Genomic DNA, 281,817 nt, shown 5'->3' with positions numbered 1-281,817 from the left:
GTGCCGCCTGCTCTCACTTCCCCACAGATACTGCCCGGCTACAGCTAGTCATAAAAACTGTGTCCTAATCCATCTCCCAGTGAACACAGACACATCCGTCTGTGTTACTGCAGATGGTTTAATAGCTTTCATTTTTGCAGCACAGTTTTTCCATCAGGGAGGTTTGCCAAACTGAGAGATCCGTAATTATGAAAATCAGGTCAAGTTGTCATATTCAGCGTAATGCTGGGTTGTTTAATCATAACTTACTTGTAAAACATTTAGTGCAAATGGATTTACTGCCAACACAAATAGATTCTATACATGAATCCAATTCTTATCGTGTGACATATTTTCTATCTGTAGGCCTGTGAGGTCTCCATTAAAAAGGCTTTTTCAAATTTACAGGTGTAGTTCCTGGTTACAGAGGAGGATACCCCCAGCAGTACTACCAAGGTAAAACAACTACTTCCTTTATGCACATTTTGATTAAAGTATATTGATGAATTCACAGCACACATTATGTTACATACTACCTGCTACCTGTTGTTGGTGATAAACACTTCTGTGTAGTGACCTTTTAAGGGCGCAGGTTGTGCCATAAATCAGTGTTGACAAATGACAAAATAGAGCCATTTATCTTTAGAAGGTGGGATCAAAGGCAGAGAACAGTGGTAGGATGTTTTAAGAGTGTGTGGCTGTATCGGAGGTGGACTTTCACCCAAGAATAAGAACTCCAAAAAAAGAGGCTCTAATACTACTTTTCAGTAAAGCAGACTGAAGTATACTCATGAGCTACTTTATTAGATGTACCTTGCTAGTACCAAGTAGGACCAATTTTACCTTCAGAACGGCCTTAATTGCTTGTTGCAAAGATTCATCATTCATTCATCAGCTGTATTGTCGCAGCAGACAATCTTTCCAGCCTTCTGTTGTTCAAGAAAAAAGAAAAAAAGATGCAAATCTTGGTTGTAACAAGCGGTTATTTGAGTAACTGTTGCTTTCCTGTCGAATCATGTGGTGATTCTCCTCTGACATCAGCAAGGCATTTTCAGCCAGACAACAGCAACCTGCTGGATATTTTCTCTTTTTCAGCCCATTCTCAATAAACCTGAGGCTACGTTCACACTGCAGGTCTTAATGCTCAATTCCGATTTTTTGATCAAATCCGATTTTTTTTTTGTCTGCTCGTTCACACTACAAATAAAATGCGACAGCAAACGCGCTCTAGTGTGAACGCTCAAAGCGGCCCGCATGCGCAAAAGAAGACGTCAAACACAACGCGCTCTGTTTAGACCCAGACCAAACAATATTGTTTGACTGATGGCCCTTAACATAAAGACTTCGGACTTCACGTTTCCCAATTTTTGCTTTAAGTTATTTTGTTATTTACATAATAATGTAAATAACCTAATAATGATCCTTATTGCTGTTTAAGAGAGGAGCGGTGCTTCAAAGGATAGTTGCAGATTTCTGTCAGAATCTGCAGATTATACAGTACAAATAAAATGTTAACGTTTCTCCAACGTTGTCTTCCCAACAGTTTCACTGGACGGCCAGGAAGCGTTCGCGATGTCTTATCGGGCGCTTCTCCGGCGCTGATAATTGGCGTCTGTCTTGTGTCAGTGACGTAAAAGACGGATTTAATGCGACATGACCGTTCAAACAGCAGACACTTTCTAAAACATCAGATATGTATCGGATTCAGTACCACGTACGAAAGTGACCCAGATCGGATTTGAAAATATCGGATTTGTGCCGTTCACACTGTCATACCATGATCGTATATGGGTCGCATAGGGTCCAAAAAATCTGATTTGATGCGCTTTCACCTGCAGTGTGAACGTAGCCTTAGACATGGTTGTTGGGGACAATCCCAGTAGCTCAGCAGTTTCTGAAATACTCTGACCAGCCAGTCTCACAACAAAGTCACTTAAATCAAATCGTCTTCTTTCATCATTCTGATAAGCAGTTTGAAATTCAGCATGCCGTCTTGACCCTTGGCTGATTAGATATTTGCATCAACAAGCAATTGAACTGGTGTACCTAATGCAAAACTGTAATTCACAGTACATTCATAGCACTGATAACTGCATTGCTAAAATAAACCTGCCTCCACCGAGCGGAGGATTTGGCGCACAGATGATTGTTTAACTGTTTGTCCTTGTTTCTGGATCAGGGGCCGGATTAATCCTGCCTCCACTTTAGAGCTTAAAGAAAAGGAGAGGGGAGCAACAGAAGGTTTTCTTTTCTTGCAACAATATTCACATGCCGAAAATGATTCGGAAACCACATTAGGAAAAATATTACCTGATTACCTCATCGGTATTTATTCTTCCCTCTCCTTTCCTTAATGTCGGCCACTTTCGCAGCTTCAGCTTTTGCACAGTTTCCATGTCATGCTTATTATGACCTCTTACTCGTTAATCTACAGTAGAGATATCTACTGTATCCTCTTATCCAACTTAAAAAAAAAACATATTAAACTTTAAATATCTGGAATGTTTTAGTTTAATTTGAATTTGATTAATTATTCATAAATATTTTTGACTATCCTAAACACTGAAGGTTTTTTTTTTTTAGACCAAAAGGATTTGTGAACTTTTCCATTTTAAGTTAAAAATAATTAAACAGGTCAACCCACATTTTACTGACATTTCTTCAGTTTAAGCAGACAAACCTTATGCACCTCTATCCACAAGATTAAATGTCGGTATTATAAATACAAAACACAGACAGGAGAAGACTACTGTCTGCATAAAATCTGGTCACTTGTCTGCACTGAAAATGTGTCTGGAACAAACAGCTCAGCTCTACGTTTAAGTGCCTCCTGTGCGATCCTCTATAATGTCAACAGTTTAATTCTAACCACATCCTGGCTGAGAGAAATGAATCCACCTGTGTGACAGACCCAAAGTGGTTTCATCCTATCATTGCTCTGCTGACACCTACTCTTGTATTTGTCTTTCCTGTTGTGTAGGATATGTGCCAGCCCCGCTGACTCCTCAACAAGGTACCAAAACTCCACGTCCTCTCATTACATTACTTCACACATGCAAAAAGAAAACTTTATTTTTTTGCACATTATAAAGGCATTGTTTCAGTGAGCGACTGTTCCCTGAAGCTCTGCTCATTTTCCAGTTTATCTCTCATTAAATCTACTTTTTGGCAGAGCACGCCAACATGCCAGATTATCGAGATGAGTTTGGAAAATGGGTGTGTGCTGGTCAGTGCAGATGGTGCAGCTCAGCCCGTATGATGAACACACCATAATCTGTATCTTCCTGAACTAAATTACTCCTGCGAGTGGGATAATTTCATAGAAAGCGCATGCTATTTTAGAGGCTATAATATCATTCGTTGGATCACTCAAAGTACCTGACATACAGCTTTCAAGGGCTTTCAAGTCTCTGAATGAAATCTGAATCAGGTTTATTGACAAAACTTTAGCCAAACCAGGATTTTTTTTTTTTTTATAGAATGCCCTGAATAAGCATGTGTTAGTGTAACATGTTACTTATAACGTGACTGGAGGATCATTAAGAAGATTAAGATATAAGAACTGTAGACGGGAAGAAAATGTTCTTGTGCCTTGAGGTGTAGGTCCTAATGTGCTGCAACCCCCTGCCAGAGGCAAGTGACTTAAAAAGCTCCTGTGGGAGAAGTGCAGATTCCAGCCAGTTGCCTTCTTAGTAGAGCAGTGGAGTGTGGAGGGGAGACAACCCTACACATGAGAGTAACTAGGAGAAGTGGATGACAAGATGCAGGTGAAGATAATCAAAGACAATTACACAGGAGAAGTACAACTAAAGTCAAGAAGCTAGAGATGGGTATCTATCAAAATAAAACAGGAAGGAAGAATTGTAACTAAATGGGGGAACACAGACATGTGAATGATCTTAACATATGGGATCAACACAGTAAGAAGAAGATAAGATAGGAAACAACTCAAACTTTAATCAAGAATAATTTCATGTTTCTATGGTGAACATAATTAAATCATGTAGCATCTGCATGAAAATCCGCAACTTAATTTGTATCATGTCATCTCAACAAGATCAATCTAGTAAGAGTGGTTCGTTGCCTGGACTCACGAAATTCACAAAATCACATTAGATGTCAAACTGCAGGAAAATCGCTGGAGTTTTAAGAGGCAGATAACTACACCCACACCAGGTGTATGCTATCGCTATTTATTGTGGTTTAACATGTCAAGGAAAAAAACGTACAGAAAATTCTGCATCAAGCCTTGCAATCATAGTTTTCCTAGTTTTGGTAAGCCTGGATTGACAGCTTGGTGGCACGATGGTTAGTGCTGTTGCCTCACAGCAAGAAGGGCCTGGGTTCAAATCCACAATCTGGCTGATTTGCAGTGTGTAATTAGAGTTAGGTTAATGGGTAATTCTAAATTATCCATGAATGTAAGTGCAAATGGTTGTTTGTCTCTATGAAATCATCAACCCTCATATTGGTTCATTAAGCAAGACTAGCAGTTATTAACAAAGTAGTCGTTCAAACAACAAGATTTCATTGTGTTTTCCTAAAGTTTTTAACTTGTGTAGAATGAATTAAAATAAATTTCACTTTATATACTTCAATAAATCACTTAAAGTCAATGTAAGTATACTACATTGATCCAACGTAATCTGATTACATTAAACCACCAAATGTCAAATGTGTTGGTTTGACATGGTCATAAATGGGTTATTGTACTTGGTTAAATCACATGGAAAAAGGTGCCATGATTAAATTGTATTCATCCAACAACAGAATTTTTTGAGTGCAGGCAGACTCATCCCCACCTTTGATTAGCCCGATCGAGGTAGCGTCATCTGCTAATTTCATAAGGTTGACTGACTGGAGGTGGAGCTGTTGGTATGCAGGAATAAAATGAGGGGAGAAAGTATGTAGCCTGTAGGGGAACTGGTGCTGGTGGTCTGAGACATGCATGCATTTTCATGTCATGCCATTACATGACCAGTGAGGGTTTTCACATCCTTCCTTGGGCTGGTGGATAGTGGAGCAGTCCCACAATGATGGGACAAAATGATCTTTGCTAAAGTACTTGTAAAATCAGTGTGCCTTTTAGCAGCCATCCTAAAAAGTATTTCACAGTCACCAGGACTCAAAAACTTTATATGTAGAAGTTTATTATAAATATCATTCATCTCATCTTGGTGGTGTTGATTAGATTAAGATAAAGTTCTTGTCCAGTATATCAGCAGCTGTCTGTCATATATCACCTACCTTATTAATATAACTTGCTGAGCCGGTCTGCAGTGCAAACTTCACTAGTAAATCCATCTACAGTTTAATTTCCAGCACCCGTGTTTGGAGGCAAGTGTCTCCTGCCTTAAACGGCATCCTTACAGGGAAACGTGAACTTATCAAATGTGAACTTTGATAAGACATGCCGAGAAAAAGACAAGTTCTTAAACATTTATGCACTAGAAGAACATTTTGTTGAAAGCAAATGAATCATATTGGGGGTTTTTTTGTTTTTTGAAAGTACCAAATTTTACACAGAGAAAGTTTTTCTTGTAGAAATAGAAACAAAAACCCACAAAAAAGCCAAGAGAACAGTTGGATATTCAAATATATGCGTGGAAAATAGAGGGACAGATCTGCCCAGTGTCCAGTCGGATAATCTTCTGGCAAACATTAAGGCCAGTACCCTCAGATTGGAAACATAATAACCAATATTGTTTTGTTGTTTTGCAGCCAAAGCAGCAAAGTACGGTGCTCTGCAGGGCTTCCTTGGTGGCGCAGGTGGAGGAGGAGGCGGAGGATTCTATAGAGGTAAAAGACCTGTGCACATTGTTGAAGAAGCATCCTGAAAAACAGAAGTTGCTGCAAAGGCTAAAATGTTGCCGGTGTTTGCTGTAGGTGGCGTTGCAGGATGCCAGGGCAAATACTGTGGGAGGAGGAAGTAGAGGATCTCTCGAGATCCAGTGACCTCAAGAAACCATGGTGCTACTGCATGATCGAGAATGTACATTTTATATGCAAAGCCCCATTAGACAACCTGTAAAGATGTTTGTTTTTACTTACTTGACTTCAGTGTCTGTTTTTACACAAACCCACCGACCCAGAATTTTGTACATGTGACGTATGTTATTGACAGTGCCTTTTAATCATTAACGTGTTCAAGTTAACCAAGTTAATTCTGTACCGCACCGGCCCACCATGTGTCGCTGCGTCCGTGCACACACGCCTGCACGTGTGTGTATTGTTTGTTTGAAACTCTGTCTGTACCATCGGCTGTCAATGTCACCCACAAGTGATTTCCCTTTCTGCTTTAATCCTAAACTAAATCAAGGTGATCCGTCTCACTGGGCAGCACAGGGCTCGTCTGCTCCTCTCTGACCTGTCACAGGGGTGGGGTTGGTCATAGCTAGGCCGAAATCTGATGATATCCACCCAATGTCAGTGCGGTTCCTGGCTCCCCATTTTCTCTGCTGCCATTTTTAGGCCTGCTGGGTATAAAGCGGTGGTAACTGGGGCTCCAGCCAACCCATCTGCTCTCACCAACTTTGCTGATTCTTGTTGCTGTGCAGTTCAGTGTTCTCAGCTTTTTTGTGTTAAATGTTGCCAAACACTTTCTGCTGAAGACAGTCAAAAAGCAGTGGGTTTAAATATCAATCAGACACTGCTTTGGTATGTACGCGACGTGTATGTGCGTGTGTGTTTCATTATGTGTCGTGTTTAAGTCTGCTTCAAATGTTTAGTCTCATTTACATTTATGTAACTGGTCATTATTCAAGATTTGCGGCACCATGATTTGACTCATAGCTTTTTTGTTATCAGGAATGTGTGAGCATTAAAAAAAACAATCCTTTGCTTTTGCATTTATTCACTGTTATTAACTGTAATACAGATTAATACTTTGTTTTAATGGGAATGCCGCTGTGTTTATGTGAGGCACAAAATCCCTGTTCTTTATTTACTTGAGCTGCTTTAAAAAAAAAAAAACCAAAGGCTTTACTGACCAAAGGTTCATGAGCGCTGTTGCCAAGTGACCCCTATCTCTTCCCGTAACTGTGTACTGTATTTTGTACTAATTTGATGGCTTCAGTTCCTTCACTCGGTGCTGTGTAAGAACTGTCTTTGAGCCTCGCTGGGTCAGACCTTGTCTTATGTGGCGTGGGATACTCTTCATCTTTATTTAAAACTGTTTTTATAAGGAGGAACAGTGTGGTTTTGCACTTTTTATGTTTCCACGGCACACATGTGACTTGTTCCCGGACATCCCGGCATTTTATTTGCTTTAACAAATAACAAAATAAAATGTGTTTAAAGAACACGTGTTTAAAGAACACGCGTCTTCTTATTCATTACTTCTTCCTGTCCGTCCTGAGTGTCGAATCAGTCCAACGCTGGAACAATAACCTGGGTTCAAGTCCTGCCTGTTTTAGAGCTTTTTTTTCATATGAGTTCTGTTATTGTTCCACTAGGAAAAATGAATCACTTATCAGATTTATTGTATGTGAAGGATTTCTTCTCTATAATGAAAACAAACCTCAGGTTAGGTGCGAACACTTTGCCAGAGTATGGCGACTATGAGCTGTGTTCTTATTGTGCCAGCTGGAAGTAATGAACTCATACTGCTGTTCCCTGAAGATCTCCTGGGAGAGCCACTGACCCGTGATCCACATCCTGTAAAAGTAGCTTACACTGTTGTTCCAGGAGCAGAGGCTTTACTGCAGACATAAAACAATGTCACTGTGAAACTCTAGTCGAATTCTGTTTTTCTACAGCTGGCAATTACACATTTCTGTAAATCTATTTGCTTGATTTTCCTAGTGTTAGTTAGCTTGCTTAATTTCTAACAGGAAATAATGTGTTTGTGTTACTTTAGGCAACATGTAATCGGTGTAGGCAAACCCTTTGTACATACGTGTACTAAATCAGTTACCTGGCGACCTGCCGCTGGGACAAACAGATCAAACCTCTGGCCCTGGCTTAGCTATCCCACTCCCATCTCCCCATACCAACACTCCTGACGCTGAACCAGCGACACTGATTCTTGAAGAAAAAAAATAAGTTTTTTTTAATATCAAAAAATGTGTCTAATTGCAGGAAGCCCCTTGGGAAATACATATATTTAATAATAATAATAATGATAGCCCACATAAACTGAGAATTTTTGTTAAAGCGTGCATTGCTCTGTGTATATTTTGCACACTGCCGGCTGCAGATAGCTTTAAGAGCGTTAAGTTCATCATGTCTAAGCAATGAGGAGTTTTAAGCAAAAATATTTCAACTTGGTGTCCACTAATGCTATACTCACACATGAGAAAACAGTGTTTGGAGACTGCAGTATAAGCAAGATTACTGTGATTTGTGTGCTTTGAAGACGGAGACCGGGTATGCAACCACCCGCAGTGAGCTGCCGTCCTCGTTACCATTTTATTGCTGTCTTTAGTGCGATAAGACTGAATCAGTCTGCTATGAATCTGCTGGCAATTACATGTTAATACTACAAACCTAATTATACAAACCTGTTGCCGTCTACATTTACATAAGTCATCCAGTGGAAGTGAGTCCCTTACTGCAAAGAGACGTGTTACAGAGGTGTTGAGGTCATCCAGACTCACTCAGTTACAAAAAAAGGGGGGGGGGGGATCCATCGTCAGAGCCGAAAAAATGTAAACATAGAAAAGAATTAACACACACTGCAGAGCTCCAGCTTCCTTATTTATTGCATCTAGTAGTGTGTGACGTTTCGACTACGTCTGCTTTTCTTCAGATAATGACACGTAGGACGGCACCATCTTAAATCGTCTGTGATAGATCACATGACCATGACCAATGGCAATAATATCCAATCAGAACCATGTCTTATAGGTCTCACTCAGATTTATTCCAATAGGTTGATAGTCTGTCTGCATTTGAATTTGAGTTTGCCATTTTATGTCCACTCTAGTGTCACATGGTAGACCTGCACCTCAACTCGCCTCCGTATTTGTTGTGTGAAATTGGCACTAATTTCTGTGCGTTTCAGAATTGCTGTGAGACGGTGGCTGATTGGGTTCTTTTAACTGAAGCTAGTTATATTTGATTGTTCTTACACTCTGGTCCTTTGATATTTCACACTACAAACGCTGCTGTTTCACTTGTGGCCCTTTGTGCAGGTATGTTAAAAATTCCAGACTGAAGAAGGTTTGAATTAAAAATATTTTTTATGTTTGCATTCTGCTGTGGTTCTGTGCTTTGTACAATTGAAATTCAGAGATGATTCGGTGATATAATCATGCTGTACACACAGAATCCGTGTGTTACACTGAACCATAAAGGAAAATGGACGTGTTGACTGCGTTGCATTTAAGCAATGACTAAAATCAGTAATTACCATTTTGTAATTTCTGAATTGTGCGCTCAGGCTTCCGTTTCGTGCCTGCTTTACACTTCTTCGCAGAGCTAACTGATTTTATGGCTCCTAAATTAAGCCCCAGTTAATCTCATGAACAGCAAATTTCACGATTTAGACATCTAATAAAACCTCAGTTTTTATACTCCTGACTACACTGCAGCTGCTTTTAGATTTGCCTTCATGGGTTTAAAACCAGCCAACCACTTCATTTTATTTCCCTTCGTTACAGCTTCTTTTTATGTTGCACCCTTTGCTTACACTTTGTTTGCACTTCTATGAGACACTTAGCAGCTACTTCCAGCACCTCCACCTATCCCATATCTCAACCCCTTTCGCCACTATCACGCATCAACGCGTTAATATTTTACCTGCCTTTCTACAAGAGCGCACTCTGTCTACTTGTAGTTATCTTGTAGTTACTATGGTGGCGTTTCTGCGCCGTCTCCCCCCACCTACCCCTCTCCCCTCCGTCCCTCCTCCACCAGACTTTATTAAGCAGGGCGTGTTTGTGGTTGGCCAGCCCCCTGTTTCCTCCGCACTGCTCGGCAGCTTCATTGGTCACCGCCTCTCTTGAATGAAGCGCCGCAGAAACGTGCAGGCAGCGGGCAGAAGGAAGCTGTGTGGGCCGCCGCAGGGAGCGACCGACGCGCAGCGACACGACCCCCGGGCGCGTTGCGGTGTGTGTCGGTGAACACCGTTTATCCGTCGAGCAGAGGCAGTTGGCTCTCTCCCGGAGCTCCGCGTGTGAATGAGGTTGATGCTGCTCTGTTGCACCTGGAAGGACGAACGCATGGGAGAGGAGGAAGGTAAGGACCTGCGTGCTGGTTACGCGCTTCGGCTTTTGGGGCGGGCGATGCGGAGACCACGGCGCACTCCCTGCTCCTCGAAACGCAGAAGATGCTCCAACAGAAAAAAAAGCTGCACACTGCACCGTTTCTGTGTTTACTGTACAGAAATAGGTTCGTGTGCAGGGAGCGCCAGGCTGTGCCGCAGATGAAGCCATTCTTCGAGTGGATGCGGCCAGCATGTTTGTATGCAACGTTCACCCTCAGGCCACCACCACACTCTTCATCTGCCGCCAGCCTTCTCCAATAATCCAGCATGCAGTGCTTATAAACAGGTTGTTACGTGAGAAGTAACTGTCCTTTAAGAGCTTCCTTCATGCTGTGTGAAAACACACAGATGGCAGAGTTTCCTGTTGTGCCTGCACCAAACTAAGACTCCCACAGACTCCATGATTAACTTAGGTGTGTGACCGGTGTAGATTTAATCGTTTAAAGCAGCCAGATAACCTTCTGATCTCATTATTAATGAAGCTGTTTTAATTGTATGTTTTTTTAATTCATTGTTTTCTGGATAGTGATTCAGGAAGCTATGGCTCGAACAGCTGGTAAACCACATTGTTGATCTATGTGTGTGTATTTTGGCATGTGGTGTGAGATAACTGTGCACACCGAGCTGTCAGTCAGCTTCACTGAGGTGAACAATGGGCGTCCTATGTAAGGTTTCACTTTGCATTGCAGTGTGGTTAGCTAATCTGGAAGTGTCTGCTTTAGGTCAGAGCGGGCGGGGCGTACGCACCTGTACCTGCACAGGTTTTACAGTTTGTGCCAGAATGTAGGTGTGTTTCTGTTTGCCTTGGCAGCCCTGTCTGAAGTCAACAGGAGGAAAGAGATCATGCAGAGAAATGCTCCACAATAAAAAATGCTATAAAAAAATTAAAAAAAAAAGATGGTAAAAAAGTGTTTAAAGAGAGAAGGCTGGAGGAGTGAAGAAGAAAAGCATTAGCACCAGACATCAGCACCCAAAGCTCTGCCAAAATGGCTTTCAGTTCACAGGATGGATGAATAATTGAAGCTGTTGTGCAGAGTTAAGTTTTATCAAGACTCTTCCACCAGTATCCAGATTTCATATTGTGGCACTTTTGAACTTAACCTTGGTCAAAATTGGGCCTCTTTATAGCTGCTTTGTATGTGGAGAAGTACTCTTGTTACTTCTTGTTGAAATGCCATGATGAAGAGGTGCTACGCTCGGCTGTTACTCTGAGGTGACAGTCGTGATGTTACTCTTGGGTGTACCGCAAGTTCAGGAGCTCAGCAGTGAGAGTAATGCGGGGGAACCTGAAGCAGTAGCATCTGTGCAGTTTTATTCTTTACAAATCAAAACAGCATCCCCACGGATGGAATGCTTTCAACTGGCTGCCATGTTTGTGTTTGCTGTTACTCACTGAGTCTTGCCGTGTGACTTTTTTTAGGCAAATTAACTCAGGCAACAAATGCATCTAACACAGCATAACGTTGGCCGCCGCCTCGCCCTTTGCACCAGATGAACCCTTACTGCAGGATAAATCGTCCCAACTCTGCCAAATTGCTTTTTTCCTGAAACTCTAATCATAATGAAGATTTTCCTAAGAGGTGGAATCTTTGATCTGCAGCTAATAAGATTCCTCTCATGGAAACGACTCTTATCAGGAAAGAAGTAGAAGAAAGCCGATGTCTGGTTTAAATTGTAAGGAAAATATAAAATGTTATTAGCAGGCATGTTATTAGCCTGCTAATAACTATGTTATTAACTATGTTATTAGCAGTTTTGATGATAACTACATTATTTTAAAAGCGTACATCTACCTGCCATCATTTTATGCATCATCTCAGTTTCTCTTTAGTTTCTTTGTGTCGTTTCCTGCTTTTACAACACGCACCCACGCCTCCACACTCATGGTGCGTTAAATTTGAATTTGAAAGTAGGAATTTCTGAGTTTCCAGTTGGGAATTTTCATCTGGAATGGCCCCCCTTAATCTGAAGTTCCGAGGCAAATACAATGCAGCATCATCATCACCCTGATTTCTACACTCGATTAGTTTTGGACTTGTTAGCCAAGCTTGCTTAATAGAATAGCTCATTTCAGCTGCTCCCTTATTCACAAAGGGGTCGCCACAGCAGGGAGCTCCACATGTTTGACGTGGCAGATTCTCACACTAGATGTGACACCCAAGTGAGTCTGTCTCTCCTCTGGGACTGAACCAGGTATCTTTCGCGTGATAGAGATATGTGTAAACCATTACACTATAGAGCAGCTGTAGAGCTGCCAAAACAGTGTTTCCACCGTTTCCTCATACCCTTTCGAGCAAGGTTATGGTAGAACATCGTTAATACTTGTGCTGTGGCTCATTCTGTGGCCTTTTGTACAGGTAAATTGTGGGGGAAAAAACCCAAAACAACAAAAAAAAATGGAAAGTTTATGACTAGAAAAAAGGGATAAAACATCCAATTAGAGGTAGGTTTGGAAAAGTAAAATAAAAGCCTTTTATTACTGAGCATAACTACCTTTGGAAACCTGGATGTTTTATGCCTTTTGGTCATAATATTTCAATTTTTCTCATTGCCAAAGTTTGAATATTATCCTATAATTCTAGGCAAAAAATTGTGTTTCTTTAAATGTTATGATTTTTTTTAATAAACAAGAGTTTTTCTATTAAACAGGGCAATGCAGCAAATTAGTGGTTTTGCCCCTGCTGAGCCGTATGCTCATTAAAAATGCCCCTTCAGATGGTACATCGTTTCTGCTCTGGTGGTAACGGTGGAGGAGACGCTGTGTGGTGTGTTTGTTTGAGTTGTGTGTTTTTAGAGCTGGGTTATAAACCAGCAGTGATAATTTGCATAGCCAGATAAGCGGTGGAGAAGGCATACAGACAGAGACACAAACACACATCTCTTTGTGCGAACTGTTTATAACTTTATGTTTAATGAGCTTTAATATGGTGATATCAGCACGTCGGTCTCCTGTCATTACAGCTGGAGGAAGTTTGCCCGTGTGCGCGGGATGCAAACAGAGGATCTACGATGAGCAGTACCTCCAGGCCCTTAACAATGACTGGCATACCGTCTGCTTCAGGTACTTTCAGCACAAACAGCAAACCAGACTCAACATATAAACCCAGACTTTGAGTGCACACACGTCTTTAAGTCTCACGGAGTTTTTGGCCACTTGGGAACAACACTGAAATATCACAGTGCATCTTGCTTATTTATCCATCCTACAAGTCCATCCAGCTAGAGCAAATACAGGTCAAAAGTTCACTGGCGTTTAGCGCTGTTCATAGAGTCGACCTGAAGGGGAATTCTGCCTATCAATTAGCTGCTAAATGTTCCACTGTGTTCAACAGCCGGTTACCAAGTGTCTGCTGAATGGTATATTACTGTGATTAATATATCACTCATTATTACTGCTTTAAAGGACAGCGAAGGAGTGAGTGAAGTGAGTTAATGGTTGCACATATAAGGCATAAAAGTACCCTAGAAAATAAAATAAAAATACCAAATATTTGCTGTTTTCAGTGTTTAAAAGTCCTGTGAGTCCACAGTCAGTCCAGTGAAAACCCTTTCTTTCTTAAAATACTGGTTCCACAGGAAAATAAAGGCTAAGCAGTAGCTGGATGTTGCTAATCATATCCACTGTCTGTCTGATCATCAGTTTACAGGGCTGAAGCATTCAGTGTAGGTTAAAGAGCCCGACAGCATGGCTTAGGCTTGAAAGGTTTCATCTGAACAAACCACAAGGCTTCTGGAATAATGTCCTTTGGGCATGTTTGGCTGTAATGTACAAACACCTCATAGCAGCAAACAGGCACGGTGGTGGAGGGTGATTATTTAGGCTTGTTTTCCAAGCATAGAACGTGGGCACCTATTAGTTATTAAGCTGATGATTAACTTCTCTGTACATCAAAGTATTCTAGAGTCAAATATGAGGCCATCCATCTGACAGCTAAATACTGACGCAAACTGCGTCGTGCAACTGGTCAGTGATTCCAAACACAGCAGCAAAGTCCAGACCGAACTGAAATGTTGTGGCGGGACCTTAAGAGAGCTGTGCAAAAAAAATGCTTGCAAACTTCAATGAACGGATGTAATGTTGTAAAGAAGTGTGGGTCAAAATTCCTCCACAGAGATGTGAGAGACTGATAAAGTTATTCCTACTAAAGGTGGTTTAATGAGCTAGTTAATCATGGGGAATATTTATTTTTCACAGGACTGCAGAGAGTCCCGTGAGAAACTTTATCTTTCACATGACTGTGCGATTAAAAAATGATCAGGTTTCAGGATGTTAGATAAACCAGTTTATTCATATCACCTTGGGAAACTGTAATAAAGATATTAAATGGGAGAAATAGCTGGCAAGTTGTGTAACAAGTTTAGTTTTTTGTGGTTTCAATGTAGGCTTTGTACTGCAGCATTTCCTGGAATTGCTACTGTTACAGACTCGTTCCCAGGCATGTCTGTGCCTGCTTGTGTTTTCTTTCATTTCGAGGAGCTAAACGTTTTCGTGTTATTGCCCATAATCACATCTTGTTCCTTGTTTAATCTTTCTTCACTGTAATGCTAACACAAGTATCCTCCTCCCACCACCTTTTCTAAGAAAATCTCCTTAAATCTGATCTGTATTTTTCTCACAAGCGTTTCCTTTTTGTGGGTGAAGGTAAAGGTAAAGTTTCAGATTTTGCTGTGTTTTCTTGTACTTTTAGTTTTTGATGAATTCTGTAACAGACATAACCTAAAGTAGTCCTGGCTGCAGACCTGCGTCAGACAAGTGCTAATGTCGAAACCTTCACATGATGCAGTAATGAAACTTTACAGGTGCGTAGCTGAGATCAAAATGAAAATTTGGTGTTTAAAGATGGGTGTGATCTAATTCACAAACACTGAGCAAAGACAGACATTGGCATTGTGGCTGTTGAGACATCTTCTCTAGTTTTGACCTGTAAAATTACAATGTCATGACACCTTCACAGTAAAGAAATTGCAAAAGATGCAGATACACATAGACACAAAGTCACTAGCAGTTTAAACAAGTCCTGACTGGCTTACAGTCAAATGTGTGCTTCTGAAAAATGACATTTAACAATCTGAGAGCTGAGTCAACTCCAACCCTAAGCCATTACATTTTGTAATTTTCCTCACTTATAAGTGTCTCCTTTAACATTTTGCTCACAAAATATGCGTACTCGATTATTTTTATGAAACTATTTTACCCATTGTGTATGAGAAAAGTGGAGATGGGTAATAATTCAGGTCCGTTTCCACTTCTCTTGTCTATGGTGTGCCACAAGGTTCTGTTTTGGGACCTTTATTGTTTCTTTTATATTTGTTCCCTCTTCAGTACTTTTCGAGCACTTTTAAAAACTTTTCCTATCATTGCTGTGCAGATAACATTCAGTTGTATCTCTCTTTTAAGCCACACAATATTTTTAAGCTTCAGGCGCCATTGAAAGTTAGACGGTAGACCTTTTTCTCCAACTTAATGAAGAGAATATAGAAGTGCTTGTTTGTGCTCCTGACAGATTTAATGAAAACTAGGTCCTCTGGCTACATTTGCTACATTTTTTGTCAGGAACCTTGGGATGACCTTTGACTCTCCTTTCACTCTGGATGGTTACGTGAAATCTCTGGTTTGCTCCTGTTTTTTATCACTTAAGAAATACCCCCAAGCTGAGTTCCATTGCGACATGCTCTGACCTCATCACATCTGGATTTCATCATGGCTGCAAGACTTTTAACTATTTTTCTAAGTACTCACGTGTCGCACTGTTGTTAATTCAGTTCCATTAGCTTCAGAGTCCACTGGTTTTTGCTTTTGGAGCTCTGCGTGGACAAGCACCAGCAAACATCAGACAACTTTTACATCCATATGTCCCCAGTAGGCTTCTGAGGTCATGTGATCAAGACTTGCCATAACAGCTTTCTAATAAGCTGGTACTTTACCACATTACCTAAGCAGTTTCTGACGCGTGCTCCACAGCTGTGCGCTCAAAATACTCACAAGTCCAAACTTTGCCTTCGCCTCTTCATGCAATTCTTGTCCCAGTTGACTATCAGTTATGCAGCCTAACCTTACATTGTTAACTGTTGCATTTTTGACCTGAACGATTTAACCCCTTCCCCTTAAATCCCCTTAAATGCAGTAACCCAGCAGGTAACTGCCCCATAGTGTGCAAAAGACCAATAACAACAAAAACAGCATGTATAAATAAAACTTTATTTAATTCCTAAAAACATACAATACTTATAAAACATAAATATTGTCTTTAAGTTTGCCATATGAGTGCTGTTCTCTGTACTTTGACTTCATTACAGATAGTTACAGAAACGTTCAGACTTGACCTGTCTGAAAACCTGTTACGCAATTTTATTTACACAAACCAGAGCAACTCATAGAGGCACTCGCATACCTGAAGTTGCTCAAGACTTTTTCTCCTAATCAACCAAAAGGAGTCGTTCTTACTCCGATGAAGCATACGTTGGTTGAACTCTTGCGTCAAACCTAAAGCCACCCCCATATGAACATTTCTACAGTCCGTGGATTTGGAGAAATGAACAAGCAGGTTTTAGTTTCTGACTCAGATTCTGGTAACTTGCACTACACCATGTTGTGTGTGGGCAGAGAGACTGTGTGTGTCTCTGTGTGAAAGAAATCTATTAACATTTTTGAATTTTAATTGATTTTCATGAGCAGAACTGATCCTATCCTGGTAGACAAAACACAGAAGTTTTTAACATTTCTGCAACTGAATATCAAATGTTGGAGCTTGCATTAGAGTCCAGATCCATCCATTCATTAAATAGATTTAATATTTAATAGGTCAGTCTTCTTCTGTATAAACAAGCTTCCAGCTATCACAAAAGACTTTATGGTCTGAAAGGAAAGCAAAGAGTGTTGTTCGTCTCCTGTTACTTTTCATCCTCTCTGTTAAATATCTTTCATTAGGAGCTCTTATGTTAAGACTGCTGCATGCTGTCCTAAGTTTAAAAGAAAGTTAAAGTGCAGGCGTCACTTAACATTCAGTCAATGCAGCCGCCTTGGGTCATGTGACACGAAGCTCGGAGCAGACAAATTAAGACGTAGTCGCAGATGTTTCAGATGCACTAATGGTGATCGATTCCTTCAGCAAGGCAGAGCCAAGGAAAAATGTGTTTTTATGAAATACCAGAAATAATCAGGTAGATTTCTGGGAGGAATTTCCCTGTAGTAAACATATTAATTCTGTAGATTTCCTCCATCATTTCGCTACTCCTTTTAGTGGTCGCCACAGCGGCTCATCTGCCTCTATCTCACCCTATGCCTAAAATCCTCTGTCACACCAACCCTCTGTGTGTACTCCGTCGCTACATCCATTTAGCTTCTCTGTGGTCTTCCTCTTTTCTTCCTGCTCAGCAGCTCCATATTCAGCATCCATTGTTTAATATTTTCCTAATTAAACTAAACTGGATATAAACAGTCCAGGACTGTCACTTAGTTTCGCGAGTGGAGATTATTAACTTTAAAAGTGGGCTTATTTTTAAATGACTGTTTAGTTTTTTTGATTAACAGGACACAAACGCTGTCGCTGCTTTTCTTACTGATGATCTTATGTAACGTTTCCTTCTCTTTCTCTCGTCTCTACTCATCTCACATCCTTCATGGAGATAACCTTGTTTGTGAGAAGCAGGAGAACAAACAGCCACTCGCTGAGGAGTCCTCCTGCTGTTTAAGCACTCAAAGCTTCACAAGTCAGCCTCCGTGCCTCTGATCACTATTACTTTATCTTGTTTTTTGTTTAAATTTCATAATTAATTAAGAAAATAAAAAATAATCTGAGACTGAAAAGATGATTTCTGAGTGGGTTCTGACCAAGATAGAAAACAGCTCAGGCAGAATAGTGCATATAAACACATGCACACAATGGTTTACACATAGAAGTAAATTAAATGCATAAATAATGAAGTGTACTGACGTGAGGATTAAAAATGTCTTAACTAAAGCCAAAATAAGCACTGTAGGTCAAACAGGGTCAATGATGGTCACGTATAACAGATGTGACTACCAGATGTGACTTCCACCAAATTTACTATAATTCATCCTCAGCAGTTTGAAAACCAGCTTTTCAAACTGTTGTATAAACAGAGGTTTTTTTTAGTGTGTTTTAGGGGTTTTTTTGTTCCACACTTTGTTATCCCCTTTCCCAACCACACTGCCTACATTACCCTGAATGCAACTCAGACACCGATGTATATTCACAGATTTGGGTGCGCTATCATGAAAAAGTACAGACATGAAAACTACAATTCATCCAGTGCCCACTTGAGGCTGGCTGCAAGTGAGTCAATTCAAACAGACTCCCGTGGTCAGTTTTTACATCAATTTGTAATGTTTGTGTATTCTGAAGACAGATAATACGGCCTGCTGTTAGGAACAGGGCACCCTGAGATCTCTGCCCCATTTTTAGAAGTGAAAGTGAGGTACTTGGTAGTTCATCCACCTTTACTGTTTATGGATGCAGCATGCTAACCAACTTTGCTGTGATTGTGTCCGTGCTGTAAGACTTTTTCCCAGTCTGTTGTAGCATACTCCTCAGACATTATACAAATGTGCTGGGCCACCGAAAGATTATATATACAGCAGCTGCTTGGCCATGGGAAACACATGCAATGAAACTCCCGGCACGCAGACCGTTGGTGAGGTGCATTGTACCCTTTACGTACTGTGTAACGTTATGCACTCTGCCACTTCATGATGGAGTTCCTAAAAGCTTACACTTTGCAGTAATACAAGTTAGAGTTGATCGCTCCATCTAGGATGGAAGGAGTTTCACAAAATGACTTGCAGAGGTGACGTCCATTTAAGCAGTGCTTAATTTAAGGAGCTCTTTAGAACAAACAGTTCTTTCACAAATTTTTGTAAAGGCAGACCCCATGGCTACATGCTTCATTTTATACACCTGTGGCCGATAGCTGCCCACACACAGGTAGAAACTGTGTTTAATATGGGGACTGGTAGACAAAGACAAAAACTTACTAATTCACCCATTCTTAGTATTTGAAATAAAGTTTGAGGGTCAATATAGCAAAAGGTCATTGGAGATATCCTGGAAAACCTAAAGTAATGGCAGGCATGGAGGTCCTGGTGGTTATGTCTTTCTTATAATGTCAGTCTGTGGATAATGCAGAGTCACCTGTCTTCGAACAGAGATGAGGAGCAGTTGAAAAGGTCACATTCTTCTAATACCACATTGTTTTTCCTTCATTTAAATTTTGATCAGTAAATTACTCAGATGATATCACCACATGTGTAGACATAAATTCTTTAAAAAGAGAATTTTAAAGGTTGAAGAATCTTCGGGGTTATACAGAAACAAATACTAATACAGAGCTGGTGCTGCTGCCTAAATCTGTTGGCCGAACGGTGTAGCTGTCATCAGTTGGATCGGCTTACATTCAAACACACTCGCAGTGCCTCCACTGGTCACAGGTGGCACAGTGCAGCTGTATCTCATCTACAGTGCAAAGAATTTGCATGGAGACCTCTTCTTGGTCATTGTTAACGGGCATCACATGTAATCAAAAAGCCACATTTCACTGATAGTAGCTTTTAATAGTTGCACTGACTCAGCTTTATTGTCTATTGATTTTGACCGGCTGTAAAGGTAGTAAATGTCCAGCTGCGTTTTCGAGTCTTGCCTGTTTTCGTCAGTTCATCCGAGCTGGTCAGTGGGTTGGCTTGAAACTCAGCTCTGAGTGGGTCATTAATGATTTCCTCCTGGCCAGATATCTGAATGGGAAATCTGAGGAGGGCATCCTGGCGAAGGGTTGAGTCCACAATGGTTTGTGGTATCTATATGCACAGTGAGCACAGATAGGGAGTTACAAATGACTGAGAAGGGCTGCTGCAGGTTTCTGTGCATGCTTTTTCCACCCTGACTTTTAAAGTAAAAGCACTTTTACTTGTGTTATCTGCTGTCAAGAGCCTCGTGTAGCTGATTCAGACGTGAGCTCTGTGTCAGCTCCATCACACTTGTTTGAGGTGTCAGATATCAGCTTGTAGCTTTCAGCCCTTCTGCTCCTCCACCATGTAGTGATGCTACACACACCAGAACTGTTGAATTAATAACAGGAGAGAAGCTGTGTGTGTGATGGAGGTCTGTAAAAAGAGAGTTTTCCCCCTCGAGAGCACAAATGGATAGAAATTAGAACAGGATCTTCAGAGAGAAACAGATTTCCATGGTAAATGAAGGTTGAACATTGGTGGGAAAGTGAGGAGTGGGACAGGGACTTTCTGGAGCTTAAATCCTAACCCAAAAAAGAAGTTTTCCTCTGAAAACAGCAGGAGCTAGGCTTCATGGGAAATCGCAGTCAGGCTCTCAGTATGAACTGTTTTTTTTTTTTCCATTTACATCAAAGCTGAACTGCAAAACAACATTAATGCATCCACAATATTTATTCATCTATACTGATCTGAAACTTCCATTATGTTGATTTATTCAAACATGTTGGTTGTAATTTGTTACTCAGAGATGTGTGTTACAGGCTTTCTTTCTTAAATATGATCCACATGTTTGACTTTACGTCTGATGCCCATCCTGAAGCTAGCCTTCTCATTTATCTGGGCCTGTGGCCCCCTTGATCACCGTAAACAGACTGGCCATGACCTTTGACCTCACTTGCTGTACTTTCACGTTTTTCTGGCCTTTTTCAGCTTTATTTGATAGATACAGTGAAGAAAGGACAGGAAAGCAGGGTCAGATAAAGTCAAAGGGCTGCGGAGTCACATGTTGGGCCGGTCGCTTTCTTCCGTATGGCGTGTGGTCGCCTGATTAACGCACTGAGCTAAACCAGCACCCAATAAACAGTACTTTGATGAATAATAAAAACATTTATGGCGTTTTTAATGGCTTGTAGTTAATTTCTTGCTGCCCCGGCACTGAATAACCTTCACTAACGTTTCTCATTTTATCTTGTGGTGAGTTCACTAGTCCGACTAAAACATGCTGAACGTCTCAGTGCTTCATGATTTTTAATTATTCATTTATTCATTATATCTTAAAAGGACCATAACGAGTCAGAAGGCAGCGAGAGTCCCTTTGTAAATTTAATTGATTTGAAAACCTTAAATTTAGGAATTGAACAACTCCATGGAAAAATTGTGTGGATCAGGATCACTATGAAAGGAGTGCACCTCAAACTGCTGTGGCCTCTCTGATTTAGGGGATAGGTTGGTTTCTGCTCTTCGTCTGACACGGCCATGTGTTTGTCTTGTAGTCTGATTCACCAGCTTACAGTAAAGCTAAATAATGACTTTTCTAATTTAGAATAAAAAATAAAACTGCTGTAAAATGAGTTCATTAAATCAGATAAAGCTGAACTGAAAATCAATATTTATTTTTCCCTCTGAACACTCGACTGCTGCTGCACTTTCTCTCCAGTGCGCTGCAGCCCCTTGCTGCTCGCAATAAAACCATTTCTGCTTGACAATCAATAAGCTTCTGCTTATTTAGCACTTTAGATAAAATCCATTTCATTCATCCACCACATCTACACATGTGCACGTCTGATCACCTGCAGTGGGTTTTTTTCCCTGATGCTGATAGTGCACAAATGCTTATGTGTTTCCACACTGTGTTATCAACAAACATGGAGCTTTTTATGATGGTTTAAGGAAGGATGAGTATACTTTAAGTCTGCTGCTCTGCCTGCACTGTGGGGCTCACACATTTACGTCTCCATCTGTCCTGTACGCTTACTCACATCTGCAGGACAAACATTACAGCCCTCGACGAATTTTAAAAAGCGCTTGAGATCGTTTATTGGTGGCAGCGCTCTGCGATACTCATTGTGTCAGTGACAGAAAGCATGAAGAGGCTGCAGTGACTCAGCTGCTTTCACCTGCAGATGAACTCTGCCTGGTAACAGAAGCTCCAGAATGTGACGGAGACTCGACGTCAAGTAGTGGCAGGCTGAAAGGACAGAAAACTGCCTCAGGAAAACAAAGTCGTTTTAAATAAAGGTTTGTTAAAGATTAAACAAGGATTTGACTAACAGAAAATACTGTACATCCTTTCATATACAGGGCTTTGCAGAAATCTTGAACGGTCCCTCATTTTTTAATGTTTTTGCTTGCAAGTTAGACTTTCTTGTAATTTTTTAAAAGTGGTCTTGAGCAGTAGTTCTGCAGGCTTTCCAAAGGTCTTTCAGAGTTTTTCCATTGGAAATTGTCTGCTTTTTCACTCATGTAAGTCCTGTCCTTGTACCTGAGCATTTTTAGAGGAATTTCCTTTTTGTTAAGCAACTTAACACTGATCATTCAAGCTTATAAAAGGCACCTCACTCAAGAATTAAGCAGTGTTGTGTCCACACATAACAGACAACGTGGCAAAGAAGCTATTTTAAACTGTATCTTTAGACACGTTGATACTGGCAGCCTGTGACAAAAACACAAGTTTGTTTCCATTCTTTTCTATTGAATCAGGTCATCTTGACCATGTCTCCAGACCTAAAAGCATTTAGTTGCTGCCATGTGACTGGGTGACTAAACATTTGTGTTAATGTCTTGATGCATGATCAATCATCTGGGTAAGGAAATCCCAGAAAACTGATTCTGTTCATCTAGACGTTGCGTTCTTAGTGGGAGTACAAAACCAGTTGTACCTAATAAAGTGAGTGCTGAGTGTATACTCACACAGAAATCTGATAAGGAATAAGACACAGGAAACGAGACAGGGCTGAACACAATCAATGAAGTGAAGACACAGAGGAAGCAAAAATGAAACAGGCCATCACAGAGAGCAAACTACAAAGTAAGACAAAGGATGCTAATCCTAGCCCAACCCGCTATAACAAGAAAACGTGTAATAGACACGCCGGTCCCCTGTGTCCATTATACGAGAATGCAGAATTTGCAGTAAGCTACAGTAACAGCAGTGGGAGCTATTTTATTTCACGCCAACATGAAAATAATCACAAGTGGGTGTTTGAACAGACATTATTAAGACATTTACACTTATACACATATTAGCCCCCTAGCTTAATCGTTTCCGGCCCTAGAATTTACTTAAACCGTTTTTTGCTCACTACAGACTTTGTATCTCCCCCTGCTGGTAATGCAGTTTTTGCCTAGCCTCAGTACAAAGTATGGGCAAGGAAGCACCCAGGGATAAAGGGGGGAGGGCAATGACAACAATCTTAAAATACTAGACACCTGAGGCCTGTAACTATGAAGCAATATTTAATGAAGTTACCCAGGTAACTAGAATTAATCCTCGGTTTTGATCATGTTAATGTGGGTCGTTTCTCACTGTGGTATTTTGCCATGGTAACTCATGCTGCTGTAGAGCATTTCTGAAAGATCCCTGAGACTTTGGTGCATGGTGAGTAGGGAGAGTTTACATTTTTTTAGTACTATTCAAAGTTTTTGTGTTTCCCCTGAATCTTCTTATATGTAACCATTTCATTTTTTAAATTAATTTTTTGAAAGCAATAATATGATGATCCCAAAACAGAGCAGCTATCAGTACTTATTGATCCCATATCAACTTCACACATAGTCGAAGCCTTTGTTTGATTTTTTTTCCTTACACCACCGAGGCTGCGGTTTAAAGAATAAAAACTGAAATAGTCTTTTAAAGCCTAATTTAAAGAAACACTTGATGATAATCCATCGGATTATCTCATGTGTTAATGATAGAGTTGTTGGACTGACAGTCAGCGTTTTTGCCCGCTATCTTTCCTGGCTTCAGATAAGCTAAACTGTCTTAATGTAGCCGCTTTTTGACAGCCTCATTGGACAAAGCACTTAAAGTGCACACATGTTCATTCAGTGCTTTAAATATATGGTGCTCTTTCTTTCATGTTGCTGCTTTCGGTCAACCTGTTTAACCTATTAATATTGGAATAATAGTTTCATTTTCCTTTGTGAAATCAGCTGCTCTGCTGGCATCACCCCCGCTTCCATGTGAACATGCAGGGGACACCCTGGGTTAACATACAGAGCAGATAACCGATTACTGGATTGCTAATCTTAGGGTGAGTGACTCCAGATAACAGAAATATACCCCAGGTATGCTGAACTCACAGACCTCAGAAAACACAATGACAACTAACCCCCAGAAAAATCTCATTAAAATACTAATACTATAAAATATTGAGGAGATTAGAGCAGTAATCCTAATCCTAAATAACAAAAAAGAAAACTTAAACAGAAACTGAAACTTGAATAATTCTCTAAGTGTTCAAAACCACAACAAATCACACAAAAGCTCTTTTACTGGAATCAATAAAAAACTGAGAAAATGAAACCAAACAGAAAACACTTCCCAAAATAACACTGAAACTCCAAAAATCCCAAACATGCACAATAATTCTGTCAAACAAATGAAATGTGTGGAAAAATATAGCAGCAGAAAAGTAAAACTTGAAGCGCGAGTGTTGCGAACTTCTTTTGTAAGTAAATTACTTCACTAAATCTTTACCATGTAAGCTTATTAGCTGCCTCTAAAGTGCTGATGGAGCTCTAACTTATGGGGGCTTGTTTACGCTGCTGAATATATATACTTTTTTTTAAACTATTTTACTATTTTTATATTTTTTCCTCAAAATTTGGGGTTATGTCAAAATTCTGACTTACTCAGAGGGTTGAATCAAAATTATTATTAGACATAATAAAAACATATGACTTATGGATGCGGTGGGGGGGGGGGTCTGTGGCAGACACAAGCTTCATTCATCAGGGCTTCCACAATGAGGGGCTGACCAGTGAGCAAGCGGTAACTAAACTTTCAAAATAAGAGCATGGCAATTGTTTCCTTGAAAACAAATGAATAAAAAAATGCTAACCTGTTTCTGTTTCCTGCAGGAACAGTAATTTGTTAACATGATTATGTGCTGAAGGTAATTTGATGTGTGGACTAACTGTGACTGATTCTATTTCTGAACTATCTCAAACATATGTTGATTGGCTGATATCAGCTTATCACTAAAAACTCTGCTGTCTGACTGGTTTGAATGTGGTTACTGTGGAAGCTTGTCTCCACCGCTCAGCCAGCGTAAGTCAAAACTTTAGGTTATTATCTCAAATTTGGAGTTAGTTACCTCAAACATTTGGACTCCAAACTTATGGGAAAATATCTCCAAATAAAGAAATAAAATTGAAATTTTAAGTTACTAAATGAGACGATGACCTGAAATTTTGAATTGGGTGGCATTTTTTCCCTCCTTTTTCTGGGTTAGAAACTAGCTTCAACGGGTTGCTGATTTCTCTGTGAGTAAGGTTACACCTTGCTCAGGAGCTGCTTCCTCTCTTCACCTCACCCCATCCTTCATAAAATCAAATCAAATCAAATCACTTTTTATTGTCACATCACATGTGCAGGCACACTGGCACAGCACATGCGAGTGAAATTCTTGTGTGCGAGCCCCACAAGCAACAGAGATGTGCAAACACAACAACACAAACGAGCAAAATACAAGAATGGCCAACCTGAAACTAATAAATATATGTACAATATATAATAGTGTATGCATTTCTGGATGTGTATACTAAATATTTTCCTACGTGTGTGTGTGTGTGTGTGTGTGTGTGTGTGTGTGTGTGTGTGTGTGTGTGTGTGTGTGTGTGTGTGTGTACACATTTTTACAAATTAAATAGTAAAAAAAATAATAATAATAAAAAAATAATAATAATAATAATAATAATAATAAAATATATAAAATATACAGAGTTGAATATGTGCAAAACAAGTGGCATTTATATACAGTGTGGAGTGCATAATGTTGAAGTTCCAGTAGTGAAGCTGAGGTGTCTATGACGTGTTCAGCAGTCTGATGGCCTGATGGAAGAAGCTGTCTCTCAGTCTGCTGGTACGGGACCGGATGCTGCAGAACCTCCTTCCTGATGGAAGCAGTCTGAACAGTTTATGGCTGGGGTGACTGGAGTCCTTGATGATCCTCCCCGCTTTCCTCAGGCAGCGCTTCCTGTAGATGTCTTGGAGGGAGGGAAGCTCACCTCCAATTATCCATTCAGAGCACCGCACTACTCGCTGGAGAGCTTTGCAGTTGTAGGCGGTGCTGTTGCCATACCAGGTGGTGATGCATCCAGTGAGGATGCTCTCAATGGCACAGCGATAGAAGGTCCTGAGGATGCGGGGGCTCATGCCGAATCTTTTCAGTCTCCTGAGAAAGAAGAGGCGCTGCTGCGCCTTCTTCACTGTTTTGTTTGTGTGTACTGACCACGTAAGATCCTCAGCCAGGTGTACGCCAAGGAACCGGAAGCTGCTCACTCTCTCCACAGCAGCGCCGTTGATGGTGATGGGGGTGTGTACTTCTCTGCACCTCCGGAAGTCCACTATCAACTCCTTTGTCCTTGCGACGTTGAGGGTGAGATGGTTGTCTTGACACCAGTGGGTCAGGGCGCTGACCTCCTCCCTGTAAGCCGTCTCATCACCGTTGGTGATAAGACCCACCACTGTAGTGTCGTCCGCAAACTTCACAATGATGTTGGAGCTGTTAGTGGCTGTGCAGTCGTAGGTGTAGAGTGAGTACAGGAGAGGGCTCAGTACACACCCCTGTGGAGCACCAGTGTTCAGTGTGATGGGGGATGAGGTGATGCTGCCCAGTCTGACCACCTGGCGTCTGTCAGACAGGAAGCTAAGGATCCAGCTGCAGAGGGAGCTGCTCAGTCCTAGATCCTGCAGTTTCCTGTCCAGCTTCGAGGGAACGATGGTATTGAATGCTGAGCTGTAATCTACAAACAGCATCCTCACATACGTGTCTCTCTTCTCCAGGTGTGACAGGGCAGTGTGTAGTGTCAGGGCTATGGCATCATCAGTGAACCTGTTGTGGCGGTATGCAAACTGTAGAGGGTCCAGTGAGTCGGGTAGTGCAGAGCAGATGAAGTCCCTGACCAGCTTCTCGAAGCATTTGCTTACGATGGGGGTCAGGGCTACAGGTCGCCAGTCGTTCAATGAGGAGATGGTGGAGGATTTGGGGGACGATGGTGGCCATTTTGAAGCAGGCTGGGACTACAGACAGAGAGAGGGAAAGGTTGAAGATGTGCGTGAACACTCCAGCCAGCTGAGCCGCGCATGACCTGAGGACGCGGCCGGGAATCCCGTCCGGACCAGTAGCTTTGCGTGCGTTCACCTTCCTGAAGCACTTCCGCACATCCTCCTCAGACACAGTGTGCGCACTGACGTCATCCGCGGTGCGCACACTGTCCGGTCTCATGGTGTTCGCTGTGTCGAATCTAGCGTAGAATACGTTTAGATCCTCACACAGAGAGGCCGTGGAAGGGTTTAATAGATGATGGATAAGAGGAAACTTTCATTTGCTCCGCCACAGCCTTTAAATGTATTGACGAGTGCAGGAAATTTGCCTCATGAAGTTTCAACAGAAGAAATGAGCTGCTGCGAGGAAGGCAGGGCCACTGTGGGCAAAGCCTCTGCTGTCACAGGGTCGAGTCTCCCAGAGGACGAGAACAGGAAGTGGCTGATAAAGAAGTGTGACCCTCTCTATACACAGCTGCACTCAGAGAGGAAGCAGAGGAAGGGAGAGACACTGACGCTTGTGACAGCGAGGCCGTGAAGCCGGGCGAGCTTAGTGAGTCAAACATCAGAGCTGCTGACATGAGTCTGTCTTCGGACTGTCTAAACAACGCCTTTGCTCCCTCGGGTGACATGTCAGCAAAGAAGCAACACAGCAGGCAGCCCAGAGTGTGAGTGCACCCATCAGTCTATGTTTATAGATGATAACAATGATGTTTGAGCTGCTGAGAGCGAAACAGAACTTTAGCTTGGATGTAAGTCGTGCTCCGAGCTTATTCGAAAACTCTTGTTTAGTCCAAAGTACTAAACAAGTGTAGAACTTTTTGTGGACTTTTTGTTCTGGCTGTCTTTTTGTTGGTCTTATTTGACAGTGTTGCAGTTTTCAAAACTTTATTTAACCCTATTGACCTTGACAAACCATTATTTTCCAAGCTGATGAAGTGTTTAAAGTATAAAATATATAAAAACTGTTTAAAGGAGGATGTTTCTGTTGGACTAACTGTTCAAAAGTGTACGCGACCATCGTCAAAACTAGAAATCTTCATTTTCGCATTATAAATCATTTAAAAAATAATTAAATGATTAGACTAATTAACAGGAACAGATTAATGAAAAATGTATTTGCTTAATTCTGTCAAAAAAGTTGGACTAAGAATTGAGTTTATGGCTAAATTTGTCCTAAAAAGTAACTTGTAACTAGTGATTATTTTCACTATGGATTTATTTACTGGTAATATATTAGTGACTTATTAATATTCTCATCTTTATATATATTTTTTTCTTGGTGCAGCTCAAAACCCAATTAATTATTAGACAAAAAAAAGGCAGTAAACTAACCCCAAAGAGAAAGTGTGGTGGTTGGTTAGGAGTGTCTTTCACTTTCTCTGTGCTGGCATGAAAAGCAGCACTAAGTGTATTCTGATATGCATGAACTATGTTCCTTGTATATATTCTGACCAACAGTCTTTAGGAATGCACTTGAGGGTGATGCAGTAACTGAAATTAACTCATTTCTCTTAAATGATCTCTCACTTCTCCAAAGTGCCGGCACACGTCAGTCCTCGGTGTCGTTCACACTTCCGTCTCTCTGGATGCAAAAGCCCCTGAACTTCCTGACTTCCCTCTTTTAAAAGTGCCACCATGAATCAAACGCTGCTGTCCCACATGTGACTGACACCGCGGGCTCAACGTCGTTGTTTTTTTTATCGGATAGACGTGCTTACGTCACCACCCTCGAGCAAAGTCGTGTGTTTTTTGTGAGTCACGTACTAGATGAGAATGCACTTTCTGGGCTTAGCACATTTATTTATTTTTTGGCTGTTTGTGTCTTAGAAGATAATGTAAGCATTATCCAGAACAACCAGGCACTCTGAGGGGACACTCAGTCCTCTCATTAACAACAGAGATGACGGTGGGATGAGCCCTAAAACGCTGGTCAAACTGGGAAAATAAAGTCAGTTTCGATGGTTGTATATTTAATTTTATGATTAGTTTTTCTCTGTGAAAGAATTAACTATTATACTTACTCCGATGCTCTGTTCTGTTAAGTCTGTTTTCATATTTTTTTCACCGTGTTTGCTTCTCTAACAAAGACGTTTGGTGATGCAACTTATTTTTTGTCAAGTTTTTCTTCCAATATTTACTCAAATTGTATTGACTTCCTCTTTTGAGGAAATAGAAAGTCATTACTTGTTTCCTCTTTTACGAACTTGAGACTATCACAGGAAGTTCTTAGGTGTTAATGTGGTAGTTCTGCAGGATATTGGACAACATTTAACATTTCCTGTGTTGTTTAATGGTCGCAATTGTAGCTTTTGAAAATCTAGAAAAACATCATATGAGTCTCCTTCCTCTGCCTGCACCTCGTCAAATTCATATCTGGAGTTCATGCCGGCTGATAATATTTGCAGCGGGGAGGAAAAAGTCGTCCTGTGTGACGGGTGTATTTTTATTAATCGCCTTTTTCCCAGCTCTAACCTTTGGCACTCGCTCCTGTGCTTTAATCACACTTTAAAAATTCAATTTTGTTCTGTTTGGAGGAGATGGAGTCCAGACTTAAACCCTGAATGGGATTAAAAAAGATGAAGAATATTAAAGTCCACATTTTGTCACTGTTGAAAGAGTCCTGCCAGTTTCATATCTGACCTTCATCATTTTACAGGGACAAAAAATAAGCTAAGCTAAGCTCACAAGAATAACGATGTTCTAGTTTTGCAGCATGATTGTGTTGAGAACAGCCCATTAATAGTTCAGCATGTAGATTAGTTTGAAAGCCAAAAAACTTCACATCCTACACTTCAAATATTTTAGCAGTTGTTAACAGGAGTGTAAAAAACAATAGGGCCCAAACTAAAGTTTACCTAAATGTCCGGGCAGTAGCAGCATTGTTTTGTTTTTTCCTCCTAACAAAAATCATTTTCTTTCAACTTTCAACTCTCACCCGCCTGTCCACACCCACCTGTGATGCCTTACCCACACTACCGTCTGTTGGGGGGAAAATAAAACTGCCATGTGACGCAGTAGAGGACTCTCTGACACCAAACCAGAAACAACGACACGATTATGTGATTAATGAGTCCACAAACAAAAACACAACTGTAACAATAAAGTCACATACATCATAGACAAAGACGAGACAAACAAGTAAAACCTTTTAAATGAAGTGTGCATGTGCTGGTAACTGTATGTTTACTCTGCTTGAGTCTCATAATGTATGATTAGAAGGGGGAGCCAAGAAGAGCACACTTCAGGTTCAGTAAAGTGGAGCAGCATCAGTAACTGGGTTGATTCTGTCTCAGTTTATCAAGTTTAAAATATTCCAGGGGAAAGATACACCTTCTATAAGGAATTATGCAAAATTTCAGGTCCCTATTGTCCTAATATAGCTTTCTAAATTATACATTGAGTTGGTTTATCAGTATTATTATTATTATTATTAATATTAATATAGTTATATGTTCTTTAAAATTGTCTAAATCAGGTGAATTGCTTCACAGACAGTTTGAAACCAGAAAAACACATTTAACTTCAGTGTGATACTTTCCTGGTATGACACCATGTACCAAATCTAAATCTGCTTATGTTTAAGGCTGGTTAAACGAGAGAGAATGTCATCACTATGTGCTTTTGTTTATGAGAAGCTGTAAACAAAACATTAGTCGCCTACCTGCAAATTTGTGGTTTCTGCAGGCCTCCAAATCTGCAAACATTCAAATATGTTCCATGCAACAAGCCTGAGAGTCCACATTCACAGAGCCATGGTACCAGATATTTGCCCTAAAAGATTAGCAGTGGAGAACTAGCTAATGATTTTTTCTACATGTGCAAAGTCCTCCAAATTTTAAAGTGGCATCTCAGTTAAACCCATGCTAGAAAAATGCATTTTGAGAACAAAATTGATAAGAATTTTGCATAAATCCTATTAAAAGTCTTTGTGTTTTTTTTTAATAGTGGTCCATGCAGTTGTTGATAATTCAGCAAAATAGTCTGGTGTGTGACTCACCTGTCCAACCACATAACCTCATACTTTGAGCTCATAGCATTGGTTCTCATGATTAATGCTAACAGTAAGTGTCCGGATAAAGCTTTTGTAGTGAGGTACTGTTATAACCACTGAACAATTCACTGGTTTCATTTCATGTGTTAGTGTTTAAGCTTGGAGTTGGTCTGTAAAAGAAACCTGCTACTGAATGAGACCTACTAAACAGCTCTCCCAAAGCTCCCAGATACCTTTTATCATCTTCCTCGATGGAACAAGTGAGACGGCCAGCGAGCCGACTGCACTGACAATCGGTCAGTCTACATGGCTTAGCAGTCACAAAGGAAACTGCTGCCGTGCACTCCATTCACTCACAGTCTGCCAGAGCTCCTGTTTACCAGCTGAATAGACCGCCGGGCCTGGAATAAAGAGTCTCTCCCACGGGCTGAAACACTTGTTCAGCAGAGTTGAGCCTCAGGAGGATGTCATTATATTTACTGTTTAAAATGCACAGCCCGCTCTCCTTGGCTGGTTCTCAATTCCTTAAGAGTAGCAGAAAACATGAGGGGTCAGCGTGAGTGTGGATGCTGCTGAGTCTGCCAAGGTCAGGGGAGCGGGGTGAAGCCTGATTGGCTGCGCTGATTTCCGGGTACCACCCAATAGAGTGAGACTGAAGGTGAGCAGAAGGTGATGAGGTAATGCCTGGTTTTTTATGAGAGAGGGTGACATCATCGTTGTGGCATTTTGCGTTGCCGTGGAGAAGGAGGAAGGGGGAACCAGGCAGGGGGAGGGCGCGTGGGAATGGGCCTGATGAATGTGTCTGTGCTGTGTGTTAATGTGTAAAGGCTGACTGAATCAAAGAGTCCAGCTCAGACAGAAAAAAGTCCTCATAGTCAGAGTTTTAACACACATGATCCTTTTATGTCACTGACATGTTGGACATCCTCCTTTCCTTCCTGGGAAAATATCAGGAGTGGAAATTTGGCTCCAGACCAGCAATCTAATCTATTTATGTCTCCTTTGAGGGGCGTCCCCCAGACAGTCGTTTCCTCAGCTTGACTTTCCCCCCTGTGTGTGCATGTATGTGTGTGTGAGACCACCCCTCCGTCTCAGTGCTCCTTTCTCTTTTGCCTGAGGTTGATTTGAGCCTATCCTCCACACACAGTAACAACAGCTGAGTGCTCACTCTGGGGTTTTTGCACAGTAGGCAAATTTGTTTCTATCACCGTCAAATATCATACACGTTTGATGTCCGTTGTCTAATTCTTCTAGATTTTTCTGGGCAGACGGGCAGACCTGTTTATTGGCTTATTGATCATAGGTACTCTCAGCATTTCATCTGTCTTTGCTGATAGAAGGAAGATGGATGTCCTGAGCTTGACTCGGATGATGGAAGATTTAATAATTGATGAAGAGATGCTTGTGTGTGCTGGTACGCGCGTGCGTGTTTGGGAGGTGCAGCAGTCCTATACACACATACTGTTTCCTTTTGAGCCCTCCCGTTTCCTGTAGCCACCTCAGCCTTCACCTCATTCAATGACCTGTGGTTATATGTACACACCCACACACAAAGACACATCACAAAATGCTGACCAGGACCGGGTGGGCGGCGGTGTTTGTGTGGGAGACTTGTTTGCTTTTACTTCACTGCGAGGCGTTCGAGTCATCAGAGAATAAAATCTAAGACATGTTTTCACGTACTAGCAAGTTAGCTCAAACTGAGGCGATAGTACTTGCATATATTTAGAATATGTAATATGGGAATTTATTGGTGTATATTTTAGTCAAGAAAAACTACAGGCAACATATCCAAAACTGTGCCGTTCCAGCTTCACAAATGCAGCCCTTTCTTTCTTATCTCACGTTGTATTCAGTGATGGTGAGCTGAGCAGACTGGTTCAGTATGTCAGGCTAGTCTATGGGCAGTTAAATGGCATTTTATAAACTTATTTAAATTAAGCCTTTAAAAAAATCTTGAGGTTACTTACTACTTTAAACTTGATGTCTACTTTGATTACATGTGGGAGAAAATAATTGTAATCTTGCTTCCTTTTGTATTTGCTACAGTGCAGATTTATATTTACGAGCACAAAGCTCTGCATGTCAGTTCAGCCTCGCCATGACAGCTGAAATAATGTGGACATTTATCCCCAATAAATTATTCATTGTCTGTCTGCGCGTCTGCTGTGTATTCCTGATTGACGCAAACCTGTAGAAGTGCAGGAAATTCTTCTCGCTGTTGAATTATCCTGTCTTTTTGAGATTTATTTCTTCCTTTAGTATGAGAAGTGTTAAAATTTTCCAGAGCCCAAGTGAATGTGTTTAAGTGTCCTGCTAAGCAGTCCAGAACCCAAAGATACTCCTTTTTTAAATTTTGCTGTGAGATGAACAATGTATTCTCACAACCTGCAAACACGAAATATTTTTTCAATAGTGCACTTTCCTTGACAAGCAACTTAAACAACAGATCAATCTAAATATTTGTGGATCAATTTCCCTGCAAATTGGCTAATTGACAAGAAAACTAATTTAAATAAACTAATTTAAATAATTTACTAACTAATCATTGCAAATCTGATAAAAAGGACTGTTCAAAAACTCCCAATATAGACACAGACTTAATTTAATCCAACGCTGGGTAGATTCACTTCACCGCACAAGAAAAAAATCCAAAAATCCAATGATTGGTCTGTTTTTAGTTTAATCACTGCTAATTAAAAAAGCAACTTTAATTCGTTTATCCTTTCAAATTTCATGTAACATTGATATTTTCATTTTAATATAACGGAAAATATGATGATTAATGAAGTTTGATCAACTTAATTATTCTAATTTTACTTCAAAGCCACATAAATAAATACAATGTGGTCTGTTTACATGTTGAAATGTACTGTGTGTTATTTCAGAAGAGATGTGTTCGGTCACATCTGTGTCGTCTTGTCTCATTCATTGTGTTTACATTTCCAATTGAGTCAGTCAGAAGATACATGTCTCTCCATTCATTCATTCATTCATTCATTCATACCAGCTGGACAAGCTAATCACGTTAGGTATCGACCCGGGTCAGGCTGTCATTGTGACGAACAGATGAAGAGTCATTCACAAACATATTACATCATAGAGCTGTCCAATGAGATCATCTGATCCATCACTGATAGAGTTTCAGCACATTTAGCAGCATGTTAGTCCTACATGCACATTTATGGATATGTCGTGTATCAGAATGGAAACATTTTATATAAATGCACTGATTCAAGCTTCTTTTTTTATCTAGCCAATTTGGCCATTATAATGAAAAATGCAAAAGAAAGAGTCTTCTCAAATCCAATGTTGTAGTTTTGTTTTCTTGGATATTTCATAATAACCATAAAACATATTTGCAGTGTGCATCAGAAAGAACAGAATGAACTGAAATAACCTCAGAAGTTTGATTTTGAAGTTTCGCACATTTTGTCAACAACTTCATTCCTTTTTTTTCTTGTTTAACCAAACCAGCCCATTTTTCTATTAATATAGCTCAATACTGCAATCTTAAACAATGTTTCCACACAGTTATAAGAGATATTTGTCAATCCAGTGAAGATTCATGTTTGTTGAGCTTGACTAAAACCTTAAAAAACTTACAAAATACAGAATTCAAAAAACTAATTTATTCTAACATTTCAATATTAAGACTGTTCTCTGACCAGAAAGAAGTGGTCAGGGTTAACCTGTCATAGACCTGGACATACCGGTAGCTTACAGATCTTAAAAAAATGAGACTTAAGCCTGCATTCTTCATAATGGGCAGCAGGGGGCGAGTCATCTATCTGTCTGCCCATATTCACTCACTGGCCACATTAGGTACACCTTGCTAGTACTGATCTAGACTCCTTTTTTCCTTCAGAGCTTCCTTAATTATTAATGGCAACAAGGTGTTGGAAACATTCTCCTGAGATTTTTTGTCTGTACTGACAAATCTGCAGCACAAATGTGCTCTATTGGATTGAGATCTGATGACTGTGGAGGTCATTTGAGTACAGTGGCCTCATTGTCATGTTCAAGAAATAAGTTTGAGATGATTTGAGCTTTAAGACATGGCGTGTTATCATGCTGGAAGCAGCCATCAGAAGATCCTTGCACTGTGATCATACAGTCTGGACATGGTAGGCTGTAGCATTTAAATGATGCTCATTTGGTACCAAGAGACCCAAAGTGTGCCAAGAATATATCCCCCACATCGTCACACTGTCACCACCATCCTGAATCATTTATACAAGTCAGGATGGATCCATGGTTTCATGCTGTTTACACCAAATGCTGACCTTACCATCTGAATGTAGCAGCAGAAACCGAGACTCATCAGACCAGGCAAAGCTTTCAATCTGTAGTGGCTGCTATTCGGCTGCTATAGTCTATGTTGTGTAAAACTTAAAGATAGAAGATTTTGTCTGAGCACAAATGCCTCAACAGACACTGAGTAACACGTGATGGCACTTGGATAGAGAGCAGATGTTTGTGGAGGAAGGTGAGGTGAGAGGCAGGGTAAAAAAAACTGCCTCCTTTTGACCTGGAAAAGGAATGTATTCCTCTTTCAGATACTTTCAGCTAATTCCACCAGGGATCCGAGCAGGAGAGGGGGAACAGTTGCAGATTTACTCACTCCCCTCCTTTAATCTCAGCTCTTCTGTCATTGGTTGTTTCCTCCCCTCTGAGATCCAGCTGGCATTCATTGTGTCTAAAATCTGCTCTGCCCCCTCTCATTGGTCTGTGGGAGTTAGTTATGTCTGTGCAGCCTGCATGTGCATTTCTTTACCCCTGCCCCTTTTCTAGTGTTTGTCAGGTCATTGTAACTTAGATTAAGTGAACCATCAGCACTGCTTGTATTACAGTAAAATATATATTGTTTTATTTTAATTTTTCCCCTACAGTGAGGAGTTGTCAGAGCTCAGCAGGGTATGAGAAACTGTTAAGCTCTCTACTAGTTAGATTTTTGGAGCATCATAGCAGAACGGGCAGAGGCTCTAACTGAGTCTTTCACACTGATAATCCTCTTACACGTCAATGCCACCACACCCCCAAACACAATCACACAAAAACACCAAAAGAGAGCCAACAAATACACATTAACACACTATTTTTTTATTGTGGTGGGGCTTTTTTTCCCCTCCACGGGAGTCTTGGGTTGTAATTCAGCTTTGCTGCATGTCTGCTTTACCTCAGAGATAAGATTTTTGTGCTGAAGGCAGAAATTTTGCAATCTCCTCCTGGGAGGCACTAATGTATTCACTCATATCTTTAATACGCTGCTACCCCTCAGGACTACATGGAGACAAATTTCAGAAAGTAGCAGACCCACTGAGCTTTACAATGACTCCTAGAATTGCATGCGTCCCACCCAGGTATGACTTTGCCTCAGCAGGACCTCTCAGGATGTGTACGTGTGAAGTGATAGACAGTTATTGAGGGGCAGAGAGCCAAGACAGCCGAGTAGCTCCTTGCTCGGCACTGCGGACGTCTTCCGAAAGCCTTGACCCACTTCAAAGTCTCCTCCTCCCCCCTGCTCACCCAGACGCGCTGCATACTGAAGCAGCTCTGCCACAATCTGCTGAGCTGCAGTGAAGCTCTGCATGCGGACACTGGGGAGACTGAGTGTGTCTGTCTAATAAATAAATTGCATGTGTGTCAGTATGTGCTGCAAGGTCATGTGTTTGTACACAGTGTGTGGCTCACACAAGGTGAAAGGCCTCGGGCAAAGTCACAGAAAGTTGCTGCTTCTGCTGAATATATTAATGAGTCTCTCAGTTTTTACTCTAGCAAACATGGACAGGTATTCAGCAAAGTGAGTAAGAATCCTTAAAGTGCAGCAAAGAGAAAAAAAGGGAGGGGATGCAGAGGCTGCACCACATTTCAGCCCTCTGCAGAAAATCCTAGGAGCTTTAATTTTTTGGGAGGGGGATAAATGATCAAAACAATTTCCTTTTTTTTATTGTGTTTTGCAAACTAGAATTCAAACCCCTAGATAGTTCATTTAAAAAAGAAATTAACAAGTCTGCATAAATAAAAAAAAGACAACCAGGAAATTGGAGACATCCTTTTCCCCAACCACCGCTCAATCCACATGTCCACCACACAAGTCCTACAGTACTTCCTGCAGCTGTTGTGTAGCTCTTTTGCATGGCATAAGGTCCAGCAACAAAGTGCTCACCCAGCCTTAGTAACCCTGTCCCAGTCAGAGTAAGTAGTCCTTGTTTCTTCCTTCTTTCGTAGTAGTTGCTCTTACTCTGACCCCTCACCTAGAATCAACTTGTATTATTCTGGCTCAGGGATAAAGTCAATTATGCTCCAGCTTCTGAATCCATAATATGTTTAGAGCAAGCAGCCCTTGTTTTAAGCTGCCCTGAGCAGAGATGAGCCCAGACGGCCAGCTGATGGGAGGCAAGCTCCGCTGGGAAGGACCAGAGATGCTCACTTAGTCATGGATGCTAGACGCACTGATTTAGACAGATTACAAACAAGCACTCACAGTCTGTAAGCACGTCAGCAGTGTACTACCTCACCAATGCATTATCACATGCATGGGGGATTAGCACACATTTTGATTTATGGACACATGCAGAGCTATTGTGCCTACAACTTTCACAAAGTCATGCAGTGTGGAGAAAAAAAGCAATTGTTTTCTGATCGGCTGGAAAATCAGGAGGACTCAGCCTGTTTTTTTATGGACATTTCTTTCCCAGTTGTGTGTTCAACAAAAGTCTGACCCATAAGAGATTAACACACTATTCCCATAGAATTACTTTTCTTATCTGCCATCAGTTACCAGGAAAACACCTGGACTTATTTTGAATGTCACACTCACATGTGTATCAGTCTGTACTATCTGCATTGTAGGTGAACTTGGAAGTTGTGTGTCTCGTATCTGTCTCATTGTCTATCACCATACGAACAGCCTTTTGTCTGTTGCCGTCTCAGCTGCCTTCTGTCTGTCATCATCTGATGTCTATCAGGGTGACTGACTGGTTTTGCGATTAAACTCTGGTGATATACTAGCTCTAGAGATAAGGATGTTTTTTGGGCTCGCTATCAGACCGTCTTCTTAGTAACTGGTGTAGACTCAGGCTCAGAAACCATACCACAACACTGGCTTATTTTCAGACACTCAAACGGGAGCAGCCTGATGACAGAGTGTTTTGTTGTGTGTATGTCTGTGTGTGAGTGTGTTTGTGTGTTTTAAATTCATGTTAATAAAATAAATACATTTAAAGTTATGTAGGGTAATGAAAATTTGCATGTTGTCTGGTTGAAGCATGTATTCTTGTGAAATCTGTATATACAGTGATGGTTCCTTTCCAGATGTACAAGCTGCATGTTGCACAGGGACTAAAACACCCTTGCACCATCAGAGACACAAGCTTTTCAACTGAGTGCTGATAACAAGCTGGATGGTCCTGCTTCTGGATCACGTTCTTTTTTGCATCATAGAACTTTAATCTGCAATTGCTGATTGTACGTGAAATGTACTCACAGACGATGACTTCTGGAAATCTTCCTGAGTCCATCCAGTGATTTCCATGCCACTTGAGTATCCCAAGATCCGTCATGTTTCCAGTATTGGTTTTTGGCCTTGCACCATGCACTGGGGATTTCTCGATTACTCTGAATCTGTTGAGGATATTATGTGCTGTAGATGATGAGATATTTGTTCTTTGCAGTTTTACATTGAGGAACATTATTTTGAAATTGCTCCACAATTTGTAGACTCAATTTTTTATTTTTTATTTATTTATGAGAAACTCTGTCTCTCAAAGGTGCTCTTTTTATATCCAATAATGTTACCAATCTGTTGCCAGGTAACCTAATTGATTGCGAAGTGTCCCTCCAGCAGTTTCTTCTTAGTCCACACCGCTTACTTTTTCACCCTTTTGTTACCCCATCACAGCTTATTTTTAACACCTTACTGCCATCAAATTCAAAATGAGCTGTTTTTTCTCTCCCTAAAATGGTAAAATGTCTCAGTTTAAAAAAAAGTTTTCTATAATCTGTTGTTTATAAAATTTGCATTCCTTTTTGTTGACATTTTACACAGCGTCCAAACTTTGTTGATATTGGGGTTGTGAATTAATCAAAATACGATAAAGATAACATAAGATACACTTTATTTATCCTATTTATTCTAGGTTTATGCTAGCTTACTAGGCTAACTTAGCCTAGCTTACTAGGCTACGTCGGTTGACGTAGTGTTTGCTCTGTTTATCGTTCATGTTTTCTTTTTGCTGTGACTCTGTTTTGTTTTTCCAGTCATAAGCTGTGGGTTAATGTATTATCATTTGCCTATTGCGTGGTGTGTGACGGGGCCACGAAGGAACTTGTTATCGCTATGAAAACTATAATTTGGAGCTCTGCAAGGCGTCATTAGGAGGGTTAAAGTATGGTTTACAGAGAGCAGTACAATATTATGTTCTGTCAGCACAATAACAAGTCAATCTGCTGTGCACCACTTAACTTTCCTGGAGGTCAGACCTGCAGGTTGACTGAACTACTCAGGGTGCTGAAAATAACAGCTGATGAATCTGTTTATAATATTGATCAGCAGTAAATGATTTTACATGTAATTGTTTAATTCATCTGTTTTGTCTGCCCATTTTAAATATGAAAGCAAGGTTAGTTTATTTTATTTCTTTTTTTTTTTTATTAGAATATCGTAAATTGGAAAAACTTTTGGTTTGGTTTGTTGCAATTCAAATATTTCATTCTGGTTGTTGTATGTTTTTAATTTCTGTGTTGTCAAAAAGTTTAATTTACTTTTCCTCTTTTACGACTGCAAAGGGACTTGATCATCTTCATTATGTTTGGATTATTCATGTTTAAGGGAGCAGTGGTATTACTTTGTCTTTAATCTTCTGTTAAATTAATTGTTCTTGTGTCCGTTTCTGTCTCCTCTCCTGTTAGGTGTTGTGAGTGCAGCGCCTCGCTGTCCCACTGGTATTATGAAAAAGATGGCCGGCTCTTCTGCAAGAAGGACTACTGGGCCAAATTTGGGGAGCTGTGCCATGGCTGCAACGACCCGATCACCACTGGCCTCATTATGGTAAGAGGATCTGCCACTTAACTCATCACTTAGCACCCCCACGGTTCTTGGTTTGCCGATAAACCTTGAGTTCAGGCCGTGACAGACCCATACACACATCTGAGCCTGTACATTTACAGCCTCACTGGCTGCTGTGCGCCAACAAGCGTAGATTTTAATAGGACATGTGCCAGACCTATAACTGACCCTGATGCCTTTGGCAGCTTAGAGAGATCTTCTTACAGACCTCCAGTGAAAGTCCGAGCTCTTGTTGTGACACAGGAGAGGTTTGAGTGCACAATAGATGTGGCCACAGTGCTGGAAAGCAGATAAACTTGGCTTCTGCTGATAAGTGCTGCTGCATTATAGAAAAGACAAGATACCAGCACCAAAAGAGACTTGTGTCTATTTGTTGATTAGTGATGGAATCACACACATTCAAAGCCTGGAGAGACTGATTAATATTGTATGTTGGTGTAATAAAATATGTTGTCTTTATATATCTGAGGGCCCAGTTTCCCTGCCAGTGCAATGCCAGCAGTAGCAGAAATGCAAATGGATGGCGGGTTTTTTTCTGATGTTGTTTTGTGCCTGTTTGCAAATCTCCTGGCGTGTTAACTCGTCGTTGCTGAGGTGGTTGGAGAGATGCAGCCAAGATGATATTTGGATGGTTCACACTGTAATTTCAGCTGCAAAAAACAGTCTTCCTATGCTGCTAAGATCACCTCTTAGCACAAACATTAGGCCATTTCCAGGAGATTCCCTTACAAAGCAAGTTCAACACACCAAGGCTATGTTTTCTGTATCTGAATCTATATTTCTTACTTGACTATTATTCCTGGCTACAATCAACATCCCAACTAGCAGAGATATTCCAGGAGTGATTATGTGATTTTCCATAGAATGATCGTCACCCTGAGGTGGTTTTGTATATGTTGTTCTCTTATCTCTTATCTTGCTCCTGAGCAGAATAGGCCTGCAACAAGTTCCCATGGCAGTGTAGCCCTGTGAGAAGTGAACCGGCTTTGTGATACCAAATACTCACCATTAACACTGATGTTACCTGGATAAGCCCAAATATAGCTACTTATCTGATCTTTTGTTCTTGTTATTTTAGAAAAGTGAAAGAGCAGTTGCTGCATGCCTGACCTTAAATGTCTTATTGAAGTAACAAACTTGTAAATTTACATAGAAATGTGGTCAGTGTGTACAGTTTGTTCATGAAGCAAAGCTCATTCATTATTAAAGTAAACAGCTGTTTTGGTTTTTGGTATGTCGTGTTCACGATACCCATTAGAGCAAACGTTATTGTTGCAGGTGTTGCAACCAACAACTTTTACTTCGAAAGTGAACATTTGTGCCATACTGTTCACACCTGTTAGCAGTGAAGAGTCTGTGTCTTCCATGCAAGCTATGAGCGACCAGGTTTGCTGCAGCTGTCTAGAGGTGCAACATTTTACCATAGTAAAATGTGGTAGTCGCAGTAAGATTTGTCTAGTGGCTCTTTGAAGTAATAGTGTGCAGTTATTGCCACCCACACGCTGGTGGTCCTTTGATGGGGGGAAGCTGAGTTCATTCTTTGCATATCGAGTATCTGGTTTTCCACATTTTCCTCCTGGTCAGAAGCAGAAGCTAGCAGAATGCAATGTTTGGGTCCATGTGTGTATTTTATCATTCCTCTGCCTCCAGACAGCTTGCCCTTTGCTGTGCAATCTCAGTAATGATACAGAGGAGACTGTAAAGTGAATTAGGTGGAGTGATTGCTACCTCTTTCTCCTTCTCTTTCTTGTTTATTGCTTCTCTTACAGTGCAGAGTCACTGATTGACTGTCTCTGCAGCTGCACTTTAGCAAATTTAAGATTGGTGAGCCAGTCCAATTGTATCACTGTGCACACATGCAGACCAAGGTCAGCTCCCTACATCTGTGCCACACCCCATAAAGAAGGAGAAGCCTACTCCCATCCTGCACAGTCACTCTGACGCCTATGCAGATTAGTAGGAAAGCACAATCCTATTTTTAAAAATCACTGAGGCCACTGCACCTTAAAAAGCTGCTGTCACAGTCGGTGAAACCATTTTGAGCTCCATCATGCAGTGATGAGTCAGAGTCTGCAGACAAACATGGAAGAGCTGTTTTTGTGTTTCACAGGATTTCATCTCTCCTGCTACAGTAATGTCCACAAGCAACGCCTAGATTTGTTTTTTCTTTGTGTGTTTACTATGTGCAGTTTATTGACATACAACAATAACACAGCATCATCAGTGCTTCATTCATGATGCATCCATAAAAATGCTTGTCCGTAAATCAAATCACAAAGCTATGGATTGTATGAAATGCCCTCATGCTCTTGCTTTTAAATGTTTGGGGTGTATCAGATCATTTCAGTAATTTTCCCAAACTAACAGTGCAACAAGAGTGCCAGCTTTGTGCAGCAACTTAGTGCGTGGACATAAGAAGGTAGGCAAAAGCTCACTTTCGCACTTTCCAGAGACAGTTATTGCTTGAGTAAACAATATGAATGCCTTTGAGACAAAGGTGCAAAAGTCTGAAAGTTTTTCCATTCACAGATTAGAGAAGCTTGGAGGAGTTAATAAGCTATTTGCATCAAGCTGGTATATCAGAACGCTTGTGTCCTGTACATTTTAGTTCGTTTTCACATCTCAACTATCTAATACAAGCAAATTTTGACACTTTTTTTTTTTAAATTCACGATTACACTGACAGTGTCAAAGTAGAAAATGAATTAGAACTAGGGGTGCACTAATTGACCAGGCAGGGATTGGAATTGACTGGTCATCCTCACACATGTCCAGTTGCGAGCTGGTCTGTTTCATGCATGTGGAACAAATGCACAACAGTGTAGATAGGCAAATAGTCATGTGCACAGTCACACACAACATGATAGAATTAAAGTAAACTGTAGGGGAAACACCATGAAAGCAATTGTGACAACAAATCACATCAGACTCTTTATTCACCTTCACCCAGCTGAACATGGACATTTAAGGAGGCTAACAAATTCTTAACATGCCTGTAATATAATTCTAAGTACCTGACATTTGTTTTGTTAAATATGTTGTATGAGCTTCTGTTTGGTAAAGAAAAAGATCTCTTTGAATTTGGGGGTTCAGCAACTCATTTTCAGTTAATTATTTACACCTGCTTCCAGAGTAAAGCACTATATTTTTAGCTGTCTATAGAAGATCCTGTCACTCACTGCAGCTTGGGGGGATTATAAAGAAATTGTGAAGTTTAATAATGTCTTTTATAATGAAAATTCAATTTTGCATTGAAGAAAGTTGACTTTTACTTGCACATGCTGTCATTTTTAGAGAGGAAGTCAGAATCTAAAAAAAATGGTATCTGTAGGTCACACTTGGAGAAAATCCAAAAATGGGATAGCCCAAAAAATTGAAGTTGATCCTTCTCTAATCAAAACAGGACAAAAACACAAAGTCTGTGCAGTTAAGTGATTAAATTATTTCTGCAGTGTAATAAAACATCGATTCCAGATGTTACACGGTTACTCTTCAGAAAGACTGAGTTTGACTGGTTCTTTTTTCCTTTAGGCACTTTAGGACTTTCTTGTAGTGGCTCCACAGTGCAGTAGTTTACACCTTTGCAGATCCTTGGTTTGATCCTGGTAGAAGACAAATCCCTTGAGGAATGTGTAAGAAAGTGCATCCTGCCAAATCAAATATGCGGAACTCCTTCCTATATTGATCCCTTGTAAATAAGGGGAGCAGCTTTTCTTTTAGGACTTTCTTGTACATGTCAGGGTAATATTTTTTATGGTTGAAAATCCCAGAAGAAGAGTCTCTCGGTGGAGACAAGTGGAGATTATTTTGGCTACTACAGTTTCCAGGATCAAGAATGAAATATTAAGCTTGAAATGCTTTGGTGGTTTCAGTCTCCCTTTGAATTTCCTGATTGCTCCATGTGTCTCTGTTATTGTTTTGGACCGTAACCACTGCTACCCTGTGGATGGGGCTATTAAACCAAATAAATCTAACAGTATGTCTTAGGCTGTTATATTTTATTGAAGGGGCTGTTGGTGTGTAAACAAGTGTGTGTCTACAACCTCTGCTGTTCTCAGCACCTTAAGCTGGAAGTTGACAGAAGTTAATTCAGGTAGAGAATAACTCTTAGTTATTTACTACCTACCTGTACTTGCACTGATTTATGCAATGAACAGATGGAATTGAATTCCCTCTCCTCTCATCACTCTTTCCCTCCATTACTCCTCCTCCTGACAAATGAATCTGCAGTAATCCCAGCTGTGCCCCCATTCAGTTTAGAGTCAGTCAGCCTTTCTGCAAACAAATCAGGGCCAAGATCCATCCAATGGAAACTGTGCCAGACATCGACCCGAGCCTGGTAATTATCCAAAGGTTGAGAGTGGATTGTTTTGACTGTTTCTCACTCTTACTTTGTTATCTTTGCCACAGCGCTTTGCTGTCAGTCGGCCCTGCATGCCAGCAGGAACTTTTGTTGTTGTTGACTGTGATGGCTGTGGTGCAGTCTGAGCTCTGATTCTGGACAAAGTGCAAATACAAAGTGCTGTAAATAGAAAAAATGAATAACACTTTTGGAATACTGAGTTTTTTTCTAAGTTGGGTTTACTTTACACAAGTCTAAATTACATTCTTGTTTATTGCATGGCTTAAAAAAGCAGCAGTTCACAGATTTCTGTTAGACTCTACCTTAACTCTTTGAACTTGTCACAGTTCATTTTTGGATTCAGTCCTCTTTGGTCCCTGACCATCTCCACTATGCTTAGGGATGTAGAAGCTCCATTCATATTGTAGCTATGATAATTGTTTAGGGCTCTGATAGTATGTTTGGGCTAGTTGTCATGCTACAGAGGGAATTTCAAACACCTCCCTGATGGTAGTGCATGATAGATATGAGTCAAAAATGAGTAAAACTGCTTCACATTGCTGCATATTTGAGACATACATTAGTTTTGAAGAAGTAGGAGAGCAGAAGTAGAAGGAACAAAGTAGAAGAGGAAAAGAGCAGAACAGTTCAAGATTGAGAAATGTGGAAATGTTTTAAGAGACTCTAAGTTGGGTTGTGTAGCACTAAATACAGGTACACTGTAAATATGCTGTATAAAGTCTGCAATACTTGGCAAGCGGCCGCCTGCATAGTAAATCTGATGTGATTTTCAGCTCAGGTTGCATATATAGTTGTATATGGTTTGTCTAACTGAGCCAAAATGAAGTTAAAATGGAAAATCAAAAGAAAAAAGGGAAGACAAAAACATCTACAAAGTAAGTCAAATATATGAATGTGTCTGACATTAGCGCTGCTGCCTGTACTGCCACTTCTGCTCCTACAGAATCATACAGTTACTAAGGCAAAGCTCTTTCCACAAAAGACAAACCAAATCAGAGGACTAGTTAATAAACATGTTGTATAAAAGTGTAAAGTTGATGGGGAAATAAAATGCGCTGAGGAGTCTCACAGGAAGCACTGCACTTGGTTGTTCATGAGAAAGTAAACTTTTTATATTAATTGAAATTATTACTAAACAAAACGATTGTATGGCCTGAGTTTATATGCAGCGTGTCCATCAGGTCCCAAACCCTTTCCAAGTTTGCTGTTTGTTAGTTTTCATTGCGTTGTGTTACTGACAGCTTTGGAGAGATGACGGTTATTCTGGCCTGACAGGCCTTAAACAATAAATCTCAGGGACTTTTCCCTTGCTGTGTCTTAGAATACAAGATGTACTGAAACAGTTGGAGGTAAAATCCGAGGCGTTTCCCTGAAATCACAAGTGTTTGTGAGTCTTTGGAATTTTCTTTTCTTTTCTTTGGCATCATGTGTTCCTTTATGAGAATTTCAAAACCCTGTTACAACATGTGCTGTACTTCTGTTGTGTTCTTGACACGTTACTGTTGTTTTCAGTTTCACTCAGTCAGATGTATCTGAAACTTTGTGCGGTGTTAATGATTACATAGATTAGCTTATTATATTAAAATAAGTTAAATGATGAAATATAGGCATTTGTGTACATAGTTTTTCATTTGAACTGTTCAGCAGATTTAGGTTGAGTGAGGGTATACAAATGTTGCTTTTCATTTTTAGTTAATATTAAGTAATACTTGTGTCTGGGTTGGCTGTAAAACCAGTGGAAAGTCCCAGATCTACACTGAACTTTACCAACTCCCACTGGTCTGATGTGTCTTGTGTGTACATGGGAGTCTGCCAGTTGTTTCTGTAACTGCCTGATGATTCTTTTGCCACTAAGTGAGGACAGATACATCTAATGTGTTGCCAAAACATATGTTTAAGATGCTGCAGTTCAGATTGTGGTACTGCTTTTTCGAGAGCAGCCGTTGATCTCATCAGTAACTAACTGGTTTAAAGCTCTCTTTCAGCATGTTGTAATCTCTTTAATTTGCATCGTATTTTGAAGTCTGAATATGAACTCCCTCTCAGAGGCCAGGTTCTCACACTGTGCCCTGTTTGATGGCAGGAAATAGATTATGTTACGATCACTTCCCTGTTTTAAATATTTTAATCAGACATAGTAATCTGCAAATGGCCTTCAGTAAAATGTGTTAAGACACTTGTTTATCATTTCCTCTTCCCGGTGTGGAAACACTGATGAGAACAGCCACCTCTGTGGGCTGAATTCCCCCCCGTAGGGTAGCTGTGGGCTGTTGGGTTTCACTTCTGAGTTCTGTGCCTGCAGCTTGGACTGAACTTAACTTTTGCTTTCTGCAAAGAGGCCAGTTTAGTGTCACACACTATACAGGTTACTGATGCAGTTTTTCACTCCTGTTGCTAATTCTTTCTAGTTGAATACCTCACGGATTGTATTTAGTTCTTTGTTTTACAGCAGTTTGTATGTAGATTTATCTAAAGTTGATTAAAGTCCCGAACCTTGCTTTGCTTACAGCTGGAAATATATTACAGAATATTTCAGACTTCCCAGCGTTCATCTGGTAATTGGGTTAATATCTCTGCATCGCTTCCACAGAGTGTAATAATTTAAGGAAGTTTGTTTTATTACTCATGAAATCAGCTTCTTAAAGAATATAACACAATCCTAATTAAAAGGATATTTACTTCATAACATACTTGTTGTATCCTATTCTAGTGACATTTCTGAGAAAATACTCAGTTCATAATTTTCTAGTGACATCATAGCATTATAAAAATAACCACCTGGTGAACAGAGGGTGAATTTCCTCCAGTGCATGACAGTAACTTTATCAGATGGGAAATTAAATACTTAATGACTGCTCACTGAGCTTGCTGAGTATGAGTAGAGTACGCTCCTGCATGCAGACAAATTAAGCACAGTAGCAATCCCTCCCTTTTTCTCAATTTGTAAGCAGTGACAGTTAAGCTGAAGTTTTCATTGGATTTCTATAGTGAAATTTGATCATAATGTTAAACCTGGTCAGAACTGCGCAAGTAACCATGAAGCTAACATTTGATGAATCAGCATTACTTATATATAATTATATATATAAGTTAATATATATAATTAACTAAGTAGTATTCTGCATACTAAGACAGTCAAGAATGTTTTTGTTTGTTTATTTTTGTTTGTTTTTCTCTGCCTTGGATCATGAATAACAGAAATATTTGCCTATTCAGATAGACACTATAGTGTATTATAATGCTTCTTTTGGAGGATCAGGTTTCTTAGTGACTCTGGTCCACGTTTCCGTGACAGTGCCACGCAGATTTGTTGGCTGAACATTCATAATGCAAATCACCTGTTCTGCGACATCACAAAGATGCTGTATTAATTTGAGATTTGAAAATAAGACCTCACTTTCCAGTTCTAAGTTGACAGGAGTGGCACAAAGTGTGGTTTTTCTTTCAGCGAGTTCTGAAATACAAAACTAGCCCATGTGGAATCAACAACCACGGCACATTCAAAGTCACTTAAATCACCTTTCTTCCTGATCATGAAGCTCACTTTGAACTTCAGAGGTCATCTTGACCGTGTACATGCCTAAATGCATGCTGTATGCATCCTGGCATGTGACTGGCTAATTAGACATTTAACAACAGCTTAAATAGGTATATATAAAAAATGTCCAGTGAGTGTAACTAACCATACTTTTGTACACTTTACATCCTGGCTACAGTGTCACAAGTGAGATTGTTAAGTGGGTATAAAGGTTAAAATTAAAGAATCCCAGGAGCTCTGTCTCTGACTTAGCATTAACATATATCTGTGAGAACTGTGTATGCCTTGTTATATAATTTGTTTGCATTTCTGTGTGAAAACCTTTACTGATTATTTTCCTAGAGCTTCAGTCTCTCCTACCAACAAAAACCCTGCTTGGTTAATGCTGACTTGGCCTAGGACCTTTTGCAAGAGACATTCTTTATATTGAATCTTGACTCCCATGTACTGTGTATTGCTATTAGATTAGCAAAGTTTGGAATCATTATAAAAGCTTTTTGTCACTAGACCTTCCAATAATCACATTATTAAGATAATATGAATCCATATCATATGCTTGCCTGGCAGCTGTCTCTCACTGCAGTCTGTCTCCACCACTTTAGCGTGAATGGGTCTGAATGTCTATTAATATCTGCACAGTGCACACTCAGATGGTCCTCCAGCACCGGTCTAAAGTGAGGGCAGAGACTTGGACTTCTTGGCATGCACGACATGTTTGTGCCGAACTGTTCTGTACAAGCTAAGACGGGAAAAGCGCAATAGGACACACCTATTTTACAGTATATGTAACAAAGAGCTGTCTCTGAACTTTTTTTCAACTTTATGTGGTGAAATCCTGCCTGTTGTAATCTGACATTAGCATAGGACAAGACTTAAAAAGTATTTACTATTTAGTTATGCATTTCCATCGATCTGCAGGATGTTGAATGAAGCTTTAGTTGGTCAGAAAAAACACTTAAAATAAAATATTAATTATTATATTAAACAGTTTTTAAAGGTTTAACTTCTAAAATGTTTGCTGCTATTACGTTATTATTTTTAGGCTGTATTATTTTTACTTGGGTTTTACTAGTTTTGTTGATTTGGTTGAATAGTAAGCTTGTGGCTTGCTTTCACTGTGGTTTGCTTTACTATTAATATTTGAGATTTGAAAAGAATCAGTAATTGCAATTTTAGTTTTTTTGTTTAAAGGAAGAAAATAACAAGCCCAGTGTATTCACTTTACCTAGTTCAGCACAACACTAAATTAAACATGCAACACAAACAAATTAGTCCAACCTAAAAAAACAAAAAACAACTTTCCATAGCATAACATTCAATAAGTCAGGCCTGTGACTGTTGCCGCTTTCAAAATGTGATTACAGGAATAGGGGGAGAGGGAAGGAATTCTCTGAAGACACCGTGGGGGGTTGGGCGGAGGGGGTGCGAAGCAGCCGGCAAGCTGACAGCGTGTACAAGAGTGGGCTGGGCCAAACAGGAAACGATGATGTCATAGCAAAAGTGAGCGAGAGAGAAGGGGAAGGCAGAGTGGTTGGGGGGGAGAGGAGGAGTGGCACTGATTCAGAGATGAGCTCAGCTGCATAGGCGTGGGCTGCTCGCTCTCTCCTCCCCCTCTCAGTGCTCTCTTGCTGCCTGCTTTGGCTGCTGCCAGTGTTTTGTTATGACAGCGGGGGAAATCGCCTGCCTCAGTAGAATGAACTAGAACAGCGAAGAGGAGAGACGCCGGCTCCCGTTGACATGGTGGGAGATTTATTTTTCTGGAGCTTCTGCTGTCTCAGGCTGTGGAAAAGGGATAAGAAGGTGAGCCTATTCGCTGCTGCTGATGCTGATGCTGACACTCTGGGTGTCTTCTGATTGATTTATAGTATTCATGAGCCGGCGGGGAGGCAGCGAAGCAGGTCTCTAAGCTGGTTCAGATAGTTTGCCGGTTGCTTCTGCACAGTCTTGTTCCAGCATGCCTCTTTAATGTTAAAGCCAGAGCATGAAATATGGTGTGTTTTGTGTGTCCCTTTAAACTGGGTCAGTGTATTGCTTTTTCTAATTACAGATATGCGTCTTTTTTTCTGCTCCAGTGTCATGAAAATGTGATGAGCCATGGCACACATGCTATTTTTAGGATGCGTTCTTCCTCACATAAAAGTGCTAGCACATTCAAAAAGATTATTTTTAAAAATCACTGTCAGGACATTTTCATTTATTTATTTATTTTTAATGAAAGTGGATTTGAGACTTGCAGAAAGAGAGGGAGGGGGGCCGACAGGCTGAATAGCAGCTTTCCAAAGCGGAGGCCAGGGTATGCTGTGGCACTGTACGGTTTGTGACGGAAGGGGGTTTCCATTCAGACAGCATCAGTGTGACCCACTGTCTTCCCTGTCAGCCTTTCAGTCTAATTATGTTTGCTTAAATGATGTGTACTGTAGCTTCATCTTCTTTTTACTTGATTTCTGTTTAGCCAGCTTTGATTGCAGTTTTGTGCAGCATCTTGATCATACTCTGTGTTAAAGCTTTAGGAAATCCCTTTGACAGATTTTAGTATTTGACCCAGTTGTAGCTCAATCTCAGTGCAGCAAATCAGGTATCAGATACACATGCTCTTCTGACTATTCCCCCACATGATGTCATTTTTTTTAAACACAGCTATTAAAATTTTGTTTTGCTTTCAGTGAACTCAGTCACATATGGACTGCGTATTTCTGTTTAGCTCATGTAGGATGCCTCAGAGGAAAGTTCATTACATCAAGGACGGGTTTAAGCAAAGCCAGATCTCCTATAATCCTGTGAGTCCATTCAGAGTCACCCTTTGCGTTGTTGATATGAGGTCATTCTTTCACGTTTTGCAAGAGTGTTGTTAAGTCAGAGGATCCAACCGGTGCTTCTAGCTGCAGGGGTTCTGTTTCAGAATGGGTGCACCTTTATTCATGTTTGGTGTGTATGCCTAGGAAATTTGTACAAATAGTCAATGGTTTGGATATGCAGACCTGCAAGCGTCTGGTGACGTTATCCTTTGACTGTGTTCCTGTGGTGTCCCAGAGGCATCAGATTTCCACTAATGTATTCCTTAAATAGATAAGTTAAAAAACAATATATTCAAATATATTCAAGTTTTTTCTCATTAAACATCTCACATTTACTTTGCTGTTAATATAGTTTCATAAAAATCATTATGTCTTCACTTAAGACGTGAGATCAGTGTGTCAACTTCCCAGTGCTTTGGCCCTGCTGTTTTCTAGAAAGTTCTTCACGTCTGCGATCAGACATGTGGCATCTGTTTGTGGTCCTTTGTATTCATTGCTGTATAAGGCTTTCATTAGTAAAGATAATCAGTGAGGAAAATGTGAAATGATGTGATGGAAATGGAAAAATGTCACGAAGAAGATATGAAAGATCTTGAAGCAAAACCGGAGCAAAACAAGAACTAAATGATTTGGGTTGGAACATGACGTATGAAATAGAAATGAGAGACTGTTAACTGTAAAAACGTGTCTTTGAAATTTTATATAAGGAACTGCCGCCACTGGTCTGCCTTAGTTTTTTCAGCCCATGTGTTTGTAACATAATCTACATGCTAATTATAACTGTATTTACTCAGGCCTCAGTGTTGTTGTTTTATCTGTCACTGAGAGTATTACACTGTTGTAAATTCCTAAAAAACAACCTCCAAGGGTCACTTCACATTCCACAGCCACTCTAAGGTTGCACTTATAAATCATTAAAAAACAAACAAAGTTTGAAGGCTACATTAACCTAAAAGTGTCTGTGGGTGACGGTCACACGTTGGTGGTAATGAGGTAACACTCGAAACTACTTAGAATTTTTTCTTCCCCATCACCTCATCAGTACTTCTTCACCAGAAAAACCCCGCAGACTGCAACCACTTAATAATGTGGTGATGATGTATGCTAAACTGTTTAAGGAGTGAGCTCTTTAAACTTGAGGGATCCTCAGTGTTTGGAGAAAATTCAGATAATAGAATTTAAAAAACAAAACAAAAACTTAAGTACTGATGTGTCAGACAGTAGATACTTTTATCTACATATAGTGTGATATAGTAAAAACAAGATGATGAGGTCATTGTGAAGAAACTTTCCAGCAATGACTTTCACAATTTAACATGAAGACTCTCCTTGATTCTGTTTCACACGCTGATGATGAAATTCTGCTACTAAATTAAAGGCTTCTCTCCAAACATGACTTTTGTTAGATTCACTTGTATGAGCTCTTCTAACATTTAGCCTGTGTGTTGTAAGATTTACCCAGCTTGGTTAAAACTTGTTTAAAACTTGTTTCAAGTGCCCAGTTCCCCAGACATGGATTAGCCAGAACACAAAAACTTTTTTTTTCTTTCTTTCTCTTTTTTTTTTTTTTTTTTACCTGGGATTAGGCTTAATCCACATCTTGGAAAGAAGCTAAAAAATAGTTTTGATGTAGAGATGAGTCATTCAATTCAATTCAAGTCATTTCAATTAAATTCTGTGTTACTTATATGCCACTTAATCACAACAACAGCGGCCTCAAGGTGCTTTATAATATCTACAGTAATAGAGAGAAAACGTCAACAATCGAACAACCCCTATGAGCAAACACCTGGTGACGGTGTAAAGGAAAAACTCTGTTTTAACAGGAAGAAAACCAGGTTAAGGGAAAGAGAAGCCATCTGCCGTGATCGGACACGGCAAAGCAGACTGTAGAAGAGAACCAGCGTTTAATAACTCTTATGATTAGACTTAGTAACAAATAATGTACCAACTATTTGGCAAGTGTAGCTGTTGTGTAGCTAACTTCTATCAGTTTGCTGAATATTAAACTAATTGAGAAGATTAAATAAACTAATTTCAAGTTACAGTGCACTAGGCTGTTAATGACACCAAACAAACCAACTTCCTTCATGAATGTTATATATAGAATTACATATATACATGTAGAAGAAATTAGCATTAAAACTGCACTTTTAGTAAACTCCACACTCTTTAAAAACATCATTAGTATAAACATTTGAGCACAGAAGCTGCAAAGACCTCAACTGTTCTTTAGCTTCATTTCTCTCTGTCATCCCGTGAACATGGCGCACGTGGCAGCAGAGTAACGGCAGCTTGACCCGGTTACTCCTGGACCCCGTGGACCCACTTCCTCTCCCCCCCAGGCAGACATGTGTTCTCTGTTTGGTTTGTGTTCACTCGAAGAGGACACGAGGCTAGCGCACACCATCGCACACACTCTTGAGCATGACTATGAGCTAATGCAGACTCGACACACGCCCACAGACCTTATGTCAGGATAGGATGTGGAACCAGTGGTGTATTAATGCATTTGGTGTTTCTCAAACCTTTTTTTCTTTTTCTTTTTTCCATTGAGTGATTTCGTATTTCATCTTTTGTCCTTTATTTTTAATCACTCAATCCACACTTTAGAGGGAGACCACGTCCTAAGTGTGAGGGGAGCAGCTGTCGCCTGTCACATGCGGGTTTAAAGAGGGTGTGTGTGTCTGTTGTGTCTGCATAGCAAGCAAATGGCCGCCACAGAGTCAGGGCGTGCAGAGCCACACGTCCGTTTCATCTCCGTCCAGCTGTCCTCTCTTCCTGTCTTCTTAATTTATTTGCAGGGCTGCACCTAAGAGAAATCTACACCTTAGAGAAAATGTGGCGCTAAAAATAATCGGGCAGCTTTTGTGTTTAACTTTACAATGATCTCCCATTCTCACAGCACTTGCTGCTTTAGGTTGTGTTTACATGTCCTTTCGAAGTCACGGTGTAATTTTTATGGCTCCTCTTTTTGTGACTGCTTAGTTGACGAATAAAGATGTTAAGCTGGTCGATTAACCTCGCAGCTGCCTCGTTCCCTGTGTCCATTACAGAGCCTATTTTCTATTTTCTCCTCTTTTGTTCTTAGGATACAAGTCGACTCTTATTCTCCTGTTAGTGGCAGACTCTAACTTTTGTTGTTTTTAACTTCAAAAGCAGAAACTGAAATATTTAACATACAAATAAGTCAGGATGGGGGCATATTTTATTGCTGTGTAGCTGGAAGGAGCTGAATTACTTTAAAAAGCCATAAATTAATTGCGGGGTCTCCCTTGCTGCAGCTCAAGGCCTCGACATGTGTTTACTTGTTTGTGTGTCTTCACTGCTGTTTTCCCAGGAGGGAGGAGTAGTCGACATATGGCTGTAGACGGAGGTTTTCATTGATTCTTTGATCTTCACTTTTCCCCTCTCTGTTTTTAGGTTTACTACCATTTAAAAGTAGTTCTGCTTAGAGGCTGATTCAGGTTTGCAGCCATGAGTCCTTTTTATAATGACCTGAATCATATGTAGTATTGCAGGGGCACAGTCAACGTTAATATTTCATCAGGTATTCTGGTGATTATTTCTCCACTAGTTTATCAGAAAGTTAAATAACGGAACAGCCTGAATGATTAAATTCTGTTTGCATGTGATTGATTATTCTTTGTCCAGCTCTCCTCCACGCGGTGCCCCTTCTTAGTCCTCCTGTATCTCATTAGCATTGTAAATCAGTGCAGTTGAGGAGTGCTGTCAAGGGGTCCACTCCCTCCAAAAATTTCTGCCACTAAAAGCAAAAAATGGACTAACAAGCACAGCCTCTGGGGAGCAAATGGCTCTCATGGGCTTGACCTTAGGTACTTAATTTCATGTCTCATGTTTAATCATTAAGCCTTTGAGTGGGTGGGTCGTTTGCACGGACAGGCGCCACATTACCTGAAGGAGTCGATAATAATACATCGAAGGCTACTTAATCAATTATTTTAGTCGATGAGTGTCGCAACAAGCAAGGACAGGGAGCGGCATTAAAAGTGGGGGTGTTGATGCTTGATTTTTCTGGTCATGTTAGTGGTCTCTGGTCTGAGGAACACCCAGAGCTTCACCCTCAGAGCTGCCAGTATGAATTATCGGCTGGTCTGTTTTCTTTATTGGCCATAACTCAATTCTCTCTCTTGTTTGCAAAACTGCCCCGAGCTCTGGAGGGCATCTGGCAGCAGCAAACTCGATGTTTGTGCATGAGACTAATGATTACCCTCAATCACCAGATCTCGCCCTTCTTTCCAGAGGCAGCCTCGTGTTGCTTGTTGCTCAAAAACCCTGAAATATTGCTACATTTTTCGTCTTTAGATAGGAGAAAAATCTATTTAACATCGGACTCCACCACTCTGTTTACATGTTCATTTATGTGTTTGCATGTATGTGTGTTTTTTAACAGGTCGCAGGGGAACAGAAATATCACCCAGAATGCTTCACATGTCTGAACTGCCGATCGTTCATCGGTGATGGAGACACATACGCTCTGGTGGAGAGATCTAAACTGTACTGGTGAGCATCCGTCACTGTAAAGTTTAAACAAAAAAGCTGAGGCGCTTGCTTTATGTGTCACATCCATCATAGCCTGTGAAACTAGTACTCATGATCTTTCTCCAGTTTCATCCTCTGCCATAAGCTAATCCGCTCAGAATCTGTAGGAAAGCTCGAAAGTGTGCCATAAGCTGCTGTTGATTGACAAAATCTCAAATTTATTTCGCTTATTTCTGGCTTCAAAGGGCTTTTTGTTAACATTATGACAAACTGGTGACAACTGGCAGAAGACATGCTCATATCTGAATGTGGTTTAAGCATGAAACAAGTCATAAAACCATTAAACTGGGAGAAGAATGCTTTTATTATCATATAAACAGTAGCTGCAGTTTGAACATCATATTGTTAGTTGCCAGCTTCCAATAGCTCCAGGGTTGCTTTAATGTTCTTGTCACAAGTTTCAGACTGTATCTATCAAAGAATATCACGAGAGAGGCGGCTAATTGTATTCTGCAGCAACATAATGACATCGCAGTGTCCATAAAGACTTAGATTCAACAAGAACAGTGAGTCTGGGGTTACATGAGAGACAGAAGACACTGAGACAGCCTAAATCTACAGAACTATGGCACCTCCCCCACAATACCTTTGAATTACTCACCTTGAGAGCTGGTGTTTTCTCAGATCATTACATTCAATGAGAGAGTCGCATGTTGCTGACTGACATGACACAGAAAGGATATCAGCAACAGCTTTACAGTTGGGGGGGGGGGGCATCACCTCATAGGTTATTAGTCACTTCATAACATTCTGACTTATCAAAGGTCAACCTGACTCAAAACAATGAGTGTACAGTGTTGTCTTGGCTGAGCCGAAGCAACATGTGACACTGTGAAAATTATTGTAATGAGAAGTTGATTTTTCATACAAACCTCACGAGGATTCCTATTATCTGTTTTATTACTGCTGTTCTCATTTTTAGAAAAATAAATAAAATAAAAATAAATTCTATTTTTAATCTCTACTTCTCTTCCTCTCTGGCTCCAGTGGTCACTGCTACTACCAGACCATCGTGACCCCGGTGTCGCTACCGGACTCGCCATGCTCACGGATCCCTCACACGGTCACACTGGTGTCCATCCCGGCCTCCGCTGATGGCAACAATGGACGCAAAGGGCGCGGTTTCTCCGTGGCAATTGACCAGCCACTAAGCCCGACCAACGGCTACAGTCCCGAACATGGACACACCGTCAGAGTCTCCCAGTGAGCCACGTTTGTGTTTTGTGGATAAAATGAATATCGTGTTTCAGTTTGTGGAATGTAGAGCAAGTGGAAAATGAAGAGGAAAGGCGGAATGAGTTAAGAGATGCAGCATTAGGGAAGGTTAATGGTGGAGGACAAAGGATAAAGGAGGGGGATTTATAAATGGAGGCCAGAGTGATAGATGAGATTCATTTAAAATGTATAATAGAGTGGAAGGATAGTCACTGTTATTCAAATGAGCTCAGACTTATCTGCTCTCTGGACAATACTAAAAGAAAAATGTCCCCTGTGTGTACAAAGGTGTTTAAGGAGATTTCTTTTTGTTTCCAGGGTGGATGCCGACTGCATCAGCCCAGATGTGAAAAATTCCATTCACGTTGGAGACCGGATCTTAGAAATTAATGGGACGCCCATTCACAACGTTCCTCTGGATGAGGTATTCATCACTATTTTTATGTGTTTGCTGCTAAAAGATGATGCTTTAGTTTCACTCAGGCGGTTCTCTGTGTTCCTATTGTTTTGGAGGAAAATGGGATGATATCCATCTTCAGCTTTTGAGGATTTCCAGTGGCAAGATGAGACTTAATAATATAACCAGCTGTTTAAATAAATAAATGTTTCAGTAAATTCATAAGGGAAGTTACTGAAGCATGAGTGCTTCATCTAACCCTGAACTTATAAGCAAATCCAACCAGAGCACTTCAATGAGCCGATATATCCTTTTAAGTTTTGAAATGCATTAGTGCCGTTCACTTTTTGATCTGACCATCCTGTCTGATCTGTCTCTTCTTCTCCAGATTGACCTGCTGATCCAGGAAACGAGCCGGCTGCTGCAGCTCACCATCGAACACGACCCTCACAGCCAGTCGGGACAGGAGGGAGGCTCCTCGGAGGCTGAGGACCAGGTGGACGGTCCGTTGTCCACCCCACTGTCAGAAGGGCCCAGCCCCATCCTACCCATCACCCAGCCCCCCAATCCAGACATCAGCAACCTGAAATCCCGCATCATCACGTAAGACATCAATGCAGCAGCTAATATACTTTTATCACAGTTTGCTACAAAGAGTTAAATGTATGTTCTCATCTTCCCATTAATAAAGTGTGAACACCTTCCTTCATGAAAAGGTTGATTTCTTTGTTTTCCTCTCTTTTAGGCGAAGTTACAGCACTGATAAGTCGCCTGGATCCAGCAATGCCGCGTCACCAATCTCCCAGAGGAAGGACATCAATCGGTCTGAGTCACTTCGGGTCGTCTCAAACCGGACTCACCGTATCTTCCGCCCATCTGACCTCATCCACGGAGAAGTGCTGGGGAAGGGATGCTTTGGACAAGCCATAAAGGTAGATTTGAGTTGGCAGAGACTCCTTAGACTCATTAGTTGCATGCTACATTGTAAATGTAGCATGCAACGAGTCATACTGAAAAAAATCCAGAAGGGGGAAGCATTGAGATGAAAGAAGTGTATAGTGGAAGGCGGATGGAATGACTGGGGATTTATCACATCAGGGAATTTTTCTTTTTTAAGTTTTGTCTCTTAACATTGCTTCAGTCAGTGTTGCTTAACTTGATTTGTGCATTGTGTCTTGTTAAAGGTGACACACAGAGAGACGGGTGAGGTGATGGTGATGAAAGAGCTGATCCGCTTTGATGACGAGACTCAAAAAACATTCCTCAAAGAGGTGAGTGGAGACAGACAATCTCAGAGACTTCAGACTGTGAATGAAACATAACACAGAGCAGCTTGTGCACCAAAGTTATTGTTGTTTTTTCTTCTATAAGCCAAAGCTAAAGATTGTAGTTAAAGTGAGACATTCCTGAATGTAGGAAAGGGGTAAATGAAAAAGGCAGACGTCTCACACCTGAAGAGAAAATGAAATTAAAAAGGCATAAACTCCCCTTTGAAATAATATCAGTTCACTATGCTCACATAGTCCTGTCTCCCAAAAATGATGGCTGGGCAGATTTTATTTTACCGCCCACATTAAACTTTATCTCTCTGCCGACCTCCCTAAAGAGAGCCGATAGCAGAGGATGACTCAGGTTCAGATTTCTGTGAGGCTTTTTGGGGTTTGAAGATCTGAATCACTCCTCGTGTTCCTGTTTGGCGCTAGATTAGCCTCATTCATCCAGTTAACTGCCTCCTAAATGGGATGTTTGAAGCTCAGAAAAATGGTTCCACTTTAGTTGTGGATTATGAGTGGGTATTTAGCTTTATTATTGGGTTGAAACAGTGAGGAGTCTTGTAATTAGAAAAGTGAGTAAAGAGATTCGCTGTAAAATGAGCCCCAGTCACAGCTAAGCAATGATTATTACTCGTGCTGGCTGCTTGTTTGTAGGTGGCCCAAGTCTTAAATTACTGAGTCTCGTGTAATCCTCATCGGTGAAGATTAGAAAAGAAGGAGGCAAACATTTCAGATGTCATGTGTAACAGTGGCGTGCTGCCTCCTCCATGTGACTTTAGTTTTACCAGTAGTGTAGTCACATTTGTAAAGTAGCAGAAGTAATTGCAAAAATATTAACACTGACTGTCATAATTTGTTCAGGTGATAGTTTTGTACTGTGAATATTTAAGATCCCTTACAGCTGCTGTGGACTTTTCCCAGAGATGTGTGAAAATAAATAATTATTTGTGTCTTTAAGGTGAAAGTCATGCGATGCCTGGATCACCCCAATGTGCTCAAGTTCATCGGAGTCCTCTACAAAGACAAGAGACTCAACTTCATCGCAGAGTACATCAAAGGTGGCACTTTGCGGGAAATCATCAAGAAAATGGTAAACAAATGGGGGGGTGTTTGTTTCCTATATGGAATTCCAATGCACAGACTAGCATGGTTATTATTAATAAGGATAATAATAAAAATAAAGAAGAAGGGATTCATCACTTTATACCAGTATGTTACATTAAGTTGTGTGTTTTGGTTTTTCCTATAGGACTCAAACTATCCCTGGAACCAGCGGGTCAGTTTTGCTAAGGACATCGCTGCTGGGATGGTGAGTGTATATACTGTTAATACACTCTGGAAAACAAACCAAGGTTTTTCTGCATGGAGAAAGTGGTTTAGATCATTATTATTGTTTTGCCACTGCATACACAAAAACACAGAACACGACACTGCCAGACTCTAAAACATACAGAGGGAAGTGAAGATGGTGCGGTTGTATTGTCAATAACAAAACATAACCAAGACCTTATAAATAAAAATCAAATCCTGTTGAGCCAAGAGAAAAGTAGAGATCAGTGGTTGTGAGAGATAACCACCGCTTCCTGTTAGATGCACTCTGAATATCTGCTGTACACATACTTTTTGCTTTAGTCTTGCTGTTGTCTCCCTCTAGTGGTCATGTTTGTGAGCTACAACACTTGTGAGGTACTTTTCTTACTATAAAGGTTAAATCGGAGCATAAATTCCTGCAGGATAAGAACACAGGTTCTCTGGATTCCCCCCCAGATAGCTGTACAGTGATGCATATCAAGCATGACTGTGTTATTGTATATTCAGCAAGAGCTTTTTGAAATAAACCCAGACAGTATTGTTCGACTTGGCAGTGTTCTACTTACAGATTATCAAAAGACTGTTTATTTATTTTTATTCTTCCTGCCTTTCCTTCCTCTCCTATCTGTCTGTCATTCAGGCATATCTGCACTCCATGAACATTATTCACCGGGACCTGAACTCTCACAACTGTCTAGTCCGAGAGGTAAGAACTTGTCTTCCTGTACACTTTTGTGTTTGTGCCGACATACCTCTGCACATACAGCATGTTTTCTTTAAGGATTTAGGACGGCGCACCTGCCATTCGCTCATACAAAAACAAAAAAGGCCTTTGTTCGCAGTTGCTATGGGAGACTAAGACGACTTAAAAAACACTCCACACAAGAAGCTTAAAGCAGAAACATTCAGCTTGCCGGACCTAAACAAGGGGAGTGCTGAACACGTGTCACATGACAACAAAATGTTTGCCTGACAGCCTGGAGATTAATTTTAAGCTCACTAGCGAAGCTTAAAGCTGATTCACCACAGATATATCCCTGAACACTATGTCTGTCTTTTTTTCAGAAGTGATGATGTTGATAGTGAAAAGAGTGAATCCAGAACTAGTAACTAGCAGGTTGACGCTTTTTTCAGACAGTGTTTCCCTCAAGCTGTAAAGCGAATGAACTAAATATGCCCATTTCCTTTATGAAAAGTGAACAAGTCATTAAACCTGTCAGCCTGTGGTCTCACACACAAGCTGTCCCCTGCTCCCAGCAAGTGATTTCATTGCATCTGACATCATTTTATACTGTGAATGTCGTTAATGTGAATACTTTGTGTAGTAAAAATCACATTTAGTGACTTTTGGTGAGTATGCTTGTTGCATAAAAATAAAATGTTTTGGCATATTTCACTTTAAAGAACAACACAGTGGTGGTGGCAGACTTCGGGCTGGCTCGACTCATGGTGGACGACAAGAACGGGGAAAAGCTGACGCAGGGAAAGCTGTCTGGCATCAAGAGGCCCGACCGCCGGAAGAGATACACGGTGGTGGGAAACCCCTACTGGATGGCTCCAGAGATGATCCATGGTATGAACTACAGGAAGTGATCCATGTCCTTGCTTACCTGTGCTAATCACAAATATTTTATTGAGTATGAGATCACCAAAAATATTTTGTCTTTTTTCATCGCAGGGAAGAGCTACGATGAGAGAGTAGACATCTTTTCCTTTGGTATCATGCTCTGCGAGGTAAGCTATCCATCAGCTGCTCTGGATATTTTGAATTCCTGAAGTTATATTTTTTTCATGAATAAACCCGGAGATCTCAAATGTCTTCAGGGCCTCCAGATGATAAAACCAGTCTAAGGTGTTATTCTGTAATTAGAGGAAAAAGTTAACACTGTCAAACCTTGAATTTAGCCTCATATGAAACACACCATTACATTTTATGAGGGGAACAGTCTTCCTTCTCCCAAACTCCACATTTCTTAGAGGGGGAAAACTGCTTTCCGACTGAGCATCCAGCGCCACAGTGATGAAGGCTTGCAGCCTGGCCACACACCATCCACATAATTTGGGCCCAACAGTGTAGGAGCTCCAGTATGAGTTCTCCAGATGAACGTTATTATCCAGAGAACATTACAGGGATTAGAGGGCAGGAAAGCAAAGAAGTCTTCATGTGGCTGCTGACGGGCACACAAATGATAGTTGTGGTCTGCTGGCACCATGAGCTTCTGTTTGGGGGGTTTGCTGGTTTTCAGCTGGAGGGCTGACCAAGACTGGGGGAGACTTCTGACACTTTGATCTTTAACTCTTTTTGCTCTTTCTTGCTCTTTCCAGGTCATTGGCAGGGTGAATGCTGACCCCGACTACCTCCCCAGAGCGACGGACTTTGGACTGAACATCTCGGGTTTCCTGGAGCACTACTGTCCCACCAACTGTCCCCGCGCCTTCTTCCCCATGGCTGCTGTGTGCTGTGACCTCGATGCAGACAAACGGTCAGACACCGGATTCATTTTGACATGTAACCTAAAGGGACAGTTCACCAAGAGTTGGATTATCACAGGAGCCAGCTTTTTATTTAAAGAGGTTTTTCTGATACTAACCAACCAAAAAAAACTATTTTCTCGATCCTTTGAAACTGGCCTAAACTTCCAATTCTAACAACTTTGGTTAATTCAGCACATTAAAAGGATTAAACAAGCATAAATCCTTCACTGTGTTGTATGACTAACTCAAGTAAATGCCCGTCAGGTACCTGGATTTTTCAATTCTGAGCAAAAAAATCAAGTTTTATTGTGTTTTGAGGTGAACTGTCCCTTTAATTTATAACAAAAGAACTTGATAAATACAAATAAATTGGAGAGGTTTACAAACTGTGGTGTCCGTCTGCTTTCTTAATACACAGGCCTGCTTTCTCGAAACTGGAGGAGTGGCTGGAGAACCTAAAGATGCACTTGGACATCGGTCTGCCCCTGATGTCCGAAGTGGATCAGCTGCACAAGGCCTTCTGGGAGCACCACAGCATAACACGTCCTGAGAACGGCCTGCACACCCACCCCGAGCAGCCAGAGTAGACCCGAGCAAAACAGGGACAAGTGGGACGTTATCAGTAACCCCCACAGGGGTGGCGACCACCTTGCCTGGATTGGCGCAGCGGGCGGAGGAGTCATGTAAATACCCCTCCGTGTTTGCGGGAGCAGACTGGCTCAGGCTCAGTAAATAGACTCAGGGGGAAAAATGTCAAACTGAGAAAGCCACCTGCGCACACATATTGACTTTCAAAGTAAAATCAAGAGACATTAATTAGAATTGCTTGATTCTGCTGCACCTGAAGCTACAATGGAGCACATCATATGCAATCAGACCCGACTTTCAAATCACAAATCAGCTCTCGAATCATGTAGATTTAACTTTAGAGGTCATACCAGGTCAAGAATACTTGCTGTACTATTGTAGTGTGTATGTTCATGTGGAAATATAATCCCCCCGCCCCCACCCCTAAAAACAATGCATACAGCAGACCTTCACTTTAGGCATCTACAGAATATATTGTGCAGTAGGTGTTTGCAGGTTTGGTTTTGCTTTCTGTTTGGACGTCAAAGACGAGGGAGTGTGAGTGTGTGTGTATGTCTGTGTGTGTCGTTTAGAGGTTTAGATCGACTCATGAAGCAAACCCTTTCAAGCTTTAAATAGTTCACAGAAGAGTGCATGACTGTAAATAATGCTGTCAGGGCAAATCCTGGTTCTTCGTGTCCCTCTGACCTCATTTGGTCACAAACCACTAATCTACTTGTGTTGCTGCCCCTCTCCCCTATTTCTTGTGTAGCACTGACTTTCACATGGAGGTACACGCACCCCTTTTTGGCCTAGATTTGGTACGTTGTCTCTCAGTTTTAAGAGCCGTTGGCATATCTCATCCGCACCGACATTTAAAGACTTAGCAGTGTACATAACCTATGACAATGTAAATGTTTTAAATATAGTAAATGTACAGACATATTTTATATACGTACGCGACATTGCCATATTTTTATTGGCCGACCAGAAATGGAGAGTAGAGGTTTGACTGCAGTTAAAAAGGCACAGCCGAAAGGTTTTTTTCTTCCCCCCCTCTTCTCTTTCTACATTTCCACCACTGTGGCAGGTTTGGGGCTTTTACTGTTTGACGTATGTGCAATCTTAATCCCTAAAACGTTATTTTAAACCCCGTAAATGTTACATTTTCGTCTTTTCTCTCTATCCGAAAAAGCAGCAGTCAACCTGCGAGCTTTTGTGTCGCCACAGATGTCCGCTGGAATAAACGTTAAAATAATACTGGATCAATCTAATCGCATCAAATGGCTTTAAACTAGCTGAAACTCTAAGACTACTACAATTATATGTGGTTTTGAGAGCAATCAAGCAGTTCTTAAGGGTTCCCTCTTCTCTCGTGTACTGTACAGTAGTTAAGGTACTGCCTCATTACGTCAGCTGTCTGTCTCACACCTCTGTCTCTTGTTTACATGTAAACGCTGGCTGTAAATATCACTGTATTCCTTCCATTGTCTGTGTGCATCCTCAGAAATAATCTCCTTTGCACCTTCTAACATGAGACATTTATATCTGTTTGTTTGTTTGTTTGTTTGTTTGTTTTTTTAATCCTGCTGATGTTTTCACAAGCTGCATGATATTCTTGCTAGGTCTGCTCAGCTTCTGAACAGAGTTATTTTTGTCTTTATTTGAGATTTAAAAAAAAAAATTATAAAAGAAAGACAAAAAGTGTAAACAGAGTAAGCCGGGGTTTTAAAAAAAGGAAAAAACAAAACACAGCATCCCTCTCTCTCTTTTTGTTTTTAATAGCTATATACCCACTGAAATCTTTTTGTACACATTTGAGTACTTTGATTTGCACTATATAACCAAGTGGCTATTTAAAGCCACGTTTGTTAATTTTTCTCTCTTGGGCTACTTGTGATAAGGAAATAATGTCAGTTCAGGTTGAAATATGAATGCAAGACACTGATAGAGCCTTTTAACTATAAAAAATGGGATCCGGGAAATTCATCCTCTCGATAGCAAACTGTACCGTGTTTGGCGCGTGCTTCTGATTTATTATGAAGATGCATTTACACGGTTAAACTTTAAATACTGTCTTTTGGCAGCAGATTCGTCAACCCCTCCTCTCATATATCTGAGGTAATATTGCTAATAGTTTCGTTTCAGCACCACTTTTTCTACCTAAATAAAGCTAAAGTTTCCAAGCTTTTGCTACCGTGAGGATGAGATGTCCCGGCTCTGCCTGCTGCCTACAGACCAGTCCTTTGCGAATGATGTTCTGTGTTGTTTCTGACTGCTTGTTCCATGTATGACGCCCACAGAGGATGCAACCACTGCTGGTCTTTCTGACAATAGAACACTTCCTCACCTTTTCATTGTACTCTTTTTGGCTCAGGGCCGTAATATTCTGGAGCTTTTTCTTGATTCAGTTAATCCAGCAGCTTTGCAGAAAACCGCTCCTCAGCACCGACACTGAGAAAACATGTAAACTATGTCAGTATGTACGCTCGTAACACAAATACGCTTCTGTAAAGTGAGCTCCTCCCAGTTTATGTGTTCGTCCGTGGGCAAATTTTCTTTCTCCATCCCTGTCTGAGCCATGTTGAGCATGTTAGGCGTGTCTGTGAGGAAGTGTTGATGATCGCCGAGAATGTCGCCGCAGCACTTCTTTGCAAAGGATCGTTACCTCTGAACAATGCTGTGCCTTTGTTGTAAGCTAGCCTTGCCAACGATTTGAAAACATGAACTGATTTCCCTTTTTTTAATGTATCATAAGTGCAAGCCTGATTCAAGTGGGTTGATTATCGTTGCTGAAACCACGTTGTATGAGATTTCATCTTGTTCTGTAACGTATTTATATTTTCCAGATCTCCATTGTTAGTTTTGATATTTTGATATTTCTTTTTTGTCTTATTTAATTTTTTTCTTTCTTTCTTTCTTTCTTTTTTTTTTTACACAAGCTGTGAAAACAATTCTGCACTTTAATCCTGAACGTTTAGACTCTGAGGAGGCAACTTTTTTTTTTCCATTTTGTCACAGCTACAAATAAAACTGTTGCTCCTTAAAATAAACCAGGTGTCTGTTCTTCTTACACAATACTATGCAACAGTCTGGAGGCAGCCTTTGTTTCTTTATATGGTGCGAGGAAAATGGGAAATGTTTGCAGCAGTTTAATGAAATATGCAGACATGCATAGAAATACTGTATATAAGGCAACAACAGAGATCCAAGCTTGAAAGTCAATATTTGTCTTGACCACTTTTATTCTCCAACACGGCATGAACAAGCAGCTTTCTTGTCATTTGTTTAAGCAGTCTTCAGGAATAGTTCTGGTTCCTCTGAAGTGATGTATATAAAAAATGATGTGTCACTTAAGGCTTTTGTGCAGTATTATATCTATATTCACTCTGCGATTAACCTCCTTCCACTACTGAAGCACCAGTGAGCTCTAAATATGGTTGTTCCGATGACATGCGCTTATCTCGGAGAGCAGTATCAGCACTAGCTGCAGAGAAACTGTGTGGGCAACATTAAAGTGATAAAAATAGTGCTTGTTTCAACTTGGGATGATGAGGGGAATGAGTATTTTAAAAAAGTGTTTACAAAGCAACCACCAGATGTCACCATGTGTCTCTTATTATATCCACTCATCATTTAGATTCATTTACAGTTAGCAGTATACACCTGTCACTACTACTGTTAAAAACAATAAACAAACACAGCACGAGTGGAAGACATGTTTACAGCTTTTTCTTAAATTAAAGCGCACAGTTTAAAGATAATTGTATTAAATCAGAAACAGTCCAGCTAAAAGCAAATCTACTCTTGTAGTACTGCTGAAGTCTTATTATTTAAGCATGAATTTCAGTGTTGAGTTGTGGAGGTGCAGTTTTCAGATTCTAAAATGAGAGTATGTAAGTAAGAAATTAGTGAGAAATGCAGTTATCACAGCTTCAACGAGGTGTCACCCTCAAGTGTGTTGCTTTGTCACATCAACACTTTTCACAGATCTTCAGCTGACTCCAATCTGAGACGATACAAACTGCAGATCTTCATGTCTGAGAACCATGAAAGAGTTGAAGTTGTATCCTGCTTTATTCCCTTACTTGGAGTCACGGTTTTCATTTTTAATTATAAAGAGAAGATTCACAGTCAGATTCTTAAGTGGTCTAACGGGCTGATTAGTGTACATCAAACAGTTGCAAGGGTTGGATGTGCAGAACAAAGTTTAAAAACAGCTTTACTCCAGCAGCCATCACTCAGATGAACAAATTGTAGCCTTTTTACTTTGTGGGTTACTGAATGCTCAAAATGATTTAGTTCTTTTTTCAATCTTTTTGTACTATGCTTATGTTGTCTGCTGTGTGTTGAAACTGTGCATGTGAGGATTGATGACTCAGGATTACAGAACAAATCTACCTATGGATACAAATAAAGTAACCTGAACCTGTTTATACATCAAAATCAATTAATTATAGATTGGCACTAACTAATAAATACACATGTAAAAGCTCAAATTTTAGGCTGGTTAGACGAATGTTTCAGCCTAAGCTGGCAAAGCATCTTATGGGTGGAAACAGCATCTAGCTACTGAAAATAATAATATTTAAAATAAGTAAATTTCCCCCCAAAATTTAAGTGCAATATTTTGGTGAACATCTTGAATCAAAGCCGGATGTCTACACTTCAATCACATCATGTCAAATATTTTGCGAAACTGAACCGCGTCACCGTCATATGTTTACAATACTTTTGTTCGATTGTAGAATTTTGATAGACGGAAATGACCCCCAACTAATCACCGCCTCCTCCCTCAAAAAGAAATACTAAATAAAGTAAAAACTAAATAAAAAAATGGAGTTTAGCTTTGTCGTTATTTGTGACGCTCCAACGTTCACACACACCTGTGTTTACCTGTCCTCCTCCGATGCTAACAGCTTCCCCGGAGTGCTGCAGTTTATTCCTCTGAGACGCACGTGACCGTTCTTCCCGACGCGCATCCACGTGCGATTGTTTTCATTCCGACGATGCTGCGGCAACCGCGGCTGCTCTCTGACGTCACCGAGCTGGCAGTCAGGAGGCGGCTCGACAGTTTGAACCGCGAACGGAGAGAGAGTGTGTGTGAGAGAGAGAGAGGGAGAGAGAGAGAGAGAGAGAGCGAGCGAGAGAGAGTGTGTGTGTATGTATGTGTAGACACGGGTTTGTCCGGTTACGGCACGCAGGCGAGTGTTTTACAGTCACGGTTCAGATTCGGAGAGAAAATTAAGGAAAATACCGACGAAGAAGAGGAGGGGGGAAAAGAGAAGAAGAAGGTCGCGGCCTTTGGCGCTCAGTGAAACTTTAAGATGGAAAATTCATCCAGCAACAGCCGGTTTCGGTCCGCAATGTTCAACCACGGTGAGTCCTCACATCCGACACTGAATGCGGAGATGCTCGTCTACTTTCTGAATAGGACCTACCTAAGAAAAAATAAATAAATAATCACATGTCCTTCCTTTTAAACTGTATTATTGTTATAATTTAATCAGTTAAACACACAAATCGTCACAATCTTCATCATCTCAGGTCTGTTTGGCTACAGCTCCGGGTTGTAAGCCGGTGATATAAGTGCAGGTTTTATTTTTATGGGTCTACTCAGACAGACAGACAGGACAGGATTGAGGGTACACTTCGTCCCGCTGAATGAAAAATCCTTGGAAAGCCTGGCAGCAGCCTGAGCTCCACACGGGACGACAGCACTATAATTCTGCAGCTAAAGACTCACCACACCGAACTATTTCTGGACTACGCAGATCTGCAGTCAGCTCCATAAATATTTGGACAGTGACACTGTGTTTTTTTTGCTTTTTTGTTGTTTTTTGTTGTTTTGTTTTTTTAATCTCTGTAATCTGCTGTGTTTAGCATCAAAGGATTGAAATGAGCCTTTACGAGGTGATTAAAATGGAGACATTTGGCTTTAATTCAAGAGGTTTAACAAAACTCTGGAAGGGGGGCTATAGACATCAAGTGCAGAGTTTCCTCCCCATCCAGCTGCCTTCACTTGGCTGGTAATTAGTGTAGCTATGTGCCCTGAAAGGGTTAATGCAGATAAGGACCACAGCTTCATTGTGTCATTATAAAACCAGTGTGGTGAAGTACAGAGGCAAAATGACTGTACTGGGGAGATGGATGGAGAGCTTGGAGTGTATATTACACCATCACCATAAAACAAAAAGTTCTGGTTCAGTTTGTTGCCTCAGATCGCTTTTCACTGACACCTTTATGTTTTTCTTTCTCCTTTGGATGTTGTGGAACGGCATTCGACAGCCCAAAACCAAACATTGGGCTCCACTGTTGGGTTTTTCTAAGCCAAGATATTTGTAAAGTTTGTCTTTTTCAGTGGTATTTTAGAAATTTGTGGACACATTGTGTTCTCTTGACATCAAATAGATTTGGTTCCCTGTTGTAAACAGTTTGAATCTCACCTGTATCTTATCGTGTTGGTGTGGGTACAGAGAGTAGTTTATTGGGCACAGTGATCTTGTGATGTGAAGTACCGGAGGCTGCAGTTGAGCTGAAACATTCCCCTCATTGAAACAGCTGCCCTGTGGTGTACTGTATGCACAGAAGGGTTGTGTAATGGATACAAACATGGCGAAAAGAAAGTGGGAGGTGATGAGTGCTCTTGTGCTGAGCGTTCATATGATATTCTTTTCGTGTGTTGCTCATGTCATATGTTGCACCCAGATGATTAGAAATATGCAGTGAACCTTTTACTTTGTCAGGTCTGTGCTCAGTGTCTCTGCTCTAAGTAGTAGTAAGGTTATACTACTATGCCGATTTAAGCAATAAAACAGCCCTTTAATACACAATAAGACCCAAATCCCTGTTGCAGGAAATGAGACTGTCCAGAGACAGATCTTCTGCATCCCTGATAAATAATTTTTGTGGAGTCTTTAGATTTCACAGCATAGTTCTAAGTTCAAATGTTAGAGCAAGCAGCAGGACATGGAAACACTTTCTTAGGTGTCATTTTTTTTTCAGAACTGCTGGCATGTAATAAAATAGAACAATTAGTTTATTGTAAACATATGTAACTGGGTTTAATTAACAAATATACCAGATGTACTGTATGCGCTAAATACACTTTTTCACTCTGTTTGAAAGAAGGATAAATATTTTGGGAAGAAGTCAGAGTGATGTGGGTCTAAAATTATCCAAAGTGAACCCAGAGCTGTTTCTATTTGATTTGTATCCATAATAAAATGCCCAAGCTTTAATAGAGCTCAGTCTGTTAAATGCCAAAGATATATTACTCCTAAACCAAATGTTACACAATAGATAAGACAGGATGCATACTAGAAGACAAATAAGGTTTGAGGGCAATTTTAAACTCTTTTAAACATTTGGATCCCTCAGAGTTAATCATGCAGTGTTTGGTTTGTTATACATCGTAGAGGTATTGGGCCAAACCCCTTAATCTTTGAATTCCAGTGTTTCGTTTAGTCCCATTGTTGCTGGTGTATAAAATCCAGCACTTAGCTTCTTCCCTCCTAAATATTCCACAGTTAGCTGTAAGTGGTATTATTGCAAGGTGGAAGCATTTAGGAAGCACTGCATCTCCACCTGGCCTCAGCAACTGCAGAGCTTCCAGCCTCCTTTGGCATTAACATCAGCATGAAAACTGTGTGCTGGGAGCTTCTTAGCATGGGTTCCATGGCTGACAGTGGGTGTTTGGGACAGGTGGCACAGTGTTCCTCGGGGAAAGCCTTGTCCTCCTGCTTTGGCTGTGCTGACAGCCTCGCTGGTGGAGGATCTCAGCATGTAGGTCAAGAGAGAGAAAATTAGGAAGTGAACCAAGTAGCTTTTACACTACTGTAGTTCTGTGAGTCCATAATTAGATGTTTTCATTCCAAAATTTGCAGATATTTTTGGAGAGCTGTGAGTGTGAATGTTAAAGTTATCCGTTTGTTGTTAACCGTGCCATCATGTCACAGTAATTTGGTGCTTCTGGAATCAACACATGCTGCTCAGTTTGGTTTTAAAGAGCAGCAGCAGTAATATGCAGCTCATACATTATATATATTGTCCATATGCAGGACTGACTAAACCACCTCCTGTTGCTGCTCTTATTGAAGTGGTTGTAAATGGTGGCAGAGGCTATAATGATCTTTCAGCTCCGTGACCTGTGTCTCAGTTTGCTCTGCACGCTCACAGGCAGAGATGGTCCTGAGTTTAAAGCAGTGAATCAATATTTGTTATCGTGCCAGGAAGCCTTCCAGGATGGGCAGCTTGGAGTAAAGAAATTTGTTTTGCCTCTTAAGACTTGAAGGAATCGGTAAATGGCAAACCTCATGAATAATTTGGATTGTCGCCTGCTCATGACTAATTACTGGAGTGGCCAAATGTTTCAAAAGTGCTAGACTTTGAGATTGGTGCCAGTTTGATGCTATTTTTATCTGAACCTTTCACCAGTACAAGACTTCTGTGTGGAAGTTGGTTTTCAAATGTTATTTTCCTTGCTTTCTGTCAAACTAAACTCCTGGCTAGCCCACTCCAACTCTGTAAACCCACCAGGAGCCTCTACCCCAAATTATTTACATAACACAAATGTGCCGACACTGATGACTAAATTCCATCCTTTAAGCATGCGGGCTTGTAGCATCCTCACTTGAGCTTTACCACAAGCCACATGATAATGTTGTTGCTTTTCAAACACCCACCCATCCATCCATCCATTTATCTAAGTTCAAAGTTGGAGAGGTAGGGTACAACCTGCACAGGCTTAAACAGCCAACAGGATCAAAATTTTATTCATTATCCCTTGTGTGTATTTCAGTAAAAGTTGACCCATGTCACTGAAACCTTTTTAAATATCTTGGCACCAGAAAGAAAGAGACAAAGATGTGTTTTTGTTGTTGTGGTTAAATTGTGGGAATATGATTGAATCTAAAAATGTGTCAATTATTTTCGATCTTCAAAAGAATGCTTTACAAATATATATTGGTGTTCCATGTATTTTTGCTTACTTGTTTGTTATTTTATTTATTTATTGTTTGTCGTTGAGAGTGTTGTTTAAAATTGTTTGAATTACTTGATTGAATATTGAGACTGTTTTGGAGCATTTTGTGTTTTCTGGTAACACTTCTTAGATAATCAGCATTTTCTTTGCATTTAAATATTCTCCTAAGTTTCAGGGTTGCTCATGATTTGTCTGTATGACTAAACATTTTGGTATTTATGTGTTTCTTCTCCTCCCCTATGTGTCCGACCTGTGTTGGATGTCATCTTCCTCCGACCAGATGATGAGGTAAGAAATCCTTTTTTGCTTAAATCCTACAACCACAGACAAAGTAGGGCGCTGATGAGGCTAGGCTTGACCTTGATTATCTCACCAAAATGAGGACATTGTGGTTTGTGGATGTCAGGGCATTTTATCCCTGCTAGCCGGAGTTGTTGTTCAGTTTCAGATCAGAAGTCACTTTTCTTTTCACAAATTGCTCTCCCTCATCTTGTGTTTGTTTTTGGTTTTGTTTTTTTTGCTGTGAATACTTTGAGTGTGAAATGGTCTGGGCTTTTCACCTGGCTTCATGTGAATGGGTGTGTTCACAGAGCCCAGATTTTCTTGTTCCACATGTTCTGCAGAGTGACAGCTGAGAATCTGCTACATGTTCCAGCTTTCTTTTTTTTCTTTTGTCTGTTGGATGATGAAAGGGCGACTGTAGACACTCAAATATGTAAAGTGAAACTTGGAGTCAGCAGCTCTCCTGAACCTGTGCTGCAGTTTGAGTGACTGCAGTCAAGTGTGATCAGCTTTCCAGCAACCAGATGACTGTCACCTTAGTGTCAAAACCCACCAATGCTTTTGCTTTACTCCTTTGATGTCACTGTCCAAAACCCCACAGCTGTGTTTGGCCCCACTGACTGGGGATGAAAGAGGAGGAGGACGACGGGGTGTTTGTTTTCCAGCCCGAGCAGTTCACAGACGAGTGGAGAGGGGTTGGATTTGCGTGGGTGTGACAAACCCCGGTTTCTTTCTCAGCTGCATTCCTGGCCTGTGTGACAGAGCTGCAGGGTGTGTTGACAGAGGGAACAACACCTAGGGAGGAAACTTCTAGCATCTGTCCAAGGCCGAGAAGTGGCGGCTGCTGCTGCTGTAGCTCCTGGCTGGATGACAGCATTCGCTCGTTACTCTCCTGACGGTTTGGCACATCTTTCGTTGGGTATGTGATTAAATAAGCAGATGGTCCGAGTCTGCATAATCTTAATTCTCGCTCTTCAAACCACACCCATTGTTGCTATTCTCATTAAACACAGTCTACTGTATCTACACATCTGAAAGCCATCATTAGGTCCAGATTGACATAAATAAAGCACCCTTCCCCTGCACCCACACCCAGTGGCTGTAAAACCACGCAGGACTGTGGGGTGTGGTGGTTCAAGAGGGTGGCTGTGGCTTCCTTTTGTTACCCTAAAAATGCCACATGCACACACGCACACAGACACAGAGACGTCAGATGGGCAGTACCAGCTGTGGAAAGCATGTAGAAAAGGACGGTTGCTTCTCTTGAGAGAACTTCTCCACACACACATCAGCATGGTGCATTCCTCTGTGGCTTTTACTCAACTAGCCATTAGCTTTCTGAGGCTTCAGCTGCTGCTTGCCACTGCAGCCAACATGCAGGCGCTCTATAGTTGGAGTTTATTAGCCCATTAGCTCGCTAGCGACTGCAGCGGATGCCGGTTTCCCTCTCTCCTCTGATTCTCCTTTGGCTGCGTCTGTTTTTCTCATCTGCTGTTGCTGCAACTGTGCACGCTCTCTTTGGGTTAACTTAGAAACTGGAAATGCAGAATGTCTAGTTTATGCTGCACCACGCCTGTTTGTCAATTAACAGCCATTTCTTTGTTAAAGACACACTTGCACTACTTGTTGTCATTGTGAAGTAAAAATAGCAAGCAATTAAGCTCAGGGAATGTTGAATGATTACATTCTGTTTGTCTTGTTTTTCCAGTGGGGTGTTAAATAAGTACAAATGAAAATTGAATCAAGCCTTACCATTACTTAAATGTCTTAAAAACTTCTCTCTCTTTAGCAAGCAAAACTTTAACATAGATAGTTCCATAGCTGTCTTCTTACTATAATGATCATAGCATATTTATGTATATATGTCTGTATGTAACCCATTTCCACCTTAATGGGTTGATTAATCTGAATGAGACTTCGCACGGACTTCGTCACACATACAGCGGTTATTAACAGCTTTATGTTTTTGAAAAGGATTTCTTATGAATCCCTTTTTTTCTTTTTTTCTTTTTTTTTTTAATTTCCTAATATATTATGTCCATTTCATCATCCAATCATCATTGGCGCTGTGATGGAAATTTGCTTGAGTCGCCACAAATTAGAGAGTGAAGAGTTTGAAAATTGCACCAAGGGCCTGGTGCTGTGTGAATATTGTAAAACGACATCAGTAGGCGTTAAGAAAGTCCAATTGAAAACAAGCAAGTAAATCAAATAAATGAATGGTAACTGTTTTGTGACAGTGGGAAGGAAGAACTCCCTTTTAACAGGAAGAAACCTCCAATAGAATCTTGCTCGGGGAGTGTCAGCCGGTGTGTCCGGTTGTGCTGAGAAAATGTTGCTTTTCTGACTTAAACACGCTAAAACCGCAGATTATGTTACAGGTTTGATATTTAGCATGTGTATGACACATATAAAGTATCTTTATTTCCCCACTGTCCTCTCTGATCTAGTAATTATCAGAACTGTTAACTTATTTCAGCTGTGGTTTCTTGAGTTTCCACAAGATGCATCCATAGAGAATTAACTGTGAGGCCTGCATGTACTATTCCCCTTAAAGTCATTATTCTTCCCTGTGCAAAACTTAAATGATTATAATTAAGGCAAAAACGAATAAAGTGTATAAAACCACAAATTTATAATGAGGACCAAACAACAGATGAGTAGTTTTTCAGTCTTCATTGCTGCTTTACTCACTCAGTATTTGAGAAAGGGAAACGGGAGATAAAAAATTTTGCACACCTGGTTTACTTTACATGATGTGTGTTATCGTATGAATCTCAGCTAACATACAGTGTCAAATATGAACATTATATTCTCTCCTCAGTTACATTTTCTCAATGAATCCCTTGGCAGTAGCACATCTCTCTTCTGTAAGCTGTTTTATTGAGACTATGATGTACGACTCATCAGTGAAAGCTGACCCATCGTTCTGTGTATCTGTGCAAAGTGTGTGGGCTTCATTCTCTGAGCGTGTAGTGAGATTCCCTGTGTAATGCAGACACTGTTTTTGCCCGTGGGTGTGGCTTTGACAGGCAGCCTGCTGGGCTTTTTTCAGCTTCATTCGATGGCAAACAGTCGTGTTAGGGAGCAGGCACGCAACACTTCACTGAACACAAGGCTGCGGTAACGCGGCAGTAAAAGGGTGGTGAAAGAGAAGAGATAATGGAGGGATTTTTTTGTCAGCATTAGACGCCATCTTTTGTTTAATATTGATGTTGAAGTTTTTCCACTGAAAGACAGGCTACAAATATGCTTTTCTGCCATTATGAAAGTGAAATATAAGAATATAATATAAGGGGGATACACAGGCATTTAAATTTGACTATGAACTTATACAAAATGCTGCAGGATATTTAAAAAATGCTTTATTGATTATAAAATAGAATATATCGGATTCATGTCGGTATCGGCAGATATCCAAATTTATGATATCGGTATCGGACATAAAAAAGTGGTATCGTGTGATCTATACTGTACAGCTTTTTTTTTTTTTTTTTAATTTTATTATTAAAAAGAAAAAACACTAAAACTCTTCTGTTACACTTGTATGCAAAAAAATACTCTGCACCCCAATCTTTTAATTTAAACTTTTAGCAGAACTTTAAATCTAAGTATTTAAAGTAAGATTCCAAAAGTAATTTAAAATGCCATTTTTTGCAGATTTCAAAAACTCTGGTTCTGGAAAAAGTGCAATATCAGCACAAAATAATGTTTATATTCAACAACGAAAAAACAACAACAAATGGACCCATTTGTACTTAAAGCTATTTATGTTGATAAATAGACATCCAGAGTGGAAAGAAGTGCAAATAAATGCAAACACGGCTTCATGACACTCATCTTTTATCATGATTGAAGTCAGTGTAAGCTGTTTTGTATCACATTTAACCTGAGACTGAATTTTGTGTCAATTCTATACGAAACTTAACACAGGTATGAAAAAAAAAAAAAACGTGTTTTTTATAGTTTGTTTGTTTTTTCGAACCACGGAACTATTTAGCCTGCAACACAGTCAGTTTTGTTTAGGCTTTTTTAAAGTAAAACTTGAGTCTATCCATTGCACGGTCAATGACAATGCACAGACATCCGTGTCCCATATATCGGTTGTTAAGCTAAACGTAGGAATGCTTTACAAACATTCAGAGATGAACTTACACACTTGCTTTACTTAACTGGAATAGCTTGCTTGGAGATGAAAAGCCGATTTGGCAGCACGTAGCGAGGTTCCAGATGCTTTCAGTGTGAAGTAACTCAAGACCGCCGACAGGTCTCGGATGCAACAGCCGCTCTTTCATGTGACTCATACTGCTCCAACGTGCTAAGGTCATTTCCTGGGCTACGCCATGTCGCAAGTTTTGTGAGTTGCTTTTGTGATATTTAATAGATCAAATTTTTAAAAAAAAATAATTTTTATTTCTCCCTGATATCCGATCAAGTAATTTAAGTAAGGATCGGACCAATACTGTATATCGGTCCATCCCTAGAACAGTATAAAATAATGCAGTCCAGTAGGCCTTATCCTTTTTCTCTGGACTTTTTTATCTTTATTCATGCAGTAAAGTTAGAAAATAAAAAGTGAAGGACTGACACAGTAAATAGTGTGGAGCAGTGACTCTGCAGCTGCTGAGAGCTTTTTAACCCTTTTGGTATGGACCACAAGCCTTTGGCCATCAGGTTTCCAGGAAAATGTTCATTTAGCTGCTTCAGCTTAGGTCTTGTCAAAGTTTGCTGGGACACTGGAATAAGATAGAACTACTGTTAATGTTGATGTTTATCCAACAGCTGTACTCTACCTCCAGCAACAGCCTGAAATTTAGCACTAACATGATTCTTCATGCTGATATGACTTCCTGTCTAAGTTACTTCATGATTTTAGGCTTATCTATTGCCTCTTTATGTATGCATTCCTTTGCTAATCTTTCTGGAGTAGCTGCTTGAAGACTAATGTTGGAAATGCCTTTGTGAATCACCCTGTTCATTCCTACTTTGAAATCCCAACTTCCTGCGCTCACTGCTTCCTTCCTATCCCTGCTGGGCTTGCTCACCCAGCCCTCAAGCTAACCGGCTTCATATCTGCAGATGTCCCACGTCAGCCTGAGCTTGCTTTCCAACCTCCACTCTGAGCACTCTGCAGAAGTTTTGGTCAGAGGGCGACCTTAAACATTCCTCTAAAGCCTCACTGAAGTGGCCCCTGCCAATCCTCCCACTTGCTATAAATAATCTCAGCCCAGTTCCCATGGCCCCCACTAAGGTCCCAGCACTCAGCTAACAATGTGTGATATGCTTAAACCAATGAGATTACCAGCTTTTCTGACTGAGATTATCTTTCAGGGAGAACCTGAGGCAGGCGATGAGACAGTGGCAGGTGTTGCCAGTATGGTCAGGCCACTGTGGTTTAAGGGGAATAAAAAGACCATTTCATATAAACATATTCTGTGCCGTGCTCCAGCTGTTTCTTGTTTAGGAGACTTGGAATTGTTCGTTTAAGAACCATCTTCAGAAAATATGCCACATTTTTTTCCACTATGCTCAGACTGGTTTGTAATCAAACTGAAATTTACATCTGCAGAGTGGCTCTCATTTTTTGGCATACCCAGATTCCATGTTCTCATTGCACAGTTATAGTATTTAAAGCATCCAGTCCTAACCTCTAACCCCTGTGGGACAGCTCTCATATTCTTCTAGCTTTTCACCCTGTGGTTTGGAGTGCAGTCATCTCCAATTCATCTGGAGTCAGCCCAGTGAAAATACATTTTGCTTATGTTTCAGCATGTGTGCATATAGTTCATACTGTCATTAAAATACAAAACAGTATTCATCTGGAGTGAATAAATACCATAGAAGGAAAAGTCACCCACACATACTGTAGCTCATGCAAAACATTCAAACAAATGTTAGCATTTTTGGGTCTTCAAGCATTGTTTCGTGATTTATTTCATTTGTTCATAGAGGGGGAAAAAGCATATTTCCTTTGCAGCTACTGTGGAGCTAAATAAAGGAAGGGCTCTGTACACAACAGAGCTTTTGTCTATTTACCAACAATTATCCCCCACAGCAGCATCCCCAAGACCTGGGCCTGATTTCAGTGTGGTTGCTCTGCACTGTAGCTTCTTCTCTTCCCTGTGGTAGTTGCATTACAAAGGAACCTGCAGAGGAATTTCATGCAGCACAAGCAGCATATCAACCAGCGTGATGTTTGTAAGGATGGGCAGCTGTCTGGGCTGAGAGTCAAAATGCCTTGATCTAATCTCTGTACATCTGGGAGTAAAGTCAGGGAGTTTACTCTAAGTGGATGCGCGACTAAAGCAGATAACAATTAAGGCTATCTTTTAAATGTCATTATCAGACCTCACAGTGGGAGGGGAAACGTCTGATGTGATGAGAAATATGCAGAAAAGGCTCTGGAGTGACCACTGCCAACATGTGGGAATTTTTATTTATTTATTTTGCTGTGGAGCGATTGCAGGATGGAGGCTCAGTAGGTAAATTTTTCCCCCCTTCTAGAGAAGGTTTCAATCCCAGGCAGGGTCCCTCTGGTATCCATGTTTTCATGCCATCAAGAAGACATCAGATTAATGCTGCCTGTGTCTTTCCAGGACACACAAAACCGCTTCACTCCAAGGTTAAATAAAGGTTAAAAAATAAATAAATTATCCCTTACAGGTTATGTCTTGAACACTTAAGAGCATTATTTCTTCATTTGTCAACAATGGCATTGGCACCCCGGTGAATGCTGACAACGGTCTTTGCTTTTTCGCTGTTTAGGATTACATTTTATACGTCTGACATTTGTTAGACATTGAAATCTGCTTATTGTTGCATGAGAATATGCGACTGTGCACTAATGCATAGAAATAAGACCAGCATGGGCCTCAGCTGCAGCACCCTTTGCTCGCCTTAAGCAAACACTTCCAGATGCTCCCACCATGCTGCTGGACAGCGAGAGGAAATTCCAGGCAAGCCAAAAGGAAGAGCAGGAGAGATGGTAGAGATGTTGAGGGCAGGGGATTCAGTAAAGGGTGTGTGTGTGTGTGTGTGTGTGTGTGTGTGTGTGTCTTGATCTGATTTGTAGGAAAATAAGTATTGTGTAGTAAAAGTATGAAAAAGGAATAGATATCAGATGAATTTCATGTAACGTGGGAAAATGTGCTGGTTAGAACAACAGGTAAATTATAAGAAATGACTACAAAGGGGATGATGTGAGTCATGAGCAGCCCTAGTTACTAGTTTGCTAGACGCCTGTACAGTGGGGCAAAAAAGTATTTAGTCAGCCACCGATTGTGCAAGTTCCCCCACCTAAAATGATGACAGAGGTCAGTAATTTGCACCAGAGGTACACTTCAACTGTGAGAGACAGAATGTGAAAAAAAAATCCATGAATCCACATGGTAGGATTTGTAAAGAATTTATTCGTAAATCAGGGTGGAAAATAAGTATTTGGTCAATAACAAAAATACAACTCAATACTTTGTAACATAACCTTTGTTGGCAATAACAGAGGTCAAACGTTTACTATAGGTCTTTACCAGGTTTGCACACACAGTAGCTGGTATTTTGGCCCATTCCTCCATGCAGATCTTCTCGAGAGCAGTGATGTTTTGGGGCTGTTGCCGAGCAACACGGACTTTCAACTCCCGCCACAGATTTTCTATGGGGTTGAGGTCTGGAGACTGGCTAGGCCACTCCAGGACTTTCAAATGCTTCTTACGGAGCCACTCCTTTGTTGCCCGGGCGGTGTGTTTTGGATCGTTGTCATGTTGGAAGACCCAGCCTCGTTTCATCTTCAAAGTTCTCACTGATGGAAGGAGGTTTTGGCTCAAAATCTCACGATACATGGCCCCATTCATTCTGTCCTTAACACGGATCAGTCGTCCTGTCCCCTTGGCAGAAAAACAGCCCCATAGCATGATGTTTCCACCCCCATGCTTCACAGTAGGTATGGTGTTCTTGGGATGCAACTCAGTATTCTTCTTCCTCCAAACACGACGAGTTGAGTTTATACCAAAAAGTTCTACTTTGGTTTCATCTGACCACATGACATTCTCCCAATCCTCTGCTGTATCATCCATGTGCTCTCTGGCAAACTTCAGACGGGCCTGGACATGCACTGGCTTCAGCAGCGGAACACGTCTGGCACTGCGGGATTTGATTCCCTGCCGTTGTAGTGTGTTACTGATGGTGACCTTTGTTACTTTGGTCCCAGCTCTCTGCAGGTCATTCACCAGGTCCCCCCGTGTGGTTCTGGGATCTTTGCTCACCGTTCTCATGATCATTTTGACCCCACGGGATGAGATCTTGCGTGGAGCCCCAGATCGAGGGAGATTATCAGTGGTCTTGTATGTCTTCCATTTTCTGATGATTGCTCCCACAGTTGATTTTTTCACACCAAGCTGCTTGCCTATAGTAGATTCACTCTTCCCAGTCTGGTGCAGGTCTACAATACTTTTCCTGGTGTCCTTCGAAAGCTCTTTGGTCTTGGCCATGGCGGAGTTTGGAGTCTGACTGTTTGAGGCTGTGGACAGGTGTCTTTTATACAGATGATGAGTTCAAACAGGTGCCATTCATACAGGTAACGAGTGGGGGACAGAAAAGCTTCTTACAGAAGACGTTACAGGTCTGTGAGAGCCAGAGATTTTCCTTGTTTGAGGTGACCAAATACTTATTTTCCACCGTAATTTACGAATAAATTCTTTACAAATCCTATCATGTGAATTCATGGATTTTTTTTCACATTCTGTCTCTCACAGTTGAAGTGTACCTCTGGTGCAAATTACTGACCGCTGTCATCATTTTAAGTGGGGGAACTTGCACAATCGGTGGCTGACTAAATACTTTTTTGCCCCACTGTAAATGATAAGGAAAGTTACAGAAGGCTCATAGGGTTGCAGTCATGGATGGGATGTTATCAGATGTTAGTTTGCAGGAGGAGCTGCTGCTCATGAATCCAGACGATAAAGAAACCAGGTGGATTTACTGTATTTCTTTGCCTCGCACCATCAGCATCAGACACACAGACAAAACAGATACTTAGGCAGATGCAGGTATCAGATTTAAGCACATAATGTTTCAGCATGTTGAAACATGATGATAGACGGATAAGCGTGGAGAGGATGGAAGTTTAAAACATCGCCACAATGCAGTTTGGTGGATATAAGTGTAACTGGAATTTAGGACGTGGTTTAGTGGAAGAGAGAAGGCCTTTAGATGCCAGGCTTAAAAACTTTAAAATATTTTCTGTACTACAGGGTGGGCCATTTATATGGATACACCGCAATAACATGGGAATGGTTGGTGATATTAAAGTCCTGTTTGTGTCACATTAGTATATGTGAGGGGGCAAACTCCTCAAGATGGGTGGTGACCATGGTGGCCATTTAGAAGTCGGCCATCTTGGATACAATGTTTGTTTTTTCAATAGGAAGAGGGCCATGTGACACATCAAGGCAAGTTTATTTGTATAGCACAATTCAAAAACAAGGTGATTCAAACTTATTGGTAATGTCACAAGAAAAACAATGGTGTGCTTGGTTTCAACGTAACTTTATTCTTGGATTATTATATTATTTTATTATATATAATATGGCCCAGCCCTAACTGAAACTATAACCACGGCACTGGCACCCTACTGTTCAGTAAAGTCTTAGAGTAGTTTATGAGAACAGTGTCTGGAGTTCAACAGGTCAAACCTGATTCACATTTTATGCTCTCCTATCAGATTAAGTATGTTTTATTCACTGGTGTTTGAGCCGAGAGCATCATGATGAGGATCTGTGGGGGGTGGACCTGTGATTTGATCCGTTTCATCCACGTTATTACATGTGATAAAATCTTTTTCATCTTTCTTGGAATGACTGTGTACATTAACATCCTTTTTTTCTTATGACTTTTTAAAAACACTGTTGCTGTTGCTACCCCTGCAGTTTGTTTGACGCCCCTGAGGCTCAGGATGCGTCTTTTTATATTTGGGTTGCTCTTTGTGGCCTGATGTGATTCGATTCTTAGTGTTTTTGTCTGACTAACACTTTGCAACATTGTTTTTGAAAGGTGCTAAACAAAAACATATCATTGTAACTAGGGCTGCTCGATTATGGCAAAAATGATAATCACGATTATTTTCACTGAAATTGAGATCACGATTATTTGACGATATTTATTTAACCCTTTAAGACCTACTATAGAACCAAGTCCGCCAGAGCTTATATTATTTTTTTTGTACATGCTGTAGTGCCATTTGTGGGAGCATTTCAAGTTGCTATACATCAATACAACTGTTATAGCCCATATTTTAATAATATGTATGCATTAAGTCCATAGTAACTACATTAATTGCAAACAAGTGCAATAAACTACAAAAAAACTGAAAATCGTTTTTGTTTTGTTTACATATATTTCTACTTGGAGAAATTTAAGAGGTTTATCCCTCAAAACTTTAAATACAAAAAAGTTGCAAAAATAGTTTACAACAACAGGAAATTTATTTTGAGTGTCTTCATAGTTTTATTTTGGAGATACAGCAATTTTTATATACTGCAGGAAAAACAAAAAAAACAATCCTATGATGCAAATTTGCAAAGAAAACAGCACGTGCATCAAAATAAACTATTTCCAGCTGTGCAATTCGAGTTCTAAGCATCCCAGAAACTATTCAGAAAAGTATAGAGTCAAACATGACTTATAAAAACACTAGTATAAGTATAGTATAGTATAGTTTTTTACTTAAGGCCTACAAGTAAAAAACTACATTTTCCGCAAAAATGACATCACTTCCGACGTCTTTTTCAAAGTGGGAAGTGTTAGGAACAGCTGATGGATCGGCAAAGCGTGTTTCTGGAATATTATGTTTTTGTTCCTGCAAGCGCTTTTTATGCAATTTTTGCAAAGCTTTATGTGGAAGGAAACCGTGACCGAGGACAAGCTGATGGCATAAGATGTAAGTACAACTCCTCCGGTTTCATATGCAAAACAAATTATTGCGCTAGCTTAGCGGTTCAGGTTCTACAGGGATTTAAAAATAGTTACGCAAAACGGAGTGTGCTGCTCTGACCGGCTTTAAAGGGTTAACAATAACAATGTATTGAATAATGACTTTAAAAAATAATATAAAATAGTGTGCAAATACTGATAACAGTGCAAATGTTTGCAATATAAGAAATAAATGAAAAATGTAAACATCTATGTTTAGTCAACTTTGCAGTGTTGCTCTGTGGTGCAGCTACTACATTGTAGCAAAGTTTACACACTGTCTACTTGATCCACGTCTAACTCCGCCAACCCATAATGTTTCCACACCACTGAAGTTTTTTTTTTTTACCTCTTTTCAACCAACGGCAGTCACTCTCCTCTCCAAATAACTTCTGCTTAGCTTTCCGAGCTTCCCTCGGGTCCTCTTAATTGTTGTGACGCGTGTTCGAAATGGAGAGCGGTGCGCTTGACTTACCACACGGAGCAGCGCGAGAGTAAAGCATGAGGGAGGGTCTAATAATCGGCTCAGTCATTTTTAATGATCGTTGAAAGCCCAGATCGTAATCGTGATTAAAATTCGATTAATTGAGCAGCCCTAATTGTAACTGTAATTTGGAGTTGGTTGTGTTTTATGTGTTCTGTGTAGTGTATTTGGGGGTCAGTTGAGAGCAGTAGTGATGTGAGCTCAGGGATTTTGGGGCTGAAGTGTCTGCTTCTGTGTGAACTGGGTAAACGCCACAACATGTGCGTCTCATTGAGGGATCAAAGTGTTGACACGTGGCCCTCTCTTGAGCCTGCGCCCCTCTTTTTTCCCCCCATTTTACCCCTTTTCTATCCTCCCTTCATTTCAGAGTTTCTGCTCTCGATCTCCAGCATCCAAAATAGCCCCTCTCACTTAAAGGACTCACTCCCTTGGGCTTTAGACTTTCTCTATTTAACCTTTACATAAACATACTTGCATAACTGCGGCATGTTGACCTCCCTGCTATTCAAGAACTCCAACCACACCAGGATCTCTCTCCATGTGTCTCCACCATCGGGGCCAAGAAGGTTTCTGAACCTGGGATTTTAGAAATGAGCATCTTTTGGTCATCAGTCATGATGACTGTAGTTCTGACACTAAATTATCATTCAGGTTTATATAGGCGTAGTAGGGTCTAACTATACTTTAACAAAAGCATGTGTAATAAATGTTATATCTTAATTTAAGAGGCCTCGCATTGATTTACAGACGCTGCCTGAGTTTTAACTGTAACAAATAAAATACAGTGTTTAAAAAAACCCTCTGAAAGGCAGTGTGGCCCAGCAGGAAACCAGACACCCATTTACTAATCCTCTCTGTGAGGTAGTTTTAATTACAAGTGTCTATCTTATTTTGTGTGTGTGTCTGCGTGCGCCTCTATGATCTTCAAAAGTTAACAGCACCCTCAGGACATCCATTATGGATTGCTTTATGGAGCGGCCCTTAGTATTTAAACCCTATGAGCAGCTAATGACTTCCTTATTTTCACTGTTAAAAAAACCCTCTTTCAGTCTCCTTTTTTAGGCTCCTGGTAACTGAAAATAAAAAAGAAAAACATCCGGTGCTTTAGACAGATTAACAGGTTGCCCAAGGCAGCTCGTAACAGGGTGTAGTACAAGTTTATTCAGCTCCTTTTTTCAGTAACTGTAGCACTTATTTCATTGTTTTTTTTGTGTGTTTTTTTTTATGAAACATTTTGACAAATATACTGTAGACGTACACTTTACAGCAGTAAAGACCACACGTTTGTTTCTATAATATGCCTGTTTTAAAAATGAGGATCGTGCTCAGTGTATGGATACTTTTTAAATATCACTAATAGTCAAACTGGAGGGAGAGTAAAGGCTGGATAACCAAAAGGCTTTTTTAAAAATCTCAGAATAGCTGTTATATATCTCTGTCCTTTTTACAGCTAAATTAATACAATCAGTTTCCTCTTACAAGCTTTGCCCAGTTTTTATTCATTTCAGTCAGTGAGTTAAAATGAGCTCAGCAGAGGAAAACAAAGAAGCTGCTCTATCATGGCTGTAATCTCCAGCTTATATTTCTGTTTGTGGCCAAACTGAGAACTTTGAAATACAAACCTAAAGTGGGTTTTAATATACAACGTGTAATTGTCAGTGCTGTTAGAAAGTACTCGATCCACTATTCACAATCCTATTCATTTATTTAAGTGAATTATCTCCCTTCCTATAACTCAGTCTGTGGTCCTTTGTTGACCACATGAAAATTAAAAATGGTCCTACCATCCTTCAGTGGAAAACCTCTGTGTCATTTTGTTGAGCTGCTTTTGAGCAATAGCACTGTGTGTTAGCAGTGCCCTCCTGTGTGTCAGTCAGGCATGATGATATCATTATAGCAGATCTCAGTGTATATTTATACACACTTTTTAAAAAGACCAGAAAATAATTTGATCCGGAGGTACCAGAGGAAATGACAGAAACCAGACAGGCCTGTTACTGGCAGTGAGGCTGGAGGAAAATGGGATATAACACAGAAGCTTATAGCTATCTTTCCTGCTATTTTATTTTAGTTTTTATTTATTTATTTTTTGTCTTTTTTACAGCATGAGACATTCGTTCTCCTGTATTCAGCTATCTCACAGGGCAGTAAATAGATGCCCTCAGTGTCCTTGCACTTCCAGTCCACCTGTTAACGAGCCTCCCCCTTTTTGACGCTGTTTGTGATATTTACGTTTGTGAGAAGTGCTGCGTATTTCAGTAGCACTCTGTGTTTAACTTGTGAATGTGTGTGAGATCGAATTACAAAACACACTGAAAACTATGTGAACTTTTAAACCGCAGAGGGGGCAGAAAGCAAGCATTTATAATGAGTCACGGTTGAGCAAGGTTTTTACAGTTGACTAAAATTGTGTGCTAAAAATGTTTCAGTTCGTTCAATTCAGTTTTATTTCTATAGCGCTAAATCACCACAACAGTCACCTCAAGGTGCAGCCCCAATAATCAGACGACCACCTATAAGCAAGTACTTTGGCAACAGTGGGAAGGAAAAACTCCCTTTTAACAGGAAGAAACCTCCGGCAGAACCAGGGCCCGTTAGCTGAAATAAAAATTCGGACCGAATGAGAACTGACACGAGATTCTTTACTCATAACTAACTTTATATATAACAAAAATATACAGGAAGTGGCTTTATTTTTAGTATTTAGTCTATTCATGTATCCACATTAACCTCCTATCTAGTTCATGGTCACCTGCTGTAATAGGGTGAAAGGCAGGGTACGCTTTGGACAGGGCTACTAACTGTTAAATGTAGCATCAGCCGAACCTGCCTGATGAGGGTTTAATGCATTTATTTATTGAGTCTTTATTGTTAATATGACTGTGAGTCAGCTGCTGTCACAAAGTGCAAAACACTTATGGGTTCTTTGTTAGCTGTGCACACAGGTGCTTGCAAAGAGCCAGTGCTGTGTTAGCAGTATAATGCAGTTGTTTCAGTCTTTGATGCATTTTGCAAAGTTATTATATGTTTCTGGGTAATGAATGCACCACGAGTGTGTATTTCAGGCATTGTCAACATTAAGTAGCACTGTAAGAGTTGGTTTGCGGTGTCTCAGAGCCCTTACTGTCTGACCACGTTGGAAGTCGAGTGTTGCAAATCTCTCCAGGGAGGTGTTCATAGGGTTGCACTGGACCACATTTAAAGTGCAGATGTGTAGCGAGCGGAAAAAACGAGTCATGGCGTAAAGTAGGTGTGAAAGTCTGATTGTCAGTTGCAGAGCCCCCCCAGCCCCCCAGCCCTCACTCTCTCCCTCCCATAAACCCCTGCTGGATATTTTCTTGGGTTGCAACATGCCATTATGACAGAGCATACATCCCTCTTAAGTAGTGTGATTTTCTTCTCGGTTGGTTTCTAAAACAATAAGGAAGAACTTTGGAGGCGGACAGTAAGATGTAATTCTGAGTCCATGTTTATGTAAAATGACAGTTGTGGCCTTTCCCTCTCAGCCACTTTGGTTATGACATTGTTTTTACTGGGAAGACTACAGCACAAGTTGTCCAGGGAAAAATAAAGATGTCTCGGGATTTCGTAACATCCCAAGGCAATGTGGACCAATCCCTTGTGCTTTTAAAAGAAAAGCAAAAAAACCCAAACTGAACTCAAGAATTCCTTGGTGACACAAAAGAAGTTTAAACAGTAAATTTCTGTCATCATAAACCACAGTTCATAGCATGATGGAAGTTTGGCTTGTCAAAGGCTGTGAATCATTTGTGGAGTTTAAGCAAGTTTTTTTTTTTTTGTTTTTTTTTTTGAGTGATTTACCAGCTTGCTCCTGTTGGCTCTCGAGCTGCAGCACACCAATGATCTCTGAATAACGTTCTGTTTTTCAGACTCTGTGGAGACTGAAGCCCAGTTTCCTCACCCTAATTGAGCTCTTTGGTTATGGCATAGCAGTGTCTCTCTCTTTCTCTTTTGCATCACTGCCCAGATTGACTGGGAGTCATGCCAAAGGGGGTGCCCCCTTCTCTGCAGTGTTATCATCTGACGCTAATGTTGAAGCTTTGTGCAGTGACGTGACTACCCTGTTTAGAAAGATATTCATGGTAGTCACAGATGTTGTTTTCTCATAAATGTGCAGGATATGCTGAAGTTTAAGATCCTGTGCTGTATTGTACTTTGACTCACTTGAATGAGTGGAGAATGTGGGGCGAGAGGCCTGTTTTCCTTTCTAATCAACTGCCTGGTCCATCTAGAGCCAGACTAAAGGAGGGCCTATCGAGCAAGCTCAGGCTGCTGACTTAGGAGTCTTGTGCTTGCTGGTGTCTGGGCTATTAATAGAGCTAGCCTGAGAATTCAGTCTAAGGTCAGCAACAGATTCCTGCTCCCAACTAATCCAAGGGAACAAGAGGGAAAAGTCCCTCCTTGAAATTATTCATTTTTCACTTCCACTCATACAGGATGGCCTCACTGTGGGGTAGAGGGAAGCCACACTTCTGCAGATTTCCCCGCCCAAAGTGCCAACTGTTGTCCTGCTGTCTCGATTTGCTGAGTGCTTTAAGCTTTTCAAGTGATTCAGAGTGGAACGTGCTGCAGGATGCAACCTGAAAATCTCAGCTTCTTTTCTGTCTTTGTAATTCATGATGCTACTTTTGTCAGTGCACTGCAGATCAGTTTTAAATCAGAACAACTTTAATAATTGTTTGGAAAACGACCAGAGTGAGGCACAGACACCACCTAGGGTGTTTGACCATCAGCTAAGCATTCAGGAGTGAAGACCAAGCAGCAACCTCTTGGAAAAATAAAGCCAACATAGAAGTTTAAAAAGAGAAACTGCAGTTCTTGAAGTGGCAACTTGAGATTGACCAAAGACAGTCTTATAAGCATCCACTTGGATGCTGGTGTTGTGGGGGTGGCGGCCATAATGTTCACAAATCCCATAGCTATGCACAGCCCACCACCTGTATAGTGTAAAGTTCAAATGATCGACAGGGCCGATGCTGTGAGACCATGATGAATTTACACTAGTTATTAGAAGGCACAAGAGGTCAGCTTGTACCTTTCTGCGCATGCTCTCCCCTCCTTGGGTTCCCTTTAGCTACTCCACAGTCAAGTAACATGTATGTATGATAGGCTACAGATTTCACTAATTCCATTCAAATAATATTATATAATATCATATATCATCATATAATATGCTACATTCATGAGTTTATTTTGTTTTGTTATGTTGTTGTTGTTGTTTGTTTTAAATATACAGTCTGCACTGGTAGCGTTGCATTATCATTAGCCTGGCATTATCACAAACTGGCTTCCAATGAATCAATTCATGCCACCAGTGTATTTAAATCCTCTTTGTGGTCAGCCAGTTGTGCCTTACATGCGTCTATTTCAGCCTTTACTGGTGCGATGGCCTGCTGTATTTCTGTCTTTAGGGAGGAAACCTCCGGCTGGATCACTCCCTTTACAACTTTGCTGATATCTTCCAGCATGTTTCCATGAGTGTTAGCCTCGTCAGAGTCATTAGCCTGCACTTTACTCCCTTTCAGAGGCATTATATGGACAAATATGACTCACGGGTGCCTAAAGTTCTTATGCTTTGCAGTCGTTTCAACGTGGGATAAATTGAGGACAGAGCTGAAGACTTCATCAGTATATCATACATTTTTAGGACTTTGTGTTAAGTACGTCTACCCCCAATATAGTCTGTATAAGGATGCTCAGTAGCGGCCATGAGTCTGGTCAGATGTGTTTGAGACTGTCTTCAGTGTTTGTAGTTGTGGAAACACTTGCATACATGTGATGTCTCATTACATGTTCGTAGGTAAGCTAACGATTTTCATTAAATGTGATGGAACTGTGCTTTTGTTTTTTAGTACATTTTCATTATCATTAAATAAATAAAATAATGAGAGTAAGTTGGAGTTTTTTTGTTGTTGGTTTTTTTTTTTACTATTTACATTTCCTTTAACAATTTATATAAAAACAGGCAACCATAGTTACCCGAACTGTGGCATTGCGTTTCAATTGTTTCTTGTCTAAATACTCAGTTTGCTCCATTTTACAGATGTGGTTGACTGGATTATTGCTATTACTAGAGCACAGCTGCTGACTAGATGATGGCAGCTTTGTCAGCAATCTGTCCGCTCGTACAGACGGATAAACAGACACACAAGGCTCTGCTAACACGAGCACACAATCACACACATCTGGAGCTTCCAGCTTAACTCAGAGCCGCTGTCCCTTAAACAAATATAAACAGAGGACCACTTATTCCTCCCCCACATATGGCTGTATCTAACCATGATGCCCCTACCAGATTAATGCCCACACTGACACACTAACACCCAGTGATGTACACATTACAATTGACCCGAAATCAGTATGATCATTATTAACTATCTTTGATTTGGCAGCTTTTTGTAATAACAGAAATCTTTTTGGTTTATGAGGTTTTTTTTGTTTTGTTTTTTTGTTTGTTTTTTAGATGACTATAGTGAGTGTGCGTGCATTTTTTTTTCTTCATTATGGACATATTAAACTTTTCCTGGCTGAGTTGAATGAACTGCAGGAATGTGAATGACTGTATTTCTTATGCAAGCTGATCATTTTTGTCCTTTTGGGGTCATGCCTGTGAACGATGGAGTGAACAGAGCCAAAGGGGGAATAAAATAACAACAACCCCTGTGGACAATTTTGAGATGTTTTTTTCATTATGAACCTCTGCATTGCTCAAAGCTTTTTTTCTCCCCTTCCTCTCTTCCCATCTTCATGTTACTGTTATTAATTTCTTCTAACTTGCCCTTCACCCACATCCTTCGCTCCACATCACTGTCACGTTGTCCCACAGTCGCTCAGTCACCATTGAGCCAGTCATCATCCATTAAGACCCAGGGCTGTTAGGCAGTCAGTGAGTTCAACTGGGACTCACGGAGCTGAGCGTTTCAGACTGCAGCTCCCAGAATGCATTCTCACAGCCACAGATGAGTCAGGGTAAGTGGGGAAAATCAGCTCTGTACTAGTATTTAGCATTGTGCCTGTGCCAGTTGAGAAATTATTCATCCAGGTCAGAATTCACTTTATCTCAAAACTTTGCCACTGCCGTGCCAGGCTCATGTATTTAGTTTTGACTGCTACAAATAAAAGCATTTGGTGATTAAAAGGAAAATTTTCCTTCCCCAACTAAATTAATCAGATGTTAATGAAATTTTTTTATAGTGCTTCTTTTTCTTCCTGCTTCTTTTTCTTCCTGCTTCTTCTTCTACCTCATTCTTTTTCTACCTCATTCTTCTCCTACCTCATTTCTCTTCTCCTACCTCATTCTTCTCCTACCTCATTCTTCTTCCTCATTCTTCTTCTTCTACCTCATTCTTCTTCTCCTTCTACCCCATTTTTCTTCTTCCCCATTCTTCTTATTCTTATTGATGAAATCCTAAATACATGTGTATGAAAAGGGACCAGATTTATTTTTTTTTTCCACAGCTGTGTTAGTGCCACTCTCACTATGTGCACTCACATGTTTTCTTTCTTTTAGTACACTCGATTCTGGCTTTGCTCAACTGTACAAAGGAACTTTCTGATGGTGTGAAAATCATAAAAACATAAACACAAGGAGGCCTTAGAAAATTCTTTTCTGCTTTTTACTGTTTTTCCACAGAAACATGGCTGTGACAGTTACTGAGTTATGATTGGCAGGCAAGAAGCTCGTAATATATGTCAAACTCCTGTTTGACGTTTATGGCTCAAGTGTTTTCACACCTACAGCAATCCTAATATAAAACTCTTGTCTTACCCCATCTGTTCAAATCAAAGTGTTCATGCCAAAGGTTTCAAATACCGAGGTTATCCTATGTATAAGCAATCCCTGTTAATCTAAAGTTCAGGCTCCAGACTGCTCTAAACACTTTGTGTTAGACAATCCCTGATAATTGATCCCTGACTCCTCCAGTAATCCCAAGTATCCTTGGGCGAGGTACTGATGCATTAATCAGAGTGTGAGTTTGTGAATGTTTCAAAGCACTTAGGTATAGATAAAAGCTCTGAGTGTGTGCATGAGTGGCGGAATGATACTTGTAGTAAGAAATCTCTTTAGGTGCTCAACTAGCAGAAATATGCTCTGTAAGAACCAGTCAGTTTATCAGTGACCATAATCTTAATGTGGTCATCTGAAACACACAGCTCCAGCTGTGACCACAGCAGACGCACCTGGTGTTAAAATCTTTACTCAGCTTGTTTCAGAGAGTAGATGTGCCCTTTAGTTTTTAAATGCTGCAGTTTAATTCAAAAGTCGTCACACCAACATATCATTATCACAATGATATTATTCATTTAAATCCGTTGGACGCGGGTTCTTCGTTAAACTTCACACTGATACCCGGCAGGGTGTTGCTGAGTTTGTGCCATTTCCTTTTGACACCTCATTTATTTTAGGTGTGAGCACTTGTGACATACACCATGTGCCACACAACCTTCAGTGTGCAAGAGTGGTGCAGCACTCTCCAGAAAGCCTAAGCAGTGCTCTTCTGCAGTTGGTGTGCTGTTTTAGTGCTTCATAGATAATTGAACAGTAAAGCTCTGGGAAATATTCATCGAATATTTAAGCAATGCTGAGTTTGTAGAAATGAAAATATGGCCAAGACAGAAGGGTAACATTGACACAGCAACATCAGTCTGTTTAACTCATCCTATGAGCCCTAATGAACTACTGTGCTCATTAGAACTGTAACAATTCTAAAACCAAGACAAAAATCACAACACACAAGTGCCCACAATATGGTGTTGTTGTTCAACCATTAAATCGTTAGCTCATTCAGGAACAAGTAAAATGTATAGTAATCCTTTTTTTTTTTTTTTCTTTTTTTTTTTCCCCGCTAAAGAAAAACCAGATTATGGGCCAAGCGATGATTTTGTGTAAGTGAAGGAGCAGGCTACACCCTAAATAAGTCTCATCATGCCATTTTGAATGGGCCCGAACACACTGCCCTGAGCACCAGGTGCCAATAATAAACAAATTGGAGGCAAACGCTCCGAATCCTCTGCACCTCAGTACATAAAGTGGACTTGTTATGCTAATCTCCAACTCCATATTTACTTTGTTTGAGTCTGCTAAAGTAGCTTTGCATGATCCACAGTTCAAAATAATTCTTCTTTGTTATACTGGGCCTTGCTGCAGCCCATCAGTTCATAATTTGTCTGAAACAAGTCATTTAGTTCCTCCTCTGTTAAGCTAACTTTCTTCTCATTGGCTGCCCTCCACAAACAGAAGGACTGAATATTAACAGAAGTGCCATATTAGCAAAATCCCCTCTCTATGACATCATCCAGAGCCAAGAGAATAAAAAAATCTGTTTGAAACCTGGTGTTTGAAGCAATCTGAAGCCTCAACCTTGACTCGCAGGGATTATTTGAATGTACATTGATGTTGTTGTTGTTTTTTTAACTTTAGCCATGTTTAATATGGGGATCAAATATTAGACAGGAGAAATATGATAAGTGGTTTGTTATTTGTTGTGTTTATTATTAATAATTGTATTAGTTGTTTAATAATGATCACCTAACACAGTAAGAACATCCTTTATATGTAATCATATTTTACATCTTGGTCACAAAAAGAAAAGCAGACACTGCAGGCTACTGAAACATGTTAAAATCTAGTTGGTTATGTCTGCATGCCACATGCAACCTCTCCATCCTGCACCTGAAATGGAACATGTGGGTTAAATGAATGTCCAACACACTTACATCAAAAGCTCTTAATGTTTAATGCTTTGCAGACTGGTGTTTTTTAACCCAGCTCCCACTGTGCTTTCTTTCTGCCGGACACTCACACTCACAGCAGATCTGTCCCACTGCTGCTGCTCGTTTTGCATTGTCACCGACAGCCAAGCCCGTGGTACGGCAAGCGTCTGTGTGCACCCTCACGTTAATAATGTCTGGCTCTAAGACTGTGTAGCTCTGCAGAAACTGGAAGCAAAAAAGGTTTGTACGTGCAGGTTCTGGAGCCACTCGTGGCTGATCGCTGTTCTCTGCTGGGTCCGTTTTACGTGTGTGCGCGCACGACTTGGCCATCTGCAGAATGGTAAGTGTAGCGTGTCATCCATCATCTGCATTGTGATGAGAAGTGAAATAAGCTCCGTTAGACAGCACATCCCCTCTGTCTCAGAGCTCCTGGTAATCTGTTGTTGACATTGACAGTGTCCTCTGAACCCAGTCAGGAGCTTTTACTGTGAGAACTGTGCTTTTAATAATGTGCATGTCTTCAGATTGATGTGTTCACTGTAGTGTTGATACTGAGGTCACGTGGACGTACAGTAGTGGCTCTTTTTATCTGTGTGCTCCTGGCTGCCAGCCGTGCTGCTGGCAAGACCGACATCTGTAAACAAGAGGTTAAAAAAGTACGTGCCAGTGGAGTGTGAGTTTCCTGTGAAGGTTTGAATGCTCGTTAGTCAGCACAACGTATGTTTGAGCTCCATCTCTGGCGTCACAGATGAGTCAGTTGGCAAGTTGACCCGTTTGTGTTGAGGTTTGCGTGTTTTTTGTGGTTCTTGGTGTGTTTGGGCATCAAGATTAGAGAAGCGGATTACATCCGTGAGAATGAGAACAGATGGAAAGAGAAGGAGGAAGGGGACAATTATGTGTAGTTCATGTTGGAGCCCAGGCAAGTCAGGCACCACCCGAGCCACCGATGCCATCTGGTGAGGATACAAGTTGTGGATTGACACACATGTGAGTTCATAGTGCAAATTAGCAGAATCATCTTAACTTACTGTTATTCTGACCTTGTCTAAACATAAATCTGTTTTTACAGACACACTGCTTATTAGACTCTTTAGATTATTAGAAATCAGTTCCATCTGATTGGCTGTTTTAAAGGCTCAGACGTAACCACTGTGATTTCCAGCATGACTCTGCAGTTTTATAACAGCTTTTAGCTTGAATGAGGAGGTCATTTTTATCTTAAAACTTAAAGATCAATCAGAAGACAGAGTTGAGCTATTTTATATGCTGGCAGATTCTTAATCCTATCATGCCTCATGTGGAGTGTCTGGAGTATCAGTCACAGGTTCAGCTTGTCAATCAGTCCTGTTATAGGAGCATAACGATCTTTGCTGTATAAGATAAACAGCTCAGTCAGCAGGGAGAAGACCTCAGGAAGCTCAGAACATCTGGGAAGAAAATCAAGGTAACTTTGCACTGTTGAGCACCTATTTGAGCTGCTCTATTTTGAGATAAAAACTATTAAGTTATAGTATATTTATCTCCTGAGTAAGTCCAAAAAGGTCTACAAACCAAAGGATATTTCCAGGATAGGATTTCTAAAGTAGCGCTTTCTTTGATTCTCTCACATACCCAGACTGCGTCTGCTTGATAACACTTTTAAAAGTTTTCTCACTTCAACAAAGCACTGTGGTTCTGTATAGTGTTGGTGTGAATGTATGAGTACTGTACTACTGCAAAGCTGAATTTGTGACATTGGCACTGTAGTTTGAAAGTTTTTTGCAATATTGTTATTTGCTGACCAACAAACTTTTACTCGTCACCTCACCATAAATTCCCCAATAGCAGACCTTAGACCATAGTATATAACCGCATGTATACATGTGTGCAGGCATGCATGTTTCAGCATTCATAATTTCATCAATTCTGACAAGATTCCCAACACCAGTGACTGAAATGCAGCTCGAAACCATAACAGAGCCTCCACCTGACCTCCTCTGTACCTATTGAAAACAATTTAAGCAAAAACATTTGGACTCGTGACTCCATCAGACTTGTTGTCACTGATTTTTAAGGCCGCCTTCTTCTGGAATTTGGCAAACCTTAGCTTTTTCTGTCTGTTTCAATTCCTTATGAATGAGTTCTTGATCGCCATATTTCCACCAAGTTCATTTCTGATGAGGCCTTGCTGAACAGCTGATGGATCATTTTTCTGTTCATCTGTTCTAGACAGCTGTCTAGTTTCCTCTCTTTTTTCTCTTTTTTTTTTAACATTGCACATCTGCTGAGACATGCTAAGGTTTTGGCTAATAGCTCTTTGGGAATCACCTTGTTGGTGCAAAAATACTATTTTATGCCAGGCAAACTGCTATCGTTCGAGATTTTGATAACGTGTTCCCATTTATTTCATATGTGATTGTGTGACAGGCTGCTAGTAACAAAGTGTCTAAAGTTACAAATTTCAAATTTGATCTTTGCATGTGGGAACAACAACATTTCCTTTGATCCTCTGAAAAGGGTCAGGCACAAGGACCGGACTGAAAACTAGTGGAAGCACAGTCAGCGTTCAAAGTAAAATGTTAAGAATTTCGGAAAGTCTGCAGAACTATTGCTCAAGACCATTTGACCTGTGGCCTGAGACTTTTCCACAGTAATGTATCTTCATAAAGGTCAGTTACAGCAAATGATCGTTTCAAATCAATTCCACTTTACTTTCTTGGGACTCGAAAATAAAATTTGCTCCTACCTCAGTGTTTACTATCCACCAGTGGCTGCTGGTTTGAGTTATACGTTTTGACTTTCAACAAAACTTTGGGAAAACAAGCTCAAATTCTACAAACTATAAGCATAATTTAACTTAGCAGTAAAAGAGCAGGCTGTTAAAGTGAACCACAGATTATTTCCTGGGAAAGCATTTTGCCTGTAGTGCACAGTTACACTTCAGTCTCTTAACTGTTTTATTCATACTGCACATGATGTAATGAATAATCAACCTCCAGCGCTGCCTGCTCCAGGGTTTTTACTAAAATAGTAATGAATCTGGGAATAGTTAAGCTACTTGGTGTTTCCATTTGATTTCCACCTTTGGGAAGGTTGGGAACCCAGTCCAGACACTGATGCAATTTCTCTTATTGAATCTGTCCTAGACACAATGCCAACAGTGTTTCAGCAGATCTGTGGCTCCGACTCCAGACTCCAGTAGCGTTGTGATAAGACCCAGCAGGAGCCAAAAATCACACAAGGTGGTTTTTGTGTTCGTGTAATGTGGGAGCTAGACGGGCTGGAATTCAGTGCAGCACAAGCGAGGCCGCACAACAAACCCACCAGCTTCCTTTCTCCAGGGCACACAGAGTTCACCACCCGGCAGATGTTGGCCCTTTTTTTGTTTGTTTTTGTTTATTGCCGCCTTTTATTTCACAGGTGTTTTTCTCCACACCAGTTAAAATAAACAACATGCTGGACTCAAGTCATGCAGTTTGCATTGCGACTTCTCCTTTCCATGCCCTCATTTGAAATAATACTAAGAATAAACAGTGCAGCTCATTAAAATGTACAGTTTTCTGCCAAAGGTAGTTAAAAAAAAAAAAAAGTATAATTACTCAGTTGAGGGGAAAGCAGACCCTTTTGTTGTTCTTTGAAGTGTAGCTTTAGCCTTTTTGTGTGTAGCTAATTTTGATAAGCTGTAAATCTGCTTGATATTTGTACCGATTCTTTCTCCGTTTAACCAGATTACATTATACTGTAGCATCTACACTGATGGTAATGATGCAGTTCAGTCTCTTCAAGCTGTTAGAAAAGATTACAAACAGACCTGGTCAAATACCCTGCAATTGAGACTACATTTTATATGACTGTAATTGCTCTTATTTAATGCTGTTTTCCTCCCTCTGGTTCTTTGTGCAGTTGTTTTGTAGCTCTCTCCTGGGAAATAAGCGAAATGGGGGAAAAGAATAAAACTGAGATATTGAGACATCTTGATCCTGAGACAGATTTTGCACCAGCTGGAAATCGCACTCTCTGCAGGCCGAGCTGCTGTGAGCGAGCAGAGATGCCGGCTGAGTCCATCCCGAAGTGGTGTAACCCTTCAGATGAATGCTGCGATTTAGATTGAATGTAACAATGGAATTCCTGTAATGTCACCCAAGAGAAATCTCCACCTCCCTCCCCCCTTCATGAGCCTTTGTTGCACCTTGCCTCTTTTAAGGAAGGGTGAAAAAAACAAAGTGAGAAAAATGCTTTAGCTCTTTTTCCAACAGGAATGTCTCTGTGTCAGATAAAGATCCTTAACTGAATGGAGGAGGAAGTGTAGGAAGTCTAAGTTCAGCAAATCTAGCGTTTCCTTGTTGATGCCTGTTGTGGAACAATATTTAGGTTCCTGCATAGATGCTGGATATCTGCTTCAAAGGGTGTCAGAGTGTATTTCGTGTTACTGTGCTACCTTCTAGGGCTTTTTATCCAGTTTCTTTTAGGGAAGCTCAGGCGAACTTCTATATCAAGTTACAAGTTTTGTGCTGCATGTTTCCTGTCTGCGTCTAAAAACACAGGTTTCCATTCTTTCCTTGCTTTGCATGCACGAAGTACTCTGCTGCAGCCAAAGGCAGGACTGTTTGTCTCAAGTTCGGGGCTCGTTTGTGCAGTATATGTTTACAAAGTCTTGCCCAAATGCCATTAAATGAAGCTGCTACACAGTCTTTAAATCCAGTGATTTGTGTTTCTTGGCAACAGTATTTCATTATTCTCATCATTTTCATCTGTCCACTCAAGTGTGCACTGATTTGTGTACATGGCGATGAAATGTATATATTTTCTTGTTTTAATAGACAAAACGTTTGCAGGTCAGTGGTGTCATGGATCATGTCACCGCTTATGAAAAAGACCACAGTTGGTCATACCTGGATTATTTCTCTCATTTTTATTGCGCTATTTTAAAATATGCCATGAATTATCATGAGCGTGAATGGTTGTCTGTCTCTGTGAGTTAGTCCTGCAACAGATTGCAACCTGTCCAGGGAGTGTATGACAGCTACAGTGGGGCAAAAAAGTATTTAGTCAGCCACCGATTGTGCAAGTTCCCCCACTTAAAATGATGACAGAGGTCAGTAATTTGCACCAGAGGTACACTTCAACTGTGAGAGACAGAATGTGAAAAAAAAATCCATGAATTCACATGGTAGGATTTGTAAAGAATTTATTCGTAAATTAGGGTGGAAAAAAAGTATTTGGTCACCTCAAACAAGGAAAATCTCTGGCTCTCACAGACCTGTAACGTCTTCTGTAAGAAGCTTTTCTGTCCCCCACTCGTTACCTGTATGAATGGCACCTGTTTGAACTCATCATCTGTATAAAAGACACCTGTCCACAGCCTCAAACAGTCAGACTCCAAACTCCGCCATGGCCAAGACCAAAGAGCTTTCGAAGGACACCAGGAAAAGTATTGTAGACCTGCACCAGACTGGGAAGAGTGAATCTACAATAGGCAAGCAGCTTGGTGTGAAAAAATCAACTGTGGGAGCAATCATCAGAAAATGGAAGACATACAAGACCGCTGATAATCTCCCTCGATCTGGGGCTCCACGCAAGATCTCATCCCGTGGGGTCAAAATGATCATGAGAACGGTGAGCAAAGATCCCAGAACCACACGGGGGGACCTGGTGAATGACCTGCAGAGAGCTGGGACCAAAGTAACAAAGGTCACCATCAGTAACACACTACAACGGCAGGGAATCAAATCCCGCAGTGCCAGACGTGTCCCGCTGCTGAAGCCAGTGCATGTCCAGGCCCGTCTGAAGTTTGCCAGAGAGCACATGGATGATACAGCAGAGGATTGGGAGAATGTCATGTGGTCAGATGAAACCAAAGTAGAACTTTTTGGTATAAACTCAACTCGTCGTGTTTGGAGGAAGAAGAATACTGAGTTGCATCCCAAGAACACCATACCTACTGTGAAGCATGGGGGTGGAAACATCATGCTATGGGGCTGTTTTTCTGCCAAGGGGACAGGACGACTGATCCGTGTTAAGGACAGAATGAATGGGGCCATGTATCGTGAGATTTTGAGCCAAAACCTCCTTCCATCAGTGAGAACTTTGAAGATGAAACGAGGCTGGGTCTTCCAACATGACAATTATCCAAAACACACCGCCCGGGCAACAAAGGAGTGGCTCCGTAAGAAGCATTTGAAAGTCCTGGAGTGGCCTAGCCAGTCTCCAGACCTCAACCCCATAGAAAATCTGTGGCGGGAGTTGAAAGTCCGTGTTGCTCGGCAACAGCCCCAAAACATCACTGCTCTCGAGAAGATCTGCATGGAGGAATGGGCCAAAATACCAGCTACTGTGTGTGCAAACCTGGTAAAGACCTATAGTAAACGTTTGACCTCTGTTATTGCCAACAAAGGTTATGTTACAAAGTATTGAGTTGTATTTTTGTTATTGACCAAATACTTATTTTCCACCCTGATTTACAAATAAATTCTTTACAAATCCTACCATGTGAATTCATGGATTTTTTTTTTCACATTCTGTCTCTCACAGTTGAAGTGTACCTCTGGTGCAAATTACTGACCTCTGTCATCATTTTAGGTGGGGGAACTTGCACAATCGGTGGCTGACTAAATACTTTTTTGCCCCACTGTAGGTCCCCGCTAACAAACAACAGTCTGCGTTCATGAGCACGAGCATGCAGATTGCTTTTTTGGGACTTTCTGACGTTTGGCCATGAGATGACCTGCTGAAAGACTGCTAATGTTGATATTACGGGCCTGTTTTTAAGTTTTTTGTTTTTAATTCCATTATATTTTCTATTAAAACCAAAAAAACCTCTTTCCATGCCTCACAGCTGGCTTTATTTGGTTAATCTACTTTATTTAAATGCCTCTGGTACTTTGAATAGACCTTTTTAACCTCGGCGCCTTACCCGCTTTCGAAAGTCACACTTTCTGCTGTGGAAAGGCCCCATGACCTATGCACATACTACACTTACAGTACCATCCGTGACACCCATTAACTCCTATCAAGCCGTTTCCAGTCATGAGCAGCAGGTGGCACTGCCCTCCCTCCACCGTCCCACAGTGCGTCCTCTGTGTGAGAGAAATTCAGCACATACATGCAACACAAAGTCATAGAGATGATAATTTGTTGAGCAGACTGATGAATTGGCTCTGTCTTTGACATTTTGAGATAATAAAATATGGTGTAGCTTACTGGACCAAATAGTTTTATCAAGAAACTCATTCCAGCCCTGCTGGCCCCAAGCCAACCCTGCAGTGTAAACATGTACGGGGAGACATTTTAATTATGAGGGGCAGTGTGATCCTCACAGCACTGTAGACTCTACTGTTTGACTCGAGCGTGGGTGTGTGTGTGTGTGTAGTCCATCATACAGGTATGTGCATGTGTTTGCACTATATCTAAAGCTGACGGTCCCTTGGGCACAGTCAGCCCTTTCAGACAGTCCACGATAATCACCCTCATGATGTGATGCAGCCAGAGAGGATTAAAGCAAGGCAGCAGTTGTCTCCCCAGACACTATCTTTCCTTACAGGAAGTAATATCTCCTGTCTATAAGCCTGTGTTTCTCATCCAGGCCAGTCCTGAACATGTGTCACATTTAATAGATGTTTAAGTGAGATTTGCCTACTGTGTGGTTTCTTAGACTGGCACGTCTGTTGACCTGATTCTATTTGCATTGCTTCTGCTTATGGTAGTTATTACGGCTGTATAAGTTGGCACACTTGCATCAAAAGCTATTAAGATTGGGATCGTGTTACATTTAGCTCTTCCTCCCATAGGCAGAAAATGAACTCTCAGCTGAATTCTGCTCCTGTTTTTGTTCTCCCCTAAAAAGCTGAAGATTAGATCTCAGCCCAGACGCAAGCTGAGCTTTTATATTTTTCTTTTTCTTTTTTTTTTGTTTCCGGTTATGTTTCGTTACTGTCACATGCTGGTAGATCACAGAATCACCATCATATTGTGGGGTTTTTTTTAAACTGGTTTTTAGCTTTATGATTTAAATTTAAAAAACAAACAAACCACAGAACACTTGAGTTCATTCACCCTTGTTCAGAACCCAACATGGTAATCACAAAATCCTTTAAGAATGAGTGAATATTGTAAGACTGTGCAAAACACAGGGAACCTCTGAGATTAATGGAAAAGCTTTGAGCTGTGGTCCACTTAAGTAAGAGTGTGTGTGGGGGGGCGGGGGGGGGCAGACGAAGTGTGTATTAGATAAAAAAAGATTATTTGTAGCATGTAGGCCACACACTACCTCTCCTCCCCCTCATAGACACACTTTCTCTCTCTTTCTCCTCGTGCCGCTCTGGTCCTGGTACTGCCAGCTGGGAGGTCTGGACTGGATGTAAAGGCCATTGTAAGAGTTTAACTGCACAGTGCTGTTATCTTCTGATGCTTCATCCCAGGTTCTTGCAAAACCAGATTCTCCCAGTGATAGTTTGAATTATTCACAGAATTATTTCTCACATGTGTTTTCTGTTGGCGGCAGATATTTCGTGTGTGTGTGTTTGTGTTATGTGTTAATCGCACGCGTGTTGTGGGTTTAGGAATGAGGGCATGAGTTGCTTGTTGCATGGCTTGCAGGGCCAGCGTCTTTGGTCTCCCTGCAGAACAAGTGTTTCTTCTGAAGGCAGAACAGAGGTGCGCGCACACACAAGCTCAATTGCTGCTGCTTATCTGCATAACAGCTGCAGATTGGTCAGAAAGGGGAGAGCTGGGTGGAGCTCTGGAAAAAGCTCCAGATGCAGAGAAGGCATAGATTGAAGGTTTACCTGTTTGATAAAGATGTTGGACATGTGCAGGAGGAACTTTGTATGCCACTTGATTGCAGGGAAAGTTGATGCACTTATGTAACGCGAGTGGGGGCCCAGAAGCTAAGTGACATCTCTTCACTGGTTTCTGTGCAATTTAAGCTGTGAGCCTCAAGGAATACCACTGGTACTGAAGATATAATATGGCAGCAAATTCAGAAGCAAACAGTGATGGAGGGGTATGTGTTTGCTGCTTTTCTTCTTGCTGACCCAGCATTTAGCGGCTGCTTGTGACTCACTCTTGGTGTTTTGTTTTTTCTTTTGAGTTTCCTACATGTGGTTGCAGGTTCTCTCTGTACATGTGTTTGATTTTGGCCGCATTCAGATTATCCTCATGAAACCTTGTGGGAGCTGGACCGTTCACATGAATGCATGTGACCAGGCTTGTTCTTTTTCTCAGCTAATGGTGGTTTTATGCTAAGCTGCTGGAGTATCTGTTTGGTTTTCGCTTTTCCTTTGTGCACATCTCTAAGAAGTTAAAACGCTAACCCTGATTGACACATGCATTGATCAGATGTGATGGCTTAATGCACTGAGCGCGTTTGTAAGCGAGTCTCAGATGGAGGAAGACGTCGTTTCCTGGTGCTTTACTGTGACAGAAATACATTTGAGGAAGAGGAAACACCTGATTAGGGTGCTGCTATCTTTTTGTATTCTTTTGACTTGGAGTAGGAAATGATAAAAACATAATTTTTTGTGTGTAGCAGTGAATATTTGTGGTCGTGTGAATATTTGTATGGGCTCTATAGCTGTGGGAGAGTGTGGTGAGTTGGACTATTTCTGTCTCTCTCTCTCTCTGAACTGAGCCAGCTTCACACAGAGCGCCGCTATAACTATCCAAACAACCACAGTATTCACACGGCACACACATGGCTCCCTTCACCACCTGCTACTGGCCTCATCACAAGGGGAAACCTTACTGGGATTCAGCCTCTCTATTCCACAACATTAAGATTGTAAAGAGGAATACACACAGTGTTGTTAATGCTGTGAAAGCATATATAATCATGCTTTATTAGTATAAATGCAGCTTTTATATTCATGACATCTCATTTTTCTTGGAGTCTTGGATATCTCCTTCAACCGGCACCTTAAACAAATGTCTAACTGCCTCCTTTTATCTGCACAATACTGCTAAAACTATAAACATCCTGTCTCCTGAGTGATGCTGAAAAGCTAGTCCACAAGTTTGTTACTTCTAGGCGGTAGTATTTTACCTAATGAACAGCTAAAAGCTCCCTGAAAAGCCTTCAACTCATCCAAAATAGAAGTAATAGTTTTCTCGTACTGGCTGATTTTCACTGAATATAAATCCTTCATCTCACAGGGATGGTCCTGAAGGATCAGGCTCTGTGAGATCTTTTGGGTATCACAAACTATCATATTGTCCCAGTAGAGCACTTCACTCTCACACTGCAGGCTTATTTGTTGTTCCTAGAGTTTCTAAAAGTAGACTGGGAGACACAGCCTTCAACTGTCGCTCTCCCAGTTTGGCTTTTGGAGACAGATACTCTCTCTATTTTTAATGTTAGACTTTAAATTTTCCTTTTTGATACCTAGGTAACTGAGGTGTCCGTGACAAAGCAATGTGCGACTAGTGGATTGCTTCTTGTAATAACAACTATTAAGGCCTAGGCAGTGGATGGAACTTCCCATGATGGCAGTGAGCACTTCTTCTCCACTCTAACATGTGAAATGTTGTGGTACTTATGTTCAACTTTTCTGCTGCAGCTGAACTCCAAGAACTCTTTACTATAGTCAGGGGTGCACGTAAGTGGTCCGCAGGTGCGCATTCGCTGTCAAAATAAAAGACGCGCACCAGATAAGAAGTTGCAACGCGCGTTTGCGTACATAAGATTTTCTGGAGGAGGACAGACATTTGTTTAGAACTCTTAAAGATGTCAAAGAAGCAAGCTCCTTTAAGCAATTACTTTGGTGTTCCTCCACCTCCAAACAAATGTCAGAAGGAGTCCGAACCGCAAAAGAAGCGCGTATTCTCGGAAAAGTGGTTGCAGGATGTGAGCTGGCTTCAAACAAATGATGAACGCACAGAGATGTGGTGCGGAATATGCCGTGAAAATCCCACTCTAGCGGACAAAAACAGTGCCTTTTTATATGTACGCAAACGCGCGTTGCAACTTCTTATCTGGTGCGCGTCTTTTATTTTTGACAGCAAATGCGCACCCGTGGACCACTTATGTGCACCCCTGACTATAAGCCTCATTTGCCGAATCAAACAACCATTCATGCATGTGCTGTATCTAACATTCGAACTCTCACTACTCAAGGATACTCTCACATGGGAGAGTAGCTGGGGAGGCAATCCACTGATTCCGATTGGTAGGAGACCCACTCCACTCTCTTGTTTTACTGCTGTTTGTCATTAATTTTTTCTACTCTCTCACATAGTTTCTGTTTGTCTGTAATAGCTCTCTATGCTTTCCTTTGCTGTCTACTCTTTTTCTCCACCCCAACTCATCAGAATAGATGGCTACCCCTCACAGAATCTGGTTCTCTCAGAGGTTTTTGTTTTCCTGATAAGAGGGAGTTCTTCCTCCCCACTGTTGTCAAGTGGTTGCTCAAAGTGGATTGTCTTACTGTTGGGTTTTTTCTCTCATCTGACAGCATAAAGCACCTTGAGGTGACTTTTGTTGTGAGTGGAAACACTAAAATCTAGGAGGAGCATAATATCAATACAGTGTGTATGAAATAATAATAATCATGCTCCGTCTGCCGGCATACAGTAGAGAGAGAATTCGTGCCAACCGTGGCACCTTATGTCAAGCAAAAATTATTTAGCATGAAGTGAATAATAGTGCAGTAATTATTGTAGCTGGATTATATACGACTCTGTCAACTGCATTTCCTACCGAGCTGAAATGTGCTTTCATCACGGACTGTGAATAACAACACGCTGCCCGGCTTCTTTATGACTTTTGGCAGCTTCTGATTGCATTTCCCATGTCGTACATTTGAAGAGGGCTTTTCCCCTGAGAGCAGCATTTAATGCAACATATCACCGTCCATCAGCGCTGTGCCAGCCAAACCCACCATCTTGATCCAAAAGTAACAAAGCAGCACAGTCAGCCGCACAACTTGTTTGTGTTTGGCTAGGTTTCATGTCCTCCAATTGTTTCTCAGGGACTGCACCGCTTAGCATAAAGATTTTACTCCCATCGTAATAAATGCCACACATACTTGAGAGGTTGTTTTTTCCAACAGTGGTCTTCTTGATAAAGGACTGGAAAGAACTTCAAAGGCTAGTATTATTCATCTCAGTAGCTGTGCAGAAACCTACCACTTGCCTCTTAGACTGCTTATTAAATATCATTAAGATTATTTAATCCATCTTTGTGGACTGTATATGCAACAAAGACCTAAAATTGTTACTTTAACCCCACTTCTTACTAATTTCACATGGCAAACAAAACGCTTCAGGCGAACATCATAAGTGCATTTTTATCAGTGTTGCAGGAAATGACAAAGACGCAGCTGTTGACAAAGTAAAATATGTCCGTTCCAGAGGCAAAATGTTTGTGTCCACATACCAGTGATTAATTTTCCCTCCCTCCTTTGTTTTGCTATGTAGAAAATGTAGATTAATGTTTTTGAGTAATATGAGGAAGTCTTTAAAGCATTTTTGAATAATGTGAGGAAGTCTCAAAAGCCATATGGACTGTTGTGTTATGAAGGCCTGTTTGGCACTACTTCTTGGGCATTGGTGTTCCTGATTTCCAGCTGGGGCTTTGTGCTTCCGATCCTCACAGTACCACTTTGGATCAGAACCAGCTACACCATGGTTTCACCCAGTTGGCAGTTTATCTGTTCTGTTTTATCTCTCGTCAAACTCTGCGTGGATTCTCTAGCGATTGGTTGCTTATTTTCTCGATGAACTCACCCTGAGCCAGTTATGGAAATTATAATTGGTTCAGGTCTCAGTGGAGACTCATTCCAGTGGGAGACTGTGTGGGACCAAAATGGAAAAATGTGACATAGATGTCAAAGCCCATCAGGTTTCATTCTAGTTAAAGAAGATTGTTTTCACGTCATCAGTTAATATTGGAGAAATCGGGATTAGGGGACACTTCTGTAAATCTTACACAAGATTGGGGGCTTTTTTTTTCTTTTTCTTTTTTAAACTTTTGTTGGGGTCTCTTTCTAAACTTTAAATCTAGAGCTGTGTAAGTTGTATGGCTTTTCTGTGTTTGTATTGCTCATGAGAGCAGCACTAATCTTTCTATCCGTAGTCAATCATGTGTTTCATTAGCATATTGATTTATCTGCATGACACACGATAGCCTGACTTTCATTTTTTATTGGCTCGGGACTGGAAATTGCCTTTCTTTTGGCTTGGAGAAGCCAACTTTAAGAAATATATGATGGTAAATCTTGTTAAAAGGAGCTTTTGCTGATCTCAGAACATTTGCTCATATTTGAATTGTTCAGCCTGTTCACAGTAACCATTAAAGTGCAGGTTTACAGGCTTTGCTTTCCACCCAAACTGAATTGGAAAGATGGCGCTGAGCAAGTTGTGCTGAAGTGCATTTTAGTGGGAATGCATTTAAGCCCAAGATTAATGTGTCAGGAGATACTTGAATGGTTTTTTAAAGTTAGTGGAAATGTTTGCATGTGGAAAATGGAACTCCAGTAAAATCAGCCTAAATGTCTCGCCTATGTTGAACTCTGCCTTAATAATTCCCCAATATCCCTTTTCCTACTTTATGCATACTAGGAACACAGAATAGTTGTAATTGTTCTTGACTTATAGTCTGCTGTTTTTTCTTCCAGCTGAATAAAAGAGAAAATTAATGTTTCCTTAGGTATATTAAAAAATGAAAAAAACAAAACCCAAACACAATTTCCTGTGGCATTCCTTTCTTAAGACCTTTTCGGCTCTAAATTCTTAAATATCAGGGCCGAGAACACAGCGGAGGAATGGCCTGATGGCTGCTTTGGTGTGAGAGGAAGAATTTGAACCTGTTTGAACCTCATCAGTTTGCTGTACAAAGCTGCTTTAGTGCTTAGAGGAAGACAAATCCCCTACCTGCATTCAGTAATGCCTGCTATCTCGGCTGCTTTTAAAGAAGGGGTAAACTGAGAGTATGTTTGGCTTAGAGAAGAAATCTGTAACCAAGCTCTGAAGTTGGGGTCAACTTCAGGAATGCTACAAAAGTAGAAAGGAATGAAGACACAGACACACTACACAAAAAGGTAACATGTAAGTTTCTGAAATATGTGCATACAACAGAAAAGGAATAGGAAATGTGTACAGTAACTGTGTGATTCCCAGACACGATGATGTCTCCCGTAAAGACGATGCAAACTGCAGAGTTTGAAACCGGGAGCTGAATAAATTTGCTTATAAATGAGGAGTTCTCCTAAATGCTTAATGTGGTACGTGAAGACAAGTGCCTTGGCAGATAAATAGTTTATAATTAATTCATTTGTTAGCTTAATTAGTGAATTCATCAGCATTGCCGGCAGTTATGTTTATAATGAGGCAGTAAGCAGCTCGGCTTCACCTCGTGTGATCTGGTGGAAACATTTGGTGGTTACCTTTGTGATACTCTTTATTCCAAGCTGTTCTTTAAGTCAGTCATTTTCTGCATTCTGAAATTTTTAAGGGAGAGAAAGAAGAGCATTTGAGGCCCTGATGTCTCTTTTGAATATGTGCAGAGTATATGTGTGTCTGTGGATGTTGTATAGTTCTACAGTCCTACCTCTAAGTAGACAACTCAAATGGTCAGCGATAGCCAAGCTGACAGTCAGGTGGTGATGGTCCTCTGCAGAGCCTTTTCTCTAGACAGAGACTTGTAAGTCATTATTATTAAAGTCATTATTCTTTTTCATTTTAGTTTTAGTCTAAATACACCACTAGGACCGATTTTAACACCAGCTGTACAATATACACATTTGGGGTAGTATATCAGCATTGCACATTAGTATATGACTTTATCCTGTTTTTAAATCACCAAATGTAGAGATTGGTTTTGGTATCAATAGCTGTCAGGCTCTAATTATCATCACAGTGATTGTTCCTGATGATGTAACCTAAATATCTGACTTTGGTCACCTCCTTTAGTACTCGAGCTCCCAAACAGAATGAGAGGAAATTTGGCCTCAGATCCTCTCTGGCTGAACCGATCATTATTAGAATTGAATTTGATGTCACACTGCAAACCCTGAGCAGTTCCTGTAAGTCTTTTGTGAGGATACTTCTGCTCTTGACATATTTTATTGTCACAGGAACTGTCATTGTAGGCTTATGGAGTACAGACATTAGCTGTGAGTGGCAAAGGTTAAGAATGGGCCCTGCAAAATATGCACAGTATTTGTCTTCATGTTATAACATCAGTCCACACACTGTACAACAGAGTGACAAAGTAGCATCATGTTTTCTGCTCTAATGCTGCTATCAGTGTTTCCTTATCTTTTTGCTTTGTTATCAGGTTCAACTCATCAGATTAGGCTGTTTGCTGGTGTCAATGTGAATTGTCAGGCAAAACGGTGAAACAGCAGAAGACGTCAAACTCACAGTTTGCGTATAATTGTGCACGACATGGAGCTGTGCAGCCCCAAAGTTAAGTAGATTTGATGGATGTAGTCTATGTCTGGGTTGGTGATGCCTGTCAGCGCTGACGTGCACCTCATCAATGCCACTGATCAGCTCCCCGGGGTGCCGACCAGCTCAATGGAGCTGAAGGGCACTGTGTCCTCTAGTGTGGAGTTGTATAAATGCTGGAGCCGCTGCTCTTTGCTTTCCGAGTCCTGCTGGACTTTGTACGAGGAGCAGTTTTTAAGAAGTAAAAAGAAGAGGGTTTTAGACACAGGTGAGGCATCGAAAGAAAGGAGGTGAGAACGGGTGAACGTGCTTTTATCCACTTTACTGAGAATATGTTTGATAATTAGTTTGTTCTTTGATTTTTATTCCTGTAGTCCCTTGAGTTGTTTTAGTGTGATATTCCAGATGATACATCTAAAAGTCGCTTTGAAGCTTTTTTCATATTTAAGCAAAAAAAAAAGTAGTGGGAGTCTGTTTGATGCACTTCTGTGGATTTGTAATCCAAAGCAAAATGTCGGTGATTGACACTTTATTTTATGTAGGACACAGAACCCACCATGCTGGACATTGATCTTAGGGCTTTGGTTGTGCATCAGGAAAGCAGGTCACCGATTTCCCAATCGGTGAAACTATCACTGTTTCCTCTGCCCTTAAGCTCTAAATCCCAATCATATTAGAGCTGTAGGTCACAGGTGGAGCACCTAACCATGTGGAAACACCAAAAAGATTACATGCTAAGCTTTTTTTAATCAAAATTAAACTGGAAAGAAATTGGCACAGACTTTACTTGCTGTCAAACTTGTAGTTAGCTTTTGCAATAGTAACTGTAGCTGGGAGCATGAATAGGAAAATGGCACCAGAACAAGAGGAGTGAACATAACCTGATCTGTATCAAATCTTTATTTTGAAACGCATAACGAGAGTTAATACATTTTTTTTTTTAAAAATGAATGAACATGATATCAAAGAAAGATATCATGTTGAAAATATTGAGCAATTCCTGTTTGGGGAAAGAAAAATAATAAGGAAGCAAATGCTTATTAATTCCTGTCCCTGTTGAGCTCATCCTATATATGTTTTGATTTTGCAATCAAATGTATACAGACGCATATTAATTTATAGCATATATCTAATGTTCAGTCCCTTGTTATATTATTACATGCATCATACCATTTCTGCTGTAAATGGTATGTTCTTTTATTCATTAGCTTTTTTAATTTTTTTGTCGTCTTCTTCCTCGTCTTTATCCATCTTACCTGTACTCCTCATGTCCTCCTTGTGGTTCATGCGTGGATCTGCGAGGCTCTTTGTTGGCCCTTCTCCATCCTCTTCTTCAACCTCCCTGTTGTTCTATTCCCCGATAAACCTCACCACACGCGTGCGCCCTTCGGATTCAAGATCACAGAGTGCGCTTTAGCCCCAGTTGCAATGGAGGACAGTGACCACGAGCATTCCTCTTCATCAGATGAACAAGACTCCTGTCCAGCTTCCCCTAATCAGAGCAGACACCATGATCATGATCACCATGAACAGGTACCGGTGACCCCCCCCCCCAAATATATATATATTTTTCTGTTACTGCCCATCTTCAGCTGATTTCTGCCGTCAAAGTCTGTAGTTTTTATGCGCTTAAGCTAAGGATTAGACATGAATTTATCTCTTTAGGGTCTAAATTTAAATTTAAAACTGTGTCACAGTGTGTGCTCACAGCTGAATTTGAGTGGCCGTGTTGCTTGCTGAATTCCACTCCATTATTTATCTATCAGGGAGACTTTAGTAACTGTAACTAGAGTCCATAGCTGCGTGTCCTCTTACAGAAAATTTACACTTTTAAAGATTGCATTAATAATGAAGAGTAAAATACCTGATGTCTAAAACAGTCCTTGTCTTTAATGTTACCGATCACTCTTAAAGGAGAGTAAATGTAAACACAGTATTGGAGTTCATTCATTGTTAGTTTCATAAAACAACTTGGCTGCAATGTTCAGCTCTAACATGACTTCTCCTCATTTATAATAGAAGGTGATCCACCAGCTGTAAAGTCCCTAACATGTATCCTGTTTCCAATGAATAGTTAAAGGCTCATCCACATTAATGTACAAATCTCATGTGTTACCCACTGGCCTTCAGCTAGGTATACTAACAGTTTTGAGTTGTCAGATATGAAAGATCTCTTTGTTGCTGTGTCTTAAATCCCTCACCATAAAACTTTAAGTTGATTTTCTAAAACTTTCTACCCTCTGGATCTCCATACCTCCCCCTCTACATTGGTGCTCTAACGTTCCTCTTTTCCCTCCACCGTATTTCTTTTTTCCTGTTCGCCTCGTCATCCCTCCCGCCCCCCCACGACCTTCGCTTCTCTCCAGCCCTCAAGCCATTCAGATGACTCAGAAGTGGAAAACATTATGCAGGACCCTCAGCATCATGGTGGGCACGGTCTCCGCCATCACAAGCATCACCACCATCATGACCCCGAGGCTCATGATGCGGACAGGCAGGCCGAGGGCAATGACCGCCCCCACACCCCGTCATATTTGCGGCCCCCCGTGGCCGGCAGGGCCCAGTCAGATTCGGGTTCAGACTCCGGTTTGCCACAAAGCCGAAGCGTGGAGTTTGACTTGCCGTCCCCCGTCAGTCCCTCCAGGCCAAAGAGCCCCTGGGTTCGATTTGACCCATACGACAGTAGCGAGGTAATACAAGGCGTCAGGAAGCCCCAAAGAGGGGTCAGCACAGCCCGTGTGCTGTAACATGCTGATACATTTCATACCTTGTTTTACTGTTGTTTGGGTTTGGTTTTTTTTTTGGTTTTGTGCTGTTGCCGTTATTGCTGTCGAAATACTGCAAATGGGACAACAATGCCAAAATATTTCAAAAAGCCGATATCAGGTTTGAAAAAAGAAACCATGGTGTACACAGCCTCTGTTTCCTTATTCCATTTTTATCTTTTTGTGCATTTGTAGGACCAGGACAAGGAGTACGTGGGTTTCGCAACGCTGCCAAACCAGGTGCACCGCAAGTCTGTCAAGAAAGGATTTGACTTCACGCTCATGGTAGCAGGTAAATCCTCGTTTTAGCATTAGCTGCTATTTGAGCTTAAGACCGTGTTTGTTTTAAAAAGACTGTCTTTTCTTCTTTGTTGTTCTTTGTTTGAAGGTGAATCTGGCCTGGGAAAGTCCACCCTGGTCAACAGTCTGTTTCTCACAGATCTGTACAAAGATAGGAAGCTGCTCAATGCAGAAGGTGCGTGTGATTATTTGTTTTAAAATTTGCTGTACTACATTATGTAATGGCTGAGGGCTGTTTACTTCTTTTTTTCTATCCTAGAGAGAATCACACAAACGGTAGAAATCACCAAACACACGGTGGATATAGAGGAGAAAGGTGTCAAATTGAAACTCACCATTGTGGATACCCCTGGGTTTGGGGACGCTGTGAACAACACTGAATGGTACAGACACGTTTAACGCATCAGATAACCCTGAGTGAATCTGAGTTACACGGTCAGCTGTTACACTTTGCCTCAGAGACTGAACGCCCCTGTGTGTTTCTGCTTTAGCTGGAAGTCAGTGGCTGACTACATTGACCAGCAGTTCGAGCAGTACTTCAGGGATGAGAGTGGCCTCAATCGCAAGAACATCCAGGACAACCGCGTACACTGCTGCCTCTATTTCATCTCACCCTTCGGTCACGGGTATGACAAAGCTACAGCTAACTCAGCCTGCTCGTCCTCTCTTTATTATTAGTTCTAAAAATATGGAAGATTAAGTTGTTTCTGCTGCAGCACATTATCACGTGCAATGTTCAGAAGGAAAAGTGTAGTTAATGGTCATTAACTACACTTTTCCTCGTGATCTCTGATCACATGTTTATCGCAGCCATCGTCCTGAGCGCACACGTGATATCTTCCACACGTATCTAGTGGATCGGTGTTTACTCACAGTGTGAGTAAACACACAGCCTCTTAAATTGTTGATGCCCAGCATCTTTCCCAGAGATAAAGCACCTCTCAGCTGCCCTTGGATAACTTTACATCTGCTGCAGTGATTTTACACTAATCAATTGTTTGTGCTGCTGTGGTACCTCTCAGCACATTTGTGCGCATCCAGATCTGTGTTCATCAAGGAGCCAGAATACCATAAAATTCAAGTAATGCTGCAGAGCATTTTCAGCGTGACAGCCATGGAGAAACGGCTCCCTCTGTTGGTGAGCAAGTGTCTGCTGCCACCGATTGGTCGGCCAGTGTGCCATGCAGCCAGAGACATCATCTTATGCTTCAAGTTTTTTTCGGGGGGAGGGGGTTGTACATTTTTGCTGTCATTTGATAGTGCAGCATTAGATGGGGGGGAGGGGGAGAGAGAGAGAGAGAGAGAGGAGGGGAAGGACTCCAACCCAGACTGATGCATTTCAGCTGTATGGCATGTGGTCACATGCTAAATCTCTGAGATAAACTAGCACCTTTAATTTTGAACTACAGATAAGACTTGATGCAGGAAAGCTTAGAGTGGAGAAATCTAGATGTGGATCGGCAGGTAAGTCTGTTGTTGCCTGATCCTGATTGCCAGCAATTCATGAGCATTTATGAAACGCTTTCAAATCTAAATGGAGTTTATTGGCACAAAATGATCTAACAGTTAATGATTATCAACCCCAGTTTAAACTTGTCTAACAGTAAATCATCAGTGGTGGCCCTTTTTGAAGTTTTCTGTGGCCTGTGAAGGCAACATGGAAAAAGCGCATGGCTTGTATATTTCATTCAGCCACAGTTTATGTTAAACCATGATAGGGAAGCCCAGAATGTGACTCGGGAAGTATTTTTCTTCAATTAGTCATCATTAGCAAACTAAACCTTCCTGACAATGATTGATAACTTTTTGCCCAGGAATGTAACTCCAACCTCACTAATGGTTAGCGATAAACGTGCGCAAACCATCATTCTCTGAAGAAACTACACTCTACAAACACCGACCCGGCCATAAAAACTCAGAGAACCCCTAAAATAAAGTTTGTGTTCCTCATGTGCTGAAAGCTGTAGTCCTTATTGCAGTGGCCTGCTTTCAGGTGACTCACCTTTTTTGAAAATGCCCACTCTCTTGTCTACTCTACACTATCCTAATAAATAATAAGTGTCTCATTATCCTTTCTTGGTATGTTTTGCCTCATCTCTTCCAGCCTCCGACCTCTGGATGTGGAATTTATGAAGGCTCTCCATGAGAAGGTCAACATTGTCCCAGTCTTGGCCAAAGCAGACACACTCACCCCTGGTGAAGTGAAGAAAAAGAAAATTAAGGCAAGGCGACTGCATGTTTCATCCCACGAATCAATCTGTGTATACGCCGCAGAGTGTTTTACTTGTATCCTCACAGAGGACGTTATTCACACTTTGACATCAGACATGTTTTTCCACTGTTTTTCTTTGCAGATCAGAGAGGAGATTGAGCAGTACGGTATAAAGATATACCAGTTCCCCGACTGCGACTCTGATGAAGATGAAGATTTCAAGCAACAAGACCATGAGCTGAAGGTGATCAGTGATCTCCTTTCTTTCTTTTCTTCATCCAAGTATTTGTGTTTAGTACACTAAACTCAGCTGAAAGCAGAATGCTGAGAGTCAAATCATTGTCATTCAAAACAAATTGTGCTGCAAACAAATTTAATATTAATAAGAATTGACATTAAAATGAATGAACAGACTATATAGTCAGACCTGGTGGATTTAAGTGTTGATGAATCAGCCTCCTCTACACTTCCCGTATTGTAAGGTGGTACTAAGCACACAGTCGGTGGAAATAAAAGCAAAAGTTATCACTACTAGCAAAACCCCTGCTCAACACACAGGTCTTTACTTTGGTCAATAAACAATAACTATCAAGAAAATCAGAATTACTTCTTAATTATGATGCATTTCATATATTTTAATTTTAGTAAGTATAGGATATATTTTCTGTGTCATACAGGCTGGTTTTGCCAGGCCTGCAGCGCTTGTTTGACCATGTGACACGTCTTTAATAATTTTATTACTACGTGTAATTTAATTTATCATATCAACACAGCGTTTCATTCTAACGCTATGATAAAGATCTAAATACTGGTTTATTTACTGGAACAGCAATAATTGCAATAATGTAACAAATTTGTTAGATGTCACATTTTGAACAATGTAAGTATGTGACATGAGGAAAATCTTAAAAACATATAATATATTTATTGATATCATATTTATCTATGCCCTATACTGCCCTATACACTCACAGTGCTCTAGGCAAAGTTAATGCAAAGCTTTATCTTAAGTTCATGGTCCAGTCGACTACATATGCTACGGTCATGTCAGTATGATTACAATCAAATCAATAACTTTGAGGTTTATGGAATTCTACCTCTTGTTGGATTACGTAAAGATCAGGTTTAAAAAGGGGGAAAAAAAGGTCTTGCACAAGAAAGGACGAAGACATTTAAGAGGAAAGGGATATAACTGGTCTGTTGTTGTTTTTTTAATACAGATGTGTTCACACCCTGCCCAGCCAGATGTGATCTTTATGACCATAACATGCTTTTAATATTACGATCTTTATCTTGACCCCTTTAGGAAAGCATCCCCTTTGCAGTAATAGGCAGCAACACCGTGGTGGAGGCCAAAGGGAAGAGGGTGCGAGGCCGTCTGTACCCCTGGGGTATTGTAGAAGGTAACCTTGACCTCACATGTTCCCCTAAACAAAGACCTCAAAATCATACATACTAAAATGCTTTCTGTATAGATGTACCATTAAAAAAGTTGACAGTGAACGTGTATAAGTATTGAGTGTGTAGTTGATCCTCACTCTGTGGTCTGCAGTGGAAAACCCAGCACACTGCGATTTCGTGAAGCTGAGGAACATGCTCGTTCGCACGCACATGCAAGATCTCAAGGACGTGACCCGAGAGACTCACTACGAGAACTACAGAGCTCAGTGCATCCAGAGCATGACCCGCATGGTCGTCAAGGAGCGCAACCGCAAGTATGCTCACGCTGAAGGACGGGAGAAATAAGTTTTAGTGAGATGAAAGAAATATGGCACAAGAAAGATCAAGATGAATTATAACAGTGTTAGAATATTGTTGTTTTGAGAAGGAGAATGTGATTAAAAAAATGTGTGACCTTCATATATTCTTGAGGTATTTGATGGGTTTGCTCTGACGTGTCTGGTGTAGTGTCTTAACAATGTTTGTCGGCAGCTGATTAGACATCACAGGCTTATTTACATTGGTCTGTGTTCTCACTTTGTAGTAAACTCTGTGAACTTTCCCAAAACGTGTGTCTCTCTGCAGTAAGCTAACCCGGGAGAGCGGCACAGACTTCCCCATCCCAGTGGTGCCCGGAGTGGCCGAGACCGAGACGGAAAAGCTCATCAGAGAGAAAGATGAGGAGGTACGGCACGCCGACCACGAACTGGAGTCGCATCACGACCACGAGCATGACTCTGCCCACAATTTTGATCACCACGAGCACTCAGACCGTCAGCCCAGCCCAGAGAGGCACTCAGATCACAAAGGCGATGAAGCTCTCTGAGTATCTTTAGCTCACAGATGATGTGTTTACCCAAAAACATTTTTTTTTAAGTCCAGTCAGATCACGTTTTGTGAAACTCACAAGAAAACAGTCTCATAAACAGGAACTGGTTTAATTATAGAGTAAACCTGTAGCCTTTTGGAGCTTTAAACTGTGACTAGGAAAAGAGATTGCCCCTTACACTCTCTGGAAGCACCAGGATGTTTATAACCACGCCATCATCCAGAGTTTCAGGATGAACCTTCTCAGGATTAAAGAAAGAAAAGCTGAATGTAACATGTGTTCCTGCACCTGAGCTCATAACATCTGTGCATGGCAGGTCAGAGAAGGTGGGAAGGATAATGATGGGAAAGTGTTAAGACTGACAGAAAAAACCTTGTTAGTGGGTATTTAAAGGGCTACATGCTGTGCAATACTGTGATGTTTAGTGGAAGTAAAGTAGCATAAAAAAAGTAGGGAAATTTGTGTTTGGTTGATTGCTTCTTTGTTGTAACAATGCTTCCAGATAGTAAACCTTGTATCCTTATATCTTATGCATTTGTCAGTCAAGCAGCAGAGTTGAGCCCATGAAAAACTTCCCTGCCAATGCCAAACAGCTATGATATTGACTCTTGTTTGGTGTAATTTAATGGATTAGATTATTTAAGTCTGAAGAAACAAAACATACTTTAATTGTTTAATACAACCCCAATGACCTGGCACCCTCCTCCTCATGCTAGTCTCCAGTTTGGTCACATCCTGTTCTTCAATCAGCATTTGTCCCAAATCAGCCAATGTTATGTTGGTCATTATGGCCCAAGCTGATCCCGCAAACATGCCACTTACAGGTTTTTGGGATCAGGGGTAAGGTCAGGACGGAAGGTGGGCCATTTCATCCTCTCCACTCCCAAAATCTGGAGGTAGTCTCTGATAAAGTCTTCTCTGTGGGGGTGGGGGGATTGTCATCTTAGAGAATAGTGTCTGCACCAGTGTCTGCACATGTTGCAGACACTGGTGCAAAGGAGCCTGATGGTGAAGGCCAGTCATGGTGTCAGAAGCTCAAAACAAGAGTCAATAGCAGAATTAATCATCTCTGTGGCAGAGAATGTTTTTAATGCACATAACCCACATGCTTAAATCCGCTGCTCAACCCACAGATGTATTTTCATTACAAATGTGACACCATTTAACAGGAAATAAACAGGCATTCCCTCAGTGTAAGATTTATTACCAAGCAGCATCGTTGCAACACAGAAATAATCAACCAAACCCAAATTTCCTTACTTTTTTTTGCAAAGTTAAGTTATAAATATTACTGTTGTGAAAAGAAACCTTCCTTATAGATTCCTTTTTATTTTGGGTTTGTAGATGCTAGACTGTTGCCTTGTTAATGACTGTTTTGAGTCTCAGGAATAGACGGTTGTATATGGTTTTAATGTTGTTCTGCAATCATAATGAGTTAAATAAGCTATGTCAATACCAGCCCCCTTCCCTCTGCAACACCAGACCGTGCAAAATCTATTTATTTCATTAAATAAAGAGTCTTATTTTTTCCCCTCATTTGTTTATTTTACATTTTCTGTCTGATCAACATGAAGCAACGCAGTAACACCAAATTAGCTCAATATACATCTTTGCCCACGGGTGTTATAGCCAACCCACACACAGCAGCAGCTGGACAAACATCTCCAGGTGAACAGGAGCTGTATAACACCTGTGTTACCTGCTTATTTCAAACAAATCTGATAGGGGGGGGGGACTCACTCAACATGATTAGGTGATTGAGTAGCTGACTGATACTAGTGATTTTAATATCCTAAAGTGCTGCTTCTGTGATAACAGATACTCTGTAGTCCAGAGTGAAGCAGCAGATGGAGGGAGCCTTGTTTCCCTGCTGCCATTCAGCACATGTCACGTGGTTTGGGGAGAACAGGCCCATCTCCCGGGCGTTTATTGATTTGTTGCCTGTGCAGCCGTGCGTAAATGAATAGCTTCCATGAAATCCCCCTTACACTTCACACCGCTATGAAAGTGGATGCGTCGCATTCAAACGTATCACACTAACACCCGTCTCCTCTCTCTGCTCTCTTCTTCCAGCTGCGGCGGATGCAGGAGATGCTGCAGAGGATCCAGGATCATATGATCACTCAGAAGGACGGCTATTGAGAAACAAGAACCCAGTCACACTGTGTACATGTGTTGCTCTCACTGGGATTTAATAAGAAAAAAAGAAAAACTCCCCACTCCACCCCAAACAAACCTTTATTCCACTCTTGGATATTGACATCCCAAGCCACCTCTCAGCCTCATCAGCAGCATGTTATACGTGGATCAAGGACCCGGCAAGGAGGTGGTAAGACGTTTGCAGCTTAGCGACTCCCTTTATCCTCTCCAGAATCTCTGACATTTACGGCAGCACTGCTGAGAAACACCCAACTCTCCCCGTCTGCTGTTTAAAACGGCTCTCGTGATGTTCGCTTGAATGAATGAAAGGTTGGGGGTTAATTCACATATCAGAGCTTTTTCTTTAGCCACATCAAAGCTTACACTTTTCTGGGTGTTTTCTGGTTTATTTTTTAAAAATCTTTACAGGTCAACAGACACACACACACATATATATATATATATATATATATATATATATATATATATATATATATATATATATATATATATATATATATATACTGTAATAATATAATTTTCTATAATACACCTTTTTTTCCTACTGTTTTTGTTTTTTACATGCTGTATTTAATGTTACACTGCTCGACTATGTGGATGACGGAGGTTCCTGTTGGTTAATTTGGTTTAAGGGTTTTTTTGGTTTTTGTTCATTTGGTTTGTTCAGTGTCTGCATGTTCACAATTATAGTTGTCACATCTGATGCCTGACGTCACAGGGTTGACCAGTGTTAGCTCACAAGCAAACTCACTGATTGTCATTGTCAACATTCGAGATGCGATGCATCTTTAAATCTGGTAGAGAAGTCTTTAAAAACCGCGTGGAGAATTCCCAAAAGTAGCAAAGTCCCAAAAGGTTGTTGAAAAATACAAGACCCTAGATTTGCATGAGATGAGCATCAAAGGGCAGGGTTGCATTAAAGGTCATGCAGTGATTTTTATTTTTGCATGAGTTTTGTGAAGATTACTCAGATTTTAATAGGTTTGTTATAATTATCTTCTCACTTAAAGGGAGCTCCTATGTTGGATGAGTACTAACCTTTACGTTTATCTTACAGCCAATGATAAATTTAATAATCCCAATATTTTTTCTTTGGATTGGTCTTCAAAAGTGAGAATTGTTTTTAATTTTGCAATAACTTAGCAACACCATTACAGCCCATGAGTAATGATCAAAAACAATGAGTCTCTTGACATTTTTTTTTTTTAATGTTGCAGAGCTTCTTTTTTTTTTAAAAATTAGATTAGATGACTCTACTCTGACTTGTTTGACCTTTGTTTAAAAAATATATATGAAAAATACATTCCTCGAGTTTCTATCGCAGAGTCAGGTGACACTTTTTGTTTTTGAATTCATGTTAAATTTGCCTTCGTTATTTTGCATTTTTTGATTATATTTATGTAATAAATTTATAAATGAAAGAGGTTGGAGAGGGCAATGTGTACAAATTCTAATATTGTAATAAAATATGACTATAATTTCAAGTTGAATAAGACAATGGGTTTTTTATGGCTGCAAATGGAAGTGGGATTAAATGGTTTTGTGTGTCATCTAAGATGGGTGGATTGATAGTGATTTTCTGATGTAAGTTTCGGAAGTGTGTATATACATGTTATAGTACAGGGTGGGCCATTTATATGGATACACTGTAATAACATGGGAATGGTTGGTGATATTAAAGTCCTGTTTGTGGCACATTAGTATATGTGAGGGGGCAAACTCCTCAAGATGGGTGGTGACCATGGTGGCCATTTAGAAGTCGGCCATCTTGGATAAAACTTTAGTTTTTCCAATAGGAAGAGGGCCATGTGACACATCAAACTTATTGGTAATGTCACAAGAAAAACAATGGTGTGCTTGGTTTCAAGGTAATTTTAGTCTTTCACGAGTTATTTACAAGTTTCTCTTTGTTCACAGCCATTGACATGTCGAAGAGGTTAACACGTGAGGAGTGGATCGAAATTGTGTTGATATCTGGTGAACGCAGTAACCGGGTCATTGCAGCAGATTTCAATGCAAGACACCCTACGAGACCACCCATCTCCCATGCTACAGTCCGCAAACTGCTTGCTAGGTTTCGTGAAACTGGTTCAGTGTTGGATTTGCCAAAATGTGGATGCAATAAAACTGTCACTAATGAAGAAACATCAGTGGCTGTCCTAGCTTCATTCAGCAAGAGCCCACAGCGTAGCACTCGCCGCATGTCACTGGAGAGTGGCATTAGTCGAACATCCCTTTGGCGGATGTTAGCTACTCACAAATGGCACCCTTACAAACTCCAGCTGCTGCAGCGTGTCAACGAGGATGACCCAGATCAGCGCACAGAATTTGCAGAATGGGCAAAACAAAAATTGGAACAGGACCCTCAGTTCATGCAGAAGATTTTGTTCAGTGATGAGGCAAACTTTTATGTGAATGGTGACGTTAAACAAAACCACCGCTATTGGTCTGACACTAACCCACATTGGATGGATCCCTCCAAGACTGTTGGAACAACAAAAGTGATGGTTTGGTGTGGTATATGGGGTACAACGATAGTGGGTCCATTCTCCATCAATGGAAACCTCAAGGTCACTGGATATTTGAAATTGCTACATGATGATGTGTTTCCCTCTTTACGCACTGAAGCTGGCACGTTCCCTGAGTTTTTCCAGCAACATGGTGCACCACCACATTATGGGTGCAGGTCCGAGCATTCCTAGATGAACAGTTTCCTGGAAAGTGGATTGGTCGTCGTGGGCCAGTTGAACGGCCCCCAAGGTCTCCCGATCTGACCCCCTTAGACTTTTTTCTTTGGGGTCATCTGAAGGCAATTGTCTATGGTGTGAAGATACGAGATGTGCAGCACCTGAAACTACACATACTGGATGCCTGTGCTGGCATTTCTCCTGCGGTGTTGCTATCAGTGTGTGAAGAGTGGGAGAAGAGGGTTGCATTGACAATCCAACACAATGGGCAGCACATTGAACACATTTTATGAGTGGTCAGAAACTTGTAAATAACTCGTGAAAGAATAAAGTTACGTTGAAACCAAGCACACCATTGTTTTTCTTGTGACATTACCAATAAGTTTGATGTGTCACATGGCCCTCTTCCTATTGAAAAAAACAATATGGCCGACTTCTAAATGGCCACCATGGTCACCACCCATCTTGAGGAGTTTGCCCCTCACATATACTAATGTGCCACAAACAGGACTTTAATATCACCAACCATTCCCATGTTATTACAGTGTATCCATATAAATGGCCCACCCTGTATTACCAGTCACTTTACCTCGGTAAATTGTTTTTGATTTTTTTGTTTAATAATGATATCTCAATTAAATTTGTTGCTAGTGTGAAAGATGGAATCACTGGCCACTTCATTAGGTACACCTTTCTAGTACCGTGGACCTACTTTTGTCTTCAGAGCTGTCTTATTGCTTCATGGATCCAAGAAGATGTTAGAAGTGTTCCTCAGCAATTTTGGTCCACGTTGATATGATGGCATCACACAGTTGCTGCAAATTTGTGTGAAGCTGACAAATCAAAAAAGGCACGCTACTGGATTGAGATCTGGTAACTGTGGAGGTCGTCTGAGAACCGTGAACTTGGTGTCATGTTCATGTTTTGAGATGATTTTAACTTTGTGACGTGGTGTGTTATCCTTCTGGAAGTAGCCATTAGAAGATTGTTCTACTGTGGTCATACAAGGATCGACATAGCCAGCAACAATATTCAGGTATGCTTTAAACGATGCTCAGTTGGTACTGTGGGGCCCAGAGTGGACCAAGAAAATTACTCTCACCATTACACCAGCATAAGGCATCAATACAAGGCAGGAAGATTTTATGCCATTTATGACACTTCCGTCTGGCTGTTGCAGTGGAGATCAAGACTCGGGTCAGGTGACATTTTTCCAATCTTTTATCATCTAATTTTGGTGAGTGTGCAAATTATTATATAGCTGGCAAGAGTGGCCTTCTGCTGTTGTAAGCCATCTGCTTCCATGGTCAGCGTGTTGGGTATTTGGAGTTGCTCTTCTGCATACCCTAGTTGTTACAACCAAGGTATGCAGTTACTGTTGCAGTGTGGCCTTTCTTTTCTAACCTCTAGCATTAACAACACACACAGAAGATCTTTTCTTTCTGTAAACTGTAGACATGGGTGTGTGTTGAAGATCCCAGTACATCAGCTTTTTCTGAAATACTCAGAGCAGCCTGTCTGGCACCAACAACTGTGTGAAGTGTCAAGCAAGTGTAATTTTTAATAGTTGCATTGTCTGTCTTTGACAAGCTCTTTCATTGTTAAGGTTTTTGTGTCAACCTCCACTTGTAGAAACGTTAATTTGAAGGTATCAGAAAATAGTTTTGAAACATTAAAATTATTTTACTTTTAAGCTGACTAAACAGATATACAGATAACTTTAATCATAGGTATAACTTGTATGTCTAGTTGCTATGATGACTAACCTGGCTTTTGCGGGAATTGTGACATAACATCCTGACTAGACTAGCCTTTGTTATCTAGTTATCCTGGAATGATGAAACTCCTACAGGAGGCTTGTATAAAAGGACTACTCAGATGCCCAAACCACCTCATCTGACTCCGCTCCTCTTGAATGCTTATGTTCAGCTTTTATTTTAGAGGTTTTGAAAAGGTGTTAAAAATGTAGCTAGCGTGTGCTACTAAGTGGCATCACATTATACAGAGGTAACTTGATCTCTTTGTCCACGTTATATCTGCAGTTTATCTACTGTTTTCAGTATTAGCCTAACCTGATATTTCTGGAGTAAAAGTACCAGAGCAATTTCTCTAATCTGATCGTCTTTGGTGTTTCAAACCACTGCATGAACAAAACAACACTTAAAGAAGTGTTAATGCTAAATAACTAATAATAATTAGAAAAAAATTCTGCGTTCAAATATCAGTATAACTTTCCACTTTATTTCTCTGAGTCAATGTGGCTCAGCAGGCAAAGTCGCTCCAACTGGAAAGTCAGCGGCTCAGTTCTTAGCTCATCCAGTCTGACATGTCAACAAGTCCTGATGACCTCAGTGTATCCATCACTGGATAAGGATAAGGCAGTGTTTAATGTTTGACTGCACTCTGAATATAAAACCATCTTTGTTTCTCTACACTTTGTTTAAAGAAGCCACTTCAGACCTTTGTAAACATAATACAATTTATTAAGTATCTTTTTTATAAATTTCAACTTTTACATATTTTCCCAAGCTTTTACCTTAATACAGATAGATCTAAATGAAGCCCAACATTTACAGGCTATATACAATGTAAACTTTCTCCATAGGGAAAACACAGGTATATTTTTGCTTCTTCAAGCATCTGTATCTGGAAACGTTTATGCATTTTGTTTCTCTGCAAAACTATTTCAAAATGCCATTTATCCCAGATGTTTGTGTGAAATCTAAGAGATGGCAAGGAAACAACGTATTGCATCAGAGCAAAATACAAAAATATGGAAGGGGTGAATAATTTAAACAAGTGGCCAAATGTGATTGAATGTAGTGATCGCCCCTTCACATACAGCACTGTACATGGTCCCAGAAAATAAGCTATTTGATAAAATTAACAAACGAGGGGTGATGACACAAGCGACAGTAAATCTTAAAATACAAAATCAGGTTTGTAATGTTACACTTTACATAGACTTTAATAAAGTAACTGCATTTCTAAAAAGGGCTCGACTCCTGTTTCGACACTCCAAATGTTTTCACAGATCAGTACATTCAGATTAAATTCAGAGAGCACAGTGCGTTAAACTGCAGGTTGGCTGTTCATTGAGACTACTTTTTAAATGTTCACAGTGCCAGCTTTGGAAAGAGAGTGCCTCGAATAAACACATTAAAGTCATCTGTTGTTGTTGCTTTGTACAGATACTTGTCCCCAGTTTTATGGATGACAGAATCTTAAATGTGTCAGAAATCCTTCACACGCCTATAGTAACGTAATGAAGTTCATAAGCTCATCGGAGAGCACTGCTATAGGTCCTTGCTTTCATAGTGATCACTACATTAGTACAGTCATGGCATGCATTAATGGCATGCAAACACACACCCTACTACCATATGCACTACAAGACAGCATAGACACACTTCACTATATTTTATGGACCTTTCTGTATTCAGATTCACATCCTTTACCTCATGGTATTTAAGTCTCACAGCGCATATAAACTCGCCTCTGCTGGGGTTGGGGGTCATATAGATGTAGATACAAATCCTACTCTGCAAAATGAAAAATATTTAAAATACATTAGCAGCTGTGACACAAACTGTTTTATCCTAAAACACTAACTTGTATTTGTGCTCAGTGTACAATCACCAGTATGTTTGAAGGACAGATACTAGAAATAAGTAACAATTTGATTGTCCTTTAAACACTAAAAACTAAATCCAGCCATCCACCCAATCTTCTGCTTATCTGGACACAGGTAGCACTTTAAGCAGAGCTATCCAGACCTCACTCCTCTAGTGTGGGAGACAACAAGGCTTTCCCATGCAAGCTGAGAGATATCATGTCCTGGATTTGCCATCGGGTGTCTTCTTGGTTGTGCATGCCTGAAACTGTTCACCTTAGAGGCATCCTACTCAGATGCCCAAACCACCTCATCTGACTCAGCTCCTCTTGAATGATGAGTTCCTCATCTTGTCTAGGCTAAGCAAGACAGCCTAGAAAGAAGCCCATTTACGCCACCTGTATCAGTGATCTCATATTTCTTTCAGTTGCTAACCACAGTTTGTGGGTAGAACAGTGGATCAACCAGTAAATGAATAGCTTTGCCTTAGCGCTCAGCTGTCTCTTTGCCACAGCAGACCACTGATTGGTGCGGTGCCTGGACCAGTCAGTCTGTCACTTGTGAACAAGACCCTGAGATACTTAAACTCATTCACTTGAGGCAGAAATGAGAAATCCACCCTTTTCTGATTGAGCACTTGAGCCTTAAAATTCAAGGTGCTGATTGTCATCTTGGCTGCAATCTGTCAACAGAACATTACTCGCTAAAGGCAGAGACAAGCTCCTAAGACACCCTGGCTAGGCCTAGAACTGACAAAGCTGTATATATTTTTTTTTCAGCCACTCTGATGTGGTGATATCATTTTTCTTCACTGGAAGAATTGTGTCATTGTTGCAGAGGTGGTAGTTTGACTATGAACACAAACAGCCACCAGGGGGAGCTGTTGCTGTGTGCACCATCACCGAGGACTGCAGCTCCTGCTCAGGCAGCTAAGTGCAGTCCATGATTTGGCTCCAACCTTACAGCATGTGCTGCTGCTGAGGAGGAGGGGCTCCTGTGAACCACATTCTCCCTGCGCTGGGTTTGGCGGGCCAGCACTCTGCTCCTACACTGTCTGGACTCTATAATAGCAGATCGACATTTTCCCATGTGAGGCCGTTTCTTTCTAGCTTCTGTGAAAATACGCACTGCCTCACTTTAAAACAACAAAGGAAGGCAGGTGAAGGTCAAAAACTGCACATCAGCCCACTGTGTACAACACAAACACGACATTATGACCGTCAGTCACATGCAGCCTTTTATATCTTAGAAGATGTGGTAGTCTGGTCTAGAAGGAGTTTTAGGATTGTTCCCAGCTTTGTGTCCACTTTAATGCTTTTAAGTGAGAATTAAACAGAGCAGAAGGGTCTCCAGCAGCTCTCCTGCACACACGGTTGGCTTGTCAATGGCCTGGTATGAAGCCCGTGGTTCACAGCAGGGAGGTGGCCCATTGAGTGCTCCCACAACACTAACCAACACACAAGAAGGTGGAAGGTTAAGAACAGGGACTTGTTTTTGGTCACTTTGTTAACATGGGGGAATAACATCCCTCCATCACGTTACCCCTGTTATGGGGATCACAGTCTGGAGCTCAGTGGTCCTGTTGGCAGTGTTCAGGCCAGCTTCAGAGTGCTGATGGGAAAGGAGGGCATGGTTACCATGGTCACAGGGTTGAGCACCGTCTGACCCACTAGCTGCGGGTGGTGAGCCATCATTTGGGTGCTCACTGCTGTCTGCTTACCAACAATGGTGGCAGCTGGCTGTGCAGGCGCACTGCCGTTCACATGAGCATGGTTTATTGTTTGAGTGATGTGACCGACCACGGCCGGCTGTGTGACAGCCACCGGCTGAGAGTAGAGAGTGGGTAAATGCTGGCTCAGGTGAGCCACTGGGTGCACGGTTATGTGGCTGATGGGCTGGTGGCCGGGGGCTAACTGCACAGAGCTGGTGGTGGTGGAGGGACCCAGCTGGGCGATGTTTTTGGAGCTCTGACTTGGGATCACTTGGATGACCGAAGGGTGGGACACTGGTGCATGAGCAATAACTGTGGGGTGCAGACTGGGTGTGGTCACCATCTGTGTCTGGGTGGGATTTGACAGCTGACAAGGTGTGCTGGATGTAGTGGCAGTGAGCGTTGGTGGAGCTGCAGGTTTAGACAGTGGCTGTGGAGGGGTCACTAGTAGCGACTGAGGCTGGTGCTGAGGGGCTTTGCGCTGGTTGTGTGGGGTGGTGAAGGAGGTAGTGGTGGTGGGCATCACAGTTAGGACTTGAGTAGGTGTTGCAGTTGTGCGCAGCTCAGGTTTCATGATTTGAGGCACGGTGGGTAAGGCAGTGGGTGCTCTTGGCGCAGGCTCTTCGTCCAGATCGTCATCCATGATGTCTTCACCTTCTGCAACACCAACAAATTATGGAATTCATTAATTACATATATAATTACATGACTTAATCTGAAACAGTGTTTGGTTGTGTATTAGGGAGATTTACAGACATGCAGTTGAGAGTGAACATAATCCCACCAATCCCTCCAGTCTGCCTACCCGAGGCTGTGGAGGTTGAAGCTTGGTCCTCCTCCGGCTGCACTGTCTGTCGGAGGATGCGGTCGATCTCGATCACATCCATCCACTGGCTAAGATCATTCTTCAGCTCTGCTAGTCGCTGTTGGGTAGCGATCTTTTCTCTGGCCAGACGCTCCATGTCGTGCTCATACTCCTTCTCTTTGCGCTTTAATGTCTGCAAGGAGGAAAAGAAAACAATGGTAAAACTCAGAACTGGTTTATGAATTACACAGGAAAAAGTCCGCAGGGTAAACGTTAAGGTCATATTTACTGTGTAATAAATTCATCCAATAGAAGAGAACCACAGGAATTTTCTTTGTGAAGCTGTCAGAGAGGTTTTTACTCAAGTCCAAGGTCATGCTTGAAGCAATACTGTAAAGATTCACATTGATTTTATATTAGTCTTAATAGTATTTAACAGATTTCACCACTTCAACCTCTAAAATTAGCGAGGAGTTAAAATGACCCGTTTCTGATTTTGTCAAAGATGTTGATATGAAATTAGATATCACTCGTGTGCACAGAGGGTGGAGGAGAGAAAATCTGCAGCACTACTTATTTGAGGAAAACGTCAAAGTGCACCAGTGGAATGAACTTTGACTCTACTGGGTCTATTTGAACTCGTACTTCTCTAATAAAGTGGAGAAATGGTTTATTTAATAGCCAATTTTCCAAATTCAAAATAATAATAAGAAGAGATTAATGAAAGAAAACTGTTATACATTATAACTGATTACTTCTATCAGAAAAAAATATAAATTTGTTACAATGAAAGCCACATTTCCAGCAACAACATTTAAAACATAGTTTAAAGCAATTCATCAAAGGTTCCAACTAGCAATGAAGCATATTACTCAGAAAGGGGCCGTCCTGCATTATGTTCTTATACTTTTGGTATTTAGCATTTGTGTCTGCGTTTATAAATACACATTTATAAAATGTGAATACATGAATTTTACTATTGACAGTGACTGGTTTTATGTTTTTTATGTTTAGCGTGCAACATCAGGAGGAAAAGTGAAATTATGGCAACCGGTACATGATCAGCAGACTTGTTTTTAAGTATTCCCGTTTTAAAGTACTTCAGAAGTCCTTAATTATATATAATTTATTGCATGTCACATGCAGCCTGGTCAAAGTATTCAGCACGCTCTCTGTGGGAGAGGCTCAGGGAAATGACACAGTCTGAAACCCTTTACCAGCAACCTGATGACTTGCTATCATAAAGGGTGGACTTCCTGTTAGTGTTCATCCTACCGTGTACAGTGTGGCGATACAGTAAATGTGCAAGTAATCATGTGTATGATTTAAGTCGTGTGTAGGTGGCTTCTGGCCTACTTCGGTTTAAGTGCATTCCTGCATGTGCATTATGAGCGTGTGCGCCTACAGCACAATGCACATGTACATAAATAGCAAAAGGGGACAAAAGGCGGGCCTTGTGTGATTCAGCACCTGTCTCAAATCCTGATCCAGGATTAGACATGCATGGGCCAAGTGGTCTGTGCTTTGGCTGCTTCTCAGTAACTTAAACACAAATAGAAGCTCAGAAGAAGTCCCGTTCATATTTCAGTTTAGCTCAAATCCACATAAACAAGCTGTTTCTTATCTTTAAGTTAAACTGCTTTTATTGTGACCAGAGCAGGTTTTTTTACAGTTGGAAAATCTGTGTCCTTGCTCCCAAATAGACCTAAAGTTATCTAGGATCAGGGTTAGTAGCCTAGTTCTGTTTTAAAATAATTGTTACATGGAACAACTCTTAATGTGAATCACAACTACACCTCTTATTTTAATGAAAACTCCAAGAATTCAGGTATTGCACCATCTCATTCACAAGGACAGGGATCCCAACTTTGTATTTTAATATTATTGATTAATGGAGATATAGTTTGGACATGCAGATTTTAAATAGCAGGACAGACATGTACACTACTGTTCACTGAGTAAGGTGCTCCTTAGCATGCACTGTTAAACATCTGGACACAGATGTGCAACTTGTAACCAGCCATAAAGAGCACCGCCTCACTGTACGGATTAAAAACATCCTTCGTCTCTACACAAGATGTGCTAAAATGCCCCCCATCTCTGGTTGTCAGGGAAACTCCTGAAAAAATGTCAACATTTTGTCTGAAATCCTAAAAGATGGCACACACCTTCATGTGCGAGAGGTGCGATTTAGGTTTCTAACAGCCTCTTAGTGTGTAAACATTTCTGTCAAAACCTACTCTGGTGAGGAAAATTTAACGTGATGTCCAAAAAGGTCTGGCCGCCTTCTTTTTTACCCTCATGTAGCTGACAGCCTTACGCGAGTAGCGCTACAAGCTTACAGCTTTAAGTGATGACTCATAAAGAGAGAATGAGAGAGTGGAGAAATGCTCCACAGACACAGAGACCCACTGAACTGCTGAGAGCCAACGCCACATTCGCCTTTTTAGACACAGCTAGCCTGAGATTAACCGCATACACCTGATAAACAAGCCAGCAGCAGATGGGCCCCACGTGACTTCATCACCATGTTAAACATGTCACCAGATTGGTAGGACACAATGTGCCAGGTATGCTTGGATTCTTTGCACATGACTGCATTCAGACCTCCTCCTTTTTCCAGGGAAGAGTTCTTACCACAGAACTGTGTGTGCGTGCATGTGTGTGCGTGCGCATGGGAGGTAAACACTGCTGAAGCATTATTGTCACAAGAAATGCGAGGGCTGAGCACATGGCCCCGCAGAAAAAGGGAGAGGGAGGGCCACAGATAACAGGGGATTGAAAGAGAGCAATACAAGCTGTACTCACTGACTCACTTTTGCAGCAGCCGTGAACAGACAGCACAAGGCTGGGTTGTCTTAAAGGGCCAGGAGCACAGGAGGCCACGTTGCAGACATGCTGCTCCACTGATCGGGTTCCTGCACACAGGTCTTATGACACTGTGGTAACCATAAACCCTTGTCTTAGTCTGCCTTCAAGCTGGAGCAGAGGGTTTCACGTGGTGCCCGACTTTAACAATAAAAAGTCTGTCTGTGGAAATAAAATGCCTACTTTTGCACACCAATCCTTTGTGTGTAAGCTTGTGTTGGTCATAGCTGGCCTATTTACCTCACTGCGGTTAAGAGCCGAGTCGTCAGAAAGCTGAAGGGGGCCAGCTTTTTTTAATGTTAAGGATGAACAAAAATGAAAATGTCAAAAGAACTAGTACAGTTATCTTGTCAGGCAACCTTTCAAAGGAAATATGCCATGAAGTCCACAGTGACTATGCTAAAAATATCAAAAGATAAATAAATTTTTAGCTTATCTTCATCTAGCAGAGAGTACAGCACTTTTCATGCTGGCATTTGCGGACAAGCAGTGGAGGAACAAGTTCAGTCAGCTTTCATGAGGAAGTGAAGCGCGTGTGGAGTAAGCTGAGCCTTATGTTTACTGCTCCATGCTCCCTCCCTGCTGCGGGCGGCTAAGCCTGGTGGTACAGCAAGTCCTGCATGTTGCAGTGCTGGGTGGGGGCCCAGCACAGGGGGGGTGACGTCACGCGGCTCAGGCTAGCCATGTGCTTGCTGCTCATGTGGCCTTAAAAGCTCAGAGAGGCAGGCTGGAGGGAAGGAGGGGGAGTGGAGAGGAGGAGCGCTAATGCATCAGGGCTTATTTTACAGCCTCGGCTTTCGCGACACCACTACGGGCTCAGAGGAAAGCCTGCTACATGTTGTCTCTAAAGTAAAGCAAAAAACCCTCTTACAGCTCTATTAGCGTGACTGCTATAATTAAAAAGGAAAACAATTGGTTCACATGTAAGATTTTCTGGTCACAGATGTTGAGTCATCTTCATTTGAAATGTAATAAGGAAGTGGAAGTTGACCTATGTAGCTGTTAGCCAAGTTTGCGCCTTTCACTGGAAAACCACTAAAACTGTTCCAGTTACCACTTATTTTCATAGAAACTTTGCTCATTTACAAACTTACAATAAGATGTAAAAATAAAAGCGGCAGAGTGCTGAGCTGAAAGCCTCTTATTCAGACCTCTAAGCTCAGTGTTTTTCTGTGCAGGCTGCTTCATTGCTGCCAGCCCAGAGGAGGACAAGGACGGGGAGGGAGGAGTGTGCAGAGTTTCGGGAATGAGGTGCATGCAGGCAGGACATGCGTCTGTACCTCCCATGTCAAGATGCCAGTGCTCGCACGTGTTCTGCCTTTTTTTTTTTTTTTTTTTTTTTTTTTAGGCATCCTATCACCCAGCACTCACATCTTTTACTCCACCCCTCCAAAACAAAACACCACCAGCCTGGCCAATGAAAAAGACCCTCGTGACAACACTATTCCAGTACTGGGTTAACTGCTTCGTACTACTCTTTATTATACTCGTCACTTCCACATATAAGCATCATCAATTATGTAAGTTTCCCTTGCTCTGTTTGTGTCAAGCATGTCCAGCTCAGCTGCTGATTGGAGGAAAAGACGCACAAGCCTGTCGAACACAACACGCACAGCATGTTGCTTAATCACAGAGAGGGGCACAGGGAGGGAGACTGGGTGACGAGCTGTGCACCCACGCTGTCCTAGTTTCCCTCAGCATCTACGCGCACAGAGGAATAACCAGCCTGCTGCATCTCACAGTCAAGCAGCAGCATGCCGTCCTCCTCTGTGTACACATCAGTAAACCTGCACCACGGTCGGTTAATGAACAACTGCAGGCTCATAAACAACAACGCATGACAACCAAATGTCTAAAACCATGTAAGTGTTTTATTATTATGCAAATTAAACAGCAAACCGCTAACCACATTTGGGCACACTCAAACACACAGATCATGCAACTGTAATTGTAAAACGCAAATCTATAAAAGCAACGCAACAGAGATATTGTTTTATCGCCTCCTGGATTAGTGTATTGGAAAAATGACCTACAATAAAAACGGACACACTCAGCAGCACAGTCAGTCTGAAAGTTACACTAGACCAGTGGCAGACCTTTGCGCCAGCTGTTTACAACCAGCATACTCTAACCGGGAGAGCTTGACTCATAGAAATGGCGAGTCACTCGTTGAAACACTCGCACACTTAAGAAAAAAAGGTATAAATGAGGAAGTCTTAGAGACTCAGGAAGGATCTAAATACATCACTGTGTTTAAACTTGCTGCTGTCTGATGTTTTTCTCTGCAACTAAGGATCTTAAACGCAGTAAGATTGTAAATGTATCCAGTAAGACTGGGGGTCAATAACACCACAGTGTAACAGCTTTGTTAGCAGTGAGGAAAGAGCGAGCAATCATCAGTGACGTGTTACAGCCTCCCTATACGAGTTGCATTCATGGGGAATAAAGTACAAGGCATCGCCTTTGTGGATGTTTTGTGCATTCCAGTGAAACATTGCTAAACAAAAACAGGTGATAGGAGGTTCAGGCCACTTGTTACTGGTGGCGCTTCGATTGTTGCTTTTTAAATCTGTAATTTCTGTAATTGTGATTTAATTTTTTTGGTTTGTGGTTGTATTTATCTAGCTGTTAAAACAATATAATAAGAGAGTTTATTTAATAAGTGCTTTTCACAGACAGGTGGTCACAACCCACTGTACAGAAAAGGGTAAAATAAATATTAACATTGAGTAACAAAACAGCCAATAAAAATCTAACTAATGAAATTCAAGAAGATTTTAAAATCTACCAACACCAATCTGATACTAATGATTACCAATACCAGATACGCCAACGTGGAATTTGAAGGTAATAAAACTTTGAACTTTGGAGACATCACAAGCTCACCTGAATGTATCTCAGTGCACTTCTTAAGACACTCAGGTTGGAGGTTTTCTTCTCATCAATGTTCGGGATGTTCTTTTTCAGCGTCTCGAAGCACTCCTTCAGGTGTGCTCGTCTGACAGACCCAAGACAAATAGAAGGTACTTTAGACAGCGCTAATGGTAAAGCTCACTTTAATAAAACAACATCTCTATTTGGGAGTCCTCTGATTAAAATATGAAGCACATTTCAAAATTGAAGCTCTACCAATAAGTAAAGTTTTCAGGAAAAAAAAAAGAATCTATTGGCAAATGCTTTTGGGGAAAGGGGTGACCCTACCTGTTTTTCTCAAGTTTGTTATGCACCTCTCTTGTACCAGCCCTGCAAGAGCACAGTAAAATTGTGATGTTTAAAAGGGCAACAAAATTGAAATAATAAAAAAATTAACCCCCCAAAAAATGAATCAAAGAACCTGTTTCTTAGTTTTGGGAGCAGGCAGATCAATGACAGTAAGTGAGTGAATTTATCATCTCATCCAAATTATCGTAATAGCACCCGTGCAAAGTGGAATCTAATCTAATCTTATAATTATCTGAGTGGACCACAGAAGATTACTGATGACACCGTTTCAGTACGTCTGTAATCTGGACTCCTAGTTATTATTTTTTCTGCATTTTAAGGACTGATTTAAATTGATCCTCAGTAAAACAATACTGAGTTAAAAGGTCAGACTTACCCTCCAGGCCTCTTCTTGCTGTCTAGGTGGCGACTGTCATCAGGAGGACTTCCCCGGCTGACGGGGCCATTGTGCAGAGGGGCCTGCTGAAGCAAGGGGCCTGAATGGGGCAGTAAGGCTTGCTGCTGTATGGGCGAGACGATGGTACCCGGATAGCGCTGAACCAGCTGCTGGTGTAGTTTAGTGTTGTTGGTTTGGGTGACGAGCTGCGGCTGAAGGTGGTGGTTTTGTATCGGCTGCTTGTGGTTGGCAGTCACCATGGTTTGGGTGTCAGGTTTGGGCTGTGGAGACCAGAGTAGAGCTGCTGCACTTTGCTCCAGAGGGGGATGAGAGTCTGTTTTTGGGGAGGCCAGTGGAGGAGCAGCAGGAGGGGAGAGCGTGGTAACAGGTAGAGTAGGTGAGCCTGTAAGGTTGGGGGTGACCACAGGTATCGGGATGACTGTAATGGGGACAGAGGGAGGGGACAGAGCTGATGGTATGGGTGAGGGACGGGACTCCATGTGGAGCTCCTCTGCTTTAGAAACATTGTTGATGTGGATTGTGGAGTTCACATTAGGGTGGCTCTGCTCTTTCAGGTGCTGCAGACGCAGCTTCTCCTTTTCATCCTCTGTGGGAAAAACACAGCCGTTAATACAACCAATCCCATCTATACACACATACACAAAAATGCAGCAACAACCCTTTGAGCTTTCTAAATCTGTTAGCACTAACAGTACTGATAGATTTTGGGAGTATGTGAAAGGAAATAAGCCAGGGTCATTTCTAGAAAGGTCTGGTAGAAGGCCTTGTTTGGCATGTTATGCTGTACCAGCTCAGTGACATTAGTCCTGCTCATCTTAATTATAGTAAATCAGCGAAACAAGAAGTGTTTGACACTCAAAGCTGCAGGTATATTTGCACATGACACCAACAGATGTTTTTTTTAACTAAACCTAAAACTTGTGTAAAACCATGACAGTAGCAAGTTTCATTTCATCTGTGCCACAACAGAAAGAGCACAAACATATTCCATAACGGTGACGCCTGTTACACGTAAAGTGATGAAGTATTATTGTTAATATTATTAATATTATTGAAACATCCAGTTGTAAGTCAAAGTGGCTCTACAGGAGAATCTTTGTTGTTATGTAATTACAACAAGCAGAAATGAAAGTCTGAGCTTTCAGGTTTCAGGCTCTTCTCTCTTGCTGTTCCTACTTTGTGTTTTATCTGTACATGCATTTTCACATCCACAAAAATGTTGCCTAGCTTTGAGCATGTCTTCACAAAAGAAGTTTTTTGCTTTAATGGAGGTACATTTCGCTGTAATGTAATCCTGGTCACAGTCCACTGACTGAGTCGTGCTGGGGAAGTGAGTGCAAGTACACTCTAGATCTCTACTAACAAAGCCCGAGGGTCTCTTTATTACCAAGACGCATGTCCAGGTTAGGTTTATCTGTAAAGGCATGTTTATAACAGTTAATACACTGCAGATCTCATTGAGCCAGCTTTAAAATGATTGCACGTTTTGATTACTATTAAATAAACTGTGATTACAGCCATGTGAAAGATTCGTACAGATAAATCTAACTGAAAAGTGATCAGCTTCAGTATTTTTGTAAAACACGAGTCAGTCTAAATGCGTCTTACGGGGCTGTCCAGTCATCTAAAGCACACCCCCTCCACACTGTATAGATGCTGTGGAAAGGGACTCTAGTTGCTATGGCAGCTCATGTTCACAGTTAGAAAATGTCAGATACAAGTAGCTGTCATCAACATCGTTATAAATGCGATCAGGACGCTGCAGCAGTACACACTCATCCGTTCACTGCAGAGCTGAAGCTACAGCGGCACCACAGACTTCACCCCAAACCACTGAAAACAAGTTCACATAAATGATGACGACAGTGAGCGACAACAACACAGCTGTCTCCCAGAAATTAGGTGCTAAGTCACTCTAAAAAATAAAATAACAAATGTTTATTAGATACACAACATCCAAAAAAGTCACTGAAACCTTCCCACTAAAGACAAAAAAAAAACAACCCCAGTAAGTTCTTAAGTTTCAAAATGTGAAATGTTGTCTTTGTACCTTTTAAATACACAAAAGGGGGGTTTCAATGATTTACAAGTTTACAGTCTGTTTTTATTATACATTTACATACAATAGCTACATTGTATGTAAAATTCTGCATAGCTACGCACAATAAGGTTGTATGAAGCGACAAAAAAAAAAATCCGGGTTTAGATAATGTAGTTTGTTGCATCATAATGTAAGCTCGCCTTCAAATAGAGTGTACAAAATACTAGGAATATTCTCACCTGTTAACATCAAAGACTATTTGAAGCTGAATGAACACATCTCTAAAACACCAACATTGATAAAAGCAGGAATTAATGGATCTAACCGCCTGGCACCAGAGCATGACGTATGAGGTCAGCTTGTTTAATCAGTTAGGATTAAGAGCAGGTTTCTCTAATATTTCTCAAAATCACAACCTTTTATCGGTCAGTCTTTAAATTAACTTCAAATGTTGTTTGTTTAAAATAAATAAATAAATAATGTGACAGATACTACTTGTTATGCATGTATAATCAGTTTAAAATATACATGCTCACATTTTGAGGGTTCAAAGTTCAGAACATTATAGCCCTGCTTTAAAACAGATCTTTCACAGATCTGGTAGGTTATTTAGATCTAAGAAAAAGCAGCACATACTGTTATGATTTTACATTTTAAAACACTAATGTCACTTTATCAATGACTGTGACTGTAAAAAAATAAAATAAAATAATGTGATGGAGGAAGGAGATATTCTATCCAGCTCTAAAAAGCTCTAGAGAAATTTTAACAGTGTTACTTTAAGCATTTCAGTGTATTTTTTCCAGTGTATGAACATGTCCTGTTACACTGAAAAGTCTTTTCTTCAGCGGTAAAAACATACGAAAGAACAAGATGTTCCAGTTGCAGTGGACAGCTTTCATAAGCTGTTGCATGCACAGTTATGAGTTCTGACAATTTAATGTTGTTTTGTTGACATAAACACATAGAGGGGTCTTTTCTGAAAGGAAACCCATGAAACACTTACAAAAAACAAGCAGGTTTTCTATATGCATTATATAACTGCAGCAGTACATAGAGGAACACTGGCCTAGTTTCCTGCACACAGTGACCTGCTCTACAGTAGCAGAGAGGGAGGAGGAGGAGGAGAAGGCGCCTGCTTAGAATGCACCAGGCAGGAGCAGCTGAGACAAGAAAAAAAACAGGATCTCTCACTCCGAGCCTGCGTGGACTCTCTCCGTAATGATGAATTTAACTATTCATGAACATATCAATGTAAATATGCCAGAATTAGCCAAAAGGCTACTTTTCATTCACGAATATGTAAAGAGCTACAGAATATGTAAAAATCAGCATTCAACCAAAGGGCTGATCTGTTGGCGGCCAAGCTTAAACGGCGCAGGAAGTGTAATGCACTTTTTCAGCAGGTCTGATGTTAGCGTTAGGGCTGTCTGAGGTAGCTCAACCTGCACCTTCCCCAAACTGTAACTACACCTCACAGCTATGCAAACGTAAACAACTCTGATAGGTTTGTTTCCTTTTAATATGCAGTGCAAACACAATATGTTGACAGCTATAGCGATCCATGCAAGATACATTGATTTATTGGAGTGTAACTGCATGTAAAGAGTTGCAGACATGTGACATTAACTCGTCTGCCATTTGGATGTGTGACAATCATGGTGACAGTCAAGTAAATAAGGCCACAGACACATAAGGCTAGAGACCAGTGTGACCATCTGTCAACCACTGGTCCAGAGGAAAATTATTTTTTAAAAGAGCCCCAGTCACAAAGGGTCATGAACTGGTCAGTGATTCCAAGTGATTTCGTGCACCTGAAGCAATTTCTACTAGGTTTTCACCACCTTTGGAACTGAGCCTCCTTTAGCCACTGCCAACCTGTCAGGGAATATATGGCTTGCCTTAGCAACCAGTGGTTATATCACATCCAATACGATGGACAGTTACACGTGATTTAGACTACTGCAGGAAATTTACGTCGTAACAACGTAACATTGTTCGACCCTACATCCCAACCTCCCACGCCACTCGACTTTTTGCAGGCTGCGTTGACCCTATATGTCGTCACATTTCTCAGGAAGTGCACGTCAGGTTACGGCGTAGGGTTTAGAGGAGTTTCTGGTTACGTAGTAAGTTATGCAGTAGATTTCTCACTGACGCATAATCCAGTCATTAAGCGATGTGCAGCATGACATCACAAGAAACCTGAATAGTAATCTCACATGAAGAGTTTGTTGACTCCAGAGCTGAATGAAGTTGTAAATATAAAAACGTAACGCTTGTTAATTCTCTCCGGATGTAGTTTACACGGATGGAATACCGGAGTGAGCCATCTGCTTTATTAACGATCTTTGGGAGGGGTTGCCCGGCACGCACGTGGTGGAAGGGGCGTAACCATCTATGCTTTTTAAACTACAGGGGCGTGGTTTGTTGTTCACGTCATCGACTGACACTCAAAGCCCTCCACGAGAGTCTGGAGAGCCAGGGGAGTTTGTGATTTTGCTTTTTTATGTATTAAGAATCGACAGTAACACCGAAACACACAGGTACGCAGAGTCACTACAACACCTGATATCCGGAAGGCGCGCGGAGGGACTGAGGGGGCGCAGACTGCTGGGGTGGGAGGGAAGAGGAGGGGGAACCTGAATGCCAGAGTCACTTGATCCCCAGCGGACGATGTCAGGTCATTATGTAAAACGAGCCTGGCACTCCGCGCGCCACCGCCCTTCATCGGACCGTGTTTTGTTTTTATTTTTAATGTTCCGCAGCAGCGCGTGCAGATACTCAGAAATACAGGAAGGCGCGCGGTGACGCGGCCGAGCAGCACGTTAAGTGTCTATGCAGCAGGTTTCGATGCAGTAACCCCTGACACTGCAGCAGAAGCCCGTCTCTGTCTGCCTGTCTGAGACCTGACCTCAATCTTGACATGAAGAGAGCAGATCCACAGCAGCCACTCTAAAACCGGAATGAAAGTAAAACTAGGAAGACTGAAACGGTCTTTAAATGCATACGTGACAAACGGAATCAGTTCAGACACTGTGCTGGTAAATGAGCCACAGGCAGGGTTTCCTCTTACCTCGGAGACTAAACCTTTCACTGAATGGGTGGACTGGTTCCCACTCCTGACTGTCAGAGTGTGAAAAACGAGCGAGCTTTTATTTATTTTATCTTTTTTCCCCCAATAAAAGACAAACTTACCACGTGCTTTCTGTTGTTGCTGGGCTTGAAATTCCAAAAACTTGGCCGCTTCCAGAAGCGTTTCGATGCTCATTTCTGTCCGCTTGAAAATACTTTTTTTCGGAGAAAAGGCTGTAAAGCAGACGCGCCTGTGCGTATAGCCTGCCACAGGGAGAGGTTCCCGGTCTGAAGCTGAGGGTGGGGTAGGGGGGAGGAAGGAGAAAAAAAAGAGGGTAATCCGATACCCCCCTCAGTAGAAACTCTACCACTTACGTAGAAGAGTTACAAACAAGATGGCGCTCAAAGTAGTACGAACAAATAAGGTTTGTGAATCACGCAGCGTTTGTAACCGCCCACAGACAAACGCCCTCCCTCACCGCGTGCATACGAGGGAAGCGACGGGAAAACACGGAGCGGGGTTCGGGTGATTTCGGTCTCGTGGAGCTCTCTTCACGAGTCACGTCCGCCACACGCAGAAAATGTATCAAAAATGTTGCCGCTTATAACGGCGGCTTGTTCTGTTAAGTGTCTCACGTGCCGCCCTCTCGCGGCTTGATGTTTGACTAACCGATGACTACAAGTTGTCACCGCGTAGTTGTTCTGTGTGAACGAAAGGTCGACAGTTTGCTTGACTGCGGTAAATTTACATCTTATTGGCGCTGTGTCCACCAGCCAATCAGCGCGGAGAACAGTCGGCGTGCTTTGTTTGGCACGTCAGGGTCACATGCTGGGAGTTTACGAGCGTGCATCAGGCGTACGGGCACTTTAAAAGTAAAAACCAAGCAAAAAACCAAGCAGTCACGGGGTAGACTGAGCCCTGCATCTAATAACTGCAAGTGCTAGTTCCAACAGTTGCATCATAACACCTCTGTGTACATAAATAATATAATCCTGTCTGTCTGTATAATGTCTTCATTTTACTTTTACATTTCTGTTCATGTGTAAGTGTTTCTATACTATGATTGGTTCCTACATCTAAAGATTACTTCCACTCTTTAACCCCTGTGAAACATAAGGCTCAGGGGTCACAATCAGACTGCCAACAACTCAAGTTTGGCCCACTGGTCATGAAGGAGGGCATACATTTTGGACTTTTTACTGCATTTACATGTTTCACAGCTTCCCCATGGTGATTCATACTACACTAAAGTAATTAAGTAGTAGATAAATAATCAAGTGGCAGAAAACCTCCCGCTTTTTTCACTATAGAAATATATGTTGTTTTGTTGTTTTTTATAGTGGGTTCACTGGACATTTTTGTGATGTTACCAGAATTTTACACATTTGTTTACACATAAAATTTAAGCCCAAAGACTCTTGTTGCAAGGTTTCTTCATCATGCGGGAAAAACTGAGAAATACTGTTGAAACTTCACTTGGTTTTTTAAATTAGGATATCTCAAGGATTAAACTAGTTGACACTGAAGGGCAGTTTCACTGGTCCGTCCCACTAAAGATATGGCTATAAAAAGAGCTTGTCATCCCTGCACTAATCAGTGTTATTACTGAAGCCATATCTGTAGTTGTTAAACAATAAAACCATAGCGAAGCAGCACATTTTGGCTTAATGTAAGGCCACAGCTCAGTTTCACTTTCATCATTGACTGCTATTATGTCAGAATAAGGATTAATGACAATAGGCCTACACTTCCCTCTAACTCTATGGTGATTTTGTCCACCCAAATGTGCTTTTTTTATAGTAAAGAGGGAAAGAAAAAGCAATAAATTAAACTATTTTAGTGGCTGGAGGCAGCAAATTAAATGCTGGACTTATAAATAACTTCGAAATGATTAGCTAGTCACTTCAGGTCTTTTTGATTTATTAGGGTAATAACTCCAGTCACACCACCAATATCCAGACTGATTTCTAAGCCTTCAAGGTTTGCAGAAAAAGGAAACGTCATCTTTATGACAGCAACATAAATAACAGTGAGAGAGTTACTGGAAGTTTTTTAAGCATATTAAAAATCTTTAAAGATGTTGTATCAGCGGACCAAAAACAAAAGAACAAAAATGCCAGCTTCTAATGTTGTTGCCCTTTATTCAGCAGATATCACATGACTCATGCGTCGCCGGAGTCAAAAGTCCGGCCGTGACCGCAGGACACGTCGTACGAGCAGGAACCGCGTTTCTGCTTATGACAACAGAAAATGTGCACATACGTACACGTGGCCCTGCATATTTTGGGAATGTTTTCCTGTTATTCACTCGATGCTGTTGAGGAAGTCAGCCGGGTACAGCAGAGTAATAATACCAAAGGCTCTCCAGGAAAGACCGAGGGGCTCCAGGAACTTCCTGAATTACACGGTCTGTGGGTCTATTTAAAACAGTTGTGCCAGACTGGAGCGACAGTGAGTCTAAAATACAATCTCTAACAAAGGAACAATTAAAGATCAACGAGTACAACGGATCATAACACACAGGACAAGCTGACGCTGCCCTCTTGTGGATATTTACAGGTACTACATAATTAAAGACAATTCAGTAAAAATGGGAAAGGGAAAGAAATCTGTATAAAAATGTAAATTTATTCCAAATATTTTTGCAATTTATAACACACAATATGCAGTGTTGGGTGATTCCATGAGTATATCAGCTATTGGCAAGGCCAAATGAATCATTGGTTGGAGTGTTCGGAGTAATTTCCCTGAAGATTCCAGCTCAATACAATTAACTTGTAAAGCTCAATTGGTGACTAGCGCTACAAGGTGGTGTCTCCTTACTTTTGTTGCGATAGAGATTCTTGTTATGTATGATGGTTTGTTTGTTGTACGGTTGACATGAAGTATAGTATATTAATAAGTATTTTAATTAAAACAGGTGATTTGGATTTTTTTTTTTTTTTTTTTTACAAGCTTGTGTTTTTTCAGCGGGGGGAAAGGAGACTTTTGCCTCTAGAATACAAAATCTTAAAAGTGAATTAAAAGAAACAGCCAATACAGAATTGCCTTTCAGAAGCTATACAAAATAAACTTCCCAACACACAGCCTAACATTAATCATGTCTAAAAAATAAAGCTTTTAATTTTTGAGAAGAAAAGATCTCGACTTGCTGATCAGGACTTTGCGACAGTCTTTAAAAGTGTGTTCTTCAGGTAAGTGCACAGCTGGTTCATCAGGTCTCTGTTCAGACCCTCCACCCAGTGCATCTCGATCACTACGTCACTCTGCTCCTGGATCACGTTCAGCAGACACTTAAACAAGAAGTGTTTGACAGTGCTGGGGCTCACGGGTTGTTTCGAGGGCGGCTCGCTCGCTGCAGCAGGTGTTTCCTTCAGGTCTGCTTCCTGCCCCGTTCCTGTGCAGGTAGAGGACTCCATGTCCACATCCTCGCCTGTTACTTTTTCTGGGGCCTCTTTTTGTTCCCCAGTCATGCTCTCTGTGACTTCTTTACCCGGCTTGTCTGCAGGCGTGCTTTTGCTCTCAGCGTTCTCGTTCTGGCTGCTGCTGTTTTCTGCGGTGGTCAGTTGGTTTTGGGAGGTCAGGCATGTTTCTGGAGCACCTGCGGTCACGGTGGTTTGTGAAGTGGTTCCGGCACAGTGTGGCGCCCTGGGGAGCTCTCGCAGCTGACGTGTCTGTTCACGTCTCTTCTGACGCCCGTGGATCCAGGTGTTCTCCACAGCTGTCAGAAAGAGGCTCTGCTCCTCCTTTTTGCAAGGCACACGTTTGTGCAGCACCTGCAGAGCCGCACACGTGAGACAGTTGGCCAGTGCAGTCAAAACTTCAGTGAAATCTATTATACATAAAACAATGTTCAGTAGTGAAGCTCACCCGCAGCTCACTGAGCGTCTTCTCGACCAGAACGGTGAGGCTGTCCACAGGGCTGCGGCACGTGCAGCCTAAAGCCGAGGCCTTGGCTTGGAGCTCCTTCAGTCCCGCCTCCGGCATTGTGAACGACAGCGGCTTCCGGGCCTTCTCCAGTTTACACTTCTTACTGGGAGGGGACTGAGATCATACAAAGCCAGTCAGACACCGTTAGACAGCAAGCTGTACTGGATATTACTGAGGACAGGGGAACCAGATTTGAGGATACTCAAATCCACACAGTAATAAGTAGGGATGGGTACCGGTATCCGGTGCCATTATGGCATCGGTTCTGACATAAACGGTAGTAACCAGACCGAAAAGCACCACACATTTCGGTGCTTTTTTTTTTTTTCCTGAGATGTCATACACTTTGGATTCTAGCCAATCATTTTACCTTTCCAAGGACAGTAGGCGGGCCCACTACGTACGTTCTTTTAGAGCAGAGCTACAGATTAAAAACGCCCAAGGCAAAGCGGTCAAAAGTCTGGCTGTACTTCACAGCAAAAGATGCAAACTCAGCAGCCTGCAACAAGTGCTTTAAGCTGATACTGTGCAAATGAGGTAACACCTCGAATCTGATGAAACGCCTGGCAATGCATAGCGTTTTTTATTTAAAAGCCGAGAAATGCACCGTATTTGATAGCTTGCTGCGAGACCTCACACCATGCACATCTACTGCGGGTGTGGTGCCTGTTATCGGACGCGGAGTTAGCAACATCCCCCAAAAACCCGAAGAGTAGAGTCCTGGCCCCTAGTCCTGCCAGTGTAGCAGAAATGATGACGGATGATGATGCAGCAGCAGCCGTTCTTCTCTGCGTGAGTAGCTTCATGTTGTTCGTGTGTAATTTACGTTGAGTAGGCTAACCACGTTATTAAATTAATGCATGTAAGGTGAACTAGCAAACACCGTTGTAGTTACATGCAGCTGTCTTCTTGTTTGATGGCAGATACTCCCTTCACCCTGGCCAGAAAGCCTAAAACGACCGAAGAAAAAGTGGACAAAATTCATAGGGAAGTGACAAAATTTATAGTCAAAGATCTCCATCCATTTTCAACGGTGGAGTCACCATAAAAAAAAAAAGACTGCTAAAAATAAAAACATAAGAGGTTTTTGGACAAAGTTTGTGTTCTCCATTCTTTAAGCACCGGCACCGTTTCAAAAGTATCGGATGAAACCTAAACGATACCCATCCCTAGTAATAAGAGACAATGAACTGTATGAGTTCAGAGCACAGCTGCCAGCAGGGGGCAGTGTTTACACAGTGTGAGCTGTTTCAAATCCTTTTGGCAAACTCAGACATCTGTAAAGTCTTCAATCAAGAACGCACTAATAGTAACGCACTTCTTTCTGCAACTACAGGAAAATGTCATTTCATGAATATGCAGACAATAACTGTGTTATAACAGCACTGAGGGGGACATGCAAGGAAATATCATGCAACAGTCTACATCAGGTGTGGAGGAACTCCAGGCCTCGAGGGCCAGTGTCCTCTAGGTTTTAGATGTGTCCTTTATCCAACACAATTGATTTAAATGGCTAAATGACTTCCTCAACATGTTTTGAAGTTCTCCAGAGGCCTGGTAATGAACTAAACATTTGATTCAGGGTGTTGACCCAGGGTGATATCTGAAACCTGCAGGACACCGGCCCTTGAGGTCTGGAGTCACCCACCCCTGGTCTGCATATTGTAGACCAAACTGGATGTCAAAGTTAAGTAGCTCCGTATCACAGTGCGACTTGTAGTCGGCATTAAATTTTAAAAGGATCAACATCTGTGCTGCATTCAGACAGTTGACCTTTAAGGAGGAGGAAAACTGACATTTTACTGGATTGAGTCTTTTTCCTTTGGCCTTCAGAGTAGCTGCACTGTCCTGCTACCAACACTAAAATCTGCTGAACACTTCCTCACATTTTGTACTCTCTCGTCCTTACTCTTTAACCTCTCAGATACAGTTTTTGCTCATTTTAGGCCTAAAACGATCTCGCGGAGAGGGTTGGAGCATTCCCCAGCAGTCGCCCATTAAAAATACTACATAAAATGAATGGCATGAGTAAAATGATGCAGTTATATCTCTGCATCAAAAACAAATCTAAAGAGAAAAAAAATAAATGCAGAGTGCCACAAGAGGGCGCTCAAATCATGCAAGCTGCACCTGAGCCTGCAATAAATCAAACGGAAATTTTTAATTCCCTTTAATGTCAGGCTATAATGGCGATGTAGATCATCACCCAACTGTGTCGGAGTACTGAGGCTCTGCAGCAGTCATACTGCAGCCGACCTGTGATCGCTACACTCACTGCAGGCTGGCTTAAAGCGGGGAGACAGCGGGGGTCTGCGGCAGTAGTGAGGCAGCAGACAGCATGGCCGACTGACCTACAAACAGCTGAGGGAAGGAGCAGAGGGTGACCTTCACTCTGCTGCACTCGCCTGCTGTCAAGTTTCAGTTACTCTCAGAGTCACTGAAGATTTTTATTGTTGCCTGTGAGTGATGTTTACAGTTCCTCAGTGATAATCGCCGAATTTGCTGCACATTCAAGAAGAAGAGCAGAGTTGGTGCTCACTCCCTGTCTCAATCATCTATTGATTTTTAGTTAAAATGACGGTGCTTTTAGATGCATATTTAGAGGAGATGGACACGTGTAATTAATGGGTTGACAATGAGCGCTGCCTTGTCTGGCTGCTGCTTTTATTTCTTATTGTTTGCCTCAGACGTCTCTCCCTCTTTTCTGCACGCTCTACAGCTCATTGTGCAAGGAAATCAATAAAATCCATCAAGCCAAACCTGTCTGTTCATAACCGAGCATCCTTGACACAGAATCTCGCACACACACGCGCACACACAAACAGACTTACAAATGAAAGAACACAAAACCCACATTTAGAGTTTACATACACACCTCTCAACTGAATCCCATCCTCCTCTGACTCCTCTGCTCTTTCACTCCATTATTAATCCCACTTACCCACTACAACCTCACTGCATGCCCTCTCTCTCTCTCTCTCTCTCACACACACACGATTTTTAAAATTAGAGTTAAAACCAACAAGAGCTGTTCTCTCCACATATAATGATGTTCAATCATCAATCTTCACCTCCTGAGTCCATGAACACACACACACACACACACACACACACACACACACACACACACACACACACACACACACACACACACACCATAGAGAAACAAACTGCTGCCAGTCTCACCTGCAGGCAAACTGTAAATCATACTCTGATCACCCCCCCCCCCCCCCACCTCCTCCCAACCCCCCGATTTCCGTCAGGTCCCCAAACCCCAGCTTGGATTCTGGACTTTCCTGATCCCTCCTCTTCCTGCTGCTACAGGCTTGTATGAGCAACAGTGGGCCTCAGGGCTTAGATAAAGCCTGGCAGTCGTCTCTGTCTACAGGTCCTTTTATTCTGTCGGCCTGTGCTGGATGTGCTTCCTCCTCTTTTGTCTGCATTCAAAAGGTCTTTCTATCTAATGTAGTTTCCTTTCAATTCACTACAACCCCTGCATTTTGTCCTCTCTCTGTAATAAGATTGAATCTAAAAATAACAACAGCTCGTATTATTTCATATGTTGAAAACGGTGTGGATTTGTGTGTACTGGTTGGAAAAAACAAACGAGGGAAGGGTTGTCTATGCGGTCTTTGGTTGTATCGGACTACAGGAGGAAGACAAAACTCAGTGAAAAGCTAAAAAGACTGGGATCAAGCTGACGCTCCAATCAAACAGCCACGGCTAGTTTCCAGAGTCAAAAGGATAAATTAGAAAATAACTAAACTGTTTAAAGGGGACTCATTACACTTGATTCCAACTCCATAGTACTCTAATCTAGTAGAGTAGCTTTGCATTATTCACAGATGAAAATAATCCTTTATACTGCGCCTCGGTTCAGCCTTTCAGTTCCATCCTTGGTCTGTTTCTAGTTTTCTCCTGACTGGCTGAACCTCACAAATAGTAGGTCTGAAAAGGGAAGTGGAGCTGCTTTGCTAAAAAGTCAGTGCTATGTTTCTGAGTTGACCATATTAATGATATCTGCAGTCAGTGGCATCACACAGAGAGAGTGTCACTGATGGTGGGGGAGACGGGTGTAGCCATGAAGCTGCAAGGAGTAGAGATAGTAAAAGTAGATGAGTTTGAATACCTGGGATCAACTATTCAGAGCAACAGAGGTGAAGAAGAGTGGGGAGGGTGGAGACAAGTGTCAGAGGTAATTTGTGACAGGAGTAAAAGGGAAGGGTTACAGGATGGCAGTGAGACCTGCTGAGATGTGTGCACAAAAAGACAGGAGGCTGAGCTGAAGACTGACCAGAATGGACAGGAATAGTAATGAATACATCAGAGGGACAGCTTAGGTGGAGCAGTGTGGAGACAAAGTTAGACAAGCATGGTTGAGAGGGTTCGGAGATGTGCAGAGGAGGAATAGTGGATATACTGGACAAAGGATGATGAAAATGGAGGAGGTAAAGACGAAGACCTCAGAGAAGATTCATGGATGTCGGGATTAAGGACATGCACAGGGTTGGTGTGACAGGAGGATGTTAGACAGAGGGTGAGATGGAAGATGATCACAGTGCAGAAGAGGAAGAAGCTCTCACTGACATCATACAGATCCAAGTGTTTAAAAAACATAAACACGTCTCCTATCTTGTTTTTTAGACTGAAGCTATTTCCAAATGAGGGAACCAAATGAAAATGACATGCAAAAACAACAAATAAATAAAATTGACCAAAAATCTATTTCTTCCTGGATTAGAATCCTTAGGAATCCTGAGGTTTCCATTACTTCAATAACTGTACTGCAAACATTTCTGGTTACACCAGACATGAATTAAGTCACCACGGGTAATAATGAGGTTAAGTAGGTCACAGATCATATATGTCACATATGTTTTAGTCTACATTTAACATTAATGCGCTCTCCCATGCTTATATACATAAACCAGATGACCATAGAAAGGTTCATGCAGGCAGAATTGGGCGTTTGACCGTGAACTTCTGCTACGTAACCCCACATGTGCTCGAGGGGCTCTGCCTGTTGATGATTTGGAGCAGTGTGAACGTGGAGGATGGTAGCTGGAGAAAAATTAGGCCAATCATTCTGCTCAACTGCTTTTTTGCTGAAAAACAGAAACAGTCCACCAAACAGCCCTCTGCTTCACCTGCATTTATGTGTTTGATTGACTTCATCAGCACTGCAGCATCATTTCCAGATCTCTCTCTGCAATGCTTTCATGTCTGTTTAACTCCAAATCTCACCCTCTAATCCAGACACGCCTGCGGTACAGTGTGCGCGCACAATTCTGCCCTGGCGACTGTTGCCTGGCTACAGCATGTTAGAAATCACATAAACATCTCCCCAGAGGACGGAGTAAGTGCACATAATGGAACGAGGCTGCAGGGAAAGAGGATCCAGTCTGGAGAGGGACAGAGGTGGTGCATTATTGAGGAGAGGGTTTGGAAACATCCAGCAGCAGAGCAAAATGTGCTCCTCAGAGCTGAGCAGGTAACCTGCTTTTATATGTAATCCTGATCCTGGTAATCCTCTGTTACTGACATTTAACAACAACAACAACAATAAATCTGTACAAACTCACCGGAACAACCACGTCGTCATAGAAACTCCAAGCCAGTGCCCACCGCATGGTCCGCCCCTGGCAAAACTCAGTGTGGGTCACTTTAGGCACCTGAGCAAAAACAGAGAGGAGTCTGGAGTTAACAAGTGCACAGCATGAAAACACTGCAGTACTCTGGCGACCAGGCTGTACCTGAGATCATCAAAACGATAAATTCATAAAGAAAATACACCACAGAAACTGATCACATGTAAAATATTTGTTGGAAAGAGAAAAAGTCCAAGTCACGCAAAATACATCTCTACAAACAAAATTTATGATAGTTAATTTAAACTAAAAATTGAAACTAGATGTGAAAAAAGAAACATTTTAAAATAAAAATGTTTGTGTACCATCGCTGAATTACACTGAATCGCAGGGAGGAGTAAAATGATTTTAAATGGAATAAAGAGTGCAGGTGTGAAAACACTCTTAGGTGAAAATCTGATGATCATTTATGGCTAAATACAGAAAAATCCAAATATTTTCCTGCAACAGAGGCTTGTCATTTTATATCTACACGTATCCGTCTCACTATCAGTATTCAGTTATTTTATCCAAATAAAATCCTTCCCATAGCACCGATTCAATATTTTGTTTAAAACAAAACCCATCATTATAAAAACATTTGGAGTTTCTGTGCTGATTGGCAGCTGTGACTGATTGGTGTGTGCGGTATCTGCGATCAAAACTAACAATTTAGGAATTTAGTCTTTCTAGAAAGCAGTGACTGAATCTGACAGTGTGATGTTTTGCCAGTGTGACCTTTGGCTTCACGTCTCTGACAGTATGTGAGAACATAAGGAGGATGTGGGAATCCACTGTGTTGCTGTCGGGGTTTTCTCAGAAAATAAGAGGAAGTCACTTATCTTATATGTCAGAGGTCAGACAGCTCTGAGGGTGAGATGAGTTTTTATGAGTCACATTTGCTAAATTAAAAACACAACGAAAACTGAGGACACGCTGGAGAATGACTCAAGTAATTGGTGATGAAAGCATTAGCATATTAACAAGCGCAGGTTTCTTTTTACACACGCTTCAGAATGAAGCCTTCTTCCTGGATGTTAGCCAACGCTGCACTCACTCTGATGAGCAGCGACACCCTGGAGGAGGGTTGAGGGGTGGCAGGTGCGGGGCGGGGGCCGGGCGGTCTGTGAGATTGGCGCGGTACTGCAGGCCCGCAGCAGTCAGGAGTCATGTGCTGGGCTATTAGTCAGGCTAATGACGCTAATGCATGTTAGCTACTGAGAGGCGTGTGATTCAGTCATGCACAGCAAACAGAAATCAGCTCATTCATGGCTCGTTTGTGAGCGTGCTCAGCTGGTGCTGGTGATTGCCTCCTTTAAACATCAATACATAGGAGAAAGGTAGCTTGGGCGACGGGGGTGTGGCAAAGATTGTTTTAACAAGCCCTGCAAGAAGCATCATGTCTCTGCATGAACAAACTGAGATCAAAGCTGTGCCTGCTTTGTAACTCTCACTGATTACCGTGTTTGCGCATGTATTCGTAAATTTCTCTTTGTTCTGGGTCTCGCTGGCTACTCACCCCTTGCTTCCTCAGCTCCTCTTTCAAAGGTGCCAGGCTGCACTTCTTTCCCAACATGCAGCTGTACCACCTGCAGAAAGGAGAATCCATATTAACCAAACTGTGTCTGTTGGAGGTGTTAGTGGCCAACAGCCGGGCGTGAACCCTCGAGCACAGATCAAATGAGGAGAGGGGGAGTGCTCAGGGGAGCGACACAAAGTAAAATACGAGAGGCAGAAAAACATCCTGCAGCAGAGGAAAAACTGCTTTGAAGTCATCCCGTGGTGGACGCCTGATCAATAATCACTGCTGTGTGATAAAGACATGAGGTTGGACTTGATCAATGAGCAGCAACATCCAGCTGGGGCAGGCGGAGGAAAGAAACACATCGGGGAGTCAGCCTGGAAGGACGGCTGGTCAATTTGACAGAGGTAGTCAAAACATGTGTGTGTGATGTTTTTATTAGGGTTAGGGTCATCATCAGGGTTTCATTTTATCGCCTCAGCTCTTAAAAACTGGAGCAGACTATTGTTCCAAACCAGCAAACTGCCAAAACTTCAGCTTTTATAGAGGCGCTCAGATTTGTGGATGATTACTTTACCAACTGCAGTTGATAATCTGTACCTGGCTGCTACTTAACCTCTTAATTCCTATGGAAGCAGTAAGGAGGTGCCAAGTTATTCACAGGACTGTAAAAACTTCCTACATTTCAACCTGATGCACACCTCACTAGAAATTCAACTTGACGTAGTAATCGACGCAACCCATACAGGTTTTATTACTGGCAATGCTGTCACCCAGTTACGTAGGCTAAATCGTGGGCTCTACAGATTTGTATAAATCAGACATAAGAAATGTTGGAGAAGTCAATCATTTTCTATCTGTAACAGAGCTCGAAAAATTCACCCACTCCTTCATGGACTGCTGCAATGTTCACTGCTTGGTAGGGCTGCACGATTTTGCATAAAATGAGAATCACGATTTTTTTGGCTTAGAATTGAGATCACGATTCTCTCACGATTTTCTTTTCCAGTATAAATATTTATTGCACTTATTAACTGCACATCAACTTCGTAACAGTTGAGACTGAACATAAAAACAATAAATAAACATAAAAACAACAAATGTCTCACGTTTTGTTGTTGCCGCAAAATGTTGTACTGCTTGAAATTCCGTCTCCACCGTTGCTCGACGCTGCGTGTATAGAGCAGGTAGTGCAACAATAGAAAAATAGTTGCGGGACGGCACTGTGTAGCGTTTGTCTAGGGTGTTGATCATTTTCCTAAATCCCTCGTTTTGCACAGTGTTGATGGGAGCCATATCTTTGTCAGGTGATAAGTGATAGCCTCCGTAATTTCTTTGTGCCTGCGGGAGTTCGACGTGTATAGGGAAGCGCTGTATAAGGTTCCCGTTATTGATGTTTGGGTGGTTGACCCGGGACGGATTTTCTCCTGTCACTTTCTTGTCATCCCTGACGTGCTCTCCGCTGTTTTTTCCCTGCTAATTTTAGCATCACACGGCACAGCTTCTGTATCACGTGGTATAAGGCTCCGCCCTTGTCATTTGTTGAGCAGGAAGAGTGAGCGCTTGTTTTCATGCAGAGTACGTCCCGGATCAAAATGCGGTACAATCGTCGTCTTTTTTTTTCTTTTTTTTTAAATCGTTGTCATTTGGAAATGAAATCGCACATGAGTATGAATCGAGATCGCGATTTTCTAACGATTAATCGTGCAGCCCTACTGCTTGGGTCCCAGCCAAAAGTCCATCTCCTTAAAAAAAAAGCCAGCTCATTAAAAAAAAGTCCCAGGATTTGAATAAAAAGGCCAGTACACTGGCTACCTGTCAGATGTAACATTCAATTCATTTGAAAGTTTTATTAATGACTTTTACAGCCTTACATGGCTCCTATCTACATTACAAACACTAGGACAAACCCTCCCTACAAGCGTTTTTTGCCATGCCTGTGGTGCTATTTTGTTTCCCTCCTGTATTTATTACATGCATTCATCTTATTTGAGAAACCTGTTCAATTTGAAAGCAAAACCTAAAACTGCGAACCTTGGGTTTGACATTTACTTGGAATAGCGTAATGTGGTAGTCACACACAAAAAAATAGAAATTCTGGACACCGTTAAGTTGCGTACGTAGGTTTTGTGACTGGCTCCCCCATTAAGGAGGAGTTCATACAGACATACATAAATACTCTATGATCATTATAGTGAGATACTAGCAATTTGTGAACCATTCAACCATCTCAACATCTTTTAGTCTTACTTTCCTTATTATTATAATAATTATTATTTCATTATAATATAGAAAGCTTTTAATAGACATGTACATAGATGCAGTTTCCTAAAGCTCTGACTTCAACTGTGTCAAACCTGCCTCCTGACTGTAGTTGGCTAAAAAGCTCCTGTAACACCCAAATAAAATTTAATCTGACACATTATTTAACTTGTGACTGACAATCAGTAAGGACACTGACATGTAATCATGTTAAAGAGGCATGAGGACAGCCAGGGCTGAAGGGGTATTGAGGAGCAGCCCGTCAGCCTCAGGTGACACGATGAAATATTTAACAGCTCTAATATTCACAGATGTTCGCCAATTTTGAGCACAGTGGGGAGCAACGCCCAGGAGAGATCCCCGAATGCACCACCAGCAGCCTCTTCGAGAAGAGCGCAGCTGCATCAGCCTCCACTTTCAGTCTTTTCTCTTCTGAAGCACTCGCACGTGATTACAGTCTTATTACCAGAGACGGTAATTTTCATATCAATGGCGTGATGAATTAGGAGCATTACCTCAAATCTAACCGCACTTTTGGATATTTGGCTGAAAGTTAAACTCGCCTTATCTGACAGTAATTACCCTCTGGTGAAAAGAAAGGAAAGAGGAGCAGAGCGGGGCAATGGGGGCGTCTCGAAGGACCAATCGGAAAAGGCTGGCAGTGTTTCCATGGACACCTGGAGGCTCTCGTGTCCCAGCGTGGTTTTGGGAGTGACAGTCGGCTCCGGTTGGTTTGGCCGGAGCCTCAAACCTGCGAAATGAAACCCGGCTCGCTCTGACTTTTAGTGTAACACTGCCACACAAGAGCAACTAGGTGTTAACTTCAGTCCCACTCAAGAGTGCTCATCTTTCCACTCTGCAAACACACACACACACACAGTGCTCCGTGTAGCAGGTGTGACACGTCTAATCAGTTTTAATAGCACCACTCTGCAGCTCCCTCTGCCCGGGTCTCGCTCGGCTGCCTCGGTGACAGCCCCGTAACGAGGGAGGGTAAAGCGAGGGCCGCCTGAGACACCCCCACCCATCTATCCGACCCCTCCACCCTCACCCTCCCAAACACAGCTGTTCCCTGTGGGCTCCCGGATACAGCACAGAGTCAACGTGTGCCAAAATCATTAAAGCAACTGTGGGTGACAGCTCCATCAATGTGCAGCAGCCCATCTGCCCATTTCACCTCTCCGAGTCTCCCCTTCACTGCAGCCATTTAAAGCTCTCCAAGCCTCTCCAGAGCAACTACAAGTGCAGCACTCATCTACATCCACCCGCCAATTTAAATATGTGGCTGTGTTGTAATGACGTTTGTGTTTTTACACACACAAATACGTGTGCAACCTTTAAAAAGAAAAGAAAAGAAGAAAACAGTCCTCTTTCCTCACCTAAGGCGCTTCTTGAGCTGCAGGCTGTCATGAATGATCCTCTTGACAAACTCCAGTTCTCCGCCCTCTGCCATGATCTCCGTCACCCCGCCCGTGTTCACTGAACTGGGAGGAGGTCGGCGTGAGTTTCTGGAGTTTACCCCCTGGAGAGGGCAGCAAGACAGACAGAGATTACAATAAAATCCTATTAGAGCCCTGTTACTAAAACGTAAACACACTGTGTTTGGTGCTGGAGCCTCTCCGGTCAGTATACGAGCGCATTTACTGTCAATGAGTCAGAAACTTCAAGGTCAAAGCAGACAACGCTCCAGAATTTAAACTACTTTTAAACGTGAACTTTTACCTTTGCTTCCAGCTGGTTGGCGAAAAATGGAGGGTTGCACATGCAGAAGTCGTACACCATTTCTGTCTCTTCTTTCAAGGCATCCATCAGTAAAGTCTTCTGAGGAACTTTGACGACTGAGGAAGGTAAAATAAATAAATAAACACTAATGTGAGACAAGTGTGTAAAAGCTGAATAAAATGTATGACTGTCAATACAAAATGGGACCCGAGTCACTGTGTGCTGCACTCCTGTCAGCCACAGATTTGCTGAGCAGAGACAAGTTTAGTCTCAGCTCAGGCTAAATACGACACTCTTCCAGCGAGACGTCCCTGTTTTGTCCGGCTAAGTGTCACAAAAAGACATCCTATTTACTACAACAGGAAACAAAGCATTTTCGAGGCAGGATATCGAGATTTTGGCAGGACTTGCTGAAATATTTACAGCAACAATCAGTGATCAAATTGCACAAAGCAGCCACAGCATTAAAAATAGGACTGGTGAAAATATCTGTTTCCTGCTGGAACACTTTGGGGTGCACGGTCTGCAACCTAAACATTGCTGCAAACCACGTATACCTTTCATGGCAGTGGCCTCTCCGAGCAGAACATCAGCACACTGCAAAAATTGCTCAGGAACAGCACAAGCAATACAACAAACCTGCTCTCCAAACTCCAGAGGACCCGGTGGAACATCTGTGGGATCTGCCAGAACAAGCCTGCACCATGCAACCTACAGCTTCTTAATTTTTGGCTGGTCAGAGCCGCTATAGCGGCATCATCTACAATCATAAACAATGACCACTAGACGCACAGGAAGCCCCCGAAAAACTACCCACTGGCCCTGCAAACCTCATCATCTAACAAACCAATCTGTCTCCAGGCTGTATCAGACCCACAGGTAGAAGGTGAAATCCAAGATGTTCCGAATTACACATCATTCAAGTCAGACTGGACCTTTGATGATATCTGATGTTTAAACCTTTTCATCACTATCACATGAATTATGACCAGAAAAGTGGGATCAACCTTCATCCAACTGAACATTTGTGCAAAATGGTTTTGTTTTTATTTCCAAAGTCACGCTGACCTGACGTGACCAGTAGCTTGTGGTGGCTAATGGTAGCTGACTTCTTCCTGCTGTCATATTAATCCACTTCTTAGTAATCACAGTATCCTGGAATTCATCCTCAGTGCTGCAGCTCACACATAAAACATCATCTCTGAGACAGTGTATGAGAGTTCCAGCGTAGTAGTATAATATCTAAAGATGAAGTCACCTTCACATTGAGTAGATCAAACGCACCTTTGACCAGGTCGGACAGGTTGTTCTGCTCCACGTTTTTGGTAGCATAGTCAAAGCAGATGTCGTCCACCTCTGTGGCGAGGAAGTACCAGCCGTTCATTGTGGCTCCCAGTAAGGGGTAGATACAGGACGCCCCAGTGCCTGATGAAAAACACACACACACACACACACACACACACACACACACACACACACACACACACACACACACACACACACACACACACACACGTACGTACGTTACTGGCAGCCTGACAGTGATGTATGTGTTCACAATGATGACTGATCATAGCTGTCACTGAACAATATGATGCGTTTCTAAAGAATTATCTTAGACTTGGTGGACATAATGGTCAATAAATGTCAAATCCAGCAGCTATTATTAAATTATTCCCATCTAACAAGAACCAAAGCCACATAATTCAGTTGAGATGGCCTCGGTTAGAAAAGGAAACACCCAGTGGTGATCCATCAGCAGCAGACAGCTTCAGTGGGCTCACATAAAGGTTCGGGGTCACCAATCAGTGACCTGAGGAACTACAGAGGAGAAGCACACCTGCAGGAAAACACATTTAAAGTCAGACCTTGTTTTCTCTGAGCGACAGAATGAAAAACAAGTAATGACGTGTGACTGGGGATCAGGCTGGCGAGTGCTGGGAAAACTGGGAATGACTGGGCTCATTTGCTGGAAGTGCCAACTGACATTTCAGGTGCTGTGCCGAGCGGCGAGCCACATCAAGAAAAAAATCAGAGCAGCAGCATTAACATTTAAATCCCCCCCATCTGTGGTTATTAATGTTTAAAGATGTGCTGCTGGGGTTTGCTGCAGCATTTAAAGGAGAAGCACGTTCATTTTACACAGATGTACAGGTACTGGTGAGAACTGAAACACATATGCATTAGAGTGAAGTCTGACACACTGGGTCAGTGCAGATGACCTTATATTTTGAGTCTGACAGTGAGTGATGGAAGTGCAAATGACCATGTTTGAACTAAGTTAAGTAAGTGACTAAGTAAGCCTGATTTCTCGTCTTATAAACCAATCAAAGCAGCTTAACTAGACTATCACATCACACGTGCGCTGAAGGTGACTGAAACTGGTGGCCGTACCGATGTCAATGCCCCTGCGCGGCTGCTTCTGGCCGTCAATGAGGTCCTCCACCCAGTGGATGTAGTTGAGGCGCAGGGGGACGGTGGGTATGAGTCGCTCCAGAGGGATCTCGATGGCCAAACCAAAGTCCTCCTTTAACAGGGTGCAGGTCAGCGCTCGCACCGCCTCCGGCTCTTTGAAATTCACTCTGAAGAAAATCAGAAATGCGACTAAATGAGTAAAACGTTTCAAACTCAGAGCAGCTGTGGGAATCGGACTTTATCTGACATACGTCATCTGTTGCTAGGTGGTGAAATATGCATCCCTCTACATCGAGAACTCACAAAACGAGCAAGAGACAGACGTTTTAGACACCAGTTAAGTCATGAGTGTGAATAACTGCGAGTCCTGCTGATCACAGTGAGGGTGAAGTCTGATGCGTGGAAGTGTGGCTTTGAACGCGGGTGTGCAGTTCATCAGAAAACTCCTTATTTCAACAAAAATTTTAAAAAGTTCCAACTAGGTCTGAGGGATATATCGTAGTAAGGTTTAAAGGCTTCTTTCTACAGTAGCAGGCGCTGAAAAAAACTCTTCTTTCTCTCCACCTGAGCTCACGGTTTACAGAGTCGTGGATTAAAGAAAACATCAAAGTAAAACATTTGCATTGAGGATTTTTTTCCTTTTATAGTTGAGTTATTTGATGAATGGTTTTCGTCCTAACGTTACATCCTATCTGCAAAAGCTGTTTCTATTCACCTTCTGTTTGCTAGAAGTACCCAACTAGAAAAAAGCCAAAATGACTTGTTTCAATCAGAGAGGGAATGAGAAGAGCCGTACTGATGCTCCGTATCAGATGAAAGATTATTCTAAACTGTGAATCATGCATGGCTGGTGGAAATTAGCTTAACAGGTCCACCTTTCTGCTCTTCACCTTCATTTAATCCTGAATAAAAGTGGTTAACTGCTCCTCACCGCCCTCTCCTCAGCATTTGGTGAGTACAGCACTTCCAGTGAGTACCAGTGGGAATGGTGACCGAAAATAAAGCCAAGCTTGAAAGAAACTACAATTTTCCTTTAAGGATAATTTCAATTTAGCTTCTTGCTGATCCTCTCATTTCACCGCGTGGCCCATCTGACAGCAATTTACCAAACTGCTCTTAATACAGCACTTCATTAACCTTCAGCTGCTCCGGCCTCCTGCAGCTCCCTGCACTGAACCGCATTACTTCACGTTATACACACGCTCGCGCACGAGAAACAAAAGGCAGATAAGCAGCCCATCAACTCACAATCCCCTGCTGATGACAATGAGTTTCACATTTTCAACACAACTCAGACCTCCCACTTTTTATTCCCAGTTCTCGGTCCCAGTCGTTCGGCTCGCCCGTCTTCTCCTTCTCGCCGTGTTTAATGATTTCAGCTGTCACACAAGCAGGCAGACAAAACGAGTGGGCGAGATAGGTGTAATTAAAGCTTTGCAGAGTTCTTTCGCACCTCGGCAGATGCAATTAGACGCATCCTCGCGATGCGAGCATCTGGCACCTCGCAGTGTCGGTGTGAGCATATTCCAGCAGAAGAAACGCACCGAGTGATGGTGGAAACGGCTCTGCGGCTTCAAAAGCAGGCAGCCGCTGATTGTGTTTTCATTGTCGCCGTTTTCAGGATTCAATTACACATAAACGGCTGAAATGTTTTGCATTTCAGTTTTGACGTCCTCACATTAAATAAAGAGTCCATCCCAGCCTGGGCTTTTCAGAGGTCAGAGGTCAGGGGGATGACCAGAAAACCTCCGCGTTTAAGTGTGGGTGAAAATCCTGCAAGGTCCTGTGAGTTCTCCGAATGTGCACCGTTTAGTCATCACTAAAGGATTCATTTTAGACTTAAAATACCAGGAGTATGACAGATTTGACAAACCATCATCTTCAGAAAGAGGTACACAGCAGACCTGGACCAAGTCGGGATGTATGCATAAAAATAGGTTCTGCGACTCTGACTTGGACCAAGTGTGGGAGGTCCAGTAGCTCCAACACTGAAGTGCACCACGACAAAACTACATGCTCTGGCTGTGTGCAACTCTTTTATTCCAACTAACTGAACTGACCAACAGAGATGAGAGCAACATAATGTGGCAGTATGGAAGTCTTTTTGACTCCACTGTGTGTGGATGACAAAATAATAACACCATCTATGTTCACTGTGAACCTTCACTTCACATTTCTGTCACTGGCTACATAATCTCCTTTGAAAATGGCAGGAAGTGAAGAAGAGTTCTGTTTTCCAGTAGGTAGTATTAACTGGACTTATGCCTCTTTTCCACTACTACCATCTCGGCTCAACTTCAAAGACAGAATCAAGCTGAGTGGTGTGGGTACCAGTGGAAAAGAAGCAACAGGAGAGCAAGAGCCAATGAGGCAAGAGTCCCAACTTTTGAACTTTATCGTATATTTACTGCTGGTTTAGTGACTGTTATACACAGTGTATATTATTGTACAACTTGTACAGCACTTTGGTCAACTGTGGTCATTTATAGAACCTTTGACTCGACACCATCAAATGTGGCAAAATAGGAACGTGACAAGTCAAAAAAAGAGCGAACCTTGGACAGGCCTTTATTCGATGTGCAGTTCTCCAGGAGTGCGGTCAAATAGGTTAATTTTACTCAGGAAGGCTCCTAACTGAGGGAAGTGACCGAACTATAAGAGCCTTAATAAAAAGCTCTTCACGGGGGCTAAACACTAAGGAAAAGTCCTTCAGTTCATCCTTTATTAGCTCCATTAGCAGAGAACACACAAAACTATCAAAGAGGTGAAGATGCATTTATCATTTCATGGTTTTTAATTTTCACTAACAACTTGTTAACCCACAGCTGAACTATGAACATCACACTGCTCTACTAAAATCAGCTTCCTTTAGGTGCTTCTTTTCCTCCTCGTTTCCTGTCGTTTCTTTGCTGTCAGGGGTCTAATAAAAACAGAAAATGCCACTAAAATATTTCTAAATGCATCTTATTTCACTTCTCACAGAACTCTGCATCTTCATTCAGGTGGCAGCAAAGACAAAAGACCCCTGATGAGGCGCAACGCACCCACACGGCCCCACATCAATCTTAGTCAGTGTCTCTACACCTAATGAACACACAAGGTTAATGGTCCAGTTGTGAACAGCTGTTGACCTCTCACAGAAAGCCAACACCTGCTTCTTCTGAGCTGCAACACAACTGCAGATGACCAACCAGTGAAGAACTCTGCACTTTAAAAACAGCCCCGGCTAATGAGGGTGAAGTGATAAATCAGCATAACGCTCGCACGTTCCCAAAATGAAAGCCGGCTTCTCTCATCTGTCCAGCGCACAGAGATTCTGCCCCCTGTTCATTTCTCCTCTGAGGCATCATTAGATAAGGATCAATATTCAGAGAGGGAGCCAGCCCTCTATTTTTAGCTCTTTATATGTGTGTGTGCAATGCAGACCGATCACTCCCATCAGCAGCACTGCAAATGCCACATCTCCATGGCAACCCCACCTACTGAACAGATGAGGAGAGCACGCAAATCCGGCCACGCTGGAGCAATGGCTGATGCCAGAAGCAGCGTGAGCGTGCCCGTGATTTACAGGTTCACCGTTGCGTGCCTACGCCGTTAACGTGATCGACGGGATGCGACGTGGGACAAATCTGAGCTTAGAAGTTGTGACGAGAAGAGTAGACGACATATAAAAACAGCACCGGGAGGACCGATGAGGAGTCTAGTCGTGTTTTGGTTGCATTTGACTTAACCGAGGCGGAGAGGAGGTGGAGAAAGAAAGACAATTTAAGTGCTGAAGGGCAGTAAAGTTCTTGGCTCAGGTCAAAATGTGGAGGTGAGAAGGCGTTTAGTGCTGAGACAGACAGCAAGCTCCATGATCAGCAATAAAGCACACACACACACACAAACACACACACACACACATGACCTTCACGGTGCTTCAATCTGAGTGCACTGGGACATATTTTGTGCTGAATTGCAGCAACTTCTCTCACGTCATGAGTTTTAGGGGGGTTTTTTTTTGAGTCCTCACAAGAGCAGCAATAAAAGAGTCACAAGAAGCTCACCGTGAATTTAAAGATAACCTGCTTATGAATTTCTCTGAGCGCGTTTTGTTTCATTTTGCAATTCTGCAGATAGTCTGATATGAAACAATGCATGTAACACTTATGTTTAGCAGAGAACATCTAGGGAAAGGTGAGTGGAAGGAAGGAGGGAAGGAAGCCTAACACGCCATTGTTAGAGTTATATACAGTTCTGTAGAGACTGTATATGAAAGATGGATGTACTCCATAAGCCCCCAACCACTGGTTTGAGGACTCAAGTTCAGCACTTAGGCTGGAGCATGAAGTGACCACATTTGGACGACAGAGTGAAGCGCTAACATGGCCATCATGCTCGCCGTTTCCTAACGGAAAAAAAAAAAGACGCCGTACTGTGCTTTGGTGTCGTTATAACCTGACCCCTGAAGATGTGCTGTGGTATCCAGCACCAAGATGTCAGCAACAGATCCTTTAAGTTCTCTAAGTTCCACGGTGGGGCTTCCATGGATCATATTTGCTAGTCCAGCGCATCCTACAGATGCTTAACTGGATCTGGAATTTGGAGGCCAAGTAAACACCTCCCCTTTTTGTTTTAGTGGCAGAATGCATTAGCCTGTTGAAAGAGGCCACAGCTATCAGAGAGTACCGTTTCCATGAAAAGGTGTACATGGTCTGCAATAATGCTTAGATAGGTGGTGCATGTCAACATAACATCCACATGGATGGCAGGACCAAATGTTTCCCAGCAGAGCATTGCCCAAATGATCACCCTGCCTCTGCCGGCTCGCCTGCTTTCCATAGTGCATCCTGATACTAGGTGTTCTCTGCAGCCATGCAGCCCCATATGCAACGAACTGTGAGTCTCTGTGTTCTGACACCTTTCTATCAGGACAAGCATCAACTTTTTTGGCAATTTGAGCTACAGCAGCTCGTCTGTTGGATCGGACTTTGCTCCCCATTTGCATCGCTGAGCCTTGGCCACTCATGGCACTATCACTGGTTCACCATTGTTCCTTCCTTGAGCCACTTTTTAAATAGGTACTGCAGACCGGGAATACTCGACAACAGCTGCAGCTTGGGCTCTGACATGTCCCCAAGCCACAATTTGGCTCTTGTCAAACATGCTCAAATCTTTACGCTTGTCCATTTTTCCTACTTCTAACATCCTCTTTGAGGATGAAATGTTGATGTGCTCCCTAATAAATCGATCATTTCTTACCGAAAAGTGGTTCGTTTCCCTGATCAGACACTAAAATGAGCGGTACAGGTGCAAGATCCATGTAAGGTTACATTTATCAATTTGCAGTGATCAGAGCTGTTAATTATTGGTTCATTTCCAACCCCCATTTCAGGAATCTGTTAAATAATACATCTTTGAACAAAACTGGTGTGAAAATTGAACATTTTTTAAATTAAATCTCACCCGAGCTGCTGAATTTTTAATAACCATTCATGCCTCCTAATCCCACCCTTCTATCTGCCTGATCAGAGCCCCCCCCTTCTCCTATCAAAATCTGGAAAAAGGCCCGAAACATTTAAAATATTTTGGGGTTTATCTTCTCCTCGCTTCACTTCCAGTCAATTCCACCAAATTCGTGCTGCCTCTGGTCTGAGCTCTCTTCTCTGCCCGCTGCTATCAGTCCGCTCCACTGACGATCCCTTAATGAGGGGAGGCATATCTCCCCGGAGGATTGAGTGAGTGTCTCCCCAAGATTACCCTCATCCCCCAACTCGGTGCTTAAATACTTAAAAACCCAGAAGATGAATTCATTGAAAAGTACAAAACCGCACTAATCCCTCCGCTGATGGAGCGACAGGCTGACGGGGAGGAAGAACCAAATTCCTGCAGACGGCTAACCAGAAATCCAGAATCTCTCCAGTCGTCACATGTTTCAAGCTGCCTTAAAAACTTGTCAGTGACTCCTACAGAAATTTTAGGTGTCGGGCAGAAAAGAAACAAAATATCAGATTTTTATTTCATTAAAAATAAATAAATAAATAAATAAATAAATAAATACATCACAGGACATCCTTAAGCCTCAACAACATGGCCATGAGGTAAGCCTAAATGACTAAGACACTGTTCACGCGCATCTGTTCACAAAGAAACCCCATCTTCAGCCGTCTCCCATCCACTGCAAGGACTCACCCGACAGTGGGGCACGTGAAACCACCAAGGTCTCACGCATCTGCTCGGCTTTAACCAAAGGCTCGGTTCACCTCCAACGGGCTCTGTCCAGCCAGCAGTGCAAACGCCCTTGAAGTTAAACATTTACTTCTGTATGAAACTTGTGGAAAATATTATTTTAGCCATAATCCTGCAGGCCTAGTTATAACTCCATAATTCTTCTGCTTATATCCCATTAACTGCAATGCCTCATGAACATCAGTGTGCCACAGACGCCCCCTCATTGCAGCTCGTCAGTTTCATGACCAAATACTCTCTTCAGTCCAAATTAACCAATGGCACACGCCAACATGCTAATCTAATGATGTGTGTCCACACGACGCATCATTGACACACTCCATTCGCTGTTTAATAGCACATCTCGTCAAATTTAGACCTTCCTTTCAGTCTGCTTGTGTTTATACCCAACTACTGTATCTAATTATGAATAATTAGATGGCTCTCTCCTTCCAGCCCATCCCTGATTAAGGTTCTGTTGGAGGTTTCTTCCTGTTAAAAGGGAGTTTTTTCTGTGCCACTGTCACCAACAGCTCACTCGTCCGTTCATGAACTATTGGAGGGTTTTCGTGCTAATCTTTACCCTATAACACAAAGCACCTTGAGGCAACTGTTCTTAATCAGTTAAACAGTGTGACTTTCACATATTCTATATTAATATCTGATATTCATGACACCTGAAGTGAAAAACTTCAAGCCTTTCCTTGTTTTCATCAAGATGGTTACTGCTTACAGCTCATAAAAATCAGAAATCCAGCACTGCAAACAATTAGATCATTAATTTAGACTTTGATAAAAAAAATTATTATATAACACAGTTTAAACAGATCTTCTAGCTCTGTGCGCACAACTGCAATCACGAGTAAGACTGCTGACTTGACGAAACTGAGGTAGGATCCGTTGATTCAAGAATATTACGACACTAAACACAATCACCAAGTAGCCACTGATTTTTTTTATAGACCGACTTGTATGATTAAGCCACTAGTTTGCGGTGATTAAGTGGCATCTTATTTTATCAAGCCAAGTGTGTTTAGTGTCAGTTGAGACGATTTAATGCAAGTTTTCTCTCCTCATATTATCTCAGGATGGTGGTGCTTGAGATGAGCCCTCTTTTTCAAAGGCGAGCGGAGGGCCGCCTGTTTTTTAAATTCAAGCGACCAGTTCTTCGTGTGTGTGTGTCCGCTCACATCGGGTCTTGTCACAAAAATCTCACACGTAAGCAGGAGAAGCTGTCGCATCCCCTGATTGTCCAGATATGATTTTCATGCCGAGCGTCAAGCTCGAACACCGCCGCCTCATTGTTTGTCATCTGTCCGTCTGTCAGGGAACCGCAGACTGATAATTAACACCTGTCACACGCGGACATCGAGTCGGGTTTTACAGTGTGCCCACGCACACTCGGTCCGCTACAGACGGCCCACGCCAACATGTTCGCAGCCACAGACAGATGTTCGGACTCACTGCAGTGACACTGCGTCCGCATTCATCTGTGCTACCTGTTTAATGTAAACAAAGGAGAAGTCCAACAATGACTGGCAGCTCTTACACTCGCCGTCACTCAAACGTTAGTCGTGTTTTATTTGATATCTCAACTAAAAAAACAAAACCTATGATAACATAATTATCTGCTCTAAAGTTTAGTAATCAGCCTCTTAAAAGGGGGAGTAAATTCACTCTTCTCAAAATGAAATTCTTCCAATTAGTGGAGAAACAGGCCGCAAGGCTTTGTAAAAATCCTGTCAAGCAGACACACCTATGGTTTCAATGTGAAAATCCTATATCGCTGCATTCAGAAGATTGATAATGTGCAAGAGTTATCAGTTTTAGTTAACAGCCGTGCTCGTTGTAGTGAAACAATGTGACAGTTGGTGTTAAAACGGTGGCACACAAATAAAATCCCCTCCAACTTATCAACCCAAAAATCTAATAACATTTCCCACAAGTCTACATTTTCACTCCACACGTGCTCTCATAATTAAAAATAAAAGCAGAAGCCCAGACATTTACCTTGATCTGTTTTGCATTCATATTTATTCAATATCAAAGGTAGCAATTCGCTGGAATTGAGTGCATCACAGCGAGCACTGAAGGGCAAACGCTGGATGGAAACCACAGAACGAAGCGCGCGCACAGCAGAAACGAGACAGGAAAATCAGAGATGGAGAGCTGCAATCATGAGCTCATACTGTTTGACGTCAACACCACCAATCCCACCAGACGTACCCTTCCTTTGTTCTCCAGCCTGCACTTTTTCTAAATTTCTCAGCAGCTCGATCTCACTGAGCAACACACAGACACACACACACACACACAAAATCTGTGCCCAGTTGGAGGAAAACACAGGAAGCTTGCCGGCCTTCTTTGATTGGCACACTAACCTATTTCGAGTTAAATTGTGGGTCTGGTTGAAACCACTCGTACATGCACAGAGGACAGAGTGAAGAGGAAGAAAATTTTTGACGTTGGGCCCATTAATTCGTCCAGGTTTCCTCCTGCTGCTGCCAGAAGCTGAAAGAGCGTTAACCAGCAGAGCGAGTCAGCTGGGTCATGAGAGGAGCTGAATGTGTTCCTCAGGGCTTCAATTAGTGCAAACTAGGTAGGTACCGTACAGCTGTGGTCAGAGGTTCACATTCACTCATCAGCTTGAATGCCGTGGTAACTTGGGGGTTTCAATGATTTCTTTGAATTGAAGCACGTGTCTTTAAAGATTTTACAAAACAAGAGTTTGGTGTACAAGTTTGGATTTATTTGATTTTGTCTAATCCATGCAGGGTTGAAAGGATTCATACAGGCTCAAATATATTCATACATTCCTGTTAATATTTAGTTTAATGTCCCTGACCAAGTTGCACCTTAGCCAGACCCTTTTGGTAGCCATCAACAAGCTGTTGGCGTAATTCTGGCTGGATATTTGACCACGCTTCTTGGTAAAAGAAGTTCATTTAAAATATGCTGGTTTCCCGATTTTTAAGAGTAATCCACAAATGTTCAAAAGGGTTGATGTCGGGACGTTGGGAAGGCCATTAAAGAAGCTTAATGTTAGCCTGCTTTATCCATCCCAAAATCAGTTTGGGATCATTGTCCTGTTGGATCACTGAGCTGTGTCCAAGTTAAGGAGACTTGAGGTTTTCCTCCTCCTTCATTATTCCACTTTGTTTACTATATCAGCACCACCACCAGCAAATCAGCCCGGGAGCATGATGCTACCATCACCGTGCTTCACAGTGCGTACAGGGTTCTCTGATTTACTTCTTTTTTTTGTTTATTTATTCACATTTTTTCCTTTTTTAATTGGCTAGTGGAGCAGTGAAGAGGGACAGGAAACAGAGAGGGGAAAGACAAACAGCAAACATGTTGCAAACAGCTCAATCTTTGTCTCGTTTAAAGACCATAAAACTTTTGGCTTGTCCGTGTGCAAGGCTGTAAATTTCATTCAAGCTTGAAGATGTCAATTTCGAGCAGAGACTTCTTTCTTGGTCAGCACCCTCTGACTGTGGACAGCGATGCTGATGTTCCTGCATTTTCCAGTTTATTGCAGTTTGAGCCTTAATGGTTCCTGGGTTGTTCCTGTTCGAACTGATGATCTCGCAGTTGTTTAGAAATGCCTCCAAGAGACATTCCCAGGTTGTTTTTTAAAAAAATATAATTCTTATTAAATAATATATTTGGTAGAATACAGAAGTCACTGTTATAAAACTCGGGGTTTTCCTGCATACGGGTACAGCAGCAGCGGTTTGTCTGTCAGAGGGATCGATTCCCAGCTCCTCTGGTTCAGCAAGATGCATCCATCAGAGTGAATATTAGATAAAGCACCTGAGCACAGATAAAACTGGTGCATGAATGTGTGTGTGAGACTGGGTGAATGACACTTGGCAGTATATAAGTACCAGCCCATATAAAAATCTTCGGTGCCAGCTTAAGCGAAAATCACCAGGACCAGAAATATTTATAGCCCTATGTGGGGTTTAATTTACTCAACATGAAATCTTTTTTTGTTGTTGTTAACAAAGCAGCCAACAATCTTGTTTTGTAAGGTGTTAACTGCACTCGGACCAGTTGGCTTGTTGTAAATCAGGAAATCTCTGAAATAAGGAGGAAAAATGCAAGGAGAGGAGAAATCTCGGGCCACAGACCCAGAGGATGTCTGGGTACGCTGGGAGGGGAGGAAAGGAGAAAGAAAAGGAGAAAGGAAGGCAGCAAGGAGACAACTCACTCTTCAGAGATCAGCCTCAAGATGCAAAGATGCATCACACTGTTTGTTTTCATTTTCCAGTGAGGTGCACAATCTGGAAGTACTGCATGTAAATGTGTGCAATTATGAAAGAAACTAGAGTGGAGATTATTAGTGCCACGGATCTCTCTCTCTCACACACACACACACACACACACACACACACACACACACACACACACACACACACACACAGAGCGGAGGACAGTCTCAGGTACTTACATAGGTTTTCCCGTGAGGCTTGTGTGCACGTGCTGCTGGAAGTCTGGATATTTGGATGCCAGATAAGCGAAGTCAGGTGGTTTGTCCTTGTAACGGTTCCGAGGATGCATGGACTTATTCAGAGCCATTATTGAGCCCTGATGGTGGACATGAGGTGACATCAACAGTGCTGAACTTTCACTTTTGGATCACTGACATCGGCAGTGTAAACAGCAACACTAAGGCTGCACGAGCGCACACACAGACACGGACACGGACTCACAGCAGTAAAAGTTGATGTTAGACAGAAAAACAAATGTCTGACATTTTTAAAGGAGCACAGACAGACGGGGTTAGCGGAGCTGCCCCTGCTTACCGTCACAGAGCTCAGCCTGTAGCTGCTAATATTTCCTGACCTTCGCTTACTTTTTAAAGCGGAGAAAAACACTACACAGATCACGTTGCACAAACGTTTTCCCACTTTCTGCAGCTCACTTCCTGTACGCACACGTCACATATCCACGTCGCTGCGCGTTGACGTCACCGAAACTGTGTTTAGCTTCGAGCCTCTACCGGTAAAAGTTTTTTGTCTGTTTGTGGGGGTTTTTTTAGGGAATAATTTTTTATGTCAGTTTTATAAAATCACTTAAGTTTTGTATCGATACATTTAAATTCGATTAAAAACAAATATAAAAAAATAATTAAAATAATCGTGTTTAGCGTTTTCATTATGTTCAGTCCTGAGCCCTGGTCTGTTTTACGTTTCCCGTGTACCGTTTTCCCCGGTTGCTCCTTACCGTCGTGCACATTTGGTTCATATTGATATGACAGCATCACACACTTGCTGCAGATTTCTTGGTTGCACGTCCCAAAGGTGCTCTGTTGGATTGGCATGCAGATGCCTTAGTATAGAGAACGAGTCGCGGATGATTTGAACTTTGTAACATGGCACACACTGTGGGTACACATGGTCAGCAACAATACTCACACAGGCTGCCGTGTTTAAACAATGCTCACCTGGTAGTAAGGTCCAACGTGTACCAAGAAAACATCCCTCACGCCGTTACAACACTACCAACCTGAACTACAAAGCAGGATTGCTCTATTTGAATCCACGGCGGATCAGACCTGTTCCCGTCTGAACTCACCTTCTGACCAGACAATGTTTTCCAGTCTTCTGTTGTCCAATTTTGATAAGACTGCAAATTGTAACCTCAATTTCCTGTTTTTAGCTGACAAAAGTGGCACCAGGTGTGGTCTTCTGCTACAGCACAGATGGTCTTTTGCTTGCCTTGGTTGTAAGGGATGGTTTGAGTTATTGTTGCCTTCCTATGTCTCTTTTGACATACTGACACATCTGGATACTTTCTCTTGTTCAGACCATCATCTGTAAACTCTAAAGGTGTCTGTGTGCGTGTGTGTGTGTAAATCCCAGCAGATCAGCAGGTTCTGAAATACTCAGGCCAGCCTGTATAGCACCAACAACCATGCTGCTTGCAAATTGTTTAAAAAAAATAAAATAAAAGGCTGATTGCCTGCCCCCCCCCACCAATACCCATCTCTCCAGAGCCCCTTGCTAGCTTCTCTAAAGAAATAATCAGGTGACGCAGACGTAGATTTTCTTCTTTTATTATATCGCAAACAATAATGACATCCAGGTATATTGTTAACAGTTTGCTGTGTGAAGAGTGAGACCATAGTGGCGATAACATCATGAGCTCTCCTGTAGGAGCTTGTTGTGAAGTCTGAAGTCCTCGTGTGTGGTTCACAGGCAGGTTACAGAGGGCCGAGGGAAACGACCCACAGACAGTAAAAAGCTGTCCGTCGGTCCCTTCACACACCAGACCAGAGCAGCACAGGGATTGCTTTGGACCTGCGAATGTCAAAAGGGGATTTTCCCAACACTTGCATACATTGTCAGCCATGTTGTAGGTTTGCTTTTAGTCTTTTTCCTTCTTTTTCCCCCTCCCCCAACCGATTATTACAAAATAAACAGAACGCACATCGTCCTGACCTCTGATCATCACCTTCCTCCTTGAAGTAAAATCAAGGAGGGGCATAAGTTTTCTTTACATTTTGTGGTCTGGCATGTCAGAGTGATCCTGAGGAGACTTTTCAAAAAGGCTGGTTGCAGCATCTGGACCCCCAAGGAGGCTGCTTTCTCAAGATAAACCCGATTGTACAGACAAATGTCTCCATTTTTGGCTTCAGCTAGAACATTTAACACGTTGGCATCTCTGTTAGCCAAACTGTACTACAAAAATGTACTCTCTTCATCCAAAGCCTCTGACGAAATGTTCTGTACGGAGAAAAAACAGCTTATAGGGAGAAAAAAAAAGTAAGGGGGCAGAGGGGCACTGCACCAAAAGGGAGACATCAGTAATATTTCCTGAAAGAGAGGGTTTCTCCTTTGGGACATCCTAGTCTGCCACAATCCCATTACATGTACAGAAGGAGGAGGCTGTCAAACCTCCCTCGAATAGCATCACACAACAAAACCAGCTGTCCTACAACCAGAGATCAGAGCTGTCCGAACCCGGATCAGTTTGGGGAAAGAACAATTACTCGATTTCTCTGTGATTCCAACAGCGTGGCACCATTATCATTAACGCTGAAGAGGAAGAAGGCAAATAAGCACTCATTCACCAATTTTTTTTTTAAGTCAATCATTCACCAAATCATTTAAAACGTCACGTTCCGACAGCTCCGCCTCTGGGCGCAGGCTTACATGCAGCGGTGCTACATCACCAGGTCACATTTAGGCTCACAGTGGCCACTAGCAAGAGCTTGAGCAGCAGATCACCACATCCAGTTACACACAGGAAGAGAGGAAAAACTTGGCAAAGAAGCTAAGATAAGAAGATCGGTTAAAGCAGTGGAATTCTTTATTAGCCAAGAGATGCACTGGAATGACACGGCTAATCGGAAATTATAAGTGTTTTCTTTTTAAATTTAATTTAAACGCTTCATCAACATCATTGTTGTCTTTGATCACCAGTGAATGAACAAAGCTTCAGTGAAAAAAACAAAACAAAAAAACAGGGATGTGCAAGATTAACGAATCACCTTGGCAGCTACAGCTAGACGCAAGATGTTTCATTTATTTTTCATTATGTTTGTGTCCTATGAGGGAAGTGGAATGGTTGTCTCTTCAGCATTTAATCCAAAAATCAGAACTTTTGAGGAAACCCACTCAGGAGAGATTTGTCTGTGGAGACCCTCGGGTGTTAGTGTTGTCTTTCTCTGTACCCTTTAAGATGAGTTTTGACACCTCTGCATATATCAATAAAGACGTGGTTTGACAATCAGAATAGTTTCAGGGTTTTTCTAAGGATAGCTGCAGATACAAACCCAGTCATTTTGTTGTAAAGCAGGTCTGAAATATGACAAACTGCTCAGTTCAGGAAAGCGTTTCCAGGGTAAAGAGCTAAAGTATAAACCGTCCAGACGAGACGACCTCCGCAGTTATCCGGCATTTCCTCACTAATCCTCATTCCCGGCTAGGGTTATCAGTTTACGGCGACAGTAAAAAAAAATTGCCAGGCTTCTTAATTGATAACAAGCTAAATTTACATTTATTTTCACAGAAAACTGGCTTCTTTGTATTATTTCAGTACTCAAAACCGATTTCTTTATGCACAAGGTATAACTCAAAAATTACAGACCCTTGCACATGCCAGATATGGAACCTGGGGGGCGCTCAATTTGACTCCTTGTCGTGTATTAGCCAGTTCACTGTGTTATTTTTTTTAAGCCTTCAGAGGGCGAAGCGGGATAACTGAGCATCTTCAGACTTTCCTTTGGTGCTCCAAACCCCCCCCGCCACATCCAACCAGGTCAGGAGGCGAGAGACGTGGCTACGAGATCCGGCCGGGTCTGACTGAGGAGGTGAAGGGAAAACGTCTCCTAAAAAGGGAGGCGCGCCCGAGATCTTTACTCAGATTAAACGGGTGTAATCCCCAAAGTCTGCTCAGCGACCAGGGCGCTCACTGACGGCGAAACTCGCTCGCTACATCAGGCTTCTTGTTTTAAAAAAACAAAAGAAGAAAAAACAAGCTTAGTGTAGCTACTCGCAAAGCCACGCATTTTAAAAATGGGATCATTTATCTAAAGCCCAGCAGCAATTCATGTGCCGCCGTGACAATGAGTACAAAGCCGTTTTCAAGCCCCCAAGGTCCAAGGACACAGTTTGAAACATTCGTATATACAGCCATTAAAATATTACCTAGATCCACATGAAGAGAAATGGTATGCACACTTGAGAAGTGATGTTATAAAGCTACAGATTATTTCAATAACAAAGCCCCACATATACGTTTCTCCTGCCTCGTCTCTTAAACGTTTCACCGAGCTAGGCACCGACAGACTACGACAGTGAAGGAGAGAAATAACAGAGAGAGAGAGGGGGGGGAAAAAGAAAAATCCTAAATAAAAAAAAGTGACAAAAATAAATCTTACACATAAAGACACTGTCATTTCTTAAATTATCGGTTTTTAGTGCCCTACGTTTCACACCCAGTCAAAAACATCCGCCTCCGGTTGGTCGGTGGAGGCTCCGCGAGCCCCGTTGTTAAACCTATGGTACTTCTAGACAACGTCATGTAAATTTACAGTATACAATTTTGGATTACCATGCAAGAATACTTTTGTGTAACATTTAATAGCTCGATCTACATCCAGGAATAATTTACACAGAAGGACAAAAAAAATAAAATAAAAATTACTGGACCAGAGAGAGCGCGATGGGTAAATAACCATGGCGGTGAGTGCGACAGAAGGGGACCGAGATGTGCGGGGGTGGAGGGGAAGGAGGGAGGAGATGGTTCGGGTTTAAGGTGAGGGAGGGAGGTGAAAGGGTAAGTGGGATGGCAGGAGGAGCGCCTGGGTGGTCAGGGGTTGTGGTCCAATCCTCTCAAGGTCCAAATCAGCGACACTCCCAAACTTTTACCGTTTGATCTACGCTCCCGGTGACCACATAAGGAGCGGCCTTGTGGAAATCTGTGGAGCAAAAGAGAAAAAACACAAAACAGAGTTACCATCAAATTGACTACAGTGACATTGGCAACATTTTTGCCCCTGTGGGCCAGCAGGCCAGTATATATCCAACACCTGTTATGTGTTTATTTCACGTCCTTGGCTCGGATCAAGCATGTGTTTTCAATGTTTGTGGACAAGAATGGAGCTGTAAGGCTCTGAGGAACAAGCAAAGCTTTGGGGCATTTCACTTATTGTTGGTTTTGGCATTGCTTCCCCCCCCTCTTTTAAATGACGTAGACCTGACATGAATCTGACGATATTTCAGGGGCGTGGCTGGTTAGCAGCCCGCAAAATCTCATTTGTTCTGGGAACATTTATTAATGTTCCCGTCACTGAATAGAAAGTGAGTCATCACTGAAAATAAAACCACCCTTCAGACATCTGGGAACATGAACACAGTGAAAAAGACTGCAGAGTTAATATCAGGTTTTAAAATAAAGCTTTGGGGAAGAGCTCGTGGTGTTGTATGACAGACCTCTACAGAAAAAGGGGGGAAAATGAAGTTTCTTTTTCTCTGCCGATTTCAAACAAAAAGTGCTTCTGTTGCTTTTTTCAGACTGCACCAGAACTCATCACATCAATAGCTCACAGCGATCCTCTCCGGTTGAAGCAGGATTTAAGAGGACTGGGTTTCAAACGGCTTGCCAAGGAAAAGTTGGCTCAAGAGCTCCTCAGGAGAGTTAACCAAGCCTTGATCTGCTGAAAAGCTGCAGATACTGGGGAGCGGGGAGAGAGGGGGGAATAAAAAATAAATTAAAAAAATCCTGCAGCGATTGTCTACGTTTTAAACCCCAGCTGCGAGCGAGCCTGGTAAAGAAGCTCGGCTTCTTCACCGCAACTGTAAAGCAAATACCCTGGACCATGTATTCACACCCCGCGAGGGAGAACTTCGGGAGAAAACATCAACAAACAATACCAAGGCAGAAGCCTTTTTTTTTTTTTTTTGGGGGGGGGGGGGGGGCCTTACCCAGAGAGGTAACAAAGTGTTCGTGGGCACTCAGGGTTTTCATGCATCGCTTGTTCTTGTAGTCCCAGATCCTTAAGGTCTTGTCATCTGCACAGGTCACAATGAACTTGCCTCCGGGGTGGAAGAGGATCCCACGCACCCAGTTGTCATGGCCAACCTGCATGAGATACAGCAACACACATCTCATCTGATTCCTGAAGAAATATATCTTCACTTAAAGCATTTTCCCCCAAAAATATGGACGTGGCACACACAAAAACTTCAAAAATGCTCCTCACCAGCGTCATAAGGCACATGCCAGTGCTGACATCCCACATCTTGATGGTTTTGTCTCTGGAGCCGGAGAGCAGGAAGGGGCCGGGCTTCCCACTCTTCTTGGACTGGTCGGGCAGAAGGGGAGGGGATTGAAATATTAGCTTTGTGTATAGTTCATTGTTTGTACTTTATGCGGAGTATCATACTGTACCCACTGTACCAGAACACAGAGAGCAGCCTAAATTAAACACCTCTGAGCGTTTGTGTTATACGTTTGCTGGCAACTAGTCTGAGAGCACATGTGCAAACATCTGTATAACAACAGCTGTCTCTCAGCCTGCAGATTCACCCAATTCCAACAACTACGTTGGCTTGTTTAAAACAAACAAACAAACCAAAAAAACCACAACTATTTAAAGAGTACTAAAAGTCAGCTTTTGTGAACACAGGTTAGATTGGGACGACTGCTGCGAGGGAGCATGTGTGTTTAGATTTGCGAGGCTACAATCAGACACACTGAAGATCATGAGGCAGGAGGACGGGCTGATTTTGTGTGTGTGACTGGCAGCACATGGCTGTATAGCGATGGCCGCCTCGTGGCTCAATCTCCTCGCCATCATCAGTCAAAGTCTTATTTGGTTTTGATATGTTTGAAGCTACAAATATTTTTCACTAGTGATGGTTACTTATCACACATAAACTGATCTCACAGTTTGTATACAATCCTGTTAACGATTAGGTTCACGTTATGATTCAACAGCTTTTAGATGCACCCGGAGCAGAAATAACTTGAAGTAATCGTTTTCTGTTTGACTTTATGAGTCTCACAAATTGCCATGGAGGAATTCTGGTCTTCTCTTCTTTACAATGTTCCTTCAGTTCATTGAGGTTTGCTCACCGGTTTATGCACAGCACTTCAATCCGGTCTGGACTTTAATCATTGCAACGCCTTGATTATTTTCTTTTGCAACCATCCAACCTTGGGCCCTTTGTCCTATTGCATGACCTGGTTTTAGCCAAGCCTTTATCTGTCATTCAGATTGCTTCACATCTGACTCTGGAATACTTTGGTATACAGAGGTCGTCTATATAACAAGTAGCTGCAAAACAACCTCAAATCACCACCCCTCCATTAATTCTAATGGAAACAGTAAGGCAGTACTGAGTTTTTCGTTTTTAAAAAAAAAAAAAAATACAGTTGTACCAAACTAATGCCTCCAAATATAATACATATAGATCCCAATCCCAATATATAGATCTGACCTCAGGTTTAAAATCAGGAAAAGAGGGAAAAACATATTGAACTGCAAATTCAAGTAATATTCACACCAAACAAGAAGTGATATTGTCTCACAGTATCTATGCAAAGAGGTGAACTGAGGCAAATTTGCATTAGTGAGAGTTAAAAATACTTAAAATTCAGGAAAAAATTCACACTGGGCTTCAGACTCTCGACTACGACTGTCGACTCTGCTGGTACGACCAACGCTCAGAAATGGAGGAAAAGCTTACGGCTGCTTTTTGTGGCCGGATACAGGTGTTAGAGTCAACTTCCATTTTATGTAAAGATAGGATGAACAAAAAAAATAAAGGAAAGCAATCCATGATGAGATATCACTGTGTCTTGATTCCAGTCACCTCCCACAAATGTTTACTTCTCTCACTGGCTGCTAGAAGGAAAGATTTCTGGGTTCTCAAACAGTGACTGTACTCATACAAGGCGAAACTGCACATTTGATGAGAACAAACCAACACATACACCAAAACCTGTGTGGACCTCGAGGAGTTTGGGAGAAATGAGACGTATCCGAGCAGATCTTTTACCTCCGAGCCTGTGGCGTCGAGGATGGTGGAGTAGGCACTCTCTGGTGCCCAGGAGATGCACTCCACCACATGTTCGTGCTCCCGCAGCTCAGCCTTGCATTCTTTGGAGGCCACTACCCACACGCGGACTGTCTGGTCGTTGGAGCAGCTGGCGATCAGCGTGCCGTCCTGGTTGGGTCGTACCATACGGACCCACTCCCTGTGGCCTGTGAAGGTCTTCACGCAGTAGCTAATGGACAAAAAAAAAAAAACATGAGAGCAGTTAGAAAGCTATCAGCGTGGCTGAAAATAGTTAAAACCCAACATCAAGCTTAAGTAAAAATAAATAACACACAATGGTTTAAAGAACAGCTTAAAGGTGTCTATTGCATACCCAGTTGCCACCTCCCACATTTTCATGGTTTTATCCCTGGAGGCAGAAATAATGTGATCTCCGTTGGGCATGATGGCTACAGACGAAACATTGTGGTCGTGTCCTGGAACACAGAAAAACAAACACAACAACAAAGATTCAGCAAGACCCAGAACCTCTGAAAACAGGCCCAACAGCACAAGCCCACATAACATCTAAGTCTGCTGTGAAATGTAATTTAATGATTTCAGACTGCAACACATGATCCTTTTAGTCTTTCTGCTTGCAATCTGACCACCAGAATGAAAATTTAGAAACATAAATGTATTTATTTATTTAAAAACACATGCTTAGCACCAAACAAAGCCCAAACACTGTTATAATTCACCAAAAAAAAGCTGACAAGCAAGAAAGCCAACATGCTGGAGCTTTGGCACTCATTTTTGTTAGACAGAGAATAAGAGACGCGTAATTACCTAAAGGCTGGCCATATTTAAGCTGCTAAATAGATGAAGACAACAGTAAGCATACTCTAAAAGGCCTGTGTGTGTGTGTGTGTGTGTGTGTGTGTGTGTGTGTGTGTGTGTGTGTGTGTGTGTGTGTGTGTGTGTGTGTGTGTGTGTGTGTGTGTGTGTGTGTGTGTGTGTACTTGCACATGCCACCAGGCTACAATAATGGGTGGCAACTACACAGAAAAGTGCTATCTAGCGCTGAAGAGGGTAATTAAGCTGCTGTCCAAATCGGCACTAATCTACTTCACCAGTTGGCCTCTCTCTCCCCCTCTCTTTGTGCGTGTGTGTTTCCACCAAGATATTTAAAATTTAAAATCGGAGGAGTGGATTAAAAAGGAGGAAAGGTTGAGTGAATTAAAAGAGGACAGAGATGGTAGTAAAAAAGAAGGAGGGGGAAAATGGTGGCTAACAGAAGTAAACAGCAGGCTCAGATTAATAAAGCCATTTCCGTTGGTGAGTTCTGTGCAGCGAACCCAGCTCGTCTGTTTATAGATGTGTGCTAGCAGCTCACTCTCATTTACATCAAAAAGAAGACCGGCAACCGGTGAAATCTGTTGCTCACTTGCACAAAAACGCAGGATTTGCAACTCCAGCATAAATTTAAGAATGCTTGAGTGGGTTTAGTCTGCTCACCAGGAAGGGCTTACACCCCCATCAAAAATAAATATTCTTTTATGTCTACTTCACAGACAGCCATCAGTGGCCACTTCAGATTCAAGGTTTGAAGATGAAAAGCATTGGTAAGGTGGTCCATTAACGAGCAGGGCCAGAGGACACATTTAAAATTATTTTTTAGGTTAAGAAGAGCTGAATCCAGAGCTAACTGTACTCCCGGCTTGGGTTGGTGCCAGTTGATGCACATCAAATGTGATAACAAGCAGCACGTGTAGCACCTGAGCACTGGAACCACACGGTGCGGAAACCATAACAAAGGGGATATAAAACGGCAGCAGCTGTGATTAAGGTCCACTAGAGAAAAGAAACCGACAGCTTCATCTTCTTACCACGCATGGTCCTGATGCACTCAAAGCCTTGGAAGTCCCACAGCTTGATGGTCATGTCTGCGGAGCAGGACACGAGCAGTTTGCCTGTGTGGTCAAAGGAGATGTCCTGCACTGAATCTGTGTGGCCCTTCAGCGTGCGTTCAAAGTCTCCTGTTTCATAGTCCCACACCTGATGGACAAAGCAAATCACTTTGTCAACATTAAGTTTGTATACCGCTGATACACTTCATTTCATCACACACCCAAACGTTGCATCGTCTGTAGCTCTGTGTTGTTGAAATTACAGTTACAACAATAAGACGCACTGATGGCAGAAGTCAAAGGAAGCACATACTGAATGCATTTTAGAGCTTGTGGCACCTTAGAGCTGCTCATCAGGGTCACAGTTTGGCCAGAAAAAAGCTAACACGTTACTGTGCCGAGTCTGAGTGTTGCAGACGGAGCACAGTATAGAAAAGTCTACTTTTCTAGCCTGAAAGCTGCTGCGTCTCTAGCTTTAAAGCAGACAGACGGTTTGTCACGAAGGGATAAACCCTTCTTGGTTCCTCTCCTGGGGTGGGGGAATTTTGGGGCAGACGGTGATGGGAGACCCCTACCATCACCTCCCCCATCCTCGTAGTTTCCTTTGCCCTCTTCCCATGAGGAAGCTACAGATGGCTGGGGGAGGTTGTCCTGGATGAATTCAGTGGTTCTCTCTCCCTCTTTTGTTGGATGTACACATTTCACACTCACACATATAACAGTACTCAGGAGCAGAGGCTAAAGCACAGCTATCCATTAACCTGTAACTCTACACTGAAAGACCGATGATTCAGACTGGCACTGATTAATAGCCTCCATTCTTTCAGTGAAAATATCGTAGATTTTTTTTAAATATCAAAGGCCGCTAATAATGTGAAGACTCTGTCCATGTGCTATTTGTGAGGAAAGCAATGAGAAAGCTCACACTTCAGTTGTTTAAATTACCCTGACATCCTGGTGGTGTACCTGAGCACACACAGAAGCATGATTTGCACGCTGTACACACATGAAAGGGTGTTATAGTTGCAAATTAAGAGAGATTTCTTACGAGCACAGCAGAAAAGGTGTCAGAGAACGTTCTGAGACGTTCCTCAGAGTGCTGTTTTTTATTTTTATTTTTTTATTTTATTTAAACCACCGTGATCATATTCAGGTGTAAAAACCCTTTTAAAAATTTTGAGTAGATTTAGTCGTTTTACAGCCCTCAGTTAACTCCTATTTTCATGTATTTTTTCCCAAACACATAATATTTTCATGTTATGGGTTTGGTTTCTTTGTTTTTTTTTTTTATTTAATTTTTTACAATTTTTGCCATGCAGAGATGTTACTTAAAATAAAGGGCAAACAGGATTTGAAACAGAAAAAAAAAACAACAAAACAGCTTACATCCCATGAAAAGATACAAGTACAGGGGGTTTCTAACAATGTACAACCCAAGTCAAAACTCTGATTCCTGGCTGGTTAGAGCCTACCAATAACATTTCCTGAGGTGGTCTTATGATCTGTCACAACGGCTGCAGATATTGGATTATAAAAGTACCTACACAGTGAAAAGTTACCTCCGGTCAGAACTTCCTGCATATAAAACATTTTGAGGCCCACCAAAGAAGTTTTTGCCTCTCACCAAACATGTGATGGAATTATTTAACCTTTTTTCCCCTCTATTCCCCTCTGGTATAATGGAATTAAATTTAATCAAGACGTGAGAGGTAAGGAAACACAGCTCTAAAGGGCTTAATGTGTGTGTGCAGTCTGACCTCCAAAAGCCCTCCCACCATTTACTGGCCCATAGCCAGCTTTTGTTATTGTACCATTAGCTTGGTAGTTTATGGTACAAAGTTTCAACTTGCCAGTAACATCAAGCAAAGTTACTGTTAATAACTTCAATAAATGGCATTAGAAAACATTTTAAAAACAGTCTCATTAAGAAACACTGATTTACTTAATTGCATTTATTCAAGCTTTGAATAAATTTTTACCTACTATACATTTTGTCATCATCCATTTTATTTTACTGAGTGTTCAGTGCTGCTTTGGGGATTAATAAACTAAAATATCATTTAAAAAATAAACTACAAAAGCAGAAAGATATTGAGCAGTCAGCACAAATGAAAATGAAGCTGCTTACTCCAACGATGAGCAGGCTAGTCAGCATTTTAAACATCAGTCAGTACCAGCTCTGTTTGCCCATTGAGCTGTTATAGTACAGTACAGAGCTGGAGAGGTATTTGCTGGTGCATGAAGATCACAAACCACACAAGGTAACATATGCATTTGAAATCAAGGCTGCATGTTAAAATACTACGAGGTTAGGAATACCTGCTTTTATCAAAATGATGGTTAGTACATCAAGAGCAAAATTCTGATGAAGCTGGTTTCCTCTATAAATGAAAAGGTTTCTGAATCAGTTGCTATAGAGGAAGTTAACTTCTTCGAGTAGCAGCAAACAGAAATGTGACTACAGTTAATGACCACAAAAAGGTTTACTGCTTTCTTTGTGGAGATTAAACAAATAAGACAAGGTGTTAATTAGTGAGCTTTTGAGGTGCTGTGAGGCAGATTAATCTCAGGAGAGAGCGCTACCCCACACTCCACCCCACCTCACCCAGGGTCCTCATGCGAAACCAAGCTAACATCTACTGCCTCCCACATGTTAACAGACGGCCTGATTATGAGGTCAGGCAGCTGACAAGATTCTCAGTCTGGCCTTTTCTGAGTAAAGGGGTCCGTTCCTTGTTAAAAAAAAAAAAAAAAAAAAAAATTAAACACAACGGGTTTAGGAGATGAAAAGTAGGACAAATGGGGGATTCAAAGCAGGGTGCAGAGAGTGGAGGTGACAGGGAAAAGATTCGCCTGAAATCAGGGCTCAGTTTTAAGATTTGGGCCTGGGGCCTCCCTGCTCCTGAGGGAGGGACAGCTGATGGCATGGAGTCATGGTGGGGCAGCTAATGGTTTAAGTGGAAGATGAATGCGCCAGGATGCTGAGAGGAGGGGGTGCAGTGGGGGGAGCGAGTTGGAGGGCGGGGCTGGAAAAGGAAGAAGATGCCAAAACGGAGTGAGAGAGAATTCCCTGCTGCGTGGGTGCAGCCAAGGAGGCGATGTACAAATGTCTGTTATTGTCTTATGAATAAAATATACAGATAACAAACAGCTCAGCGGAGTATTGGCATTGTTCAGTGAAGCAGTGGAGAAACGCAGCTGCAAAAATAGCCCAGAGACAGAACACAGAGTTTATATAAAGGAATCCACGAATAAATACAAGACACAGAGACAGATACTCGTATAATCCAGAGTATATCTAGCAAGGAGAGTCAAAGCAGTAAAGGGAAAGCTAAGGGAAGCATCATCCAAAGAAGAGAACAAAAGGTGTTTGAGTTAAAAATGCCACCAAGCAGGCTTTAAATTAAAAGACAAAAAAAAAAAAGAAGATAATTTTTAAATCTCTAATCAGGAGGAGGTTACTGCTGTAATACTCTAAAGTCAGGGTAGATTGTACCACCAAGTCCAAGAATGCAGATTCTGTTCATGTGTATTTTGATCACTGGGCCAAATTACTTCTTCAGTCTCCATAAAAGCTTTTTTTTTTTAATGTTTTGACAATGAAAAAATGTAAAAAGGCCACTCAATACATGAATGCCTCTTTTCACTGCCTACAATGCAAACATATCTTGTGAAAGGAAAATGCCATGTTTAAAAAAATAATTTGTTTTTGGACACCAAAACCGTTGAAATGAAAGAATTGAACCCATCCTCTACACTTTAAAGACAGCTTACATTAAGCACAAAGTGAAAGAGCAAAACTGGACCGATAAAACAAGGTTATAAAGCAATTTTTAAACACTGATTTATGCTGCATGCATCTTTACCTCTGATATGAGGAAGCTCCCAAATCAGACACACAAACCACTCATGGAGTCATTTTTTGGGTCTTTGAAGCCATGATATACATGCAATATTGCATTTGAACATTTCTCACAAGCGTAAATGCCTGTTTTAGTCCAAACATCATGAATTAAAACATTAGCATACTCAAATATTACCCATGCAGAGCGACAGCTGTGCCATCTGTGCATGCTGGGAATAGAAGGCATCAAACACTGAATAACTGGATTTGTAGAAATTCTTCTAAAAGATGTGACACTAAACAAAATGCACATTTTCTCAACAAAGTGCACATCCACTGCTGGGATACCCATACCAGTCTACTTAACACAACTGTCTTTATTACTCTCCTTTTAAACTAAATAATTAACAGAGCTTAAAAATCCAGCTCCACTAACACAGTTTGAGACCATTTCTTAAACTTTGATTAGTACGATGCTTGAATTTAGAGACATATATACTGAAGACAAAACTGTCAGTGTTTTTATCCCTGGAAAGCTTAAATGTTCTGAACTCATCATAAGACTCACTGGGGCCACCATCAGCAGCTATGCTGAGCAGAACAACAAACATCAGTAGATCAGGGTTATTGGATCATGTGCAAAGGGAGAGCACAGTCCTGCAGGGCTCCATTAAAAACTTCAAAAGTTATTTAGACTGTTATGTGCAACCTGAGCCCCGAGACAAATTTGTCAGTGAAATCACCTACTGCAGATTTTATCTGGAAACTCTTGGCTCTTCGACTTGAAACCAGCAGGACTGACCTTTATTGTTGCGTCCTCAGAGGCTGACACCATGACGCTGAAGACGGGGTGGAAAATTACACGGGTGACCGGACTGCGGTGGCCACTCAGCGCATACTTTTCTGGTGGGCGTGGGATCCACTCTTTGGGGTCACGCTTCTGAGTAACGGGCCCACCCAGAGTGAGCTCATCTTTAGCTTCGTTTAGTTTGGATTCAAGCTCCATCACCTAGCCAGAGAGCACAGGGACAAAAGCTGGTGAAGCATATTGAAATGTGCATTTAGGAGATACGGGAGAAGGATCATGGATTCACGAGACTATTGTTTGTGTTTAAGTTAGTATTTTACATCAACAGTGGTGTCATTGCTTTGTTTGACAGACTTCATTTCAGTGTTAACAACTGCTTGAGCACCAATATCACGAACCTTTCACAAGACTACAATCCCCACAAGCTTTCTTTGAGGAGGGAAAAAAAAAAACCTCACAAACCTTCTTTTGTAATCTGATGACTGAGGTCCATTTTTTTTCCAAAAGGCCAGCGTACTTCTTATCCAGTTCTTCATTCTGGGGAGAAAAGTGTGAGGGGGGTATCAGAAAAACTGGCAAAGAAAGTCAAAATCGTGGGCTTAGCATAATCGGTGAGGAGCATGTTGTGTGTGTGCGCGTGTCAAGGGTGGGTAGGGGCATAGTGAGATCTGGCTATAGTTAGAAAAAAGAAAAAAGAAAACAAACAACAACAAAAAACCCCAAAAAGGTAGGTGTGTGTGTGTGTGTGTGTGTGTGTGTGTGCGCGTGTCAAGGGTGGGTAGGGGCATAGTGAGATCTGGCTATAGTTAGAAAAAAGAAAAAACAAAACAAACAACAACAAAAAAACCCCAAAAAGGTAGGTGTGTGTGTGTGTGTGTGTGTGTGTGTGTGTGTGTGTGTGTGTGTGTGTGTGTGTGTGTGTGGGGGGGGGGGGGGGGGGGGGGGATTATTTACACACCCTTCACAGGCCAAAACCAACTGCAGGACACTGCCAACCTACTGTATGACAAACACACACGCGCGCGCGCACACACACACACACGCACGCGCACACACACACGCGCGCGCACACACACACACGCGCGCGCGCGCACACACACACACGCGCGCGCGCACACACACACACACGCGCGCGCGCACACACACACGCGCGCGCGCGCACACACACACACACACACACACACACCCCAAGTCCAAATCCTCCTCACACAAGCTAATCTCCTGCAGACAAGAAAGGCTTACAGCCTCACAGCCACACACCCGGTCCTGGAAGCAGTGGTAGAAGTTAACTTGTGGCAGACTGAAGCCTGATTCCACCTGCAGGCTTATTCCTCGAATTGGACTCTACCTTTTACGTAACTGGCTTCATGGCACAAACAGGCAACGGAGGAAACAAAACACTGTAGTGTCGCTACATATGCACCAAAGGTTAAATACCATATATGTAGAGGTTGACAGTCTCACAGAGCATGTCTTTAAAAATCTTTATTAGAAAGGCCAGCAGTGGTATGACTGAAATAGGCGGCTTGTGGCAGAGATGAGGTGCAGACCAACCAGGGATTTATTCACCACACACAACAAAATAAATTATGTTGGCCCAGTGGTGGCACGTGGTTCCAGCAGCACTCTTTGATGCTAATTACCAGCGTTTTATAGACTGCTACCAATTAACCCACAAGCCTTATCATTTTATAGGATTACATACAGCAATAAACAAACTTATCACAGCTTACCTAATAGCCTTATGAATTTTCTACAAATTACATCAAGTAAATGTTAAAAATATTATTTTCTGCAATAATTTTGTTTGAAAACATCAAACAATAAAACATGACACACCCCTTTGAGTGTATTCTCTTATACACATAGTGTCAAAGTTAGCTCTGTGCAAATACATCCTGTTTATCAAAGTAACGATGCATAGGGTCATTAAATGCCTTTAAAAAAATAATAACAATAAAAAAATAAAAAAAATCTCTCTCATGACCTTCAGTTACACTAGTCAAAGAAAATCAACAAATCTTTGCGATAAAAACTGAAATCGAGTAATATTTGACATAAACTAAGGATTAACTTAGAACTAAAAATAAGTGTGGACAAAGCTTCAAGTTACTGCAATACAACTAAAAATTTAACTCTTAAAATGAATGAAAATAACAGTGAAACAAAAACAAACAACAAGCAAACAGCATGCTTTAGTGCACGTTTAGAGAGACTGGGATGTCTGTGAGACATGAAGTGTTGTGTTTGTATTATTAATGTAAGAAGTTAGAAACAAGTATCATATCCGTGGAGAAAAAACCCCCAAACAAAACAAAACACCACCCGCATTCTAAAAATAAGAAAAACCCCAAACTAACAAAAAAACCACACAAAACTAAACTGAAACAGGCAAACTTACTCTAGAAACTAAAGGGGGAAAAAACTAATCAAAATGCATAACCATAATAATAACCAAGCAGAGCATTTTATCTTTTTTTCTGAAATATTATTTAAAGTGTATTTAAGTTTATGCTAAAGTAAATCTGAAGTGTTGCTTTGTGTTGCCTCGCTCTATAAACAATGCAACAGTTTTGGAGGACTCTATGCACATCCATGCCTTTAGGGCGCAAGTACCAAAGCATCAAAAACCCACACTGACAGACAGCCACGGGTGTCAGTGAGGGAGAAAATTAGCAGTGCGCTCCAATTTCACAGCCCCCTACTCAGCCGTGTCTGTTTCCAGACATCCTGGAGGTGTGGAGAGCTGCAGGTGATGTCGAAGCCTATATTTAACACGTTTCAGTGGCAAGAGGTGATTCCTCAGGGCTACAGGAGGTGTTAACAAGAAAGAGAGACAAAGACATGTACGGAGCCCTGTGAAGAAATCGAGCAGATCTATCTCAGATGGACTGAGTGGGGGAACCCAGTTTGGACAAGTCTGCAATCATCTAATCTGCCATCTGCCTGGACAACACACACACACACACACACACACACACACACACACACACACACACACACACACACACACAGTGCCAGACTTCACTTCTGCCTACCAGCCAATTGGCAGTGGCTAATAAAAAGGCGTGCACATGTTTATCTGTGCATGCAGGTATGTATACTTTCCTTCAAAAAGGCAAGAAAATACTGGAGCATGACCTACATTAATTATTCCTACCAGTGCACTCAGTCTGTCATGACATTAACTTTAAACTGCTTCTCAAACATCCACAAAGAGCCACACCGAGGAACACTTAATTCACCAATAAGAACAAAACCCAACCACACTTTAAACGCATTAAAAGAAAAAAGGTAACATACTTAACAGTCCTAAAAAAAAAAACAATAAAATGTTTTTTTTTTTAAATGCTTCATCTGTTTAGCCGAGTCCCGTCAAGGTGTGTGTGGCCGATACCCAAAAGGCTGCACCAATCCCTCTGTGCCATTCATCCATTATTCACCCTGCTTCCAAAGGCCTGTCACGTGGAGATCAAGTGGGAGAATGACAGATGAAGACACAGAAGAGAGGGGAGTGTGGTGTCATGTGAAGGCAATGGAAAAGAAAAGGTGCCACAAGGCAGAAGAGCAAGAGTGAGATGAGAAACGCTCTCAGGTGAAGAGAGCTTTAAACAAATAAGCAATAACATGGCAAACACTACACAATAAGCTCTAAAGGGCACATATTTTATTTTAGGCTCCTTACTACACTCCGTATTATGTGGAAAAAAAGATGAATGAGTTTTAAATGACAACTAACACAGGTGACTGACTGGTGTTTATTGATTTAACCTACAATAAAATGACAATTACTCAAAGTCATACTTTTCTTGTGGTTCATGTTGCTAATTTTAAGTTACTGAACACCCCAGACTGAAGATGCTTGACCTTTTCAACACGCACCCCTAAATCCAGCCAAGCAGTGAAGTCCCACCTCTTCCACTGTGAGTGCTGGATTCACATTTCTTAATTACATTAGATGTTTGGTATTTTTGTCCCAATGCATACATTATAAATAAATAAAACAACATTACAATTCACACCTGTCTAAAACAATGTCAACATAAACTGAACTTTATGTCTGGTTTGTTTTATGCATTGCTCCTAATGCTATAGCTACACCAGAAAATTCACACTAAGCAAGAAGAGGAAAGGCACATCGAGGAAAAGAACATGACCCAGATGTTGTTTTTAGGGGCTGACACAAAAGAAAAAAAATGTAAGTGTAAGTGCGGCACCACTAACTCTCCACATTCCATGAGTGTCCAAAACACTCAATATAAGCAACATAAAAATAAGACTTCAGGGCCCAACATTTGTGATAGGTGTGCCTAATAAAATGGTGACAGAAGGAATTAATACATTCATATTTCATCAGAAAGGAGAACTATTAATGTTTTTTTTTCAAAGTATATATGTTAATATATATTAATTTAAATAAAAAAAGGCTTGCAGCACAAGCCACACCAATCAGACAGAGCATCCTGACCAGGAGCAGGTGCTCCAGGTCACACTCCTGAACATACTGACAAAAATGTTCATGATGGGAAATAAAGTGGAAATCAACACCTACTGTTTGTTTAAATTGGTCTGATTGGCTGTGTGGATGTATGTGTCTGTCCTTAATCTACTCACATTATCCAATTCCGCCTCCTTCTTGAAGGTGGAGTATGCTTCTTCATATCCATTGGAACGTAGATAATCGGCTATGGCTCGATTTCTGGAAAACAGACAAAGAGGAACCATAATTAGTCGTTCCTGATTAGCAGACAAGATAGTAGTTAAGCTGCCACCAGAAACGACGATGCAAGTAATGAAGCTGCATTCAACAGGGTGAAACAAAGACAGAAAAATCATCAGGTTCAGGAAACGTGCCAGACAAAGACACTTTATATGCTTTTCACACTCCCAGACTGTTATCATACTATATAATAATAAAAATGCTTACTTAACACTACCAATAGAAAAATACACACTCTCCTCACTCACTCTTACACTCACACACGCACACCCACCCCTCTCCACCCATCTGACAAAAATTGAGAACATATCTGTCTGGCTTCTATAATGAGCTCTTGTTGCTGTGGGCAAATAATGGGAATGGACGACTCCCCCGTCGTGTACATATAGGGAAAATGAAAGCCAGTGTACATCCCACCATCACCTACTTGCACAGAGAAGGAAAACAGAGAGAAATCATGGAGGTGGGAAGGAATAACCCCTGTGACCTCTACGAGCTTCTGGCTGTTGTTATTTTAAAAACAGTCGATCTCCTGAGTTTAAGAACCAAATCTGCAGATGTTCAAAGACACCAGATCTTTTGAGCAAGACGGCACAAAAGGTGGTGTGAGGATGGTGACAGCAGTGCACAACAGTCCTACTATTTCAAATATGTGAAGAGAGATAGCTAGATAGGAAAGACAATAGAGTAGTGAGGCAGAGCAGGGACAGAGGAAGCTACCTTCATTCTTCCTGTTTTTGTCTTCTAGGGAAACCCAAAGACCCCTGTGGGGCACACGGCAAACGTACACATGCACACACGCACGCACGTCTGGTTCATGACTGCAGCCTCAGCAGCAGTTCAATTTACCAAGAGTTATTAATGAGGTTCAAGTCAGTATCAAACAGTTCGCCTTTTTATTTTCCACCTAATTAGACTCTCAGGAGGGTGCACAACAAAAGTGGATTATATATTTAAATTCTTCCACTTGGTGATTTTGCAATTTCAATTGTAATTTGAGCCTGAGCATAATTTAATGTTCTTGTGGCAACTACCAGTTTAACTGCGACAAAGCAATTTGATAATGTTTTAATCAGACCTTCATTTATTATCCAGTACAGCTCCACTTACAATGTGGACACTGCCATGCAGGTGTTTCATTGTGTTTTACTATTGAGGTGCTGTACAGACATTTGATTCACTACTGAATAAATAGTCACTGCTTGTCTGACCCATTCACCGAAGTTTCCCACATACTCATGTTTGGTTTGTGTGTGCACTTGTACTTGGTTGATGAGTGCATGACTACATGAATGTTCTTCACCTGGTGGAGGTGAAGAAGCCTCAGCCAAACTCTAAACCATCAGCAAGCCTGCTCTCTTCAGCATTAAACTGGGAACTGCGGACATTTTTGAGCAAGCAGCTGAAGTTCCCAGACCATGTGACACCAACCTTCTTGAGGCCAGGTGTTTTACACACACAAGCTTCTTCCAAGCAGGTCCTTCTATTTAGCCTCACAGTTTCCCAAGAATATTGCATGGAAAAAGCAAACGAATGCATATGGCTGAAGTACTGAGAACTGACAAATCAGTGCCGGAGGAGCGGCTGGAGAATGTACTGTGAGCCCATAGAAGTGGGATGCTGATGTTTAGCTGCCTGCTCCCTTTGTAAGACCTAGACCTTTTTTGGCATCAGAGGTGCTGCAAAGGTGAAGGCCATCAAATCTGTACAAAGGGCCCCCAGGTGAATTTGAATCAAAAGGTCCAATGGTGGGTCAATGCTGCTGGGAAACAAGTCTGGGCCTGATTAATCCTGGCTGGGTCACCTTAGCAAGGGGAGACCAGAAACCCCCGATGATCTCAGGATAGAACAGCAATGTGTCCCACCACATCTATGAATGCATCTAGAAACCATCACTGCTAGACCTCAAATTCTAAAGACACAAATTTCCATTATACTGTGTTCAATAAGCCTGTCCATTTAAAGTTTGACTTTGCAAGCATAAATTAGAAGAACTGATCAGCTTCTATTGCTACAATTTTTTCAAGTATTTTTTCATTAATAGCATATGTTATATTTATATTAACTGAATTGCCCACCTAAACTCAATGAGCAACAAAAAAAAGCGCAAAGCTCATGATCAGGCAAGTGGCAAGGCAAGTTTATTTATTTAGCACCTTTCAAACACTGAAATCACTAAATGTGCTTTCTAAGATTTTGGGGGGGGGGGGAGAGAGAGACCTTTCTTCAGGGTCAATTTGGATTTGTGTTTTCTTAAACCTTTTCCAGCTCCACCTTCAGTCTTATATCACCTACCTACCAAACCAAACAAAGACCAATATAAAACTGAACCGCCTTAAAAAGAAATGCAAATTTCTTTAAACTTATATACAATATTTTCTGGGTCCTCCTGCTCCCTTGGACACCATTTATGCCAGGAGATGCCAGACAAGCTGTCAGGCAGGCGCTGCTTTGAGGTGCCAATGTGACGGGGGTGTGGGGGGGTACAATCTGTCAGCCCAGCCTGTGCCCCCTGCACCCTCTCGGTCAGGGTTGAGCACAGAAACCCGCTTCTCTCTGCCCACCAGAATCCTTGTGACAACAGGCCCAGACCTTATTAAGGCTCAAGGTTAGCAGGAGGTTATCTACTCCTCTGACAGCCTGTTCAAAGCCTAGAAGACAACCAAAGGGAGGGGGGAAGCACAAAGTCTTGAGTATATAAGCAGGTGAGGAGGAGAAGGAGCTGAGGCACAGAGGATGCCTTTGATATGGTGATTGATGTATCCATGATCTCTATCGCACCACAAGAAGGTGCAGAAGGTCACTTATTTATATGTAAACCATCTGGTGGAGCAGGACTGTGCATTTGACGTTCCACACAAATCTCTGGCAATTATGAAAAGACTTTTGTCTTTAGCAATGGTGCTCTCATTCAGACCTTTGTAGAGTGGAGTGAGTGGGTCTAAAGGAATTAGGTCTCCTGCATTTATAGCAAAGCATCACACTTTCCAAAAGGGTGCAGCTACATTAGTTGATCTTAAGACGAAAATAATGGAAATACAGACTTTCGTCAGCAAGACTAGTGAAATCAATTTAGCTGTTAACAAACACTTCAGTTTCAGATTATTCTTTAAAGTTTTACAAACACACAATATTTAAAATATTAATTTATTGCGTTAAATGATCATGATCAATATTGGAGCAGGATATCTCGGAAAAAAAAGAAAAAAAAGAATGACAAATAACTAAGAACAAACAGCTACACAGCCAGACGAATGAACAAAGGGAGGGATGACACCCACCCACCCACACACACACACACACACACACACACACACACACACACAATCAGAAGTGGTCAACAGAGAGCCACACTGCTCAAATCAGTCATTGACATAGGGGATGCAGAGCTGACGGCTGCCACTTCACACTGGATGTGCCAAATAAAAAAAAACAAAAAAAACAAAACAAAACGAGTCTTTAACCATCTATAATCCTCATGACTGTGATGAAAAGAGAATGGGGGAGAGAGAAAAAAAAATGGGGAGGTGTACAAATATCAACAGAAGGAGAAGAGAGTTTCCATGGTTACAAGCAGCCCACAGCTAGATGACTCGATAAGGAGACAGTGAGAAAGAGGGCAGGGCGAGTAACGTGGCCAGCCAGGCCAGAGAGAAGTGAGGAACAAGAACAATAGATGGCCTGAAAGCCTGCACTGGAAGTCCCTGCTTCAGTGAGATCTCCGTGATGACATCAGGGGATGAAATACGAGATTAATCACTCAAACTATTCAGAAATTCTCACACCAGCATCTGCTTACAAGTGTTAGCAATCTAGTGTCATTAAGCAAAAGCCTACGCAAGCCTCACGTGGGTTATAATACTAGCATGCTTCATCAGACCTCTACGCTTTCTTAGGCGCTACAAACGCTTGATGGTCCCAGAAGAAAAGCCTGTGATGCAGAGAAGAAAAACAGGGATGAGAGGAGGAAGAGATGCATGACCTCATCCTTCTGAGAAGAGAGGGAGTCAGGCATCCAGCTCGTCTGCCAGTGACATCACTTCCTCGCAGTTCCCACTCCACTTTTGCTTCCTTTTAGAAATGAGAAGCACGAACACAGCCTCCCCTGAAGCTAAACTAAATCAAACAAATAAAGCAGATTGTTCAATTACCCAATATTTATTGCTCTCATTTAATATTTTTATTAAAGATTTATAACACCGCTGTCAGCATACTAACTAAATAATACTGCACAGAAAGATTGTCGCTCAGGTTTTAAATGAAAAATGCTGGTCTATGAGCCCAACATTAACTTCGCCATGCAGTACGCTGGACGTTAGCAGGACAGCCAAAACAATAACAAACCAACAGGAAAGAAAGAGCAGTTTGGGGGTATTTCCCAGCTCCTCTAGACAAACAACTTTTCTTTGTTTGCTAGCTTTTCACTTGACTGCAAACAGTAGTCAAATTACACAACGTGACTAAAGTCTCCTCACTTGTTTAGCTTCACTTGAGACATTATATCAAGGTTGTTGGTAAAGTGCAATGCTGGTTGGGAAGCTTTTATTATACCCATTAGCGCTACACATGATGTGAATGTGCAGGAAAAGGAGAAAGCAATATGACTGTAAAGTAGGGCAGGGCAATATGGCCAAAAATATTTATCACAATATATATTTTAAAATTTGCAATAATGATATAACTGATGATATAATAATCGTGGCAGCCCTAATTGACACAAGACAAAATACTTTACAACTCCACAACTTTATTAGTGCAAAAAAAACCCAAAAACAAACAAACATCAGTGTATTTTCACTTAAACAAGCAGCTGTTTTTTTATGTGCATTAAAGCTATACACAAATTTAACAGTGGAAATGCAAATTCCTTGCTGACAGTTTAACCAAAAGGCATTTCCAGTGGAAATGGGCCGACATCTCCTGAGCATAACCATGTATAATATCCACAAAACTTAAAAAGAGGTTTTACACACAATACGGTAATATTATGTTGAAGCACAGTACGTATTACTCCGCAAGGCTCCGCCTACGATAGCCGTAATGCTCCGACAATCCATCAAGCGGTGCGGGTTTGTAGCTTAGCAAAGTTCTGTTGTTAATTCTGGCTCCTGATTTTTCAGATCAGACTAATGTTCTTTAGATTATTAACTAGTTTAGTATGAAAAACTGAACGCAACACTCCATAAAGCACGTCATATATAAATGTGTGGCTATCATTTAATTTATTGACATGCCCAGTGATTACAGCAGAGCATAGAAATTAATCAGCCAACAAACACCCTCTTGTTAAGGCACAGATTAGAATACATTTAACCTACAATGCACCACACACTACACAGCAGCTCCATTAGCTACAGCTGGTTGAACAGGATGTTGCCCCCCTGCTGTATAACCACAAAAAACCCTCACAAAGGAATATTTCCATTTCTGTCTACGGGCCCGTTTGCATTTCAAGACTCCTGATAAATATTTAACAGACCACAGCTCAGGTCTACACTTTGAAAAATATCTTAGCATATTCAAAATTCACTTTACCCTGGATTTCATATTGCAATGTTATGTTCTTCAAAAGACAGCACAGCTCTTTGCTATGTGCATCTCAACTAACGCTGCATCTCAACTGGACTTTTTCTGGCATTCTGACTGCTACTAAAGGTGAAAGAGGCTGTGTCAGTGGTTGGTTTGTCTGATGATGATCACTGTGCAAACAGCAAAGACATTGGTTGCATCACCACACAGCACTGCCCTGTTTTTTATGATTAGTGTTTATATTAAACAATAAGGCTGCGGGCAATTAGCAACATGAAACAGAATTGCAGCAGTGGTCTAAATTTGCCTTTAATATTAAATGAGGTGATAACTTCTCAGTGAGAACTTTAACTAAATAAATAAATAACAAGATTGCATAACTTCCCAGCTAAATCTAGCTCTATGAAAATCGCTCTATTCCTCTTACTTGACTGATAAAGAGCTCTGGGCTTTGGTTGGCACCTTCAGGCAATCACCACCCTTGTTTTTCCAGAAGCAGGGCTTTGTCTGTCATAGAAAGCTTTTCAGACCACCTAAGGGTTTTTGTTTTAAACCAAGTAAACACAATAAGACATCTATCTATCAACATAAAAACAACAAGCACATATATAAATATAGAGCCTATATACAACATATTAATGGCTTCAACTTTAAAGAGGATAAAAAGGTCAAACAAAGAAGAGAAAACACTCCAATCGGGTAAACTCCCCCCTCTCCAAGTCTGCAGTGAGCAAATACCAGTAACACCGACATGCAGATGCAAAGATAAACAACTTGCACATGAAGATGTATGCACATGCATGAAATGTGCTCCCAAAAGTGATTTAGTTTATCACTTTCCATGTTGCCTTTAATACTTATATTCGATTCACACTAACTTGAACACTATATTAAAGACTGTTTGGCTATACCTCATTCTGTTCTGTAAAGGTCTACTTTTTCCTTCAACACACAGACAGGGGTAACCATTTCAAAGAAAGGACCAGTGTTGGGAACACTGCTCTAATGGGTGTGACTGTGGGGCAACAGCACAACGTATATACGTCAAGGGATCAAACGCAAGTGAAAAACCCCAAAAAAGCCAATAAGGGCTTTGAGCTTTGTTTCATAACTACAATGAAGACAGTAGCTGAAAAAACATGATTCAACACAACTACTACTATTAGTACTTACAATTTCTTTAAAATAATAATCCATCCTCCCCAAACCTAAAATGGTAAGGCCTCTGAAAGTCAGGGAAACCCCAGAGAAAAGCCCCCAAAGGCAGAAATACCCCTTGACAGATTTCCATCTTTGTCATCACAAAGCCTCTGAGAAGGATGATGATCACAATGCAGTCAGCGTGAGTGTGAAACAGGTAGGGGAATGGGTTTTTTTGTGGGGATTATCATTTAAGCCATGAGAAAAATCCAAGGAGAAAAACCCCACTATACTGGAATTCAGAAAAGAAGAAGGTTCTAACATCATTCTATATTTATCTATTTATTTTAAGTAAATGTCGACTTTAGACATTGACTTTCCTTTGTGCGTTTCTGTGGGTGTGTAGAAGCAGATGGCTTTTAAGATCAAAAGCAGCATGGGTGTGGAAACCAGGTGTCTATGTTAAAATAAGAAAACAAAAGCAGGGGTTTTTTTTCTTCTATAATGGGTGTGGCATATACACATTTTCTGTCAAACAGCGATGGAGTTTTGTTGACTGAGCTGAAGCCAAAGTCAAACTTTCTTTAATCCAGTGAGGCTGTGCATAATTCATCCTTGGATAAACACAGAATAAAGCCAGACACAACATAGGTGACAGAGACACACATGGCACTTAGAGAGCCCTCCATTTAAATCTATGGGAGAATTCTGGTGGTAGAGGTCTTGAGCCACAAATCTGTCTTACTTAGGAATGTACCTTGGATTTGAATAATTATTATACTACTAATAAATATGATGCATTATGAAGACGCACTGAGAAAGGTCTGGCTGAAATGAAATACAAGTAATGAGGAAACCAGGGAGGGACTATAAAGAAAATTAATGCTGACTCTCGACAGTAAAAGTCTAGGTAAACTAAACCACTGGAAACTCCAATGAGCAACCGATCGAGGTTTCAACCAACTGAAACTGTCTTAACTAGCTTAATTGATAAGAGATGATGGTCCACAAAACAAGGAGTGCTGTCATGCAAGCGCAAAAATCTGATTGACACACCCGTGCACCAAACTGTGTTCAGTTCCCTGAGAACCAAAAGAGAGGCTGGAGAACCTCCTGCTCACTACTACCACCACCATGGAGGGGAGAGGAAGAAAGAGAAAAATAAATAAATAAATAAATAAATAAATAAATAAATAAATAAATAAATAAATATCTGTCACGCTCAACACTTATCTACTAGCAAAATACAACTTCTCTGGACCCAACTTGGGGAGAACGAATGCAATAAGTTCAATTAATGAAAAAGGAAGGACCTTTGACTTATAAGCCACAAATCTGTACAGTAACACTTAAAACTGACAAAAAGTGCAAAGGCTAACTGATTTAAGCGACACGCAATCAATCTGAACCTCTCGTTTAGCTTGCACAGCTATGTTTAAATATGCACCCTCTAAATTATTCGTAGTCATGTGATGTTGCCCATTGGTTTGCGAGGCTCCATCTGAAACGCATACTGTGCATTTTGACTGTCACCAAACCAGACATGACAAGCACAGTGGTGGATATCAGAAGGTAAAAAGGTAACCTGCCGTGAACCCTATCACCTTACCTGCCTAGTAAATTAGTTGCCAAGCAGGAATGTTTCTGGAAACTAAATTACTCAACAATTAAACAACAGGATACAGATCAGACTGATTAATCAAAAAGTGACAACACACTGAAACATTGGTGACAACTAGCAAGGGCAGCAATATCAACTGGACTAGTCATGCACATCTTCAGCGGGGAATCTTTGAAAGGCCTATGACATCACCTACATAACTGGCTGATGTCATTGATTGTGTTGGTGCATTATGTGTTAACTGCTGTGTGGTCATTCGTGATGTGTGTGAATGTTAGAAAGTGCTTACATGTAGAAAAAAAAGTGCTTGAATGACAGGTGAATGAAACATGTTATATGAAAAAAGGCAATGATAAGAAAAGGGAATATCGCAATAGAATATGGGTAAAACGTGCATGCGCAGTGCCTTTGTTTTCATACGCACATGGCGGAAAAAGCATGGCGGTGGCAGAGAATGAGAAGGGCGAAAGCGGATCGTTAAATAAAACAGATGAACCAGAATTGGTTTGTAAAAATGGTGCAACTTCAGTGATGTTGAACTGGTTTGGTTTTTGTCCGTCAGATACACATGAAAGCACAATTTGTGGTAGTGCATGCTAGCGGGCCGTCATTATTACAGTGTTTTTTGGAAAATAAGGTGTACTTAAAATCCTTTAATTTTCTGAAAAATCGACAGTGCCCCTTATAATCCGGTGCACCTTATGTATGAATTCTGGTTGTGCTTACTGACCTCAAACCGATTTTATGTGGTACACGGTGCTCAAAAATCTGTCAAAAAATGTTTTAGTACGACTAAGCTACAAACCCGTACCGCATGATGGATTGCCGGAGCATTACAGCTACTGTAGTCAGGAGCCTCGCGAAGTAATACGTACTGTGCTTCAACATAATATTACCGTATTGTGTGTGTATAACCACTTTTTAAGTTTTGTGGATATTATACATGGTTATGCTCAGGAGATGTCGGCCCATTTCCACTGGAAATGCCTTTTGGTTAAACTGTCAGCAAGGAATTTGCATTTCCACTGTTAAAATTTTGTATAGCTTTAACCCACATAAAAAAACAGCTGCTTGTTTAAGTTAAAAATACACTGATGGGGTTCTTTTGCACTAATAAAGTTGTGGAGTTGTAAAGTATTTTGTCTTGTGTCAATTAGGGCTGCCACGATTAGTCGACTAGTCACGATTACGTCGACTATCAAAATCGTCGACGACTGATTTAATAGTCGACGCGTCGTTTGAAGCTTTGTAAGATCCCAAAAGACGCAGGAATTAGTAGCAGGATTTAAGAGTGTAATAACGGACTGAAACAGAAGATGGCAGCACTGCATGTACAACGATGCTAGCTGCCGTTAAACCCCGAAGAAGAAGCTGTGTCCCAGAATTCATAGCGCGGCCCTGCTCAGTTTCCAACAATGGCGGCAGCTAATTAGTTTTAACTTTACTCTTATTATTCTTTCTGGGTCACAAAATACACGTTTAACATATTTTTAGGCGAGAATGTAGCTGTGGAAACCTCAAATATCTGCTCAGTTTATCAAGACACCGCATATTTTCAAAAGCGCTCCGACGTTTTCGGAGACGTCTGTTACCCACTAGCTCGATAGCTAGCCGGGGGCAAGGTCACTAGAGCTGTGAGAACACCGGACTCCCGGCAAATCGTTTTCAAACCCACCGCCGTCTTTCGCTACTCAGGTTAAACATGATATATGAGTCACTTAGATAACTTAAAAATGTTATTGTTTGGCTTTTTTAGTATTTTATTTGTTCCTGAGTAAATCGGTTTGGCTGAGATTAAAGTTATAGTTTTTACACAGCTGAATAAACGTCAAGCAGACAGCTGATTATCAGAAGTGTGAGATGCTCCAGAATTTACTCCGGTGTCCTGTTATATTTTAGATAGCAAGGAGTTTATTAAACTTCACCGAAACAATCTGCAAATTTCATTAAAATTTAATAAACTATCATCTTTTCTTTATTTTTAGTTAGCACATACCTTAAACACTTAAAGCTGTAAGCTAATGCTAGTTATATAAGAGCAGATGCTGCTGGTGCAATAAGCTGTACGTTTTACGTCCAATGGATCTGATTAGTCGACTAATCGCAAAAATAATCGGTGACTAGTCGACTATCAAAATAATCGTTTGTGGCAGCCCTAGTGTCAATTATATCATCGGTTATATAGTTATCGGAAATTTTAAAATATATATCGTGATAAATATTTTTGGCTATGCATAAGTAGAATGGAAAAATCGCTGTATAAGAACCAGTCCATTTACCACAGTCTACAAAATAAAGACCATGTTTTATCAAAAAGTTTTACTCTCAAATGAGCCATTTTTAAAAATCACTACAACAGCGGATCATTTTAAAAGCTTTCCATAATCTAACAAAGCAATGTGCTTTCATAATTCCTTGTCTTTATTACAGAAAAGCAGCAGACTTGCTGCTGAACATTTACATTATATCCAAACTACTATATATTTTTTTTGTCCGTGGTTCAGCTTTTCAAAGTGAAGCCAAAACACAAGCAGGAGTCATTGGATAACTGAGTTTATTTGAATGAGGGTGAACACTGGGACTTAGAGGACTAGTATCTTGACAGGTAAACATGATCTAAGTCCTGTTAATGATCAAACTGAGCCACGGTGAACTCTTTATACCACAGTTCTGACTGCCTGTGGCAGTTATCTCCATATCTTTGAATTTCATCTGTTATGTCACCACATTTATAGACAAGGGCATGGTGGAAAAAGAACAAAAAATAAAATCACATGCACCATCTTGTTGCCCAAGACATGGAGTTGGTTTTTTTTTTTTTTTTAAATAAAGAAAAGAGTTCAAAAGCAAAGGCCCATTTGCACATAAGTGCCTCCGAGGTCTTTCAGGGGAGCAGATAGTTTGTGTTCTGTATCTATTTTTGCTACACGCTGCTGGGGATAAGTCTCCTGACCCTGGAAAGGAACACAAACGGGCTTTTCAGTGGCAGCAAAAAAAAAAAAAAAAAAAAAAAGAAAAGACAAAGAAAATAAGTTGTGAAGATGCTGCGCAATCACGGCATCTGACTATGGTGCTGACAAAGATTATTCCTCTTAAAAAAAAGAGGAATAATGTGCAAAAATATTTCTTCAAGAAAACAGACTGTAAAGCTGCGCTTTTACTGCCCCCCAGTCGATTGGTTACTTTTAACAGTTCAACCGTGAAAAAGAGGGAAGAAGATGCTTGAATGCTATGGGAACTAAATTTATTGGGTTGGTGCCTAATGCTAAACAGGGCTGTGGCAAAGAAAGGAGGGGGCCCAATGAAAAATTAGTGTGAAGAGCAGACAATCAGCCGGTCACTGTTCCCATTACCGCCTTGTTTGGATTCAAAACAGGACATTTGGTTTCCAAGCAGGCTTCGCAAAATGAGAAAGTCAGCTGGGAAATGACATCTGCCTACTGGTGGTGGTCAGAGGGCCCGGTGGCGCCAGTGTCCGGCAGCCTCGCCTCTGTCAGTGCGCCCCAGGGTGGCTGTGGCTACATTGTAGCTTGCCATCACCAGTGTGTGAATGTGTGTGTGAATGGGTGGATGACAGGTTGTGTAAAGCGCTTTGGGGTCCTTAGGGACTAGAAAAGCGCTATACAAATACAGGCCATTTACCATTTACCATTTACCATCTTAAGGGCACTGCATGAGAGCACTATCTGAGCCAAGCAACATCACTAACAAATGTGATTCGTTGATGCTTGAATGAGACTCAGGGGGTCCCTCAACGGTTTCCTGTATACCACTGGGGGTAGAAACTTGTGCAACAGAGAGAAAGGGGAAAAAAAAGAAAGAGGGATTTTTGTTTTGTTTTGGTTGGGGGGGGGGGGGGGGGGGGGTCCTGCCAGCTTAATTTGAATAGCAAATAGCACGAAAGATTAGCATTCCAATGGAGCTCTCCATACCAACGGACCCCTCCCACAGCACTAATCACAGAGAAAGACTGAGGAATGCTGAGAGCCTTGTCACATGCAGTGAGGCATTTTTTCAATGACAGTGCAAGATGGCGGTTAGAAAAGAAGAAAAAAAAACAAAAAAACCAAACATAAACAAAACAAACAAACACCCAAAACAAACCAGGCCATCAACAAGGTCTTCACCTCATTGAAAGACAAAGGAAAATCTGTGGCTCTAACATAGTAATTCCATCACCAAAGATGTAACTTGGAAGCTAGAACTAGCCTGCCAAAGGGTCCAGTTTGGCCTAGTGTTTCTGGTAGGCCCTACAATTTATGATTTTTATAAAATCTTGGTTATGGCTGAGGGGAAATTTTCAGAATGTGCCCATTTACTCTTTAAGAGAAAAATATTGAGTGGATGGTGTTCTATCATAGGGCTGTTTGATCTAACGATATATATCGGATGACGATATAAAAACGTCTATCTTTTCATTTTACGCTATCTTTTGTTTCGTGGTGTCGCAAAATAAACTGTTTACGGCAATATTTTTTCATCGTTTTGATGGTCACTGTGGTGGCTATATTAATTTCTTAAAGTTCTCTCTTTCTCTTATATTTAATATAACCACACTACGGACGGGCAAGTGCCTGTTTTTATGCGTTGTCGTTAGCAACAACCACGGTAAAACCATCGTAAAACCACCCATTTGTTTATTTTTCCACATAAACCTTTCACAATAAAGCTCAAGATCCTGTTGACTTTTCAAAATAAACTGAATCACATGAAAGAGTATGCAGAGTATTTACGGATGAGAAGCAAAAAAGAGCCGTCAGGTGCTAAAAAATAAACCTTAGACTCAAACGTTAGAACAGGCTTTTCCCCGCAGCACGCTGTGTAATAAATACTCAAAGAAAATGGCGGCCGTTACAACTTATGTCTAAAAATGTATAGTTTCATGCATCTGTTAAAACACTCGACTCCAGGTACAGGTCAGGTTACATTTTTGTGATTTATATCGTTATCGGGACAATAGACGTCTTGTATCGGGATATGAGATTTTGGTCATGTCGCACAGCCCTATTCTATCATATATTATTTTACAATGGGTTCTATCACTTGGCGCAATAAAGCAAGTTAGACACTCCTGACTTGCACAGATATGGATATTTTTTCCACAACTAAAGCTCAGGAAGATGATCTCAACGCCTGCTCATGACCTTCCATCTCACACTGAGATGCCTTAACATTTTATCCCTGCCTGAGGTGCTAATTACCAAGCCCAGACTGCAGCTCCTCTCACTCTTCCCATCTCCCTATATTCTACTCAGCACATGAGCAGACATGTCTTTGTCTGTGTGCCACATCGCTGCCAATGACGCTATGTTGGGTGCATGATTTCTCTGTGGAATCACTTCTCACAGCGAGCAGAACGCAAATATACAAACTCTTTGGATCTCCGTGTATGTACTGTGGGCCAAAGGTGGCAGTCTAAGCTTTTCTAAGGTCACATCGGGCAGGGGTAGGCAGCAGAGGTGGTCGATCAATAAATTTGTGCTTCAGGCCTCAGGGGAGCTTAGAAACCTTTAACCATTTATTGATTAATCTTGACAGGTTACCGAGGGGAGAAACATTTACTAAATTTAACCATTTAAACTGAATCCTGTAGTCAATACACATCCTTCCCTGGAAGTAAACAGTCTACAACCACAACAAAGGACATTTGTCTCAGGCTTTTTTGTTTTTTTTAACCATTTTAAAAATATCAGTGTCTTTTGCTTTGGGACAGGTGAACGAATGAAGCTCAAATGTAGCCAGCTCACACCAACACCATTTGTCGGGGTATTTGGCATTATAACTTGCACTCATGTGATTAGGTATCAGAATAAAGAGCTGCCATAACCCCTTTGCTAAATGCAATCACTGCACCGAAATATGAGCAGGTTGTGGTCGTACTGGGCAGCTGTTCAAGAGCGCAGACTACAAAGCAATTTCAGCATACCCAGGATATCTTTTTCTTATCTGGATTCTGCATGAGCTTGTTAGGTCTGCAGCGCAAGTTACCAATGGAAATGGTAACCTGCCCTGAAAATCCTAAGCACCACATCCTGCTCTGTAGTAAGAGCCACATGAGTATGAAACGCGTCTGATCACATAATGGCAACAAACAAACCATAGCGCGGAAATCCGTAAGTTTCAAATCTGAAAGCTGTTCTGGAAACTTACAGTTCATCTCTCTGACGTTGTGACAGCACCATCGTGACGGGGCAGTGTGGGCGGAGCCGGATTTTATTTATTTAAAAAAAAAAAAAAAGAAAGAAAAAAAAGAAGAAGGTGATTCCTGTGCAGCCGCTGCGCTCTCCTCGGTCAGGAGATGAGCTGTGCTGATCCAAGCAACACAGATTAGGTCAGGTGGTGTACTCCAATGACAGGTTAGTTTTGCCCAGACTGAGACTCAGATTAAGAGAAGAGGGTCGCAGGAATCTGCCCCCCGAAAGCTGGCTGACTCCGGGGAGAAGAAATGGAGAGCCTGCAGACCAGTCACCAGCTGAGTGTATGCTGCATCTGCAGGGGAGAGAAAAAGAGAAAGTCAGCATTAGGTATGCATGACAGATAACATGTAGAGTGTTCTGCACCAGTTTAGCAAAGACACTGTCAGCGATGATGGAAAAAACTGAACAATAAAGCAAAAAAATCATTGTATAAACTGCTCATTCATTCGATTTTTTTATTTGTTTACTTTTAAATATTTTCATCCACTTCTGTTATCTCTCTGCACAATCCGTCATGGCACAACTCTTGTCTGCTCTTGAAGCGAATGCCTCTCCGTTGACATACAAGAGCTGACCCACATTCTCCTCCCAGGTTGCCAACAGAAAAGAAAAACAGGACATGGCAGAGAGAGTATGAGTAACGGCTGTGCTCAAACTCTCCTGTCCCCATCATCTCGTTATGATATCACCTCAGGAGCTGACTTGGCTGATGGCATGCTTTAAAAAAAAAAAAAATCCATCAGTGGTAGTGGGAAAATAAATTTATTGTCAGGGTTAGAGTATTTATTTCAGGAATAATAAATGTCAATGAAATGTTAAGAATGTCACGATGAAGACTATTTCTATACTGCATCATTGTCTTGAAAAAGCACTTTAACAAACCAGGTACCCAACAGAGTAAGCCTCTTAATCTACTGGGACTAGCCTCAGTAAATCTCTGCCAGAGCACTAAACAAAAGGTACAAACTAAGCCAAATTACTTCAACACCTGCAAAAAGCTGACAAAATTACAGCAAGGCAGACTTCCAGACACAGGAAACAATGTAAAGTAGACATGAGATTTGCTGCTTGGGAAACAGGCAGTAAAAGAAACCGTTATTTGGCTACAGAAGTGATGAGGAATAGAAACACCCCAGGAAGCTACAATGAAGAGAAAAAAAAAAAAAAAAAAAAAATCACATTGCTGATTTTAGATGCAGGAGCTGCATTCCCACAAGGAAAAGTCCTCCTATGCACTGTGTTTCTGTTTGCAGAAAAAAGGAGAAAAGCTAAATAATTCTGGTTGGTCAGATGAAGGACTGACCAACCTGTTAAAGTACTACTTTGTATTGCTTGCTTGTTCATTTATTCATGTTGTAGAGAAACTGATTAACAGTACACAGCCTAACGTGACCAGCAGCTAACCTCTGGACCTTGATGTCACCACCTGACAGCAGTCCAAATGTCTACTTACCCCTGACTGTGTGTGCCTTACGGCGTGCTGGCTGCTGCCCAAAAACACTATCAGAGCGCAGCAAAAATATTCTAACGAGCAGGCACTGAAGCTAAAAATGTCTCCCTCACTCCCTCCATATAAAAAAAATAACTACCACACAAAAAAGGCACCAAATGCATCAACCTTCACAACTGCCATTGTGTGTGAAAATCAGGTCATCTGCCACATATTGATACGTCTCTCTGCATTGCTGGCAGGTCTCATCGCTGTGTGTATCCATTAACGTGTAGGACTCCCTTCTCTGAAAAACTCATTTGCGGCTTCAGCATCGAGCAAAAATGTTTGCACAATAGCACAATCAGGCTAATTGGCTCAGCACAAAATGTTGTGCCTCGATGGAAAGGGAGGGGTATGAGCCGCAGCCAGGGGTGCATCTATAAATCTGCTCAAAGGCAGTCAATAATGGTAATGCGTCTTCCTCCCAGTGATTGTCTTGTCTTTGTGCAGGACCAGGAACTGTACAACGACAGAGCCCTTTACATTAATGATGCTGACTGGGAGATGTGTTCAATTTGCTTACGAGTCCCAACAGATTATCTGATGTTAGGAGACCAATTCATACATACTAAATGAACACTGTGTACTGTACATACTCTGCATCTTTTGTGGTTAAGAATGCAACAACAGCAGTCAAATGAAATGAATTCTTCCCAATCAGGGTTTTTACTCATTAATAAAAATAAATAAATAAAATATTGGGGGCCCTCCAGTTATTCTAGCCAGCTACATTCATTAGCTCAGACACACAAATTGGTACTAAAATAATGGACTAAAACAAAATACTAAAATTCACTCACCATAAGTAAAATGCACTTCCAGAACAGTCTGCATCACACCTCAGACCATAAAGTTACTCAGATAATCCATTAAAATGCTCCAAAAGTCTCCTAAATAACTACCTTGGTAGAGGAGTTACAGTAAAAAATTACCCCACTCAGAGTTATCAAGGGTAAACTGTCAACAGAGGACAAACTCATTTTTGAACCAGGCTGCAAAAATGCTTTTTAAAGCTGTTAAGTTGGGTGTTTTAACATGCGTGTGCTTAACTCTCTTCTGGAGGCAGCTTCAAGTGGCCATTAGAAGCACTGCAGTTTATTGCACTTTTGCTTCTGCTTCATTTTTTAGCTCCAGAGTTTGCCTCTTGGCTGTTACCTCTGAGACCTCTCAGACTAGAGTTGGATGTCTAGAGACTTTTACGTGGTCTTGGTCTCGAAAGACTTTGGTCTTGGATCCCTCAGTCTTTCCTTGCTGTCTCGGTCTTGCTGTCTCAGATCGACATAGTGGTCGGGAGATTTGGAGTCAACAGTATCCATGATATACAACGTAACGTTCGATAATGTGTCATGCGCAAAAGCATCAGCTCTAAGAGCCGTGCTTAGAGAGTGATTTGTAGTGAATCAGAAGAGTCAACTCCCATTGAGCGAAAGCCGGCTCCTCACTTAATTTCCTTTCGCTGCTCAGCTCTCACACAGTGGCTCAGCTATGCTCCAATCCCTCCATATTGCGGCCAATCACATGCGAGGATATAGGATAATATCATTATGTGAAAAACAGAGAGGGTGAGAGACGTGATAGTCAAGTGGAGCGCGCGTCTGTCCTCTCAGTTATTGAGTGACAGTAGACAGCGGTGAGGAGGGCTGTGCGAGTGCATCGCAAAAACACATAAATATGCCTGACACCCGTAAACGAAGCAGCATCTGGCTACAGTTTAAAGACTTTTTTTGTCTCGGTCTTGGTCTCGTCTCGATTTTGTCTTGACTCGGCCTGTCTTGGTCTCGATACCCTCTGGTCTTGGTATTGTCTTGGTCTTGGTTTAGGCGGTCTTGACTACAAATCTATCTCAGACAAACATTTGCGCACAAGCTGCATTTAAGCAGCTAACCCAAGGCTGGTCTCTACACACTTTAAAAAAAAAAAAAAAAAAAAAAAAAAAGTGGGCCACCTGACTGATAATTTGAATCCAAACAATTAAAATGTGCAACAATTGTTTAAAAATACCTGAGGAAAAATGTCAACAAAAAAAAGAAAAGAAAAAGACTCAAAGAAAACAACGTAGACGACGACAAATCCCCAAACTAATTAGATATCTAGTCCTGACACGTCACCATAACACTATGACTTAACCTTATGCCGCCAGCCAAATATTACAAGACGAGGTATGCACAAAAATTTTTGACTACCCATCCCATGGTGTCTGAACAAAGGAATAAGCTGCTATGGCATGCAGAGAAGAGAAACAAAAATACCACAGTCTAAAGTCACATGTGAAATAGTGTTCTAGTAACTTGTCACAAAATATTGCAGCAATGCTGACAAAGCTGACGGTCGCGAACCCACTGCTACATTGGATTCACAGCTCTCTGGTTGTGACGTTATGTCGCCGTCATCATCCCCCCGCCCCCTTAAATGTATTCTTTTTTAAAAAAAAAGAGAGAAACAAAAATACCACAGCATTTTTTTTCTTTTTTTTTTTAAAAGGCAAACATCTCAAACAGCTGGAATGTGGAGCACCTTCATTTACTCTTAGACTCCACCTCACATGCCCTGGGAACAACATCACAGACTGAATTTTTTACATAACAACAAAAAGAACTATTATGAATCATGTGAAATAATGAAGTGTTAAAATACAGCAGAAACAGTCAAGTTTGGCTGGAGAAGGCTGGCAAAGCTTGATCATACAAGAGCACAGACCAAACATAAAAAATCCAGGTCAACACCTGGGGGACAAAAGTCACTGAATTACAGAAGGGGAATGGCTACCAGGCTAAACTACTTTACTGAAGAGGAGGTACACCTATGCATAGGAGTCTTTTGAACAGGTCTGTGATTTTAGATCTCATAACCATGCAAAGAGAATCAAAAACGACGCTGTCATATGACCTGAACACTTACACGCTGACACATTTAGCTACTGAAGCAGATATAATATGATGTTTTCAAGACTTGGGTTTCAACAGAGCAATAAACATAATATATTTAACGGCTAATGTGCACATATTAGAGGCTTATCACACAGGCAGTAATTTAGATGTCGACACACTTTGGCTAATTTAACATACAAAGTGATAAAATTAGGAAATACGCTGTGGAGATGACTGCTTCCTGACAAGACTAAATAGAGGCTTTTCAAAATCAGATAACTAAAGAAATCTCAAGCTTGATGACACACAATGGAGATATCCTCTCCACTCTAATAACACTCAAATGCTAAGTTTCTGTGAATGGCTGTTCTTGATAAATCACTCAGGCAGAGACCATCTAAAGACCTTTACCACTAACTGATATTGCAACTGGGGGAACATCTGGCTCGGCTCCCAACATGCAGCCGCTACAACCCACGAGGTGCTTGTCTTAGTTAACTGGGTTGGTAGCAGTCACTTAAACCTATTAAATTACATGGGTAGTAAGATAGCAGAGTTCTCCTGAGATTAATAGAGGAGATTTCATTAGGAGAAGCATGATCTCTACAGATGGCTTCAAATGCGTGACTACAAAAATATTTAAGTAGTGCACAAGACAGAAAAAAACCTACTCCTTGCTCTCAAACAGCTGTTTTATCTTCTGGAAGAGCACACACACACCCCAGCATCCACACCCACAGAATGGGATAGACACTGAACAGAGAGGAAGCTGTAAAGGACAACAGATCAATGTTATGCTAATAAGACGCTTGACATGCAGGCGAGAGCAACACCATTGAGGCAGGTTAGCCTGCTACATTTATACAACAGCAAAGAGGTTTGTTATAAACCATGTATGAATCCCTCCAGGCAATTCACCTCACACCAACAAGCTACTGGCTGAAATTATTAAGACTATAAATATAGAGCAGAGGTTAATTCTGCAAGCAACTATGGTGGCTATCACACAAATGGTGGATTGCTATCAAAGCATCAGCCTCTACAACTTATTTACAGTCTCACTACAACATAAATACTTTCTGTAAAGTATAGCAGAATATCTGGCAACGTGTGAAAACAGTCATTTGTAGGATGGCTGGCAGTTGTTGTTGGCAGATTGGTTAATAACCAGTCAGCTTAGCAGTGGGCAAGCTGTCTGGGAGGTGAACCTCTATGCATCTGTAAGCCATCCACTATAGCAAAGGCAAACAGCCTCTCTCTCTGTCTCAATACTCTCTGCTGACAGAAAAAGAAGAAAGAAAAAAAAAAAAAGGGGGGGGGGGGGCACAATTTGCTCCTTTCTCACAAAAATCTTCACATTTTCCACAACTATTAGATGACAACCCCATAACATCAGTGACTCTTTGCAGTTTTGCTGATGGACTAAAAGTAATTTCTAAAGCTTCCCATTGCAGTGAAACGCAATTGGTGCTGCTGTGTTTCCAGTGCTGACAGTACTGAATGGGGCCTGGCTACAGAGATGTACTTATTCAAATCAACTGCTGATAAAAACTCAGCACAGACGAGAAAAGAAAATAAAAAAAGCATTGTCAAGTAAAAATCAGCTCAGCACACAGTATATTTTATACAAATACAAAGCTGCTGTTCTTAAACTAAAAGTTGAACTTTGAACTATTTTGACATCATGGACAGTCTGTATAGCTACATTTTCTGACATTGAAAGAAAACTGCATAAATTATTACTAAACTTCGTGTGGACTGTGCAGATTTAGAAACGGATCAAGCAAATAGCAGGCCAACTTTGACCCACAACAAGACCAAAGCAATTTGCAGCATTTGGCATCAGTGTTTAACATAAGTGTGTGCATATCATAATAGTATTACAAGTGACAGGTCCCAACAACCGCTACTGTCAAAAACTGCATTGCTCCTCAAAATGGCTGCAATTGAGAGTCCTCTTAAGTCTGTCACAACCTACAACACAATCGCAAACACCTGCATGGAGTGTAAGACGTGTTGAATGCCGTTTTCTAAAATAAATATCAACATTCCACAGGATCAGGACAGGACACTTACCAGGCGTGGCTGATCCTAGCTCAAATTAATGGTTTATCCGATCTGAAAACAAGGTTCGCGCTAAGTAGCGACAACGTACTCTCCCCCATGAGACTGCCAGAGCAAAGACTAGCATTCATCCCCGTTTTCACTAGACTCTGAATTCATACAACGAGACACAGAAAACAGCGAGGCACACATGCAAACACGTCGCCTCCTCCTGCGTGCTCCACCCTGATTTTCAAACACCGTGCCAACAACACACGGCGTGAAGCAGCCCACGAGTGTGACAGCAATGATGTGAGCTGCCTCAGCCGAGCATCCATCAAGCAGTGTGACAGCGACCAGAGAGGGGAGAAACGCACCCGGTGACAGGTCACGGGAGCAACTGGGCTGACTGAAGTCGAAACACAATAATATCTGCACAATAAACCACACGACGCCTGAACGTCACTCACAACCGCTTCCAAATGCTAACGCCGGGGCTGCACCGCCGGTTAACGACAACAGAACCACACGGTGCGGGCGGTCAGGTGTTTAAACGAGACACAGGCCTAACATTTCCAAGGATAACCCTCTACTTGGAAATGCATTCAAGCATGCTGCAGGGGTTAAGAGACTAGGTTGACAGGCACAGTTACTGCACTTCTAACTACGCTAATTACTTATTACTAACTTAAGGTGGACTCCATAAGCAGCACAATTGGCACTGATATACCTTATCACTGAAACCTTCTCCAAACTTACTCTACTTCGGCTTACCTGACCACAACGCCAGTCGTTATCGTTATCTTATTCCAGGTTATCTTCAGCTAAAGTTAATGTTAGCCAAGTTAGCTCCAGAAAGTTAGCTCGCTCGTTTAACTTCAATCAAAACCGCACTTTGTATTCCAGCTCAAGTATGTACATTTAACCAAAACAGCAAATAATAACGGCTTAAATGACAGCCAGTGTTCAAGTGCTGTTTGTCGGCACACAAGGACAAACTCCCACTGACAGGGTACCTGCTGCTCCAGTCCAGAGCGGCCTATCCGCCATTTTGAGGCACAGAAAGGAGGTGCACGGACTGCAGCCACATCGTCATTTTCCCCACCTAACGACGGATTCCTTCGACCGTCGCCGGCTTCATAAATGAAAACTGCTCAGACTTACCCTATTGTTACTGGCCGTGAGTATCCTCAGACGTCTCCGACGGCAACACGACCCGGCAGGGCGTGAAATTTCCGCTCCCAAAACCTGGTCTTATGATGTGGAGGTAAACTGTGGCCGTCTTGTCTCCTGTCGGCTCCGCTCGCTTGTTTTTTTTCGTACACTACCGCATTCGACTTCGGCCGGGTACGCGCTTGGAATTCGCGTTCACGCCATCACAGGAGCGCGCGCGCCCTTGGTCGTTATTTTATTTGCCTGTTAACTCTTAGATTGCGGCTTCTCATTAGTATGTTTTAAATAGAGGAAATTGTCCTAAATGTCATGAGTGATTTAGAGACTTAATAAACTCACAGAAGGGCACTTTTTTATTTAGTGATTTAATTATTTTTTGTACTTTACACGCCAATTCTAGGATATTTCTCAGGTAAATTCCTTTTTTATTACCCCCCATCTTAGTAAGCTTTATAAATAATCTTTTTACTTATAAAACTTGCTGAGTATGAAAATATGTTCCATGTTTAAAACCTTTGCTTTGACTGACAGCAGCTGCTGAAATTTTATTTTTTTTCTTTTTGGTGTTGTTACTAGTTCCTCTTTTGTACCAGCTGAGACACATGTCTGTCAGTTATTTACAAATAGACCGATACCGATCAAGAGCTGATACTGATGTTCCTCAGATACACAGTCAACAAAGGGTTTTTCCCCACAGGACCATACATGCAGTTCTGTCAAAGCTAAGTATTGAGTATTCCTTTCGTATGAACGGGAGTAAGTAGCCACTGCCAGATGCTGCTAATCAAATGCACTTGATTAACTGAGCATCTCTATAAAGGCATAAGTATTGGTAGTGTTTTAACACAATGCCAAAATCTTCTCAGTAGTGGAGGTCCCAGCAAACTCACTCCAAGGTTAGACCTTAGAGCCTTCAAAGAAAAATCAAGAACCCTACAGCTCAGACTCTATGGGCCTCAAGAGTCTGAGCTGTTCGCAAGTCAGTTCGCAAGTTAAATGTGAAAGTTAATGCAGTTCGTGCATAATTAAGAAACGACTGAACAAGTGTGTGTTGTGCTGCCAGAAGAAAGACTTCTTTCTAAAAAAGACGATGGCAACATGCCTTAGTTTTGCAAAGCTGCATCTGAACACCCACAAAACTTTGGGAACGTCCTTTGGACAGACAAGACAAGCACAACTTAGCACAAACATCTCATATGAGTTCAACAAGCATGCCGGTGGTGGTTTGATGACTTGGGCTTTTTTCAGAGCTACAGGACCTGGGCACCTTGCAGTCACTGAATTGGCCGTGAAGTTCTCTGAATACCTAAGTAGTCTGTAGAGTCAAATGCGAGGCCATCTGTATGACAGCTGAAGCGTCACTTGGTGTCATGCAACAAGAGAAAAGAATCAAGGTGTTGCAATGATCTAGTCAAAGTCCAGACCTCAACCTAATTGAAATACTGGGGTGAGCACACTAAAGAGCTATGTATACATTAGGTGTACTTAGTGTTTCCATGGGACTGCGTCGAGTCCTTGAAAACTTTTTCACATCTGCACTGGCTACTTGTTATAAAACAAATTAAAAACATATAAAAAAGTTGATAAAAAATCCGAACAGATCTTTCACTAGTTTTATTTTAATCCATTTTTAATATAAAAGCATACTCAGACCAAAAAATAATTAGATTTTGTAAAGAGCAACACACACAAATACCACACACCATCAGGGGAAGCAGACTCAAACACTAGGCTTAAGAAGTCTTTGTGGAGAAGAGATTTCATCAGCGAGAGAACACAAAACCCTCAAACAGCCACACAAAGACAGTATTGCAGTATGACCAGGAGCAGTGAAATGCATATTTTAGGATAGATATTTGCCTTTTTCTTCTTTTCACAGCACTCTTATTTTTTTTTATAAGATAGTATGAGCTCTTTTTAACTTTAAAAAGCTACTTTGCACAGAGCCCATATGAGCAAGTTCAGTGTTTAATCTTTGAGTATTTGTCCTTTAAGTAAACATTCATTCTTCATGACCTGCTTTGCAATTTGAATGTAAAACAAAAAATGCAAAGTTCTGCAAAATATGTGTGAATGAATACACTTCATAGTTTTATATTATTACACTTTGCCCCCCCTCTTCTGGAGATAACCTCAAATAAACATCTACAGCATTCAGGAAAGAACCTACAGCAGAGTCAGACTGATGTCTCCAACTAAAGCAAAAAGCTAAGTGTTGAAAGGGCAGCAGAGCATCTCTGTAGACATTTTCCTGTCTCTCAGGGAGTTTCATAAACTATCGTAGCGTCAGATCATTAAATGTTCTGCTGCAAACATTTTACAACACGTTTAACAGCAGGTAGAACTACAAATGTGCTAAAAATTAAAGTTGTCACATCCTTGCTAAATGTAAAAACTTATTGGTATTTTAAAATTAATCAGAATCTCATGTAACGTTTACAGTAATGCAGTTTAATGCATTTCCAGTACATCTGGCTATGCTAGAAGAGATGTATGTTTCTAAAGTCCATGAGCATACTTTTCTAAATCAAATACAGCATGTGTATATCTGAACTTGCACCGTGACATTTCCTGTCATGTAGGTCAAACGTTTGTCCTTCACATACAGAAGAATGTTAGAGTGCCACCTTATGGACACTGTCTGTATTACTGCTGAATGCCACTTGGAGAGTAGGTGGGGAAGAAAATAATAATACAAGAAAACCAGAAGACATAATCACAAGGCTTATGTCAGCTTTTGTTTTGTTTTTTAAAGCCATCATCCTGCTGGTTTCCATTCAGGATAGAGAACAGGCACATGCTCAGCTGTTGTTGGTTCAGGAGCAATCTGGAAATCACTGTAGTGACCTCATCTCCTGGTGTGAAGAACTCATCTTTCATCGTTTTGTATACATCATTCTTCCAGTACAGTAAGAAGGCAAACTTCCAACAAGTAAAAATGTTTTTAAAAAAAAATGCATCATCGCTCTATTGCTTTAATCACTCACATCTTTCCATGAGAGGGAAAACATTAAGTTTACAGCAAAAACAAGCCTTTATCAGTCTTTTTTGGTACATCACTGAGGCAGCCCTTCCTTTCCCCCCCACGCCCCCCTCTCCTAATTTTGGTGACGCCGTGTACCTGTCGACACACAGCACAAGAAAGTTAACTAAAACTGCTTACTGCTCGCTCCTGTCTGGGATTCGGCTCCGTTACACATGAAGAAAATAACAAATCACATAACGAGAAGAAAAATAAAAATAAACAACCAGCAACGATAAGTCTGTCATCACTGCCGATGTCGAGAAGCGATGCGGTTAATTTCAGTACCAATTTCAGTATATCAGCGGATTTTTGGGGCCCAGAAAAGAACCCAGTTTACCATGTGCAGAATTATTAAAGATTTGGAAAGCCAATGTTTTCTCAGCCTCTATTCAAACTATGCGAGGAAAGCCCCGGCCAACAGATTTGATGTCAGACTACACAAAGACGCACACTGTCAAACACACAAGCACATATTCTTTCACTGTGCAAAAATAGATATTTGAACACAGCTAACTAATATATATATATATATATATATATATATATATATATATATATATATATATATATATATATATATATATATATATATATATATATATCTCTACTGCTTAAGGTGGACGTTTTCTTTTTGTTCAAATCTGTGTTTCCCATACACATCAATCAAGTACTTGTCTAATAGAGATTTATACATCGTTTTTCCATTTCTATACATTTTCTATAAAACAGACATGGCTTTAAATTAACTGATGATGAACAGGCAATAAAATTCCTTCTTACCCACCCCCCCCCCCCCCTGTGCACTTTTACAAAAATAATCCATAAAAAGAAATTAAAAAAATAAAAATAAAATCAACCTAAATGATTAGTTGTGAGCTCGCTAATTTGTGACTGCGCTGGAGAAACGGGAACCAGAGGATACAGCATGCACCCTCCCGGGATGTCTCAAGTACAAATGACAGATCAAATTAGTTCATTATTGAGGACACGTGTGAATGATGGGTGCTCGCTGCAAGGCGGCTCAATGAGCCACTAACAAGGGAAGTTTACATTCAGAAGCCCCACTTGAAAAATGGCAAATTTAGTAACTGGTCTTTTCTGGTCTTAGTGCACAATAGAAAGTACCCCTGAGTTCAAGGACAGGGTAGGATCCACCACGAGCCGGTGGCTACTTGCCCGAGGATCTTCGAGGCTCTTTAGGCAATGACGGGGGCAGAATATGGTCCTGGGCCAACAGTGCTGTGGAAAGTTTGAGCTGAGAAGAAGAATGGCTTGTGTGTGGGGGGGATTATGGTAGAGTGGATAAGGCTCTGGTATAAAATGTCATGGTCATTCTTGGTCTCCCGCCCCCGGCTGAAACCCTCGTTTCATAGTCATCGTAATTCTAACACAGCCAACACGCTCTAGGGCTTCATCACCAGGTTCTCAGGATTTTCAGATTGCACGGTACTGTGGTTTTACATGGTTTGTACTTTCTCCTCCCCTCTATCCCTACTTTGTAGGAAATTCCTGCTCAGTATTCCTTTCTCCTACAGTTCATCAGTCTGTGTCTGGACTACCCTGACCCCTCCCCTCCCTCTTTTTTATTTATTTATATTTTTCTCATTTATTTATGTTGATTTAGACTGCTCGGCTTTCGGGTCCACAGGCTTTGTGACTCATCCATCACAGCCCGTCTTTCTCTCCCATAGCAGAAAATAGCTGTGTTGGCCACTACTCAATATTAATCGATGGGAATTTTGTCTTCCAATTCCAGTGAGCGGTCCTCAGCAGGCTCCTCGCTCTTTCCCAGCTCCTGCAGCTGCTGCCGCCTCTGCACCTCTGCCTTCAGGTTCTCCAGATCCTTTGGGCTGAAAAAAAGAGAAGAAAAATCAACACACAACTCCCTAAGATAGAAGAAATCCTGAGCCTATAATTATCCCCATTCATGTCACAGACATGCTCCCAGAGCTACACACTAACCACACCTTCATCTCAAGGAGCTTTATTGTCATTTGCATCACATGTTTACATGAGGTGGAATGAAATTAAATTATAAGTCATTATTTACTAGAAAGGATGTGGTCCAATATCAGAACAGGCACACAGATTTCTGTCTGCAGGATTTATGGTTGTATAGGCACACATACATCCACACAGCCTGTGTAGTTTAACACTTTATTATCCTAAGTCAAAGCATTTGTGGAAAAATTGGAGAACTATGGCTCAAGACTACTTTAAAAATAATACTAGAAAGTGTGACACCCTGGAAGCAAAATACAAAGCAATCAGGGGTAGCTCAAGACTTTTGCACAGTACTCTAATGGCCATTTTCTGGGAAGGATTAATTCAAATATAGGAAGTGAGTATAGTGACCCAAAAGAGTGAAATTTCTATAAAATCCTAACTAAAGCAAAGATTGGAAATGCAATCTTAACACTCTCGGAGAACCAGGGTTACGCTAATAACCAAATAATTTCCCCATTTATTCAGTTCCACAGTTTAATGTGTGAGGAAGCCACTGACTTCCTGCATGTTGTGAGATTACCAACCCATATACAAGCAACAAAGAGCAGTAATGCTCCTTTATGCGTCTACCTGAGAGGTATAAAGATGATGCCATTGATGATGTTGAGCTGGTCCAGGATGGTGGCCATGCTGGGTGCAGTGAACTAGAAAATCAGAGGGGGGGGAAAGGGGGGAACGAAAAAAAGCCATCAGCACTGAACATTTGGACATAATCAGCTGGAAGCACAAAAAAACAAAATGACTTGGAACATTTACCTTAAGGGGCATAATGCTGGCGTTAGAGCCATTTTTGTAGATCTCATTCATGGTTCTCTGCAGAGCTACAGCCTGCTGCGTGAGATACTTCAGATACTCAGAACTCTCCTTGGTCTTCTCATGGGCCTCGCCCATCTGACAGGAGGAAAAAAACATTAGAAAAAAACTGCTTCATCACAACTGGTAAAGTTAAAGTGTATGAACTGCTGTGGAGCATACCTGGTTCTTATAAATGGTGTAACCCTCCTTCTCGTGCTGCAGTGCAGAGCGGAACTCAGCCTTGCTCTCATAAACTCTTGCAACCAAATGATGACTGGAAAAACAATAAGGCAGTTATAATACAAACCATCATGCCATTACTACTTTTATTCTAATGCATATGAATGAATAAATCAATCTACCCACCTGAGGGCTACTTTGAGGGACCGAGGTCCATGGTACTTTGTGTTGATGGTCAAAGCGTTCTCCAGGAATCTCAGAGATAAATCGTACTCCATGACTCCATGCAGCACCAGCCCGATGTTACTCTGAGGAAGTCAGGAACAAAGTTCAATAATTTTGCTTTTTCCCCACCTTATGAGAAATAACGTTAAAGCCAGCAGGCGAAGTCTGCACTCACGTCCAGCAGAGTCATCTCAGGGTGGTCCTCCCCACAAATCAACAACATGAGGTAACGAGCGCGGTACAGAAGCTTCAGGGCAGTCGAAAGCTGGTTGTTGGCAAAGCAGTACAGGGCCAAGTGCATCTGACAAATGAAAGGAACAAACAAGTTTAGAAGGATATTAAACATGGTCAACATGACAAACATGAGTTCCTCCTCCATCTGGTAGCTTACATATTCTTGAATTGTGTTGGGATGCTCGATGCCAAGGACTCTTTCACTCATCAGAACAGCCTTTTGCTGATTGCTGAGAGCCTGCAGGTAAATAAATATAAAAAAAAAACAAAAAAAAAAAAACAAAACAAAAAGAGCCATTCAGCACCACAAAAAAAAAAAAATCAGCATGAGCTTATATATATATATATATATATATATATATAAATAAAAGGAAGCATTGCACATCTGTGCCTACCTCAGGGTGATCTCCCAGGATGTAATTAAGGCGCGCCAGCAGGCGCAGGCAGGAGCAGATCTCTACGTGCATGGCTCCGTACACGTTGTTGAAGAGATTAAGAGCCTCGTTGATCAGCTCACATCCTTCCTTCAAGAAACCTGAGGGCAGTATAATGATTAATTTAGATATATTAGTACAAAAGGAAGAAGGGTTAATGCTCTGAAAAAACTTTTTTTTTTTTTTTTACACAGCATGCAAACGTCACCTTGCTGCACTTTGGCCTGCCCACTCTGGAAGAAGTGGAAGGCATCTGTGGCTTTGGGGTTTACATGTTTCACCACAGGGAAAATGTTCAGGATGTCCTCTTCTGTGAAGGCAGGCTTATGGCGGCTGTCGAAGTTATACTCCTTTATCAGGATCTAAAAGTCAAATAAAACACAAGTCTAAGAAAGGATGTGATGACCATTCGGTAAAGTGAGGGTGCAGTCACTACATTGTAAATGAGTTACCTGTATGCCAGTTTTGACTGAAATTTCTCTGAGCAGAGTGATTTTCTGGAGGCCGAATTTCTCCACAACTTGGTCGACACTTTCACTGTGCAATGAGTAAATAGGTTTTATTTAGAAATACATACAAAGTCTCTACATTTGTTTGAGTTTAACAGGTGGGGTCCTTACCACTGTAGGGTAAAGTGATAATAGCTCTGGGCCTCAGAGGCAATGTTCTTCCACAGTTCACTCGGTGTCAGGCTGGCCCACGCCGTGTTGTCGCCACCGCCGGGGACCCTGTTGCGACGTTTGCGGTTTTTGCGGCGTGACACCAGTTCATCGGGAGGCAGGTGGGCAACGGCGTCTGGGAAGGAGCTCAGGAAGCAGTTTAGGAAATGGCTCACAGCAGCAGAGAGTGCAGACAGCTCTACACCCTGCAGGAAAAAAAGCACAGATGAAAATAAACAACAGCTCGTTGATGTCTTTAAAAGAGAGCAGAAAATGTTGCACCATTAAATTTAACTAACCTGGAGGTACGTCTTGAATATATGTTTTGCACATCTGGTGATCAGCTCAGTTATTCCTATTCTCTAAAAAAAAAACAAGAAGAATTTTATTTATTTTTTTAAATTTAAACTGTGTGCTGATTCTATTGGTCAGATTTGAGGAATCAGACTCACATAGATGTGCTCCAGCTGGGCTTTGGCAGGAGTCTTCTCCATAAACTCCAGGACTGTGCCCAAATAGCGAACATTGATGCCTCTCTGGTGCAAAGCCTCCGTTAGTGAGGCTCCATCCATGGGCAGAGCGCTGTGGTCCAAACAGTCCTTCACCTGGTTATGAAAACACACAAACATGGCTTTAAACTCAGACACAGACAACCCTACGTGATAATTTGATGTGCAAGCATTTACCGAACAGACTTATCATTGTAACAATGAAATTAGGCGCACAAGTCCAATATAAAAACAGTTAAGTGCAGAAAACTACTAATAAAATACCATAAATATGCTTTAAATTTCCACAAAAACAGAAGTAGCATATCTGAACGCATGCTCTGAATTATCATCAGACAAAGGGTAACAGTTCATACAATGACCAGGACTGAGAGCAGTCCTGATGATGTTTTGCAGTCTTTTGGGGTAGTGCGAGGTGGTGACATCTTCTATGGCAGCTAAATATAGGAGGTCCTACTAATCTGATCCCTGCAGTCGTGAAATTTAATTTTTTCCCCCCCAAGTAGTTTACAATTAAAACTTAAATTTGACTCTCTCTATAAGAGTCTCCCAGCTGCAAAGGTTTTATACACCGGAAAAGCAAAAACAGAGTTGGTGAATAGTTTAAGCAGAACACATTATGCTTTAATCATTTCATGTTAGACACTACCTGGGCCTTCATTTCCTTAGCCACACACAAGCCTTCATCGGGGAGTTTAACATGATCGTGATGTCCTTATAATAAAAGGCAAAAACTATTTGAATCCACACTCTTCACACACCAAGACAACTCAGCTGGATGTTTGGGAGCAGAAGCGTCACTGACCAGTGTTGGGACCTGACAGGAAACCAGGAAGGCAGCTGCGTCTTTGAGTAGCTGCTTCTGCTTCTGGATGTCGTCTGCGCTCTCTTCAGGGAACCGTACTCCTGGTTCAACACCACAAACACAATCATTGCTTTTTGTTGTATTCACTTTTGAAGTAATCGGGAATCAAATGTGGTAGTGTCTCCACAACTCTAGTTTTCCACTTCCAAAACTTAAAAGCTTCACACAATGTTCATGGAAAAGATCATTTCTGACTTCCCAGCTATTTGTTTCTAATAACCCATATAATAGGAATCATCATGTTACCTGGGGAGAAGATATCAGGGTTGAAGCGGATATCGAAAGCTGTGTCGCTGATGGAGCCCACTGCCTTACAGGCATTCAGGACCACTTCACGGCTTTTGGGGTCTGTTTGTGTTTGGGACCAAAGACAAAAAAATAAAAATAAAAATAAAAATACAGAAATGTTAAAGGTGATTACGTCAGACAGGTCATGTCAAAATGTGTAAAGATCAGTTCTGATCTGAACTGTTCTTTCACCTCAAACTATCTGTTCACACATCAATACACAACAGCAGTCCAGTTTATTTCACCCTGGTCTCAGCAGAGCACCCACCACCATTCGATCAGGACCACAAACCCTCGCTCTATGATTGGCTCACACAGATTACACAAATCACGCACCACAAGGTTATTTCTGCATTTCAAAGCACCTTTGGATTAATCAACACAGCACCCGATTATGGAGTTATTGGGTCAAATCCTGCTGCAAAGGGATCACAGGCTGGGAATAGGTTGTTTCGGGGGGGGGGGGGGGGCACTATTCCCTGCTGCAGGCTGAGGACTGAACGGGAACAGCTACTCAGGTGGAAAGAAAACACTATGATCCAGTAATTTTAGAGTTCTATTGATCCATTTCTTTTTTCTAAGCCGTTATCCACCAGAGTAGCTCTCTCTGTATTGTCCTGGCCCCAATTTTTGGGGGGGGGGTGGGCGCGGCGGTGTTTCTAAACGTACCAATACTAGATCCATCTTCGGCAACTAAGGTCTCCGCTAGCTCTTTGGCCTGAGCTAATCCTGGAATACTTTCCTCAAGCTCCTTACCCTCCAATGGGCCCTTGCATTCCCCGTTCTGGGTGGCTGTGGGGTCTACAGGCCCGTTTGTTGTGGGCTTCGAGGAGTTCTCTTCGCTGTCAGTTCCTGTTTGTGAGGCAGCAGTGGAAGCATTGTCTGTCTGGCTAGTGCTATCTGTGGAGATGTCTGTTGCTTTAGAGGAATCTGTGGCATTGGTCTGTGCTGTGTCTGTCTGGGTCGTGTCGGCTTTGCTCTCTGCGAGTGTTTCTGAGGTTTCTGTGATGGCGGGTGTGTCAGTCTTGATAGAGTCCCTGTTGGCTTTATGCTGCATCAGCTGTAACGCTGCCATCTTCATGAACAGGAGATATCTGAAGAGGAAGACAAGAAAAAGTAGCAAAGTCACTTCTATATAATCAGCACAGGTTTCTAGAAAACAGCTCATTATTGCTGCACAACAACAACACAAACCTGTGCTCAACAAAGGCTTCGATGAGCTCTTGGCGTAGACAGGCCAGGCGATGGCGGTGCTGGCGGGGGAAGCCTAGACGCTGGCACTCTGGAGACAGCTCTACTCCATCCACAGGCAGGAAGTTGAGGTCAGGGGGGAAGGTGCGAAGGAGGTCGAGAATATAGTGTCTGCCGTCATTCCCGATGATGCCTTTGCATTCGACAGAGGAGCACAGCTCCACCGTGTCATTCTTCTCATTCAGCACGCTGTGCCGCTGGATCTAAAATTTAACGTACAAAACATACACAGTATCTGTATGTAGACACGAGTCAGCTTTATTATTGTCACACAGTCACGCTTCTTACCTTTAGTGGCCTACTGGTCTTTTCCAGCAGTTCCAGGTATTTGCCGTGAGACACAACAGTCTTCCCAAAGTCAATGGAGCCGTAGATGACGCTCTGCTCCTGCTCACGCTCCAGGATACCTGGGATGATGGACTGGGCGGTGACACGGTAGCCTCTGTAGTCCACCACTACAGTTCCCAGAGTGTAAAGACCTTCCACATCCACCCCGCTGTAAGCTCGTACTCCGTTCAAGTCATTGGTGGGTGCTGCGTGGGCGGCCGCATCGCCCCCCAGCTCACGATAGTGGTCCCGCACATCGAAGCCCAGACTGAAAAAGATGTTGTTCCAGATGAACATCTGCATCCGAGTTTCTTCACCAGGGTTGATGGCCATTACGTTGCCATCAATTACAGCCATGGCACCTCGAGTGGCAGCTGCCGCAAAGTCACTGTGGACCTGCAGAAAGTAAAAGGTTTCACATTAAATTAGCATCAGCATAAGCAACAAGGTGGCTAATTAAAGAGCTGCAGAAAGTAAGACTTTAAACCTTGAATATAGCCCTCTCCCTTAGCAGCCGCTCAGGCAGGTTCTTCCGGGGCAGCTCTCTGGTAGTCTGCAGCTCTTCGTTCCAATCTCTGGTCTAGATGCACAACAAGAAAATTAATATTGGAAAAAACTTGAAATCATTCCTCTTGATGATCTGCTGCTGGATTCAGCGCCTTGACCTGTCCAGGGATGTGCTCCTCATAACCCAGGCGGGAGGTGTATGCGTCCTCAGCTCGAACACAGTCCATTGCATGGTCTACTTGCGGAGCAGTCCAGCTGTATACTTGGAAAGGCGTGGCTATCCTCTCAAACGGGTGTCTCTGGACTCTGCAGCAGTAAAAGAGAAACCATAATTTCCATGGTTCATAATTTAGCTGCAAATATCATTTTTCGCTTGCTGTGAGAGGGTCCTAAAACTAATAACTGATGAAAATCACAGTCTTGATATACAACTTTTATTTGCAAAGACTCATTTGTTATAAGATATTCAACTGCTGTCCCCGAATGTGAAAGAACAAAAGTGCAAAGTAAGTAGAGGTCAAAAAAATGACTTTTGTTCCTTTGGAGGGGACAAAAAAAAAAAAAAAGAAAAAAAGAAAACAGCTCACAATCAGCATCAAGGCAAGTGAGAACAACAAATTACTGTAATTGTCGGGCTATAAGCCGCTACTTTTGCACAAGCTTTGAACCCTGCGGGTTTTAGTCAGGTGCGGCTTTTCTATGGATTGTCCGTGATTTTTGTGATATCGTAAGAGGATTTGTTTTGTTTGTTCCGCTGTTGTACGGCACTACGCTGCCTGGCGGAAGCGTATGTGATCAGACACATAGTATCGGGGTTCAAGAGTGGTATGTTGGTCACATGTCCGTCCGCCAGGCAACGTAGTGCCGTACAATGTTATGCCCAACTCCACCAGTGGAATCTGACAGTGTGGAAAAGTGTGAAAGCATCCACGATCACCAACGGATTTTGAAGGGCTGGACTGCTGCATGATGGAGAGGAGGACACCGTCACGGCCCTTCTGAGGGTGTTCGACTCTGACACTGACAATGAGGATTTCTTTGGTTTTGAAAGTGACAACGAAGGAAAGAAGCGGAGAGTGAATGATGAAGCCATCCTGAGCCTGTTCGTTTCCGACACTGGAGAAGAGGACTTTGGTGGTTTTAGTGCGCAGGAAGAAGAGAAAGATGGTGAATGACTGACTTCTTCTTGTTAAAGCCGTGTCACTGCACCTGAGCCTAAAAGGTAGGCCGAATCTATTTTTCTGGTGTGCTGTAGGTTATTGTTATGTACTACATTTGTTACTCATTTATGAAGCACAGTACATGTTTCGTACTTGTAATTACCGCTACTTGTACATATACCTAAAAAGTTATGCAAATATGTACCCATAACTTGTTTTTCAAAATATTAATAAAAGGGGTGTGTCTCCAAACAGCCATCTCTTTCCTGACAATTCGCTTTGTGCATATTCTCTTACATATGATAAGTCAACATTGAAACACCTGCAGCTTTTAGTCAGGTGCGGCTAATGTATGTAGAAAACAGGATTTTTCCCTGATCTTAGCTTGTGCGGCTAATATCCGGGTGCGCTTTGTAGTCCGGAAAATACGGTAAGTAAAAGAATGAAATGTTTTCACCTTTTCTTTTGCAGGGCGGTGAAGTTCTTCTTGAAGGCAGGGCTGATCTGGCTCAGCAGCTCAACTAGAGAGTGGCTCAAGAAGCTGGGATTAGCTGGTTTGGGGTTGAAGGTGTAGGTAGTAGACCTGAAAAGCACACAAGCACATTATCATCATGGTTCACACTAATATAGCCGAGTTCATCATCTGCAGCCTGCTAAATGGAGAAAAAGCATCTATATAAAAATACGAAAAAGAAACAAACTTGCTGTTAAATATCCCCGCCACACTACAAAGCACTAATACATGAAAGCAAGCTTATGACTGAGAAAACAGCTGGAAGGGGAAAAAAAAAAAGAAAACATACAAAAAGAAAAAAAAAAAAAAATCTTCATCCTAACAATGCAACATGTTTCCAGGCTGTCCACCTAAACAAACTGCATCAACATTTCCTGTTCTATTTTAAGGAAAAACACTACAGGAGAAAATGTGCCAACTATAATGAGCTGACTCACAGCATCGCTTCTTACATCACCTAATTGCAGACTAACTGCTGCCAAATGTCTTCACCTAATGGCATCTTGAATTATAAATACACGCTGCAGAAACGGTGCTGCCAAATGCTTAAACTGCACTTTAACGGCAGAGAGTCAGCTGCAGTAAGAACACAGAGCTTGTAAGGAGACACCAGGCCCAAACATCAACTGACTGGTTGAGGTAGAAGCCGCGTGTTGAGGCAGTGACGCTGACATGGCGCTCCTCCACAGTCACAATGTACAGGTACATGAGGTCGCCGTGCATCTTCCTGTTTCCAGGTGGAGGGTTCCACCCGCTCATGGTCAAGACCTTCAGGCACTGCATGGGCTGTGGAGCACGTAAAATAAGAGGATGAATCTCAAGTTTAAAAGCCAAACTTACTTCCCCCGTTTAAGTCCCTAAATGCCTTCCTCACCTTCCAGTCCTTATTCTGTGGCTGGAGGGGCACAAGGGGGCGCTCTTTACTGCCGGGCAGGATGTGCTCTGGAGGGGTGCAGTCTATCTGCTCCATCTCGCTGCCCTTTTTCTTCCGCTTTCCAGTTTCTATAAGCAAAGGAAGAAGCAAGAAAGGAAAATTGGTGGATTTCTATTGAATAAAACAGCATGCATGCACACACACACACAGGACTAATGTGAACACATAAACCTTATTCAGTCACTCTTAAAACCATCTGTTGATCGCTTAACACAAGGGTGTAAAACATAAGGCTCAGGGTTCAGAATCGGCTCGGCAAAGACTCAATCCCAATGGACGGCTACGGGAACTTTTTCTGTCACGCTGACAGGTTTCTTTCATTTACTGCAGCAGCATTTCTTCATTATGCAGAAAACCCTAACCTTTTCCTCACATCTTTGAGATTAAATGTGTAGTAAAACTTCTTTAGACTGAGAGAAAGGGAACTTTCACTCGTCCAACCCACTTAAGATCAAGTTTGACATGTCTGAACAAACACATTGACTGAGAAGGGAGTCTTAGATTTTCTGCTTTTCATTTCTAAGCTGCATGCTGTTCGATTACTGCAAAGGCTGCAGCAGTGCATGGTGAAAATTCCAGAGCTCCCTTCTTAAAAATCCCCTGAAACAATTTAATCCTCAGCTCTTACGTATGAATAATATACAAGCAGTTTAAAAGGCGATTTCACTGAGAAGCAGGGGGGAAACCTCCTAATGCCAACAACAGTCATTCATTTATCTCCCGACTGCAAAGTAGGTTTTAAAATCCATCACTGAGAGAAGAAAACCGCGTGTCTGTCTCTCAGTGCAAATACTTCGCAAGAGAGTGTCTCTTTCATTAAGGCTCCCAGAAAAATAAACCCAACTTGTCTGAATGACAGAAAACCAGCAAGGTGATAGGATTGAAAAGAGTTTTAGGTCATATTCATGGTAAACGTGTTTGCCTTGTGTGATTTTAACCCGTGCACCAACTTGCTGGTCTGCCCTCAACTTCATTTTGTCTCCATATTTTATTCCATCTCAGAAACGGGCATTTCAGCTCGCGTGCTCTTTGTTACGCTCACACGCTTCAAAACAGTGTAATACAAGGTTTATCAATAATTTAACAGAGTTTGTCTCAAATGTGCTCAAAGTCCAACTAAACTACACAAGGTCCAGCTCTGTAAGCAGGAATCACAGTCTTTAAAGAAACTGTTGATCCTTAGTGTCATACCTCCAAGATCTCCATCAGTGAAGATGCTCAGGAAAGAGAGAGAGTTGCAGTCTACTCCGTTGTAAGCGTCAGAAGGGTCCAGACTCTTCAGCAGGTCTCTAATGTGACGCACATGGATTCGAGCTTCACGCACCGTGTAGGGCTCTGAGGGAAACAAAACAAACAGTGTGGTTTAAAACCCAACTAAGCAACATGTATACTGAACTATTATGAGTGCTGGAGGCTACTCAAAATTTTGCATTACTCACAACTTTTTGGTTTTTAAGCAACAAATCAATTTGTCCCCCAAATTAAGTGGTTAACACAAGAGCATTTTCGCTCATATCAGCACAAGTGTCTTTTCCAATAACTTAAGGAATACCAGCCCAGAACACACCCCACAGAAGAATTTCACTTGTGTCTGCAAAGATCACACAAGTAGCCTCCTGCCAGCCAGTTCTGTACATTATCATCAAGTCGACTATTTTTGCACTGCTTCAGCATAGGTAACAGACACACTCTGAAACATATTCCTCAGATACAGCGTCACTGACGGGGAATACTTCAGTTTGGCTTTTGAGGCTGAGTTTAAACACTAATAGGAGCATGTTCATCTCTACTTTTGTTAACTGCAAAACTCAAACATTGGCCTGAGCGTCACTCTGGGTCATTTAACGCTAGCTTTATGTTAACGTCTTGTATTTAGCCGGACCCCTGACAAGTGTGACAATATGTATGTATGGATGGATATGATGATTAGAATTGAATGCGATTACCGATTTTAGAAACACCTTTTCCATTACATAAGTCGAACCCTTAGCAGACCCACGTGTATAATGCCGCAACATGACAACCAACATATTTGTATATAAAACGGTTTCAGGATCAGGCTGCACCTGCCAATACTGTGAGTTCCACCTGGTTCTCCTGGAGGTTTCTTCCTGTTAGTTTTTCCTTCCCACCGTCACCAAAGTGCTTGGTCATCATGATTCTCTCTTAAACAGATAGCCATAAATGTAGTGCCCTTCTAAGTAAATGGACAACAGCTCTCAGGAAGTCCGTCCAAACTTTGCACGACAAGCCCTGGTGCTTCAGAATCTTACCTTCCACCACTTTGAGCACCGATCCCTCCTGCAGACCCTCGATAGACTTGAGCTCAGCAAAGTTGTCCAGCACATTTCCATCCAGCTGCAGAGAGAAGCAGGTGCGGTGGCAGGTGTCCTCACGGTCCATCAAAACCTGGTGGATTTCCTGCACCATCTCCTGGGGGGAGACCTGATGTTGGGGAAGAAATTAAAGAAATGAAGTGACACAGAAATGAGGAGGAGCAGCAACATTTAGTTCATGTTACAAACTACATCATCACAGACATGACTTGAAAGTCCTGTAGTTTTCTTAAAGAACTGCAGCTTATCCTCACCTGCAGGTCAAATGGCTCTGTCCCCGGAGCCTGGATCTTTACAGTGAAGCCTGTGTCCTGGATCACTATCACTTCCTGTTCGTTAGACTCCTCCCCTCCGTCTGCCTCGCCATTCCCATCCTGCTTTGAGTCCGTCTCCTCCGTATGCTCATGAGCCCTGTCACCATTTACCATGGCTGTATCTGCACTGTGCCCTTTAATGAAAAAAAGTGCATAGATCAAGCTTTATGTTAAGTCACAAGACATATCTACTAATAAAATATTCAACTACTTAAGGCTTTATTTAAAATAACACAACCAACTCCCTTTGTCAGAAACGACAATTTATTAACTTGTTGTTCTCCTCTCACCCTCAACCTGCGTCTGCCCCTCCCTGAGGCTGATTCTGCTGGAGGTTTCTTCCTGTTCAAATGGAGTTTTTCTTTCCCACTGTCACCAAGTGCTTGCTCACAGGGCTTTGCCTGATTGTTGGTGTTGTGTCTGTATTATGCCCCTTAAAATATAAATGTCCTCAAAGCAACTACTGTTGTTATAGAAAAAAAAATTGAATTGAACTCAATTGTTAGTTGGATAAACCATTTACAAAAAAAAAGAACAAAAAAAAAGTTGATCATCGCTTTCTGAATTTTCCACTTTAATACAAGTGTGATCTTAATTAGAAAATATTGTAAAATAAATGTTGTAACCCAAAAAGTGACATTTGGCGTACTGGTGACAAAATGCAGCCGTAAGCACACTGAGTATTAGCACATTCTTCCTTTGAATTTCTTATGAGTAATTGAAAACTGTGTTTTTCCTGTTTGGGAACTTATAAAAACCAGTTCCAATCTTTTCAATAGTCATGAGGAGGCTGGACAGAAGCACTGTCTCGGTTTCAGAACTGTTAGAGTCTTGTTTCCACTAATGAAAGGGGGAAAAATATTTTCCATCATAAGTCAACATTTCAAGTGAAGAAGTTTGACTTAATAACTCAACCTTCTGAAAAAAAAAAAAAAAAAAAAAAAAAAAAAAAAAAAAAAAAAAATCACTAAAACATAATCTAGCCTTTCTGGTTATTGTTTTGTTCCAGTAACAATCTCAATCAAGCTAACATGCTAAAATGCCACCACAGACTACACTACAGGCTAATTCTGCTAACACTGAAAGGACAAAGGGACAATTGTTATGCACTCTCCAAGTGAGCTCACCTTGCCAAACAGCATGACACAGGAATTTATATGTAGTTACAGACATATGGTACTACAGCTGTCTGGTGATGCTAAACTGTGTAAACTGGATAAGTATATTTAAATGAAACAAAGACGTGTATTTGCCCTTTCTTCCACATCAATAATAATAATAATAATAATAATAATAATAATAATAATAATAATAAAGCTACTGCTGGGTCCTACCTTGTCACAAGGGTTCAACACTGTGGCCCTTCGCATCCGAATTCCAGCTGGAATTAAAACAGTGACCCTTCACTTGTCAAGTGAATGCGTTAACCACCACACTATGTAGTTATTGTGTCAACTGCACCACATACAGGAGCGTTCCTGTCAAAGCCTCGAGGCCATTTGCTGGGTAACACTGTGTTTATGCTATAATTTATTTGTTTACAGCATAATTTAGACAATGCACCTCTTTGGCTGCCATCAGTGACTCAGCCATCATGTCAACACTAACTCACTTTTCTTCCACATAAGCAGCCAGGTCACAAATAAGGAAGGCAATCCTCCAGGCCCAGATGATCTTACCGATATCCTTATAAAATATTTATTTACGGTTGAGCAAAGCCAACAAAGCTCAGCTATACCATGACAATGCTGTGGTTTTGCTTCCCTGAAGTCGACAAAGACTAGAGGATTAGCGTGAGGGATCTTCTCAACACTCAGATCTCTCTTTTTATTCAAACATCAACAGTACTGAAAAGACCATGCTGACAATCATAACTGACTTGAGTCACTAATGATTTATCTGAAATTTGACAATAAGTAACCAGCTTCGTCTAGAAAAGAAAACGCTTGGTTTCCAGCAGTGACCTGCTGAAACCTACACCGTTGCAACACTGCAGGGAACTCAGCCAGGAGGCCTCGAGGGAGGATTTCACCATTCACGAGAGGGAATTATGGGTCACTTACATGGATATCTGCTTATACCAGCACTGTGACAAATAATCCAGCAGTTGCTTTACCTTTTTATAGAAATCAGAGCCACCAAAATTATTCTCTGTAAATTCTCTGTAAAATAGGCCAGCTGAGAAAAGTCTGACAGCTCCTCTCATTATACAGACGACAGATGGATATTATTTTCTTGAGTAACAGTTAAGGTGAGAGGAAAATGACATGAATAAAAATGAGCTAAATTAATTCAAAGGAACAGGGGCCCACTGCAAGGACATCAGGCAAATGTTTTCTCTCACTGACCTACAACTGCTGCCAGCCAGCGCGTCCTTGCTGCCTGTCAAGGGTAACGCGATGTCAGGGTTACTCGGAGAGAAGGGGCCAGAGGGAGGGGAGGGGCTGGACCTGGACCGCGACCCCGGGTGGGGAATGAACGCAGTGAGACGGTGGGGGAGAGGTGGAAGAAGCGCATGGGAGAGGAACAACAGGCCACGCTCTGAATAACAAACATAACTGCTTCAGGGCGAGTGAGCATGCGGGCCAACAATGTCGGAAAGAATGAGGGATCTATGCAGAAACATTTCATCTCCGAGTTGAGCTCTATTTTGGCTCACACAAGTGACATGATGATGACTAACTTCTGAAATATTACAGACCAGATAGGAAGGAAATAACACGAAGTATTAGGCCAATACTGCACTTCTTAAGTCCAGCTTCTTAAAATTTGATTTGCGGCCTCATTTTAAATTAAATTTAATTAAATATCTTCAGGTAATGAATGGTTAGTGATACAAAACAAGTCACTTGAAGAGGTTATCTCTGGATCCTGAAGCTGAGAGACTGTGATAAGAGGCACTTTACAGATTTTCTAATGTTTCATTAACCAAAAGAAGATCTACAGACATTAACGGCTGTCTCTGATCATTTCGTTTTGATTAATTCATAAGAAACAAAGAGGGGAGTTGGCGTGCAATTGGCTAGATTAAGTCTGTAGATATCAGATTCATCATCGCAGAAACCCAACAGTACAAAGCACTATAAGTGATAAGACTAATGATGAGGTTTTCCAGTGGACAAAGCATTGCAAAACAGACCTATTCTCTACAGTAGAGGGATTAAAGTTCATCAGAAAGTAGGTAATGAGGCAAAAGGAGGCGGGAGAAGCAATGTTAAAACAGTGAAGAGGAAATGTTGCATGCTGCTTTACTTCAGTGTAGAAAATAGAGATGCACTACCTGGTTATAAGTGCATAGATTCCCAAATGCAGGAGAAGTACCTAATGAAGTGGGTGAATTTTCCACTCAGGGTGTACATCATAAAGTCTGCCAGAAATCCTTGAGAATGACTACTTAATTTAATACAAGTATGATAAAATGTCTCATTCACTGGCTGAAATCAGACACTTCTAATTCTTTTAGTATTACTTCATCAGCTAAACTGTAAATTCGTGCTCTATTTGTGGAGAAATATATGACAAAATATGAGTTTTACAGTGTAATGATGTGTTACTTTATAATAAACCTCTAAACATATCTGTTTACCTAAAATAAATGCTGTGATTTCTCTTTTGGCATTAAGTATCATCACATCTAATTAGACAGTGCTAACTTGACCAGTAATTGAAAGGCACGTTTCAGTGGAACAATCAAACCGCTCTAATCAGAGTCAAATAATTAAAAGCAGTGATTAAAAACCATGTATAGGAGCGGCCATTAAGCACTGTAGCAAATGCTCAGACTGGTACAACGCCCAAGTCCTCGGTAAGGAATGAAGATCAAGGATTTTGATTTGTTTTTTTAAAGAAAAAAAATTATTAGATACATTCAAATACTAACAAACAACTGAAGATCAAACTGAAAATGATTCAAACTTAAAGCTCAGTGCTGAACTGCACTCTCTTGTTTACTCCATTAGCCTACTTCTGCTGATAAACAATAAAGCCAGCCAAGCGGCCATCTAGCCACTCCGCAGCCCTTGACACCATCACCATGGCAACATTAACCAGCCTGTCAACACCGAAAACACCACCTAGCACACAAGGCCCCTCTGTAATCGAGTTTGATGGACCACAAGGTGGCATCCTTCTGGTGGACGGCCACACAAAGACTGAAATCTAAAAGTCTGCCAGCAGATTCTCCGTTGTTGTAATTTGTTCCCCGAGCATTGAATGATGCTAGAGACTTTTTTTTGTGGTGCAGGCTTGAGAGGGGGCAACTTGAGTCACAAACAGGATCCATGAGTCCAACCCATAACACGATCACTGAAATCAAAATCCTTCCGGCAAACAATGACATATTTCTGCCATAGCTCCAATAAATGTCTGTTTTTTTTAAATGAAATTATACATATACATATCCGTAGAGACAAAAAATAAATAAATCCATTCAACTCTGAGCCACAAACTACAAAGACAACGAGACAAACAGCAGAGGTGTGGAAGATGCCAAGAGAGATGAGCAATCGAGGCAGGGTGTCAGTGATTGCTGGGATTAGCAAGGGCACTCTTCCACCCACAGGAGCATTAAGCTCCTTAAAGCCACAGAGTGACCCTCACCTCGACCTGTCTGCTCAGCCACGTGCTGTTAGTATGTCTAGTTACAACTACTCACTGAGACGCATCAACCTCGTCACCATTGCCCAGTGATTACATTTGCTATTGATTCTTGATTAGTCCATGAGTGGTTTGGGATGTAAAATGTAATTTTAAATTAAAAATGCTTCAAGTGCTGACATGTGAAGTCACACTGCTTGGTTAATGCTGGATTTCTGGGGCTGAAGCAGATATAGCTTTCCAAGAACATCTACAAACATATGAACCTGCTACAGTTATACTGGAAAGAAGAAAATCACAAGCTTAAAATACAGCTGGACTAAAAGTCCATGTGCCATCAGCTGTGATGCTACTCTGCAACACGTGATGCCAACAGTACAGATATGTGCTGACACAACTTCCCCAAGAAGGGAGAAAGCTTGGAGCTGTACTGCTATGTTCATGAAGCCCATGTGACACCCAGGCTCCAATAAACACTAAACGACTGGAAATAGGAAAGCTTTAATTACACGAGAGGATGCCTGGCAGCTCAATCTTTAACATCCATTCCTCTTCCTCCGCACATGTCAAAATCATCTCAGCTTCTTGCCTCTCTAACATCAAGCTGAAAAACCACAACTCATTTCTAATCCCATCCCTCCCAATGACTCAAAACTATGGTTTAATACACTGTTTACGTCTGAAATGCAGTTCCATGTGGGATTTTATAATGAGTGACACACACACAAAACCACAGCTCTTCATCATCGAACCGACAAAGGTTCACTCCGGACAGCTGGAGGAATCAGATACTGTGCAATGAGACATTTCAAGGTCCGGGCAGGCTGCAATGAACTTCAGAGCTGTGGGAGTCAAACTTCACCAGGTGACAGCCCTTGCATTAAATCTAACCCCGCCTGCACCCACAGCACTCCGCCGCTGCTCCCAAACAACCTTCACCTGACAGCTTTTACTCACCAGCTCGCGTATTATCAGAGTAACCTTCCCCCTCACCGTGCGCACACCACCATCATGACTTATCGGCTATAACCAGCTTCCGCTTCCCGGTCGAGGAGGAACGCTCGACCTAATCAGGACGGGGGGGTGAAGATGGGGCCGGTTAGAGGACTAACACCGACCACCTCGCGATTCAGCCACCTCACGCGTATTTTTCTATAGCTCGGTAACGACGAACATGTCTGCTACACAAGCTGTGTGATACACATACCACCCCCAGTAAAAATGAAGGCATGTGCGCGACCCCCCCGTGTTCGTGTAAGCAGTGTGAAGCGCCATTGAAGGTGACCTTCAGTTACCGAACATGTGCGTCAGCGCGAGTTTGTGCTACGGCAGTTACTGCTGCTTTATGTGCTCTGAACAAACAGGCGCTACACAGGCGCCCCGTGCTTTACTCAAAAAACCATAGCTCCCCGTGATCACGTTTGGTTTTAAGGCACGAGACAGCTTTGACAGCGACAGGAGCGCCTGTGTGCTAGTTAGCTAACTAGCTAACCGGAGCGCTAACTAGCTTCACGCTGAATGGGACACGCTAAAGATAATGCTAGCATTACCGGCCAATGTGTTTAGGTTAGCCTGAGCAGCTTGCAGTGTCAGGCAGAAGTCCGAGCCAGCTGTGAATATAGCAGCGGTCCCAGTCGAGTGAAAAAAAGCATTAACACCGGACAGTTGGTTAGCAGGTGGGTGCAAGGTGGAACCTTCAAACTTCCAGAGATGGAGGGGTAAAGCAGCAGCACTACGCTCGGTCTGAGGACCTTTAAGTCACACAGCGCAGCATGGAGGTGAAAGTCACCACATTTGGTGCATGCTGCACAGCTTCAGTAAAGCAGACATTCAGTCATGCTGTATGTATGTTGATTCTGCATGCACGATGAGAGCAGTGGTGTCTGCAGCGGACTTACCACAACCACAGGACTCTTTTAGAGGTGCCTTTCCTGCTCCTTTACCATCCTGGGCTTCATCCGCGGGATCTGCCGGATTGCAGTTAGGCACTGACGCCGGGATGTCATCTGTCTTGCTCACCATGGTCGGCAGTCAGTGTGTTTCTGTGACAGAAATCCCCCAGCAGCTTTGCTCGAATATTTGTGTGTCTCTGTAAATGAAACGCAAATAAACAAAGGCAAACTACAGCTTCTTCTCTGGCTGTCACGAGCTAGCTGGCGACATACGAGGGGTACAAGCTTACAAAAACAAGTCTACAGAGGAAGGACAGTGCTGTACATAGTGCCGATCACACGTGGTTTTCTCCTCCCCTCCTCTTGACCTCTTTGCCTTTGCGTTGCACCTCCCCACCTGCTCCGCGTGGCGCTACGGAAAGCCACACGCGACAATTCTTGCGCACTCACCAGTTTTTCATTTGTCTTGCACTAAAAGAAAACATGGACACATGGATGGAGAGAGGAAAACACGAGCATTTAAAACCCTAATCACATTAATGACCCGGTGTTTCTTCTTATGTGGAAGTGCATAGCATTTTATATCTTGAGGCATTCTTCCACATTTTTTATTGGCTGTACTTTGCAAAGCCTTCACACAAAATCCCCTCAAAATGGTCAGAAAATAGAACAATAGCTGAAATAACAATTTTAATAGTTATTTGGATTAGGTGCTGTAAAACGAATATTTCACCCTCTCCTAATTTTTGTTTGACCTCTCTGCTGTAAACCTGTCAGACGTCAACTTTTATGAAAATCTTGTGACTCAAGAAGATAAGATAAGAGATAAGATAAGATAGAACTTTATTAATCCCTCGGGTGGGTTCCTCTGGGAAATTCGACTTCCAAAAAAAGCACAGCAACGACCAAAGTTACAGTTACAGAACTGTTATATATATATATATATATATATATATATATATACACACACACACACACACACACACACACACACACACACACACACACACACACACACACACATATAAATACAGAGACAAATATAAATAAAATATACAAAGGGGATAAATAGAATAAATAGGAATAAAAAATAAAAATACAAGTGAATTGCACATTTCAAGTATTGAGTCTATTGCACTGTTGACTATTTACAAAAAGTATTGCACAAGGTATTGTACAGTGAGGTGCAGAGGCACTACAGCTTAGTTGTTCCCCCCTCCTTTGTCCTCCTGTTTCCCCTCCCTCTCCCCTCCAGAGAGGAGTTAAACAGTCTGATGGCGTGTGGGACAAAGGAGTTTTTAAGTCTGTTAGTTCTTGTCTTGGGGAGAAGCAACCTGTCACTGAACAGACTCTTCTGATTGTTTATGGCCGTGTGCAGAGGATGCCCAGCATTGTCCATAATGTCCATCAGTTTCTTTAATGTCCTTTTCTCTGCCACTGTCACCAGAGTGTCCAGCTTCATGCCGACCACAGAGCTAGCCCTCCTGATCAGTTTCTCCAGCCTGGAAGGATGGAGAAGGATGTAATCTAAGATTTTCAAATTGATACCGTAGGCGCATCTACTAGAATGCTGAGGGTAAAACTGGTGGATTACATTATTTTTGCATATTTTTCATACTTAAATGTGTCATCAAACAAAGTTCAATATTAGAGAAAGATAGCTTAAGTAAATATAACATGCAGTTTTCAAATGAATATTTAATTTTTAAGGGTTAAAATTAAAAAGCTGTACAAACCTTCCTGCCCTGATGCAAAAAAGAAAAATTATAAATTAGCTGTGATTAAGTTTTGTGGAAAAATATGTTCAATGTCGGTAGCCAGTCATTGTACTCATTATTGTCAGAACTGTTGAATCAAGACTCGAAATAGTCTCAAAACATATTATCCCATGATCTAAATAAACAACAGCTGAGAACCAAAGTCATTGACATCAATCAATCTGGAAAGGCATTACAAAGCCTTTTCTAAGGCTTTGGGATTCCAGCAAACTTGATGATGAGAGCCATTATCCACAAATGGATAAACGTGGAACAATGGTGTACCTTCCCAGGAGTGGACAACCTACCAAAGTTACTCCAACAGCACTCCAACAACTGATTCAGGAGGTAATAGAAGAACCCAGAAAAACATCTAAAAACTGCAGACCTCAGTTAAGGGCTGAGATCATGATTCAATAATATGAAAGAGGCAAAAATGGCATCCATGGGAGAGTTCGAAGGAGAAAACCACTGCTGATCAAAAAGAACAAAAAGGCTAATCTCGCATTTGCCAAAAAACATCTTGATGATCACTAAGACTTTTGGGAAAATACTCTGTGGACTGATGAGACAAAAGCAGAACTTTCTGGAAGCTTTGAGTCCATTAAATCTGATGTAAAACTAACACAGCATTTCATAAAAAGAGCACCATACCAACAGTCAAACGTGGTGGTAGTAGTCTGACGGTCTAGGTCAGCTTTGCTCCTTCAGCACCTGATTGACTTGCCATAATTAATAGAACCATGAATTCTGCTCCTAAATCCTGAAGGAGAATGTCCATCTATCAGTTTGTGCCCTGAAGCTGAAGCATACTTGGGTTATCTAGCAGGAAAATGATCTGAAACACACCAGCCAGTACACGTCTGAATAGCTTAAAACAAAATGATGAAGGTTTTGAAGTGGCCTACTCTAAGTCTGGAGCTAGATCTGTTTGAGATGCTTTGCCATAACTTTAAACAGGCATTGGAGGTTTTTCAAGCTAGAAAACTCTCCAATGTGGCTGAATTATAACAATTCTGCAAAGAATTGTCAGTTATTAAACCGCAGTTACAAGCTCAGTTTGGTTTGAATAGACAGGCGTTTCTCTGCTTTTTAAATTAGACTTCAAAACCTTTTAATTACTCTTGTAGTTTGAACTGGATTACATAACCATAGCCCCATGCTACTGGAGGACCTCCCATGATGGAGTGAGCACCTTTCTCATCTCCTCTAATCTCTCCAGACAGATACCTCTCTGAAGGTAAATCTGCCTCCCCTACCACACGTTTCTAAGCCCTCCAACCTACGCAGTGTTTAATGTTATACTTCTTTTGTTTACATCCCCTTCTTTTCACTTTACCCTTAGTCAACTGGTCGAGGCACATAGCCGCTCTCCACCAGGTTTGTTTCCGTTAAAATAAATGGGGTTTTTTTTTTATCTCCCATCTGTCCTCAGGTGCTGGATTAAAGGGACTCATTGGATTTTATCTCTTCTGCTGAAAGGTCAATGCTGATGAAAGTAAGGTGCCATGAGGCACCTGTTGTTGGTGCTTCACCAATAAAACAGAAGTGAATTCAGGTTGATTTCGCTGAACTTTAACAGTTTGACATAGAGATGGACCGATCCGATATTACGTATCGGTATCGGTCCGATACTGACCTAAATTACTGGATCGGATATCGGAGAAAAATAAAAAATGTAATCCGATCCATTAAATATCACGAAAACACCTCACAAAACTTGCAACACGCCGTAACTCACCTCAGAAGTTAGCACGTCGGAGCAGTATGCATCACGTGATAGAGCGGCTGTGGCATTCGGGACCTGTTGGTGGTCTGGATAGCATGTGGAGCTTCGCTAGCAACCCGGCATTTCATCTCCGACAAAGTTATCCCCGAGAGAAGTAAAGCAAGTGTGTAAGTTCATCTCTGAATGTTTGTAAAGCATTCCTGCGTTAAGCTTAACAAGCGATATATGGAGCGACTGCCTCTCGCTCTCCGGCTGCTACTTCAATCATGAAACTGCTTAATGATCAGCTGATCGGCTTTTCTGTCGCGAGTCCGTGTCTCTTGTTTGTTTTTGGCCCACTTTGCACCAGAAAGAGGAAACCAGCGGCTGAACAACAGCAGCACGTTTAAGCTTGATCAGCTGTTGTTAGAATGTATTTAATATTACTTTCTACTCGAGGATCTTTTTCTACGTAGCTGACGGCTGTAACTGTGCAGGGGCGGATCTAGCAAAGTTTAGCCAGGGGGGCCGATAGGGCATGAACAGGGAAAAGGGGGCACAAAGACATACTTTTCTTTCTTATTCTCATTTAAAATGTCTCGCTTTTAATTATTTAATATTTATCTGAATCTTACACCCAAAGTTTTAATCTGATGTAAAATGTATAGAAGTCCATTACTGTATATAGTGACTATTAAGTCTAATATATATACCCTAGTAAGCTATAGTACTTTTTCCTTTGGGAAGGTACCATCTGTGCAGTCTGCAATTTTGTTGAAGAAAGATGTTGAATCTATTTAATATTTCTTGAAAAATAATTGATTTCCGTGCATTTTTTTTCACACTGCATCAAATTAAGGTTGATTACGTCGATTAAGCATCATGAGGTGGAGCGTGAGGGGTGGTTCCCTATTTTTTATTTATTTATTTTTGTTGTTGCTGGGAGTTGGAACCCTGTTAGTTAGGTTGCTTAATATTTATGCTAAGTACTCTTTAAAATACCAGAATAGGGAGGATGGTGTAGGTTTAAGTTTATTAGATTGATCAGTATTGCTGAACTATGAAATATTTTTTTTTGCATACAGGTATAACAGAATAGCTTTAGTGTAGTTGTTGTTTTAAACTTGAGTATGAACTTATACAAAATGCAGCAAGATATTTAAAAAACAGTTTTGTTGATTAAAAAACACTATATCGGATTCATATCGGTATCGGCAGATATCCAAATTTATGGTATCGGTATCGGACATAAAAAAGTGGTATCGTGCCATCTCTAGTTTGACACAGACACATGAGCTTGTGTCACTCACACTAGCTCCTCACTTCCAGCAGCTCACTGAGATTCATCTATCTATCTATCTATCTATCTATCTATCCATCCATCCATCCATCCATCCATCCTCTATTACTTTTCCAGGTTTGAGTCGCAAAGACAGCAGTCTAAGCAGAGAACCCTCTCACCCCAGCCACCTTTTCCAGCTCATCCGTTGAGTGACATTGAGTTGTTCCCAACCCAGTCAAGAGATATAATTGCTCCAGCGAGGTCTTGGTCTGCCCTGAGACAACCTCCCAGTAGGACATGCCCCAAACACCTCGCCTAGGAGGTAAATGGACTGGCATTAGTAAATGTTTTTCCAGTCAGTTTAAGCCCTCGGAGCTGTTTCTTACTAAAAATCTCATTCTGCGTTCACACACACATTCATGTAAGCAAATCTTTTTTTATTGTTACACACTTTTAACCTAACAATCTCACACAGTCTCAGTCCGATGATGTGTCAGGGTCAACTCGGGGTTCAGTATAAGTCCAAGGATACTTTGACATGTGAACTAGGGGAGCTAAGGGATCGGCCTTCGGGTTAGTAGACAAGCCACTCTTCCTCCTGAGCCACAGCCACTTTCTGTTCATACATAAAGTGCACAAAGTATCTGCTTTCTGCTAGGAAGACTGCCTGCTCATCCATGCAGACACAGACAATATGTTACACATAACCTGACACATGCAAAGTTGGGCTAGCCTGCATGCTTTCTGAGCATTCAGCGAAATCAACCTGAATTCAATTCTGAAAAGGATAAGCAGCAGAGACGGGTTGATGGTTTTACCACATTGTTTAGAGACAGAAACTAATCACATATTTTAATAGTAATATTTTACCGTGTAACAGACCCATTGATGCTCATTCCCACATCAAAGGAAACTATAATAATACATGAATACAAAATAATTTAATCACTTTATTGACAAAGCAAGAAGCAGACTCGACAACCTTCCAATTTATTTGGGTTATGGGTACAGTAAATCACTGTAGGAAGCAAACACAGTATATGCGGTAATCAGTCATTAGCAAATAACAACCCAGAGCAACCTCTCTCTGTTTTGCATGTTGGGTATTATTGCTAGAAACCACATAACACATCAAACGAGATGCTTCACGGTGCCCTGAAAATGCTTCTGTAAGTCGGAAAATCAACCAGGAGTCACCACAAAGACCTGGAAGAGTAAAACTGACAGAGATGCTGCTGTCATGTGACCGATATGAGGATTAGAGTCACATGAGTGTTTTGAAAGATGGAAGACGTTCTCTGCGGATGTGTGCAGATCATTACCGTTTGTTTGCATGATGTGAGATATAGTATGCTATGCTCTGAGGCAGTGAAGATTTTGTTGAAAGAAAGACATCTTCGTTAGGCGTCGCACAGTTTGTCTTTGTGCTAATTTCAGTGGTGGGCCTCTTTGGCTCATTAGCGTTTTCCCTCAAGGCAGACAAACAAGTCGTCAGTCTCTGAGTTGTAAGAACTGTAGCAAAGATGCGTACAGCAGCCAGTATTTTGATGTTACATAAAAAGCATGGATCATCTGCTGTGAAATCTATTAAACTGATGATTACAGGTGGATGGAGAGTTGAATCTACCTGGATAGGAGGTGCAGTGATTAACTCATGGAGTCTAACAGTCTAAAGCTCAGTTTTCCCTGTCAGAGAAACTGTTTTGGACAAGACAGCTTTGCACTTATATCACCGACTATCTCATAAAACTTGAGGAAGAATAGTGCACACGGTCATGCTAATGGCTTCCCAGCTAAGAGGTGAATGGAAACCCTTGTCATGTTCGCATTTCTTTGCTAAAAAACAAAACAAAAGAAAACAAAAGAAAGAAAAAGTGTACTTCACTCAGGTTGCATCCAGACCTTTTCAGGTGGCATAAGAATATGCCGATTTACTCACCGCTGCGTCACGTGCAACATATCATTGAATCCCTTAACATTTAGCGTAGCAACTCATCTCATAAAGAGTCAGTGACAAAACTTTAAAATGGAACAATCCATCGGACAGTTCAGAAAAAAAATAAAGCGAAAACACTGTGAGCTGAAAAATTACAAAGATAGAAACTCTTTTCACGCCTCAAATGTCCTTACACCAGCTGACCTCACCTACTCATAATATATAAATATACAATATATATTGCTTTATTAATAATAGTCCTACAAACATGATGCTAAGCCGCTAACCGGTGGCTTAGGAGTGAAAGAAAATCTTTACAATCAAATTCAGTCTTACAGGAAGACTCGCATCAAGCTGCGGTTACTCAGTTAGGTTATGGCTCAAGGAAAGCATTGAAGAAAAACTGTGATCTGACTTATATGCAAACCCCAACCAGAGTTGTATAAAAGGAAACCATCCGTTAAGTAAAGACTTGTAGTTTCCTTTGAGTCCGCGTGCACGTTTATTACATCACGACTCCTCTTATATATTATAAGGCAGTAGTTGCAGTGTATATGATGGTAAAGTCATAAACGGGCGCCGTTAATGCAAGCCGTAGCATAAAAGGTTGATTTCACCTGCTTGCTTCATGCTGTTTGCTCATTGTTTCACTAGGGGCCACCATATGCATGTGTTTTGATAACAGAGGGTAACAGCCACTGCATCCGTGTGCACTCACAAGGCTAGTTTGGGAATTTGTTAAATGTGTTTTTAAAAAAAATGTGAAAGGAAATTCCATCAAAACAATCATCCGGCTCTTCAGTGTAAGACACATCATCAGACACATCATCAGACACATCAAGAAATCTAATTTTTTTTCCTGAGGTAAAAAAAAAAGAAAAAAAAGAAAAAAAAAGTGAAACAAAACAACACAAGACCCTCAAACACAAATATGCCGAAGAAGGCGTCGTACGTGTGTGTTTTCTGTACACAGCCCACACCTGAGTAAAGTGCACAGTCCAGTGAGTCAGAACTGATTATCACCAGCATGTGGCCTGTTTACACGCAAAGCAGGCCCTGCAAAGGAAAGGCAGCACACCACCCCAATCCATCACTTCTTAAAACATACAGACTGAAGTTTCATGTGGCTGACCGCTCCTCCTTTAGAGACAGGCACTGATAAAATATACTGTGTACCTTAAAGGAATTAAGTTAGTTATTTTCAAATTGTATCTCTACCGCTATTTAAAAATGAATGACAAGTTGTGATGCTTTCTTAGTAATGTAGTGATAATATTTTGTCTTTTTCTAATGTTTTTTTAACCTGTTGGCTGAGATTGATGTAGACAAACAAAAGTCTAATGACCTTTAGTACCTTTCAGGACTTCAGATTTGCACGATTCACAGTTCAAAATAATTCTTCTTCATCTTACACTTGCCCTCATCCACTGACTGAAACAAGCTGTTGTAGCTCCTTACCCTTTAAGCCAGCCTTCTTCTGATTGGTTGCCTCTCATAAGCAGAAGGTTTGGACGATAGGTGGGTGGAGCCTGAGAGGACCACATAAGGATATCTCCTCCCTTCATCATGCAGAGGCAGTAGACTGAGCTTTTGCCTTACATACAGTACTTAAGAAATGTATTAGACCACCGCCCAGTGTAAGGTTTATGCCTCAGCTGCCCTAAGCGAACAGTATCTGTAACTAATTTTTTTTTAATGTTTCTGTAATGGTTAATATTCTGTATGCACATTTTTAATGCTAAAATATAATTATTGTCGTCAATTATTACTTTCAAATCAGCTGCTGTAGAAAAAAAAAGTATAAAAACAATATTAAAGCACATTATATTTTTTTGGTTGAGATGCCAAATTGTATTAATTTACTTGCATTCCTGAACAGAATTTTTGGTGATCTAATAAATTTGCTTAGAACTGTATTTACAACAAAAATAATTTAAAAAAAAGCATAATAGGTCCACTCTAAAACAGCGGTCCCCAACCTTTTTTGCGCCACGGATTTGTGTCCGGTTTATGTCCGACAATATTTTCACAGACCGGCCTTTAAGGTGTCGCGGATAAATACAACAAAATAAAACCTGTACAAAAAAAGACGATTTATTCATAACACACGGGAAAAGACACAGGGAAACCAAGTTAACGATAAAACGATAAAAAAATAATGATAAAAACCGATAACAACCCTGAAAACCGGGTTAGGGTTAGCCTCGACTGTCGCGGCCCTGTACCAAACGACTCTTGGACCTGTACTGGTCTGTGGCCCGGGGGTTGGGAATCGCTGCTCTAAAGTGTATCATGATCTGGTCACTAACCAGAACAGTGAAGGCGGGCTGTGGGAAAACGCTTTGTTGTTAGTTGAAACACTGATTGGCTGCTTTGCACATGGCAACAGTTTGCCTTCAGGCTTTCTGTGATGTGGGTGACATTGTTAAACAGGTGTACTCTGACTCAAACCAGCCTTGTAGCTTTGTTGCCCAAACGTAACCAGGCTGCTGTTAGGGAGTGTTTCTCAAACAGGCATTCTGCTGGTTACAGAGAAGAGTTTAGGGCCAGATTTATTAAAAAGGGCAAAATAGCGTGCTTTACAAAAGTTGCGCTGCTTTTTGAACGGTCAATTTCAGCATCAAGTTAAAAAAAAATAAGACCTGCTTTTATTCTGTGTTAAATATCGGCACAATTAAAAGTAAATTGCATTATTAAATTAGTGTGCGTGCTTGATTTAAACATTCTCCTTCTTATATTTTGCACCTTGAGAAGGGAACTCCCAAAATTACATATTTAATATCAACATATCACAGGCAATCTTGTCACTGTGATCTCTTTCTGGATACTGATAGTACTTTTTACTGTGCCGGGCAACATTTTAGTAACTCTGGCAGTTAGTGCCTGTTGAGTGAGCATGATATTCATTTTAGACACGGCCTTGATGCCAGGTAAAACTGACAGAGATATCTAAAGTCTGCTGTGAAAATGTGATTTGTACCGTGCAGTTATTTAAAGCAAGTTTCCTTAAAAATCGTTGCCTGGACTGATTACTTCTGTTTTTCAGATTACACCGGGGACTTTGATGCATGGCTATGGATTTTTTCCAAAAAGAAGTAAAAAAAACAACCCAAAAAACCCAACAACAACAACAAACTATGTATGTTTCTATTCAAAGTGAGGAATTTCCTGGGGATCAATCGTTTTTTCATGTGCCTACCACCTCAGATATATTCAGCTGTGCCGCACGCAAACACTCAGCCACCTAGGGTGATTTATGAAGGGCCTTTAAAGGTCACAGCTGCCTGGGTAACACAACTACCACAGCAGCTTCTAGTCCACTCTAAATGACTGCTACCACGGTCAAACTCAAACCAAGAAGGGGGGGCTACCATAAAATAAGGCCCCGCAGTATGCAGAGAGTATCTGACAGCAGTGTAAACAATTCCTTCTAGTTTAAAAGACTGACCTAAAGTGACACTTACTGACTTTTGCGAGTTATTTAAGGTTACTTCAAAGTTCATATTTTAAAAAGAGCGTATAGTGAGTGTGATATAATAAAATAGCTAAAACCAGTCTCAGTGTGGATTCAGTCAAGGTGCAGAACAACAGTTATCACCATTAACAGTCTGACAGATGATACAGTGGTTGAAATGCACATGTCACAGTAGTTACTAATCTGCTTGCGTCTCCGCAGTGGGAGGCGCTGCTGCTGAAGACACCAGTCTAGCAGCTTCATCTTGGGGCTCCACTGGCCCTTCCCCACCCCCTGCCCCTTCATCGTCCTCCTCTTCTTCCTTCTCCATGCCCAGTGGAGGCTGTCTTTGTGCCGCACTGTGCCTGGAGCGGGCCCTGTGCCTTCGAGGGTGGAGGAAGAGAGCAGGGTCCGGCATGGCTGTGGGCTCTGCAGGGCCCGTCACTTTCTCTGTCGGCACACACTCTCGGGAACGCTCAACTCTCGAGGAAGCCCTAGCGCTCTTACGTTTTGGTTTAACCACAGGAGAAGAAGGCGAAGCTCCTGAAAGCATCTGTGGAGAAACTGTGGAGTTATACTCAGCACCGTACTGGAGCCCCTGGTTGTTGGCCCTGGAAAGCAGGCCCTGCCTCTGCTGCATCCGCTGCTGGTGCAGTTTCTGCCTCGCAGCGTGCAGCTGGAAGGAGAGGTATGCCGCAGCCTCGGTTTGTTTCTGCAGCTCCGTGTTAAGGACGGTCGAACAGTGGCTGCGGCTTTTCAGCTCCTCCAGAAAATGGCGCTCTTTTTGCTTGAGATTGGCTCTGAGAACTCCCACCAAAGCCCCTTTCTGAGTGAGCTCCTTCCTAAGCTCTCCCAAGGCGCACTCCTTTTCTGCCAGGCGGTTTTCAACCTCCAGACTGCGAGCTTCCAAGAGCTCCTCTTCCTCCTGCAATTCTGATGCAGACCAGAAATGCAAATTATGAACATGTAGAGTTTCAGAATAAAGTTTGTTTCACATTTATGGAAACCTCTCTGGTATGCAACATACTCTCCTCTGTTTTACCATCCATCAATCCATCTTCTGTTGTAGAGACACCCAGACCTCCCATGTCCCACCCATCTCAACTGTTGAGGTGCTCCCTCATAACATCATTATCCATTTTTTCCTACCACAGGGCCTCCTCCCAGTTTACCATGCCCAAAATACTTCATTTAGGAGGCGCCAAAACAGCTCCTTTAAATCTGGAGGAGCAGCATTAACTCTGAGCCACTCCTAAGTGACCGAGCTCCTCAGTCAATCTCTAAGGAGCCCAGACACCCTTCAGAGGAATCTCATTTTCTGCCGCTTGCATCAGCAATCGAATTATTTTGGTCACTACCCACAGCTGATGGCCATAACAGCGCAGATCGACCAGTAAATCATCAGATTTGCTGTGAAGCTCAGCTGCGTCATCACCATGAAGACAGAGCTGAGCTGAGACCGGTACAGCATCCACATTACTGCAGACGCTGCACCGATCCATCTGTCAATCTCCTGCTCTCATTTCCATCCTGGGGTGGGCATCCCACCATTTTTCTTTATGTGATAAAATAATCAGAATAATTTTTTCTGGAGAAATATAAACATTTTCTCCTGACCTAAAAAATGAAAAGATAAATATTTTCTGATTGATAAATAATCAAAATTCTCGATCAATCACTTTTTTTTGGTCAGTGGATCAAACTAATATTGTCCTCGTTTCCATTCTGATGTTTGATAATGAAGGGTCGTTTTTTGTGAGGCCGTTCGGTCCATATTATGGGAAGATCTGTGTGTTACTGTGATATTTGATATCTTTAATATGTCCTGCCCACTGCAGGCCGACTGATGCTCACATGCCGAATTTGTGGGTCAGAGAAAAACAGAAGCTACAGCTTGATTCATGTGTTTCACTTCTTATCACCAAAGCAGAGCTAATGCTGCTCCATAAGCATTTATATTCTGTACAGTATGCAAAGCTTGTCCTCACAACACAGTCCCACATTTAAACAGACTGCACAGACACAGACTTTCATTCAGGCTACTACTAAACGCCTTCTCTGCCAAGGTCGTGTTTAACACAGCACACTGCTCATTGCTTTTTCTCCTTTTTGCCTCTGTAGACGAGCTTTCATCTCTTTTTATTCCAGTAAAATTCCCCACAGGGATGAGAGGCAGGTATGGGTGAAAAGCCCTGAGTCAGTGCGGTTACCTCAGGGCTTACTGAGCAGGAGAAGCTGCTGGAGGAGCAGGAGGAGCAGGGGATTATAACCACAGAGGCCGGCATTGACCCTTCTGCCCAGAGGGAAACCGACCTGAAAAATCCTAATAAGCTGCTTCATATACTGACAAAAGCTTTGAAATTGGGGGTCCAAACTGTAACATCTTGCAGCTTATGGTATCCCATTCATGTAATTTCTCTGTCCATGACAGGCCTTTTATTGGGTTTCATCTCTGTTACTCATTTATTTCTTTATTTTCTCCATTTTTCTTACAGGATCGATCCTCTGAAGGCCGACCGGCTTCTCTTTCGCCCATCACCACACCCCACCTAAACTCATACGCCTGCTATAGAACTACCTAATGTGAACTTTACGTCCATCCATACGCCTCCATGTCTGCAGCTGACTGCACTCTGCCGCCTTTCCTTTTGCCTTAATTGCCCTCCTCTCTCCCCCTTGTTACTTCTCTCCTTTCTTTTCCTCTCTTGTTTCCTACATCTCCTTCTCTCTCGCTCTCAGCAAAATCTGTAAGTGGACACCCCCACCGGGACCTCGAGGAAAAAAGGAGAGCAGAAGACGAAAAAAAGAGGATGGATCAATTTGCCGGGGTGAGGAGGAGAACACAGGGCTGTGCTGCATGATGTATCGTGAGTGGGGGGATAACCTGCCCTGGATAAAGTAGATGGGATCTAATGGCTGAGTAATGCAGCCAGGCACCACAACTCCCCCCTGCCTCCCGCACTCTTTACAAGCACACGCACATTTATACAGCCTTTTGACTGCTCTTTCTGGAGTCTGTCTCCAATTCGCTGAGACAAAATGGTGCCTCTTTCTGCACTGAGCCACCTTCACGAGGTACGCTTTAGCCGCTGAGACAGTTTCTTCATCTTACGTGTGAAGCTGTAGCATCTTTTTACACACGTGGCTTTACCAGAGACTCCTCCCTCCTGAAGAGAGAGGCAGCGGTGGCCGATAAAGATCTGTTCCCTGGAGGATGCAAGGGTGGAAGCATGGAGAGAGACAGGGGTCATCTGGGGGTTAAAGCTGAGTATGGGGAGGGTGAGTGAAAACTAGCTCGGGGAGATGTAAACATGTGGCTGTCTTTGTGTCCTCAAAGCCAAAAAAAGATGACAAAAATCCAAGAGGCACGAACACAGTCAGGCACGGCAGAGAGAGGAGAACTAGGAAGAGCCTGTGAAGGGAGCGTATGTGAACTCAAACATACCTATTTGACTCCTGCCCGGAGGCTTCATCTTCAACTCGCTTGTCAACTCTGAAAAATGCAAGAGACACACAAAGACAGCGGGAAGAGAGAGAAATCAAAAAATCAGAGATTAAACGCAGGCGATCAGAGTCTTGTTAAAGCTGTATGCTGACAGTTTGTGTTTGCTGCTGCTGGTGGTTAACATAACAGATGCTCGATGCAGTACATCCTCGGCGAGCTCATGCATAATTTATGAAACAAAATCTGAAACTTTACATCAAAGACTGAGTGCTAGAGACTGCCACAGTCTGGATCTGTAAGGACACATTTGTCATATTATCATTTTATTTTATTATCCTTGTTATGGATAGGCGTAGCTTTGGGTCACGTGGTGTCTGTAATAGTGATTGCTATATCACCTGTTCACGGCCCGAGGGAAATTTTGTGAATGAGTGGGTGATGGGGGAAGTCGACTTTTGCTGACCGCTCAAGCTTGGAATGTTTTTGATCACTGTTTTTCTACGGATTTTAAGGATTTGATAACAAATAAAGGAGTTTTAACTTGGAACTTTGACTAACGTTTTAAACAGCGGGCGCGTCAACATTATTCCCCTATTCAGCTGCTCGAAAGGCTTGAAAGTCGCCAACATTTGTCAGCAAAAAGTGCGACGGCAATGGACCGTCCCGCAATCAGCGCTGAATAAACGCCGATGCGAGCCCACACACCGCCGCCACTACACCCGTAAAAGCGGCTAGACCGACAGATAAGGAGAAGACGACGGTGGTATGTAAACTGTGTTTTTGTGCTGCGTATTGTTTGTTTGAACGCAGTTTGGATTCTGACCATACGAAGATGTTTTTGTGACACGCCCACCGCTACGTTTGCTGTTGGATTTGGTGTGTGTGAGTTGTGGCTCTGCAGGCGTTCAACTGAGTTTGAAGGAATTGCTGTTGCCTTTGTTTTGGATTTTGGCATGCTGCTTATGTTGAATGCTTAAAATGAGTGGATCACAGGCTGCATCTGTTGTTGGAAAAACTGAAAAGGATAAAAGAATAACTTCCCTCACTGAGAAAGCTCTTGCAAACAAAATTGAAACCATCCAAACAGATCGGAAAAGGCATGTAAACAAAATGAAAAGTGTTATTATGTCTCTTAAAGAGCTAATGAAAGATGATAAAAATCATTCACAAGTCAAAAAACAGTTTGATGAGTTAACACACCTGTTTAAGGATGCCAGTGCATTGCATGAATCTTTACTTTCTCTAATCTCATTTGATGAGAAAGATAAACAAAATACATGGTTCTCAAGCATCTCTAAATACAATAAAGGGTTTATGGAGGATGTTAACATATGGCTTTCTGAAACTGATAAACATTCAGGGAGGCCATCATCTGACAAGGCACAGTCACAGGAAACTTCCCTGGGAGGAGAAGTGGAGGTTCGAGAGCACACTGGAAAAGAACCACAATTATCTCTTAATCCTCAGAATGATGTTAATGATGACGTGTTGCCATCCGACAGTGTGTCAAATCAAGGCAGTAGGTCAAGCTCAAGAGTATCATCTACTTCATCTGCATGTCTCAGGGCAGAAGCTGAAATGGCCGCCTTGCTCGCACGTCAACATATGCTGAAAGAAAAACACTCTCTTGAAGAACAAGAGGAACAATTGAGGAGAAAGAAAGAACAACTTCAGCTTGAAGCAGATATAGCTGCAACTGTTGCAAAGGTGAACATGCTGAGAACTGGATCCGCTATGCGGAGCGTCGCTTCACGGAAATCTAATGGAATGGAATCATATTTTAAAACAAAGGGAAACAACCTTGAAATTCTTAATGCGGATGCAGAGACTTTTGTTCCTCAGACGCTTACAAAAGGAAATGCAATCACTGGGAATGCAGAGCTTCAAGTAAAAACAGTGCAACAGAATATCAAAAGGGAAAGGCCTGCACCAGCTTTTATGGGGCCTTCTGATGCTTTTGGATCAATTCCACCTTTGCCTAAGCTACAAGCTGCTCTTCCAGTAGCCAATGAAAATCTGTTGTCCATTATGGAAAAACAAAATGAATTAACTTGTATGTTGGTCCATCAGCAAAGTCTTTCTTCACTGCCCAAAAGGGAGATTCAAACCTTTGATGGTGACCCTTTACATTTTCAGGCCTTTATGCGCTCGTTTGAACAGGTCATAGAAGCAAAGACTGGCGATGCTGGTGACTGCCTGCATTATCTTGCACAGTACACCAAGGGGCAGCCCAATGAACTTGTTAAAAGCTGCCAACATATGTCTGGAAGTGCTGAATATGTAAAGGCAAAGACTCTGCTGTATGAGCACTTTGGGAATGGACATGTGATTGCATCTGCCTATTTGAACAAAGTTCACTCATGGCCACTGATTAGATCGGAAGATGGAAAAGCTCTTCAGGCATATTGTTTGTTCTTACGTGGATGCTGCAATGCAATGGAAGAGATTAATGATCTCTCTGAATTAAATACACCTGCCAATATGCTTGCTGTGATTAGAAGACTGCCATATAAGTTAAAAGACAAATGGCGAACAGTAGCATATGACATTCAGGAGAGGCAACATCGCAGAGCCGCATTCATTGACATTGTTTCCTTCCTTGAGCATCAAGTTAAAATTGTAACAGATCCCATCTTTGGAAATCTATGTGACGTTCCAGCAACACATCTAGCAGCCAAGGGCAGCAATGGAGGGAAATGTTCTCCACATCTAAAAGCTAAAGGAAGTAGCTTCGCCACAACAGTCTCTGACGTCGAGAGACAGAATCAGATAGAGGCTCAGGATCGTCACAGCACTGTGAAGGCTTGTTTTTTCTGCAAAGGCGGACACACACTGGAGTCATGTGCTCTGCTTGATAAGAAACCTCATGATGAGAAGATTTCTTTTCTTAAAAAGAACCGCATTTGTTTTGGCTGTTTGTGTACTGGGCACATAAGCAAAGAATGCAGAAAACGCCTTTCATGTAAAATCTGTGGCCTCCGACATGCAAGTATACTCCATATCCACGACAAAGAGAAGAATGAAGTCAAACCTAATAATGAGGCAGATAACATTCCTGTTACGATCCAGACTAGTGGTCTTACTGGGGCCGGTGAACAGGACTGTAAGCTTGCCATTGTGCCAGTTAAAGTAAAATCAAAGAGAGGTCAAAGAATAGTGGAAACGTATGCCTTTCTGGACCATGGGAGTTCAGCATCCTTTTGTACAGTGGGTCTTATGGACAAGCTGAATATTGCTGGGAGGAAGACAAAGATTCTCCTGCGCACCATGGGACAGGAGAAAGTGGTGGACAGTTTCATTGTACCTGAACTTGAAGTTGCTGGATTGGACAGTGACATGTACTGTGATATGCCTAACCTCTTCACTCAGCATAAAATGCCTGTAGATACTGGTAACATCCCAAATCAACAGGACCTGGATGACTGGCCGCATTTGAAGCACGTTCATTTGCCAGAAATTAAGGCCAATGTTGAGCTTTTGATTGGCATGAATATGCCCAGAGCTCTAGAACCTTTGGAGGTCATCCGGAGTGTAGGTGATGGACCCTTTGCCATTAGGACTGTGCTCGGCTGGACTGTGAAAGAGCCACTTAATCGAGAATGCTGTGGAAGGCCAGGATGTTTGGCAACAGTTACCGCCAACAGAGTTTCTGCTGTCATACTGGACAAGCTATGGAAACAGCAGTTCAAGATGGATTTTCCTGAGAGCAGCAATGATGAACAGATGGGGCTGTCAAAGGAAGACTTGAAGTTCCTGGAATTGGCCAGCAAGACGGTGACTTTGGGGGATTGGCACTACAGCATTGCCCTGCCACTAAAAGACCGAGACATAAGAATGCCTGACAACCGTGCAATTGAGCAACGAGCCTTAGGTTTGAAGAAAAGGTTCATCAGAGATAAAGACTTTCACAAAGACTACACTGCCTTCATGACAGATCTTATATCTAGAGGATATGCAAAGAGAGTCCCAGTCACAGAATTAGAGCGCCAGAAATGGGGAAGGATTAAACGCAACTTCGTTCCCGGAGATGTGGTCCTTATAGTGGATGATTCTGCACCTCGTGGTTCCTGGATCATTGGGAGAGTCACCGGAGCTGCACCAGATGAAAAGGGGCTTGTGCGTCAGGTCTGGATTAAGACCCCAACCAGCCATGTGTGCAGACCCATCACAAAGATATGCCTTCTTCAGGAGACTTCTGACCCATGATTATGACATTTTGACACAGTGTGACATAACTAACTTTGAATTGACTTTAATGTTATGAGATGTACATTACAGACTGACTATATTTAGGCTAAGTGCTGGTAACCTCTGGCCTATGACTGACTGACCATGTGCAGACAGAAGAGAAGACATGAGAAAATAACTTTGGTGGACTTTTTGAGTATGTTATGTTGTCTCACTGGGTGTCTGTGATATGATGAAGTGTGTGTTGTGAGTTGTGGTGTTGGATGTGTAATTATTACTGTAAAAATGTAATAATTAGGGGCCGGAATGTTATGGATAGGCGTAGCTTTGGGTCACGTGGTGTCTGTAATAGTGATTGCTATATCACCTGTTCACGGCCCGAGGGAAATTTTGTGAATGAGTGGGTGATGGGGGAAGTCGACTTTTGCTGACCGCTCAAGCTTGGAATGTTTTTGATCACTGTTTTTCTACGGATTTTAAGGATTTGATAACAAATAAAGGAGTTTTAACTTGGAACTTTGACTAACGTTTTAAACAGCGGGCGCGTCAACATTATTCCCCTATTCAGCTGCTCGGCGACTCAAAGGCTTGAAAGTCGCCAACAATCCTTATTTTTGGGATATAGGAGTGAAATCAGCATGGTGGAAAAAGCTGCTTTTGACTGCTTTTCTGATGTATATTTTGTTTTACCAGCTATCTCTCTGCAAGCTTGATTTGGCAAATCCAACCCCAAAAGTTTTTCGTGCCACCTCCGGGGATCTTTTGCTTCTTAAACAAACGTGTAAACCACTACACTGTGGAGCCACTCTCAGTGTAATCAGAATATATTTAAATAAAAATGCAATCCCCGTGAGCTGTGCCACATTTAATAAAACATCCGATGAAGCTAAACATCCTGTCATGCTTTGTACGAGAGAATCATTTCAACTTAAAGCCACAGCTTACAATCATATCATTAAAAGTACCTTTACATTATTTTAATAGTTCTTTTTTCCCCCCTTGTATAGCACTTGAGTGAAGATGTGCATCTCTCTGTTGTATCTGTGTCTGCTGTATGCTTTGTCTGGCTTTTATGTCTCACATTAGGCGCTCGCCTTTGAGTCCATTTCACTTGAGCCATAAAAGCAAAGCAAGCAGATTAGAGGCACTAGAAACTCAGCAGCTTTTCTGGACAATAAAACGCATCTGATCAAAAGATCAAGCCATTAATGCCTTTTTTAGGGGTATATCAGGCAGGAGCAACAGTCTCGAATAGTGGCAGTGAAGTTAAAAGATGCTCAGTGTGATATGCAGCATATTTTTAGATGGATAAAATAAAGCATTTCTGATATGTTAAGATAATGTGTCAGACTGAAGTATTCAGTCGTTCAGTGATTTTTGGACTATATTTCTGCATATAAGTAAGTGCAGAGGGGCAGACTGCTGGTTGTGTCTGTCCTGTCAGTCATCTCGACGGTCATCCACAGCAGCCTGACTGCAGCAGGAAAATCTCCACATTCAGCCTTTTTCTGCACACACCACAACACAGAGAGCGGTGCTTCATTTAATTCCCCCGTGACCAGAAAAACTCTTATTCTCTTGAGATATTCGAGTTTATTTAAGTCAGAAATTATGAGCAGTGAACTTCAGGCTTTTTTTTGATGGAAGAATTTGCAGTGTATACAGAACAGGCTGTACCATCATGTGCGTGTGGCTTGGTTATCCCTAGCCTTTCTTCTCCTCTTGCTCTCTCTGTCACACCCTCTCTCCTTCCCTCTGCAGCCAGCATACTGTAGCACACCCACCCATGCAGCTGGCATGAAGAGAGAAAGACAGATGGGGGGTGTGAGGGTGGAGGGTTGGGAGTTAAAGAAGGAAGGAAGGTAGGCGTGAAAAAGAAAAGGGGAGCTCCAGAAAGGCACACTCAGTGATTGCACCCAAATGTGAGTGACTTCGAAAGCATCTTATTTTCTAGTTATCACCCTCATTCACAGCTTCCATGAGCCTTGAAACTCCGTAAAATTCATTTAGCAGCGGAGGAGCACAGAATAAGCGTAACTCTAAGAATTATTCCTGACACAATGAAAATCAGTCACTCAGCACATTGCAATATCCAGCGTGTGCAACACTTTGTAGGTCAGTCTTATCTCCTGCAGCCTGACTGAGCGTTCAAGGCTTTTGTTTAGTCGATTCAACCTTGAACATTGGAAAGATATCTGGAAGGACAAATGCAACTCGTTTCTGGGATGCACAAAAAACGCATTAGACCAGACAGGAAGACCTCATTTACAAACAGTGATGCAGCTTGTAGCTCATGAAGAGAGAAGCGCCTTTATGTGCTGATTAGGAAACTCTTGGAGTTGAGAACAGTGAAAAAAAAGAAAAAAGGCAGAACTAACGTGCACAACAACACTGTCAGCCCAACCTTGCAGTAACCTTCCACGCTTTATTAGTGAGCTGGCAGGGTACACCTCTGAGTCCTGCAAACTGCATTAGCCTATCTGTTCTTCACTGCCTCAAGTTACAAATAAAAACGTTCAGCAAAGAAAACTAACTAATCCGTGACAAGCAAATATTCAAAGACCACGGACAAAAAAAGCGACATCTCTCCTCCTTTCCTTTTCCTCGCTTGTTCAGATACATACGACTGTTTGATCTTTGCCTTAAAAAGACATTTGCATGGAAAACCTTTTAACAGCTTTTCCACTCTGGCCTGACGGCATTGTGAGAAGCTTTAAAGATGTTCAGCAGCAACAGCTGCTGAGTATTGTTTTTAGTGAGTGCAATCCCACAGAAACCTCTGAGGAATGTGGAAATTAAAGGCAACAGCAAACTGGAGTGAGGAGAGCAGGCCGATGCCACCAACTGCTGAGGAAAGATGATTTATTTGTGTACACGTACTTCTGGGGGCAGAAATGCACTGTACTGTCTTTACGCAGGTTTGGCCTCGTTTCCTTGCAGCTGACAGAAATATGACTGAAGCTCCATGTGGACCAAAAAAAAAACAAAACCCACTGCTATAAACAATCTGTAAGAGCCCCACATTACAGTGGGAGAGCCCACAGAAACAAAAGGAAAGGAAGAGGAGGAGATGGCAAAGAGCAGGCCAGCTCTCTCTCTGTTGGTGGTGTCATTGCCACACGCAGCTGCACTGAGCAGATGTGACATGTGTGCGGGAGAAACACAAAATAATGGACCCAGCCCTTCCCCCATCCTCCTCCACCCCCTGCAATCCTCTTCGTATGGATTACTAAAGCTATAGGACCCATGGACTCATTACAAAGCACGTGTATTTCTGTGTCTGTCAATTAACTAATGTGTGTGCTGCTGGTTGTGCACTGGGGACAAAAAACTGTTCACATAACAGGATTCACGTCCCAACCAATGATGATCTATTTTAGGCTTTTAAGCTAGAATTATTATAACAGGGTTGATGGTTAGCCAGAAATAAACAAAAACATCTCCACAAGAAGGCTAATACCAGACTCTGTGTGTGTGTGTGTGTGTGTGTGTGTGTGTGTGTGTGTGTGTGTGTGTGTGTGTGTGTTTTCATGTGCATCTGGATGCTTGATTAAATGGAAGAAGGCACCATCCATTAGGCGCCAAACAGGAAATGATGCAATCTACAGGAATTGTAGCATGACATCATCATGTAAGCATTGTCTGGCACTGAGTGGTGCTGCAGACACACATTAGAAGAACAATGAGGACACACACACACACACACACACACACACACACTGGCTTTAGCTCAGTGGATGTGTCTCCTTAAAAAAATTAAATGTTATAATTCAGTGAAATCAGGGAAATGACAGGATCAAAATATCAGTGTGTCTGATGGTTTATTGTGAGGTTAAAACCCCATTCAAAGAAGGCTGTTTTCCAAAATCTCAGTAAATCCTTTCTCTGAGGGTAAAAGGTCAATTAGATTGGTCTTAGCTGATTAATAAAGAGCTGCAGAACACCAGCAATGCCTAAAGAGGATTAGCCAAAAGGATTCTTCAATTAAATATGAACTCATAAGACCGCAAACGATTAAAAATTAAAATGTACATTACAAATGTACCCTCCAGTGTCCACTCGGTACTTTTTTTGGGAGGGGTTTTAAATTTTTTTTAAACACATCTTGGACACTCAGACATTGTGTATCCTCACATCTTATATTCTATAAAGTAACAGAAGTCATTTAAAATAAACATATAGCAGAAACCCAAGAGGAAAACTGATTTAACCTCGTAGGACCTGGCTTCCACATATGTGGTCATCACATTTTGGGTTGTCTAGACCAAAATACTAAATCTTGCTCTACAAGGGCCTGATATCCACTTACGAGGACATTATACTGCCACTGTTCTGTCGAAATTTAAAACAAATGTCCTGATATGTGGATCTCATTTTTCTCAGAAGCAAAAATCATGTAAAAAAAAAAATAAAAAAAATAAAAAAATCTGGTAATTCTTTGTTTTTGCATTCATCAGGTCCCAATCAGTCCAAATAGCAAAGAGAATTTAAAAATGCATGCCATGAAAGAGTTCGGGTCTTAGGAGGTTAAAGAAGCCAGGAAGTACTCCTGCTGATTCTCTAAAGGCCATGTGGTTAAATATATTTTTAGCGTCAGTAGAAGTAGGGGGTCAGGTAGAGTTTTTTAGGGCTTTACTTTCAAAAACAGCAGCTGAGAACCCCTCACCTGTGCATCGTTTCTGCAGGGAAAGGATCTCCAGGTGAAGACCATGGAGCATGGAGAGGTGCTCCTTCCTGAGGAACACCATGCTCCTCTCCACACCCTCTATCTGCTGAGACAAACTCCTCTCATCGCCCATGGCTGAGTCTAAAGAGACGAGAGAAGGGGAGAGAATCTGCGTTTACTCCTGCCAGACACTAACTTAGAAATTCAGATTACAACCTAGGAGCTCCAGCGGCTCCACGTAACTTTGTCTTCAGTGGGAAGTGCCCGCTCGGAATTGAGGTCATGCTGGAGCTATAAATAAGGCATTGATAACCAAAAAAAAAAAATCAAGCCTGACCGATAACCTCGACTTATATTTCATTAGATAATATAAGTGTCCCTGCTTACCTTAAATTGACGTTAAGTACCAAAATGTGAAGAAATGTGATTTGCTAGCGTTATAAATACGTCCTCCGGTCCGAGCATGCTGGCCTCCGGCGTCGGTCCAAATCCTGCGGGCTGCCGCATTCACCCAGACATTTTATCTGGAGCGTTTAAGTGCTTTTCAGCAGCATGTGACGCTGTTTGATCAGAGGAAGAGCAGGAGGAGGAGGCTGGATGGGTGCGTAAAAATGCAAAACGACGCATGGCACCGCGATCCGCCGACACCAAAAACAATCCCTGCTGAAACATCTGCAGGGTCGATCATCAGCAGCAGGAACATGAAGCTGCTTTGAAAACCGACGAGCAAAGTGCGCAGTCCATTTTTTTTCTTAACGTGCGCACCTTTCCTCCGCTCCCACCAACTGAGGCGTCATCGAGCTGCTGGATGAGCAGCGAGTTGAAGACGGTGATGAAAACAAGCCATCGTGACCAGAACACGCGAGAACATCGTACGACGGGGTCAGTCCGCCAGCTGATTGGCTGAGCGGCACATCACCGCTCCGAGTCGACTCTGTGGAGCAGCGGTCCCCAACCCCCGGGCCTCGGACCGGTACCGGTCCGTGAGTCGTTTGGTACCGGGCCGCGAGAGCTGAGGCTCAGGTGTGAAATGTATAGTTTTCAGGGTTTTATCGGTTTTCAGCGTTATTTTGTTATCGTTTACTCGGTTTTCCTTGGTCTTTTCACGTGTGTTATGAATAAATTTTCTTTTTTTCGGTACCGGTACTAGTTTTATTTTGTTGAATTTATCCGCGACACCTTAAACGCCGGTCCATGAAAATATTGTCGGGCATAAACCGGTCCGTGGCGCAAAAAAGGTTGCCCGCTGCTGTGGAGGATCAAGGCGCAGCTCGTGCGTGTGAAGACGCGAAACTTTAAAGCCTCGCGTGCACGAAGCGTGTTTGCTTTGTGCACTTTAATAAAAGGATGCGCGTGATTCCAGCACCGTGGACAGCGAGACACTGCTGCAGTGGTTCTCAACATGAGGGCTGGGGACCTCATTTGGACCTTTTGGGAGTCGTTTACAGGACAAGGAATGCAAGGTTAATAGTAATAACAGGAGCACTTGAGAATAAGGGCTATGCTAACTTTGATCTTTTATGCTCATGCCAGCATTGTTAATATGGAAATCTAGTGTAGTATATAAATCTTTTGTGTCATTATGAAGTCATATAATTTTGTATTGAAAAAGTAAACTTTAAATTTTACTTTCAAACAAAGAAAGTGCTTATGCCCCCCAGTGATTATTGTATTGCTCTAAAGTTTTGGAGAGGACCTAACCTTTAACCAGCGGCAGATCTAGAAAATTGTACATGGGGGGCAAAGTAGGGGGAAGAGGTCTAGGCACAGTGGCACAAATAAACGGTTAGATTTCTATAAGCTGGGAAAAACTTGACTTATTACTCAATATGGCTTCTTAACTTTTTTTTTCAATATGAACTTTGACCTTGGGCTCTCACAGTGAAGGCCAAGGTCAAATGCTTAGCCAACCTAGCTACTCATGTCCACCAAGCGCTAGTATATTCTGAAGTTTGAAGACTATTCAGAAAAAATTGTGGGTAATATAGATTTTTTTTTTTTAGAAATTTTCACAAGTGGCATGACCTTGAACAGATTTTCACCAAAATTAAATCAGCCCCGGTATCTACCGTCACAAAAATTTAACACAAACTCAAAAACTGTGGATGCCAGAGTGCTAACAAAGAGACAGACAAACACATAGATCCAATTACATACTCTCTCCTTCAGGCGAGAGAATAAAAAACAAAAACTCGACTGTCACTCCCCCTCAGCCTCCTGGTAGATGCACATATAGCCTAAATTTGAAAATCGTAGCTGATCATCAGAAAAGTTGATTTTTCTGATTTTGACCTTGAGGACAAGGTCGCTAAAATTCGAACTCGTCCAACATTTTTACTCTTCTCGAGTTCTGGGTAGTGGTTGCACAGCTGGAGCCTATCCCAGCAGCACACCGGGTCAGGTCTCCAGTCCCCTGTAGGACTAAGTGAAGAACATACAACATGAATGTAGGTCTGTGTAAAGTTAGTTTGGGCTATAAAGAAGTAAACGCTGTTTGCATTTCTTTCTAAAACTTGTTAACATATCTAACCTTTAGTGCTTTTCGTAGATTCACTGTGATCTGTACATTTTAATGCACTTATAATAGCAGAAGATGGAGTTTGGACAAAATAATCCCTGTTAAAATAGTTCTGGTTTTTCAAAATAAAAGATAGTTTTAAGAGGTCACCACAGTGATGAGTGTCACATGTTTTATTTGACAGGACGTCCTTCCTGACCCCAAAAGCATTTGTGTCACCTCCGCGGACCTTTTGTTTCTTTAATACGAACAATACCTTTGATTGGTTGGGTCCACCTGAGTCTGGGTCACGTCACCCATGACTAATAGTGAGTCGGACGCCCCAGATCTGGACCTCGAACTGGCTTCTTCTTTTATAACCCCGATGCTAATCCAAAAATCTGCAGAGAAACTAAAACAGAACGCTCATTCCTTTGATTTTATTCACTTATTTTAATCGACACATTAAAACAAATAGCGTTGTTAGATAAACATACATATCACAATTTTAATTACAAAACAATTTTGACAAAACTTGAAAAAATAAAACTGTTATATTTACACCGTTATATTTATATGCGACAGTCTGATGACAGGATAATTTTTGCTTTCAGAAAGAAAGAAAAAAGTGAACTTCATGAATGAATAAACAAGGGCACACTGATGGAGTAATTATAATTTGTGGGTTTTGATAAAGTTGGTGGACTTTAGAATGCCTCTTGGCCTAAATATTTTCTCGTTATGCCGACAAGTCACAAATATTGAATCACAATATTTAATATTTTTGACCTCATAAGATCTGGGGACAGTCGCATTTGGAAATCAAAGCCATACAGGTGATCAGAGCTACTACGAATGCTTTAAAAATAAAATAAAATCATCAGGTCATTAATATGACTTTGCTGCTAAGGCGTGTCACAATTCATTAAAGCACACAGCAACATGATGAACAAATGATGTCATACAAGCACAATTTCAATAACATTACAGTCGTATTCATAACAGGTTCACGAGTAAAAGCTTGTTTGTTAGAAAGAACTTCAATTACCAACAACAAAGCTGCCCTAAAAAAGCAAATTTAACATTCAAAAGAAAATTAATTAAAAACAAAAACAATAACTCAAACTTTTGTCTTCTCCCAAATAGTGTTTTTGTTTTTTGCTGTGCGCTGTGATTGTTACTGGGGCTGGAAGGCCTGCTTTTCACGGCTTGAACATAAACCTATTCAAGCATGCACACTGTGAGGAAACTGCACGTGAAGAAAGGAGGAAAAAAAAATTGCTAAAAAAATGCCCTCCCACCCTCTAACAACATGTCTTAACACAATCATGTCAGCGACAGGAAAACTCGGTGAACACTGTGTCACCTTAAACTCGTCTTTTATAGCACAAATAAATTACAAAGATATACAACAAATCAAACACTGATTATACACAAAGGCAAAACATCAAAAATATCAAAAGCAAAAAACTAAATCACATCAATTATATTTCCATGCCATAGAAGAGCTATAATGCTGTGAGCTGAGCTGGAAGGAGAGGCCGTGTGAGGCTGTGTAAATAACGGTCTGCTGTATTCACAGCTCTCAGACCAGTTTGTTCCCGCCCACCTCGGGGTTTTCTCTGCTTTCTGTCACGCTCATCTGCGACTTTAAAACTAAATGCAGGATGGCAAAGATCTACAAAAGCCCTTCAAAGTAAAAGCATCTCTGGTGGTCTTGGCTGAGCTGAGGTCACTGAGGTGAGGTGTAGGAATGTGCTGATACTTCCTGCCTGTCTGAAAGCTCCTACTGCAGACGCACATGCCACGGCGCACTGTTGAAATATTAATTGCTATTCTAATTATTGAGTGTACTCAACTAATCTACATCATTTAGGTTTTCCTTTCACTTCACAGGGTTCAAGTTTAAAGCGCAGCTGCCCGCTCATGGACAGTGATGCCATCAGTGGAGATTTCGCCTCGTTCCTCTGAGGTTTGCCGACGCGAAGATCCCGCCGCGTGGGCCGAACTGAAGGGCACGAGCTGTGTTAAGCATCAGGGTTAAATGTAAAAGGACAAAACAGACACACGTTGTTGCCTCCCAGTTGTCATTATTCTTTCGTTAAACAAAGATTTGCATTTGCTTGATTTTCTTTATTCAACAAGCAGACATTACTTTTGTTCCTTTTTTTTTTGCTGCCAATCACCGGCAGCATTGCGAGTGTTGGAAAGAGGCAAAGAACTGGTGTGAGCCCTGAGGTAGCAGGCGGTTTTTAGCTGAGGAGATTTGGTGGGAAAGGCATTCACCTCTGACGTCACCCCCACCGAAGAAATAAAACTCACAGCAGCATAACGTGTATATATCCTATGTATAGAGATATATGTCTATATATGAATAAGAGATTATTGTTCCAAAGTAAAGAGAGATATTTTATATTTATGTTTCTGTTTCCGCTGGCTGCATACATGGACGTTTGAGGGGCTCAGTGCATTGTCACTCATCGCGAGCTACATTTTAGGATCGATTGAGCTGAAACGCCGTGTGACAATAAGGCGTTTGGTGTCTCACAAGGCCTCGATTTGTTTATATGAAGCACTGAAATATGGGAGAAAAACTGCAGCTGATTGGTAGATGGGTCTGAGGTGAGGCTGTTTGATTACACTTGGAGTACTTGTACCTGTAATGTAAGGGAGGTGCAGATCTCTCTGTCTTTACAGCTATGAGTATTTAAACGCTTGCAGTACAGACAGTACAGAACCTCAGCCACGGCGTGTTAATGTACAGTAACGTGTGGTGTGCCCCTCTGAATCCTTCACCTTCCTCCCCCTCCTCTCTACATCTCCTTTTCTTTCTTGGCCTCCCGGGTGCTGCTCTTTAAGAAGTCGCTCCTGAGCAGGCGGCAGAAGAGGACGATGTTCATGGCCGTCATGATGGCCATGCCCACGCTGCCCAGCGTGTAGGCCAGGAGGGGCACCTTGTCCCTGTTGAGCACCAGCCACCGGGTCATCCAGGCCAGCGTGTTGATACGGAACACCACGTACGTGCCCAGGTTGATCATGCTGTTGACGCGGTACAGCGTGCTCGCGGCCATGTTGGCCATGCGCAGGATCTGCCTGATGTGGAGGAACACTGAGTTTATCTCCACCAGCAAGGCAACCACGGCGAAGCCCACATAGCGGCACGACACCACAGCGAGGCCGAAGCAGGTGATCACCTACAGAAGAAGACAAGGAGAGAAAACGGCACAGAGGAACATTACAGCAGGTGAAAAAACAAAAACAGTATTATCCACTACTACTAGTTCTACCATAACTACCACTAGGATTATAAATATTACTCTCTTCTCGTCTGTGAGTGCATCACTTTTTCATTGTGATGCACTCACCAGCAGATTCATTAGATACTCATCTGCTCTTTAATGCAAACATCTAATCAGCAAATCACGCGGTAGCAACTTAATGCATTTAGACACAATCAAGTGAGGTTCAACGCGAGACTCAGAATGAGCACGAAAATGGGTCTCTGTGAGTTTGAATGTGGCATGGTTGCTGGTGTGAGACGGTCTGGTCTGACTGCTTCAGAAACTGCTGATCTGCTGGGAGTTTCCCACATGACCATCTCCCGGGCTGAAAAAGAGCAAATACACAGTGCAGTTCTCTGTGTGTGGTGTCGATCCCACAGGTCAGAGGAGAATGACAGGCTGTCCTGAGCTGATCGGAAGGCAACAGTAACCAGATATACACTTTTTATGCTGGTGTAATGCTGTGGAGAATATTTTTTTTGTTGGTGCACTTCAAAAACTAGCCAGTGTTCACACATCACACCCATTTTTGCAGGAGATCCTTTAACCAGGGTCTCCTGACTCTCCCACATGTTGATATTAAAACCAGAGGCCATCGTGCTTTTGAGGTTGTGGCACCCTTATTTTGGAACAGCCTTCCTGATGACTCTGTTATTTGTTTTAAATGACTCCTGAAAACACATTTTTATAGGTTAGCTTTCCTTTAATCTTTTATTTGCATGTATGGAAGTGCCAGTGAGTGTAGAGAGCATATACATATCTTAAAAGCTTTTACGCTCGTCATCATTGAATAAGTTTACAAGATAATGTTTAACCAGACACTATGTGCTTAATGGAGTTTGATAACTGATATGATAAAAGAAAAAAAAATCATAGCACTGTAACTTAATCTAAAAACATGGCAGTGAGATTTGAAGCAGTCGCTTTCTCTTATCTTCTCAGCCTATCAGGAGGAGGCGGATGTGTGAACATCTGAACTTCTGCCCTGAAAACGCACCGCCACTTATGTCAGGATTTTACTTAACGACCACGTGAAGCTCCGCCACTCCCACACAGTGCTTATGAAAGTCTGTGATGTAACTGACACGGACGCGCCACAAGGTGGCAGCATCATCATTCAAACAACTCAAACCCTGGAGGAGTCATACTGCAAAAATTATGGGATGTTGTGAAAGAAAGAAAACAAAAAGCTGCTGTGCAACATTTTCCCAGCAGTCTCAGGTATAAAATCTGGATGACAGGAGAGCGTCTATACTCCGTTCGGCCAACTCTCCACAGGAGCCGCGCACATTCATCAGGCTTCATTCACACTCAGTCACTGCACCGCTTAAACTGGCTTGTTTATGCATTAGGAGTGGAAGCTGGAAATAAAGGTGGACTTAAGGAAAAGCAGAAAACAGCTGCTACAGGTCACGGGGTGCTGTGATGTGTGAAGTGACAAAATGACCCTTTCAAACAGGGCTGGCTCTGTTGGAGAAACATGTTGTGTTTCATGTGATGACTGTAATGTAGCAAAATGTCATGTGACGCGTTCCTGTAGATTAGGCAACAAGCCATGTGAGGGTCACACCATCCCCAGAGTTGCACATGTTACAATATAGCGGATCCATTAGTGCCAAGAGGTAAAGTTCGACGTCTTCTTCTTTGCTGGATGTGTTTCATTTCCTCCTAAACTCCTAAAAGCAAGTGCACACTGTGACCGCAGCACAGAGGAGTTACCTCACTAAATTTCATTTTAACTGTAAAAGACTATTTTTGAATTCCACCTCACTCACAACAAAACACACACTCAGAGCACAAATCACACCATTTACCTGCCTTTAGCTCATAACGACAGTAATAACTAGGAACTGCATTTGGCAACCAACCTATGCCTCATAATTTGAAAGGCATACAGCACCAAACATTCACACACAGGTGAGATCACACACCCAGCAGTGGCCCGGTCACCCTTCTCTGACATTCCTCTGTGGCAGCACAGGTGCTGACTCCAAACCCCTCAAAATAACAAGGTGACGTGTCATGTCATGACATTTTGTCACAGGTTGCCAACAACATATGAATGGATTAAGCAACTTAGTAATTAGTAACTTAGTAAGAACAAAAACCCTGTGTTACACTTAAGGACAGTGCGCTCCGTTTCCACCACTGAAAACCAAAAGGATGAATGAAAAGTCCAGACTGTTATCATTTAGACACACAACATGCACCAGAAAACACTCTCACGGGTACCAACAGAGGACCGGACACCTGCGAATCATCACACACACGCTCCAGTTAGCAAACCCACAATCTCACAGTGAATTCAAATCTAAGTGACAATTGTCAACTCAAAAACTGCAGCTTCTCTGGAGGCCACACGAGGTTGGTTACAAAAGCAAGTCAATCCCCATGCCCGACTTTAAAGGCTGCTACAAAAACCTGTTTGGCCTCCAAACAACTGAATGTGAGTGAAAGCCGTTGTTGCTTCCTTCACAAAACAGAGTTTCCATGAATAGCTACCACATCAAACTGAGAGCTCTGAATCAACTCCTCTGGTGCTTTGATGAGGGCACTCACTGCCTTCAGGTTAATTTACTACAGTAAGGACAGCACAGTGGAGGGTCTTTTTTGACTGAAAAACACATCCAAGCTCTATCCCTGTTGCTAAGCGCATCAATAACCCTTAGTGCCCTTCTCTGTCATCTCCCAAGCACTCAAGAAGAAGAGCAGTCTGCTTAACCTGTGTAATCCCACTCCCCCCTACACCACCGGTCTCTGCGTCTGTTGTGATGGAATTAATTCAGGATTAACTGGATTTGCCACACTGAAGCACATCTTTCACACAGAGGAGCACAGGAACACCACATATGATCCCCATCAGGTAACTGCACAACCCACAGCAAAATGGAATTTAAAAAACAAAACCCCATCATACCACATTTAGCTGTTAGAGTAAGATTTTTTTTTAAACATATTAACATGAAAATATACTGGTTGAAAAGCTTGTTTTATATATGGGAGTGGTTAAAAAGTTAAAGGAAGCTTATCTGAGGAAGATTTTGTGGCATAATTGAGTTTTTTATGTCAAGAATGAACTTTAAGTTTAATTCTTTGGAAAAACATGTTAATGCTTCATCTGCAGGAGATGATTGCAACATATAAAAGAAAAGAAAAAAAAATCTAAAAAGGCTTTAAATTTACCGTGGGGAGCCACTTCACTAAAATCACCAAGCTCAAACATAACCTTGAAATTTTTTAACTTGATTGAAAAATAGTCTCATACAACATGTCTATAATAAGTTAGTAATGAACCTATATTACACACACCTGTATGAAAACAAAGCAGCACGAGTGTTTGTTGCTGCATTCTTTTCCCTGTGGGCTCAATTAGACAGACAGGTGAGGGACCATCACCTCTGCCCTATTTCAGGGGGAAAACACTGGGCGCTGAGATAGTGAAGATGACAGAGGTTGTCACTAATCCCAAGTTTTCCCAAGCTTTAAAGGAAAGGGACCAACCCAAAAGTGGGGCAAAGTTCACGTGATAGATGTGCAAAGACTTATATTTGTGCTGAAAATCGGTCCGTGCAGGCTGAACTGACTAGAAGTACCAGAGCGGATAAACCTGATGAAAGAGGAAGTTATTTCTTCCTTTTTCAGAAATCTTCAATCAAACATTGTTGCAAAGAGAGGTAACACCTGTTAAAAAAAAAAAAGAAAAAAAAAAGGGACGAAAGTTAGTGAAAAGATTCCCGTGACAAACCAGTTCTTTCAGTACTTCGTACTCTGACTCAGTCGGAGAAGAATTTCAGGTTTCGGTGACGTGCCGTTTGCACAAACTGAACGCTGAATAATAACTAAAGAAGGCAGGGAGGTTATTAACAAGGGAGGTGCAACGCTGTGTTTGCAGTTTACGTGTGTGCGCATGTGTGGGAGATATATCACAGACATGGGAGACTGAGGAGGTGCTTCATCAATCAAACAAACCCGTCTGAGTACAGCACAGTACAGCTGTGCAACACAGTGTGCCATATAATAATAATCCTGATAAACGGATGTAGGTGCATGTTCTATTATTGATTATTTACTGCTCTACACATATAATATATAAGCACATAAGATAGTCACAGCTCATAAAAAAAATCTGTTAATGGATAGGCCGAGTGTGTCTAAAGAAGAGGGCAGGAAATGCTTAGCTGATGGAGAGGAAACTACAAAGAAGCTCAATGCATAGGATGCTGGAAAGTTGTTAGTAGGTACAACAGCAGTGGAGCGATGGGGCGATGGGACCATAGCATGCTAACAATCATGTGCACAATCCAAAGTTTGAAAGTTCACGCAGGCCTGTCTACAAGAATGAGGCATGGGGCCCATAACTGTTATCATGAGACCTGTGTTAACTCTGCTCAGCTGACAGCAGCACAACATCTGGTGAGTAACTGCACAAATATTTGTTCGTGCATCTCCGTGATCAGTTTAAATTGTGTGTATGGCTTTCATTTGTAGCCGGGTATGTCTCATTTCAAATACAGGCTATGGAGCAGGGCTCAGTGATTGGTCAGTTTTGGTGAAGCTTGAGCTATTTTCACACGTGCACAGCAGCTCTATGGCGTCCCAGCCTTTTTGACTACTACTTATTTTCCCTTTGCTTCATAGCACAAAGTCTACTGTTCTTTGGATAGTATGCAAAGATAATAAGAGGTAATCCTGTAATAGGTAACTCCTGCACACATTACCCAGGTGGCACCCTTGCCTAAAAATCAGTAAATCACACACATTTCCAGGAGCGACAGCTGGGCTAAAGCAAGCGACCTCATCTTTGGACAACGTTTGGATTATCCCGACATCTCTGACGTTCCTGTGTGAAAACAGCTTTGGTCACTCGAGGTTTTCAGGCACTGGCTGTGCAGAGACAGGTAGTGGTTATTTCCAGTGGACTGCATGCCTCATCAATGACCTAACTTCTGTCCGCAGTGGCCAAGGATTTGAGAAGAGCGCTGATGATAGGATTTGCAGTTGTGCATGTTTTGGTCATCTTTAACCGTAAAATAAGACAGAAGAATCCTTAAAGTACCACAACACGGCTGTATCCATAATCCTCCATTAAAGACAGTGTAGGCTCAACAGACCGTTTTGTTAATAAAGAGAATATAAACCTTTTTGGATGCAAAGATAAACATAGCTTCCAGATCTGACCCACTGACACCTTTATCCTGTAACGCTGTAATCTTAATAACACACATGATAGAAAAGCTGGGACAATGTCTCACAAAGGATTCGTACTCGTATAAGATTTTTAGGGGATGCGCCTATAGTTTTAAGTTGTCTCGTTCTTGAGTTCTTGTGTTCACGCCGCCCACTGGACAGCCATCCGGTGGGTTACAGCAATACTCCAGCTGTCTTTCTTGGCTGTGGGGTAAAAAGACGATGAAGAGGAGCGTGCTTTAGGGTCAGTGCACCTTCAGTTTATCGTGACGGGTGTGCTACCTTACGAGCGTCCATCTGCGTTTCAAAACAACAGTGAAAATGCTCAAATGTGTCACACCTCAGCTGTTTGTCACCATCCTGCAATCTTTGTTATGTGCGTCACTACTGTGTTGCATTGTGTTATATTCATGTTCTTGTCCTGTTCACTGCTTGCAAAGTAAGATCATAAGATTTTAGTTGGTAAAATGCTTTAAAATCTTAACTAGCATGTTAGTTTGGAATATCAGATACAGACCATCACTGTGTTCACCTTAATGATAAATGATTGTTGCCTTTCTTAATGAGAGGTTGAGGCCAAAATTAGCTCTGAGGTTGGAAAGACATTTCTGCCACTCAAGAAACCCACAATTTGTCAAGTTAGAACTATAGTTAGCGCGTGCACTGGTGAAATCCCGATGACTACAGTAGGACAGGTGAGACTAACGACATGGAAATGAAATGGTTAACTGCATTTACTACAAAGGTTAAACATAAGGTTGTTCCTCCGCTGTGCTCTCACATGCTTTCACACCCACCCACACCCAATCACACGCAAGAACCTCTGGTGTTCCCACAGTAACTATCTTTTTTTTTTTTTTTTAAGCTTTCGTTTGAGGCTATGAGGTGTGGCACTAGTGGAGAACAAACACACAGTTGTTATGTGCCCCACCTCGCTTTTTCTGACGTGACCTGCAGCTTACCGACATCTACTCCTTCCTTTGTAAACCCACTGATAGATGAATGCCTCTACAAACAGCATTCCTGGTTGTTATGCCAACAAGAACAAGCGCCATTTCGCTTTTTCAAAGCCAGCCTCTTTGGGAAGCATGGCATGTGTGCTCTTTCCTGCTGTAGGCGGAAGCCACTGTAACAGAAAAGCCTCACTGACACTTAAGACTGATGCACCGTGATGGGCTTCACATTGTTCTGGCTGCTGTGCTCTCTATGGTTTTGTCTTAAAAAAATTTTAAAATCCAAGAATCAATGATAATATTTTTCCCCCAACTTCTCAGGCACTACAGATGAATCGGTAACTAATTCTTGTAAGAGAAGCATGAGCAAATTTGCCAGTGTTTTTTGTTGTCACTTTACATTAGTAAGCACCAACTATGCAGGCACCCTATGCACCCTAGGTGTAGACTTCAAAGAAATATAACAGGAATGACTATTTGGCCGATGTGCTTCCAGCAATCTGTGACGTTGTCTGCAAGACAGTGTACAAAATAACTATGTGACCCGGACCCCAGCAGACTTGCAAGCACGTAAGGTATGATCGAGGCATGGAGCCGTACCAGCCTTTACACTCTGTCACTTAACAAGGTCTCCGTCGGATGTTGGGGAACAAGGACATTACCTCCATTTTAGTGACATGTCAGTGTAGGAGCTCAGAGAGTCACAGATTATACACAGGGGATGTTGCAGCAGTTTGAAAAAGCATTAGAAAAATGTCTCTCCACCTACACCAGCGCTGATGTGGAGGTTTTCGTCAGCTCTCCCACTGGTATAAATGGTGCAAAGCTGTGGGAATATCACCAATATGGTGTGCATGAAGGCATTCTTATCCCGAACTGTGAATTATGCAAAGTTACTCTAGTAAGCCCTAAGCAAAACATATGAAACAGGAAATGAGCAGTAAACAAGATAAACAGATAAAAACTAGCCACTATCTGGTGCTGGACCGGTAAAACGTGTGAGACCCGGTGGGATAAGATGCTACTGCAACAGGCATAACAAACAAAGTCAAATGCCTCTACAGCAGGCAAAAAGCTCTGTATAAACAAACAAATACAAAGTCCAAAGCATCTCTGTCATCCAAGACAAGAAGCTGCGGTCACTGAAATTGTTGTTTTATTTTCCTACTTTGTATTTGTTGCATCATGAGTATAAACTGTGCCTGTCTCAAAAACAACAGACAAGGAAGTTCTTCAGACATACCATGAGGGTGGAGAAAAAAGAAAAAACCTCAACAAAAACCAGATATTATACTACCAGTGTGGAGAATCTCATTGGTATGTAGCCATGTGAGTGGGTGGTACAAGCTGCGGAGAGTAGGTGGACGAGTGGGGACGGGGGAGATGTTTGGCAGTCACACAAGGATGGAGGGGTGGAGAACAAGGCAGAGTGTGTGATATATGATGTATGGCTCCAGAACAGAAATGTGTGGAGAACGAGCGCACATTTGCAGAAGCCCACTCAGGAAGTTAGAGGTTTTCTGCTCCATGTTGCTCATGGGAGCCTGAGGTTCATGTGGAGACCAGATGTCTGCCCTCCTGTCTGGATATACACACAATCTGGGGATTTGCGGGGTTCCCCCACCAAAGAAAAAAAAAAAATTGACCAACATACACATGGATAAACCATATTTCATGGCCAAAATAAATATATGCCCACATTCCAGTCTCTGCCATCTCATTGGCCTACTTTACTCTCAGCGTGTTGTCTTTGTATTTCTCAGGCTGAAATACGACTACTAGCAAAGACAAAAACAAAAACACGTCATATGCGCTTAAAAAACAGCTGATGTTAAACTTCCAGTGGCAGAGGAGGTAAAGGCTCAACAAATTTCTGCATGTGCAATCAGGAAATATTTAAGTTCTGCGGTGGAGTCAGGGTTCCTTAGAACGAATACTGGAAGGAGTAGCTGATAAAGCTACAAATGTGCAGGTTAATCAGGTTTCAGTGTCGAATGATGCAGAGGATATGCGGCAGGCAAGGCATTCCAGTAAACATGCGTCCCGACACCAGTAACAGCCAAATAAAATATGTTCAAGCCTCTAAATGTGGCATTCCCCACTGGGTATTTGAGACAGCTGAGCTCTCCTCCCACAAATATCTGTTTTCATTCCTGGTAAACTGACACAAGGTCCATTAATATCTGATGTTTGCACAACATGAAGCAAGAAGGACTGAGACTATCCCAGACTGAATTTGAAAACCTGGCTAAAAGGATTTTTGTGGAACACCGATAGAAATGAAATGGACACAGCAGAAGTTTTATCCAGGATTTTTCAACATCTAGGAGAACAAGAGCAACTATCTAGGTGTAGATTTGTCCAATTCTTTGGTTTATTTACTTCAACATAATCAGGACATTAGTCATTTTAACCAAAGATAAGGCTGATGCAGCTCTCTGACCTATATTTAGGAGTTTACTGAGTCAGTTTTACTCATGAAATCTATTGGAACGGTGTGCTTTAAAGCAAAAGAACCCAACTGCACTTTGTTTACAGCACTATAATAACACAATAATAGTGTTGCAATAATTTAGAACTAGGTAACCATGTAAAACTATTTAATTACATATATCTTACTTTTACATATAAGCTAAAAGTAAGAAACAGCCTAGTATTAACAATGTTTTTAGCCAAGTAATGTATAGGGTTATCATAACAGATTAAACTGAATGTAAGAAACTAACAGTTTAATATATTTTCTGGTTATTACACAAAAGCTAATACAAATGTTTCCAGGTACTAAACTATGGCAGACATGTGCCCTAGTACTAATGACAACAACATAAAATATGTTAAAGCCAATAAACAAAGGACAATTTTTAGGATATAAGGTTGACTTAATTTCAGCATTACACATCGTCATCATTACATCATTATACTAAAAATATTTAGTTCCAAATAGTGCTCAGAAAGTACCTCTTTTGTTTGCGAGTCATTATATTACAATACTACTATTGCCAACTGGTTTTACCTCATAGGTATTGTTACATTAGAATCTACATTATTACCCCTAGTTAGTTTAACATTACCCAGCAGGGTTATTACTTGGTTTTACCTTGTAATTAAATGGTAAAAGCTATTACATAGTTATGTCTTAATCTAATTGTTTCCCCCCAAATTACTGAGTTGTTGTAATAAATTATTGGTGAACCCGTTTTAGAAGTAATGTGACAGATGATTAATAGCTCCATATTTCACTGTATGTGTGATCTGGGCTTTTTATTGCAATATTGGAAATAACAGAGCAGCTGAGAAGTTAATGGCTTCCTCATTAACAATCCTATAATTCTGCATTTGTGTTTAAAACACCAACTTGAGCATTCGAAGTATTACATGGGACTAATGAGAGCATACATGATGAGGAGGAAAAATAGTAGAATCATCATCAGCAATACTATACTTAGATTTGGGTTTTTAAAGGGCTACAGCAGTCAGGAAGCAGTCAGTTAACCTGTGAAGCCCTGATCTGCTTCAGAGAAGTGTCTGCTATGGTACGGCTCACTGAAGATAACTCAATTTTGCCTAATGAGAGAGGGATGACAGACATTTATGAAAGAAAACATGCCGCAAAACATAAAATCCCCTGTGAAGGAGCTGTGAGTTTATCTGTGCTTCTACTGTGTATCATCATTAAAACCTCAAACGAGAACATTCAATATATACTGTTACTCACATGCTTTCAGGCTTCATGGAAAAAAAAAAAAAGTCTGTCCTACTGCGTCTGGCTGGCGTCCTTCTGCTTTTTAATTATGTGCTCACAGTTTCCGAGAGTCATGAATAAATATGGCTGAAACATACTCATTGTAGGGGTGGGTGTTTTCTTTAGGCGATCACTTTGGTACAGTTTAGCTCAAACAAAGGGAAAAAAATTGACATTATTTAACTATGCCCTACTCTAGAAAGCTCTGCACAATATTTTTATCACACATTAAATATACCATTGTAGGTACATATCTTTGACCCTTAGAAGAAGCCACCCGACTCCTGTCAGAGTGATCAGGCCTTCCTGTTTTGCAAAGGAAGCTTGAGTTTACGGCAGACAGGATCTCATCAGGCCCGAGTGAGTGTGGCAGGGCCCACATTTTTCTGAGACCGAAATAAGAAGCTGTATTCTGCATAGCAGTCAATAAGGAGGAGGGGGAAAAAAAACTTTCCATGGAGAGTTTGACTTATTATTTCTCCTGGACCGCGAGAACAGATCAGCAAAACTGCACTGAAGTTAGTGTGCACTTCACATTTACAAGACCTAGCAACAGGTGTGACCACAACTGACATTCAAAATGTATTTTTACACGCGTTTCCACCTGTAAAGTCAACAATATTTAGTCAGAGGGTTTGTTTTGAGCATTTTATTTTATGGCCTACATTAATCAGCAGTCAACATATAAGGATAAACTTTTTTAAACACATGTTCAAAACTTTTCTCTAAAGACACACCCTCCCATATTTGCCAATAACTTGTGGACAATATGGGAGGGTGTGTCTTCCAGTCACACAATTGCTCTACATGCAGCATGGCATATGCACATTTTAGTTTGCATGTGTCACTGCTCAGGCAAAGCCAGATTGTACACTAGGTCTGCAGCAATGGGGAGATGAAATGCAGGGGGAATATGAATCAGCTGGCTGCCCATATGAGCTGAAGATTAACTAGAGAGCAGCCTTCTGTTCTAGGACTGCATGGCCAGCTGGTCTTACTGGGTTCAGGTCTTAGCACACTGGGAAAACTCCTTGGACTTCAGGTGACTGGTATGTGAACACCTGACACAGTAACCTTCTGTATACCATATGCATTTGAAAGAAACAAGGAAAAGAGCAACAAAAGTAGAAAAGAAATGAGTCAAGATGATGTCAATATAGCGAAAGAGTTGAGGGAGGATTGCTTAACGCTGAAATGAAGCGGAGGACGTCACAGAAAAGGATGAATGGTACAATCGGGAAACGAAGGGTGTAAAGAGATTTAGTTTGCTGAGAAGCACAGAGAGCTGTGTGAATGGCCTCCCACGCTCTAATGACAATCCGAAGCCAGCTGGCCTGGCCAAAGCACCCATTCACTAAACCTCCAGGAAGTGAAAGAGGAAAAGACGAGACTTTCAGGAAAAAAGGGAAAACAAATATCTCCTCCCAGTTAGTCCTTTGTCACCTACAGACAAGTGATGCTGGAGCCGTTTCTCACAAATAATCCAAAACATTTGAGAATTTCTAGCAAAGCTCATTTCTAGCTCCATCTTGACACTGTTTTACTCCACAAGAGTATCTTTGCATAATAATCCATCTTTACCTTACACCTGCCCTCTCTATATGACAGCCTTCTTCCGATTGGCTGCCCTTCGGAAACAGCAGCTTTGAACTGCAGGTTGGTGAGGTGGTAAGGACAGTGATGTCTGAGTTGAATAAGAACTAAAAACCAATTTTGCCAAAGTTTTATTAGCAAAATAATGCTGGAAAATAATACTTTTAGTGTTACCCGGCACCTATAAAGCCAGACAAAGACGCACACTGAGAATCCCCAGAAAAATCAATCAATAGCAGCCCTCCATTCCAATATTTCCAATGTTTGTTATCTTAGTTGTATGCAGTGAAGTTCTCTTAAAACTATGTCCACAAACACATTTAGTGAACAGTTTCTGATACCTAAACACCAAATAATGTATTATTTTGCCCCAAATCCTGTTCCAGCAAAACTATTGGATATGAGCACAGCCATAAAGATGGTGTTGCTGGGAACTTTTCTTTTTTAATGCTGTGCAGACTGAGATTGACCAGTGGTTTCTTGTAAACCTTCCAAAGTTTAATTAACTGCAAATTTGCTAGATGCAAGTATTTCTCCAAGTGCAAGTGTTTGCATCATTACTAATAATTCAAAGAACACACATGGTTTGACATTGGCAAGTTAGAAGAAAAAGAGATTAATAAAGTCTTTTTTTTGCATGTTAATCTAGAGCTTTTGAAATTTTAGGAAACACACACACACACACAATTGCACTCTAGCCACTGAGTACAAACAGAATTGCTCCTGCCGGGTCAAGTGCTCAGTGACCACTTTGATAATGACAGTGTCCTTCCAGCAACCCACAAAGAAAATCTCAAATATTTGTTGTATTTTTTGCTTATGCACACTTTCTGTAATTGATCGGACATTCTGGTGCCATTTCAGGGAAAACTTTTGAATCCATCAACTCCTCTGAGCAGGCTTTTGTTGTGGCATCATGTAAAATAACTAATAATTCACAACTAAAGAAGTTTTCTTAAATTTAAAATGAGGGATTGGATTAACTACCGAAGATGGAGAAGAAAAGTTCGACTGAAACGTGAGGTGGAAAATACAATAACAACGCGAACACTACTGACCAGCCGTCAGCTACAGTATCAAGTGATGGGATTGGTTGAAACGGGGCCTTAACATGGCTGTCAAGCTGTGTGGCAGAACAAAGGAAGCGCACTAACAAAGGGGACCATATTTATCTTCATGTGCTCTCAGTGTCGCCTCACACCGGAGACTGTTTTTCCTTTGCTCAGCTTCACTCTCAAAAACCCACCAAAACCAGCATGCTGGCCTGGATGCATGTCGGGCGTTGTCCTAAAACAACACTTGATTCAGGCGGATTCATTGCTCTTTGGCGATTGGTTAAAGGAAAAACAAAAAACCCAAATCCTCACAGAAGAGTGGAGACAATACCAGATCGATGATGCATGTCAGATATCAGAGAAATGACGTGTATAAGGAATTTCCATATACTATCTTGGAATCATTTGCATTAAAAAAAAAAAAAAACATAACGGATGAGCCAAAAACATTCCTGTATCTTTCTAGCGATAGCATTTATTTATAGCATTTCCGAAATACAAAGAGTTGTTTTTTTAACACATACTTTACATCTACAAATATGCAACTGGAAGATCAGCGTGATAATTTCCGGTGACCTGCTTTTTAAAGTCTGCAGAAAAATACTTCCACACAGTTTATTAACACCCAAACAGAGGCTTAAATTGTGACTGCTGCACAGTACAAATCTGCTCCAGCCCTGGCAGCAACCTGCACCTGATAAAAATTTCAACAAAGCTCTTGCCAGTAATACACTTACACTAACAAGAGAAAGAGCTTGGCAACAGAAAGCAATACACAACACCTGCATGGTCCTGGATGTAGGTCATGCAGTCAGAAGCGTGGAGAGAAAATAATCAGTGCTCCTTTCCCTCTTTAGAGCAAAGCCGGAGGAAGGGTCAGATCCTCTGACCTCCACTTCCCCTCAGGAAAATATGCCAGCATGCTAGGGGTCAACATGCCACTAAGATGCCCCGCTTTCACAGGAATGTGATAGAAACAAATGAGTGGTTGAACAGTGAGTGTGAGGGGGGAAGTCAGGAGGACTTCAAAGTTCACAAAAAAGCAGGTTGAAGTGAAGTGGAGGGAGGCTGTCGCACTGGTATGATCATCCCTTTAGTCCTCGCTCTATGTTACTTGACAAGAAAGACCGGTATTTTGTCTTTCTCGCAGGTGCACCAGTACTCTGAGCTGAGATCACTCTGGAAGAGGCCTCTCTTATAATGTGAAACAGCTTTAGCCAAGATACAGTGGGGCAAAAAAGTATTTAGTCAGCCACCGATTGTGCAAGTTCCCCCACTTAAAATGATGACAGAGGTCAGTAATTTGCACCAGAGGTACACTTCAACTGTGAGAGACAGAATGTGAAAAGAAATCCATGAATTCACATGGTAGGATTTGTAAAGAATTTATTCGTAAATCAGGGTGGAAAATAAGTATTTGGTCACCTCAAACAAGGGAAATCTCTGGCTCTCACAGACCTGTAACGTCTTCTGTAAGAAGCTTTTCTGTCCCCCACTCGTTACCTGTATGAATGGCACCTGTTTGAACTCATCATCTGTATAAAAGACACCTGTCCACAGCCTCAAACAGTCAGACTCCAAACTCCGCCATGGCCAAGACCAAAGAGCTTTCGAAGGACACCAGGAAAATTATTGTAGACCTGCACCAGACTGGGAAGAGTGAATCTACAATAGGCAAGCAGCTTGGTGTGAAAAAATCAACTGTGGGAGCGATCATCAGAAAATGGAAGACATACAAGACCACTGATAATCTCCCTCGATCTGGGGCTCCACGCAAGATCTCATCCCGTGGGGTCAAAATGATCATGAGAACGGTGAGCAAAGATCCCAGAACCACACGGGGGGACCTGGTGAATGACCTGCAGAGAGCTGGGACCAAAGTAACAAAGGTCACCATCAGTAACACACTACAACGGCAGGGAATCAAATCCCGCAGTGCCAGACGTGTTCCGCTGCTGAAGCCAGTGCATGTCCAGGCCCGTCTGAAGTTTGCCAGAGAGCACATGGATGATACAGCAGAGGATTGGGAGAATGTCATGTGGTCAGATGAAACCAAAGTAGAACTTTTTGGTATAAACTCAACTCGTCGTGTTTGGAGGAAGAAGAATACTGAGTTGCATCCCAAGAACACCATACCTACTGTGAAGCATGGGGGTGGAAACATCATGCTATGGGGCTGTTTTTCTGCCAAGGGGACAGGACGACTGATCCGTGTTAAGGACAGAATGAATGGGGCCATGTATCGTGAGATTTTGAGCCAAAACCTCCTTCCATCAGTGAGAACTTTGAAGATGAAACGAGGCTGGGTCTTCCAACATGACAATGATCCAAAACACACCGCCCGGGCAACAAAGGAGTGGCTCCGTAAGAAGCATTTGAAAGTCCTGGAGTGGCCTAGCCAGTCTCCAGACCTCAACCCCATAGAAAATCTGTGGCGGGAGTTGAAAGTCCGTGTTGCTCGGCGACAGCCCCAAAACATCACTGCTCTCGAGAAGATCTGCATGGAGGAATGGGCCAAAATACCAGCTACTGTGTGTGCAAACCTGGTAAAGACCTATAGTAAACGTTTGACCTCTGTTATTGCCAACAAAGGTTACAAAGTATTGAGTTGTATTTTTGTTATTGACCAAATACTTATTTTCCACCCTGATTTACGAATAAATTCTTTACAAATCCTACCATGTGGATTCATGGATTTTTTTTTCACATTCTGTCTCTCACAGTTGAAGTGTACCTCTGGTGCAAATTACTGACCTCTGTCATCATTTTAGGTGGGGGAACTTGCACAATCGGTGGCTGACTAAATACTTTTTTGCCCCACTGTATGACATCATTTGTCTTTTATTTTTGAACACGTACCACGATGTGATGAAAGAGCAGCTCCCAGGACTGGCTCAGCTTCTGGCTCCTCAACATGTCAAAGAAGTCATAGATGAAGTAACCTGTGGACACAGAGAGCATTTCGTTAATCACTCGATCAATCAAGCCAAACGCACCAGATTCCTCTGACGACATCAGACTCGAGCTCATCCAAGCGTGTCTGCTTCCGTGACGGCAGCGAAGGCAACCAAGATGCCTCTTAGAGAGAGCCTATTCATATCCTCCACTGCTATGCGCCCCTGCCTGCTATTAGCCGTATCCATGGTGATGGCTTTTTAAAATGCTGAAAACATAATGAAGGCTTGAGGATGGGGACGGATGGGGTGCGAGGGGCATTCATCGAGGCTGGATTTAACTCCATTATGTTGGAAATTTGACACCAGGACCCTTCTGTCAAGCTTGGGTTCCACTCGCCATAAACAAATTAGAGCCCACCACAGATTAAATAATCCATGCAGACTGACATCAAGCTTTTAATTTACACGTTGCTATTATCTGATCACCAGTGTAGTCTTTTAGACACCAGCTTTTTCAGCTTCAAAGGTTATTTTCAGTCAAAGTCATGACATGCCAACCGGAACACATGACTTGCTGTGTTTTCATAATGATTCATTCAGTATTGTCTGACACACAGGTGTGAAAAAGAGGAGTGACAAAAAAAAAGAAGAACAAAAACAAAAAAGGAGGGTGTGTGTGTGTTTTTTTTAAATGATGGGCACATCTCCAGTGTAAAGCTGACACAGAACAATCACCAAAGCTCAGAGAGGCAGAGAAGATGAGTTTCTACTGGATTCTTCCAAATGAGCTTGATTGTCATGCTTACATTAGAGGAGGGGAATTGCTTACTTAAGCAGGGGCAGTCAAACGGTGTGATTTTAGGGCCGATACGTGACTTCAGTGACTTTGTTGAAAGACTTTCATAAGTACGAATCTGAAAACTGCTGTTCACAAACGCTGTCGATCTAATCTGACTGAGCTGGAGCTGTTTTGCAAAGAAGAATGGGCAAAGCTGGTAGAGACATACCCTAAAAGACTGGCAGCTGTAATTGCAGCAAAAGGTGGTTCTACAAAGGATTGACTCAGGGGGCTGAATATTTACGCACACCCCACTTTTCAGTTATTTGTTTGTAAAAAAAATGTTTGGAATCATGTCTGATTTCCGTTCCACTTCTCACGTGTACACCACTTTGTATTGGTCTTTCACGTGGAATTCCAATAAAATTGATTCATGTTTGTGACTGTACTGTGACAAAATGTGGGAAAGTTCAAGGGGGCTGAATACTTTTGCAAGCCCCTGTAAATCAGTACAAATGTTGCAGAAGGACCAGAGCTGTCCTGTAAGGAAACCCACCAACATTGAACACTTGAAGTTGTTATAGGCACGGGAATGAGCCGGAGTACTTGAACGGCAAGTATAAAAGATTGACGCAACAATTTCTCCATCTGAAACTCAAATTTTTGGTCATTCTCTCAAAATGCCAACTTACTGACTTCTGAGAAATTAACCCGACATTTGGAGTTATTAACTCAAAGTTACAACTTCGCTCTGTTTTGGGAAAATGTTTTTTTTTTTTTCCAGTGGCAGAAAAACACCTTCATAGATGGGTGAAGCCTTAAACCTACATCCTCTTAACTCCTAACGAGAGAGCTGCATACAGATTTGGGATCATACAGAGGTTTATGGGAAAACTCCACAATATCCTGACCTCTATAAACATTTTCCTGAGCAGTTTATGGGCTCAGGTCAGACCGAATAAAACATCAAGTCCATTTTATAACTTGTGCTCATTTTAAGTGTCTGAGCAGAGGATCATCCAGGCTCATTGGCTAATAACTCGCAAGTGGTTAGCCAGGGAGGATGCAGCACTTACAGTCAGTAAGACCCGCCCCTTATTAGTCATGGTTTCAAAACACCAACATGGCTAACAGAACTTCATGAATGGGTGAAGTCATAGAAGCTACGGCCATCTTTTATACTGTACTTACGCACATGTGCTCACAAACTTTCAAACAACAGGGAATAACAGCATTTTTTAAGTAAAAGTATACACAAAAAATCTCCCAATTTAAACTAGGTTTGACAGGCAGTTGGAAGGAGATGCACAACAGTACTTAAAAAGTAAAATAAAATATATATGGCATGAATCTTATTATGCTTATCACTGTATAATGAGAAAGCAGGATATTGTGTTAAATTTTTTATCTCAGAGACAGCTTTATGTACTGGACAAAAGTGGGGAACCACTGATGTCATGTTACTGTGAGGTCTGCAGCGTGGTAACACAGCGAGGAACAGCGCACAAATCTGCTGCCCTAAAGTCTCTGAAAACCTGCTGAGGGCCCAGAATCACTCCACATTTCTGCCTTTCTGTGGTATCTGATGTGGACAGCTTGCACACATCAAGTGACTTTCTTTGCACAGTTGCCGTCTTGGTCAAGTCACATGACTGTAACAGGGGTTACACCCAGTGCTTGGGACCGATGATAATGGCCCTCATTGATCTTCAGATCCCAACACTGCTCCTCGTTTTCGTCCCCTCCAAAGCAGCGTTTCCTGAAGGAATGTCAAATATCCCGGGAATCCTCTGTTAGCCCTCGCTGGCCCGGCACAGATCCAATAAATGTGCAGAGTTAAGAGAGCTCACGTGCCAAAGGCTGCTCCAGAATACTCAAAGCATTAATGAGGAAAAAGTAAAAACAGAGCAAAGTTGCTATTTTAAGAAATCGGGGTAGCAAGAGCACCTTGGTTTGAAAGATCTTAATGAAATCAGGGAAAATCGAATTTTTGCAAGTTTCTAATCTGGTTTAGAGAGCTGATGGTAAAATTCAACGTAGCCTACTTGATACACAGTATGTGAACTTCAGCCGAGCTTAATTGATTCAGTCAAACGCAGTTTTAGGTTTAAACACATCCTGGTAGCTGCTACGATGATATTGATTAATTTAACGGTAAAAAAGAAAGCAGGTTAAACCTGTGGTTTAGCTTATTCACTATTTCAAGGCTCTAGGGTGTAAAAATGCTCATTTTAATGTCCACACCATTCTGATTTGGTCCGGTGTGATTCAGATTATCTGATAATATAAACTTTATTTATCTCAAAAACTGAGAAATATCTCAAGTTTACAAATTAACCTAAATAAAGTTGAAAGTATATGTGCAGCAGGTAAACAAACATTACAGAGGAATCCCTCACATGGGGGATAAAAGTGAGAAAAATAAAAATAAAAAGTAAATTTTTTATAAACTCAATAATTGCTGTTGAATATATTTACGAATATATTTTTTTCAGATAAAGTAAAGTGGACTTGCCCTTTTTGAGCAATCTTTGAGTCAAACCATGCACGTTCCACCATGTAAAAGTTGACTTTAAACCTTTTTAATCATTTGCTAACAGAACTGTAGCAATACAAACAATACTATTTGTTTCAGTCACATTTCCAGCATGGACTCTTTACCCTCCTCACCGGTTACCCAGTTCTCACCTATGACCCTCAAAATTCGTGTTTTTTTTGTTTTTTGTTTTTAAAAAAAAGGTGGCTCACGATCTAACAAATCTGTTAGATGACTCAGGTGAATTAACCAGCGTAACAAACAGCAGGGCCGCACAGTGGCTCATCAGCCAGTGTAGGTTTGAAGCTGTCCCAAAGACCTGCTTGTCGGGTTATCTGGTGATTCTGAAGTGGCTGCTGGAGTGGCGGTAAATGGTTATCTGCTTCTCAGTCTGTTAAGAAAAACGGTGACTGGGTGTGCCAGCGAGAGACACGTGTGCAGAGGGTAAAAGTAATAAATCAGCCATGGATGAAGGTTACATGTCTGAACCTATGGGTGATAGTGCTATATAAAAAAAAGGGGGTAAAAAGGTAAACCTGCACAGCTCGTGCAGCAGCTGCACCTGTTACTGGACCTCTGGGGCAACATGTAACATATGTGTGGCATTACAGTTATTTTGTTTGAAGCTCTGAAGAAGTTTGACTTACTCATAACCACAAGCATAAAAAAAAAATCAGTAGTGGTTTAATTCTGTAGCAAAACAACAGCTGTTTCCTAAGATGGAGATATGGCCAAACTGGAAATTTTTAAAACTCAAGTGGTTCAAACTGATGTCTCCAGAGGTTGAACATGCACATTCTGACACTCCTACCCACATCTGCTGCACTAAGGGATCAATGAAATAAAAAAAATGCATATAAAGTACATAAAAGAACTGAATTAAATAGATAAAAATCAAGAAAACAAATATCTAAATAATAAAAAATGAAAATGTAACTAAAATATCAAATCATGATTAGTTTTATTTAAAAGAAATAAAGAACAGTAAGCTAAGCTCTGTTAAATCACTTTTTTTTTCATTTGTTGAGATGAAATTCAGTTAAAAAGGGGCCCAATTGGTTAATCTAATATAGATAACTGCCAAGCTATGGCTCGGATTTGCCCGTTAAAATAAAAGGTTTTACATAAACGACGTAAGCCCTTTAGTCTGGAGCTACTTTGGCGCCATCCAGGAATTAGATTTCACACTTCCCCTCAGGATGGTTGCACTCAGTAAAACCGTACACATAGCGTCACAACTACGAGATAACTAAGTAGGAGACTACTCACCGATTGAGAAAGACACCAAGACGTGAGAAAACACGGAATGAGTCTCTATGAGATCCTCGGCCATCTGCGGGTGCAGGAAAAAGCTGGAAAAACGGATTGACAGCGGTTCAGATAAAGCTTTTCCAAATGCCTGGGTCAGTAAGTGCGCTTCTTTTAACACATGGGGTCATAGGGATAAGCAGAATAAACCATAAGCTATGTAAACAGTGACTAAAGAAGTCAAACAGCATTAAAAATAAAATCAAATACAGCCGTGTTTAAAACCACATTATGGACCCATCCCTGCGCATCCATCTATGCGCACAACCAAACCAAAACCAAATCCCAACATTTTCCTTTCCTCCAAGCAGATCTACACTGAATTAAAAACTTCTTAACGTCTCACCAAAGCACTGCCCACGTCGCGGTGATCATACTGTGCACACACGACGTGGAGATGTTTCTCCATTTCCAAACGTTCCTGCAGGCAGACTCGGGTGCGGGGAGTTTTCCGACCCCGCTGTTCACGAACTTGAAAAATCCCACAGAACCCCCGATCGTCAAAATCACTGACCCCAACTCCATCGCGAAAAGGTTTGGTCCACGAGGTGAAGACTTCAAAAGCCACAAGTGCCTCCCCCCTTAGTCTCCACAAAGTGAGCACTGATATATATAGACGCGACGGTGGTGGTTGTGGCTGTGCTGCTGGCGACCGTGGCCCAGACAAACACACGACAGCGGGCTTACTTGTTTGCGACGACCCAGACAGTCACGTTAACACACTGGAGAGCCCCCGATCAGCTCAGGTCACCAGGCGCTCCGTTAGGGTCGTGAAACGCACGGCTTGGCGCTTATTGTCCACAGAGAGAAGGCGTGGACGCGTCTGGTGAATGATTTCCCGCTGACATGCACTGAACGTGGAGTGATTTCTCTCTTTTTTCTTTCTTCTCCCTCTGCCTATAATAATCCCGTAAAGAACAGGTCCGCGATCACAGGAAGAACCGGTTGGTGTGAATGGAAGCTATCGGAGTGATGCCCTGTTTCCAGTTGTGAAACCACCCTGTTGTAAAACCTCATCCGTGCTTGTGTAACTTTTTGACATCAACACACCAAACAGCAGCTTCTCCCCGCCCTACTATGAAGGGGCGCGGCCAAGCGCGTTTTCACGTGTTGTGTTGAGTTCACGTGCTGTCCGAAAAGCCTCTCATAACTTCTCTCGTAACATTTATGGGGTTCATAACGACTATAAACATTATAGGTATGTGTACTTTAGACTTTGCTGCTCTGAGAGGCTCTGCGGGACAGTGTTTCAGTGAATACAACACTGCCTATTTTACGCACTGTTATACTCTCATTTACAATTTATAACTTTATAAAAATAAAGAAATATCTTCTTTATTTGGCTGTTTCCTTTGATGGTTGCCACAGTCAATCATTTGCCTCCATCCTACCCTATCATCATGCACGTTCTCCTTCACTACATCCATGAACTTGCTCCTGTCCATTTTTGACATCCTTTGGTCCACCATTCCTCCAATGCGCATGTCCAACCCATCTCAGTCTTGGGTCTCTACCTTTGTCTCCAAACTGCTCCACCTGAGCTGTCCCTCTGGAGTAATCATTTCTCATCATGTCCATCCTCTTCAATCTTAACACCTTCATCTTGGCCTCTGGTCTTTGTCTTCAAACTGTGCATCAGAGCAGGCTTCACTATTGTCTTGGAAACCTTTCCATTCACTCCTGATGTTATCTTTCTGTAACAAATCACCCATGACACTTGTCTCCACCCACTCCACCCTGCCTGATATATCTTCTCACTTCTCTTGTGCACTCTCTGTTGCTTCGGATGGTTGACTCCAGGTATTTAAACCAGAGGTGTGGACTCGAGTCACATGACTTGGACTCGAGTCAGACTCGAGTCATTAATTTTATGACTTTAGACTTGACTTGAAAAAATGTTCTAAGACTTGTGACTTGACTTGGACTTTTACACCAATGACTTGGGACTTGAATTGGACTTGAACCGGTTTACTTGAAAAGACTTGATATTTTACCCCAAATACAAAATTTAACATGCATATTATATAGAGATTGAAAATGTGACGTCATTCACGGGTAGAACCGCAAAGGATTCTGGGAACTCGTGGCAAGCGGTACTAGCGCACGCAGGCTTTCAATTAAAATCAGTTATACAGCGATAAAAAGAAACACAAGAAGCCGTTGTATTATTAACTGCAATAGCCGGTCGCATGACAGCCACGGGAAGCCGACGGGTAAAGAGATCGGTTGTTATCGGATTACCTCGTTGAAGAGAAATTGTTCGAGCCATGTTTCCGAAGTA

General features: G+C 41.7%; 8 protein-coding genes across 17 annotated transcripts; 2 read left to right on the top strand and 6 right to left on the bottom strand.

Annotated features, from left to right (window-relative positions):
• The first annotated feature begins 9,914 nt into the window (after positions 1–9,914).
• limk1a (LIM domain kinase 1a) lies at positions 9,915–63,225 on the top strand. 3 transcript variants are annotated; one of them, XM_085379677.1, is made up of 16 exons: positions 9,915–10,158; positions 13,148–13,247; positions 40,106–40,244; positions 55,373–55,482; positions 56,509–56,724; positions 57,055–57,160; positions 57,522–57,736; positions 57,879–58,065; positions 58,318–58,404; positions 59,366–59,497; positions 59,657–59,716; positions 60,359–60,424; positions 61,123–61,291; positions 61,397–61,452; positions 62,044–62,201; positions 62,612–63,225. In XM_085379677.1, exons 1-16 carry the CDS (start codon positions 10,101–10,103, stop codon positions 62,778–62,780), a joined length of 2,028 nt encoding a protein of 675 aa, XP_085235803.1. In that variant the 5' UTR covers positions 9,915–10,100; the 3' UTR covers positions 62,781–63,225. The 3 variants fall into 3 exon arrangements, with proteins under 3 accessions (XP_085235803.1, XP_085235804.1, XP_085235805.1); XM_085379678.1 differs by lacking the exons at positions 9,915–10,158; positions 13,148–13,247 and adding an exon at positions 27,675–27,866; XM_085379679.1 differs by lacking the exons at positions 9,915–10,158; positions 13,148–13,247; positions 40,106–40,244 and adding an exon at positions 49,733–49,963.
• A 9,698-nt stretch (positions 63,226–72,923) lies between these two features.
• On the top strand, positions 72,924–119,505 carry septin4b (septin 4b). 4 transcript variants are annotated; one of them, XM_085379446.1, is made up of 12 exons: positions 109,983–110,102; positions 110,936–111,259; positions 111,530–111,626; positions 111,723–111,809; positions 111,894–112,017; positions 112,126–112,260; positions 113,739–113,856; positions 113,989–114,090; positions 115,153–115,249; positions 115,399–115,561; positions 115,872–115,971; positions 118,189–119,505. In XM_085379446.1, the coding sequence occupies exons 1-12, from the start codon at positions 109,998–110,000 to the stop codon at positions 118,255–118,257; spliced, it is 1,521 nt and encodes a 506-aa protein (XP_085235572.1). In that variant the 5' UTR covers positions 109,983–109,997; the 3' UTR covers positions 118,258–119,505. The 4 variants fall into 4 exon arrangements, with proteins under 4 accessions (XP_085235571.1, XP_085235572.1, XP_085235570.1 ...); XM_085379445.1 differs by lacking the exons at positions 109,983–110,102; positions 110,936–111,259 and adding an exon at positions 72,924–72,944; XM_085379444.1 differs by lacking the exon at positions 110,936–111,259.
• A 3,918-nt stretch (positions 119,506–123,423) lies between these two features.
• mnta (MAX network transcriptional repressor a) lies at positions 123,424–139,284 on the bottom strand. 2 transcript variants are annotated; one of them, XM_085380047.1, is made up of 6 exons: positions 138,818–139,278; positions 133,558–134,164; positions 133,161–133,202; positions 132,846–132,957; positions 127,092–127,284; positions 123,424–126,943 (listed from the first exon to the last, which is right to left on the bottom strand). In XM_085380047.1, exons 1-6 carry the CDS (start codon positions 138,888–138,890, stop codon positions 126,168–126,170), a joined length of 1,803 nt encoding a protein of 600 aa, XP_085236173.1. In that variant the 5' UTR covers positions 138,891–139,278; the 3' UTR covers positions 123,424–126,167. The 2 variants fall into 2 exon arrangements, with proteins under 2 accessions (XP_085236173.1, XP_085236174.1); XM_085380048.1 differs by lacking the exon at positions 133,161–133,202 and having other exon boundaries at positions 138,818–139,284.
• Positions 139,285–141,303: 2,019 nt separating this feature from the next.
• On the bottom strand, positions 141,304–167,319 carry mettl16 (methyltransferase 16, N6-methyladenosine). Its single transcript, XM_085379836.1, has 10 exons — positions 167,192–167,319; positions 166,837–166,973; positions 156,153–156,340; positions 155,043–155,183; positions 153,759–153,874; positions 153,416–153,558; positions 149,772–149,841; positions 148,208–148,297; positions 142,566–142,739; positions 141,304–142,471 (listed from the first exon to the last, which is right to left on the bottom strand). Exons 2-10 carry the CDS (start codon positions 166,962–166,964, stop codon positions 141,851–141,853), a joined length of 1,671 nt encoding a protein of 556 aa, XP_085235962.1. The 5' UTR covers positions 166,965–166,973; positions 167,192–167,319; the 3' UTR covers positions 141,304–141,850.
• A 1,109-nt stretch (positions 167,320–168,428) lies between these two features.
• LOC146654018 (lissencephaly-1 homolog) lies at positions 168,429–208,397 on the bottom strand. 2 transcript variants are annotated; one of them, XM_085379378.1, is made up of 11 exons: positions 208,213–208,397; positions 200,600–200,938; positions 186,054–186,138; positions 181,902–181,976; positions 181,434–181,640; positions 176,767–176,935; positions 175,272–175,374; positions 174,899–175,127; positions 173,098–173,199; positions 172,820–172,976; positions 168,429–171,813 (listed from the first exon to the last, which is right to left on the bottom strand). In XM_085379378.1, the coding sequence occupies exons 2-11, from the start codon at positions 200,629–200,631 to the stop codon at positions 171,740–171,742; spliced, it is 1,233 nt and encodes a 410-aa protein (XP_085235504.1). In that variant the 5' UTR covers positions 200,632–200,938; positions 208,213–208,397; the 3' UTR covers positions 168,429–171,739. The 2 variants fall into 2 exon arrangements, with proteins under 2 accessions (XP_085235504.1, XP_085235505.1); XM_085379379.1 differs by lacking the exon at positions 208,213–208,397 and adding an exon at positions 207,082–207,215.
• A 1,436-nt stretch (positions 208,398–209,833) lies between these two features.
• Positions 209,834–231,653, bottom strand: cluha (CLUH binding protein of NUMT mRNA a). 3 transcript variants are annotated; one of them, XM_085379361.1, is made up of 27 exons: positions 231,280–231,653; positions 224,726–224,919; positions 224,409–224,580; positions 223,327–223,470; positions 222,076–222,203; positions 221,833–221,987; positions 221,145–221,270; positions 219,686–219,833; positions 219,508–219,600; positions 218,982–219,416; positions 218,637–218,896; positions 218,112–218,536; positions 217,401–217,502; positions 217,095–217,195; positions 216,233–216,385; positions 216,080–216,142; positions 215,742–215,986; positions 215,574–215,658; positions 215,330–215,483; positions 215,083–215,222; positions 214,845–214,925; positions 214,629–214,754; positions 214,415–214,536; positions 214,229–214,322; positions 214,010–214,144; positions 213,824–213,897; positions 209,834–213,096 (listed from the first exon to the last, which is right to left on the bottom strand). In XM_085379361.1, exons 1-27 carry the CDS (start codon positions 231,401–231,403, stop codon positions 212,970–212,972), a joined length of 4,206 nt encoding a protein of 1,401 aa, XP_085235487.1. In that variant the 5' UTR covers positions 231,404–231,653; the 3' UTR covers positions 209,834–212,969. The 3 variants fall into 3 exon arrangements, with proteins under 3 accessions (XP_085235487.1, XP_085235488.1, XP_085235489.1); XM_085379362.1 differs by having other exon boundaries at positions 218,199–218,536; XM_085379363.1 differs by lacking the exon at positions 231,280–231,653 and adding an exon at positions 230,339–230,456.
• A 5,028-nt stretch (positions 231,654–236,681) lies between these two features.
• ccdc92ba (coiled-coil domain containing 92Ba) lies at positions 236,682–254,561 on the bottom strand. Its single transcript, XM_085379932.1, has 4 exons — positions 254,097–254,561; positions 253,710–253,850; positions 244,856–244,903; positions 236,682–242,343 (listed from the first exon to the last, which is right to left on the bottom strand). Exons 2-4 carry the CDS (start codon positions 253,840–253,842, stop codon positions 241,610–241,612), a joined length of 915 nt encoding a protein of 304 aa, XP_085236058.1. The 5' UTR covers positions 253,843–253,850; positions 254,097–254,561; the 3' UTR covers positions 236,682–241,609.
• Positions 254,562–256,639: 2,078 nt separating this feature from the next.
• Positions 256,640–280,662, bottom strand: tlcd2 (TLC domain containing 2). The gene is made up of 4 exons (XM_085379952.1): positions 279,883–280,662; positions 279,498–279,580; positions 274,877–274,959; positions 256,640–259,400 (listed from the first exon to the last, which is right to left on the bottom strand). Exons 1-4 carry the CDS (start codon positions 280,059–280,061, stop codon positions 259,020–259,022), a joined length of 726 nt encoding a protein of 241 aa, XP_085236078.1. The 5' UTR covers positions 280,062–280,662; the 3' UTR covers positions 256,640–259,019.
• Positions 280,663–281,817: the final 1,155 nt, after the last annotated feature.

Source organism: Rhamphochromis longiceps, linkage group LG14 (genome assembly GCF_057381845.1).
Source record: "Rhamphochromis longiceps isolate RC_006_pf linkage group LG14, R_longiceps_female_GT1.1, whole genome shotgun sequence".
NCBI classification, from domain to species: Eukaryota; Metazoa; Chordata; class Actinopteri; order Cichliformes; family Cichlidae; genus Rhamphochromis; species Rhamphochromis longiceps.
The sequence above is the reverse complement of the archived record's forward strand: the minus strand, read 5'-3'. Positions and strand labels throughout refer to the sequence as shown.

Excerpts from the sequence above, each read along its gene's own strand:
- limk1a (XM_085379677.1), top strand. The coding sequence starts at position 10,101 with ATGAGGTTGATGCTGCTCTGTTGCACCTGGAAGGACGAACGCATGGGA. Across the intron at positions 10,159-13,147 it reads ACGCATGGGAGAGGAGGAAG|CTGGAGGAAGTTTGCCCGTG; the intron begins GTAAGGACCTGC and ends CTGTCATTACAG. Across the intron at positions 55,483-56,508 it reads GAGAGATCTAAACTGTACTG|TGGTCACTGCTACTACCAGA; the intron begins GTGAGCATCCGT and ends CTCTGGCTCCAG.
- septin4b (XM_085379446.1), top strand. The coding sequence starts at position 109,998 with ATGGAGGACAGTGACCACGAGCATTCCTCTTCATCAGATGAACAAGAC. Across the intron at positions 110,103-110,935 it reads ATCATGATCACCATGAACAG|CCCTCAAGCCATTCAGATGA; the intron begins GTACCGGTGACC and ends GCTTCTCTCCAG. Across the intron at positions 111,260-111,529 it reads ACCCATACGACAGTAGCGAG|GACCAGGACAAGGAGTACGT; the intron begins GTAATACAAGGC and ends GTGCATTTGTAG.
- mnta (XM_085380047.1), bottom strand. The coding sequence starts at position 138,890 with ATGAGCATCGAAACGCTTCTGGAAGCGGCCAAGTTTTTGGAATTTCAA. Across the intron at positions 132,958-133,160 it reads AACAAACTTGAGAAAAACAG|ACGAGCACACCTGAAGGAGT; the intron begins GTAGGGTCACCC and ends TGGGTCTGTCAG. Across the intron at positions 126,944-127,091 it reads TTCAACCTCCACAGCCTCGG|AAGGTGAAGACATCATGGAT; the intron begins GTAGGCAGACTG and ends TTGGTGTTGCAG.
- mettl16 (XM_085379836.1), bottom strand. The coding sequence starts at position 166,964 with ATGGCTCTGAATAAGTCCATGCATCCTCGGAACCGTTACAAGGACAAA. Across the intron at positions 156,341-166,836 it reads AGCCTCACGGGAAAACCTAT|AGTGAATTTCAAAGAGCCGG; the intron begins GTAAGTACCTGA and ends GATTTTCTTCAG. Across the intron at positions 153,559-153,758 it reads CCAACCAGCTGGAAGCAAAG|GGGGTAAACTCCAGAAACTC; the intron begins GTAAAAGTTCAC and ends TGCCCTCTCCAG.
- LOC146654018 (XM_085379378.1), bottom strand. The coding sequence starts at position 200,631 with ATGGTGCTGTCACAACGTCAGAGAGATGAACT. Across the intron at positions 186,139-200,599 it reads CAACGTCAGAGAGATGAACT|AAATCGAGCCATAGCCGATT; the intron begins GTAAGTTTCCAG and ends TCTGTTTTCCAG. Across the intron at positions 171,814-172,819 it reads ACACTTTGTTACCTCTCTGG|ATTTCCACAAGGCCGCTCCT; the intron begins GTAAGGCCCCCC and ends TTTGCTCCACAG.
- cluha (XM_085379361.1), bottom strand. The coding sequence starts at position 231,403 with ATGGTGAGCAAGACAGATGACATCCCGGCGTCAGTGCCTAACTGCAAT. Across the intron at positions 214,926-215,082 it reads TCCTGGGAGATCACCCTGAG|GCTCTCAGCAATCAGCAAAA; the intron begins GTAGGCACAGAT and ends ATTTACCTGCAG. Across the intron at positions 214,145-214,228 it reads ACACCATTTATAAGAACCAG|ATGGGCGAGGCCCATGAGAA; the intron begins GTATGCTCCACA and ends TCCTCCTGTCAG.
- ccdc92ba (XM_085379932.1), bottom strand. The coding sequence starts at position 253,842 with ATGGGCGATGAGAGGAGTTTGTCTCAGCAGATAGAGGGTGTGGAGAGG. Across the intron at positions 244,904-253,709 it reads CCTGCAGAAACGATGCACAG|AGTTGACAAGCGAGTTGAAG; the intron begins GTGAGGGGTTCT and ends TGCATTTTTCAG. Across the intron at positions 242,344-244,855 it reads TCCGGGCAGGAGTCAAATAG|AATTGCAGGAGGAAGAGGAG; the intron begins GTATGTTTGAGT and ends GGTCTGCATCAG.
- tlcd2 (XM_085379952.1), bottom strand. The coding sequence starts at position 280,061 with ATGGAGTTGGGGTCAGTGATTTTGACGATCGGGGGTTCTGTGGGATTT. Across the intron at positions 279,581-279,882 it reads GCGACGTGGGCAGTGCTTTG|CTTTTTCCTGCACCCGCAGA; the intron begins GTGAGACGTTAA and ends CCGTTTTTCCAG. Across the intron at positions 259,401-274,876 it reads TGCTCTTTCATCACATCGTG|GTGATCACCTGCTTCGGCCT; the intron begins GTACGTGTTCAA and ends CTTCTTCTGTAG.